This window comes from Muscardinus avellanarius (genome assembly GCF_963383645.1).
Source record: "Muscardinus avellanarius genome assembly, chromosome: X".
Classification (NCBI taxonomy): domain Eukaryota; kingdom Metazoa; phylum Chordata; class Mammalia; order Rodentia; family Gliridae; genus Muscardinus; species Muscardinus avellanarius.
This window is the reverse complement of record NC_137792.1, coordinates 90997942-91286299: the sequence shown is the minus strand read 5'-3', so window position 1 is coordinate 91286299 and position 288358 is coordinate 90997942. Positions and strand designations below refer to the sequence as shown.

General features: G+C 38.4%; 2 protein-coding genes across 7 annotated transcripts; both read right to left on the bottom strand.

Annotated features, from left to right (window-relative positions):
- Positions 1–69683: 69683 nt before the first annotated feature.
- Positions 69684–150009, bottom strand: IL13RA2 (interleukin 13 receptor subunit alpha 2; the record flags this gene model as incomplete). Its single annotated transcript, XM_080718961.1, is given in 13 exon segments — positions 69684–69713; positions 69717–69841; positions 69844–70297; positions 73605–73720; positions 76693–76837; positions 80166–80311; positions 81724–81908; positions 87784–87904; positions 89222–89375; positions 91370–91521; positions 93573–93696; positions 137630–137683; positions 149881–150009. Coding segments are annotated over 13 exon segments (1935 nt in total).
- Positions 150010–164797: 14788 nt separating this feature from the next.
- LRCH2 (leucine rich repeats and calponin homology domain containing 2) lies at positions 164798–280927 on the bottom strand (the record flags this gene model as incomplete). Of its 6 annotated transcripts, none has more annotated exons than XM_080718317.1 (21): positions 164798–164917; positions 173680–173757; positions 174158–174295; positions 174478–174590; positions 175237–175294; positions 176877–176927; positions 181354–181398; positions 189367–189483; positions 189564–189612; positions 222436–222501; positions 226403–226549; positions 228899–228957; positions 229050–229147; positions 229310–229421; positions 229893–229980; positions 235845–235978; positions 242808–242944; positions 243028–243133; positions 246774–246900; positions 250737–250881; positions 280510–280927. In XM_080718317.1, 21 exons carry the CDS (start codon positions 280925–280927, stop codon positions 164798–164800), a joined length of 2406 nt encoding a protein of 801 aa, XP_080574443.1. The 6 variants fall into 6 exon arrangements, with proteins under 6 accessions (XP_080574443.1, XP_080574444.1, XP_080574445.1 ...); XM_080718318.1 differs by having other exon boundaries at positions 226442–226549; positions 280510–280852; XM_080718319.1 differs by lacking the exon at positions 176877–176927 and having other exon boundaries at positions 280510–280852.
- Between the last annotated feature and the right edge of the window lie 7431 nt (positions 280928–288358).

Below are 288358 nucleotides of genomic sequence, written 5' to 3'. Positions count from 1 at the left end.
AACATCAGAACCCGATAAAACAGAAAATCAGAGATTTCTAGAAGATCAAATCAGGAAAATAACTGTAGAAATAATAGAGGTGCTTCGAAAAGAACTCAGAGAGAGCCAAAAAGAGATAAAGGATGCAATTAATGAAGTAAAGGCCTCAATTCAAAGCACAAACAACCGATTAGAACACATGGAGAACAGAATCTCGCTCTTAGAAGATGAGCAATCCAAAAATGAACTCATAGTTTCTAATCTAGAAAAAAATATCCAACAGCAGGAATCTGACATTGAAGAAATATGGGCCCATTTTAAGAGAGCTAACCTAAGAATAATTGGAATAGAGGAAGGAAAAGAAAGTGAAACCAAAGGGATCAACAATCTCTTCAAGGAAGTAATAGCAGAAAATTTTCCAAACATAGAACAAGAGGTTGGTGGTCCAGGAAACTTATAGAACTCCCTTTAGACAGGATCGAAGAAGAGGATCCCCATGCCACATAATTGTCAAAATAACCAATGTGGAAGCCAAGCAGAGAATCTTAAAGGCAACAAAAGCAAAGGGCCAAGTGACATTCAGAGGAAAACCAATTAGAATCACTCCAGACTTCCCAAACCAAGTCATGAGAGCCAGAAGGGCTTGGAGTAACATATTCCCAATTCTGAAAGAAAACAACTTCCAGGCAAAAATTTCCTACCCAGCAAAACTTTCTATCAAATTAGATGGAGAAATAAGAAGCTTCCATGACAAACAGAAACTGAAGGAATTTATGTCTTCAAAACCAGCACTAGAGAAAATACTCAAAGAGATTAACTACAAAGAAGAAATAGGTAACACACTCCAGAACTAGAGAAACAAGATTTTCCATCCAACAGACAACTAAGATTGGTTATCTGTGGAGATTCTTTATGTTAGTCTTTTACCTATCTCTAAAGGGTATTGTTTGCCTTTATTGTTGTTAATTTTTAGGATTTCTAGTTGGAATATTAATATACCTTCAGATATAGCAATTGGAAATATTTTATCCCATTCTATTAGTAACTTTTAACTCTGTTTACATTGTCTTTGGATATACAATATTTTTTTTATTTTTTAGGGAGTCTGTATACTCCTCTGTTGCCTGTGCCATTGAAATCATAACCAAGAAATCACTGCCAATTTCAATGTTGTGAGGTTTAATGACCCAGATTTTCTCCTAAAAGTTTATAGTCTTAATATTTATATTTAGGTCTATTATCTATTTTGAGTTAATATTTGTATATGGGATTAGGTAAGGGTCCAATTTTATTCTTTTCCATGTAATTATTATTTTTTAACAATATTTAGTTAAAAGATTAATATTTCCACCACCAAATGTTCGTGGAAACCTTGTCAAAAATAACTTGACAATATAGGGAAGAATTTAGCTCTAGGCTTTTATTTAACTCCAATGGTTTATATATCTGCCTTTTGAATAGTACTACACTGTTTCAATTATTGTAGCTTTATTTGGTTTGAAATCAGAAAATATATATCTTCTAGCTTTGTTCTTTTTCAAGATCGTTTTGGGTACCTAGAGTCCATATTCCATATCAGGATAGATTTTTTTCTGAAAAATAAATATATAAATATATGATAGTTTCACCCCAAAAAATAGAAAAAAATATTCTCTGGTAAGAAAGAAAGCAAAAAGAAATATTGAAATGTTATTTTTAAGTCATCAAAAGCTTGGTATCAGACAAATGAAACTGTTATGTGAGATTATCATTTTTAATTTTAGATAAATTGCCATAATACTAGATGTCAACTACTAAGCCAAGCATGGGAGGGAGGGATAGGGAGAGAATGGGGTGGGGATTGGGTGGGGGCTGACTGGGAAAAGTGTGTATGTATGTCTACAAAAGTATGTATCCTACTATGATGTATGAATACAGTGCACCAATAAAAAATAAATAAATATTAAAAATAAATAAATAAATATATGCCTACCATATAATTGAGTCATTTTTCTCCAAAAAAAATTGTTTTATATGTGTGTGTGGTATTGGGGGTTCATCCCAATGGCATGCTAACTCTGAGCTCTAACCCCAGCCCTTTTTATTTTTTATTTTGAAACAGAATCTCACTAGGTTGCTGAAAGTCTTGCTATGTTGCTGAGACTGTCCTTCAACCTGTGATTTTCCTGTCTCAGCCGCCCAAATACTGGGATTACAAGTATGAGCCACCATGCCAGGCTTTCTCCAAAGAAATAAAAATATATATCCATACAAAGACCTGTGCATATATTTTAGATTAATTATATTTTTCATAGCAAAATCTTAAATACACTTCAAAAGTTTGTCAGCAGTTGGGGGGAGAAGCAGCCTATGCCATAACCATGCAGCGAAATAAAATCCATCATAAAACAAGCTATTTATACATGCTATGACAAAGATATCTAACAGAGAAATGTCTCCATAATGAGCATATGGTCTGCTCTATAGTTTTCTATTATTGTAGGTTAATTGAGTTGCTGTTTCATCCAATAAGATCTTGGATTTCATAGAAATGAAGTTGAATTCTTCTATGTATTACTCAGTTTGGCATCGTTATAACCGGATACCTGCAGTGGCTGACTTTCTTAAGAAAATAGATTTCTTTAGCTCAAACTCTGGGAATTTGAAAGTCCAAATGGCATAATGCAAATGTAAGCAAGTGATTATATATTCTTCCAGTAGCACAGTGAGCAAGACAGAGCAAACACAGGCTCCCCACCCCCGCTATTCCCTTTATTACTATCTCAAGAGAAAAAAGTTAATTGTTTTTCCTAGCATCAACTAAGAGCCAGTCTGACTATATCAAAGCCCAACCAGAAAAAAGTAACCCCTTTTTTTCTTCCAAGGAAATTTTTTGTGTGTGCATGTGTTACTGGGGATTAAACCCAGGTGCATTCTACCTCTGAGCTTACCTCCTTCCCTTTTTATTTTTTATTTTGAAACAGGTCTTGCTAAGTTGATAAGGGTCTTACTAAATTGCCTAGGCTTAGTTTGAACTTGTAATCTCCCTGTCTCAACCTCTGAAGTACTGGGATGGCAGGCATGCACCACCACCATGCCCAGCTCCAAACAAAGGAAATGTAATATTGAGCTTCATTAAAAGATGGATGTGCTGAGAGGCCAAACAGGAAAAAGCAAGGCATCTCAGAATTTAGCAATGGCAGGAAGCAATGTTTTCCCCTATGGAGGAGTGACAAAGATAAAGAACTGTTAGCAGAGCTCAGAAGCTGAGACAATACTGCAGAACCTAGAATCAAGGCTAGAACTAGAACCACTGAAGAAGAGACAATTCAGTGGAGGATGAAGTAAGATAGAGAGAATCAGTCATTATTAGAAATGCTAGAGATATGGGGAGAAAAACTCTGTTTTCTCTCCTCCTCATGTTCTCCACACTTCAGTGCCTCACTTACACTGGGCCAACTTGCTCAGAAAAGAAAGTACAAATGTTCCTAGAAGCTGGGTGTTGTGGTACACACCTATAATCCAAGTACTTGGAAGACTGAGACAAGAGGTAAATTACAGGTTCGAGGTCAGCCGCAGCAATATAGCAAGACTCTTGATAACCTACCAAGATCCTTTTTGAACACTAAAATTAAAAAATTTAAAAAAAACCATAATGACTGAGGGCATAGTTCAAAGGAAAAATGCCCATGAGTTCAATCTCTAACACTAAATAAATAAATAAACAAACAAACATAAGAAAGACAACATTTTTTCATACAGAACAGAACAAGAAAATAGATTCTAGAATACACAAATAATTGATCAGAGCACACATAAAGGCAAATATTTCCAATTACATGGTAGTCGTACTCACATATTGGAAATGGAGAATTTGTCAAACTTTTCCATAAATTGATTATTTTCTGTTCACATTTATAGATCAGTATTTTACCTAACAATTTGATTTTTGAGATTGTTGATAACAAAAATGTTCTAAAGGAACAAACGTAGATGATTCAATACTTCAAGTTCTAAGAATTATGAACTCTAAAGTTGCCATCTGAAATATATGTGTGTGTGTGTGTGTGTGTGTGTGTGTGTGTGTGTGTGTGTATGTTTTGTGGTGCTGAAGACTGAACCTAGGGCCTTGCACATGCTATTGGCAAGCACTTTCCCACTAAGCTACATTTCCAGCCTACCATTTAAATTTTTAATGCAAAAACAGAAATAGGAAAATAAAAAAAGAAGAAAAGAGAGCAGGTGTGGTGGTACATTCTTGTAATCCCAGTACTTTGGAGATTGAGACAGGAGGATCACAGGTTTGAGGCCAGCCCCAACAACTTAGCAAGACCCTATTTCACAATAAAGAATAAAATAAATAAAAAGAGACATGTATCTCAAAGGCAGAATAACTCTGGGTTCCATCCCCAATACCAAGAGAAGGAAGGAATGAAGAAAAGAAGAAATAAAAGGAAAGGAAGAAAAAAGGAAGAAAGACAAAAAGAAAGGAAATTGTTGCAGGATAATATGTCATTAGAGATGAATTATCTTCCATTGGGAAATTACTCTGATCTTTAAATTAATATTTTTCACTAATAAATTAACCTTACCTCTGTAAAATAAATGTTTGTGACTGGTCAAAGATGAAGTTCCCTGAAGCTTTGGTTTTGATTGACTTGTCTAATGTGTATGCACTTGCCAAAGCTGTTTGACATGCATCTTATTTTGTCTGGAGAAGAGTTTGAGTAGAGAGATCATCAGTGCTGATTGTCAGGCATGAAGTTGGTTAGGAACTTGTCTGAGCAATATTTTATTTTCTAGATTCTGTGCCTTCAACATTGTACTCACCACGTAAGTAATTTTTTTCTTATAGCTCAACTACCACTTCACACTCCTGCTGAATGATAGGAAAAATCTTTTTCCTCTGTCTGACAATTCTTATCACAACTCAGGACCTGAAGTCCATGTACTTCTCTATGTTAACTGGAAGACTGAATTACTTCTTTAGTACGTAGAGAGATACTCCATTATGTAGGAATTGATGAAAATTCTGTTCATATGTCTTGAAGAAATTAGGTAGTCTCCTTTTTAATCCAAGAATATTCATAGAATTATGTGCCAGCTGCATATTTCAGTAGACCTCTCCTTTATGTTTAGGTATCAACAATAAAAAATTAAAAATTAAAATGCTCCAGAGTGGTGGATCTCAAGTACCTGTGTATAACCTGTGTTTAACCATAGCAGTTTGTTTTAAAAAGTACAAAATGATAAAAAAAAAAATATAAAAAGCAAGACTATAGAATTGGAGAAAATCTTTGCCAGCTTTTCCATGAATAGAGGACTACTATCTAGCATATATGAAGAAGTCAGAAACTTTAACATTAAAAAAAAATGGGCAATTGAACTGAATAGATATGTTTCAAAAGAAGCAATGCAAATGGCCAGCAAATATATGAAAAAAAGTTTTACATTATTAGCGATTAGAGAAATTCAAATCAAAATTACCCTGAAGCCAGGCATGGTGGCTCAGGTTTATAATCCCAGTACTTGGGAAACTGAGGTAGGAAGATTGCAGGTTCAAGTAGCAGACTTAGCAAAGTAATGATGTTCTCCACAACTTAGTGAGACTTTGTTTCAAATTTAAAAAGAAATATAAAATAGGACTGAGACTGTAGGTCAGAGGTAGAATGCCCCTAGGTTCAGATCGTAGTAACGTGCACATGTGCACACACACACACACACACACACACGCACGCACACACACACACATCCCTACCCTGAGATTTCATCTATCTCCAGTTAGAATGGTAATGATCAAGAATACAAACAATAATAAAGAAGCTAGCTGGGCATGGTGGTGCATGCCTGTAATCCTAGTATTTGGGAGACTGACATAGGAGGATAATAGGTTCCAAGATAGCCTCAGCAAGTGGCAGGACCCACAGCAACATAGTGGAATCTTGTTTCACACACACACACAAACACACACACACGATGCAAAATAATAACTGTTGGAGAATATTTGGGGAAATAGGAACTCTTATACACTGTTGGTGAGATTGCAAATTATTATACCTGCTATGGAGATCAATGTGGAGGTTCCTAAAAAGACTCTGAATACAATCATGTGTGTGTGTGTGTGTGTGTGTGTGTGTGTGTGTGTGTGTGTGTGAGGCCAAGCCTCTTTAATTAAACTGGCACCTTTGGGAAAGATCTACAGACCGTGGGGGAAAGGGCCGATGACTGGACAACAGAGTCAGTATCAGAAGAGTCACCAAGCAGAGAGGAAATGAGGGTATTTATCTTGGGGTGGAGCTAGCGGCATGGTAGTGCTGGTCCTCTCGCGACATCTGGAGTCTCATGATCTCTGGAGTCTGCCCCCCTATGTCGGGATTTGCACAGCATCTCTGCTCTGGCTTCCAGTGTTCAGCCTCCTGTCATCTCTGCGGGGTCCTGTGGGAGAAGGGAGGGACTCGACCTATCATCCTGGCTTTTTGGTGATATTGGGCTATGACAAAGTCAAAAACTACTTTCTGCTGTCAGAGGGAGCATCATAGGGCGCCCCTTGACCAGGAGAGGTTGAGTCATTCGGAAGTGGGCCAGTAGGAGTATGGCGGCAGCAGGAGTTGATTGAAGGTTACCCTGGACAGTTTAGTAATGCACATTTGAATGTACTTTAGCAGACAAGGGGCTATTAAAAGAAAAAGCATACTCAGTATCTTTTCAAAAGAATTCCAGGTCAGAATATTATAGTTATACATGCATATCCACATATTTTAGCAGCACAATTCACAACTGCCAAATCCTGGAACCAACCCAGATATCCATCAACAGATGATGGATAAAGAAAATATGGTATATACATACTATGGAATTATACTTAGCCATAAAGAACAAAATTATGTCATTTGCAGGAAAATGGATGGAATTGGAAAAAAAAACTGTGGTATGTGAAATCAGCTAGCCACAGAAAGTAAAGGTTTGCATGTTTCCACTGAAATGTGGATGCTGCAGATAAAGTAGGAAATGCAAGGAACTTTAAATAAAAGAAGAGACAAATCAGTAGAATAATGAAAAGAAATTGGAGGAAGGAGGTGGGTGGGTGGGAGGGGAAAGAGTAAAATTGAGGAAGGAAACACTTCAAGTAATGCTATATCCATATATGAATGTTTCACTACAAATCTCCTTAACACGTATGTGATGGGAGGGGGGACTGAGTGGGAAATGGAGGAAAACACATCAGTGCTGTGTGCATATATGTTTCTATCACTTTAAATCTCACTATGATGAATAATTACAATACACCAATAAAAGTATATATATATATATATATATATATATATATATATATATATATTTAAAAAAAATAAACCAAAGCAAACCAACCTAGGATCTTGGGCCCTATATTAATTACTAATCCTAGGAGATACTCCATTACTAGACTGGGTGGGGCCCAGAAATTTGTGTTTCAAATAACTGTTTTCATTTTTGTGATAATCAACCAATCTTAAGAAATAATGTCCCAGAATATCTTCTACAGTAATCAGATTGTCTGGTTTATTTAAAAGATATCACAGGCCAGGCATGGTGGCTCACACTTGTAATCCCAGCATTCGGGAGGCTGAGACTGGAGGATCACGGTTCGGGGACAGCCTCAGCTCAACTCAGCCCTTTGCAACTCAGTGAGACCTTGTTTCAAAATAAAGAATAAAATATAGGGCTGGGGGTTTAGCTTGGAGGTAGAACACTCCTGAGTTCCATCTCCAGTACCACAAAATAAAATAAAATAAAATAAAATTTAAAAAGACATCACCATTATTAAAAGAAAAATAAATTTCCACATACATAAATATTTCTTAAAACCACATCACAGCCCATAGCCAGGAGACATGATGACTAGGTCGTAATATTTGCTTAGTAATATAGTATTCTGTATGGGATCCTAGAATATAAAAAGGACATGAAGTAAAAACTGAAAAGTTTTGAATAAAGTATAAAATTTCTTTAATAATGATATATTATGTCCTTTAATTGTAATAAATGTACCATTCTGATTTCAGATGCTAATTATAATGGAAACTGAGTATGGGCATATGGAAACACTTTACCATATTTGTAAATCTAAAACCATTCTAAAATAAAAAAAATTATTTTAAGGACATATTCATAACATATAAATTACAAAATATCTATAAACCTGCATGATGTATTTTAAATTTTCCAAAACTTATAAGATACATTATATATTATATAAGATTTATTATATTTCTTATAAGAAGTGTTCTGCAAATGAGAAAAACTAAGGATTAGAGAAAGGACCTGATCACATACCTAGTAAATTCCAAAGCAGTGTTTTGTCTACCAGGATTTCTCAAAACCCCACCTAATTTTCCATATTAACATGAGGTATCAGTAGAGTATATTTGCTACAAATATTCAATCAGTATTGACATATTATAAACTAAAGATCATATTTTATCCAGATCTCCTCAGTTTTTAACCTAATGTCTTTTTCCTGTAGTTGGCTTGGTTGGTCTCCTTATTTAATTATGTGGATTTAAAATATGTTTTGATTCTACTGGAAAGACTTCCTTTATTATTTTCTATATGTCTGCAAGTGACTAATTCTATTTCATTTTTCTTTATTTAGGAATGTCTTATCCCCCCTCATTTATTTTTATTTTTATATTTTGGAGGTACTGGGAACTGAACCCAGGAACATTCTATTATTTTTCATTTTGAAACAGGGTCTCACTAAGTTTCTGAAGCTGCCCTCAAACCTACACTCTTCCTGTCCCAGCCTCCCAAGTACTGGGATTTCACAGGACAGCACCGCAATGCCTGACTCCGAATTGGCTAATTTAAAGACAACATAGGCTCACCAAGTACTATGTGCACATAAGTCCCTATTACTTTGAACTACATAATAATGTGAGGTTCCAATGCATCAATAAAAGTATTAAAGCAAACAGAAAGAAAACATGCACAAAACAGGGAGGGCAGCAGCTTATTTACTTGACTCTGGCATGGACCCTTAGGTTTTATGCCATCAGTAGCTGTGGGATGTGTTGAGTTTTGTGCGGGTATGATAAGAAAAAAGCAGGCAAACAACCACTTGGGGAGGAGAAGTTTTAACTAGGCCAAAGGTCACATGGTGCAACTGGATTTCAAACAATTTATGTCAGACCTAAAAATGGATGCATGGACAGCAACTATACTAGACAAATTTATGACACTTATATTTAAGTTAACTGATACTATTTTTGTTTTTGTTTTCGGTACCCAAAACTGAACCCAAGGGCATTCTGTCTCCAAGCTAAACCCACAGCCCTTTTTATTCTTTATTTTGAGACAGGATCTCACTAAATTGCTGAGGCTGGCCTTCAGTCTGTGATCCTTCTGTCTCTTGGGTTGCAGGCTGGCTTTCTTCTGTCTCCTCACATCTTCTGCTGAGTAACTGTAGTAAATTTTTTTCCATTTCACTTATTGTACTTTTCAACTTCAGAATTTTTGTCTTTTGTGTATTTTCCCTTTATTGATATTCCCTATTTGGTCAGATATCATTCTCTTTCCTGAAGCTTTTTAGACATGGTTTCTGTTAGTTCTTTAAATATATAAAATGGGTATTTGTCTCGTGAGTCTAATGTTTGGCATATCTCTGAGACCATTTCTTTATGGTACTGGGGATTGAACCCAGGGACATTCTATCTCTGAGCTATTCACCCAGCCCTACTTTATTCTTTATTTTGAAACAAACGGTCTAAATTGTAGAGGGCCTCATTAAGTAGCTGAGGTTGGCTGCAAACCTGCAATCCTCCTGTATTAGCCTCTCAAGTACTGGGATTACAAGCATGCTCCACCATGGCCCAGCTTCTATGAGATTATTTCTATTTGATTCTTTCTTGCATATGAGCCATACTTTTTTGTTTCTGAGCATGCTCTGTATTTTTAAACTATATATATTTTTTTCTTTATGTACTGGAGTTTGACCCAGGAAATTTTACCTTTGAGCTATATCTTTGGCCCTTTTTATTTATTTTTTTTATTTTGAAACAGGGTGTTGCTAAGTTGCAGAGGGGCTCACTAAATTGCTAGGGCTGACCTTGAACCTGCAATCCTCCTATCTCAGCCTCTCAAGTATGGGAATTACAGTCATGTGTCACCACACCAAATTAAACTGTGCGTTTTAAATACTACAGATTTTCTTTTTTCTTTTTCTTTTTTTTGTTGCGGGTCTGGGGATGGAACTCAGGGGCATTCAACCTCTGAGCTACACCCCCTGCCCTATTTTTTATTCTTTATTTTGAAACAGAGTCTCACTGAGTTGAAGAGGGCCTCACTAAGTAGCTGAGGCTGGCCACGAACCTCAATCCTCAGATCTCAGCCTCTTGAATGCTGGGATTGCAAGCGTGCGCCACCACTCCCGGCTTAAATACTACAGATTTTTAAGTCTGGAAATAAGACTTCCGTCTTTCCCTAATGATTTTCTATTTTTTATGTTGTTTTGCTATTTTCTTGAACGAATTCTATAAAGTCTATTCTTTGTTTTCTATGGCCACTATAAATCTCTGCTTAGCTAACTTAGTGTCAGCTAATGATTGAATGGTTTTACTTAAATTCCTGAAACCAATAAAAAATTAGAAAAAGTAATTAATTCAGAATAAATTGAACAATGAAAAGATGGAGCAAAAAGCAATATTGCATATTTAAGCCAAAGTAACAGCAATCTTATTAAGATTAAATCAAATGATAGGATAAAAGCAAGACCCAAATACATGTTGTCTGCAAGAAATTCATGTTAAATATAAAGATGCAGATAGGATATAAAATGAAAACAATATATTTTGAAAAGGAGAATCATGATAAATCTGGAGAAGCTGTATTAATATTAGATAAAGGAAATATTCTAAAACACAATATTAAAAGAGATGAAGGACATTTATTAATGATAAAGAGGTCAATTCATAAGTTTCAAAACACTACAAGCAAAAACTGGCAAAAATTTAAAAAATGATTAATTAATAATTGAAGTTGGAGATTGCAGTATTTTTGCAGTATTTTTCTTCGTATAACTGCTATGGCCAAGCAGATTAAATATCAAAACGTATGTAAAAAATTTAAACATTAACAGCTCAATTGAGTTAATTGACATTTACAGAATATTCAGGCAGCTAGAGCAGAATACACTTTTTAAAAATGCATATCAAACTTTCAGCCATAATATGTGTCCTAACTTTGTTAAAGATTAAATGCAAGCCAGGCATGGTGGTGCACACCTATAATCCCAGTACTTAGGAGGCTGAAACAGGAGGATCACAGGTTTATGACCAGCTTAGTGAGAACATCTGCAACATAGTGAGACCCTGTTTCAAAGTAAAAAATAAAAAATAGGGCTGGGGATGTATCTCAGAGATAGAATGCTCCTGGGTTCAATCTCCAGTTCTGAAAAGAAAAAAGATTAAATACAAGAATTTTATCTGAACCTGTGGAAATAAATTAAAATCAATAATTAAAAGATATCTAAAAAGAAATCCCTCAGTTATTTACAATTTAAACAAAAATCTTTGATTCTGGAATTTTCGAAATTTTGTATTTGTTTTAAATTTTAAATTTGAATTAAACCCAGGGGTGTTCTACAAAGTTTCCCTAAGTTATGCAGACTGTCCTAGAACTTGTGATCCTTTCTGCCTCAGACTCTTGTGTAGCTGGGATCGCAAGCATGGAACACAAAACCCGGGTTTAAGAAACATAGCTCACTGGTAGATTACTAGCCTAATGAGGCTGTGGGTTTAATCTCCAGTATTGTAAAGAAAATTATAAAATCATTTTTTTTCTCTATTTTGGTACTGGAAATTGAACTCAGGTGTATTCAACCTTCAAGCTACATTCTAAAATCTTTTTTTTTTTATTTTGAAATATAGTCTAGCTAAATTGATGAAATTGGCCTCAAAATTATGACCCTCCTGACTCACGCTCCCAAATACTGGGATTACTGGCATGTGTTACCACACTCAGCTTTATAGCAACATTTTAATAATGATATAATAAAAGAAAAACATTTTCTTCATTTAACATGCAATATCAAATTTCAGTGTTTGGAAGAAATATGTTGGTATGATATTAAGGATCAATCCACAAGGTACATGCTGAGAGACAGATAAATATGAGGTGCCTTTTGTATTTGAGCACTTCCATGAACTTCTTCAAAGATTCCTGGGGTATAATCCAAGGGTAAAATATTTGAAAGTGATATGGCTGTAGATAGCCCAAGAAAGGAAGGAGCCAGAACCTTCCGACTATGCAGGGATTAAGAGCCACAGGATTCTACTGACAGCTTGGTCAAGAGAGGTATTTGGAAAATTGAAAGTCTAATATGAGTTTTTAGTAGACTGCTGTGGGCCTCACCCTGATCCTACAAAAGATAAAGACTTTCAGCCCAAATCATGACGTGCTTGCTCTACCTGTACTTGCAAAAATCAGAGATGCTGTGGAGCTCTTCATTCTGTTAGACATGTCATGGAAACAGTATGAGCACTGGATACAATACTCTTCCCTCTCTCTTTTAGATAATACATCCCATAAGCTGGGAATGGCGAATGCAACCTTGTCTCAGCTAACTCAGCAGGCTAAGGTGGGAGGATTGCCTGGACAAAAGAGCAAGAATATATATATATATATATATATATATATATATATATATATATATAGTCTTGCTAAGATACATATACAAAGATATATATATATATATATATTATACATTTATCTATGTATCATGTCCCCTATAATTGATATTTTACCTATGTCTTACCAATAGTCTCTGAGTAAGGTAAAAGAAAAGATGTCCATCTTGTTCATTTTAATCCTCTGTACATGAATAATTCCTAACACACAATACTAAGTGTATCACTATAGGGTTAAATCAATGAATGGCTTCTTTAATGTGTTGTCTGTGCAATCCTACTCAATCTACTTTTTGTTTGTTTGTTTGTTTTTGGTGGTACTGGGGTTCCTGGAAGCCTTGCAACTCGGGCTACACTCCCAGACCTATTTTATACTTTTTTATTTTTGGAAACAGGGTCTCTTAAGCCAGTGTGGCTGGCTTCAAACCTGCGCGATCCTCCTGTCTCCGCCTCCCAAGCGCGGTGATTACAAGCGTGCGCCACTACGCCTGGCTTAGGTGCACACCTGTAAGTATGTCCAGCCCTTGGAAGGCTGAGACAGGAGGATCGCAGGTTTGTAGCCTGCCTAGGCAACCTAGTGAGGTCCTCTGCAATATAGAGAGACCCTATTTCAATGTTAAAAAAAAAATTAGGACTAGGAACATAGATTGAAGGTAGAACAATCCTGGGTTAAATCCCCAGGACCCAGCCCTCCACACAATAAATACATATATACATACATACAAAGGACTATGGGTGTAGCTCAGGCATAGAATGTCACTGGATTCAAACCCCAGCACCGCAAACAAAACAAAAGTGTTATTTCTTCTATTAAGCATATTATTCACAATCTTATGTTGATTATGAACATTTTAGGCAGAGAATAAAATGGTTACTAATAGATTGCTAAAGATTGCTTCAATAATAAAAATCTCTGATAGAATATGTTGAATTAAATACTAACATAAACTTTAGAGTATCACACAATGGTGTAGAGATTGGGTTGAAAGTCATACATTGGTGACACCCAGTGGAAGTCAGATATAAAGCAAGCTTGTTTTATAGATTTTCATTTTTAACTATAGTGAGTGATTTTAATATCTTTATTTGCATTTGTTTTCATTTTGCATATTATACACATAATGCTCATGTCTAAGAAAACAATGGTTATTAACCTTTTGTCAAGAAACAGAAGGATCACAGGTTCAAGGCCAGATTCAGCAATGTAGTAAGACTCTCGGCTACCTAGTGAGACCTGTTTCCAAACACAAACTAAAAGGGATAGGGTGTAGCTGGAAGGCAGAATACCTCTGGGTTCAATCCCCAGTACCAAAATAAAAAAGAAAAGAAAGCAACAAAAAACCCAGTTTCAATCCTCCCCCCAAAGTTCTAATATTTTTAGTGCAATTACAAACATGTCTGAGGTCATAACGTACTGCTAGGTCTTTTCTCTTACACATGAAGATATATATATATATATATGTAACATTAAAACCATAAAGGAGGCGATAATGTTCATGTGGGTACCACTTAATGCTATTGTGCATTTATCGAATTATTTAACCTTTGCAAATCTGTTTTTTTCTGTATTGGGATTGAACCATGGTCATTCTATCTGAACTACATCCCTAGCCCTTTTTATTTTTATTTTGGAAAAGTGTCTTGCTAGATTGATGAGAGTCTCTCTACATTGTAAGGCTGTCCTTCATTCCACAATCCTCCTGTCTCAGACTCCCAAGGACTGGGATTGCAGGTGTGTGCCACCACATCTGGCCTTGCAAAGCATTTTAATTGCTTCATATGGTTCAGCACAAGATATTCTCTCCTTTTTGACAGGATTAGCATGCAAGCATTGAATGACAGAATCATTGCTCCTGCCTGATATTCTCATGCCATATATAAGTCATATTGCTGCTTGTAAAGTACATAAAAACTGCTGAAATGACAACTGGAGCTCGCTGACACCATTGTCATACATCTCACTCCTTGTCGATGGTTTGAGCAAAGTCTTTTGCTGTGTTTAATGTCAAGGTGGCAGCTGTTCAGAGAAAATCATCAACTGAAAACCAAAACTACATTCATGAGACAGCTGGAAGGAAATCTGTATTTGCACTGGTAGAAAGCCAAAGGAAACAAGAACTTCTGCTTTGATGTTTCAGCTTTAAGTGAATCCCATAGTGATCAGAGGCTTTTGCATAGTGGTTCCTAGGCTATTGTATTTCATAGAAAAGTGAAATTTCAAAATCTTCCATTTTCACATAGGTTTAACACATAAGTTTTTTTTATGGTCCCTAACTTATAGGATTTGACATGATAGTTTTACTTTACCATGGTGCAAAAGTAATATGCATGCAGTTGAGACCATTTCACTTTCAGTGTTATATTTAATAAATTACTTCAAAAGTTCAACATATTATTATGGAATTAGATAATATTACCACTTTTAATCCAGTGTAAGTTAAAGATAGGCTAGGATAAGCTATGATATTTGGTGTTATTAAATATATTTTCTCCCGTAGTGGTGACATGCACTTGTAATTCCAGTAATTGGGAGGATGAGACAGGAGGACCACAGATTCAAAGCCAGCCTCAGCAATTTATTGATAATTTTAGGAACCTTGTGTGACATTTTTTTTTTAAAATTAAAAAGGACTGGGGATGTAGCTCAAAAGCAGATCACCTCTGGCTCCCCAGTACCATACAAAAAAAATTTGTATTCTCAGCTTAGAATATTTTTTAACTTAAGATAGGTTTTTAGGCATGAGACTCCTTCCCTAATTTCAAGTATGATAATTTTAAAAATCATATGCCAACTCATTATGTCATTTCTTGAAAACAGGGTATTGTTACCAGGTGTGGTGGCACACGCTTGTAATCCCCACACTTGGAAGGCTGAGACAGGAGGATTGCGCTGGTTTGAAGCCAGCCGTGCTGGCTTAAGAGACCCTGTTTCCAAAAATAAAAAAATATAAAATAGGTCTGGGAGTGTAGCCTGGAGGTAGAAGGGTTTCCAGGAACCTCAGTACCACCAAAAAAGAGAGTATTGTGTGTGTGTGTGTGTGTGTGTGTGTGTGTGTGTGTTACTTTTTTTCTTTGTATTTTGTGGTACTGATGATTGAACTCAAAGGCATTCTAACTCAGAACTACATCCCCAGACCCGTTTTTTTTATTATTTATTTATTTATTTTTGGTGGTACTAAGGTTCCTGGAAATTCTTCTACCTCCAGGCTACACTCCCAGACACCTATTTTTTATATTTTTATTTGGAAATAGGATCTCTTAAGCCAGCAAGGCTGGCTTCGAACCTGCGTGATCCTCCTGTCTCTGCTTCCTAAGCGCGGGGATTACAAGCATGTGCCACCATGCCCAGCTTTATTTTTTATTTTTTAAACATAGTCTCACTAGGTTGTGGAGGGCCTCACTACATTGCTGAGGATGACAATGTACCTGCCGTTCTCCTGTCTCAGCCTCCTAAGTACTGGGATTACAAATGTGCATTACCATGCCCAGCTAAAATAGGGTATTTAATGTCATAAACACAGGAATTAGATGTTTGTGTCTCAAGGGCACTACTTCCCAAGAAATGACAATTAGCAATCATATCATTTTATTTTTCCAACTTTTCTCAGATTGGTGCAAACATCCAAGCACCATCAATTAGAGACCTCTCCTCTACAACAGTTTGACAATTCTTGCCTTCTACACTTTGTGGGAAATGTGGCTTCCGTGTAAAAGGTTGTTTAATTTTCCAAAGTATATATTTTGGGGGATGGGAATTGTATGGAAATTATAATATGCATATTTAGGAAGTCCTTTATTGCTTACAAGGAGATATGAAAATCAATAAATGTCTTCACATCTTATTTGTCAAGAGCTATTTACATACATTATATTCAGCACTACACTTAATTCCCACAACAATTGTATGAAGTAGGAACCAGCAGTAACTCTCATATTGTGGTTGAAAAAACTGAGGGCCAGAGAGGTTAACCTGCCTAAGGCTATATGATAGGCCAAGGGCCAATTAAATATTTGAATATAAAGAGAATTGATCCAAGTCCTAGACTGTTACACAAAATGTTACATCCCTATATCTGAATGATCCAGTTGTCTTGCTTTCATAGGTGAAAAGACTACAAAAGAAAAAGTTAGACAGCTTTTTATAGTAAAGGTCAGTCCAAATTAGTTTCACTTGGATCTCCCACCCACCTGCCATGATACTGGGAATTGAACCTTAGAGTTATTCTACCTCAGAGCTATAATCCCAGCCCTATATTATTTAATTTTTGAGACATGGTTTTGCTATGTTGCTGAGGCTGGCCTCAAAACTGTGATCTTCCTTTCTCAGCTTCCCAAGCACTGGGATTATATATTTAATAGTTGGTTGCCTTCTTTCTCTTTATTCCAGAGGAGAATATGTCTGATACAAATTCAGTCATTACCGTGGAGCAGCAAAAAGTTATCTCAGAAGGGCATGAAGCACAATGTAAATGTACACCACTCTCAATATGTTCCACTTATAAAAAATAAAAATTAAATTAAAAAGTTATCTCCAAAGGGAGATTCAAAATGGTGACTGCGGGATGCAGAATCTGAGTAGCTTAAATAAATAAAGTTCAACTACTGAGAAGAACAGCATCTTAATAAATAAAATGAATATAGCTCATGACCCAAAACAGATACAGGAACCACGAAGGAAGGAACCCAGTAACTCTGAACTGCGAGATCCACTGCAAAAAAGCATGATGAACCCGATGCAGATGCAGCCAGCCACCAGCACCATCATGAGTCATAGGCCCAAACCATGAGTCCCAGCATGGCAACCCCAAGAAATTCAGAGGAAAAAAAACCCAAGAGTTTGAAAGTGGCCATAGAGCTCCAACATCTTAAGCAGTGAGATGCACCCGAGCACCTGAGCGGCACTGTTTGCTCACCAGAGGCAGCACCTGGAGTGGCACAGCAAGACCACCAGAGACGGGGAACAGGACCAGGTAACCATGTGTGCCTAGAAAAGCTGAGGAATCCAGTGGTGCAGTGAGCTCTACAGTGTGTGCCAAGATGAGCCACAGGACCCAGTGTGCATCTAGTGTGTGTCACGGGACATGGCAGTAACCATGTGCGCCCATTATGAGCTGCGGGACCCGGCGGGCTATTCCAGTTAGACCCTCCAGAGACACAAGTAAGGTGCTCAAGGTGTGATACTTTCACAGGGCCACAGGGGGTGGCTCCAAGAATACATTGGATGCTCTCCGCCCCTGTGGGTAAGGAAGCACAGGCCTGAGCTCTTGGTGAAGAGTTCAGAGGCATGGACTACAGGTTGGAAATACACAAAACCTGGGACTTGCACAGAACTCATTAACAGTGACTCCCAATACCTTGACACTTAACTGCAAACCTGTCAGAGGCAAGAGAGGGGCCCAAACACTCAGAACGTAGGTTCAGAAGCTGACAATAGGGTACAGATAAAATAAGAGACATTGGAAAATACTCCAGAAGTTACCACAACAATCAGACATCCAGATATTATATGGGCCCGCCCCATATTCGTAAATTAGTAGGACTGTTATTTTTGTTGGTTTTGGGGGGGGTTGTTTTGGGGTTTTTTGTTTTTGTTCTTTTCTTTTATTTGGGTTTTTTGTTTGGTTGTTTGTTTTATGTTGTTGTCTCACATGGTCTCTAGTTCTTTTTATTTTATTTTTGTCCATTTTTCTCTTTCTTGCTCCTTTTTTCTCATTTGGTTGGTTTTTGGTCTTTCTTTGATGGATAATAGTTAGCTCCTGTATCTTGTTTTGTTACTTTGTGTTTGTTTGCTCCTTTCTCCCAACTCCTTTTACAAACTTCTTCCCTCTAGCCTATCTATTCTCTTCTATCAGAAGTGTTTTTTTCCCTTTACTGTATCTCCTTGCTTAATACTCAAGGTATTTCATATCTCCATACTTAAATTTCCTAATAACTGCAAGAGTCCTACTATCTAAACTTCTCCTATTCTCAACCAGATACTACCTTATTATACTTAAGTTCTCTCTCAACCTAATCATATTCTCTACCATAGCAGACTCCCGCAGCCATCACCCCAGCTCCTCCACCATCACCCATCCCTCCCCATTGGAAAAAGTACTGCTTACCTGCTGACATTTCTAAATTTCTACTACTAAGGCTGGATTAGACATAATAATCACAAAAGATGCCAAAATAACAGAAAAACAAGCATGAAAACCTTGAAAACACGAGAATTAGGAATAGTGAAGAAACAAACCTGCCTCTGACAGGTTTGCATTTAAGTGTCAAGGTATTGGGAGTCACTGTTAATGAGTTCTGTGCAAGTCCCAGGTTTTGTGTATTTCCAACCTGTAGTCCATGCCTCTGAACTCTTCACCAAGAGCTCAGGCCTGTGCTTCCTTACCCACAGGGGCGGAATAATGACCTACAAGAAATGCAAGAAGTAAAATTCCGACTCCTGATCTACAGTATAATGAAAGGCCTCAAAACATGCATACAGGAAATGAAAGAGGAAATGGAGACACTAAGAAATAAATCAGAGAGAGATCTGGAATGAAATGAAAGGATCAATAAATGAAATAAATACAGCAATAGAAAGAAATTCTGGAAGATGAAATGAAATGGAAAATAGAATATCATTGTTAAAAGAAAGCTTATTCAAGAGCTGGGTGTGGTGGCACATGCTTTTAATCCCAGCATTTGAGGGGTTGAGACTGGAGGATCACAATTCGCGGACAGCCTCAGCTAATTAGTGAGGCCCACTGCATCTCAGTGAGACCCTGTTTCAAAATGAAAAATTAAAAAAATAAGACATGGGGTGTAGCTTGAAGATCTAATGCCCCTGGGTTCCATCTCCAGACATGCAAGGGGAAAAAAAAAGAAGAAAGCTCATTCAAAACTGAAAGCACAGTCAACAACATACAGAAGTCATTACAGCAACAAAACATAAACATCCAACAAGTATGGGACAATATGAAATGTGTTAACTTATGGATAAAGAAGGGATAGAGATACATACCAAGGGCATCTGTAATCTCTTCAGAGAAATAATTTCAGAGAATTTTCCAAACATGAAAAGAGACTTGAACTTACATGGTCAGGAGACATACAAAATACCATTAAGACAAGATCAAAGAAGCACCTCCCAACAGGTTGTAATAATCAAAATGATCAACATAAAGGCCAAGGAAAGAATTTTAAAAACAGTGAGAACAAAAGAATGGGTGACATAGTGGGGCAAAACAAAGAAATCACCACAGACTATACAATTCAAGTCATGAATGCCAGAAGAGACTTATATGATACGATCCAGACCCTGGAAGAAAACAACTTCTAACCAAAATTGCTATATCCAGCAAAATTATTATTCAAAATTGATGAAGAAATAAAAGTGCTTCAAGATAAGCAGAATCTCAAAAAAATTATTAATTTAAAGCCAACACTAGATAAAATACTTAAAGAAATAAACCATAAAAAAGAAAAAAGAAGCAAATTACAGAACTGGAGAAGAGATGAAGTTGATCAGCAGGGCATCTAAGTAAAGAAGAAATTATATTATACCAAACAGAAGTTAGAACACAAAATTACAGGAGACAAAAATCTTATTTCAATAATAACTCTGAATGTCAAAGGACTTAACTCACCAATCAAAAGACGCATAGACTGGCAATATGGATTATAAAACATAATACAAATATATGCTGTTTGCAAGAAACTCACCTTACAGCCAAAGACATTCACATATTGAAAGTAAAAGGATGGAAAAAGATATATTGTGCCAATGGAGATAGAAAGGGGCAGGGTACCAACGCTGATATCCAACAAAATAGACTTTAAGCTAAAACACATCAAAAGAGACAAAGCAGGGCACTTCCTTTTATTAAAAGGAACAATATACCAAGAGATATAATGATAGTAATAGTTTATGCCCCAAAATGTGAGTGCAGCCACATTTGTAAAACAAACCCTCCTGGACATAAGATATCAAATAGACCCAATTCACGAATACAGGGAGACTTCAACACACCTCTCACACCACTTGATCTATATTCAAGGCAAAAGATTAGTAAAGACTCTTCAGAATTAAAGAAAACTATAAACCAAATGGACCTAATAGACATATATATATATATATATATATATATAATATTTCAATCAGGAACAACAGAATACACATTCTTCTCAGCAACTCATTGAACCTTCTCAAAAATAGATCACATCCTTGGCCACAAGACAAGCACCAGCAAATACAAAAGATGTAATGTAATTCTCTGCATCTTTTCAAATCATAATGGAATGAAAGTAGACATCAACAACAGGAAACTCAAAAGAAACTACTTAAGTACATGGAGATTGAATGATACACTATTGAATGACAAGTGGGTAAGATTGGAAATTAGGGGAGAAATAAACACATTTCTGGAAATAAATGAAAATAAGAAACAACTTATCAAAATGTATGGGACACTTTGAAGATGTTGTTAAGAGGAAAGTTTATAGCATAGAGTGCCCACGTAAGAAGAACAGAGAGTCGCCAAGTAAACAACCTAATGACACAAGTCAAGGACCAAGAAAGACTGCAACAGTCTAATCTCAAAGCCAGTAGAAAGCAGGAAATTATTAAAATCAGAGCAGAAATAAATGAAACAGAGAACAACAACAACAACAAAAAAACAATACAAGGAATCAAGAAAACAAAAAGGTGTTGATGGACATCTTGGCTGATTCCAGAGTTTGGCTATGGTGAATTGTGCAGCTATGAACATAGATACACATGCATTAGTTTGTTAGTTTGGTAGTCTTTCTTTTAGGTTAATACCTAGAAGTGGTATTGCTGGATTAAATGGTAAATTTGTTCCCATTCTTCTGAGGATTCTACATACTGTTTTTAAAAGTGGTGCACTAATTTGCAATCCCACCAACAATGTTTTAGAGTTCCCACTTCTCCACATTCTCATGAGCATTTTTTTGTGTTTTGAATGATTGCTATTCTAGATGAATGGATTACAAAAATATGAGATATGTACACAATGGAATTTTACTCAGCCATAAAATACAATTGCATCATTTACAGAGAAATTGATGCAACTTGAGGACATTATGGTAAGTGAGATTAGTCAGTCACAAAAAATAAGAAATCGGATGCTTTTCCTAATATGTGAAAGCTAAAGAGAAATGGGTCATAGGAGGAACTCTAGATGAAAAAGGAAATCATATAGAGGAACAAATAATAAAAGCTAACTGAGGGGATGAGGGGGGAAGAATAAAATTCTCTAAAGCACACAATGTACTTAACCATATGGAAGTCCACCACTAAGCCAAGCATGGAAAGGAGAGATAGGGAGAGAATGGGGTGGGAATTGGGTAGGGGCTAACCGAGTGATGTGTACATGTATGTCTACACAATTTTTACCCCAATATGGTATATTAATACAATGCACCAATAAAAAATTAAAACAAACAAAAAACCAAAAGCTGGCTCTTTGAAAAGATTAATAGGATTGACAAACCCCTGGCCAGCCGAACCAAAAGAAAGAGAGAATCAACTCAAATTATTAAAATAAAATTTATAAAAGGAGATATCACCACAGACAATGGGAAAATTCAAAGGATTATCAAAAACTATTTTGAAAACTTATTCTCCAATAGACTGGAAAACATGGAAGAAATTGATAGATTTCTAAGCACATATAACCTACCTAAACTGAACAAAGAAGACACAGCAAGCCTAAACCAACCAATAGCAAGCAAAGAAATAGAATCAGCAATAAAAATTCTGTCATTGAAGATTAGCCCAAGCGCTAATGGGTTTGCAGCTGAATTATACAAAACCTTCAGTGAAGAACTAATTTCAATATTTCACAACTTATTCAGAGGAATTAAAAGAGATGGAATTCTCCCAAATTCCTTCTATGAGGCTAGTATCACATTAATTCCCAAACCAAATAGAGAAACCTCAAGAAAGAAAAGTTACAGATGAATATCCTTAATAAACAAAGATGCAAAAATTCTAAACAAAATACTAGATATACACATATTGAGAGAATTTTACACTATGACCAAGTTGTTTTCATCCCAGAAAAGCAAGGCTAGTTCAACATACATAAGTAAATACATGTTATTCACCACATAAGTAGAACTGAGAACAAAAAACACAGGATCATATCAATAGATGCTGAAAAAGCATTCGTCAAAATTCAACACCCATTTATGTTAAAATCACTGCAGAAAATTGGAATAGAAGGAACGTATTTCAATATTACTAAGGCAATATACAATAAACCCAAAGCCAACATCATACTGAATGCAGAAAAACTGCAAGAATTTCCTCTAAAATCAGGAACAAGATAAGGATGCCCACTATCACCACCCCTTTTCAATATAATCCTTGAGACTATTCCACAGCAATAAGACAAGAGAGGGAAATTAAAGGAATTCAAATAGGAATAGAGGAATTAAAACTAACCGTATTTGCAGATAACATGATCCTTTATCTAGAAGACCAAAAGAACTCAACCAAAAGACTTCTGGAGCTGATTAACCAGTTCAGCAAAGTTGCAGGATACAAAATCAACCTAAAGAAATCAGTTGCCTTTCTTTATGCCAACAATGAATCCACAATGAAAGAAATAAAGAAAATAATTTCTTTCACTATAACCTCAAAACCAATAAAATACCTAGGAATAAACCTAACCAAAGATGTAAAAAACCTCTACAAAGAAAACTATAAAACATTAAAGAAAGAAATTGATGGACTTCTGGGAAGATGGCGACCGAGAAAAGCGGGGCTTAAGAGCCCCGCTAACAACCAATCTCCATTACCACAAAATCAGCGCCTTTCATAGCCAGAAAACACCATCACCAGAGAAACAAAAAAATCACCAGGCTCCAGAGAGAAAGCGGTCTGAGAACAGAGCTCAGAGCCACAGAGGAGATACACCGGCCTCACGCCTCACCGGCGGCAGCGGCGACTTCACCGGACGGCTACAGCAAGCCGAGGTGAGCCGCTGCGGAACAGCCAGGCAGGATTTCTCGCCGCAGGTAAAATCTAAAGCTCCCAGTGGCTGAGCTCAGCACACGCTGCAGGGATTCAGAGTGGAAATCAAAACCAAGAAGAAATAAGCCAGCCTCACGGCCGAGGGTGTAGTAGCGGCGCCATATTGCCACCGGCGGCAGCAGCAGCGAATTCACTGAGGCCAGTACAGCTACATCTGCGAACTCAAGAACACTGAGTCAAATTGCGGGCCCCAGAGGAGAAATCCCAGTACTGTACTCCCTGGGACCTGACCCAGTGGGGGAGTGGCGGTGGCAGAGATATCACACAATAGGAGAACATGCAACCTGGCACCCCCACAGTCTAAAGCAGCCTCTATTGACTCCCTGGGTCGGAGACTTTGTGATACAACCCAGTAAAGGAGTAGTGGGGTCTGAGATACTACAGACTTGAGATCCAGACCACCTTAAGTGAAGTCATAGTGACCCAAGGGAAGAACCCAGAGAAGGCACAAAGTTCTGAAATCATGGGAAAGAGGAATAACACTGGAGCAATGAATGCCCACAAACCCACAACATCAGAACCCGATAAAACAGAAAATCAGAGATTTCTAGAAGATCAAATCAGGAAAATAACTGTAGAAATAATAGAGGTGCTTCGAAAAGAACTCAGAGAGAGCCAAAAAGAGATAAAGGATGCAATTAATGAAGTAAAAGCCTCAATTCAAAGCACAAACAACCGATTAGACCACATGGAGAACAGAATCTCGCTCTTAGAAGATGATCATTCCAAAAATGAACGCATAGTTTCTAATCTAGAAAAAAATATCCAACAGCAGGAATCTGATATTGAAGAAATATGGGCCCATTTTAAGAGAGCTAACCTAAGAATAATTGGAATAGAGGAGGGAAAAGAAAGTGAAACCAAAGGGATCAACAATCTCTTCAAGGAAGTAATAGCAGAAAATTTTCCAAACATAGAGCAAGAGGTTGATACACAGATCCAGGAAACTTATAGAACTTCCTTTAGACAGGATCAGAGAAGAGGATCCCCACGCAACATAATTGTCAAAATGACCAATGTGGAAGCCAAGCAGAGAATCTTAAAGGCAACAAAAACAAAGGGCCAAGTGACATTCAGAGGCAAACCAATTAGAATCACTCCAGACTTCCCAAACCAAGTCATGAGAGCCAGAAGGGCTTGGAGTAACATATTCCAAACTCTGAAAGAAAACAACTTCCAGCCAAAAATTTTCTACCCAGCAAAACTTTCTATCAAATTAGATGGGGAAATAAGAAGCTTCCATGACAAACAGAAACTGAAGGTATGTATGTCTTCAAAACCAGCACTAGAGAAAATACTCAAAGAGATTAACTACAAAGAAGAAATAGGTTACACACACCAGAACCAGAGAAACAAGATTTTCCATCCAACAGACAACTAAAATTGGTTATCTGTGGAGATTCATTATTTATGTTAGTCTTTTACCTATCTCTAAATTGTGTTGTTTGCTTTTATTGTTGTTAATTTTTATGATTTCTAGTTGGAATATTAATATACCTTCAGATATAGCAATTGGAAATATTTTATCCAATTCTATTAGTAACTTTTAACTCCTTTTACATTGTCTTTGGATATACAATTTTTTTATTTTTTAGGGAGTTTGTATACTCTTCTGTTGCCTGTGCCATTGAAATCATATCCAAGAAATCACTGCCAATTTCAGTGTTGTGAGGTTTTATGACCCAGATTTTCTTCTAAAAGTTTAGAGTCTTAAGATTTATATTTAGGTCTTTTATCTATTTTGAGTTAATACTTGTATATGGGATTAGGTAAGGGTCCAATTTTATTCTTTTCCATGTAATTATTATTTTTCAACAATATTTAGTTAAAAGATTATTATTTCCACCACCAAATGTTCGTGGAAACCTTGTCAAAAATAACTTGACAATATAGGGAAGAATTTATCTCTAGGCTTGTATTTAACTCCACTGGTTTATATATCTTCCTTTAGAACAGTACTACACTGTTTCAATTATTGTAGCTTTGTATGGTTTGAAATCAGAAAATATATATCTTCTAGCTTTGTTCTTTTTCAAGATCGTTTTGGGTATCTAGAATCCATATTCCATATCAGGATAAATTTTTTTCTGAAAAATAAATATATAAATATATGATAATTTCACCTAAAAAAATAGAAAAAAATATTCTCTGGTAAGAAAGAAAGCAAAAAGAAATATTGAAATGTTATCTTTAAGTCATCAAAAGCTTGGTATCAGACAAATGAAACTGTTATGTGAGATTATCATTTTTAATTTTGGATAAATTGCTATAATACTAGATGTCAACCACTAAGCCAAGCATGGGAAGGAGGGATGGGGAGAGAATGGGGTGGGGATCGGGTGGGGGCTGACTGGGTGATGTGTGCATTTATGTCTACAAAAGTTTTTTTGTATCCCACTGTGATGTATGAATACAGTGCACCAATATAAATAAAAAATAATAAAAAAAAGAAATTGATGAAGACCTTGGAAGATGGAAAGATCTCCTTTGCTCATGGATAGGCAGAATAAATATCATCAAAATGGCCATTCTGCCAAAAATGTTCTATAGATTCAATGCAATTCCCATGGAAATACCAAAGACATTTTTCATAGACCTAGAAAAATCAGTCATGAATTTTGTATGGAGGAAGAAAAGACCCAGAATAGCCAAATCAATTCTCAACAATAAGAACCAGGCAGGAGGCATCACAATCCCAGACTTCAAATTATACTACAGAGCAACAGTAGTAAAAGCAGCATGGTATTGGCACAACAGGCATACTGACCAATGGGACAGAATAGAAGATACAGAGACAAACCCACACACCTATAGTCAACTGATCTTTGACAAAGAGGCCAAACTCATACGCTGGAGAAAAGACAGCTCAAAATATTCTATACTAGCAAATCAAATAACTCAATCAAGAAATGGGCAACTGGACACATCATTAGCCATCCAGGAGATACAAATCAAAACTATACTGAGATTCTACCTAACCCCAATCATAGTGGCAAGCACTGGGTATAACCCATAGGTAGAAAGCCCCTGGGTTCTACCCCTAATACCACCAAAAATAAAAGAAAGAAAGAAAGAAAGAAAGAAAGAAAGAAAGAAAGAAAGAAAGAAAGAAAGAAAGAAAGTCAAATAACAACAAATGCTGGCGAGGATGTGCGGAAAGAGGAACTCTTTTACACTGTTAGTGGCAGTTCAAACTAGTTCATTCACTATGGAGATTAGTGTGGAGATTACTTAGAAAACTGGTAATAGATCCACCATATGATCCAGCTCTACCACTCCTGGGTATTTTTGCAAAGGGGTTGAGATCGGAGAACTACAGCAACATATGCATACCTATGTTCATAGCAGCACAATTCATAATAGCCAAAATATGGAATCAATCTAGGTCTCCATCAACAGATGAATGGAATACAAAATTATGGGAAATACACACAGTGGAATTCTATTCAGCTATAAAGAAGAACAAAGCCATGCCCTTCACAAGAAGATGAAAAGATATGGAGAACTTTATGTTAAGTGAGTTCAGCCAGGCACAAAAAAGAGAAGGGACTTATGTTTTCTCCAATATGCCCAAACTAGGGAGCATTGGGAATACCAGAGGGACTCTAGATAATAGAGGGGAAATCTCAGCAAAGCTAGAATGGAAGAATAGGAGAGGAAGAAGGCTGAGGTTGATTAATGAAGGAGCTACATTTGAATATGTGCAAATGTATGAATGTAGCATGGTTAACCTGGACACTCATTGTTTGGATGGGGAAGGGGAATGCTGGAGGGGGGAGAAGGCACCAAGCACAGTCTAAATGTATACCATTTCCAATATTTTCCACATATAAATACAAAAGGTTAGCTCCTAATTTGAACTAGCCAACTCCTTTAGTGGATCAATAAATGAGCACCTACTTTGCACAGTGAGTACTGCTTTGCTTTGTGTTTTCACTGTGCTACTAATTTAGGACAATATTGTCATGCCCAGGTCAATGTCACAGGAACAGAGAAAGAGAACACCAATTGAACTTGGAAGATCAGTTTATTTAACCACGGAAAAAAACAGACTAGCCAGGCTAGGGACAACAGATTAGCCAGGCTAGGGAGACTAGCCAGGCTAGGGACACAATCCGGCATTCATTCCAGAACTGTGACCAAGAGCTGAACTTACAAGGGATGTTTAAAGGCAAAAGCCACACACATGTGGCTGAAGTAAGGGAAGGAACAGCCAATAAAAGTCTGATAAAATTGTAACTTTGACAAAACTGCAGCATTTCTGGAGTGGGGCTCAGTGTTCTAAGGTATAAATAGGATATTGGTCTATGCTTGTTACATCTAATCCCCTCTATTGATGTTAGTGGGGCTAAGTGTTCCAGAATGTTAGCTATAGTGTAAGCAGGATGTTGGCCTTTGCTGGCTACATTTACTATAGGGTAGGCAGGATGTTACTTTAACTCTCTGAAAAACTCAGGAGGAGCATTAAACAATTTTGGCATGGCTCTTGTTAGGGCATTACAATATGAAAAAGTAAATAATATCTGTTCACTGCTCGTGACAAATGTAGATGTACAAAAGAGTATACTGTGATTCCAAACGTGCCTATCTGCTTATGTCATTTATTCATTTATAAATTTATCTCCTTATACAGATAGCTAAGATAGGAACAAACCATTGCATATACTGATTGTATTTCTTTTATGACTTAATTTTCATAATCAGTTTGCTAATGATGTGGATGAATAGAAGCAGCATACCGAGACATGTGGTACATGATCTATATATTACAAACTCCATAAAGCTTCCAAAGTCAAGAAAGAGTATTGAAATAAAATTATAATTACTCAGTAGTTCTACAGAGGTTGATCTCCAATATGAGAAACATTGAGGTTAAAAATTCTTGTTTCCTTTTGGAAGACCTATTAAAATTTCTAACTATCCTTGGTGTTTTATCCCTAAATAGACTTTCTTGAAATCCCATGAAAGTGGAGCAATATAATGAGCCTGGCTGCCACCCCACTGGAAGAAGCCTACTTTTGAAAAACCAAAGATCAGCAAGGATTCATATAAAAGAAAGAAACAGAGTGAATACCTTCAACAAGCTGTTTTAGGCTTTTAGGAAAAGTGCTGATGTTTGACATCAACATGTTTCTTGGTGTTATTTTTGGTGCCTTTAAGTTCAAGACTTTGGAGCCTAAAACAAAACCCTACTATTTTGGTCAACATTCTCACTGCTGTGATCAAAAAGCATGGCCTCACAACTAAGAGAAAGGTAGATTTATTTGCTCACAGATTTTGAAGATTTCAGAGGTTCAGTCCATGTCAGGCTGAATCTGCAGAATGCAGGGTATGGCGGCAGGAAGAGGAGAAAGCAAGAGAACAAAGCTCTACTTCATATAATGGAGGCCAGAACCAAGAGGACAAGCAGGAAAAGGAGAAAACATATAAACCCAATACCATACCCCCAGGCAATCCTCCTTAGCAACCAAATCGCATTTCCAACATTACTACCTAGTTTCCATGAGGGGTTGGGGGACATTCTAAATTCCAAACCACTATACCTACCTTTTACTAAGCTGTGTGGCTATGAACAGGTAATTTAAACTTTTAAAAATTAGCTTTTTATATTTAAATTTTTAAAGATAAATGCATATCTCATAGGGGTGTTTTAAGCATTAAGTGGTATAGTTTATCTGCTTTTCAAATATTAGGCACATGCTAATTACTCAACATACTGTTAAGTTTAATTATCCTTAAAAAACAGTAAAATGTCAGGGGCCACAATTAGTGTATGATTCTAGAGGAAAAAGGAAACTTAGATGGGAGCACAAAGCTCAGCAGGACCAGGATAAGTTGAGAATGAAAGAAGATCTGTTTTTCAAAGTAGACACCCTAAAAGTACACGGCGTAATTTCAGCAATGACCATGTTGCTCAATACATAACTGGAACTAATCTTTTAGGATTTTCTTCAGAGCCTGTTACAAACACACGATAAAAGGAATTCTGCCTGGGAACTACAGTTAAGTTTTGCTATTAACCAGCTGGAAAACTCACTTATAATCCAGCCTTGGCTACAAGTTATTTTGGGAAGTTTTCCCAACTCTGAAGACAAAGATTTCCCACCTGGAGATTATTAAAAATTTAATCACTTTAAGCATAACTGTCCCTCCTATTTATTATATTTTTCTGCCAAAATTTATTTTTATTTATTTATTTTTGGTAGTGGGTTTGATCCCAGTAGCATTCTACCTCTAAGGTATACCTCCAGCCCTTTTTGTTTTTTATCTTGAAACGGGGTCTCACTAAGCTGCTGAACAACCTCACTAAGTTGCTGAGGCTAGCCTGAAGCTTGAGATCCTTCTGTCTTAGCATCCCAAGTACTGGGATTATAGGTAAGCTTCACACCTTGCCAAATTTTACTATCTATCTATCTATCTCTCTATCTATCTATCATCTATCTATCTATCTTTCTATATCTATCTATCTTTCTATATCTATCTATCTTTCTATATCTATCTCTCTATGTTTATCTCTTTTGTGGTACTGGAAATGGAACCCAGGGTAATTCTACCTCTGAACTATACCCCCAGCCCTATTTTTTATTCTTTATTTTGAAACAGGGTCTCACTGAGTTGCACAGGGCCTCACTAAGTAGCTGAGGCCATCCAAGAGCCTTGATCCTCCTATCTCAGCCTTCCAAATGCTGAGATTACAAGTGTGAAATATCACACCCAGCTCATTTCTCTTTCAAAGGAGTGTCACTACGCCGGGTGTGGTAGCGCACGCTTGTAATCCCTGCGCTTGGGAGGCAGAGACAGGAGGATCACACAGGTTCAAAGCCAGCCGCGCTGGCTTAAGAGACGCTGTTTCCAAATAAAATAGGCCTGGGAGTGTAGCCCGGAGGTAGAAAGGCTTCCAGGAACCCCAGTACCACCAAAAATAAAAAAAAGGAGTGGCAGTATTTATTTTAACCTAAATTTAAGGATAAACATTTTGGTAGATTAAGACATAATGTGATCGATCTTGGATCCAGGAGATCTTGCATACTTGTTATTCTATTAATGCAATAAAAAAGAAGTAATTTATTGTACAATGCTTTTGTGAGTGAGGAGAGAAAGCTTCAAACAAAGACATCAAGGAAGAAATGCATGGAAAATGTAAGAGAATTACAATTAGTCCAGTTTGAATGAAGTAAGATGTCTCCACTGAAGCATGTTGGGTGATAAATATGAACAGTCAGTTGGTATCTTATTTTAGAGGGCAGTGAATGCTGGTCCAAGGAATTTTATAGTTTATTCAATAAGAAAATGGATACCAATTAAACATTTTGAGCAGAGAAATAATATGTGATGAGTCTTTAGGAAGTTTGAAGTGGAGTCTTTTTGGGGGGTGCTAGGTATCAAACCCAGGACCTTATGCATGCTAAGCATATGCTGTACCACTGAGCTGCAACCCCAGCTCTGGAATCTTTTTACTAGGTGGATAAGAGTGGAAAGAGACCATGTAGAGCAAGACTTGTTAGAACACACTAAAAATAGTCCAGGAGAAGAAAAGCAAAATATTGGGTTTTTGATAATGAAATGGTAAGGAAGTGTAGAGGAGATAATTTTGCAAAAAAAATTCCAGAGACCTTGGAAGTTATTGAATGTTGTGCTCAAGAGAAAAGAGTCAAATATAAGAGATAAGTCTTAGTCTGTATAATGATGCCATTAATACAAACTGAAAAAAATAACATTTGCTTTAAAAGTTCTTGGTTTGAGCTATGGCAACTGTTGTTGGTGACTATAGGCATAGCAAAAGAGCTGCTTACTCCAAGGGATGCTGCCCAGAATTGGGAAAAATCTCTTGGTTGGTCATAGACTGGTAACTAGACCTACCTCAGCTCAGGGAAAGATTTGTAGGGATAGACTATACTTTTTTTGAGGGTCTGAGGATGGAATCCAGGGGAATTTGACCTCCGAGCTACAGCCCCTGCCCTATTTTTTATTCTTTATTTTGAAACCGGGTCTCACTGAGTTGCAGAGGGCCTCACTAAGTAGCTGAGGCTGTCCTTGAACCCTGATCCTCCGGTCTCAGCCTCCCGAATGCTGGGACTACAAGCGTGCGCCACCACGTCCGGCTGGGATAGACTATACTTTTTTATATACTTCCCTGATTCATGCTGAATCCATCAACTATGGATTTAGAACTAACCTGGGCTTGGATTTTCTTCTAGTATTGAAATAGTGACAATATATCAGCAACATATTTCTGGCAAACCTGGATTAAGTTGCCATCTACTTCTGAAATAGCAGAAGTGACTACAGGCTCTTATCTAAGATCAATGTTGATTTTATCACTTCAAAATAATGTTTATAATCAAGATGTTTTTTCTCTAAGCTTCATGATAACCATAAATAAAAATTTATAATAGATATACCAAAAATAATAAGCAAAGAAGCAACACAATACTAGAGTAAATCGTATAACTACAAAGGAAGACTGTGAGAGGGAGAAATAAAAAATAAAATAACTATAATAAAAATTTAAAAAGCAACTCAAGATCACAATGAGATATCACCTGTCTTCAGTAAGAATGACCAATATCCAAAAGACAAAAACATTGGAGAGGATGTGGAGAAAAGAGAACCTTTGCACACTATTGATGACATTGTAAATTAGTAGAGTTATTGTGGCAAACAGTCTTCAAAAAATTAAAATTTGGCTGGGCATAGTGGCGCATGCTTATAATCCCAGCATTTGGAAGACTGAGACAGGAGGATTTGGGTTCATGGACAGCCTCAGCTACTTAGTGAGGCCCTTTGCAACTCAGTGAGACCCTGTTTCAAAATAAGGAATAAAAAAAAAAATAGGCCTGGGGGTATAGCTCAGATGTAGAATGCCTCTGGGTTCTATGTCCAGTACTGCAAAAAAAAAATATAAATAAATAAAATAAAATAGGGCTGGGGGTATAGTTCAGAGGTAGAATGCCTCTAAGTTCAATTCCCATTACCAAAAGAAAAGAAATATAAAACTAATAGCAAAGGGTTTCAATAAGGTAAATTTAAATTATTTCAGGGTATTCTATGGGACACAAAGTTATGTTTCAATTTAAAAAGCCATGTGCAAGTCAGGTGTGGTGGCACATGCTTGTAATCCCAGCATTTGAGAGGCTGAGACAGGATGATTACAGGTTCAAGGCAAGCCTCAGCTACTTAGCAAGGCTCTTCGCAACTCAGTGAGACACTGCTTCAAAATAAAGAATAAAATAAGGCTGGGAGTGTAGCTCAGAAGTAGAATGCCCCTGTGTTCCATAACCAGCACTAAAATTAAAAACTGGAAAAAGAGACATAAAACTGATGTTATTCTCAAAGACATGATTGTGTATGCAGAAAATCCAAAGAATAGTCAAATGAGATCGTAAGTAAGTGTAGCAAGGATGCAGGTGTTTGAATTCCTCCAATTTCACCATGTTGGTAAGGGAGGGATTCCTGTCCTAGGATTATGGGGCTCGCTGAATAGGTGGTGTCCACACTGGGCTGATGAGATCCACAGCAGGCGATCGGTCTGAGGTACTCACAGCCTAAGAGAGAGGAACGAGGCATACCACACAGGCCATAGGGGGCTGTATTCAGCAGCAGAGCGAATAGGTCAAAGCAGGCTTTATGGGTGGAGAGGGTGAGTGACTGGTAGAGGAAGTGATTGGCATGCTTCAGTAATTCCGCAGAGAATCAAGTAACTAACATGTACTCTCACAGGATGAGGAGGGACTCCACCTGCTCCCTTTGACAAGGAGGATTGTTGGCCGGGGGATTTTTTCCACGGGAATTAATCCTTACAAAACCAGAGCAGAATAAGGAAGAGAAGATACAGTTAGGCCATTAGAGGATCTTCCGATTTTAATATGTCAAGGTGGCAAATAATGTTGGACCTTAATTTTAAGCCTTAAAAAACAATGGATGAGTACAAGATCAACCTATATATACATATATATGTATATGTGCATATACTTATATACATATACATATATACCTATATGTATATGTATATAAGTACATATACATATATACTTAACAAATGCTTTTGAGGTAAATCCACGCTATTATTTAATTCTTTCTTTCTTTCTTTCTTTCTTTCTTTCTTTCTTTCTTTCTGTACTGGGGGTTGAATCCAGGGACATTCTGCCTGTGAGTTATATGCCCAGTCCTTTCTGTTTCTTCTTTTAAAACAAAATTTCACCAAGTTGTCAGACCTCTTATCCTCCTTCTTCAGCCTCCCAAATACTGGAATTCTAGCTTGTTTCCAGCTCACAGGATCAGGTGTGTGTGTGTGTGTGTGTGTGTGTGTGTGTGTGTGTGTGTGCATATGTGTGTGTGGTGCTGGGAATTGTACCCAGGGATATATCTCAGAGCTATAATCCCAGCCCTTTTTATTTATTTTTAATTTTTATTTTAAGACAGAATTTAGATTAGTTGCTGAGGCTGTCCTCAAACCTAAAATCCTATTATTAGCCTCCAAAATAACATCACAGGCACAAGAGCAGTCTTTTCAAAATGCATTTCTATGTGGACATGGTAGCATGTGCCAGTAATCCCAGTACTTGGAAGACTGAGACAGAAGTGTTATGGGTTCAAGGCCATTCTCTTCAGTTTAACAAAATCACCAGCTACTTAGTGATTTCTTGTTTCAAAAAGTAAATAAAGGGCTGGGGATGTAGCTCAGAGGTAGAATGTTAATGGGTTCAATCCCTAGTGCCCTCCCCCCAAAGGATTTTTATGTACAGGCAACAAACAAAAGAAAAAATTTAAAATGTAAATAATTTAGTGGCATTAAAAGTTAATAAATACCTCTTAATAAATCTAATGAACAGTATGTAATAATTCTACACAGAAAACTATAAAACATTTAGAAAATGGAAAAGCTAAATAAGGGGAGTGTTATACTATACAAATAAATTGAAAGACTCAATAGTATAATGAAGACACTCCTCCCTCAAAATAATCTATATATTCAGTAACACCAATAAAAATCTCAGCAAAAGCAAAAGCTTGCATGGTAGCACATGCGCACCTCTAATCCCAGTACTTGGGAGGCTGAGACAGTAGGATTGCAGGTTAGTGGCCAGCTGCAGCAACTTCAGGAGGTCCTCTGCAACTTCATGAGACACTCTTTCAAGATCAAAAAATATAAAAAGGATGGGGTGTAGCTCAGTGGTAGAATAGCCCTGAGTTCAATCCGCAGTATCGTGCACGCGCACGCGCGCAGACACACACACACACACACACACACACACACACACAAAGTTAGATGATAGATAGATAGATAGATAGATAGATAAGCAGATAGATATAGGTAGATAGATAGACAAATGGGGCTGGGGGTATAGCTTGGAAGTAAAATGTCCCTGGGTTCAATTTCTAGTAGTATCAGAAAAAAAAATTTCAGCAAGTGATCAATGGAATTGCCAAAACCAATGCTAAAGTATGTATGGAAATGCACAGAACCAATAATATCTGAGAATTTTGTGAAAAAATAGGGCAGAGCTGGATGATTTATGCAATCAGATATCAAAACTCAAATAATATGGAATTTTAATTAGCCAGAAAAGAAACTCACTTCCTTTGCAGAAAAATGGATGGAAAGAGAATCTCATACTAAATAAGTTCAGCCGGTCTTGGAAAGTAAAGACTTATATGTTTTCTTTCATCTATGGAAGCTAGAGAGAATATAGGAAACAAAAGGGACTTTAGAGAAATGAGGAGAGACCAGTAAAATTGTGGAAGAGCACCCTTATAATCCCAATACTTGGAAGGCTGAGATGGGAGGATCACAGATTTGCAGCCAGCCTCAGCAACTTACCTTTATCTTAGGTATTTTATTATAGTAGTAGAAGGTTGACTAGCACAGTATCCTAAGATTGATGAGCACTTTAAAATAAAAAAGGAGCTGTGTATACAACAAACAGCATAGAGGAATCTCTAAACCATTAAGCAAACTTAGAGACCAGACCCAAAGGCTGCATGCTCAGTGATCCTATTAGAACAACCTTCTGGGCCACTTTCCAGAACCATTCTAGACCTTTTCTCTGGAACGTACCCCTTTAACTCAGTCTTCTCTTAAGCTATACCACTTCCTAAATAAGCCTCTTATAGTCCCCTAAAAAAGATTTTCTGGAAAAGGAAAAAAGCATAGAGACAGAATATAGATCAGTGGACACCAAAGGTTAGCAGTGGAGAAAGGAGTTTGAATGCAAATAATCGTGAAGAAAGATTTGGAAATAATAAAAATCTATATCTTAATTGTGATGAGATTTATATAGGTGAAAATATTTTAAGCCTCACCTTAATGTACACTGAAAATTGGTGCATTTTATTGTATCCAAATTAAACTTTAATAAAGTTGATTTTTGGGGGAGTACTGGGAATTGAACCCAGGGGCATTCTACCTCCAAGTTACACTCCTAGCCTTATTTCCATTATTATTATTATTATTATTATTATTATTATTATTATTATTATTATTATTGTGGTACTGGGGTTCCTGGAAGCCCTTCTATATTCGGGCTACCCTCCCAGACCTATTTTTTTTTTATTTTTATTTGGAAACAGGGTCTCTTAAGCCAGCGAGGCTGGCTCCGAACCAACGCGATCCTCCTGTCTCTGCCTCCCAAGCGCGGGGATTACAAGCGTGCGCCACCACGCCCGGCTCCTTTTTTATTTTGAGACAGGGTCTGGCTAAGTTGCTAAGGATCTCACTAAATTCCCGAAGCTGTCCTTGAGCCTGTGATCCTCCTGTCTCAGTGTCCCAAGTACTGTGATTATAGCCATGCATCACCATGCCCAGCTAATTATTAAATTTTAAAGCCAAATAAAAAGCACTAAGGAAAATAAGAATAATAAAATTCTAATGTTAAGTGATATTTAATCATCAATGAAACTTTCAATGTAAGTGAACAAAAGTACATCTCAAAAGAGAAAAAAATAGCTATTCATCAAAGACACACTAAAGCACAGTGACATACTATTTGAAAGACTGAGGCAGAAGGATCCCTTGAGCCCAAAAGCCCTACGCCAGCCTGGACAATAGAGCAAGACTTTCTCTCTTAATAAATAATAATAATAACAATAATAAAAGACACATGTAAGAAGCTAAAAAGGCCAGGGCACATTATGGTAGAAAATAATTACAAAACATCATAAAAAGATCCCCTCCTTTGTAAAAAAACAATGAGAAAAATAACAAAAATGCTCAGAATCAGCATTTTCAGAACTTTGCAAGTTAGCCAAAGGTTTGCAGCAATGAAAGAACTTTTTTTTAACCTAAATCTTGAGAATAGTGAGAGTCAGAGTATTTGAACTTGCAGTATACCTATTCCTATCTCTCCAACTCTGAACTATCCTGTAATGTTAATAGCTAGCTCTTGCGGTAAAACCAGCAGCTTGGCAACCTCTGGAGGGCCACATCAGGATGGGAAGTCCTACAATGCCTCATTCCCAGAGAAATATCATCCGTGTACATGGCTGGCAGTTCCCCAGAACACTCTAATTAGAGACCAGCTTCACTGGATCTGGTTCAGAGCTTGTCCAATGTCCCAAGCCTTTTTCCCGGGGAATTTTGGTGGAAGCATTTGAATCGTATGCTACATAAAAAGGTTCAGCAGAGTTAGGGCACATATTCTTCAAACTAAATACCTAAAATGAAGCGAAGGAATGAAATACTCTTTGAAAAGCTTTAACACATTCTTGGAAACTAGGCAGACCACAAGCAAATGTAGGGCTGCACACACCCCATGACGAGCATGTGTTTAGGAAAAAGAGCTCCTAAGTTCTTCAGCTGTCACAGTTGGCTGACTTTCAAATGTTGCATAAGCAAGGAGAAAAGGCTCAAGCAGCCTTTTCAGTTACCTAGCCAAGTGTCCTGAGTGTGTCTCCAAATGCATGCAAAGCTTTTACTGGGACACTGATTGGTTCTAGGTATTTAAAAACATTTCTGTTGACTCATCAATTCATTGGCTACATGAACAAAGACTTCAGGGACTCCACACAACAACAAATATACACTTTAGAGAGTCAATTCAATAAATTACCTAGGAAATAATCAGCAACAACATTTTTACAAAACAAAACATTGAGCCGGGCGAGGTGGCACATGCCTGTAGTCCCAGTACGTGGGAGGCTGAGACAGAAGGATTGCAGGTTTGAAAACAGTCTCAGAAACTTAGTGAGACTCTCATCAACCTATTGAGACCCTTTTTACAAATAAAAATAAAATAGGGCTGAGGGTGTAACTTGGAGGTAGGATGATTTTGGGTTCAATCTTCAGGACAAAAAACAAAAAACAAACAAAAAATCAACACACAATAAGACATTCTGGGAAGGAACAAGAGTCTGATTTCCAGGGTAGACATATTGTATTAATTAAAATATTCAGCTTTTAACAACTATTTTATGAGACACAGAAACAAGAAAATACAGCATGTACTCAGGGAGAAAATGAAAACATAGAAACTATACTGTGTGTGTGTCTGAGGGAATACTGGGTTTTGAACCCAGGAGCATTCTACCTCTGAGCTATATCCCTCGACTTATTGTAATTTTTTTCTTTGAAAAAGGGCCTTTCTAGATTGATGAGATCCTCACCGCATTGCTGAGGCTGTCTTTGAACCTGGGATCCTCTTGTCTTGGCTTCCTAAGTACTGGGATTACAGGTGTGCACTACCATGCCTGGTTTAAATTTCATATTTAAAGTCTACTGATTTTCAACAAAGGAGTTAAGATAAATGGGGAAAGAATAGTCAGCAATGTTGGGGAAAATGGATACCAAAATGCAAAAGAATAAAGTTGTGTCTTCATACACAAAATATAAGTCAAAAACAATCGCAGATATAAACATCAAAGCTAAAACTATAAACATCTTAAAAGAGAACATTAGAGTCAATCTTTGTGACCTTAAAAATGACACCCAAATCCCAAGTAATAAGAGGTTGAATGTCATTTGACTTCAACTTTCAAAAGATTCATGCTTCAAAAGATACCACTGGGAGCCGGGCATGGTGACACAAGCTTGTAATCCCCACACTTAGGAGGCTGAGACAGGAGGATGGCACAGGTTCGAAGCCAGCCTCTGCTACTTAGTGAGGCTCTCAGCAACTTGGTGAGACCCTGTTTTCAAATAAAATATTAAAAAATAGGTCTGGGAATATAGCCCAGAGGTAAAAAAGCCCCTGGGTTCTAGTCCCAGTACCATAAAAAAAAAAAAGATACCAGTGGAAAAATGAAATCACAACCTACAGAATCAGAAAACATTTGAAAATAGTATATACTATAAATTTTATTTTAACATTTTTTAATTCCTTGGGTAAATATCTATGGGTACATACTAAATTATATACAAAGTTATGCCTGGAATGGTGGTGCACACCTCTAATCCGAATAGTTGGGAGGCTGAGATAGGACTGCAGGTTCTAAGCCAGGTTCAGCACCATAGCAAGACTCCACCTCCAAATAAAAAATAAAAAAGGGCTGGGGGTGTAGGTCAAAGGTAGAATGCCCCTGGGTACCATCCTCAGTACCATACACACACACACACACACACACACACACACACACACACACACACAAATTACTCTCCCCTCTCCTCCCTACCCCAAACACCTCCATCACTCCTTTGAAGTCTCTGCTTTTCTATCTGATGTTTCCCTTGTTTCCCAATTTCTATCTTGTTTCCACATATATGACAAAACATAGTTATTTGTTTTTTGAAACTGACTAATCTTTCTTAGCATAACAATTTGCAGGAAAATGGACTGAACTAGAAAATAACAGTCTTAGATGGTTTATGAGTGTGTAATATCCAACTTCCAAGGAACAGATTATTCAATTATTATTCAAAAATTTCCAGAGACTTAGAAGAAGAGCATGACTAAGAGTACTTAAAGACAAATCTTACCCATAATCATAGAAACAAAGATCTTTTTAAGCCAGACATGGTGGTGCACGCTTATAATCCCAGCATTTGGGAGGCTGAGACAGGAGGATCATGGTTTGCAGACAGCCTCAGCCACTGAGTGAGGCCCTCCTCAACGTAGTAAGACCCTGTTTTAAAATAAAGAATAAAAAATAGGGCTGGGGGTGTAGCTCGGAGGTAGAATGCACCTCGGTTCCATTCCAAGTACCGTAAAAAATATTTTAAAAAGCACCCTTGTAATTCCAGTACTTGGGAGGCTGAGACAAGAGGATCACAGGTTTGCAGCAAGCCTCAGTAACTTTGGGATGCCATCTGCAACTTAGAGAGAACTTGTTTCAAAATAAAGGAATGAAATAGTTCTGGGGGGTAGCTAGAGGTAGAATACCCCTGGGTTCAGTTTCCAGTACCTCCCCCACAAACATAAAATAGCAAATAAAAACTAGTGGCATACAAAAATAATAATTATTAATTTCAGGTTTATCTCAGAAAAACAAAGCCATTTTAATATTAGCAAATGCCTAAATGGCATTCATCTTTTTAGTAGACTAAAACATGTAACAATTTCAATAGAAACAAGTTGTTTTGTTTTGTTTTGTTGTGTGTGGCACACAGAACAGATTAAGCCCAGGAGCATTGTTATTCTAACTCCAAGCTATACCTTTAATTTTTTTTAATTTAAAAAAAGTCTCACTAGATTACTGAGAGTCTTGCTAAATTGTTGAAGCTGGCCTTGAATCTGTGGTCAATCTTTTAAGTACTGGGATTACAGGTGTACACTTCCGCACCTGGTGGAAGAAGGGATTTTATTTTTTTTGCAGTAGTGGGATGGAACCCAGGACATTCTACCTCTAAGCCATACCCCCAGCCATATTTTTTATTTTTTTATTTTGAAACAGGTTCTCACTGAGTTGTAGAGGGCGTCACTAAGTAGCTGAGGCTGTTCGCAAACCACAATCCCCTGTCTCAGCCTCCCAAATGCTGGGATTACAAGTGTGTAACACCACACCCGGCTTGTTTTGTTTTTATAACATTCAAAATAAAAGCATTAAACCATACTAAACAAGAAACAGTATATATAGAATTTTGCTAACCTCATAACAAGTATCTACCAAATAACTATAATTCTTAATGATTAAAAGTTTGAAACAACTCCTTTAAAATCAGATAGACCTCTCCTGGGTATTTATCCAAAAGGGTTGAAATCAGAGAACTACAGTAACATATGTGTACCCATGTTCATAGCAGCACAATTTTTAATAGCAAAATATGGAACCAACCTAGGTCTTCATCAACAGCTGAATAGATTGCAATATTATGGAAAATACACACAATGGAATTCTACTCAGCTATAAAAAGAACAAAATCATGCCATTGGAAATAAGATGGAAAGACCTGGAGAACATTATGTTAAGTGAGAACAGCCAACACACAGAAAGAGAAGGGACTTATGTTTTCTCTAATATGCTCAAATTAGGGAGTATTAGGGATACCAGAGGGACTCCATATAATGGAGGAGAAACCTCAGCAAAGCTGAAATAGAAGGGTAGGGGATGAAGAAAGCTGAGGTTGATTAATGGAGGAGCTACATCCAACTATGTGTAAAAGTATGAATGTAGCCTCGTTAACCTGGACACTCACTGTGGGGAGGGGGAAGGGGAAGTGGGGGAGGAGAGGGCACCAACACAGTCTTTTTCAATATGATCCACATAAAAATAAAAAAATAAATTATGAAAAAATAAAAAATGTTTATAAATAAAAAATAATACAATATTGGATGAACGCTTACTAAAGATATTTAGTAAGGGTTTGTGTACTATTGCCTGGGGATTTGTATGTTATTTTGGGAAAAAACAAGAAATGTGTATAAACTTTGTTTATCAAAAAACGTTTAATCAATCTGGGTGTGGTGGCGCATGCTTGTAATCTCTGCATTTGGGAGGCTGAGACCGGAGGATCACGGTTTGCAGACAGCCTCAGCTACTTAGTGAGGCCCTCCATAACTTAGTGAGACCCTGTTTCAAAAAAAAAGAATAAAAACAGGGCAGGGGGTGTAGCTTGGAGGACGAATGTCCCTGGCTTTCATCCTTAGACCTGCAAAAAAAAAAATGTTGAATTGTAAAAATATAAAATCAGATAGAAAACAATGTTACTATTATTGCTGCTTCCTTTCAACAACACAGTAACCTAGCTATAGCAATAAAGCAAGAGAAACAAATCAAAGGTATGAGGTTCAGCAAAGAATGTAATAACTGCTAGTACCAATGACAACATATAGTTAACTATCTGCAAAGATCTATGCTCCTTCTCCGTAGTGTAGGACTTTTATAGAACCTTTACAATTAGTTGGAGCTAAAGAGCGAATTCTCCTTAATAGAAGGTAAGTCATGTGTATCATTTCTTGGTCAAGGTAGTTGAAGTAAAGGCTTTCTGCACACTCATCTGGAGGCAAGCGATTCCAAAAGTATAGGAGATGGTGAAGCTACAGTGGCACATTAGACTTGACATCAAAGACAAAATACCATTGTGTTAAGATACTGAGATTTAGTCAGATGTGGTGCACATCTGGAATTCCATTACTTGAGAGGCTGAAACAGGAGGATGGCAGGTTCAAGGCCAGCCTTACCAATTTAGTGAAACCCTGGTTCAAAATATAAAAGCAAATCAGGGCTTGGGTTATAGCTCAAATTGAAGGTTCAGTGTCCCTAGCTTGCTTCTCTCTCTTTCTTTCTTTCTTTCTTTCTTTCTTTCTCTCTTTCTTTCTTTCTTTCTTTCTTTTCTCTTTCTTTCTTTCTTTCTTTCTTTCTTTCTCTTTCTTTCCTTCTTTCTTTCTTTTATTTTTTTGGTACTGGGGATGGAACCCAGGGGCATTCTACCTCTGTGCAACACTTTTTTAATTCTTTATTTTGAAACAGGGCCTCACTAAGTAGCTGAGGCTGTTCACAAATGCAATCCTCCTATCTCAGCCTCCCAAATGCTGGGATTACAAGTGTGTGCCACCACACCTGACTAATGTCCCTTGTTTCAATCTCCAGTACCACATATACACAAAAATAAGATGTTGAGATTTATGGGTGTATCTGTCAGAAAAGCAAATCTTAATATTTTTAAGAAGATATAATTAAGTTTCTGGTGGCACATGCCAGGAATCTCAGTACTTGGGAGGCTGAGACAGGAGGATTGAATGTTTAAGGCCAGCCTTACCAATTTAGTGAGATTCTCAGCTACCTAGAGACACATTTGAAAACAATGACTGGGGAATAATACCAAAAATTGCAAAATCAATTTTTTAAAGTGATTGTTCAATTCAGCTTAGTAGTACATGTCTATAATCTCAGAACTTGAGAACCTGAAACAGAAGGACCACAAATTGAAAGCCAGCTTTAGCAATTTAGAGAGGTTTCAACAATTTAGAGAAACCCTATATCCAAATAAAGAATAAAAATGGAGCTAGGGTATATCTTAGAGGAAGAATTCCCCAGGGTTCAGTCCCTAGCAAAATACACACACACACACACACACGCACACACACACACACACACACACACACACACACACACAGAGTGATCTTTTGGCCAGGTGTAACAGCGCACACCTGTAATCCCAGGACTTGGGAGGATGAGACAGGAACCTGACAACTTTGAGGTCAGCCTCAGCAATTTAGCCAGGCACTCAGCAACATAGCAAGACCCTGTTTCAAAATAAAAAATAAAGTCGGGCTTTGTGGCATTTGCCTATAATCCCAGTATTTGGGAGACTGAGACAGGATGATTGCAGGTCACAGCTAGCGTCAGCAATTTAACAAGACTCAGAATTTAGCAAAATCTTGGAAGGGGGGAAGAAGGAAATTCTCTAAAGCACACAATGTACTTAAATATATTGAAGCCAACCACTAAGCCAAGCAAGGGAAGGAGGGATAGGGAGGGGATGGGTGGGAATTGGGTAGGGGTTAAATCAGTGATGTGTACATATATGTACACACAAGTTTTTTACCCCAATATGATGTATGAATATAATGCACCAATAAAAAAAATTTTAAAAATCATGTTTCAAGATTTAAAAAAATGACTGGGATTTTAGCTTAGAGGTAGAATATCCTTGGGGTCAATCCTCAGTTCACAAATAATTCCAAAAACTAATAAAAAGTAGAGGTGGGCCTGAGTTGAATCCCTATTCCAAAACAATCAATCAATGTTATTTTTCATGCTAGCAGCACACTGAAACCAGATTTTTAATAAGCATTTGAGCTAGGCATGGTGACATAGGCCTGTAATCCTAATTACTTCAGATACTGAGATAGGATGGCAAGGTTAAGGTCAGTGTAGGCAACTTAGTATGTCCTTGCTAAATGAAACAAAAAAGGGGTCTAGGGCTGTAGTTCATTGGTAGAACACTTGCCAAGCCAGTATGAAGTCCTGAGTTCAATCCATAGTACTGCAAAACAAAATAAGACAAAAATCATTTGAATAATAACAACATATTAAGACATCTTGGTATACAACTAATAAAATTGTGAAAGACATATAGAAAATTATAAAACTTTATTAAAAGAAATCGGGAGGAAATTATATTTATGGAAAGAAGTCTTGCAACTCTAAATATATCATTTCTACTAAACTTCATATAAAGATTCAATGATATTTTAAGAAAATTTCCAACAGGGTTTTTATTTTATTTTTTATTTTTGTAGTACTGGGAATGGAACCCAGGGACACTCTACCTCTAAGCTACAACCCCCAGCCCTATTTTATTATTTTATTTTGAGACAGCGTCTCACTAATTTGCAGAGGGCCTAAATTGCTGAGGCTAGCCGCGAAACTGTGATCCTCCTGTCTCAGCCTCCCAAGTAATGGGATTACAAGCCTGAACCACGATAAGGTGTTTGTTTGTTTGTTTGTTTGTTTTGTTTGTTTGTGGTGCTGGAGATGGAACCCAGGGACATTCTACCTCCAATACACACCCCAGCCCTATTTCTTATTCTTTATTTTGAAACAGGGTCTCAATGAGTTGCAAAGGAACTCACTAAGTAGCTGAGGCTGCCTGCGAACTGCAATCTTCCTGTTTCACTCTCCCAAATTCTGGGATTACAAGCCTGCACCACCACACCCAGTTTCTATAATACGGCTTTAAAGAAACTTGACAAGCCAATTCTAAAATTTATATGGAAAGCCAGGTGTGGCAGCAAACGTCTGTAATTTCAGGACCTGGAAAGCTGAGACAGGAGGATCTCAGAGACAGAATGGTCCTGTGTTCAACCCCCAGTGTCACATATATATGATTGATTTAGCCAGGTGTGGTGGCGCACGCTTGTAATCCCTGCTCTTGGGAGGCAGAGACAGGAGGATCGCGTAGGTTCGAAGCCAGCCACGTGCGCTGGCTTAGGAGACCCTGTTTCCAAATAAAAATGTAAAAATAGGTCTGGGAGTGTAGGCCGGAGGTAGAAGAGCTTCCAGGAACCCCAGTACCACCAAAAAGTTAATTAATAAAAACATAGTAATTAAATGTATATGAACAGCAAAAGCCCAATAATAGCTGAGACTATCTTGAAGAAGAACAAAGAGGAAGAGGAACAGGTAGAAAGAAGAAAGAGGGTAAGATACAGCATGAAAACTTGCCCCACCAGATATCAAGACTGCCTGTAGAAATGAAGATAGCCACAGAAACAAACAAATTGATCACTGGAACTGAGGAAGCAGAAATACATATTCATTCATACATGGAAATAATATACGGTAGCCGTCATTGTGAATCAGTGGGAGTAAGGAGGGGTGGTTGGATAAGTTCTATTGAGAAGCCGGGCATGGTAGAGCACGCTTATAATCCCAGTACTTGGGAGACTGAGGAGGATCATGGGTTCATGGCTAGTCTCAGCTACTTAGTGAGGCCCTCTGCAACTCAGTGAGACTCTATTTCAAAATAAAAAGTTAAAAAAAGGGCTGAGGGTATAACTCAGAGGTAGATTGCCCTGGGTTCAATCCCTGGTACTGCAAACAGAAAAAAAAAATATTTATTGAGATAAACTGACTACCTTTTTAGAGAAAATAAGGTTGCATCCCTATCTTACACAAAATCCAACATTGAATTCAAGATGTAGTAAAGACTTAAATTTAAAAGACAAAACTTTAAAATTTCTATAAGAAAATATAAAATAAATATTTATGTAATTTTATTGATGGGGATTGAGCCTGTATTAATTGCTAATAAGGGCAGTGTTAATTGCTAATAAGAATAAGCTTTCAATGGGACAAACAATAGAATCATTTCCTCTTTCTCTAAGCTGTCAGCCAAGAGCTGCAGCCAACACTGACCTTTGTCAGCTAAAAGCTGGCTCGTAAGCCCACCTGAACACTGAATGTTAAAATACATATCTACACTTAGGGGAAAAAAAACCTACATAGACTCTCACAGCAATTTAGACTAAAGTTAAAAAATTAAAAACAAGCTATATTAACCCAAAATTAACTACTAATAACACAAAATAGTTGTAGCTCCCAAAACTTCCATACTTCAAGACTATATTCTTGTGTCTTTTCTTTAATATAAAACAAGTTTTTAGCATAGTAAGTACCTTCTAACAGAAAAAAGGAAAAGCTGAGAACTCACCAAGGACACAAGTGGACAATACATGCTTTAAAAATAAAAATAAAACAAAAAGGTGGGTCCCCCTGACCTTGCTAACCAATTGACACAATTTGATCCGTTATAGCAGATCTGTCTGTCTCTGTGAGGATAAACAAAAAAGGCTAACAGAAAATGCTTACACAGTAGAGAAAACTGGTGGGCCTGCACCTGCTTTTGGTGGGAAAAGAGGACTATTGGCTAAGCAGGATGGCAGAAAAGAGATAATAAATTCTTATTAAGATTGTATGTATTCAAAGACATCGGTGTCTAATCATTAAGGCATTCTACTGCATCCATTACCTCTGATGTAGTGCTTTAATTGCTTTGTCCCCCTTTCTTTTTATAATAACAAAACTTTGCTTAAGCTTGCAGCATTACCATTTTGGCTAGTTTTTCTAAACCAGCTAAGAAAAAGAACCCATGGTAACATCCCAAACTGTTACATTAGGATACAGAGTGACTTTTTTGGTATTGCGTATTGAATTGCAAAGGGCATTCTACCTCTAAGCTACATCTCCAGCCCTAATTTTATTTTTAAATTTTGAAACAGAGTCTTGCCTCAAACTTGTGATTCTCTTGTCTCAGCCCCCCCCCCAAGAAATCTGGAATTAAATACAGATACATCACCACACCCAGCTTCTTTCCTCATCCTCACTTCCCCATTTGTAAGAAGTTCCAATCCCTTCTTTCATGACCTTCTAGGCTTTGAAAGGGAACATTGAAGTGAGAAAATAAATTTCTACTAATAAGTAAAGCAAACATCCATAGGATACCTTTACAAGTGTCATTTGGTTTTTTCCCGCTAAATTGCATCTCTAGAGACTAACCTACAAAGGAGAGTCTCAAAAGACACTACAAAATGCCAGGCATGGTGGTTCATGCTTATAAGCTCAGTACTTGGAAAGCTGAGACAAGAGGATTGCATGTTTGCAGCCAGCCTTAATAACTTATTGAGGCCATGAAAAACTGAGCAAAACCCTGTTTCAAAATGAAAAATAAAAAGTCTGAGGACATAGCTCAGAGGTAGAATGCCCCTTAATTCAATCTCCAGTAACACACACACACACACACACACACACACACACACACACACACACAGTGCGATGGGAGAAGTACATTAGTGCAGGCTGTTGTTAGATCTCAAGAAGAGGGTAAATCAGCCTAATTCTCCTTCCAAAATGAGGATGTCTCCTGACACTGAATAAACCTGCTGGTCTGTAAGTCCTCCTGTGTGGCTCTTACAGTGATGAGGCTTTTTATGTGATGAGGTCCCGGCTGTTTCAGAGGAAAGTCAGTTCTATTCTGTTTTGCCCTAGCTAATCCTTCTAAATCTAGAAAAGAGAACACATGGCCTTCAGGCAATGGGAGTTCATGTGCATTATTTCTCTAGGTGATTTCCCAAAGTGGTTTCTTCAGAAAGTTTTTCAACATGAGCCCCTCAATTGCATAACTAGTTACAAACTCAGAGTGCCCTAAAGCCTCTTTGATACAGAGAAGTAACTAGTTGAAGCTCGTCACCATCCTTTATATTCTGCCTTCCAAAAATGTTGAGTCATTTGAAAAGACCTCAGGAGCTGAAATATGAAAAATGTATACCAGCAGCTTTATAGGGTGTAGCAGTAATGGAATTATCAATGAATCAGAGAGAAATGCCTAAGGCTGCTTTAGAGAAGAGTATAAACAAGACACAGGCAGAGTGGCAAGCAATCTCATTAAGAATCAAAATAGGTCAAAATTGAAATGCTCCTTTTTTTTTTCTTTTTGGTACTGGTGGTTGAACCCAGGGGCATTCTACCTCTGAGCCACATCTCCAGTCCTGCTTTATTCTCTCATTTTGAAACAGGGCCTCACTAAATTGCTGAAGCTGGTCTTGAACCTACAGTCTTCCTGTCTCAGCCCCTCAAGTACTGGTATTATAAGCCTGTGCCACCACACCCAGCTTGGAAATGCCCTCTAAAGATTATTTAGTCCAGCTGTATTAAGCAAAATACTATGGCAGGAACATAGCTCAGTAATAGAGCATGAAACCCTGGGTTCTATCCCCAGCCTGAGAAATAAAGGGTTAGAGGTAGAAGAGAGAAAGGGAGGGAGGAAGAAAAGAAGAAAGGCAGGAAGATAGGTAGGCTAGACTAAAAAATATGTTGAAAAACTCCTAGTCCTAAAAGAGATTTTCTTTTTTTTTTTTTTTTTTTTTTTTTTTTTTTTTGGTGGTACTGGGGTTCCTGGAAGCCCTTCTACCTCCGGGCTACGCTCCCAGACCTATTTTTATATTTTTGAAACAGGGTCTCTTACGCCAGCGCGGCTGGCTTCGAACCTGCGCGATCCTCCTGTCTCCGCCTCCCAAGCGCGGGGATTACAAGCGTGCGCCACCACGCCCGGCTCTAAAAGAGATTTTCAATCAGAGGGATGTCATGGTTAACATAAGCAAAAAAAAAAAAAAAAAAAAAAATCCAGAGGATTCTTCGATGTTCGGAGGATTCTTAGATGATGTTAGTATGTTACAGGATGAGTGAAAGAAACTACTGAACATTGCTTAATTTGCTACATACACTGAAAGGCTCCATTTTAAAAGAAAAATTATAAGCCCCTAGCAGCCAGCTAATAGTTAAAAGAAAAATATATTTTGTACTGCAGCTTAAGAAGTATAGGCTCGAGAATGAGAAATATGCAATAAGCCCACCCTGTTCCAGGAACCTAACTAGCATCTTATCTATACTGACCGGGTCAGCGCGCCCTTTGCCGGGAACCTGCTGACCAACACCTAGTATCTTATCTAACATTTGACTACAGAATGTACTTTTCAAATGATTCTGTAATTTTCTGTAAACACATGAAATCTGACCCACCCCCCCAACTAGTGGTCTTTTCCCTATAAATACCCTCAGTTTCAGTTGCTTGGGGCCGAACTCCTATACGATTCGGCCCCAGTGCACTGGATCCTTAATAAACCTTTTGCGTTTTGCATCAAGGAAAAGTCTCTCGTGTGTACTTGGACTCACGTATCCCAAGGCTTGATTGAGGGTCTCCCCTCTGCGGGGGTCTTTCAACACATCTAGCCAAACACATCTAGCTATAAACCACCCTTTTTAGTAACATCTACAAAGTATTAGTGTATCTCTAGTACACTCCAAGAAGTCCTAACCTAGTTTAATTTTTTGTTAAAGATGAGGGGGGAAACACAGGAGAATTTATAAAAATTCCTAAAGTACTCCCTGTTTCAAAAATAAAGAATAAAAAATAGGGCAGAAGATGTAGCTCGGAGGTCAAATGCCCCTGGGTTCCATCCCCAAACCAGCAAAAAAAAAAAAAAAAAATCCTATATCAACACAATTACTTAGTGGCAGAGAAAGGACTACAACTCATGTATTATACTGTAAGTTTACATCCTTAGATCTTTCTTCTCTTCTGACTTTAGTTTTTCAAAAATCTATGGGGAAGGATGCCATTCCAGTCATAACCAGAAATTATTTTTGACACTGTCCTTCATTCTCTCTTTAAAATAATTTCCCTTCCTATAGCTGTGATTTGCATGCAGATGAATGGCATGATAAGGGAGATCAGGAAATGATATTCATTGAATCGCCAGGGAAAGCAAAAGTATAATTTAAATGCACCCTAAATATTAAGATGTATTATTTTCAATTTGGAAAGGACAAACAACTAAAATTATTTCAGATTTCAAATTACAAAGACAGCTAGGTGTGGTGGAGCATGCAGGTAATAACTGGTACGTGGAAGGCTGAGACAGAAGGGTCGCAGTTTCGAGAACAGCTTCAGCAACATAGTGATGCCTTCTGCAACTTAGTGAGACTCTGTTTTAAAATAAAATGGACATTACGCTAAGCAAGATTAGTCAGTCACAAAAGGCAAGGAATCGGATGCGTCCCCTAATACGTGAAAGCTAGGGTGAAAGGGGTCATAGAAGGAACTCCAGGTGAAAAAGGAGATCCTATAGAGGAACAAATAATGCAATCTAAATGAGGGGATTGGAGGGGGGAAGAAGGAAACTCTCTAAAGCACATGATGTACTTATTCATATCGAAGTCAACCCCTAACCAAGCATAGGAGGGAGGGATGGGGAGGGAGTGAGGTGGGGACTGGGTGGGGGCTGGCTGAGTGATGTGTGCATTTATGTCTACACAGGTTTTTTTACCCCATTATGACATATAAATACAATGCACCAATAATATATATATATATATATATATATATATATATTAAAGTACAATATAGAGCAAATGAAATAAAATAAAAATAGTGTAAAGTATTTGTAACATTGAAATTGAGTTGGGGGTCTTAAAGGAGGCAAAAAACAGTCAAGTTTTTGTGTGAGACCAGGCCTCTTTAATTAACTGGCACCTTTTGGCAAGGTCTTTCACGTGGGAAGGAGCTGAAGATCGATCAGCAGAGTCAGGCTACAGAGAAGAAGTGAGGGTATTTATGTAGCTGGGGTCTTGGAGTAGGACTAGCAAGGCGGGAGAGAATAACAGTCATCTCACAACATTTGTTCCTCTCATGACATCTGGAGTCTGCCCCATCTCCACTTCTGGCTCCTGGGGTTCTACATCCTGTCCCAGCTGAGGGGAGGGGAAGGGATCCGACCTATCAGTATTTAGTTCATTCATTCATTCATTCATTCATTCATTCATTTATTCTGTGGTACCAAGGATTAAACCCAGGGGTATTCTACCTCTGAGTTACACCCCTAGAATCCCCCCCTTTTTTGAAACAAGGTCTCACTAAGTGGCCATGGGTCTTGCTAAGCTGCTGAGGCTGACTTCCATCCTCCTGTCTCAGCCTCCCAAGTACTGAGATTACAGGTGTGCTCTACCACATCCAGCAAGGTTTACAGTATTTAAAGAAAAATGGGGTAGGAATGCAAAGATATGGGCCTTATTTCAATGATTTTCAGGTAAACTTGGCGATTGGTTCCAATTTTTATCATATTTAATAGAAATTGAATTGGGATAGAATCCCAAAAGAGCCTTTCAACTCTGAGGGTTTTTTTTTGTATTTGATTCTAAAAACAAATTGTTGATATGAGTTTTGGTTTTGATTCCTCTAAGACACTTCTGTTTGCTGAAAGACAATGTCAATATTAGATGGCTTATCCAATAAAACAATACCTACCAATATACTGCCTATTATTGAGTTACTTCTGTCAGAGAACAGAATGCCCTTTTACCTCCAGGCTACACTCTCAGATCTATTTTTATATTTTTTTAATTTGGAAACAGGGTCTCTTAAGCCAGCGTGGCTCGCTTCGAACCTGTGCTATCCTTCTGACTCCGCCTCCCAAGCACGGGGATTACAAGCGTGTGCCACCACACCCGACCTTGATAGGTTTTCTGCTGGCTGGCCTGGAACTGTGATCCTCCTGTTTTAAACTCCCAAGATCATAGGCTTGCACAACCACACCCAGCAGGGAATTTGATGAGATCGGGTTTACTTGCATAATCTCTGGAAAATTTGAGTGCTAAAAGTCCAATGGGAGACCCTACATAAAACTAGGATAGTAAAGTTTAGCCCTAGAATAAGGATAAACTACATAATCCTGAATGAGAAGGTCAAGGGTCTATAAATAAAGTGATCTGTCTTGAAATTTGATAATGAGTATAAAGAGAAAACTCGTTTAGGATTCACAACCATAGGACACATGCAGGTCCCCAGCTTCAAGCCTTTTTAACAGAACTGTTTCTCAAAACCTCAAAAAGAACTTACTTTATATTGATCCCAGCCTGACAGAAGAAAATCTAAATCTTCCCTTTGAAAATGCCCTTTCTCCTAGCCCTCAAAATATTTTCCACATCAGACTAGGAATTGAATTCAGTGATAGGTTGTGCCTACCTAAAATCGTGGGTTCAACCTCTAGCACAAAACAAAAAAAAAAAATCCATGGAAAATTTTCTGAGAAAAATGACTGTATTGCACAGAAAACTTAGTTTATGAAATAAAGCACCATGATAAATAGGCACCAAAAATTGCCAGAAAACATGGAAAAGCAGAATATCAGACATTGGAATCACTAAATACAAACTAAGAAATGTAATTCTTTAAGAAAAGTTTATTAAACCAAAAACATACTTAAGCATATGACTAAAGATCAAGCAACTAAAAGTATGGAACTTTTTGGAGATTAAAGGAGATCAACCAGATGTGGTGGTGCATACACCTGTAATTCTCAGTATTTGGGAGGCTGAGACAGGAAGGTCGCAGGTTGGAAGCCAGCCTCAGTAATTTAGTGAGGCCCTCAGCAAGGTAGACCCTGTTACAGAATAAAAAAAGACTAGGGCATGGGGGTGTAACTTGGAGGTAGAATGTTCCTGATTTGATCTCTAATAACAAAAGAAGGGAGAAAGGGATGGGGATGGAGAAATGGAGGGAGGAAGGAAAGAGAAGAGAAGAGAAGAGAAGGGAAGGGAAGGGAAGGGGAGGGAAGGGAAGGGAAAGGAAGAAAGAGAAGAACTAAAATGGGAATGGGGAAAAGGATGTGGTGCCACCCACCTGTAATCCCAGTACTTGGGAGTCTGAGACAGAAGGATTGCTTGTTTGAGGCCAGCCTCAGCAACTTAGAGAGGCCCTCAGCATCCTAGCACAACCCTCTTTAAAAAATAAATAAAATAGGGCCAGAGGTAAAGCTCAGAGGTAGAATGCCCCTGGGTTTAATCCCCAGTAACACACACACACACACACACACACACACACACACACACACACGCATGCGCACGCACACACACACCTAAATAGCTTCATTACCTTTAAAATTACAGAATACATACTAAATGCTTATTATGTATTTGTTAAAGGTATAAATAGTGTTTCCTGAACTCTGAGAAGTTGTGTGCAGTTACAGATGACATGTGAAAATACTACCTTTGGCTGCAGATAACATGCAGAAACAACAGGAAAAACGTGTTTCCGCATAAACATCACACCCTGATGGGTAAAGCTATCTGCACCTTGCTTATAAGAGTCTGAAGTGTGCAGCCTTCTCAGTCAGTAAGAACATCTTAAACTCTCCAAGTGTCAGAGAGTAGCAGGACGATGAGATTCGGTAAGAAAGCATGAGAGCCAGGCGTGGTGGCGCACACTTGTAATCCCAGCATTCGGGAGGCTGAGACCTGGAGGATAGCGGTTCGTGGACAGCCTCAGCTACTTAGTGAGGCCCTCTGCAACTCAGTGAGACCCGGTTTCAAAATAAAGAATAAAAAATAGGGCAGGGGGTGTAGCTCGGAGGTCAAATGACCCTGGGTTCCATCCCCAGACCCGAAAAAAAAGAAAGAAAGAAAAAGAAAAAGAAAGTATGAGAACACACACCCTTTGCAACTGTCATGCAGGGTAGACTCAGTTCTATGAGTGGTAAAATGTATTCCAACTGCTTTACCTGCTAAAGAGAAAGAGCTGAAACCCGAACAACAGGCTTTGATGAGACAAAAAAAGAGAAAGCACCCAGTTGGAAAGAACAAAGGAACAAAGGTTAAGGAAGGCAATAGTTAGCCCCTAGTTTTTCCACTAATTCCCAGGAAATCAGGAAGTTATTAATGTCATCCAGATGAGAGAATGCAAGAAATACCACCACAGGTCACAGTTGCCTGAATCTTTAAGGTGGACCTCCATAAACCCCATCCTGTTTTGTTGGTTTTGAGGATTGAACCCAGGGGCATTCTACCACAGAGCTACACTCTCACCCCCTAGTTCTTTTTACTTGGGAACAGGATCTTGTTAAGTGTGTGTGTGTGTGTGTGTGTGTGTGTGTGTGTGTGTGTGTGGTACTGGGGATGGAACCCAGAGGCATTCTACATCCAAGCTATACCCTCAGCCCTATTTTTTATTCTTTTTTCTTGAAACAAAGTCTCACTATGTTGCAGAGGACCTTAATAAGTAGCTGAGGCTTTCCATGAACCTGTGCTCCTCCTGTCTCAGCATGCCAAAAACTCAGATTACAAGCGTGTACCACCCTGCCCAGCTTTGCTAAATTTTTTAGTCTGGCCTCAAACCTGTGATGCTCCTGTCTCGGCCTCCTAAGTACTGAGATGACAGGTATACACCATAATGTTCTACTACCTCTAGCCCTTTGTATTTTTTTATTGTGAAATGGATTGTCCCTAAATTGCTGAGGGTCTCACTAAATTGCTGAGACTGTCCTTGAACCTGCGATCCTCCTGTCTCAGCCTCTCAAATATTGGAGTTATAGGCATGTTCCCCCATGGGGCCCAGCTCTGTGTGAGAATTTAAACCTTACTTTTCCCAAGGCTAAATTTTTAGCATCAGTACTAAGAAAGGAATAATTCCTCACGGATGGTGCTATATGTCTGTAATCCCAGTACTTGGGAGGATGAGACAGAAGGATTGCAGATTCCAAGCCATCCTCAGCAACTTAGCAAGACCTTTAGTCACTTAGCAAGACTGTTTCAAAGTTATTTAAAAATAATTAAATAATAATTATATTAAATAATTAAATCCTATTATTCCCTAATAAACATAGTATTTTAAAAATAATAATAAAATTTTCAAAAGGGGCTGAAAGTTAACTCACAGGTAAATATGCCCCTGGGTTCAATCTTCAGTACAAAATAACAGGAATAAAAGAGGCATAATTTAAAAAGAATCAATATATATGCAAATATGGTATAAGAAAAAGGGAGAATAAAAAGGTAAGTTGTAGATAAAGAATATCCACTAAAATATATTGCTGTTGAATCAGCAAATACTGACCAAACATATTGCTAAGAATTCAAAGAAGTTATTGGTTGGAAAGCGCTTCGACTTTTCTGCCTTTCTTTCAAAAACAAGAATTCAGCACAAAGAAAGAAGTAGAAAAGAAAAAACAAAAACTATTATAGAAATTAAGACCATAAGGGAGGGAGCACAAAGAAGATGCAAATTGAAATCGCAATAAGAATGGCTCAAGAAAAGTCATTCAAAGAATAGAAAAATAATATGAAAGAGAGTCTGTTAGCTGTGTAAGAAGTTGAGGACCACACACATTATTGATTTTCCCTCAAAAGAGACAAGTTCAAAAAGAATTCAGTGTTGTGATATGAGAAATTACCTAAAATTCAAAGAAATATTTGAATCTATAGATTAAGAACCCGGACATGGTGGCACACGCTTGTAAATCCCAGCATTCAGGAGACGGTGACTGGAAGATCTCAGTTTACGGACAGCCTCAGCTACTTAGGGAGGCTCTTCGCAACTCAGTGAGACCCTATTTCAAAAAGTAAAAATAAAAAGACTAAAAAAATAGGGGGGGGGGTCTAGCTCGGAGGTAGAATGCCCCTGGGTTCCATCCCCAGTACCGCAAAAATAAAAAATAAATAAAATTTAAAAAATAGAAAGCAAGAGACACATGATATGTCAGGAACAACATTAAAATTATCCCTAGGCTGGGTGTGGTGGTGCACACCTATAATAATCCCAAAACTTGAGAGGCTGAGACAAGAGGATCGTAGGTTCAAGACCAGCCTCTGCAACTTAGTGAGGCCCTCCCAACTTAGTGAGACCCTGTTTCGAAATAAAAGAATAAAAAGGGCTGAGGGCGTAGCTTAAGGTAGAATGCTCAGTGCCACAAAAACAACTATCCTAATACATTTCCTGGATCTCAAAGATATAAGAAAAACAAACGCAAAGGGAACAATCATGCCAACCTTAAACTTTTACACGGAAGTACTAAACATTAGTGGGCAAAGAAATAGTCACGATAAGAAAACGTGGCAAGGGTTGTTCAATTAGGCAAATATTTTCAAGTACACATGAACTCGGGGAATGAGTCACACTTATGAATAAAAACATTAGCAGATTAGCTGGGTGTGGTGGTGCACACTTGTATTTCCAGCACTTGGAGACAGGAGGGTGGATCACAGGTTTGAAGCCAGCCTCAGCAACTTAATGAGGCCCTGTTATAAACCAAAAATAAAATAAAAGAAAAAGAAAGGAGGGTGTAGTTCAGAGGTAGAATTCCCCTGAGTTCCTTCCTCAGTAACACACACACACACACACACACACACACACACACACACACACACACAACTGGTTTTATAAATAGAAGTAAAAGCCTTGGCAAGCGCTGAATGTGTTTAAACATACAAAAGCATAGGATTAAATATATAAAGCTTATAAAAACTATGGTGATGAAACACAATGTAAACGCGACAAATAATAACAATACAGAAATTGTAACTTTTAAAAGTACAGTGATAAAATCAAAACAATGTGATAATCACATAAGAAATGTCAAAATACAAAATCTGACAATACAAAGTGCTGTTGAGGAGACAGAGTACAGGAATACACATTCATTGTTGATGAGATACAAAGCCCTACAGCCACTCTGAAAATCAGTTTGGAAATTCCTTGCAAGGCTAAACAAGGTCGTACCATATGACCTAGCAGGAATTCAGATGTAGAATGCCTCTGCGTTCAGCCTTCACCACCCCAAGAAAACAAAACAAAATAAAAATCATTAAAAATAACCAGGATAGGTCACTGAACTGCGCGTAGCACGCCAGACCCCTGGAGAAACCGGGCCCAGTAAGACGCTGGGTTCTGGGCGGGGGTCGCGGGCGGGGCACGCCAGATGGGGCCCGGGTCGCGGGACTCTGGGCCCCGGCCGAACTGCGAGTAGCACGCCAGACCCCTGGAGAAACCGGGCCCAGTAAGACGCTGGGTTCTGGGCGGGGGTCACGCGCGGCGCACAAAAGCCGGGCCCGGGTCGCGGGACCCTGGGCCCCGGGCCGAACTGCGCGTAGCACACCAGACCCCTGGAGAAACCGGGCCCAGTAAGACGCTGGGTTCTGGGCGGGGGTCGAGCGCAGGGCACGCCAGCTGGGGCCCGGGTCGCAGGACTCTGGGTCCCGGCAGAACTGCGCATAGCACGCCAGACCCCTGGAGAAACCAGGCCCAGTAAGATTCTGGGTTCTGGGCGGGGGTCGCGGGGCACGCCAGCTGGGGCCCGGGTCGCGGGTCTCTGGGCCCCAGGCCGAACTGCGAGTAGCACGCCAGACCCCTGGAGAAACCGGGCCCAGAACAGAAAAAGATAAAGAAAAATATCGGAGAGGAGGTAAGAAAGCCGTTATGGATGCCAGGACACTGGAGATGCAGACAAAACTTATCTAAATGCACTGGAACTTCTGGAAAAATTCGCCGTGAAAGAGGACTGCTATTTCTCTATATTGTTAAGAATCTCAGACATCACATATAAGGAGAGAGTTTAGCGGGGAGACCAAGGAGAAATGCGGTGTTGAAAGAGTTCTCCGCGATGGTGGTGGAGACTTGTATTCAGGAGAAGCAGAAACCGGATCTTACCAACTTTATTTTTTTTTTTTTTTTGAGAAATTACACCAAATGTCGAATGCTACCATCACGCATGCTTAGGAACACTGGACAACATTCAGAGTGGAAAAAGAGCCTGGGAAGGATTTGAAACTGTGGAGGCAGTGGCAATGCCAGTGGCCAATATTCGGGGGAGGCAGAGATCTGATACATTACAACTGGAACCTTTGAAATAATAACCACAGAGACAGTGATCGGAACCTGCTGAGGGGTTAGGCGGGCGCCGGGGCCAGTGGCCAACATCAGAGCTTGCTGTGAGGCAAGGCCACTACTGAGGCCTCCGTGGCCGGGATTGGAACCTGCAGAGGGGTTAGACCGATGCTGGGGCCAGCGAGGCCGGCATTGGAGCCTGCCATGAGGCAAGGCTTGTTGCTAGGGCCTCCGAGGTCGGGTCCGGAACTTGCTGAGGGGTTAGGCCGGTGCTGGGGTTAGCGAGGCCGGCATCGGAGCCTGCTGTGAGGCAAGGCCAGTGTTGGGGCCCTCGAGGACAGGACCGGAGCCTGCTGAGGGGTTAGGCCGGTGCTGGGGCCAGCGAGGCTGGCATCAGAGCCTGCAATGAGGCAAGGCCGGTACTGGGGCCTCCGAGGCCAGGATAAGAGCCTGCCGAGGGGTTAGGCCGGTGCTGGGGCCTCCGAGGCCGGGATCGGAGCCTGCCGAGGGGTTAGGTCGGTGCTGGGGCCAGTGAGGCGGGCATCGGAGCCTGCCTTGAGGCAAGGCCGGTACTGGGGTCTCTGAGGCCAGGATAAGAGCCTGCCGAGGGGTTAGGCCGCTGCTGGGGCCAGTGAGGCCGGCATCGGAGCCTGCCATGAGGCATGACCAGTGCTGGGGCCTCCGAGGCCGGGATCGGAGCCTGCCGAGGGGTTAGGCTGGTGCTGGGGCCAGCGAGGCCGGCATCGGAGCCTGCCTTGAGGCAAGGCCGGTACTGGGGCCTCGAGGCCAGGATAAGAGCCTGCCGAGGAGTTAGGCCAGTGCTGCGGCCAGCGAGGCCGGCATCGGAGCCTGCCTTGAGGCATGACCAGTGCTTGGGCCTCTGAGGCCGGGATCGGAGCCTGCCAAGGGGTTAGGCCAGTGCTGGAGCCAGTGAGGCCGGCATCGGAGCCTGCCTTGAGGCAAGACCGGTACTGGGGCCTCCGAGGCCAGGATAAGAGCCTGCCGAGGGGTTAGGCCGGGGCTGGGGCCAGTGAGGCCGGTATCGGAGCCTGCTGTGAGGCATGACCAGTGCTGGGGCCTCCGAGGCCAGGATCGGAGCCTGCCGAGGGGTTAGGCCGGTGCTGGGGCCAGTGAGGTCGGCATCGGAGCCTGCCTTGAGGCAAGGCTGGTACTGGGGCCTCGAGGCCAGGATAGGAGCCTGCCGAGGGGTTAGGCCGGTGCTGGGGCCAGCGAGGCCGGCATCGGAGCCTGCCGTGAGGCAAGGCCGGTACTGGGGCCTCCGAGGCCAGGATAAGAGCCTGCCGAGGGGTTAGGCCGGTGCTGGGGCCAGCGAGGCCGGCATTGGAGCCTGCCTTGAGGCATGACCAGTGCTGGGGCCTCCGAGGCCGGGATCGGAGCCTGCCGAGGGGTTAGGCCGGTGCTGGGGCCAGTGAGGCTGGCATCGGAGCCTGCCGTGAGGCAAAGCCGGTACTGGGGCCTCGAGGCCAGGATAAGAGCCTGCCGAGCGGTTAGGCCGGTGCTGGAGCCAGCGAGGCCGGCATCGGAGCCTGCCGTGAGGCAAGGCAGGTACTGGGGCCTCCGAGGCCGGGATAGGAGCCTGCCAAGGGGTTAGGCCGGTGCTGGGGCCAACGAGGCCGGCATTGGAGCCTGCCATGAGGCTAGGCCGGTGCTGGGGCCTCCGAGGCCGGGATTGGAATCCTGCCAAGGGGTTAGACCGGTGCAGGGGCCAATGGCCAGCATCGGAGCCTGGCCTGAGGCAAGTTCACTCCTGCGGCCTCCAAGGCCGGGACCAAAGCCAGCTTAGGGGTTAGACCGGTTCATGAGCCAGCGAGACCAGAACTGGGGCCTCCCATGAGGCAAGGCCGCTGCTTGAGCCAGCGAGGTCTGGATCAGTCCACTGAGTAGCCAGGCCACTATTGGGACCATCAAGAATGGGATTAGTATTTGCAACGCAGCATGCACAGAGAAATATCGCAGAAAATATAAATCAGAGGCTTCTCTTAATCAGCAATAACTAGGAGGAAAAGGGCAACAGGAAGAGGTTGAGCTATAGAAAGGGCCCTATAGTGAAGCAACTAATGTGACCAATCAGAGGGTATGTAATACTGGAGGACGGAGCCTCTTTAAAACGCAGGAGGTACATAAACAAATGTATCAAAGTAAATCACCAAAGAAGTGTGCGATGGAGGGAGGGGGAGGGAATGGGATGGGGGCTGGAGGAGGGCTAATTGGATGATGTGTGCTTGTATATCCTCTCAAGTCTTGTACTCCAATGTGATTGATATATGACTACAATGCACCAATTTAAAAAATAAATTAATTAAAAAAATAAAATAAAGACACAAAAGTAAAAAAAAATTAAATTAAATTAAATTTAAAAAAATAATAAAAAAAATAACCAGGATATTTTTTTCAATAACTGAATGAATAAATACACCGTGATAGATCAATATCATGGAATATTTTTAGGAATAAGACAAAATGAGCAATTAAACCATGAAAAGATATGAAAAATAACTTAATTGCATATTGTTAGATGAAATAAGCTATTCTGATTAAGGCTACACATTACACGACTTCAATCATACGATGTTCTGGAAAATATCAAACTTTAGAATAAAATATATGATTTCTAGTGATTCTGAGGAAAAGGGGTGAGGGTTAAAAAGGTGGAGCGCAGGGGAATTTTTAGGGCAGTGAAACCGTTGTGTATGGTGTTGTTCTGGTGAATACATAATACTATCTATATATTTGTCAAAACGCATAGAACTTTACAGCACAAATTTTGAGCCTTAAGATGCCTACATTTAAAGACATTATTTAGGAGGTCAGGAAAATCACAAAAGGGAATGTGGAATGTGATGTACTACAAACAGATGAAACTGGCTCGCTGAAGAGATTGTGCTGACCTAAGAAACAACTTCAAAAATGAGTATGTGAGAGTTAGGGAGAATTGGGTTATAGGAGGAACTCTAGATGAAAAAGGAAATCCTATAGACGAGCAAACAAGACAACCTAAAGGAGGAGAAAGGAAGGGGGAAGAGGAAAATCTCTAAAACACACAATGTACTTAAACATATCGAAGTCAACCACTAAGCCGAGCAAGGGTCGGAGGGATGGGGAGGGAATAGGGTGGGAATTGGGTAGGGGTTAAATCAGTGATGTGTGCATGTCTCTACACACAAGTTTTGCACCCCAATATGATGGATTAATATAATGCACCAATAAAAATTTTTTAAAAATGAGTAATCCGTAAGACTAAAAGCCAAAGGAATTGTACATAAGCACTGCTGATGGTGTAGTTTCCCATAAGGGTGGAAGTTTGCAATGCTGATACCACTGTATGTTTGTATTTGAACAATTAAATAGATGGCAAAGGGTGGAAGACATATTTCTAACAATTGGAGTAGGAGTTTGCTGATAAGCAATGGGAAAAAGTTAGAATGAACTATGTGCTAAGAGATCAGTACGGATGCATTTGAGTGTGTATGTGTGTTTGTGTGTGTGCGTGTGCGTGCGTGTGTGTGTGTGTGTGTGTGTGTGTGTGTGTATGTGTGTGTGTGTAGGAGGCTAATGGGAATTGCACCCAGGGACATTCTACCTCCAAGATGCATCCAAGTTCTTTTTATTCATTTTTTTAAATTTTGAAACAAGATTTTGCTACTGTGCTGAGGCTGCTCTTGAACCTGAGACTCCTGTCTCAGCCTCCTAGGTAGTAGGATTAGAGGTGTGCACCACCATGCCCAGGTGGGGTGTGTGTGTGTGTGTGTGTGTGTGTGTGTGTGTGTGTGTGTGACTAGGACTGAACACTCAGGAACATTCTACTTCTGAGCTATACTCCCAGCCCTTTTTATATTTTATTTTGAAACAGGATCTAGACAAATTGCTGAGGATAGCCTCTAATCTGTGATCCCCTCTCAGCCCCCCAAGTACTGGCATTACCAGTTGAGTGCCACCTCACTTAACACTTCTTTCCTCTTATTTCTCTTGCTGAACAATTCATCAGAAAGCCTTTGGGCGGGACAGGTCAAGGTCCATGGTCGGGGGAGGGGCAGAGTGGAACCACGGTGGCCTGGAGCCAGGTATTAGAGGCCAAGTAGTGTCAGAGAAGATCCTGGTGAGGACGTTCAGAAATAAAAAGGAGGGATGAGATCTACGAAGGGTAGGTGGGAGAGGACAGGCTATGCGGACATGTCAAAGCCTGGCCAGGGTAAACCGGTGTCCATGCCAGAACATGTCCTAGGATGGGTAGTCAGAGCCCGAAGCAGAGTAGGAGGTATCCCCACAGAGGAGCAGCCCAGAGTTGTAAAGCCTGAGGTCAAGCAAGTGAGGAGCACCCACACTTGGGGGAAGAGGAGCTACAGGTGGCAGTGGGAAGCTGAGTGGAGGGAGGAGGACACAGAGTGCCAATACTTAGCTGTGGTACGGAGCACCTTTGCAAAGCAGCTCTGTGGCCTGAGGTGTCAGAGTCTGAGCAGTTGAGGAAGACACTTGGTTGATTTGGAGGTGGTCCAGTATTATGACGTCAGAGCCCGAGTAAGAGGAGGTAAACACACAGGCACACACTCATATATTTCCCAAACTCTGTCCAAGGACAGGGGCTGAAAAATAATGAGTACAAACACCCTTTATACATGGCCTTCTAAATTCCATTTTCTGCAAAAGGAAATTGAGAATTTTTGAAGTAAGGAGTATTTTTTCTTTTTTTCTTTTCTTTTTTTTTTGTAGTACTGGAGGTGGAACCCAGAGGCTTTCTACCTCCGGGCTATACTCTCAGACCTATTTTATACTTTATTTGGAAACAGGGTCTCACTAAGTTGCTGAGAGCCTCACTCAGTAGCTGAGGCTGGCTTCCAACCTGTGCGATCCTCCTGCCTCAGCCTCCCAAGTGCGGGGATTACAAGTGTGCACCACCACGCCGGCCAGAAATGAGTAATTTTATCACTAAGAAAAAGTACAAGATGGGCCCAGCATATCTCAATGTACCAAAACCAAGGATTTGCTCCAAAAAAATGCTGCAGACGGCTGGGCACTGTGGTGTACCCTTGGAATCCCAGCATTTGGGAGGCTGAGACGGGAGAATTGCGGTTTGCAGACAGCCTCAGCTCCTACTTAGTGAGGCCCTCCACAACTTAATGAGACCATTTCAAAATAAAGAATGAAAAATAGGGCTGAGGGCATACCTCAGAGGTAGAATGCCCCTTGTTTTCATCTCTAGTATTAAAAATAAAATGATGCAGACATTTATGTCAAAACACGGAGAAGCCAGGCATGGTAGTGCTCACTTGTGATCCCAGTATCTGAGAGGCTGAAATAGGAGGATCACAGGTTCGAAGACAGCCTTAAAAACTCCAAAGCAAAAAAAAAAAAATAAATAAATAAATAAAAATAAACTCCAAAATCTAGGCATGGTGACAAATGTTTATAATTTCAGTACTTGAAAGGCTGAGACAGGAGGATCACAGATTTTTCAGCCAGCCTCAGCAACTTATTAAGAAAACTCCACAACTTAGTGAGACCCTGTTTCAAAGTAAAGAGAATAAAATAGGGCTGGGGGTACAGCTCGGAAGTGGAATGCCCCTGGGTTCCGTCGATTCCATCCTAGTACTACCAAAAAAAAAAAAAAAAAAACCTGAGGGCACACCTGTCGGGTTGGAGGGTACATGGGGCCCAGTGGGTTTCACGACTACAGTTGTGTGGGTCTCACAAGCATGGCTGTGCAATAACACAGGGCAGCCTGATTGAGTCTAAGAAACAGTTATCAAAAACAAGAAAACAGTCACAAGAATATTACAACCTCGACTGTGAAGGACAGCCCCCATCACCCATGAACAACCAAGTTCGGCTGTCCCTAAAACCAGTCACTAGCCCGTCCCTTGCTCCCCTGATAAAAATTTTGTTTCACTTCCTCGTAACGCTGATGTTCTCTTGCACAAGACAGCCTGGAAGTTTAACCTCGCCTGGAATGAATTTTCCCTAATTGGACCAACCTCTAGGATCTCTAGTCTCTGGGGTCATGCTGATTGATCACTTTATGGTAACTTGGAAGTAGGGTGTCCCTGGGTTCAACCCTCAGTACAAATAATTAAATGTTTCCTCTTCTGAGTTTTTTGTTTTGTTTTTGTTTTTAGTATTTTGTACCAGTAATGTAAAGCTGACTACTATAGCATGGCCTATTTATCTATTTATTTATCTATGTATTTATTATTTTTGGTTCTAGGGATTGAAGTCAGGGGCATTCTACCTTCAAACTACACTCCCAACACTTTTCCAACTCTTTATTTTTGTGGTAGTGGAGATTGAACCCAGGGGCATTCTACCTCTGAGCTACATCCCCAGCTCCATTTTTTATTCTTTATTTTGAAATCAGTTCTCATTAAGTTGCTGAGATTCTCATTAAGTAGCTGAGGCTGGCTGCGCACCTGCGATCCTTCTGTCTCAGCCTCCCAAGAACTGGGATTACAAGTGTGTACCACCACACCTGACTCCAACACTTTTTATTTTTTTATTTTGATACAGTGTCTCACTAGGCTGCTGAGAGTCTCCCTAAGTTGCCGAGGCTAGTCTCAAACCTGTAAACTCCTGTGTCCACCTCTCATTGGGATTGTAGGCATGTACCATCTTGCCCAGTTGGATTCTTCTTTAAATGATTAGTACAGTAATTCCAGTATTTGGGAGGCTGAAACAGGAGGATCACAGGTTGAAGGTCTCTCTCAGGAGCTAAGTAAGAACTTCTGAAACTTAGTGAGATCTTATTTCAAAAAATTAAAAAAAAAGACTGGTGACGTATCTTTGAGATAGAATGATCCCGTATTTAATCTCTAGCACCAAAAAAGAAAACAAACAAATAAAAAAAAGATGTTTGGTAGAATTCACCAATGAAGCCATCTAAGACCAGATTTTGGGGAGGAAGGAGGAAGGAGTAGTGGTGAAAATTATGAATCCTATATCTTTCTATTATTCTTGTTATTTATTTATTTATTTATTTATTTATTTATTTATTTACTTATTTATTGTTGCACTGGGGATTGAGGCATTCTACCTCTGTGCTAAACTTCCAGCCCGATTTTATGTCATATTTGGAAACAGGGCCTCACTAAGTTGCAGATGGCCTCACTAATTAGTTGAAGCTGGCTTCAAACCTGCTATCCTCCTGTCTCAACCTCCCAAGGCTGGTTTTATATTTCATTTGTCTCTCTAGAGTCATTTGTGTCTCTCTAGAGGTTTGCTCATTTCATTGAGGTTTTATTATTTGTGATATAGTAATCCTTTATAATAACTTATATTCCTTTAGAGTTTATAGCAACTTTTCCTTTTTCCATTTATTTTTTTCTTTTTCTTTTTTTCTTTTTTGAGGTACTGGGGATAGAACCCAGGGGCATTTGACCTCCGAGCTACACCCCCAGCCCTATTTTTTTATTCTTTATTTTGAAACAGGGTCTCACTGTGTTGCAAAGGGCCTCACTAAGTAGTAGCTGAGGCTGTCCGCGAACCGCGATCCTCCTGTTTCAGCTTCCCAAATGCTGGGATTACAAGCATGTGCCACCATGTCTGGCCTCCTTTTTTCATTTCTTAATTAGTAATTTGTCTTCTCTCCCTTTCCTTCCTACTTCATCTCTTTTTTTTACTGCTTTGGTATTTTTATTTTGTTTTGTTTTGTTTTTGTTTTTTTACTGCAGTACTAGAGATGGAACCCAGGGGATTTCTACCACTGAGCTATATTCTCAGTCCTTTTTAATTAAGTAATTTATTTATTTTGAGACAGAGTCTAAATTGCTCTGATTGGCCTCAAACTTGCAGTCCTCCTGCTTCAGCCTCCCAAATAACTGAGATTACAGGCATGTACCACCTTGCCCAGCCCTCTTTTTCAATTTCTATTTTGATCATTCTAAACAAAGATTTGTTGATTTATTTTACTGATGTTTGAAATAAAAAAATTCTAGATTGTTGATTATTTCTATTGTTTTTCTAGCCTTTATTTAATTTGCCTTACTCTAATCTTTAATATTTACTGTCTTCTGTTTGCTTTGGGTTCAGTTTCTTTTTTAAGCATCTTAAATAGATTATTTTTTCTTCTTTTTTAATATATGAAATTATAGCTATAATTTTCCTAAGCACTTTCTTGGTAGCTTCCCATATGTTTAGATACACTATGTTCTTATTTCCCTTCTGCTAAAATCATATGCTACTTTCACTTGTGTCTCCTTGTTTATATCCAGTTTTTCTTTCTTTTTTCTTTCATTCATTAATTAATTCATTAATTTTGTTTTTGTTTTTGTTGTGCTAGAGTTTGAACCCTGGGGTATTCTACCTCTGAGTTAAACTCTAAGCTCTTTTTATTTTTTATTTGGAAACAGAGTCTCACTAAGGTGTCGAGACTGGCTACAAACCAGTGATCCCCCTGTTTGAGCCTCCCAAGTGCTGGGATCACAAGTGTTTGCCAACGAGCCTGGATCCAATTCTTATATTCTTAATGGTTGCTCTAGGTCTTTTAGTATACATCTTAGCAAATCTACTTTGGATATATAATAACTTAAAAATGTCAGTGAGATACAGAAATGTTACTTCTAAGTAGTTCTATCCTTTATGCCTGTTGTGCTATTATATAGTTATTCATATTATATGTGTGTATGTTACAGACCCAATTATACAGCCAGGCATGGTGGTAAATATTTGTAATCCCAGTACTTGGGAGATTGAGATAGGAGTATTGCAGGTTCAAGACCAGCCTTGGAAATTTAGCGAGACCCTCAGCAACTTAGGGAAGCCCTGCTTAAAAATAAAAAATAAAACATGTTGTATGTGTGCAGGGTAAAGCTCAGTTTAATTCCCAGCAGGAAAACAAACAAAAACCAATAATACATTGCTATAATTATTAATTTATGTAAGTTTGTTTCAAATTAATTATGAAAATAAAGATTTTGATAGTCTTTGTTTTAACTTTTATTTTTAATTTTTTAGTATTGTGGATGGAACCCAGGTTATTCTAGCTCTACACCCCCAGCTCTTTTTATTTCTTACTTTAAATCAGGGTCTCTCTAAGTTGCTGAGACTGGCCTCAAGCCTGCAATCTTCTGTCTCCGTCTCCCAAGTACTCGTATTACGGGTGTGTGCGACTGGCCCAGCTGAGAGTGTTTAATAAACCTTCTCATTTACCACCTCCGGCTCCCTGTATTTCCTCCTGTGGCTTCAAGCTCCCTTTGGGAGTCATTTCCCCACTCCAAAACATGTTTGCTTTCACCCACTTCCTTTGTGTCGTCACTGTCAATTAACTTGCACTTCTATACATTATAGAAACAAAAATATAACTGTATGTCTATTGTTATGCGATTGCTTTTTAACTCTTTAAGACAGAAGAAATGTACATTTATATGTGTAACTTATGATTGCATAATTTCTTTTATCAGTCATATCTGGGATTTCTGTGCATTTGAATTAGTTTGCAGGGGCACTGCTATCAGTCTGAGGGACTTCTTTTAGTGTTTCTTATAAGGCACACTGCTAGCAACTAGTTATCTCAATATCTATTTCAAAAATTGTTAAGAATTTCAAAATGGTAATAGCATATCATTAAGCCATGTCTTGGGCCCTTGCAGGCATGGGGCCCTGTGCACAAGACACATGCACATAACAGCATCCTTGCTCATTGCCAATGAAGAGTAAAGTCCTGAGGGACTCTTGCTGCTGCGACAGGTGTTGTTCCTTAGCTTCTGGACTTGGGATGTCTTAAGGGAGGGAGGTTCTGAGTGAGGGTATAAGGGAACTCCAGCTAGCAGAAGCCAAATGGGTGAGAGGAGAAAATAACTTAGGGCACTATCTGTATGTATGCCAAGCATTTGGGAAATATTGAATACCTTAAGACATCATCATATATAAATTTAAAAGGCAGTTCACAAAATTCAAATGCATTCTATTTAGAATCACATTATTTAAGGTTAATAAACCTGCATAGCTAGCAGGTCAGAAATTCTGGAGGTCTTTTTGCAAGATTGAGTGTATTAGCTGGGCATGGTGGCACATGCTTGTAATCTCAGTACTTGGGAGTCTGAGACCAGAGGATCGTGGTTCGTGGCCAGCCTCAGCTACTTAGTGAGCCCCTCACATCTTAGTGAGTCCCTGCTTCCAAATAAAGAATAAAAATAGAGCTGGCAGTATAGCTCGGTTCCTGGGTTCAATCCCTAGTACTGAAAAACACACACACACACACACACACACACACACACACACACACATACACACACAAAGACTAATGTCACTTGATTCTCATATCCACTTTGATGACATTCTAATTGGGAGGACTGAACCTAGGGACATTCTACCACTGAGGTACACCCCCAGATCTTTTTATTCTTTATTTGAAACAGATTCTTGATAAGTTGCTGAAAGTCTCCTCCCTAAATTGCTGAAGTTGCCTTTGAACCTGAGATCTTCCTGTCCCAGCATCCCAAGTACTGGGATTACAGGCATGCATCACCACCCCGGGCTCCAGAAAAACTTCTGATTAATAGTGCTCATTATGCATGTTCTCAAGAGAGGAATTAGAACACTGGATCTCCAAAGCCACTTAGCATTCCCCAAGGAGTTGCCTGTTGCTTCCCTGCCTCACCTTGACCTCTCTCCTCCACAATCCTGCTTCCTCCCAGCAACCCTCAGCATAGTTGAAAACAACTTTGGCATGTCCTAGTTGGACAGCAATTGCCAATCATATCATATCTTTGTTTTTAATAACTTCTTATACTTTTATTGGTGAATTGTAATCCTCAACATCCTACTGAGGTAAAGATGTTGAGAAAGTTACTGCTGAAATAATGCTAAGTATGTGTATTAAATGACCAATTGTGCCATATCTTAATTCATATTACCCAAAAGAGTTTTGAGTCTTAACAATGACAGGTCTACTTAGGGAAATAATGGCATATTTTATCATTGAGTATGAGTGACAATAAAGGATGCTATTCTGTTTTGCACATGGATTTTATTATTTTTCCTCAAGGGGAGCCTTTATTTCATTCACCTCCTGCTTACAAGGTGGAATTTCAACCTGTAACAATTAGTTTTGCTGGTTTAGTCAATGGCTGGGAATGTCCCTTTGTAATTCCATCATCAGGACAGCTACAAGGGCTGTGGATTCATCAGATGATCCCCACCGCATATGGCTTTCCCAAGAACCCCACAGCCCCATTCCCATTTAAGATCATCAAGGAAATGGGCTGTGTTTCTATTCACTAGTTCAGATATCAAACCTACCTCATTTACATATAAAAGATATTTTCTTTAGTGTATTTAAAAAGTTAATAATTTTCCTATAGTTCTTCAAATGTTGGGCATCCATCTTTTCCCTATCTCTAAAATTCTTTCTTGTTCACATTATCTTTCTTGATTGCCTCTTATTATAAAAACAAAAAAACAAAGATATGGATTCATTGTACACATTAGCAGGTCCATACAGAAAAATGCATAGAAGTTTTATATACCACTTAGAGTAATAGCTCAGAGTATAAAGTCATGAAAGAAGAATATGAAATATTAGACTTGCTCAGAAATAAGGCTGCCTAAGACAATACCAATTTAGTTTCATCAGATTTTCCCCCCTCCAGCTGTTTCACAGTGGCAATATTTTTTAAAATTCTGATAGTTAAATATAAAGCGGGTATCCCATATATCCCCCACCCCCATCCATCTTCTGAAAAGCAGTGTTTTTCAAGTTTTTTTCTCCTTTTGTTTAAATTTAGTGGACAAACCTTAAAAGTCATATTGTAGTAATGTGTCTCCAAAGAGAATTACAACTTGCCAAGACCTTATAGTATTTTGAAAGAAATCTTACTGGAAAAGTAGTGTTGATTATTTTCCAACAAATATTGAGTAAAAAAAATTTTACCCCAATCTGACGCATAAAGTTGCTTTCCTAGGGACATAACTACTGCAAATAAGAAAATTGTAGCAACCACCCAAGAGAGTAAAGGAAGCCTATCACAGTCTGCCATATTACAATGAGAGTCTATCAAAGTTCATCGTGATTTTTTGTGAGATCTTATCCACAATTGGTAGCTTGGCTTCCAACAAACATGTTCCAGTTTTTCAGTATTTCCTCTTTCATTAGCTTCTCATCGTTATTTTTGTCAGACTCATATACATGGTACCTGGCCTCGGCCTGCGCCGAGGAAGGATCCAGTGGAGAATCCCATCTTTGTCCAACTTCCCATCCTTGTTTAAATCCCGGAAATCACTGAAATGCTCCTGCTCGGACAAAACCCAGTCTGGCTCAGAGCCGTTGTCCTCGTGGGAAAACATATCCACGATATACTCGTCCTGGTCCACACACCCATCCCCATCATTGTCAATGTCCTTCAGGGTCAAAATCACAATTTTGTTCATATGCTCAAATTCTTCAGGATACAGAAAGGCAGTGAACTCCTCCCGAGTGGCTGTCAGGTCCCCATCGAGGTCTTCAGCCTTGAACCTTCTCTGGTCAGGTGACAGCATCTTTTGGAAAGTGTGATGATCGGAACTATCTTGGAACTCTGCATGGTTTCCTAAGTAGTAGCCATAGGTGGCTTGCTTATATTCTTCCCAGGAAGTTTTATGCACATGAATTTTAGATAAGCCATTTTTTCCCTTTTAGAGATGGTCATATGTAACAGTACTCACTACCATAGTTACCCTATGAGATTAACACTCTATTAAATTGTTAGCAGTTTTTATTTTTAAATATAGTTAAATATCAGTTCTCTTCAAAGTGAATGTATGAATGAATGAATGGAGAATGTGGTTAAAATGTGATGGCTGAAGAAGTCTTGGTTAGTGAGTTTCTAATAAGTTCCCAGATGATGCCTACTTTACCCTCAATAATATTAAATAGAAAATGGTCCAAATTAAAACTTGGTTCTCAATTGTAATCTCTCATCCATTAGTCCCTAAGTTTTAAAGCAACTGTAAACACCTTGGTAGCCATAGGCTTTGAAAGTTTGATGTACATTTATTTATTTATTTATTTATTTATTTATTTATTTATTTATTTATTATTGGGTGGTACTGGGGATGGAACCCTTCCGCCTCCGGGCTACCCTTCCAGACCTATTTTTATACTTTTTTATTTGGAAACAGGGTCTCTTAAGCCAGCGAGGCTGGCTTCGAACCTGCACAATCCTCCTGTCTCTGCCTCCCAAGCGTGGGGATTACAAGCGTGCGCCACCACGCCGGGCATGTTTGATGTGCTTTTAAAAGACTTCTAGCTGAGCATAGTGGAACATACCTGTGATCCCAGGACTTGAGAGGCTGAGGCAGGAGGATCACGTTTCAGGATAGCTTCAGCAACACAGTGGGACTCTCAGTAGCCTAAAGAGACCTTGTTTCAGAGGTAAAATGCTCCTGGGTTAAATCCCTAGTATCATAAACAATAAAAATAAAAATAAAAATAAAAATAAAATAAAAATAAAAGGCTTACTAATCTCATAGGCTTTTGTCTTTTGTGCCTTGAACCAGAACAAAAGAAAAACAAACTAACAAAAAAGACACCACAGGAAAAAAGAAAAAAAAGACACCACAGCATCAGAAATTAGCAAAGGCTGCCTGCCAAATAGTAGAGGAAATTCCCAAGCTTTTATTTTCTAGTTTATGAGCCTGGAAATTTTCAAATAGGAAAATTAACCATTTCATTAATTTGGGCCTTTCAAGCACAAAATTTCTTTCACTATTTTCCCCATGAAATATGAAGCATACAATTAGGACTATGAATGTATTTTAAATTTCTTGTTTCCTATTAGTCCTTTCCTTGAGTTACTTTAAAGCAAAACAACCTTATTTATGGTGAATCCTCTCATCCAGAGTACAAAGTTTTTTGTTTTGGAGATTGAACCAAGGTATGTTCTACCTCCAAGCTGTAACCTCAGCCCTTTTTATTTTTATTTTGAAACAGGGTCTTGCTAAGTTGCAGAGGCTGGTCTCAATCCTGTGATTCTCCTGTCTCAGCCTCCCAAGTACTGGAATTAAAAGGCAGGTACCACCATGCCTGGCTCAGAGAAAAATTTAAAACAAAGAACAATACAATATCATTTTTCAAGATTTGACAGTATCTCTATGGTGTAATGCAAGCTGGAAAATCACATTGTTATATTAATACATCATTAAATAAAATCCAAACCATCCCTTGACTTCTCTAGGGACTGCAGTCTCATCCAGATTTAGAGAAATAAAAAAACGTGTTAACAGAATCCAGCAAATTTACCACTAGCAAAGGGTTTGAGAACTCTAAAACCTATGTCAGTGCAGCAGTGTTTTATAATAAGATTTATTCAACATTTGAGGGGAAAATTCAGTTTAATAAAAACCAATGTTTAACAAATGGCTGTATGAAAAAATAGTGATGTTAACAGGTTATGTCTTGAGGGAAATCTTCATCCTTGTCATTAAAAACCTGAAATTTAGAAAGAGCTCTGTTAATTAAAAAATCACAATTAATAATACAGTTTTACCAGGGCATATTAACTCATAGAAAAGCATTCAGCAGGAAAAGAGAAAAATGAAACATTTCCTATACATTCACATTGCTCTTCAAACACATGGTATGGCTGGGTGTGGTGGAGCATGTTTGTAATCCCAGTACATGGAAGGCTGAGATAGGAGGATCACAGTTTCAAGACCTGCCTCAGCAATTTAGGGAGACCTTCCACAACTTAGTAAGACCCTATATCAAAATTTTTAAAAATGGCCTAGGAGTATAGTTCAGAAATAGACTGCCTCTGGCTCAATCCCCATCACCACATATACACACACACAAAGACATGCTATTAAGATTATTTTCCCTAAGTCACTGCTTCTTTTTTAGGGAGGTGTACTAAAGATTGACCCCAGGGATGCTCTATCACCCACCTACATCTCCATCCTTTGTAATTTTTATGAAAAAGGGTCTCACTACGTTGCAGAGGCTGGCCTTAAACCTGTGATCCTCCTGTCTCAGTTTCCCAAGTACTGGGATTGGAGGCATGCATAACCACACCCCGCTAAGTTACAACCTCTTAAAGCCTACCAACTCGTAGTGATCTGCATCTTCTGAAGTTCTACAATATCTGAACAATTCAAATAGCAAATATTTAAGGTTGTCTGATAGTCTATATTATATATGGATTTTTGTCTCCCCCTGCTACTGTTGAGCTCCAGGGCAGCAGGCATCATGTTTTATCAATTTTGATGTGATCTTGTGTCTGGGCAGGCAATGATTATACTGTAACTACAGGTAAACATTGTTTCATGTTCTAAAGCATTATTTTTCTATTTTGACAAAACTAATCTCTAGTTGTCAAAACGTATCCTTGTAGGATGAATTTTAAGAATTACTGTATTTTCCATAGACATCATTAGATACCCACAGTGAGCTAGCAAAATTATGGAATATAGCCTGGCATAGTGGTACACATCTGTAATCCCAATACTTGGAAGACTGAAATAGGAGGATTTCAGGTTTAAGGACAACCTCAGCAACCTAGCAAGACTGTTTCAAAATAAAAAAAAAAAAGATAGTAGTTGGATGTGGTGGTGTATGCTTGTAATCCCAGCATTTGGGAGGCTGAGATAGGGGGATCGCGGTTCGAGGCCAGCCTCAGCTACTTAGTGAGGCCTTCCGCAAATTAGTGAGACCCTGTTTCAAAATGAAGAATAAAAAATAGGGCAGGGGGTGTAGCTCGGACATACAATGCCCCGGGGTTCCATTCCCGGTACCACACAAAAAAGAAATAAATAAAATAAAAAGATAAATAAAGCAGGGCTTGGTGTGTAGATCGGAGGTAGACTGTCTCTGGATTCAATCCCAAGACCACAAACAATAAACAATAAAATAAATTATGGAATGTAGGCCTATCAGTTCCAAATGCAGACCTTTTTTGTTACATACTGTTTTTGACCAAACATGCAACTTTTTATGACTTACCACTTTCAATAAAGTATTTTGCTTATTCCGAAGCAGACAACTTAATAAAAAAACAATAAAGGCCACAGAAGCAAAGGGTATCACGAAGAATACAAAAGTGTCCTTCCACGTGTCCTCTAGGATAAAAACATCACAAAGGGGGACGTGATAGAGGTTTAGAATGATTTTGTAACAATTATTTTATAAGTAAACCCCTAGTAAATGGTGAAGAATATGGAATATAGCCTGGCATAGTGGTACACATCTGTAATCCCAATACTTGGAAGACTGAAATAGGAGGATTTCAGGTTTAAGGACAACCTCAGCCCTGCCATATTGACCAGTGTGTATAACCTCAGTTGTGTATTTCTCCCATTTGTGTGCTTCTATACAGAACTTTTCAATTCACTTCGAAAATAACTCCCCAGAGCACATTTCTTATTTTCTGATAATATTTGGTTTAAAATTTGACTTTGAATTTTTATTAAAAATAATAATATTTAAGTGATTAAACAAACATGTCCTGTGTATCTTTAACTCTCAATAAGTTAAATGTTTATATATACCATCTGATGCTGAAGTGAGCAAGAGCTAATTTTCCATTAAAAAAAAAAAGGTGTGAGCCAGGCATGGTAGCACATGCCTGTCATTCTAGGACTTGGGAAGCGGAGACATGAGGATTTCAGGTTTGAGGCCAGCCTCAGAAACTTAGTGAGACTCTGTTTCAAAATAAAAATAAGATAGGGGTGTGACTTGGAGGTAGAACATCCCTGGGTTCAGTGCCTAACACTACAAAAAAGGAGAAGGTACCTTTCCCCTTAGTGATAGTCCCTGTTGTTAAAACCTCAATATGGGAGTAGAGTGCAGTGGGGATTGGGGGACAGGGAGAAGAAATGTCCTAAAAAGTTTAGGCACCAGGTAACTCAGGAAATTCTTTGTTCCCAATTTTATTAGGATTCTACCAAGAGATTCCTATCAGGTAAAAGAAATGTCAGTCATCAGTACTAGATTGTGTACATAAAATAATGGACAGTTTAAGAATGTGGTTAAACACTCACCACATTCACTTTAGACAGTGCAGTAATGACAAAATATAATTCAGAACAAAACTTCACCTAGTCTCCAGATTTTTTACAGTGGTGAAAAAATGAAAAAGATAGAAACAGTAATATACTTTCTAAATGCATATATCTCTTCATTAATTGATTTCTAAAATGTCCTGCCTAGCCGGGCGTGGTGGCGCACGCTTGTAATCCCCGCACTTGGGAGACAGAGACAGGAGGATCGCGCAGGTTCGAAGCCAGCCGCGCGCGCTGGCTTAGGAGACCCTGTTTCCAAATAAAAATGTTAAAATAGGTCTGGGAGTGTAGTCCGGAGATAGAAGGGCTTCCAGGAACCCCAGTACCACCAAAAATAATAATAATAATAATAATAATAATAATAATAATAATAATAATAATAATAAAATAGGTCTGGGAGAGTAGCCCGGAGGTAGAAGGGCTTTCCAGGAACCCCAGTACCACCTAAATAAATAAATAAATAAATAAATAAATAAATAAATAAATAAAATGTCCTGCTTGCCAGGCTTGGTCATACACACTGTACTCCTAGCACTTGGGAGGCTGAGAGAAGAGGATCAAAGGCTGAAAGCCAACCTCAGCAACTTAGTGAGACCCTGTTTCCAAATAAAGAAAAATAAAAATAGGACTAGGGGTGTAGCTTGGAGGTAGAATGCCCTTGGGTTATATCTACAACATCACACAAAAATAAAATAAAATTTCCTTCTTTTATCTCTATAACCTTTAGTGGTTACATATTTAGTGTCTTTGTTTGTCTTCCTACCCAACTCTGGAATAAAATATAAGTTCTATGAGGATAGGCATTTCTTTCCTGCTATATCTCCAATAGTTGAATCTGACACATATTAAGGTGCTTAACAGAGGGTTGGTTGATGAGTGAAAAGGAACAAAGGTGCCACTATGTGCAAAGGGAGACCATAGGCAGGTATCCTGCTAGAATAGAATCACATGAAAGAATGTGTGTGATGGACAGAAAGGCCAGCATATCTGGATATGCACTGAGAGCCGCATCTATATCTATATACCTGAAAGAGTAATGATGACTTAATTTCCTTCCATTTTGAATCATTATTGGCAATTTCTACTAATAAAGCTAATATTCTCTGAAGTACAATATGACTGAGCCTCACTCTCTAGGCTTTGTCATTTCTACAGCAATGTAATTTGATGCCTTTTATCGTGAGTCACTTTAAATCAGTGTTGGAAGTGAATGGAATGTGTGTTTTACTAATCATATCTTAGTTATAAAAATATTCATTAGGCATAGTATTAAGAAATAAGCATACAATGACCTATCCTTAAAGACTTCTGTTGTGGTGGTGCACGCTTGTAATCCCAGCATTTGGGAGGCTGAGACAGGAGGACCAGGGTTCGCTGACAGCCTCAGCTACTTACTGAGGCCCTTTGCAACTTAATGAAACTCTATTTCAAAATAAAGAATAAAAATAGGACTGGGAGTGTATCTTGGAGTTAGAATGCCCCTGGGTTCCATCCCCAGTACCGCAAAAAAAAAAAAAATCTGTTTTCTGGAAAACTGAAGGCATAAGAAAAGATTGATCCCAGCATTTGGGAGGCTGAGACAGGAGGATCTCGGTTCGAAGACAGCCTCAGCTACATAGTAAGGCCCTTTCCATCTCAATGAGACCCTGTTTCAAAATAAGGAATAAATAAAATTAGGGATGGGGGTATAGCTCGGAGGTAGAAAGCCCCTGGGTTCCATCCTCAGTACCACAAAAAAAGAAAAGAAAGAAAAGACTGATGAAAATAAGCTCCCCCCCCCATAAAAGAACTAACACATTCTGTTCACTGAAGCAATATTGGGCATATGAAAAGTAAAAAAGTCTCCTACTTCTAAATGAATAGACTTTCAATATATCTGTACTCAATTGAGTTGCTTGGTAAGATTTCTTCTCCATTTCCAGACTTTCTGCAATGGTGTCTGAACTCTGTAATTACAAAATACACTGGAAGAAAAAAAGTTGTGCTAGCAAATATCTCTGATGACTTAGTGATCATCCTCAAGCTCATACCTTTCCAGCACTGTTTCTCACTCCAGTCACTCCAAATTCCATCATCTGAGCAATAGATATTCACTTTGCTTCTTATCAAAAAGCATATTTTCTGAGTTTCATTGGATATTTTTGTAAAGTACATTTCATTTTCAACGGTGGTAGTCTGAAAGCCAAACAGATGCCATTATTCCATCTAATTGCAACTAAAGAGATTCCACCTATCAATTTTTTTTTTTTTTTGCGGGTCTGGGGATGGAATCCAGAGGCATTTGACCTCCGAGCTACAGCCCCCGACCTATTTTTTATTCTTTATTTTGAAACCAGGTCTCACTGAGTTGCAGAGGGCCTCACTAAGTAGCTGAGGCTGTCCGCGAACTGCGATCCTCCAGGTCTCAGCCTCCCGAATGCTGGGATTACAAGCATGCGCCACCACGCCCGGCTACCACCTATCATTTTCAAAGTGGCCTTTTAATATAAAATATGTGCATCAAAAGACTAGAAAGGAACTAGGCTTGGTGGCATAGCTCTATAATCTCAGTCCTTTGGAAGCGGAGACCAGAAGATTGCAGATCCAAAGGCAAGCTCAGCAACTTAGCAAGACTCAACAACTTAGCAAGATCCTGTTTCTAAATAAGAGGTTGGAGGTATAGCTAGGAGGTAGACTGCCCCTGGATTCAATTCCTAGCACAAAAAATTCTAGAAAGGTATATTTTTAGCAGTGAGCGTTTCTCTGTTATGGGGGGTAAAAAATCATTTCCTCTCCCTTTCTATCTACATGTGAAATTTTTTTCTATATTCATAATTTTTCACTTATAATATGGACAGCATGTGGGGCAGGACAAAATTCTTAGCAGTCTTAGATGTTTATAATGCCCAGTATTTGGACTAGTGAAAAATGTTGCAGCTTCTGTAAAATGGAAAATGCTGCCCTGAGTTCTTCAAAGACAGAACTGCCATATGAATGTTGTTTCCATGAAACTATAGAGTTTATATTCATAAAGATGTTAGCCGGGCGTGGTGGCGCACGCTTATAATCCTAGTACTTGGGACTCTGAAACAGGAGGATTGCACAGGTTCTAAGGCAGCCTCAGCTACTTAGTGAGGCTCTCAGTAACTTAGTGAGACCCTGTTTCCAAATAAAATATAAAATACGTCTGAGAGTATAGCCCGGAGGTAGAAAAGTCCCTGGTTTCCACCGCCAGTACCACAAAAAACAATATAATACAGGTTTTCTTTTTATATTTTGTTCATGTGTGTGTTACTGAGGATTGAGCCCAGGGGCATTCTACCTCCAAGACATACCCACAGCCCTCTTTCCTCTTTCCTCTTTCTTCCTTTCTTTCTTTCTTTCTTCCTTCCTTTCTTTCCTTCTTTCACTCATTCTTTTTTCTTTCTTTCTGTTTTGAAATAGGGTCTTGCTTGGTTGCTGAGTGTCTCACTGCGTTGCTGAGGCTGGCTTTGAACCTGTGATCCTCTTGTCTCATTCTCTCAAGCACAGCACTGGAATGAAAGGCATGCACTACTGTGCCCCACTCTCAAGTTTTTATTTTTATTGATCTTGTTTTGGTTACTCTCCATACGACCTGGGACTAGAGCTCAGGGATTGGCAGGAAGCTTTCACTTCAGACTCAAGAATATTACAAAAGTGGGTGATCTCACAAGGGAAAAGAAATCAATCCCTGAAGTAATTACTTCGATTTTGCATTTGTAGGAGCTAAGGATATTTTATCATCCAAAATAACACCTTTGCATAGGTTGTATCTGATCTTGGAAACTATTATAATGGAGTGTAGACTTAAGTGGATCAAAAATCAGATGGCCATTATGGGTCAAGCTGTGTAATTTACTTGTAAAGTCAATTCAACTCCCTGGGACCTTTTTTTTTTTTTTTTTTTTTTTTGGTACTGGGTACTGGGAATGGAACCCTGGGGCATTCTACCTCCGAGCTACACCCCCAGTCCTATTTTTGTTATTCTTTATTTTGAAACAGGGTCTCACTGAGTTGCAAAGGGCCTCACTAAGTAGCTGAGGCTGTCCTCAAACCACGATGCTCCTGTCTCAGCCTCCCAAATGTTGGAATTTCAAGTGTGTGCCACCACGCCCAGCTCCCTGGGACGTTTAAGTCAATGTAGCAACCATTTTTCTCATCTCTATATGAAATGAATTAGAGTCAGTGGCTCACTTCCTGTCTTCGTCACTCTGAATTGGAAAGCACTGAATCAAATTATCATACAACAAAGTCTGCCTAAAGGCAGCGCCACATTGTCCAAGCTGTGGGGTAACTGGTCCTACAACCATTAACTCCTTCTCCTGTTACAAGATTCTCTTCCCAGGTTAATTCAGTCTCTTGTAACATTGCTGTATTCTAATCTCGATCTCATGGTGGTTCCTCGAGAAATGTATTTTGTGTTTGTTTTATCTCAGTTTGTTTTGAATCCGACATCTCTTCACAACCCATTTTATTTCCTTGGCAACTTTAATTTATTGACATAAAATTGAAACCAAGCAGGGTGTGGTGGTGTATGCCTGTAGTCCCAGTTCTGGGAAGGCTGGGACAGGTGTATCACAGGATCAAGACTAGCCTGAGCAACTTAACCTAGTAAGACCCTGTTCCAAAACACTTAAAAAAGGCTGAGGGCACCAGGCGTGGTGGCGCACGCTCGTAATCCCCGCTCTTGGGAGACAGAGACAGGAGGATCGCGCAGGTTCGAAGCCAGCCTCGTTGGCTTAAGAGACCCTGTTTCCAAATAAAATATAAAATAGGTCTGGGAGTGTAGCCCGGAGGGAGAAGGGTTCCATCCCTAGTACCACCAAAAAAAAAAAAAAAAAAAAAAGGCTGAGGACAGAGGGGTTAGGGGGTAGCTGGTAGCCCAGAGGTAGAAAACCTCTGAGTTCAATCCATTGTATAACACACTGTGTGTGTGTGTCTGTGTGTGTCTCTGTGTGTGGGAGGGGGGCTGGGGAGTAGTCAGAAGTGGAATACCCCTGGGTTCAATCCCCAGTACAGAATAAAAATAAAAATAAAAATTTGAAACAAGTGCCTAGTTTATCTTCAGATAGTTTTAAAAAGGCTATCTTTGATTATAGTTTTTGACTAAACTCATTTTTCCAGTCTACTAGATTTGACTTTTTGCAAATTAAACTAAGACACATGTCATGTTTTACTCCTCATGTGGCCAGCAACTGATTTGGTTTTTAAGCTTCCTATTGTATTTACAGGTTATGTTAATGACATTCAAAAATAAATGCAAGCCAGGCACGGTGGTGCATGCTTGTAATCCCACCACTTGGGAGGCTAAGACAGGAGGATCGCACAGGTTCGAAGCCAGCCTCAGCTATTTAGTGAGGCTCTCAGCAACTTAATGAGACCCTGTCTCCAAATAAAGTATAAAATAGGTCTTGGAGTATAGCCCAGAGGTAGAAAAGCCCCTTGGTTCCACCCCCAGTACTACTAAAAATAAATAAATAAAAAATAAATGCAGTTTTCATACCATCCAAGAATTTTCGCCCTCAGAGAATGAAATTTCATAAATGAAACACTTTGCTGGGATGGGTCCTCTAGGTATGCTCCATTTCAGGTTAATTTCAAATGAATCCCTCATATCCATAAAAATGAAGTCTGGTGGCAAAGGTTTAACTGAAAAGCAGAAGGAGGTCATCAAAATTAGCAGTAAACTTATCCAAAGCTGATGATAACTATAACAAAAACTTCCAGAGATTAAGCGGGTGCCTCAAGAATATTTTCTACTATGTGATTTAATGTCAAAGTTGCTTGCCAGCCTAGATGAGTCTATTGAGACACTTGGTTATTTTGGAACTCTTATTTTTATTTATTTATTTTGTGTGTGTGATTCTGAAGAATGAACCAAAGGACATTCTACCTCTTAGCTACATCCCCAGTCATATTTTTTTTTTATTTGGAAATGGGGTCTCAATAAGTTGCTACAGGTCTCACTTAATTGCTGAGGCTATCCTCAAACTCATGATTCTCCTGTCTCAGCCTCCGAAGTATTGAAATTACAGGCACATGCTATCGCGCCTGACTTGGAGCTTGTGTTTTGATGTCACAGTTTTTTGGGGGTGTACTGAGAATTGAACCCCGGAGCATTCTACCTCTGAACTCTAACCCCAGCCCTTTTTAGTTTTGAAACAGGGGCTCACTAAGTTGTTGAAGGTTTCTCGAAGTTGCTGAGGTTGGCCTCAAACCTATGATCCTTCTGTCTCAGCCTCCTAAGTACTGGGATTACCTGGATTACCTGTATGTGTCGGCAATGCCTGGCTGATAAGTCACACATTGATAAATACTTAAGCCCGAAAGAAAAATGTGAAGATCAAAATCCTTGCAATCATTTTCTCATTTTGTAGCTTTAGAAACCACAACTACGGGCAGTAGTGCTCTTACTTTCACTAAGAATCAACCCTTTCATAAAGGGTTTCATAAACCCTTTCATAAGAATAAACCCTTATGCAGATCTTCTGGAGGGTAAGCACAGTACCAAGAGTGCTGCATCCTAATCTTTGTGTCTCTCAATAAACCCAGGAGGGGGCTTCTACTATCTTCATGTTACTGATAAGGAAATTGATAAAGCGATGTTAAGCCATTTGCCCAAAGTCACATAGCTAGAAAGAGGTCCATCTGGGATTGGAATGAATGTCTGGCTGACTGGAGTACCTGCCATTCATTCAACTGTTAAACAACTGAAAACAGAGACTCACAAAATATCCAATAAATTTACTGGGAGTAATGGATTCCATAATTACTCCGTCATTAACATCAATGTACTTATATAGCAGATGGTCTGCTGGAAGCTGGGGAGTAAGTTAGGGTTTCTAAGTGAAAAGATCCTGCCTGCTTTACTCGGTTTCCTATCTTCTGTATTTCCGCACACACATAGTCTTTATCTTTCTGACTTTGCACTTTCATCCATCTCTCTCTCTGACTCATTCTCTCTGTGGTGGGTCCATGTCTGTCTCTTTTTCTTTCCCAAGTGGTTGGAAATATCCTGAACTAGACACAATAACTTTGAAGTTGGAAGTTGCTTATATCACCTATATTTTGAAGCTGAAACACGAAATAGCTAGATCTGATTGACATGAATTTTGATGATCCGTTAACACGGATAAAGAAATCTTTATAGTCTGATGACTTCAAATAGGGAAACTTGCAGCCGATATTTTGTCCATTAGACTTGATGTACTCGACACACTGTAATGCACGATCCATGCCCTCATACCTGCAAAAAGAAGTATTGTGAGAATTGTGTTGAACAGAATAGTCTAGCAATTGAGAGGAAAATAAGACCCTTCTTTTTTTTGTGGTACTGGGGATGGAACTCAGGAGCATTCTAACTCTGAGCTACATCCCAACCCTATTTTTATTCTTTATTTGAAACTGAGTTACAGAAGGCCTCACTAAGTAACTGAGGCTGGCCACGAACTGCAATCCTCCTGTCTTAGCCTCCAAAATTTGAGATTACATGCATGTTGCCACCACATCCAGAAAACCTTCACTTTTTTTTTTTTTTGGATGGTACTGGGGTTCCAGGAAGCCCTTCAACCTCCGGGCTACACTCCCAGACCTATTTTATATTTTTATTTGGTAACAGGGTCTCCTAAGCCAGCGCGCGTGGCTAGCTTCGAACCTGCGCGATCCTCCTGTCTCTGCCTCCCAAGCGCGGGGATTACAAGCGTGCGCCACCACGCCTGGCAAACCCTTCAATTTTTAATGACTGGTAAATCTCACTTAACATAATGTTCTCCGGGTCCCTCCATTTTCCTACAAATTATCTAATTTTGTTCTTGATGGCTGAGTAGAATTACTTTTTTGGGATATCCCATAATTTTATAATCTGTTCATCTGCTGATGGGCTTCTAGCTTGGTTCCATCATTTGGCTATTATGAGCTTGGGGAGTAATTGGAATATAAGCAGGGACTTTAGATGATGGAGGAGAAACTCCAGTGAAGCCGGGGTGGTGGTCTAGAAGAAGGTGGTGTTCGGGGAAAAGAGAACCAATAGAGGAATCACTTCCATTGGCATTATGTACATATGTGAGAATACCAATGGCAACCTCAGTATCCTGTGTGGGAAAGGGGAGGAGCAAGGAAGGAACCAGGAAAAAGCCCATCAAGTGCCGTGTGCATATGTATGTCCCTATCACTGTAAACCACATGCACCAATGTAAGTTTATAAAAAGAATAATCTAGCCGGGCGTGGTGGCGCACACTTGTAATCCCCGCGCTTGGGAGGCGGAGACAGGAGGATCGTGCAGGTTCGAAGCCAGCCGCGCGCGCTGGCTTAGGAGACCCTGTTTCCAAATAAAAATGTAAAAATAGGTCTGGGAGGGTAGCCCGGAGGTAGAAGGGCTTCTAGGAATCCCAGTACACCAAAAAATAAATAAATAAATACATAAATAAATAAATAGAATAATCTAGTATCAAAGTGTTCCATTTTCAATTATCTTTAAGACACCATGTAAATAATAAGTCAGTGAATACAATATTTGATGAGTGCATACTTTGTGATAAGTGCTACGATGAGTGCCAGGATTACCACAGCAGGGAAAGCAGACAGTATATGATTTCAAGACATTTTCCATCTAATGATAGTGTTCACAAAATCTCAGAAGTAAAACAAGGTTTCTTACTCATGTGCTGAGGTTACATTGACTCACCAACGAGATGTGTGAGTTAAAGAACAAGATTCCTATTAAGAAAACCCGGACTTTAATAAATAATCATGGGTGATGCTGCATTATAAAATATTTTATTAGGAAAGTTATTTCAGAAGAAAGCAAAATTAAAAGCAGACTGAAAAATAGTGTCATGTTTAATAAAATAAGTGAATGAAAACCCTCTGAGCATACAAAACACATTAAGATTTTTAAAAAATCTCAGAAAAGCCGACACTGTCTTTATTGGGGGGGGGAGGGCCAAAAGAAAAGGAGAATTTGTGTGGCAATGTTTAATTTTCTCATTCTGGTAAACAAGAAATGTTATCACACCATTTAAAATTAACCTCATTCCAGTAATGCAGCTACCGAGAATTGGGAATGGGTGGTTCCCTGCTGGCTTCTAAAACAACAAATGCCTGCTTTATCCACCGCCCCCGCCACACACACACACACACACACACACACAAAAAAAAAAAAAAAAAAAAAAAACTTACAATGCAAAATGTGACATTAATTTTCTTTGAAAAGCAGCCCAAATCTGTTTCAAAATGAGGACAATACAGCAGCTGCTGAGGTGCTAGTGGCGATCTCTAGACCAGACTAAATTAACCATATGCCAGTATTTACTTTAAAAGAGTTTACAAAAGTGTAGGCTCTTGGATAGTTCACCTGATGAGAGTTCAGGAGTCTTGAGTTCTGGGCTTGACATTATACTCACTTTGTGCTAGTGAGGAGGGCTCAGGATACACCCCTTTCCTAATCTCTAAAATGTCAATCTTTATTCCTTCCTATTTCACTGAGGGTAGCATATGTTATACATGCACTACAATGTTCAAGCGAGCAGGAGCTTGGCCCTATTTACACTTCTGCCTTTTTTTTATCTAGAACAGTGTCTGACATTTAATAGATGGTTAATGCTGTTTAATTGGTGAAAGTGATGCATGTAATTCCAGTTGAAGAAGCTGGGACTACAAAAGGGGAAATTACTTGCCCAAGGCCACTAAGTCACATGATACTAGAGCAGGGATTAGGAGCCAGTGCTCAAGACTATTAATAGTTTATTCCTAGTCACATATATTATGGTTTTCTAGTGAAAGATGCCATGCTAATTTGGGACTAAAGCTCATAAATACTAATACTTTTTCCTAGCTTGATTTTTCTTCTGTTTAGTAAATTGCATAAGTTCTGGTACTTACATATCTATTTACCAATGCTATCACATTTGTTTCATTTATTTAGTTAGTGTTTAGTGATAATCTACTGTGGGCATAGCACACTGGAGGTAGTCAAAAGAAATGTAAAAAACAGTTTGTGGCCGGGCGTGGTGGCGCACGCTTGTAATCCCTGCGCTTGGGAGGCGGAGACAGGAGGATCGCGCAGGTTCAAAGCCAGCCGTGTGCCCTGTTTCCAAATAACAAAAAAGTATAAAATAGGTCTGGGAGTGTAGCCCGGAGGTAGGAGGGCTTCCAGGAACCCCAGTACCACTAAAAAAAAAAAAAAACAAAAAAACAGTTTGTGCCCACCAATCCCTTAAACATTTGGGGGAAAACGTGCACAAACTTAAGTTTAAATATAATTTGGGCTATAAATAACTAAGAGCTTTAAAAAGTAACATTTCATAGAAAACCAGAGGAGAAGATGACATGATCATGTTCAAGACCAGCCTCATCAACTCAGTGAGATCCACTTTCAAATAAATAAATAAAATATGGAAATATGGCTGGGGGTAGAGCTCAGAGGTAGAATGCCCCTGGTCAGTCTCAAGTACAAAAAGAGACAGAGAGAAAGAGTTCCAGGGGCATGTCAGATGGCAGCTTATACAAAGGCACAGAAGGTCATAACATGGTAGAGATGCATCTAAGTAGAAGGATGCATGCACGTCAGTCAAAACTGATGGCATTCTTGGAAAGATAGTGTGAAGTAGAGACTTGAATGGCAGCCTAGATTTTATCCTGGGGACAGTATGAAGCCACTGGAGATCCTTCCTTCCTTCCTTCCTCCCTCCCTTCCTTCCTTCCTTCCTTCCTTCCTTCCTTCCTTCCTTCCTTCCTTTTCATTTGTTTATGGTACTGGGGATTGAACACAGGGGCATTCTACCTCCGAGCTTCATCCCCAGCCCTATTTTTTTTTTTTTTTTGGTGGTACTGGGGTTCCTGGAAGCCCTTCTACCTCCGGGCTACACTCCCAGACCTATTTTTACATTTTCATTTTGGAAACAGGGTCTCCTAAGCCAGCGCGCGCCGCTAGCTTCGAAACTGCGCAATCCTCCTGTCTCCGCCTCCCAAGCGCGGGGATTACAAGCGTGCGCCACCACGCCCGGCCCCAGCCCTATTTTTTAGACTTTATTTTGAAACAGAGTCTCATTAAGTTTAGAAGGCTGGCTGTGAACCTGAGCTCCCCCTGTCTCAGCCTCCCAAGTACTGGGATTACAAGCATGCACCACCATGCCTGGCTTTTATCTTGTTTGTTTGTTTGTCTGTATTTGGTACTGACTACCCAGGAACATCCTAGCTCTGAGCTACACCCCAATCCTTTTTTTTTTTTTTTTTAGTTTTTATTTTCAAATCGGATCTCCGTATTGCTGAGACTGGTCTTGAACCTTCTATTCTCCTATCTCATCCTCAAGTACTAGAATTACAAGCAGTACCACCATGCCTGGCTAAATGGAGGTATTTGAACAAGAAGATGACATGCGAAAATGGCAATATAAGCCGGGTGTGGTGGCACACACCTCTAATCCTACTACTTGGGAGGCTGAAACAAGAGGATCGCAGGTTTGAGGCCCAGCCTTATCAACCTAGCAAGTTCCTGTTTCAAAATACAAAAATATCTGGTTGTGGTGGCTCACGTTTGTATTCTTAGTACTTGGGAGGCTAAGTTAAGATCGCAGGTTTGAGAAAAGCCTCAGCAAGTAGTGAGACTCTCATCATTCTAGAGAGACCTTGTTTCCAAACAAAATTGGGCTGAGGATGTAGCTCAAGAGGTAGAATGCCTCTGGGTTCAATTCCCAGTACCACCACAAACAAACAAACAAACAAATAAATACATAAATACATAAATAAATACATAAATAAATAAATAAAAAGGGCTGGGGATGTAGCCCATGAGTTCCTTCTCCCCAGGGAAAGGATTAATTGAAAAAAAAATGTCAGCGTGGGAAGATAAAGCTGGTTACTGTGTCCAGAATGCATAAAAATGGCTGCGATCAGGCCGGGCGTGGTGGCGCACGCTTGTAATCCCCGCGCTTGGGAGGCGGAGACAGGAGGATCGCGCAGGTTCGAAGACAGCCGCGCTGGCTTAGGAGACCCTGTTTCAAAAATATAAAATAGGTCTGGGAGTGTAGCCCGGAGGTAGAAGGGCTTCCAGGAACCTCAGTACCACCACCAAAAAAAAAAAAAAATGCTGCCATCAGAAGGGGTGAGTTTGAAGCAGAACAGCCATCATTTGGGAGACTATGGCAATCATCCAGGTGTGAAACAAGTGGAGCCTAAATAAAGATGCTTGCGGTAGAGATGAGAAGTAAAGACAGATATGCAACTTTGCAAAGGGGCGTCAGCATGCGGTGGTCCAGTTACTGTGAAACAGTTAAGGTCTAAGGGAAGTAGAAGAGTCCACACGGCTCTAAGTTTAAATGGCTTGGTGATGGCTAACAAAGGCAGGGAGTGGGGAAAAAGATGCAGTTTAAGAGATCACTGCTTTTTTTTTTTTTTTTTTTTTTGGTGGTACTGGGGTTCCTGGAAGCCCTTCTACCTCCGGGCTACACTCCCAAACCTATTTTATATTTTTGAAACAGGGTCTCTTACGCCAGCACGGCTGGCTTCGAACCTGCGCGATCCTCCTGTCTCTGCCTCCCAAGCGCGGGGATTACAAGCGTGCGCCACCACGCCCGGCTTGGACATATTTTATTAACTTGCTTTTTCAAAAAGCAGTGATTTGGGGCTGGGTGTGGTGGCGCACGCTTGTAATCCCCGAGCTTGGGAGGCTGAGACAGGAGGATCTCACGGGTTCGAAGCCAGCCTCAGCTACTTAGTGAGGCTCTCAGCAACTTAGTGAGACCCTGTTTCTAAACAAAAACATAAAAATAGATTGGGGAGCGTAACCCTGAGATAGAAGGCCCCTGGGTTCCATTCCCAGTACCACCAAAAAAAAAAAAAAGTCAAACCTTTCCACTTGTAACTTGATTTAAAGGCTACAAAATTGAAGCCAGGACGGAAACAGTGACTGCCTTCCACCTATCACTCACAGAACACCTGACAGTGTCTACAGCAGAAACCCACTGACTCCCATTGCAAAATTCAAATAATGATAAGCAATCATCAGAGGCAACTTAACTCTGATCGCTAAAGTGAATTGGATTTAGTGGGGATATACTCAGACTGTGGATTGATACGGGTGCATATTTTTCTAAGGTGCGAGTTTAAGCACAAAAATATTTACCAGTAAAACAAGTTGTAATTGGTGTCCAAATGTACAATTTTTCCCGGTTTCCAATAACAGAATAACACTTCCCAGTTGTTATATACACATTCCATATCTTGAATTTTTGTTTCCAGACTTCCTAAGAAATGAATAAATGCTTGAATGAGATGGGGATGAGTCATTAGTAAAATCTCTATGCATTTTTTGTGTGTGTATATGTGGTACTAGAGATTGAACCCAGAGGTATTCTACCTCTTAACTACATCCCCAGGTATATTTTATTTTTTAGAGACAGGGTCTTACTAGGTTGCTAAGAGTCTTCCATAATTGCTGAGGCTAGCCTCGAACCTGTGATCCTCCTCCTTCAGCCTCCCAAGTACTGGGATTATAGGTCTATGAAACCATGTCTGGCATCCATAAGCAACTTTATTCCATTTACTTTGGTCTTGCTCCTTCATTTAGCAATCCACACAATGAGGAATGTTCCCAAACCTTTTCTGGGCTCACTTATTGACACTACCATATGCCATAGTATTAAACTGGTTGTTCAAATATGTTATGAGCAGATGAGCAAATACTCATGCATGCTTGCTAAGAGAACCCTAAAACTGGGAACTCCATTAGTATAATAACGTGTTTGCCAAACATATTTGCTGATTTCAATAATTTCAAAAGGCCAATCATGATGGGCCCAGGGGTGCAGTTCTACAATCTCAGGGACTTGGGAGGCTGAGTCAGGAGGATCACAAATTTGAGGCCAGCCTGAGCCATATAGTAAGTCCCTGACTCAGAATGGGGAGAGTGATGGGGAAGTAGCTCAGTGGCAGAGCACCACTAGGTTCAATCCCTAGTACTGCAGAAAAGGACAGTCACTCACTACTAAGAAGGATTCTGTGTTTTCTATTTTGTGCCACACTGTCACGGGATCTATTGTAGACACAATCTGGTGCACAAGAGCTAAAGGCCTTATTCATTACAGACTGTTCGAAACCAGGCATGGTGGAGCATACCTGCAATCCCAGTCCTTGGGAGACTGAGAGAGAAGAATCTCAGGTTTGAATCCAGCCTCAGAAACTTAGTAAGATCCTATTTCAAAATAAAACAAAAGAAGCCAGGCGTGGTCGCGCACGCTTGTAATCCCAGCATTCGGGAGGCTGAGACAGGAGGATCGCGGTTCACAGACAGCCTCTGCTACTTACTGAGGCCCTCCGCAACCTAGTGAGACCCCGTTTCAAAATAAAGAATATAAAATAGGGCTGGGGGTGTAGCTCGGAGGTCGGATGCCCCCGGCTTCCATCCCCAGACCTGCAAAGAAAATAAGATAGAATAAAATAAAGTAGGGCTGGGGGTACAGTTCAGAGGTAGAAAGCCTGTGGACTTAATCCTCAGTACCAAAAAATAAATTAAAAAGATTGTTCTAGTAGCATTAAATATAAAAAGGGAATTTTGTTTTAACCTTCTTCCGAAGTCAAGTAAGTAGCTTCTGACCATGAACTTCGAACTTCTGCCCCATTTGTGCACTGCTTTGACAGAATTGCATGTATCTTTGCTTCGATTCCCTGGTTAAGATCAAACCCATCTTTGTAATGAAGATTCCTAGTAATGATGGTCTGTGTGATAAAAAGACAAGAATGTCAAACTTAGAAATAGCCACAGCACAATGAGCCACTTCAATAAGACAAAGAAGTCATTAATACCCTGGAGAGTTCCCAACATGTGATCCACTCCTCCCGATGATCTGCTCTGATGCCCTAGAGAGCTATCTGGCAGAACTCACCTCTGTACATCATATCATTCAATATGATCACTGGAACCCTGACATCTCATTAAAAACAAAAACTTTTGAAGGCGAAAAAGGCTTCTATGTCTATAACCAATTGAGATCCAATAGGTGGTTTTCACGGACCGTGATTTATCACCTTTCAAATAGAATATAATACCTTCAGGAACCACATAAAGTAAAATCCTAACTGGAGAAAACGGGCAAATTGTCGGCTCTTACAAGATGAAAAATATATATTACTTATTCTTATATTCTTGATTGTTTCGGCAGTGCTGTAATTAACCTGAAACATTGGTTGCTTAATACATCGTTGCATCGTAGGATGCCTGTTAAATGCCTCGATTCCATTAACTCACAAAAAAACATCTCAGATCTACTGAATATCAGTGGACTGACAATTTGTATAATTTTAAGCACCAATATAGAATCATAATATGCTTATTTGCATATATTATATGCACATTTAAACAAGAAACTAAGTTGAAATACTTATTAAAAATTAAATTATAATATGACAAAATTACTTTATTCTCTCACATTGTTGGTTAGATAAGGAAATCTCATTGAGACTGAAGTCACTTGGTGCTTTGATATTTAGCCAATACATTTCTTTTTGTGGCACTGGGGATTGAACTCAGAGGCATACTATCTCTGAGCTAAACCCCCATCCTGATTTTATTTATTTGGAAACAGAGTCCCACTAAGTTGTGAAGATCCTCACTAAATTGTAGAGGCTGGCTTCAAGCCTGCAATCCTCTTGTTTCAGCCTTCCAAGTACTGGGATTACAAACATGCACCACCATACCCAGTGTAGCTAATAAATTTTTTAAGTGTGGCTAATTAGCCATGTGTGGTTGCGTGCTCCTGTAATCACAGTACTTGGGAGGCTGAAACAGGAGAATTGTAGGTTCAAGGCCAGTCTTGGCAGTTTAAAGAGACCCTATCTCAAAATTAAAAAATGTAAAGGGCTCAAGGTGAAATTCCTAGATTCAATCCCCAATACCAAAAACATGGTCAATTTTACATGTATTCCAATGTTAATTGATTTATAATTTTAATTCCCACTTACCAAAATCACTACATATTTGCTGAAATGTGTCGCTTAATTTTATCCATTATATTATTCTTATATTCTGTGTGTGTGTTGTGTGTTTTTGGTACTGGGGATTGTACCCAAGGACATCCTACATCTGAGCTATGCACCCAGCACTATTTTACTTTTTATTTTGAAACAGGGTCTAATTTTCTGAGGCTGAACTCAATTCTAAAAAGAACTGAGGCTGAGCAAATGAGCCCCCATGATCTTGGACTGTAAAAGAAATAAACCTCTTTTCAGTATATATTACCCTGTCTCAGTTGTTTTATTATAGAAACAGAAAATGAATTAACGCAGTAAGTAACTATAAAATATAAAATGCATGTGTGCTCTTGGAGTCCATATTCCATGATAGTTTTTTTTTTTTTTTTGGCGGGTCTGGGGTTGGAACCCAGGGGCATTTGACCTCCGATCCGCATCCCCTGCCCTATTTTTATTCTTTATTTTTGAAACAGGGTCTCACTAAGTTGCGGAGGGCCTCACTAAATAGCTGAGGCTGTCAGCGAACCGTGATCCTACTGTCTCAGCCTCCCGAATGCTGTGATTACAAGCGTGCGCCACCACGCCCGGCTCCAAAGATGTTCTTGACACTGGAGGGGTGAAAATATATTTAGCAGAATGCACAGAAGAATCTATTGAGATATGGGAATTAGAGTGGACACTGAATTCAGGAATCACAAAAAATATTTAATGATCACTCTGTTACAAGTTCATGCTGTACTTACCTTCCATTTTTCACCATCGATGTTTCGGTATTTTAATTCATATTCGACTGTGCACTCCCCCAAATCATCTACATCCAGAGGAGGCTGCCATTGCAAATAGAGATAACCTAAAAATCCAGGATCCACGATAACAAAATCCTGGGGAGGATTAACTAAAAGAGAATCAACAATATATAAATGGTTACTAAACATAGATTATTTCTTAATGTCCTTCAGCTGATAAATGGATAACCAAACTGTAGTGAATCTAGTACAGTGGAGTATTACTTAGCCATAAAAAGGGATGTGAAGTACTTATCCATGCTATAGCAAGGAAGAATCTATGGATATTACGTTCAGTGAGAGAAGCTGGTCACAAAGGTCACATATTATATGATTATATGCATATGAAATATTCAGAATAGGCAAATCCATATACATAGTATATTAGTGGTTGTTACAGGTCATAAGGAGGGGGAATATGATATGACTACTTAATTCTTCGGAAGGTGATGAAAAATTCTGGAATCTGATAGCAGTAGTTATCTCTGACAAGCAGTACATTTGAAAAAGGTGAGTTTTGGCCAGGTGTGGTGGCCCACACTTGTAATCTCAGTACTTGGGAGGCCGAGACAGGAGGATTGCAGGTTCTCAGCCAGCTTCAGCTACTTAGTGAGGCCCTCTTTCCAAATAAAACAATAAATATGCCTGGAAGTACAGCTCAGAGGTAGAATCCCCTGGGTTTCAATATCTAGCACCACAAGGGAAAAAAAAAAAGGTGAGTTTTGTGCTGTATAAATAATATCTCAATATTTTTAAGAAATCTAGATTATTGCTAGGCAGTTGTTCTTTGCTTTAAGAGATCACATAAACAAAATGATGTGACTGTTTCTTCGGGGCCTAAGTTTTAGTAGAAATAAATCCAACACAGTTTTTTCTGAGGTCATGCACACTGGAATTTGGTCTAGAAGCACTTTATTTCCTAAATCTAATAGCAAGAGCCGATTAGTATTCAGTGTCTACTGTATGCATCTAATATTTAGCCAACCCCCAAAAAGGGCTAGAAGATGTCAAAATGTCTTCAATGTCTGAGTGTTTCAATGTGGAGCACAGGAAGAACTCATGGATCTGTTCTGGTTCACTGAATCCTCTAGTTAACTGAAGTCCAGAGCTGTTGCCCAGAAGATGACACACCAGGGCAACCTTGGAAAAAGGGGCAGCCTATTTTGTTTGGAGTTGGGTGGTGGAGACATTGAGAGGCAATGGCTCCCCCATCTGGTGATTTAAAATGCAATACATTGAGAGAGTCCATAAGAGTTAAGGGACTCTGTTTTACAGACTAGGGTCTTTTAAATGGAGCATTAGGAGGAAGGGACAGTTACACAGTCTTGACTTTTCCCCATTGGTGGTCTTGACATGGGGGCGGACATGTAGGTTTATGGGCTGGGGGATGGTTAGGGCCAATTTTCCCCCCACTGTTGGAGTCCTTTGTTCTCCACCTCCTCCAGACAGGCCTCACAGCCAGGCCTCACAGTGCCCACATTCCAGAGGTTTAATAATATTTATATTGGGAAATGGGCAGCTGGATATTCTTTTCCTACTTCGTGCATGGCAAAGGGACAAAGGTAGATGGAGGGCTAGGAGCTGTGTTGCAGGTACTGTGAAGGTCTTCAGATGTCCTGTGCATTTGGGAGGAGCATGTATTGGTCTTTGGTCTGTAAGAGAAGAACTTAGTTAACAGAGCAGTTAGTGAGTTTTATTATTGGTGACCTAATCAGGTTGACTATCTTTGGCCCAAAGAGTAGGATGAGGAGAAATAAAGGAGTTAGGAAGGGCAGGAGCCATGCTATCCAGGTGGACCCATACCCCCAAAATTCCATTTGACTGGCAAATATGGTCTAGTTGTTTCTGAAATATTTCTAATAAAAACTCACCTTTTTTTCAGTACTGGGGATGAACATTCTACCTCTGAGCTACACCCCCAACCCTTTTTATTCTTATTTTGAAACAGGATCTCATTAAGTGGCGGAGAGCTGCACTATACAGCTGAGGCTGGTATCGAACCTGTGATCCTCCTGTCTCAGCCTCCCAAATACTGGGATAACAAGTGTGCATCACCACTCCCAGCTACAATCACCTTTTAGTTGTATACTTCCATAAGGTAAATTGAAAAGATAGTGTCTAATTTTAAGTCTACTACATTTGAATCCATTTAGTTGGTTACCTTTTATCTCCATGTTTGAAGACAAAATACAGCCAAATCCGGCACCAATAAAATAGACAAATAGGCATCCAATATCCAAACAACCGAAAGCCATTTCTCCAAGATTTAATACCTTGAAATCTCTCTAGGAAGGAAAAATATAATATTTTAAGTTTATTTTCAAATGATCGTGTGGCTTAATGTGATTACTTTGGGTTCAATCACAAAATGGGAAAACTGTGCGCCCTTGAACAGGAGAAATGGAAATAGTCAAGTTTGAAAACAATATAATTCAAATAGGAGGATTCTGGTCTCATCTTTCTAATTAGAGTTAAAAGAAAGCAAAACAAATGGAAAAAACTCTGTAACCCCTCACCCACACATACAAACTTTTCTATAAGCTCTGTCCTTCTTCCTGACTCCTTCAGACTGCACTTATGAGAACACAGGGGGATTATGATGTCACTAGTCTCCATAGCAACCATCTCTCCTAGCATCAAAGAAATCATGCTGTAACATACTATTTTTTGGTACTGGAGATCAAACCCAGGACCATTCTACTTCTTAGTTACATCCCCAGCCCTATTTTAGTTTTTATTTTGAAACAGAGTCTAACTAAGTTGCTGAGGCTGCCCTCAAACCTGCGATCTTCCTATTTCAGCCTTGAAAGTACTGGGATTACAGACCCGTGCCACCATGCCCAACTTGATACTTACTCTTTAATATGAAGAAGAAAAAAACCCTCAATATTTGAAAGTTACTTCATTACTGATAAAGCTCAGAACCTACACCAAAACCTCCTGTAACTCAGAACTTTGTTGTGTATCTTCATAACCATTTAAATCACACTCACACCTACCTGTTGCACTTTTGCCCTTGTTGCCAGTATCAGTAAATAGCATAGGCCTACAGTAACTTGGGAGTCTTTCTTAACCCTTCCCTCTCCCAAGAAGTCTCTCCGTTATCACTAGATTCATTGAGGACCTTAGCATCTAGCACCTCTTTATCCAGTCCTGACTCCAGCTGCCCTCCAAGTGGTCTTTCTAAAGGGCAAATCTGAACTTAGTGTTTAAAAAACAAACAACAATTTACTGCCCCAGAATACAAAGTAATCATTCTTTAAATCCTTCAAAAGGTTTTCATTCTTTTTTGTTTCTATGATCAAAATTTACAGGATTCATGTCTATGAATACCTACTTATGACCCTTCCCAATTCCACACACTTCTTTTGGAGTCTGTATTCCTGGAATCAATAATTTTACAGAAAGTTAAATGATTTTACAGAAAGTTAAAGATTAAAGGTAATTTATCCCCAAATCCAGAGCCTACCTTAGATTAGGAGGACAGCTTCTCTCTCCTCACCACACTGGCTTTATTCAGCCTGGACCATCTGTAACATTCTAATGTTGCTAAGCTTCAACTATTACATAATCGAACCTTGATACCAAACAACTAGAACTATATTTTTGTGGTGTGTGTGTGTGTGTGTGTGTGTTGTGTATATGTGTGTGTGTTTGTGTGTTTTCTTTTTTATTAAGGATTGAGCCAAGGGGAATTTTACCTCTGAGTTATACCCCAAGCCCATTTGATTTTTTGTTTGGAAACCATGTCTCTATAGGTTAGTCTAAGTCTGGCCTTGCACCTGCAATCCTCCTGTCTCAGCCTCCCAAGTAATGGGGTTATAGGCATGCACCACCACAGGTGGCTTTAATAGTACATTTGAGACAATGCTAGTCATATTATCTTTTAGGTAATGGGTAACAAAATTCAATTTTGCCCAAGATTATATAACAAATTCATAACAAGTTTGTATGTAGAACAAAAACCTAATGATTTCCAATGCTGTAAGCTTCCACTTTACTGTTGGGTCTCAAATGATTGATTCGAGAACATGAAAGCTTTATTCTTCTGGGCTCCCAATGTTTATGTCTTGTTGGGGAGTAAGGGGATAAGGAATGAACAGCTTGACAGCAGGAACAGATTTTTTATTTCAGGATAAAATCTGGGAGAAGACAACTGACTAGGAGATAGAGGCCACGAGAATCAGGAGCCCCTTTCTTACAGACTAGGGTTTTTTTTTAATGAGGCATTAGGAGGGAGGGAGGGCAAAACAGTCGTGTATTCCTCCTATTGATTGGCTTGACAGCCGGCAGAGCAGGTGAATTTATGAGATCGGGGCAGAGGAATCATCAGAAACATCTCCCCACAACTCCTGCAGTCCTTTGTTCTTATTCTCCTCCAGCCAAGCCTCGCAGCCAGATTTCACAGTGCCCACATGTCTTCCTTCAATTATCTAAACAGGCTATGCCTCATAAAAACATAAAAGGTCCCCATTTCTCTTACTGAGTTGTGACAAATACCTCTCTTTCATTCTTCTGTCCCCATTCACTAGCCTATGGCTTCCCAGTAATTTATCTATAAGTAATGGATAGATTTAGTTACCAGAATACTCCAGTTCTTTCACAGAACTACTTTTGGAGATTCAGATGAGCACACTGGTTTCTACTGGGCCCAACGCATTAAGACTGACAGAGAAATCCATTATCTGAAAGGACTAAAACAATCAAGCTTTCCTTAAAATGCCATCAGAGATCCTAAAAACGTTCTCTTTCCTTAAAAATTTCATAATGCCCTGCATAATGTATAGCTTAAATGCAAAGAAGACAGTTAAAATTATTTGCTTCTATTCTATTTCTGGGCTAGTAAATCTGACTCCAACTATTAAATAGCACTTCCTGTATCAGCCCAACACATTTCAGCACAGGAAATAGGATGGCTGGCTTCTAGAATCACTTATGGATAGACCCACAAATGGAGCCCCTGAGTTACAACTAACTTGCAACCTAGACTTCCCCAAATGAGGGCAGAGAAATTACATCATTGGTTTTTACACTGCGCGATTATGACTAGCAAAATGAGTGGCTTTGTAGATTATGTGGTTAGCAGGAAGATTTGAGTTTTTCCTGAGGGTAGAAATCTGAAGACAAAAGAAAGAGGGGAAGGAAAAACAGAATGGATGCTTTAAATAGTTTCTCCACACTTTCCAGGCCACTGTTAAGTACCATTCATCTTGCCTTAGCTCCTATTTTTTAAAAAATGAGGAAGTCAGGCATAGGCCCCAGTATTTATGAAGATGAGAAGGAAGGATTGCAGGTTCAAGGCCAATCTCAGCAACTTAGCAAGACACTGTTTCAAAACAGAAAATAGGGCTGGGCTATAGCTCAGAGGTAGAATGGCCCTAGGTTCAAACCACAGTACCAAAAATATGTAAGTAAATAGAAAATAACAGCCAAAGAGGAAAGCAAGATGTCCAAGCTTACACAATTTATCGGTGGCAGAGCTAATACTAAAAACTGGCTTTTTTGAATACTTTGCATTAAGTAACAAACTGTTTTGTCCTATTTTACCCACCTTCTTCAACCCACTGTCCCCACACAGACCATCAACCCCACCAGACAGTTTTCTCATTAGGACATTATTGGCAGAACAATAATTCAATAAACATCCATAAGTACCTATTGTTTCCCAGATACGATTTCAGATAAATCTCATTTATGATGCAAGATCAAATGGCAACAGTCACAAAGTCTGTAATGATAATACCATCTACCATTTAGTCAGCGTCCACCGCATCCCAAGCACAGGTCAATGCTAAGCCCTTTGTACACATGATCTCATTCCATTCTCACAGTCAGTCTTGGACACCGAGAAGTACTTTTTAGTCCCATCTTAAAGACCAGAAGCTGAGACATAGAAAAACTAAACAATTGCCTTCCTTTGAGTTTCCCAGGCCATAAATGGTAAAGCTTGCATTGGAATCTAGATAGGAGAGTGCCAGCATCTTCGAGGATGACCACTGCACTGGACATTTTTCAAGCCTAAGGATGATAGGAAGAGATGCTCCTGTTTCTACTACTTGTTTCATATAACACTTTCACAGTCTCATACTGCCAATTTTCTTTGGAATAACAAACCTCAAAATATTTCTTCTCAGCCTTGCTTCCCATCTCTTCAAAGTCATGCAAAACAATCCCTTATTCTAAGATTTGACTGGAGCTCAGGGTGTAGCTCAGTGGTAGAACATTTGCCTAGCGTGTGATGTGAGAATATAATTAAAACTTTTCCATTAAAGGAATAGCTTAACTTCAACTCCATTTTGTTAAACCACCATTTTGTAGCATTGGATAAGCTTATGTTCTTTTTAAAGTTAGTATTTCTTTAAAATTGCAAATGCAAACTCCTCCCCCAGCATTTCCTCTAGCCAATTGTGTGAAGATTGTGAAAATACCTTCCATCTATTGAAGTAGAGCACAAGAGCTTCTCCTTAGGAATAAGGCCCAGTGGGCTTCCGGTTTCTGTGTTTGCATATCTGGCTTCCCTGGTGGCAAGACCCTTTCTGCAAAAAGTAAAATCACCTTGCCAAGCCATTTTTGAACATGTGTCTTTTCTTATGACACCATGGAAATTTACTTCTAACAGTGAAAGGTCCTGAGTTCCATTCCCAGTACCACCACCACCACCACAACAACAACAACAAATTGGCCGGATAATGCTTGCACTATTGGAGAAACTCCAGGTACTTACCAATAATATGGCTTCTCAAGAAATGAGTTATCATAAGCAGTTATCACAAGCTTTCCTTTTTATCCTCTTTACTTTAGAGACATTCATTAGAATCTCTACTATTATCCCTCTTGTCTGATAACCAAACACACTGAAAAAGGTAGATATGTATTCCTTAAATAGCCAAAGGGCCAGAACAAAGATTCTACAAATCAGAAGATATGAGAGGTTCTGGGTGGGGCTAGTAGCAATCTAAATCAAAGTTAGAATTACAGTGTTGTAAAATCTGACAGGGCTAATTATTCTTTTACTAAAGTAACAGATTTATAGCAGAGAAACTTGCTATAATCAAAGGCACAATGGCATAAATATCAACCTGAGTTTTACTTCTACTACAACCTCTAGGCTTAGAGGCAAGTTACAACTCAATTTGCATGCATAAAACAGCGATAAGGACTCAAGCCTGGCAGTGGTGCCTTGAAGATGAACTGAGATAAGGCATGTGAAGGTACTCTGAAAAAAGGACATGTCTCAGAAGACTTGAGAAGGGTTTGCTCCTGAGAACCTTGCCACTAAGCAAAACTTAAAAATAACTTGCCTCCTCGACTACTTAGTGAGGCTTTCAGCAACTCAGTGAGACCCTGTTCCTAAACAAAATATAAAATAAGTCTGGGAGTATAGCTCGGAGGTAGAAAGCACATGCGTTCCATCCCTAGTACCACACACCCACACACACAAACTTGCCTCAACCTCTTTGCTTGTCCCTAGTAATTCAGAGTTTATATTCCATTGTTGGTAACTAAGCATTTATTAACTTCCAATTTTTGCCCCCTTGCTTACCTTTATCCTGCCTTTCTTGATCTCTCAATAATTTATAATTTATTGATTTTTTATACTGAAAGTTGAACCCAGAGGCATTCTAACTTCAAGCTATATCACCAACCCATAATATATATATATATATATATATATATATATATATATATATATATATGTGTGTGTGTGTGTGTGTGTGTGTGTGCGTATATATATATATATATATATATATATATTTTTTTTTTTTTTTTTTAAACAGGGCCTCACTAATGTGTTGGGCAACCTTGCTAAATTGCTCAAGTAGTCCTTTAACCTGAAAACCTCCTGTGTCAGCCTCCTAGTACTAGGATTGCAGATGTGCACCACCACCCCTGGCCTATTGAGTACTTTTTTTTTTTTGGTGGTACTGTGGGGTGGAACCCAGGGACTTTCTACTTCCGGGTTATACTCCCAGACCTATTTTCTATTTTATTTGGTAACAGGGCCTCACTAAGTTGCTGAGAGCCTCACTAAGTAGCTGAGGCTGGCTTCGAACCCGTGAGATCCTCCTGTCTCAACCTCACAAGTGTGGGGATTACAAGCGTGCGCCACCACGCCCAGCCCTATTGAGTACTTTTAACAAAGCTATAGGTATAGCGGGGTATGGTGGCACATGCCTGTAATTCCAACACTTGAGAGGCTGAGAGAAGATCTCAAGTTCCAGGACAGTGTCAGCAATGTAAGGTACTGAGACCCTGTTTCAAACATTAAAGCATAAAGCCAGGTGTGGTGGCGCACGCTAGTAATCCCCGTGCTTGGGAGGCAGAGACAGGAGGAACGCACAGGTTCGAAGCCAGCCGCGCTGGTTTGAGAGACTCTGTTTCCAAATAAAAATATAAAATAGGTCCGGGAGTGTAGCCCGGAGACAGAAGGGTTTCCAGGAACCCCAAGTACCACCAAATGAATGAATGAATGAATGAATGAATGAATAAATAAATAAATAAATATAACATAAATAAATGAATAAATAAAAAGGTCTGGGGATGTTGCTCAGAGATCAAATGCTACTGGGTTGAATCTATAGTGCTATTAAAAATTTTAAACGTTAAAAATAATGGTATACGTGTATAAAGATGGAATTATATAGCTACAAATGGTGAAACTGGGGCTTAAGGAAGTAAGCCCCAGTTTTGAGTCAGAAGCAGCTGACTCAAGTCCCCATCACTAGTACAATCCACACAGAAAAGCAAGGAAAAAGAAAGGGAAAGGAAAATGTTCTAAGATTGTTTGAGAAATATAGATAATATTTTTTAAATCCTTCAGAGTGTCTGAAATGACCATAGGTCTGTAGCCTTATTTGATTGTAAAGAAAGTGACCAAGTTACACAGATACATAATTACTGATTAGAAAATGATGAATGGAAGTCAGGCGTGTTGGTGCATTCTTTAATCCCAGTCATTGGGAGACTGAGACAGGAGGATTGCAGGTTCACAGACATCCTCAGCTACTTAGTGAGGCCCTCTACAACTTAGTGAGACCCTGTTTCAAAGTAAAGAACAAAAATAGAAGCCGGGTGTGGTAGTGCACGCTTGTAATCCCAGTACTTGAAAGGCTGAGACAAAAGGATCATGCAGATTTGAAACCAGCCTCGGCTACTTAGTGAGACTCTCAAAAATAGGTCTGGGAGTATAGCCAGGAGGTAGAAAGCCCCTGGGTTCCACCACCAGTACCACACACACACACACACACACACACACACAAACACACACACACACACACACACACACACACACACAATAGGACTGAGGGTATAGCTCAGAGGTAGAGGGCTCCTGGGTTTCACTCCCAGTACCATACCCACACAAAAAGAAAAAAATAATAATAAAAATAAAATGACGAACGGGAAGCCAGGCATGATGGTACGTGCTTATAATCCCAGTACTTGGGAGACTGAGAAAGGAGGACCAGTAGTTTAAGGCCAGCCTTAGCAACTAAGCAAGGCTCTCAGCAACCTATAGAGACTCAGTTTCAGAATAAAAAATAGAAAGGGCTTGGAGGTATAGCTCAGAAGTAGAGGTAGATTGTCCCTGGATTCATATCCAGACACACACACACACACACACACACACACACACACACACACACACAGAGAGACACACACACACACTAGCTGAGCATGGTGGTATTTGCTTGTAATTCCAGCATTCGGGAGGCTGAGACCAGAGGACGGCGGTTTATAGCCTCACTTGCTTATCGAGGTCCTTTGCAACTCAGTGAGACCCTGTTCAAAAATAAAAAGACTAAAAAAAAAAATGGAATTTTGCTATGTCACCAAAGTGGTTTCTTAAACACACACACACACACACACACACACACACACACACACACACGATGTTGAGATAGACACCTGCATTTTCAGCTACTCTGGAGACTGAGATAGGAGGACTTCAAGTACAAGGGCAGCCTGAGTAACTTAGTGAGACCCTGGAGGACATTATGCTAAGTGAGATTAGTCAGTCACAAAAAATAAGAAATCAGATGCTTTCCCTAACATGTGAGAGCTAAGGAGAAATGGGTCATAGAAGAACTCTAGGTGAAAAAGGAAATCCTATACAGGAGCAAACAAGACAACCCAAAGGAGGAGAAAAGAGGGGGGAAGAAGGAAAATCTCTAAAACACACAATGTACTTAAACACAATGTACTTAGTCAAGCACTAAGCCAAGCAAGGGAAGGAGAGACGGGGAGGGAATGGGGTGGGAATTGGGTAGGGGTTAAATCAGTGATGTGTACATGTAAGTACATATAAGTTTTTTACCCCAATATGAAGTATGAATATAATACACCAATAAAATTATTTTTTAAAATTAAACTAATAATTAAATGAAAAATCTAGGCATGGTGGCACATGCCTGTATTTCCAGTACTTAGGAGGCTGAAAGAGGAGGAACACAGGTTCAAGGCCAATCTCACAAATTAATAAGACACTTAGCAAGAACTTATTTCCAAACAAAAATATAAAAATGGGTGGTGTATAGGTTGGAGGTAGAATACCTCTGGGTTCAACCCTCAGCCCCCCCCCCATATATTAAATAAAAGAAAAGCTGGGTATATTACTCAGTGGTAGAGCACCTCTGGTTCAATCCCCAGTACCGTAAATAATAATAATTTAAAAATTTAGAAGCACATTAAAAGTCATGGACATGGTTTTCTGCTAACTTTGGGTTAAAAAATCAGTGTTACAAAATTTCATACTTTGTATTCATATTTTTAAGTATCTAAATGCATCAACCAAACCTTATAGAAGAGGCCTTGGGGAGAAAGATAATGGAAAAAACAAGAGAAGTAGAACACGAGGTACGAGCAATGGAGACACACTGTGAGCGCATACATACCTCACTGTCATCTACAGGGGAAATAGTCAAGCCACAGGGTCTTTACTTGTGAAGGTATTGACTAAGAGACCTGGGTTCTAGCACTAGTTTGGATAAATGATTTTGGAATATTACAGTATGAACTGTAGTTCATTTACTGGGCATCAATCTCTGTGCAAGATGCTTATATGGATTATTTTATTTATATCTCCAAAATATTGATACCTACTATTCTTATTATCTTAGTATTAAAAATGAGACACTTAGGGTTCCAAAAACCGAAGTAAATTTCTCAAGTCATGCAACTTATCAGGAAATGATGTCTATATCTGATTCTAAAGACATGCTCCTTTTTATATATAAAATTGTCTTTCGCCGGGCGTGGTGGTGCACGCTTGTAATCCCCGCGCTTGGGAGGCAGAGACAGGAGGATCGCGCAGGTTCGAAGCCAGCCACGCTGGCTTAAGAGACCCTGTTTCCAAATAAAAATGTAAAAATAGGTCTGGGAGTGTAGCCCAGAGGTACCAGGGCTTCCAGGAACCCCAGTACCACAAAAAAAAAAATTGTCTTTCAAGTCATCTCACTGTGAGATCAACTTCCTCTAATATAAACTATCCCTAAAACATCATTCTCAATTTCATGAGTTAATCTGTCCTGTATCCATCCATGGTTTCAGGATGCGACTCAAAAGCACTGGCTTCCCGAGTAGGCAATCTTGCTTCAAGAACACCATCTAACATGTATATTGTCTATTCATAGTGTCTGGACTGTGGCCATGACTCAACAGCATAATAAAAATGTTGGGACCTGCCACGTCTTGAAGCCCAACAACTTGCTGAAATCGGTACATGGCTCACTAACAGTACAATTGGCCTAGGACCTAGTGGTGAGTCAAACCTAATTTAATTTTGCCAATAACTTGCTAATAACATGGTGAGGATGACTGTATGCATGTTTAAACACAAAAAAGCTTCAAACCACAGAGATTTGTCATGTTTGCCACAAGTCAGGTAGTATAAATCATATCCTACAAAAATACAGAAGGCATTTAAGTACATGATGAGAGATTAAAGTAATTGTAAGCAAATTAAATATAGGTCAGATTTTTTTTCAACAAATGTCACTTTAACATCCAGTTATATATAACATGATTATATTTGCATCTCTAAGAAGATTGCATGCTAACATCGATAGTTATTGACAGTTACACAATATGTTCAATAAATCATATAAACACATAGTCATCCTATTCCATATTTTTAGATGGTTTCTTGTCTGACTTCATGAGTTCATCTGGCTGCCAAGGCTCACAAAGTGCCGTCAAAGCTAGAAAATTCGGTATGGACCAGGTTAACACTGTTCATTCATGAAGAAGTTATCACATTTCAGAATTTGGCCCTCATATGAGCATATCGGAGCTTGATTATTTTATAATCTCATCCAACAAATCACGAATGAATCTTTAAAAATATCTTATTAAGTCGGGGCATGGTGGTACACATCTGTAATACCAGTACTTGGGCGACTGAGACAGGAGGATTTTAGGTTTGATAACAGCCTCAGGAACTTAGTGACATTTTCAGTAACCTAGCAATATTCTGTTTCAAAACAAAAAATAAAAAAAAGGGCTGAGGATGTAGCTCTGAGGTAAAATGAAATCCCCAGTATCAAAACAAACAAATATCCTCCCCAGTAAAACAGGATGTTAAAACGTGGGCTTTGGACATCTGGGAAGATGGTGACCGAGAAGAGCAGCGTTTATGAGTCCTGCTAACACTCGATCTCTATTGCCACAAAATAAGTGCTTTTCATAGCCAGAAAACACTATCAGCAGGGAAATAAAAAATGTAAACACAAAGGATATAGAAAAAGAAGACTATAAGAACAACCAGAGACCAGAAAAGAACCAGCTCGTGTTGCGGAGCTGCACCAGCACCATCATGTCTCACAGCACCAGGCTCCAGAAAGGAAAGGTAAACAAGGAGCTGAAGTGAGCAGCTACAGATCATTCGGGTGTAATTCAGCAGTTCTTTCAGCGCAAAGAATGTCTAAAACTCCCAGTGGCCAAGCTCATCACGCCTTCCAGGGACTCAGATGGAGCTCAAAACCAGAAGAGAAATATGCCAGTCTCATGGCCGAGGGCGTGGCAGCGGCACTATATTGCCAGCAGTGGCAGTGAATTCACCATGCCCGTGACAGCTCGAGATCAGCACGCACAATAACTGTAAGTGAAATTGAGGCTCCTAAAGGAGAAATCCCAGCTCTGCACCCCCAGGGAATTGTGCAGTTTTGATAATCTCCCTGGGTCTGAGATTTTGCAATCCAACACAGTGAAGGAGTAGTGGTGGCAAAGATACCACACCCTAGTTGCAGCTCCCCATGGGAAAACGCCCAGCCCAGCACCCCCGCGGTCTCACGCACCCTCAATTAACTCCCTGGGTCTGAGACTTTATGATACAACCCAGTAAAGAAGTAGTGGTGGCTGAGACTACCACAAACTCGTGATCTAGAGCACCCTAAGCAAAGTCGTGGTGACCCAGGGAAAAACCCAAAGAAGGCACAAACTTCTGAAATCATGAGAAAGAGGAACAACAATAGAGCAATGAATGCCCATGATCCCATAATATCAGAACCTGATAACAGAAATTCAGAGATCTCCAGAAGATCAAATCAGGAATACAACTGTAGAAATAATACAGGAATTTCTAAAAGAATTTAGAGAGAGTCTAAAGGAAATAAAGGATGCAATCATTGAAGTAAAGACATCAATTCAAACTATAAACAATCAATTAGACTATATGGAGAATAGAATCTCACTCCTAGAAGATGATCACTCCAAAAAAGAATGCATAATTTATAACTTAGAAAAAAATCAGACAGCAGGAATCTGACACTGAAGAAATATGGGCCCATTTTAAGAGAGATAACCTAATAATAATTGGAATAGAGGAGGGAAAGAAGGTGAAACCAAAGGGACCAATAATCTCTTCAAAGAAATAATAGCAGAAAATTTTCCAAACATAGAGCAAGAGGTCGATACATTGGTCCAGGAAACTTATAGAACTCCCTTTAGACAGGATCAAAGAAGAGATTCCCTACGCCACATAATTGTCAAAATGACCACTGTGGAAGCCAAGCAGAGAATCTTAAAGGCAACAAAAACAAAGGACCAAGTGACATTCAGAGGCAAACCAATTAGAATCACTCCAGACTTCCCAAACCAAGTCATGAAAGCCAGAAGGACTTGGAGTAACATATTCCAAACTCTGAAAGAAAACAACTTCCAGCCAAAAATTTCCTACCCAGCAAAACTTTCTATCAAAATAGATGGGGAAATAAGAAGCTTCCACGACAAACAGAAACTGAAGGAATTTATATCTTCAAAACCAGCGCTAGAGAAAATACTCAAAGAGATTAACTACAAAGAAGAAATAGGTAATACACACCAGAACCAGAGAAACAATATTTTTCCATGCAGCAGACAACTAAGCAAAAAATAAAAAATATTTCAAACAGAAATAAAATCTTAACATGTTAGGAATTAAAAGTTATATCTCAATAATCACACTGAATATAAATGGCCTAAATTCCCCAATAAAAATACATAAACTGCCAAAATGGATTAAAAACCAGAATCCACCAATCTGCTGCTTACAAGAAACACACTTTACAAGTAAAGAGAGTAACAAACTCAAGGTAAAGGGCTGGAGCAAGGTAATTCATGTTAAGTAGCCATCCTAACAGATGTGAAGTAGTATTTCACTATAGTTTTTATATGTATTTCCTTAATGATTAGCTATATTATGATAATGATGAGTGATCTTCATGTGTTTATTGGTGACATAAAAAATCTTTGGAGATTCATTACCTATTTTAGTATTTTACCTATTTCTAAATTGTATTGTTTGCTTTTATTGCTGCTAATTTTTAGGATTTCTATTTGGAATATTAATATATCTTCAGATATAGCATTTGGAAATATTTTATCTCATTCTATCAGTAACTTTGAATTCTCTTATGATTGTCTTTGGATGCACAATATTTTTCTATTTTTATGAACAAAAACATGGGCTTCTGTTTTTTTTAAAAAAGGACATTTTTATGACCCTTTCAAAAGATCCCATTCAAAAAATATTAGAAAAATTATAGACAATTAAAACATTATAATATATTAAAATATAAAATATTTTTAAAATAAGACAAAACTATTATAACTAAATACATCTTACATTCTATTCCAATGAAGTCCCTGCTGAAGACACTGCACTGTCTGGAAATGTGTCACTGCTTGAGCTAGCAGAGCAATCTCTTTTGTTCTACACTCCTCCACACTCCCAAATACTCCCAGATACTTGTTTGCAAACAGACAGTATGTACCCAAACATTCACAGCATGTTACTACTTCAGAAGTACATAATAGGATAGGCTCCATTCTCTTAATGCTCAGGAAAAAAAAACAGAGTACAAAATATGCAATAGCAGATTTTGAAATTATTCCACCTCTTTGTTCTTTTATGTCCATGAAGTATAAATTCTAAGAGCATGAAGATATGGTTGTAATATTACATTAGAAACTTTAGTTATAGAAAAGAATGTTAATAACAATTTTAAAAAATTGTGGTACTGGGGATTGAAAACAGAGGCACTCTATGTCTGAGCTATATCCCAGCCCTTTTTAATTTTTTATTTTGAAACAAGTTCTTGCAAAATTGTTGAGGCTGGCCTCAATTCTCTGATACTCCAGTGTAAGGCTCCCAAGGACTCAGATTATAGGTATGTGCCACCATGCCTGGCTAGAATTACATATTTCTATAATGTATTAAATGATTTAGGTGGAGTCTACAACATGGCAAGCACTTAGAGGTACTGGGCATAGGACAGTAAGTATAACAAAAACCTACCTTCATTTCTGGTGTGAGAAGCAGATAATAAATATATAAGATTAATGATAAATTGTACAAAGGGAAGATAAAACAGAATATCAAGAAAGATCATTATGGAGAGTTCATCTTGAGAGGGTGATCAGGGAATGCCTCTATGTGAAAATAACATTATCAACCACAATAAGGGTATGAACCAGGGAAAGATACAGTGAAAAAAAATCCTCCAGGTAGGAGAAAACGCACATTCTAAAGCCTTAGAATTTAATAATTGCAGTAGTAAGACCAGCAAGTAAGTAGGAAAGGTTAGAAGATAATTAATTTCACACATATAGACAGAGAATAAATTTACCAGTTATTTTTAGTGAAATGAGAAACAATTGCACATCTGGGAGCAGTAACACAATATAAATTCCATTTTAAAGACTACAGCATGGAGCCAGTTGTGATGGTGCACACTTGTAATCCTAGTACCTGGGAGGCTAAAACAGGAGGATCACAGATTTGAGGTTAGCCTCGGCAATTTAGGGAAGTCCCTCAGAAATAGCAAGACCTTGTTTCAAAATAAAAAATAAAATGGGTCTGAAGGCATATTGGAGGTAGAATGACTCTGGGGTTAATCTTCATTACAAAAAAAAAGACTATTGGATGGGAGGAAAAGGGAAAAGGAATAATCCAGGTATAGGCTGTAACGGGTCAGGATAATAGCAATGGAGATATCAATAGAATTTACTGGTGGATCCAGTGTGAAGTATTACCAAGATAATACCTCTATTTTTTTGGCATGGGTAACTGGATAATTGTCTAAGGGACCTGGGGACAATGGTTAAGAGTTACATTTTCGATATTTAAATTTGACATGCCTATATTCAAGGGAAGAAAAGAAGTAAGTAGTTGTATACTTAACTCTAGAGATTAGCAGAAATATTAGAGATACAGATATCAATTTGGGAGCCATCAGCACATAGGCAGTATTTTAAATCATAGAATAAATTGAAGTCACCGAAGGTATAGTGCAGATGAGATTAAAGAAAAAAGGACCGTGGACTGGGATGCTCAGATAGATAGGGACTGAATAGATGAGGAGGCACCAACGAAGGTAGACTAAGGAGAGGCCAGAGAGGTTAGAGGAAAAGTGAGAGTTCCAGGTTTCCCAGAAACCAAGTGGAAAAAATGTTTCAAGAACAGAGTGATAGGCAAGGTCGAAAGTTGCTGATAGGTAGAGTAAGATGCCAATGGCCTGCTGGACCCAGTGTAATGGAGATAATATTTGACGTTCAGAAAGGCATTCATTCCATGGAATGTTGGGGCAAAACTCAGATTAAAATTAGTTCAGGAAAGAATGGAGGGTGTTTTAGTTTAAATACCTCTAAATCTTAGAGAAATAAACACTTTCTGGGACTCATGGTTGCATAGGTTTAGGTGCAAAAGACCAGCTCCAAAGCAGAAATGGTGGCAGCTGCAGCAGAGTGTGCACTGGGACCCTGCTCTCACATCATGGAGGCTGGAAGCAGAGAGAGATGAAGGGACATGTATGGTCTCCAAGGCCAAACCCCCAATGACCTACTTCCTCTGGCCATGTCCCATCTGCCTACGTTAGCACCCAATAAAATCCAGTCAAAATATTAACCCATCAATGGCCTTTTTTACTGATGAGGTTAAGACCCTCATAATTCAACTATTTCACCTGTCAACATTTCTACATTGCCAATACATGAGCTTGTCCAAGAAACATTATATATCCAAACCATAAGAGAGGAGTAAAAAACTAAGGACAATGAGTATATATAACTATCAGGAATAAGAAAAAAAGTATTTTTTCTATTTCTACTCAATCAACACAAGACATATTATTTCCTCTTTGATCACCAAAATGTGTAGAGATTTCTCCGCACCCAAACCCAATCTATTCTGCAACAGACACCAGCTGTATATCCGTCTATTTCAACTCAATTCTGACATGATACCTGGAGATAGCATCGGAATCTCTAAGTGAAGGAGGGCTGAGTCCCCAAGACTGTCCCTCCACTTTAGGTACCAATCACAAGCCCCTAGCTGTGACCTGCTTATGATGAACCGGCTATCAATTCCCACACACCTTCTTCTTGGGTTTGATTCATTTCTTAGAATAGCCCACAGATCTCAGGAAAACACTTATTTTCTCCATTTTTTATAAAGGATATTTCAAAGGATACTAATGAAAAGCCAGACAGAAGAGATGCAGTTGGGCAAGACATGTTAGAAGGGAAGAGGCTCCTCAATGTTCAACTACCCAGATGCTCCTCACGCCCAGACGTTTGGGATTTTAGGGAGGCTTTAATACAGAATGATTGATTCAGTCCTTAGCCTTGGGTGATCGATTCAGTTTTAGACTTTTCTCCCTTCACAAGAGATGGGACGATGGGAGAAAAGGCTGAACATTCCAAGTCTCTATCACATCCTTTGTTCCTCTAGTTCTGAGGCTCCCCAGGAGTCTCCCCAAATCAGTCATTCCATTAACATACAAAAAGACAATTATTGCCTAAGAGATTCCAAGGGCTTTAGGAGCTATCTTCCAGGAAATAGGACAAGGCCAGACATACATATATATGTATTTTAAAAATCACAGAATCACAGTATACCCCAGTCTTTGAAGAAGGATCTTTTACATCAAAATAATTATACACGCCAGAAAATCCTGGCACATTACTAGAATCTCACTCAGTCATTAATAATTAGTTCAGTCCAGTATCATATTATATGAAAATGTTTCACTCCAGGAGGGCATTCAGGATGGATGGCTTCCAAATACAGTATCTCCTTGCAGAAATTTGCTATTAAGGGATATAAGAAACTAGCTAGGAAGAAATTTCTCTTTCTCTTCTCTTCTCCTCCTCCTCCTCCTCCTCCTCCTCCTCCTCCTCCTCCTCCTCCTCCTCCTCCTCCTCCTCCTTCTTCTTCTTCTTCTTCTTCTTCTTCTCTCTCTCTCTCTCTCTCTCTCTCTCTCTCTCTCTCTCTCTCTCTCTCTCTCTCTTTTCTTTTTTCTTTTTTACTACTGGGTATTTAACCCAGGGGCATTCTACCTCTGAGCTACACACCCAACCTCATTTTTTTTGATACAGAGTCTCACTAAATTGTGTAGGGCCTAAGTAGCATGAGCCACCATGCCAAACTGAAATCTCTCATTTATTACCTCTTTTAAAAAACATGTATGTATCTGGTCTTGGTGGTGTACACCTGTAATTCCTATAATTGGGAGAATGAGACAGAAAGATTTTAGGTTTGAATCCAGCCTCAGCAACTCAAGGAAACTCTTAGACACTTAGCAATACCCTGTTTCAAAAAAAGTTTTTAAGGGCTGAGGCTATAGCTCAGAGGTAGAATATCACTGGGTTTAATACACACACACACATTACACATGGAGACTCCATCCTGCCCTTCTTTTGTTGCTGTACCTCTTTGGTAATGGGGTGTTATTATCTGAAGGAAGCAGGTCAAAGTACTTTAAAATTATTTATTAAAGAGGACCATGCCAATGTGGAGCATTTATCTGGAGGCAATTAGAAACTACCGACATTTACTTTCATCAGTGATTATTTAAAAAAAAACACTTTTCATCTGCTTAAATTATTGTGCAAAGTTCTATCTGACTTCGTGCATTTCTAATAAAAATCATTTTTAAATGTGCCATTTCTAGGCTGGGCATGGTGGTGCAAGCTTATATAATCCCAGCGTTCTGGAGGAAGAGACCAGAGGATCACGGTTCACAGACAGCCTCAGCTACTTAGCGAGGCCCTTCACAACTCAGTGAGACCTTTTTTCTTTTCTTTTTTTTTTTAATTTTTATTGGTGCATTATATTCATACATCATATTGGGGTAAAAATCTTGTGTGTACATACATGTACATGTCTCAGTGAGACCTTTTTTCAAAACAAAAATAAAAATAAAAACAATAGGACCAGAGGTGTAGCTTGGAGGTAGAATGTCCCTGGGTTCCATTCCCAGCACTGCAGAAAAAAAAAAAAAGTGCCATTTCTCCAGACAGCTGTACTTTCTGTGTGTAATTTGAATATATTTTTTCTAAATGTATTTTCTGTAGCAAAAGTCATCAGAAATAACTTTATATTTTATAACAAAATTTACTTATATATTTATGTACTTATTTATTTTTTGGTACTTAGGATGGAACCCAGGGACATTCTACCTCTGAGCTACAACTGGGCCCTATTTTTATTCTTTATTTTGAAACAAAAGTCTCACCAAGTTGCAGAGGGCCTTACTAAGTAGCTGAGACTGTTGTGAAACTCCTGTCTCAGCCTCCAAAGTATTAGGATTACAAGCCTGGGCCACCACACTCGGTTTGTAATGAAATTTAAAAATGTAGTTGTACCCAGGCATGATGGTGCATGCTTGTAATCCCAGTCCTTGGGAGGCTGAGACAGGAGGATTACAAATTCATGGCCAGACTCAGCTAATTAGTGAGACCCTCTTCAATTTAGTGAGACTTTGTTTCAAAATAAAGGTTTAAAAATAGGGCTGAGAGTATAGCTCAGAGATATAATGTCCCTGAGTTCAATTCCCAATATTTCAAAAAATAAATAGTTCTTAATCTGTATACATATCTAATGATCTGAATCAAGGGAGTATCAGAAATTTTGGTTGTAAATTGGACGTGGTGGTGCACACTTATAATCTCAGCATTTTGGAGGCTGATACAGAAGGATCACTGTTTTTGGCCAGCCTCAGCTACTAAGTGAGGCCCTTTGGAACTCAGTGAAACATTGTTTCAAAATAAAGAATAAAAAAATAGGGCTGGAGGTGTTGCTCAGAGGTAGAATGTCCCTGGGTTCCATCCTCAGTACCACACACACAAAAAAAAGAAACAAACAAAAATGAAATTCTGGTAGTAAATGACACATGGTGACGCATGCCTGTAATCCTAGTTCTTGTGAGGCTGAGACTGGAGGATCACACGTTCTAGGACTCAGCAAATAGCAAGACTTTCAGCAACCTAGTGAGGCCCTGATTAAGAATAAAAATAAGCCAGGCATGGTGGCGCATGCTTGTAAATCCCAGCATTCGGGAGGCTGAGACCAGAGGATCGCAGTTAGTGGACAGCCTCGGCTACTTAGTGAGGCCCTCTGCAACTCAGTGAGACCCTGTTTCAAAAGTAAAGAATAAAAAATTGGGCAGGGGTTGTAGCTTGGAGGTCAAATGCCTCTGGGTTCCACCCCCAGACTCGCAAAAATAAATAAATAAATAAATAAATAAATAAATAAATAAATAAATAAATAAAAATAAAAATAAAATAGAAAGGACTGGGGGTGTAACTCAGAGGTAAATGCTTCTGGGTTCAATACCCAGTACAAAAAAAAAAGAAAAATAATAAAAGAAGGAAGGGATTCTGGTTCTAGTAGTTCTGATTTTGAAATGCATAAGAGAAGTATATAGCCTTTATTGTCTTTTGGCGGGGAAGGGGTACTGTGGATGGAACCCAGGAGCATTCTACCTCCGAGCTACACCCTCCCCTCGGCCCTATTTTTTATTCTTTATTTTGAAACAGGGTCTCACTAAGTTGCAAAGAGCCTCACTAAGTAGTAGCTGAGGCTGGCTGTGAAGTGCCATTCTCCTGTCTCATCCCCCCCAAATGCTAGGACTACAAGTGTGCCTCACCACACCCAGCTTTTTATTGTATTTTTAAAACTTTGAGAATTCAAACAATATCTCAACATATTTCAAAGAGTTCTGGTCAGGGCTTATCTCTAGGAAAGTTTCTTTTTGTTCTGGTATAGAGAAACAGCACATCTGGAGTGTAGCGTCCTTGCAGCCTTGCCATCTACTTCCTTTTATCCTCTGTGTCCTTCTTTTCCTCTTTCTTACTGATGATTCTCATTCACTCTAAGTAGAATTTAATGTAATCTGGATCATTGGCTGTCTTTATGTTTTAAGTACCAGAGCCACCTCTCTTCTCAATATATTTTATGATAGTTTTTGGGTTTCAGAATAATAATTCCCATATATCACTTGAAGATTAAGCTTCAAAAAATAGGCCTAATTTTTAGAAGTGCTTATGACCTGTCCAATTTTATTTTTATCAGTATTGTTTTTCATTGGATGGATCGTTCTACATAGAAATGAATCCACTGCTTTAAGGAGACTGGTGCTTTATAACTGGCTGCTTAAAGGCTCGAAATTCAAATCTTGATCACACGTGATGGGTCTCTTATAGCACCCACTTTCTTACTAGTTTTGGTAGCTACTTTTGAGCCCCGGCTAAGTGATTTTAGAATCTTCTCATCAAAACAGAACCTCAAAGTGTGTGTGTGTGTGTGTGTGTGTGTTTTGAGTACTAGGGATTGAACCCAGGGTCATTCTACCTTAAGCTATACTCCCAGCCCTTTCTCTTTTTTATTTTATTTTTGTTTGAAACAGGGTCTCACTAGGTTGCTGAGAGTCTTGATACTTGCTGAGGCTGGCCTCAAACTTTTGCTCCTCCTATCTTAGCCTTCCAAGTACTGGAATTACAGATGTGTGCCACCACACCTGGCTCCTTAGAGTATATTTTTATAACTCATGCTTAACTTCACCTTTGCTTACTGTGATAGTGCTAACCTGGTCAGGGGCATTCATCCAGATCTTCAGTTCTCAGGCACTTTGTGAGCTTCGATGTCGTACCTACGGTTGTAAATAGGAAAATGGGCCAGACACAATGTTCCCTGCCATCAGATCCATTGAGGGGGCAAATGCAAAAATAATTATTAAAAAAATAGGGATCTTCTCTCAAGTTGCTGATGGAAATTTAAATCAGTACAATGGTTTGGGGCAATAGTGTGACTGAGATCACTAGCTGTTGCCTAGTATACACCCTCCTCTGTAATGGAACTCCCCAAATTTCATACGGGCACATAGCCCTACAAAACTATGACCACATTTCTGAGTGTCTTGGGGCAACATGTGGCACATGATTAAGTTCTGACTTAAGAGATGCCAATGAATGAGTCTCTGAGTTTGGCCTTTAAAATAGAAGGGATCTTAGCTGGTTGTAGTGGTGCACACCTGTAATACCAGCACGTCAGAGGCTGAGATAGGATTGTGAGTTCAAGGTCAGCCTCTGCAACCTAGCCAGACCTTGTTTCAAAATAAAAAAAATAAAATAAAATAGGGGTGGGGGTGTAGCTCGGAGGTAGAATTCCCCTGGGTTCAATCCACAGTACAAGGAAGGGGAAAGAAAAAAAAGAATGGGAGAAAAGAAAGAAAGAAAGAAAGAAAGAAAGAAAGAAAGAAAGAAAGAAAGAAAGAAAGGAGAAGGATCTTCTCTTCCCTTATCCTCTTCTCTACTCTTCTTATAACATGGGCATGGTATCCACCTACTTTTTATTATTTTATTGAATAAATGAGGGAAATACCCTAGTCATGGCAGAATGAGTTCAGAGTAGCCCAAGGCCCCTGTTCACTTGCTGCAATAAGACTGCAAATTATCCATGCCCTCCGGATGAGCATCCCCAGGCACTTAGGTGAGAGCAAAGTGAGCTGCTTTCTTACTGGAGCAGAACCTGTAACTTCAAATTAATTAGAGCAGTATTTGTAATGTGTAACAGAATCCTTAAAAAGTCCAGATTTTTTTTATCTCACAATTTCCAAATAATCAAAGAATACATTATACATTTATACAGTCCAACCCATGCAGCCCATCATTTCATCGTCTTTCTTTTTTTCTTTTCTTTTTTCTTTCTTTCTTTTTTTTTTTTGGTGCTGGTAGTGTGGGGTCCAGGGGCATTCTGACTCTGAACCACATCTCAGGCCTATTTTCTTTTTTACTTGGGAACAGGGAATCACTGAGTTGCCAAGGGCCACATTGAGTTCCTGAGGCTGGCTGCGAACCTGCAATCCTCCTGTCTCAGACTCCCAGGTACTGGGTTTATAGGCATGTGCCACCATGTCTGGCTGCATCATTTTGTCCATACCCTCTGAGTCTGAAACTCCTCTTGCATTTTAGCAAAGGACCACATTTAGCTTACACAGCATTGCCTTTGGCTAAAACTTTAACCCAGTACCTAGGATATAACCATCTGAACCACTCCACTTGCAAATTTTATAAGCACAGAATACCGTTATACAATGTTGCACTTCAGTGTCCTCTTAGAGGCGATCTATATGCTTCCTGTTGTCAGCAGAGGATTTAAGAGCTGAAGGACCTTGTCTGAGCTCAAGTGGTTCTGCTTTTCTGAGCTGCTTGCAGATGCCATGGCTTTGCTTCCATCAGCAGCAGCTGTTGCTTCTGAATGTTATTTTGACAGCGTGGGAATGTGGTTCTAACCCTATGCTGTCTCCATATTTGCCAATGGTTGACAGCTCACCCACATGCTCCGTATATTACCACAGTGCCTGGGGGTTCAAGTTTTTTTCACTAAATTGGTGCTAATTTTATCAATGGAGTACACTGTTTTTCCTGAAAGTACTAGAAGAAGGTATCTCATATCTTGGTGTGGTAGCACATGCCTGTAATCCCAGTACCTGGGAGGCTGAGACAGAAGGATTTCAGGTTCGTAGACAACCTCAGTAACTTGGTGAGACTCTAAGCAACCTAGTGGGACACTGTTTCCAAACAAAAAATGAAAAGGACTGGAGGTGTAGATTGGAAGTAGAATGCCCCTATGTACAATCCCCAATGCCAAAGGGAAAAAAAAAGAAGGTAGCTTATTGTATAACTACAGTTTAATCACCACTGGAAGAACAAGGTCAAACATGCTTAGGGAAAAGAGAATTACTTGTAGCTATCACACCTAGAGAGCACAGTTTTGTCTCCATTTGACTGAGCATCCATGGAACTGTTAGAATGACTTACATCCTCCCTCCAGAACCACTTCACTCCTTAGAAGAAGGTGGAGCATCTCAACCCTCCTTATTTGTTGACACTTAATACACAAAGACAATGAGGTGCATACAGATATTTAGACAAGAACACAAACACGTACCCGTCCTCCACTATCTTCCACAATGGTTTATATATAAATGCAGAAAGATGCCAGGGAATGGAAGTAATAGTCTCACAATCTCCTTTCATCCTAGATCCTGCTTGCGTGTGTGTATGTATGTGTGTGTGTGTGTGTGTGGTACTGGGGATTAGACCCAGGGGTATTCTATCTCCAAGATACACCTCCAGCCCTTTTTATGTTTGGATTTTGAAACAGTATCTTGCTAAATTGCTAAGGCCAGCCTCAAATCTGTGATCCTCCTGTCGCAGTTTCCCACGTAATGAGGTTTCAGGCATGTGCCACCACAACCAACACAGCTTATGCTTTTAAGTACTTGTAAATATCGTTTTCGAACTTTCTGCTCTTTACAAATCCAACATTCAGATTTTGCCTCTTTACCATCTTTATTCAGTCTAAACTAGATTTACCCCTCAGCCTGTTTCATCCTAAATTTTAAACAAAATTCCAACCCTGGATGCATTTCTTTTTTTTAAATTTTTTATTGGTGCATTATATTCAAACATCATATTGGGGTAAAAAAATCTTGTGTGTACATATATGTACACATCACTGATTTAACCCCTACCCAATTCCCACCCCATTCCTTCCCCATCCTTCCTTCCCTTGCTTGGCTTGGTGGTTGACTTCAATATGTTTAAGTACATTGTGTGTTTTAGAGGATTTCCTTCTTCCCCCTCCCATCCCCTCCTTTAGGTTACCTTGTTCATCTCAGTTTCAGTACCTGAGCAGATAATTGGTGATAAAAGAAGTACCAGCAGGGGTTAGTTCCATGATAAATTTATAACATGTCACTTTAAAGCCCTTGGGAAAGAGGGGAAAGCAAAAAGCCCATATGACTACTCAAAAGCCCTATTACTGTCTCCAATCAAATTCATTCCACTCTGTACAATTATAAACCTTTTTTCTCTTCCCTTCAGTCCTCTCATCTGTTCTGTCCCATCACAGCACATGACCTTGACTTTTACTTTAAAAACAAAATTGGAATTTTCAGATGGAAATTCCCTCATGCTTCTTCTCTGAAATAAGAACATTCCCACACTTGCTCTTCCTGCCCTCATGCTATAAAAAAGGCCTCTTTTTATTATTGAAGAAGAAGCTCGTATGCACTTCTAATTCTAATCCTGCTCACATTTCCAGGAATCTTAATTTTTTTTTTCTTTTTCTCTCTTATGTATCTTCAACATACACAAAAATGGATGGATGGATACACGCATCTCAGGTTACATCCCATTTCTATTTAAACATGTTCACTTCTCCCCAACATTGAAAATAAAAGCAAACAAACACAAACTATTTGGAGCACACATCTGCCTTTAACTACTGCTCCGATGTTCCCATCTTCTCCCCAAAGAGCTGTCTGTTCTTGATGTTTTTATCACACCTTCCATCTCGTGCTTCATCGCTTCATTCCCTTCTGGATTCTTCCTTCACCTCACTACCACTTCATGACTCTCCAGAAATAGGCCTCACTAGAATGAGTAATCACTTCCAGGTTACTGAATCCAATCAATGCTTTTTTATGTAAAATAATATTTATTTATTTATTCAGTGGCCCTGGGGATTGAACCCAGTGCCTTTCTACCTCCAGGTTCTATTTCATTTCTTATTTTGAGACAAGGTTTCACTAGTTGCAGAGGGCCTTGCTAAGCTGTGGGGCTGGCTGCAGACCTGGGATTGATCCTCCTGTCTCAGCCTCTCAAGTACTGAGATCCCAAGTGTGTGCCACCATGCCATGCTCCTGGCTTGTTTATTTCTATTTGGTACTGGGGATGGAACCCAGGGGCATTCTACCTCCAAGCTAATCCCCTGTCCTTTTTAGTTTTTATTTTAAAACAGGGCCTCCCTAAATAGCTGAGGGTCTTGCTAAGTTGCTGAGGCTGCCCTCAAACCTGCACCTATCAATTTTTTCCAGTCTTTTTCAGGTCTCAGCTGTTTACCATCATCTTAATGTGTGTGTGTGTGTGTGTGTGTGTGTTGCTAGGTATTGAACCCAGAAACATTCTGCCTCCAAGCTACACTTCCAGCCTTATTTTATTTTTTTTATTTTGAAACAGGATGTCACTAAGTTGCTGAGGGTCTTGCTAAGTTGCTGAGGCTGACAGCCAATCTGTGATCATCCTTTCTCAGCCTCCCATCATCATCTTTCTTGAAACTCCCTTGCTTTTTTCTGACACATTTCCCAGTTTTCCCTCTACTTCTCTGGCTACTGTTTACTGGCACATACTTTACTAACCAAGTAGTACAATTTCAGAGTTCTTTGAAGTTTGGTCCAAAATCTTCACCTCTTCTGATTCTATGTCCTCTAAAGGTGATTTTATTTATTCCTACAGTGTCTGCTAAGATGTGTATGTCAGTTACTTTCAAATGTATATCCCCTACCTGAACTACCATCCTGAGCTCCAGACCTGTACAACCAATTGCTCTCCTAACATTTCCATTTGAAAGTCTCAAAACATATCTCAAAAACATACCTCAAATACAATATTTTATAATATGCCTAATATCAGTCATTATCTTCCATTTAAAATAAGTGTTCTATAACCAGTCTCTCTAGACAACTACAGCCTACATAGCTGATCCATAATCAAGTCATTTCCAATTGCCAACTATCTCTTGAAACTGCTTTAATCCATCTCTTCTCCCATGTGAGCCCAAATCCCCACCATAATTTCATAATCTACCTGGGTTATTACAATAGCTTTATAAAACATCTCCCTGAATTTACTCTGGCTCAGCTCCATGCATTTCTGCACCACAGGCAGAGTATGTATCTTTGGGTTTTGAAATGCAAATCTAATTATGCAACTTCCTATTACAATCATTCATCCCATTGTTCTTATCTCAGGATAAAGATCAAAATTCTTGGCTTGGTCCTCAAGGCTCTAAATATTTTAGTATTTAACTACTTTTTTTATTGGTACTAAAAATTGAAACCAGGGGCATTCTACCTCTGAGCTATATTCCCCAGCTTTGTTTTATTTTTTATTTTGAAACAGGATCTTGCTAAATTTCTGAGGCTGACCTCAAACCCACAATCCTAGCAGTATAGGTTGGAGATAGAATGCCCCTGGGTTCCATCCTCAGTACTGCAAAAAAAAATGTGGAATTTCCTTCACACTCAAGTTTTCAGACTAGATGCATATAAATTACAGACTAGATATCAATAATAAGATGTAAATTCCAAGTTGGGCATGGTGGTACACACTTGCAATCCCAGCATTTGGGAGGCTGAGACAGGAGTATCATCATTCACGGCCAGCCTCAGTTATTAGTGAGGCCCTTTGTAACTCAGTGCGACCCTGTTTCAACATAAAAAATAAAAATAGGTCTGGGGTAGATCTCAGAGGTAGAATGGGGATGTATTCCATCCCTAGTACCACAGAAAAGGTAAATTCCAGGAAAGGAGCAAGTAATCAGAAGCACAGAGGACTGGTACTCATCTAGTGCTGGTAGTGGTGGTCAGATAAGAATCCTTAAAAATGTAGGACTTAGCTGGTTAGTGTTGCATACCTGCAATACTAGGACTTGGGAGGCTGAGACAAGAGGATTGCAGGTTAGAAGCTAGTCTCAGCAACTTAGTAAGACCCTGTTTCAAAATAAAATACTAAAGTGGTTAAGGGTATAGATTAAAGGCAGAATGTTTTGGGGTTCAATCCTTAGTACAAATAAAATTAATAAAATATAGTATGATTTATGTCATCTCACAGATAAGGAAGAGGTGGGAATTTAGGGAAAAGATTTCTCATCAATAAGAATTGATTAAGCAAATACAGAGTTTATAAATCTTAACACATTCAAGGATGTTCAAGTCATTTGTTTTGGCTAGTTTAAGATGCTCATAAGCATGCATTTCAGACAACATTCTCCTTTCTATAAGCCAAAACAACTGACCACACAACTTAAAGGAAGAAAGATTTCTTTGCTCACAGTTTTTGGAGATTTCAGATGTTCCGTCCATGTCAGGCTGAGTCTGTGAAGATCAGGGCATGGCAGCAAGAAGCAGAGAGGAGGAGAAAGCAAGGGTTCCACTTTTACATCATGGAGGCCAGAAGCAAGAGAACAAGGGGAAAAGGGACCTTATATAATCCCCAAGGCCACACCCTCAAGGACCCACCATCAGAAAGCAAACCCCACCTTCACCATGGTTGCCCACTCTCCATGAAGTCTCAGAGGACATTCTAGATCCAATCATTACAGCATACCTTCTGAAATGGTCCTTTCATATTTACTGCTATTTTTCTATGTTATTCTTGTGTCCCCTCTGTCTAGGGCCCAGCACATTCATTGAAACTCCTCTAAGCTACTCCTACTTTCCTAGATTTCAGCCATCAAATGTTAAGCTTTTCCCTGTTAAAAGACCTTGGCCTTGCCAGGCGTGATGGCCAATACTTGTAATCCCAATATTTGGGAGGCAGAGACAGAAGGATTGTGGTTCACAGTTAGCCTCAGCTACTTAGTGAAGCCCTCTGTAACTTAGTGATACCTTGTTTCAGAATAAAGAATAATAAAAAGTAAGGGCTGGAGGTGTAGTTCAAAGGTAGAATGCCCCTGGGTTCAATCCCTGGTACAGGGGGAAAAAAGACCTTGGCCTTAATTCTGACAAGTAAGCACATAAAGAATTGTAAACCTTGGGGTTATGCCCAATAACCAACACATATACAAACTTTGGGAACATGGATTTTGCCACCCTTAGGCAAAAAGATTTGAGGGGGACGAGAATGGAGACAGAAACAACTTAGAAGACTTTTGTTTTTTGAGGTACTGAGGATTAAACCTAGCGGCATTCTACCTTGGAGCTATATTCCAGCCATATTTTTTCTTTATTTTTGAAACAGGGTCTCACTAAGTTGCAGAAGGCCTCACTAAGTAGCTGAGGCTGTCCACAAACCTGTGATCCTCCTGTCTTAGCCTCCCAAGTACTGGGATTACAAGCATGTACCAGCACACCTGGCTCTTAAGAGACTTTTGAAAGCCTATACCATGTGAATAATGATGCCCTAAAATATGGAACATATTATGTATGTATGTATATATATATACATATATATATATATATATATATATATATATAATGTTTTATATATAACAAAGTGAAATAAGCCTTATTCATTAGTCATAAAAGAGAAGACAATTAGAAAAATTGCACAGATATTAAGGACTGAGTTTTCTCACAGATAAAAATGAAGAGTGATCAGATAAGCAAGAAGAGAAAGTGGCAAAATGAAAAATAAAATAAATTGTTTCAATAAGAGAATATTAAAATGCTGAATGTTGTCAGGCATGGTGGTACACACTTGTAATTCTAGTACTTGGGAGGCTGAGACAGGAGGATCACAGGTTCGCCGTCAGCCTCAGCTACTTAGACCCTGTTTCAAAATAAAGAATAAAGCCGGGTGTGGTGGTGCACACTTGTAATCCCAGCGCTTGAGAGGCTGAGACAGGAGGATGGCACAGGTTGGAAGCCAGCCTCAGCTACTGAGTGAAGCTCTCAGCAACTTAGTGGGACCCCGTTTCCAAATAAACTATAAAATAGGTCTGGGAGTATAGCCCGAAGGTAGAAAGCCTCTGGGTTCCACCCCCAGTACCACCAAAAAATGAAGAGTAAAATATAGATCTGGAGGGTGTAGCTTAGAGGGAGAATGCCCCTGGGTTCCATTCGCTGTGCTGGAAAAAAAAGATGCGGAATACTTTGCCTGAAAAAAAAAAAAAAAGGGTACATGGGGGAAAGTTAGATGAAACTTGAAATATGTCTGTTTATTTGGAAATAAGAAGTAATTAATAGACTTTGTGAAGACAATTGTATGTATGAGCATTTTTTTTATTGAAGCTTGGTCATATAGGTTGTAAAGAACTTGATTATATAGGCAAGGTCAAGACTTCAATCAATCTCAATCTCTCTCTCTCTCTCTCTCTCTCTCTCTCTCTCTCTCTCTCTCTTTCTCTTTCTCTCTTCCTTCCTCTCCCTGTCTTCCTCTTCCTTTCCATCTCCCTCTCTCCTTCTGCTTAGAAAAATCTCAAAGAGAAGAGCTAACATATACAGATGCAGAAGGAGAAAGAGTAATTATGAAAAGTGATCCTTGAGAAAATGAAATGTTATGGGATCTAAAACATGTGGAGGGATTAATCTTTTATCCATGGAGGGCTACTTTATACTCTAAGACAGGACAGAAGCATGGGGGAAGATGCAATCAAGGTGTGTGTAAAACACAGGTAGGTGGGTGGACAAAAGGTTCAGGCATGCCTGGTGGCTTTTATTTTCTATGTGAAGTAGGACACAAGCTTACCTCTTGAGTTGAAGGCTTAAAAAGAGAAGAGATGAGACCAGTGTGGGGGCATATACCTTTAATCCCAGTACTTGGAAGGCTGGGACAGGAGGATTTCAAGTTCAAGGGCAACCTCAGTAACTTAGTGAGACCTTGTTTCAAAAAAAGCAAAAATAGGGCCTAAGGGTATAGCTTGGAAGTAGAATATCCTTGTTCAATCCCTGGTACCAGTAAAAATAACAGTAATTATAGTAATAATAGGTAAAAGGGATAAGAGTGTAGTTCAGTGGTAGAGAGCCCCTGAGTTCAATCCCCAGTTCATCTGTCTGTCCATCTATCTATCACCTGTGTGTGTGTATTAAAAAGGAAGTAGGTGTGGACATGGTAACATCCACCTGTAATTCCAATAATCAGGAGGCTGAGACATGAGGATTGCAGGCTTGATGTCAACCTTGGCCACATAGTGAGACCATGAACAACTTAGTGAGATTCTGTTTGAAAATAAAAAAATAAATTAAAAAGGCTGAAGGTATAGCTCAGAAGTAGAATGCCCCTGCATTTAATCCCCAGTACCACAAAAAAAGAGGAAGGAAAAGGGAGGGGAGGGTGTTCATTCCAAGGTCAAAGAGCTATACAGGGAAGATCTAGAACTGAAAACCACATCTCTTTGTTCTGTTTAGATGATGATGATGATGATGATGATGATGATGATGATGATGATAACAATAGTGATAATCATAGATTTATGTAATTTACTTGAGTCTTGAACTCTCTGTTACATTCAGTTTTTGTGATACTGGGGATTGAACCCAGGGGATATTCTCCCTCTAAGCTATACCCCAAGTTGTTTTATTTTTCTAGTTTAGAGACAGGGTCTCACTAAGTTGCCGAGGCTGGCTGCAAATATGCAATCCTTCTGTCCCAGCCTCCCAAGAAATGGTATTAAAGGTTTGTGCCACCAGATCCTGTTTTTATTTTGAAACAGCGTCTCACAAAGTTGTGGAGGGCCTTACTAAATTGCTGAGGCTGGCCTCAAACATGTGATCCTTCTGTCTCAGTCTTCCAAGTACTGAGATTATTGGCACACACCACCATTCTTAGCTTTAACATTCTCAAGAGTTTAGAAATTTTTCAATCAAAAATACCTGATAAGTCCTTCGTTTGGATGTCCTGGTTTCTTACAATATTATTGTCCAGCTTCTTACATATTAAAAAAATAAAACTAATCTGGAAGCATTCAAACTGAGTACACTATATGAAAGTGATGATCTTATTTAAGCGTTAAAAATGTGTTATTTCAGAGAATAATAAGTTTCAAAGGTATAAGATTTCAGAGCAAAAGCAGTAAAAGTTGGTGTTTCTATTATAATAATCCTACCATATACATAGTCACATTCCACGAACAAATGAAATCACATCTATTAGAGAATATGCATGTTCTATAAATTAAATGAAAACTATATAAAGATGAATTAAACTATTCATTTTAGAGGAGCTCTGTTGTCATCTCTTGGCTTAAGAGAGAAAAGTTGCTGTGAAGTGGAACATTCCCATTTATAGAAAAAAAAATCACATGAAAAAGTATCTCAGAGAACTCTGAAATGCAACTAATTTTGTCATCTTTAAAGGACCAATTGGTTTGAAAAGGGTATTATTTCATAAGGAATAAAGGCTAATAAGAAAATAATGAAAATCAAAGCAACTAGTGCTATCCATTCTGATGATCCAATAGCAATCAAATAGTTTCATGCAAAAAGATCATATTTATTCAAATCAAACAACTATTTTTACTACGAAAATTAAGCAAATATGTAGAAAGCAAAACAAATATTCAAAAGAAGTTACCTATCACCCCTAACTCCCCCCCCCCGAGTTAAAGTTTCAGACTTACTCTACATGAATGATGTGTCCAGCTGTAATCAAATCCTCTGCAATACCACTAAAGCCTGCTTCAACAAGCAGCTTCTTAGCCTAATGGATTTTAAATGACCTTAGAAGCAAAGCTTTCTTTATGTAGGAGGAGCAAACTCTGCTTTATCAAAGAAAAGTACCAACTGTCATGAGAAAATTTGCATTCAAAGCAGATCAGCATTGGAGGTTGAATTTGCAAAAAAATATTCAGAGGAAATTATAAAGTTCCTGAGATATCCTCGTAGTACGCCAATGTTATTTGACTATATGACTCATCACAATGCAAATCAAAAGATAATCCTAAAGTCTATGATTGCCAGGTTTATGTTTGTCAGCATGCACTACCAAATGCATCATTTTGCGTTCCAAATATCTTTGATTAAGCTGGGTGTGGTGGTGCACATCCATAATGCCAGTTGTGCTTGGGAGGCTGAGACAGGAGAATTTCCACTTTGAGGCCAGACTCAGCAACTTAGCAAGACCCTGTTTCAAAATTAAAAATAAAATAGGGCTGGGGGTAGAGCTTGGGAGTAGAATGTCCCTGGGTTCCATCCCTAGTATAAAAACAAAAAACAAGTAAAAGATACTTTTAAGTATAAAAAGATTCATAGAACAAGGAGCCCCAGGACCTGGATTCTACTCTAGGCTCTCACTACCACGGTCGTTTCTGTGGCCTTAGACCATTCCCTTAGCCTCTTTGAGTCTCAGTTTAAAAATACATATTATTGTAGGAGGTGGTGATGTAGCTTAGTGGTAGAGTATATGCTAAGATTATGTGAGGACCTGGGTTCAACCCCAGCACCGCACACAAAAAAAGAATAATAAAAAGTGCTAACTGGGCCATCAGAAACCAGCCGTTCTAAGTTTCTAAAAGATGGTCAGTTTCTCGTAAGGAAAATGAGCTACTAAAACTAGATAATATCTAAAGTTCTTTTGATTTCTAAACACTTTGGTGCTTTAATAAAATTCAGGAAGCTTCATATAGACATTTTTCCATTGAAATTTTATCAAAATTTTCTTTACATAACAATATTTTATGTAAAGACGAATAAAATTAAAAGACTCCCAACCATCCTGAATTGTCCCTCATCTATCAGGTCTCCATAGAGTTTGTGTGTGTGTGCTACCAGGGATCAAAGCTAGGCACATTCTACTTCCAAGGTACACCCCCGGCCCAATTTTTTACTTTTTATTTTGAAACGGACTCGCTAGGCCGTGAACCACGATCCTCCTATCTCAGCCTCCTAAGTACTGGAATGACAATTGTGCACCACCATGCCCAGTTCCACAGAGATTTTTTTTTCTGCCCCAACTTAATCTCCATGTCCAGGAACCACGCAAAGTCATAAGAAGCCAGAATGCTTTTGATGCTTTTGAAATGTTGTCACTTATTTATTCCAAAATGAGAGCCAGGCATGGTGGCACATACTTGGGAGTACATGGGAGGCTGAGGCAGGAGGATTGCAGGTTCAAGGCCAGCCTCAGCACTTATCAAGGCCTTCAGCAACCTAGAGATTTTTTAAAAAATATAAAACAAGGCCGGACGTGGTGGTTCACTCTTGTAATCCCCACACTTGGGAGGTGTAGACAGGAGGATCACGCTGGTTCAAAGCCAGCCTTGCTGGTTTAAGAGACCCTGTTTCCAAATAAAAATATAAAATAAGTCTGCAAGTGAAGCCCAGAGGGTAGAAGTGTTTCCAGGAACCCCAGTACCACCAATATATATAAAACAAGCCAGGTTCAGAGGTGCACACTTGTAATCCCAGCATTCGGGAGGGTGAGACTGGAGGATTGCGGTTCGCGGACAGCCTCAGCTTCTTAGTGAGGCCCTCCGCAGCTTAGTGAGACCCTGTCTCAAAATAAAGAATAAAAATAATAGGGCAGGGCAGGGGGTATAGCTTGGAGGTCAAATGCCCCTGGGTTCTATTCTCTCTCTCTCTCTCTCTCTCTCTCTCTCTCTCTCTCTCTCTCTCTCGTCCTGGATGAGAGAGAGAGAGAGAGATAATACCATATATATGGAATATATATATATATATATATATATATAGAGAGAGAGAGAGAGAGAGAGACAGAGAGAGAGAGAGACAGAGAGAGAGAGACAGAGAGAGACAGAGAGAGACAGAGAGAGAGAATAGAGAGAGAGAGAGAGAGCTGAATGTATAGCTTAGAGGTAGAATGCTCCTGAGTTCAATATCTAATACCATCACCAAAAAAAAATAAATGAATTGAGATTGAACCCAGTCTCTATTCCACCCAATATTCCAATGGATAAAAATCATCTTCTTTGCTTTGGAGCACAAATTAAGACTTGGTATCTTCTCTCAGGCTCTAAAGATATATTTTACACTAACTATTAAGCACATATGAATATAATCTCAGTACCTGGGATGCTGATACAGCAGGATCACAGATTCAAGACCAGACTCAGAAACTTAGGCCCTCTTCAATTTAGGGAGCTCTGTTTTAAGATTAAAAAATGAAATACATTTGGGGGTATAGCTCAGAAATATAATTTCTTTGAATTTAATACCCAGTATAACACAAAAAAACACTATATATAGTTTTATAGTATAACATATATAGTTTTATAGTATAACACACTATAGTATAGTATAGTATATAGTATAAATCTAGTATAATTCTAGGGAGCTCTGTTTTAAAATTTAAAAAATGAAATACATTTGGGGGTATAGCTCAGAAATATAATTTCTTTGAGTTTAATACCCAGTATAACACACACAAAAAATTTTGTAAAAGATAAGTAGTCTGAGCCAATCATGATCATGCACATCTATAATTCTAGTACTTGAGAGACTAAAACAGAAGACTCACAGGTTTAAGACCAGCCTCAGTAACTGAATGAGACCCTCAGCAAAATAAAAAAAATCAAAAGGTCTGTGGGTGTAAATTGGAGGTGGAATTGAAGAGTTACAGTTCAAAGAAATGCAAGCATAATAACCTCTTTTAATGATGCAGTGTCTAGTTATAGATGTTGTCTCAGTCAACATTCTCACTGCTATAGCCAAAATAACTGACCTCACAACTTAGAGGAAAGATTTACTGGCTTCAATCTCCAATTCAAAAAAATGCATCACATAGTCTGAATAAAGATTGTATGTAGCACTATGGCATTTTTCTCTCCATTACTAAATTTGTGTTTAATCTCAAGGTTTTCTTTACCCCCAAATAATATTTTACTTATATTCATTTACATCATTAATGACTCTTGCTAAATTGAAATTAGAAAGATGGGAAGAAACAGACTTGTTTGGAGAATTTGGCATTTGCTTTTCAGACCTCCAATTATTTGGCTCTTTTGCAATCCTCTTGTCCAGACCTACAGGAGGGATTTAATCATCAGAATTTGTTGACACTTTAGTAAGAAAAGTGAGATCTAGACTCAACATTTTCTTTCCTTTTCCTGAGATTTCTTTCTCAATGAATTCATTTGTCTTCTATTAAAAAAAAGAACTCCAGGAAGTTTACATTATGCTTCTTATTTCCCCAAAATCTTCTGACACTCGAAAATATTTCAGTATGGTATAACTTATCTTTTAACACCACAGATACAACCTCATAATATTCTTATTACACCCATAATATTGAAGAGTTACCGTTCAAAGAAATGCAAGCATAATAACCTCTTTTAATGATGCAGTGTCTAGATATAGATGTTGTCTCAGTCAACATTCTCACTGCTATAGCCAAAATAACTGACCTCACAACTTAGAGGAAAGATTTACTAAAATTTTGGAGATTTGGGGGTTTGGTCCATGTGAGGCTGGGTTCTGCAGAGCTCAGGGCATGGTGGTGGAAAGCAGAGAGTGAGAAAGCAAGGGCTTTTCTCTCACATCATGGAGGCTGGGAGCAAGATAGAGCAAGCAAGGGGATACAAAGACACAAGTACAGTCCATAATGCCACATTCCCAGTGACCCACCTTCTCCAGCCACACTCCACTGGCCTAGATTACCACCCACTAAACCCATTACAGTAGATTTATCTACGGATGGGATCACAACTCTCATGACTTAATCAATTTGGAACATTAATACAGGAGCTCTTCAGGGGACATTCTATATCTAACCATAACATATGCAAAGGTAAATTCTATTAATTCATTGATAAAATACAGTTGGAAAGAATAACACACCATGCCTCAGTTGTGAATATCCTTTAGAGAGTCACTTCCACCTTGACTTGCTAATTCAGTTAGTGAAAGAATAAGCTAAGCTTTGCTCCTCAGCATGAAGAAAAATATACACTAATAGATGATTCATTTCAATTTATTATGAGACCTATCTGAATGCTTTCTAGTGTGTCATCCAAAAATGCATTCTTAGCTTTAGAATTTGCCAATGATACTTGTTCTCTGTTTCAGGTACAAGATACGTTGCAACTCCCATGAAAAAGCTTTAGGAGTAAACATGCATGGGGCAGAGAAAGGAGCGTGAGTAAGACTAGTTAGGGCAGCCCCTCTGTAGCTGGAAGCTGGTCTATACTGAAACTGAGAAAGCGTGCAAACCCAAATTAAATGCACACCAGGGTCAGAGTGACCCAGGGGACACAGAGTAAAGAGATCTCAAAGTCTCAGGGTGGAGAAAATCTCCAGGATAATAAGGATCGACTCTTTGGGGAGAACTGGGAAAGATGATGCGAATGGTCAAAAAGCAGCCATCAATCTCTGAAAAAGGACCAGCATAACTAGGCAAGGAGACTTAGGCCTGCACCCCAAATTTAGATCAGAGTCATTTAACAAAGATGGTGGGCAAAGAGGGAAGAGCTAAAGAAAGATGTTCACTGCCCACAGAGTTTTCCATAACCTCAACGAATTTCCAAAGTCATAAAACAAACTAGGCTATTTCTAGACTTTTACCTTGTAACAAAGAATGGTTCTCATTGGATCAGGAACATGTCTGAACTGATACTTCACAGTCAGACTTCATGAAGTGCTGTGAGGGGGCTGGGTGGCCCCTCTAGCAGGACCATATACACTGTTTTATCCATTACCCCCCTCTGATACCAAAGTAGGTACTATCTCATATTTCAAGGGGGCATCACTCAAGTTTCAATAGCTTAAGTGACTTTCAAGAAGTTTAAAATTTGAAAGAAATAAAATCCAGATCACTAGATTTGATACCTAGTTTTGTGCTGTTTCAGCACAGACGCAATCTGGCTGAGGTTGATTTTGACATCTCAGTAGATAAAATAGTTGACAAGGGGTTAAGATATCTCTTATCTCTGTTGACCATCAAGACGGAAAATAGGTATTTCTGCACTGGATGCCCAAGTCCCTTCTATAAAATGATATAATATTTAGCATTTATGTATCAATCTAGGCACATCTTCCAGTATACTTTAAGTTACCCATAGATGACTTATGATACATAGTACAATGTAAATGCTATGTAAAGAACAGTTATACTCTATCATTTAAAAGGTAATAAGAAGAAACTTAAGTCTGTACATGTCCAGCACAGACCCAATATTTTATTTATTTTATTTTATTGATACTGGAGATTGAGCCTAGGGGCATTCTACCTTTGAGCTAAATCTCCAGTCACCCCTATTTTTTTATTTTGACACAGGGTCTCACTAAGTTGCTGAGGCTGGCTTTGAACCTGCAATTCTTCTGTTTCAGCCTCCCAAGTACTAGGGAGTACAGGTGTGCAACATCACAACTGACTCAAGGGCTTAAAAACTATTATTACACCTCCTGAAAACTGATTGAAAAGCTATTCAGAACAGCAGCTACACAAAACACAATGTCCTATAAGGATAAAGAACAGACTCTGTAAGACAGAGGGCATTAAGGCCATGTGTTAGCCCCCTAATTTCCATTTCACTTGGTTGAAAGAATTTATTACCACTAAAGTCTTCTGCACAGTATCACAGAGTCAACAGCTAGAAACCACTGTTGAAATTCCCAAGAAATCCACATGAGCTGGAAAAACAATTAACAATGTGTTGCTCAGTGGTAGAGTGTTTGCCTAGCAGGTGTGAAGCCCTGGGTTCCATCTCCAGCATTAAAAAAAATCAAACATTATTAAAAAGCTAGGCACACAGCATACACCTTGTAATCCCCATGACTCAGGAGGCTGAGGCAGGAAGACTGAAAGTTTGAGGCCAGCTTGGGCAAATTAATCTCAAAATAAAATTCTTAAAAAGGGCCAGGGCTGTAGCTCAGTGGTTTCTCTTATACATACACAGCAATGATAACATTTAATTTAGAAAGTAGGTACAATAAGAGGTTAACAATAGCAATAGCAAAGTAGAATAATTATAGCAATATATAATAATACAAGTTATGCAAATGTCTCTTTTCAAACATCTTTTTTTTCTTTTTTGTACTGGGGATTGAACCCAAGGTCATTCTATCTCTTAATGACACCCCCAGCCCTTTTTATTTTGAAAAAGGTTTTCATGAAGTTGCTAAGAGTCTCACTAAGTTGCTGAGGCTGGCCTCGAACATGCAGTTCTTCTATCTTAGTCTCCCAAGTACTTGGATTGCAGGCACATGCTACCACCCCAACTTCAAACTCTCTTATTCTATTCTGACCCTTCTTTTCACGCACAGTAACAGAAATCATGTAAAGCCAAACCTCAGCCAAGGTAAGGGCAACTACATTGACATTCCTATTTTGCAGAAGAAGAAACTGAGTCTCAAAGAAGGAACTGAGTCTTACTTTCCCAAAGTCTCATATATAGGAAATGTCTGAAATATGAATTCAAGCCCAGGATCAATTGTTATCAAAAAGACACTTTCTTATCACTGATATAATCTGCCACATTGTCCTCCAGGTACAGCCTGGCAGTGTGTACGATAAAATTGGAAAATAGCATCCTTGGTTTAGGAAAAAGTTACAGATATTTAAGCCAACCCAAATTATATGTTGTGAGTAGCCAAGTCAATACAAATTATATCATGTTTATAGAAAATCTTGCTAGTTCCTAGATCAATAAATACCTTTCCCTTGAAAATTTGAACACAGAAAATGTTTTTATCTGGTCTGACCAGATGTGTACTGCAACATGCCTATAATTCGAATACTTGGGATACTGAGACAGGAAGATGGCAGGTTTGAGGCCAGCCTCAGCAATGTAGCAAGACCCTGTTTCAAAAGAAAAAGAAATAAAAAAGGCCTGGGTTTGTAGCTCAGAGATAAAACGGTCTGGGGTTCAATCTCTCTCCTCTCTCTGTCTACACACACACACACACACACACACACACACACACACACACACACCAAAAAAAAAAAAACCTGAAAAGAACTACCCTAGAATTATCATAGTGGAACCTATGTTTCAGAGGAGGCAGGCATGGTGGCACATGCTTGCAATACCAGTACATTTGAGGCTCAGACAGCAAGATCACAGGTTTGTGGCCAGCCTCAGCTTCTTAGTAACACCCTCTGCAACTTAGTGAGACTCCATCTTAAAATAAAGTATAAAAATCAGGCTGGAGATGTAACTTAGAAATAGAATGCCTCTGGGTTCAATTATCAGTACCTCAAAAATAAATATTTCAGAGGACAATGGAAGAAAGCATTTTAGACATGAAATGGGCTTTGTCTAAATCATCAGTTTAAATGTAGAAAATTATCTGTCAAGCTATTTTTAATCAATCATATTTCTAAATTTCTTATTCTAAGAATATCCAAACCTATAAAAAGCAGAACTTGTACAATAAAATCACATGTAGCCATTACCTAGATTCAATATTGCAAAATAACCTAATATTTGTTAATCTATCCTAACCTGACAACTGATATTCCTACTCTCAAAACTAAAGAAGTATTATAGGCACAGAAACATAAACCAGAAAACAAATTTAAAAAAAAAAAGCCTAACTCCCTTTTTATAGACAAGGAAACCAAAGTCTTGAAAGGAGAGATCAAGTCAAGCCAGTCAGTGACAAAACCTGTGTCAAAATCCATTTGCACTCTACTACACTGCCATTTAGTAGTAAATACTGTCACTTATTGTATCAGTTGAAAGAAATTCACAGACTGCGAGCAAAATTTTTTTCTACAAATTTATCAAATCAGACAAGGCTATTCTTCAGCATTACCAGATGTGAGTCTTTCCTACCTAATTTTTATTAAAAAATAGAAATTCCCAAACAACTTTTTCCACTCATCCTCTTCATTGGCTAAACTGTATTATAAGATAAATGGGTTTTCAATCAGTTTCCAAAAAACAATCACATAGACTTTTACCAAGACATCATAATATTTGCTGGTGCCTCCTTGCTAATCCTGGGGCAGGAATGAGCACATAATGAACTTTTAATAAACTATCAACAGAAAACCAGAGTACACACATGTGTGTCCTTGGATTAATCTTTAATAAAATTGGGAAGTTAAATCCCAGCTGGATACAATACAACCAGCAGAACTGTCCTGACAGGGCACTATAATTTCAGGAAAAAGATTTTTTAATGCATGTTAATTTTTTTCAAGTTGTCTTTTTATTAGTGGCATGTGGGTTCTAAAATGCTAAATTGGATCACTCAAAGATTAAAAATCATTTCATCTATAAAGCTTTTTGTTGAATTTATAAGAAAATCACAGATTTTACTGGTCATATTCACCGCATATTAACACTGACTTCGAAGTGGCAACACCGCCAAAAAAGAGAACAGCTGGCTTGTTATCTTGTGAACTCTTTGAGAATGCCAGGGTGTCTTTGAAGAAATGTTTTAGTTTTTTGCTTAGATTAAGATTTATTATCTCTGCCATTTAGTGATTCACTCATTTAGTCAGCTGTTTTAAAAAAAAAAAAACGTATTGAGCTGGGTGTGGTGGTGCATGCCAGTAATTCCAGTACTTTGGAGGCTAAGACAGGAGTATGACAGGTTTGTGGCCAGCCTCATCAACTTAGCAAGACCCTCAGCAACTTAGTGAATCCCTGCTTCAAAATAAAAAATGAAGCCCGGAGTGGTGGAGCACACTTGTAATCCCAGTATTTAGAAACCTAAAACAGGAGGACCTGGATTTGAGGACAGCCTCAGCTACTTAGTGGAGCCCTCCACAACTTAGTGAGAACTTGTTTCAAAAATAAAGAATAAGAAGCCGGGCGTGGTGGCACACACTTGTAATCCCAGGACTTGGAAGGCGGAGGCAGGAGGATCGCGCAGGTTCGAAGCCAGTCGCGCTGGCTTAAGAGACCCTGTTTCCAAAGAAAAAAGTATAAAAGTAGGTCTGGGAGTGTAGCCCGAAGGTAGAAGGGCTTCCAGGAACCCCAGTACCACCAAAAAAAAAATAAATAAATAAAAAATAAAAATAAAGAATAAGAAATCAGGCTGGGGGTATGGCTCAGAAGTAGAATGCCTATGGGTTCAATCCCCAGCACTGCAAAAGTAAATAAATAAATAAATAAATAAATAAATAAATAAATAGTGCTGGAATTGTAGCTCAGAAGTAGAATCCCCCTTGGCTCAATCCCCAATACCACAAAAATAAATAAATAGGTGGTTATTAAATTCTGTGTTAGATCATTGAGATTCAGCAATGAACAAAGAGACAAATTTTTCCATTCATTGCTTGCATTCTAGTCATGGAGATAGACCATAAACAGATAAAAAAAAAAAGCAAAAACATATTAGGCAATAATAGTGCCATTTAAAAAAAAAAAAAAAAAACTCAGGTAAGGGCTAGTAGTGCTGCCAGTGAGAGAGTGCTTGCCTTGCAGATGCAAGGCCCTAGGTTCAATCCCCAGCGCCACAAACAAAACACAGCTGAGGAGGGCAAAGCTGCATTCCAGTTTCCGTGGTTCTGAGTGGCTTTCTAGCACACACGTGTGGCCCAAATTTTGAAGAAGCTGTGAAGTACCCAACAGAAATACAGATTTGCATACTCAATTCATTGCATCCGTTTTACACTCTAGTATAGTAGCTAAGAACTTTAGAATGTTGAGCCAGCTGGCCTGGGCTTGACAATCAATCCCATCATTTCCTGTGTGGCCTTGGAGCATGCAGTAAAGTTCTCTGTGCCTTAATTTCTTCATCTTTCAAGCAGGGATAGCCAAGAGGGCTTGATTTATAAGGTTGTATTGATTCACTGAATTAATATGTGGAAAGCCTATGTGTGAATCCACACAGTAAGCCTGTGAATTAGATACTGCAAATCTTTTATTGAAAGGGTAGGCAGCAGGGTGAATAAAATAATTTTTTTCTATATTAATTTACCATGATTTACTTCTTGCCATTTTGGGGGGTTACGAGTCCTAAAATCTGCATCCCTCCCTTGTATCAGGCTCCCAATGTAGAAATTATTATTTTTTTTTTTGGTGGTACTGGGGTTCCTGGAAGCCCTTCTACCCCCGGGCTACACTCCCAGACCTATTTTTGCATTTTTATTTGGAAACAGGGTCTCCTAAGCCAGCGCGCGGGGCTGGCTTCGAACCTGCGCGATCCTCCTGTTTCTGCCTCCCAAGCGCGGGGATTACAAGCGTGCGCCACCACGCCCGGCTAGAAATTATTTTTATATGCTCTTTAAAAAAAAAGCCATTGAAGCCGGGCATGGTGGCACCTGCTTGTAATCTCAGCATTTGGGAGGCTGAGACAGGAGGATCACAGTTCTTGGACAGCCTCAGCTACTTAGTGAGGTTCTTTGCAACTGAATGAGACCCTGTTTCAAAATAAAGAATAAAAAATAGGGCTGGGGGTGTCACTCAGAGGTAGAGTGCCCCGAGGTTCCATCCCCACTGCCACAAAAAAAAAGCCATTGAACCAGGTGTGGTGGCACACAGCTATAATCCCAGTATTTGGGAGGCTGAAACAGAAGGATTGCAGGTTCAAAGCTGTCCAACAACAGATGAATGGATTGCTAAATTATGGGAAATACACACAATGGAATTTAATTCAACTATAAAGAAGAACAAAATCATGTCATTTGCAAGAAGATGGAAAGTCCTGGAGAGCATTATGTTAAGTGAGATCAGCCAAACACAGAAGGAGAAGGGACATATATTTCCTCTAATATGCCCAAACTTGGGAACACAGAGGATACCAGAGGGACCCCAGATAATGGAGGGGAAATATCAGCAAAGTTTGAATGGAAAGATAGGAGAGGAGGAAGGCTGATCTTGATTAATGAGGGTCTACATCCGAATATGTGTAAAAGTATGAATATGGCATGGTTACCCTGGACAATCATTGGTGGGGGGGGGAGGGAAAACGGGGACGGGGTGCGAGGGCACCAAGTACAGTTTATATGTATACCATTTATTGTCAATAAAAATTTTGTATTAAAAATAAAAAAATAAAACCATACTAATAAAAAGTTGTCTAACTTAATGAGGCCCTCCCCAATTTAGCGAGACCCTGTTTAAAAATAGAATGAAGACAATATAGGACTAGCACTGTAGCTTGGAAGTAGAATATCCCTAGGTTCAATCCTCAGTACCACACATAAACAAAAAGCCATTGATTGCTGGGCATCCCAGTCCTTGGGGGCTGAGAGAGGAAGATCGCAAGTTCAAAGCCACCCTCAGCAACCTTGCTGACCCTGTTTCAAAATGAAAACATAAATAAAATGGCTGGGGCTATAGCACGGAGGTAGAACATCCCTGGGTTTAGCCTCTAATAATAAAAAAAAAGTTGATATTCACATAAAGTACTCAAGAAGGGTATGTGAGGAAGGAGCAGGTGTATTCTCATCTTTCACCTTTGCGCATTTCCTCTGGAAAAGTCAAGCAGGGACTATTTCAGGAGACACAGTCACGGGCAAGTCAAAGTCCCCCAAATCCCAGATAAGAATAATCAACATCTTTCATGGTTTATCAGTCCCATATGCCAGAATCTGTTTCAGAAACTCAGAAATCCAGATCATAAAATCATGAAGGTTAAGAAAGCCAGAAGGAAAACAGTTACTTCCACTTCTTCCTAACGGTATGAGAAACTAAATTAGGCAACAGGGTAATAAAACCTTACAGAAATCAAAAGAAAGTCAAGTTGGTCATGGATGTTAACCTGATTTGTGTCAGGCATCAAGGTATTTATAAAGACTTAAAGATCTTTTGTGTGTGTGTGTGTGTGTGTGTGTGTGTGTGTGTGTGTGTGTGCGCGCGCGCGCGCGCGCGCGCGTAGTACTGGTGATTAAACCCAGGGGCATTCTACCTCCAAGCCACACTCACAGCCCTATTTTATTTTTAGTTTGAAACAGGGTCTGATTTGCTGTTTGGCTGAATTGCTACAGCTGGCCTCAAAACTGTGATTCTCCTGCCTCAACCACCCAAGTACTTGAACTATAGGTATGCGCGACCATGCCCAGCTCTCCTCTCTTTAAGGATATTGAACCCAGGGGCATTCTACCTTGGAGCTATTCCCACAGTCCTATTATTTATTTATTTATTTATTTATTTATTTATTTATTTAGTGGTACCGGGGATTGAGCCCAAGGGCATTCTACTTCTGAGCTACACCCCCAGCCCTATTTTATGTTTTATTTTGATATAGTGCCTCTTTTTTTTTTTTTTTTTTTTGGTGGTACTGGGGTTCCTGGAAGCCCTTCTACCTCTGGGCTACACTCCCAGACCTATTTTATATTTTTATTTAGAAACAGGGTCTCCTAAGCCAGCGCGCGCGGCTGGCTTCGAACCTGCGCGATCCTCCTGTCTCCGCCTCCCAAGCGCGGGGATTACAAGCGTGCGCCACCACGCCCGGCGATATAGTGCCTCTTTAGGTTGCTGAAAATCTCAATATGTTGCTGACACTGGCCTTGAACCTGCAGTCCTCCTGTCCCAGCCTCCCAGATACTTAAATTACAGGCCTGCACAACCACACCCGGCTTGCAAGATTCTTGAGAATAAGAAATAATTTTTTATTCTTTGATTTTTTGCACTGCGTATCTGGTGGAGCCAGGAAGGACTAGTCAGTCAGAAGGAGGGAAATTATACGGGAGAGAATAAAGCAAGGAGTTATCAGGAAAGACAGCATTTGAAATGGGTCTAGTCAACATGGATTTCCTCCAGGACAAAGTAATTGATGGTGCATAAATTTGTGTTTTCTCTCTCTTTTCTTCCTCTATTTAACATACTGATGACATGAGTAAGCTTTTACATTATCATCAGGCATTTAGACTGCCACACTGCTTGACAATTCTCTTTTGCTTTGTGGTCCAAATATTTGATGACAGAGACAAGCCCTGTCACCCTGGATGTCCTTTGTTCAGGACTTCATTTTCTTCCTCCATAAAGGAGCTGGATGACCTTGAATTACTCTCCAGAAATACCTTCAAATAAGTTCTACTTTAAAGAGCTCTATCTTACACAGTTACATTATATACTTTCTATGCTTTAAGAAAATTCCAACTTACCTTTCCAAATGTGAGTGGGATCCAGCCACTTCTCACAAATCGTCTCTGCAAGCTCTATGTAAAGAGTAATATAGGTAAAAAGCAAATCAACTTGCAGAAGGAATAAAACACATTTGAAACTGTTAACTTCCTGATGATATCTATGGAAAGGAAATTATTCAAATAAATAATGTCCTTTTTTATTAAGTGTCTAAGGTAACAGAACAGACTGGTATAGCACACATTGAATCCCCTCCTGTCAAAGACAACAGGCAATATTAATACTACTCATCACTGATGAGATGACAATTACTGAAACAGTATATTATATGATAATTATAGTATATGATAATTACTGAAACAGATATTATTCATACTGTCATAGTATCATGTTTGGCAATGAGAGGAGACAACTAAGGGCAATAAATATCATAGAAAATATATATTGACAGGGCATGGTGGTGCATACCTGTCATCTCAGTACTTGGGAAGCTGAGACAGGAGGATCACAAGTTTGAGGCCAGCCTCAAAAACATAGTGACTCTCAGCAACCTAGTGAGATCCTTCCTGTTTCAAACAAAAAGTAAAAAGGGCTGGGAGTGTAGCTTGGAGGTAGAATGCCCCTGATTTTAATCCCAGTGCCACACACACACACACACACACACACACACACAGAGATATCGGTCAATTGTTTAAGTGAAAATCATACCAAGGCACTACAGCATTACACAAATGTCATTCCAAAAGAGCTGGTGCATCAAATCTAGTTTTACAAAAGAAACCTTTAGGATCACCAGGTCTTGCTGCTACACTCTGACCATCAAAGGCCGACAAGACTCTCCTATTTATAAACCTCACTGGAGAAAAGATTCCACAACTTTCCTTTGGAGCCATTTCCAGTGTTTCACAATCAAGATTCCTCTTTAGGTCTAACCAAAATCTCTCATGGCCCTTCTTAAGTTTGTTTAATCATTTAAAAATAAAAACAAGCATTTGTTGACTATCTTCAACATCTGCGTCATTCATTGGCACAGTTTAAGATGGTTATTCAACTATACCTCAGGTTTTTCTTCTTCTGGGTCAGTGAATACTGTTCCTCCAGTATTCCCCTAAGAGGGCATCTCTTATATTCGGTGACTGCTTTGTTTCTTTGGATAAATATCTTACTTCAAGCCAAGTGTGGTGGTAAACACATGTAATTTGAGTACTTGGGAGGCTGAGACAGGAGGCTTGCAGATTTGAGGCCAGCAACTTAATGAGATTCTGTTTCCAAATAAAAAATAAAATAAATCTGGGGATGTAACTAGGAGGTATAATGTCCCTGGTTTCAATCATCAGTATCACACACAAAAGAAAGAAAGAAAAAAAAGGTCTTAATTCAGTACTCCAGTAATAGCTGCCTTGATTTGAGTTTCTTTTCCTATGTTTTGTACTTTAAAGTTGGTATTTATAATTGTGATGGGGTCTACAGAACCTGCTTCTTCCCTAAGAATTTCTTTCTGAATAATATTAAGCAATATCGCTCAGAATATCCAAAACAGCTACATCACAGTACAAGAAATACAAGTTAAAAAATTAAAAAAAAAATCCTGGCTCCAGCTCCCCAGAAAAAAAAAACAAGGGCACTGCAATTTTAGTTTGTGGTATCCTGTCCAGAGGCCAAGACATTATTCAAGTGGTATTTCTCAGGAAAGAAATGTTTAGACTCTTGGGAGGAAGCCAGAAAGCTGGAATGATGATACAGTGTTTGGCTCCCTTATTCTGAGGTCACCGGAGAAATATTTGGGCTGAGCACCAGATAACGTGTCCTCATTTACAGTCCACTTTAGCTTGGAAAGTTGAGTTCTTTGGGGAATTTCGCAGTGCATCCCGGTTGTCATATGCTATGTATTTGAGTTATTGGAATTGATGGAGGGCTAAAGTCTGTCTTCTTCCATAGGATGGAAACTAATGTGTCTCCAAGGCTTCTGCCTTCCATCCCCGAATCAAACTCTCAGCAAGAGAAGGGAAAAGTGCTGGCTGGATTTAGTGCTGGCACGGTGACCTGTTCTAAAGATAGGAAGTGATATTGGAGGGGCCCTAAATGATCCGTCTGGTTCAGGACATGGCTTGCTCCTTTGGACTATCAAATCTTTCTTCAATAAGACGTCCCTGTCGTCATCCCGTTATGAATCGCAACTGGCACAGGCCCCACCCCAACTCCGTCATCACATCTACTAGATTTTTTTATTAACCTTGTAACTAACAAATTAAAATTTATATATCGAGCCAGACATATGGCACGCGCCTGTAATCCAAGTGCTTAAGAGGCTTGGAGGATTGAGGGTTCAAGGACAGTCTCAGAAACATAGGCCTTCGACAACTTAGTGAGGACCTGTTTCAAAATAAAAAGTAAAACAGTGCCGTAAGTCTAGCTCAGAGGTAAAATGCCTCTGGGTTCGATCCCCAGTACCAAACAAACAAACAAACAAACGGTGTATGTATTGAGCCAGGCATGGGAGTGCACACCTGTGATCCCAATACTTGGGAGGCTGAGACGGGAGGATCGCAGGTTTGAAGCCAGTCTCAAAAACTTCCCAAGACCTCAGCAATTTAGTAAGACCCTGTTTGAAAATAAAACGAGCTGGGATAGAATTCTGAGGTATAGCACCCATGGGTTCAACCCCCAGGACCGAAAAGAAAAATGTATATCGTGATTGTGTGCAGTGTGTTCTCTTGAAATATGTGTGCATTATGTCACATACTTACCTATTTTCTATCTGAAATTCATGTCCTTTGGCCAGCTTCTCAGTATCCCAGGTAAACACCATTCTACTTCATACTATTTTTCATAGCGGCTGTACTAATTTACATTCTTACCACAGTAGCAAGGGACCCTTTCCTCCACATCCTAACCAGCACTTGGCATCATGTGTCTTTTTGATAGTAGGCAATCTAACAGACACCTACTCTATTTTTCCACAGCACATATTTCCTCCTAATATGCAATACTTATTTATCATTTGTTCACGTATTTGTTCATTGTTTATTGCCTGTCTCTTTCTTCTAGACTCTGAGCTCTATGCAGCTGGTACTTCTATTTTGTTCACTGACTGAGTCCCAAGTACCTAAAGCAGTGCTAGATACACACTAAGTATGTATCAAGAAATATGTCCTAAAAATATGTCCAAAATAAGTAAACAATAAACAGGTGGGATTCCTAGTATATCGAGTTCACATTGTGACATGTTCTACTTTTTGATTGGTGCATAATAATTTCACAGAATATTAGGTTTTATTGGACACATTCTATTTCTATAAATTAGAGAAGCCAGCAATCATCAGTTAAATCACTAAGTGGAAAACAGAAGTAGCAAGTGTCATTTATTCAGTTTTGAGTTACTAGATATATAATATTGCCTTCACTTATTTCAAAACATTTATTCAGTCTTATGAGGTATACCTTGCTATAACATACACAGAGATTTATCCATCATATACACAACCACATATGCATTATTTTTGAACATGTAGACAAGAGTGCACCTGCAAGAAGCAAAGGACAGAGCAGTGTAGTAGAAGGCAAGGGAAAATTCAAATGGATACAACTGTGAGATGGTTTGTTAAGTGGGAGGACAGGAAGTGGTTCATGGAGACCTGCAGAGAGGGCCCAAATATGTGGAAGAAGAAAACAAGAGGCAATTGCAGAGCAGAATTCAGAAATATCTCACCTGGGTCTCTCTTGAACCTCAGCTTCGGTCAGGCAGGATAGGTCTGCCTCCCTTAACATCAAATTCATTCCTCTGCATTCTGATTTCTGAAATCCCCCCTTCCTAAAACTTAATACCAACCTTTTATTTTTCTTAAGTCACCACATACCCCTGGCTTTATTAAACTGCTGGAGTACACCCCTGAAACTGAAAAGAAAAAAGAAGATTTTCAGTTACCTTACTTAAAATAGAAATGCAGTATTCGATTTGCTGGGTCTTAACTGGGCTTTTGCATTTTCAGGAAATGAGCTCTTGCACAGAACCGGGGAGCTGCTCCATCCATTTCCTTCTGGTGCCTTCCATCCTCATTGCTTATCTCAAAAACAGTTAGTTTTAAGCTGGGTTGAGTGAAATAAGAACAAAGAGAATGCTGACACCAGCTTTTACTAGGAGAGGCACTTAGGGAGTTCTACATCTCCCCTTCTCTCCCTTAGGAAAAACCCTGTAGTATTTACAGCATGTTCAGTGAAACAATTCATTTGTTTGAACAACTGGAGAAAAGAGTCAACATTACAAAAGATAAATATGCCAAAACTGTCTATTTATTTATTTATTTATTTAATTTATGGTGTGGTCCTGGGGATTTAACCCAGAGCTGTTCTACCTCCAAGCTACACTCCTAGCCTTTTATTTTGAAACAGAGTCTTGCTAACTTGCTGAGAATCTCACTAAGTTACTGAGGCTGACCTGAAACCTGATAACTTTCTGAATCAACTTCCCAAGTACTGAGATTACAGGCATGTACCACCACACCCAGCCAAAAGGCATTTTTTAATGTCCAGTTTATAGGTAACACTTTTCTCCTCCTTCATTTTTTTCTTACTTTTTTATTATATTAAACTTCCAAAGTAGTTCATATTTGAAATCTGCTATTAATGTAGCAAAGCTGTGCATAGCTTTAAATTTAATATTTATTTTTATGTGAGTTTCATTAGAAGCCACTGAAGTAGCTAGAATAGAATTATTTACCCTTTTCTAGATGAGGACACTAAAAGGGCATTTTTCAACAACACATAACCAAAAAGTGTCCACTTGGTAAGAAAACTCAGATTGTCCTATATTTTGCTGACTTTTAATGTTGGCTATGAATCTGCATTTCCACTTAGCATATATTAAGTGTGAAACATGAATATAATGCACCAATAAAAAATGTAACAAAGAAAAAAAAAGCAAGTGCTAGCCGGGCATGGTGGCACACGCTTGCAATCCCAGCATTCGGGAGGCTGAGACTGGAGGATTGCAGTTCGCAGACAGCCTCAGCTACTTAGTGAGGCTCTCAGCAACTTAGTGAGACCCTGTTTCAAAATAAAATATAAAAAAGGTCTGGGAGTATAGCCCGGAGGTAGAAAGCTTTTGGGTTCCACCCCCAGTACCACCAAAAATAAAATAAAATAAAATAAAATAAAATAAAGAATAAAAAATAGGGCAGGGTACGGTGTAGCTCAGAGTTAGAATGCCCCTGGGTTCCATCCCAGACCCACAAAAGAGAAAGAAAGAAAGAAAGAAAGAAAGAAAGAAAGAAAGAAAGAAAGAAAGAAAGAAAGAAAGACCAAGTGCTATGTTCTCTAGGTACAAACATGAGAGTTTCTCTCCTCAAGATTAATGTCTAGTATAGAAAAGGGACATATATATACATACATACATATATATTACAATAGCGTAAGACAAGAAGTTATGTTAAGAGTGGTCTCTAATATTTGTATATGAAACAGCCATTCTGTTTTCTTTTCTTTCCTAATCTTCCTCCTCCTCCCATTCTTCCTCTGCCTTCTTATTCTTTCGTGTGTGTCTGTGTGTGTGTGTGCGTGTGCGTGTGTGTGTGTGTGTGTGTGTGTGTGTGTGTGTATGTGTGTGTGTGTGTACATGCTACCGAGGATTGAAACCAGGGGCATTCTACCTCTGAGCTACTTCCCCAGGTATTTTTCATTTTTTTGTGTGGAAATAGGGTCTTGCTATTGCTGAGAGTCACATTATGTTGCTGAGGCTGCCCTCAAGCTTGTGATTCTCCTGTCTCAGCTTTCCACGTCCTGGGATAACAGGCATGCACCATCAGGCCTGACTACTGTTTTATTTTTAATGTATCTCCTTGGTTTTTATATGTTAACTTATAAATTACATACATGCAGGGTAATAATGAGCTGCTATCTTAAGATATAAAACCTGTACGATGAAGTTGACTGTTATCATTTAGGATATAAATTTATATATCAAATTCTCATTAATTTAAATTTGTAGAATGCCATTTTAGCAGGAATGATTAAGCCGTCAGTTTTATATTTGTATTGTATTTACCCTAATAATGTTGGTGACCAAGATCACTGTTAACATGTTGTTCACTTGTGCTCACTTATTAACAATGCTTTCAATATTTCGGACAGGAATTTTTGGAACCATCTTGTGAGGGTTAGTTTATTTTAAACTAGATAATCTGATAGGGAAATCTAACAAGAAACATATATTTTGTAATACATATGTTCTGTAAATACAAACTAATAAATGTATCTGGGTCCATCCCTCCATATTTTTGATCCAAGATACCTCATAAAAATGACATTACATCCCATGTAACCTTCTATCATCAAACAGACCAAGTAATGGAAATCTTGTTCTTATATATGTATGTGTATGTTTATGTATATATAATTTTGTTATGTGTAATAATATATTTAAGATTCATTATTTTATATTTTATTTTTCTTATTTTTAAATTTTTACATTTTATGTGGATCATACTGAAAATGGCATACATTCACACAGTGTTTGGTGCACTTTCCTCCCCTGCTTCCCCTTTCCACATCCCAACAATGAGAGTCCAGGTTGACAATGCTACATTCACACTTATACACGTACTCGAATGTAGCTCCTCCATTAATCAACCTCAGCCTTCTTCCTCTCCTACCCTTCCTTTCTAGCTTTGCTGAGCTTTCCCATTATCTGGAGTCCCCCTGGTATCCCTAATACTCCCTAGTTAGAGCATATTAGAGAGAACATATGTCCCTTCTCTTTCTGTCCTTGGCTGATCTCACTTAACATAGTGTTCTCCAGGTCTTTTCCATCTTCTTGCGAATGACATGATTTTGTTCTTCTTTATAGCTGAATAGAATTCCATTGTGTGTATTTCCCATAATTTTGCAATCCATTCATCTGTTGATGGAGACCTAGGTTGGTTCCATAGTTTGGCTATTTTAATTAAAGTAATATACATAGGCTTTTTTGATGCTGGCAATTGAATCCAGGGACATTCTATCTCCAAACTACACACTTAGCCCTATTTATTTTATTGTATTTATTTTTTATTTTATTTTATGGTACTAAGGATTGAACCCAGGGGCATTCTGCCTCTGAGCTACACTTCCAGTCCTATTTTTATTCTTTATTTGAAACAGGGGCTCACTAAGTTGCAGAGGGCCTCACTAAGTAGCTGAGGCTGGCCTTGAACCTGCAATGCCCGGTCTAAACAGGCATTCTTATATTTTTACTCACAATCTTAATGCCCTTTAAAGCAACTGCCAGCGTGCATGCTTCTGGTTTGGGACTTCTTTTCTTTCTTTTTTTTTTTTCTTTTGATACTGGGGATTGAACCCAGGGATACTGTAACTCCAAGTTATAGTCTCAACCCTTTTTAATTTTGAAACAGGGGCTCAATAAGTTTCTGAGGCTGGCCTTGAAACCGTGATCCTTCTCTCTCAGCGTTCTAAATACTGGGATTACAAGCATGTGCCAGTGTACCTGGAGATATAGCTTAGTGGCAGAGCACATACTTAGCATGGTGGCACACATCCGTAATCCCAGCTGAGACAGGAGGATTGCATGTTCAAGGCCAGCCTCAGTAATTCTGTGAAACTCTGTTTCAAAAATTAAAAATGAAATTAATAAACCAGGTATGGTGGAACATGCTTGTAATCCCAGCATTTTGGAGACTGAGACAGGAAGATTGCGGTTTGCAGACAGCTTCAGCTACTCAGTGAGGCTCTCTGCAACTTAGTGAGACCCTCTTTCAAAATAAAGAATAAAAAATAGGGCAACGGGTATAGCATCTGTGTTCTATCCCCAGACCTGCCTCCCCCCCAAAAATAAAAATATAAATAAAATTAATAGTGCAGGGGTATACCACAAAGGTAGAACACCTCTGGGTTCAATCCTCAGAGCCACATAAATTAATCAGTCTTGGCAAGTTACAAATGCCTTCGAATATGTTTAGTAAGAAAACAACCAACAAGATAACAAAGGGCGACTTCCGGGAAGGGGCTTAAGAGCCTCGCTAACAACCAATCTCCATTACCACAAAATCAGCACCTTTCATAGCCAGAAAACATCACAAGAGAAACAAAAAAATCACCAGGCTCCAGAGAGAAAGCTGTCTGAGAACAGAGCTCAGAGCCACAGAGGAGATACACCGGCCTCACGCCCGAGGACGCAGCAGCAGCGCCATAATGCCGGCGGCAGCGGCGAATTCACCAGACGGCTACAGCAAGCCGAGGTGAGCCGCTGCGGAACAGCCAGGCAGGATTTTTCAGCACAGGGAACATCTAAAGCTCCCAGTGGCTGAGCTCAGCACACGCTGCAAGAACTCAGAGTGGAATTCAAAATCAAGAAGAAAGCCAGCCTCACGGCCGAGGGAGTAGCAGCAACGCCATATTGCCACCGGCGGCAGCAGCATCGAATTCAACGAGTCCAGTACAGCTACATCTGTGAACTCAAGAACAGTGAGTCAAATTGCAGGCCACAGAGGAGAAATCCCAGTACTGTACTTCCTGGGACTTGACCCAGTGGGGGAGTGGCGGTGGCAGAGACATCACACCATATGAGAACGTGCAACCTGGCATCCCCCATAGTTTAAAGCAGCCCCTATTGACTCCCTGGGTCGGAGACTCTGTGATACAACCCAGTAAAGGAGTAGTGGGGTCTGAGATATAAAGACTCGAGATCCAGAGCACCTTAAGTGAAGTCATAGTGACCCAAGGGAAGAACCCAGAGAAGGCACAAACTTCCGAAATCATGGGAAAGAGGAATAACACTGGAGCAATAAATGCCCACAACCCCACAACATCAGAACCCGATAAAACATAAAACCAGAGATTTCTAGAAGATCAAATCAGGAAAATAACTGTAGAAATAATAGAGGTGCTTCGAAAAGAATTCAGAGAGAGCCAAAAAGAGATAAAGGATGCAATTAATGAAGTAAAGGCCTCAATTCAAAGCACAAACAACCGATTAGACCACATGGAGAACAGAATCTCACTCTTAGAAGATGATCATTCCAAAAATGAACGCATAGTTTCTAATCTAGAAAAAAAAATATCCAACAGCAGGAATCTGACATTGAAGAAACATGGGCCCATTTTAAGAGAGCTAACCTAAGAATAATTGGAATAGAGGAGGGAAAAGAAAGTGATACCAAAGGGATCAACAATCTCTTCAAGGAATTAATAGCAGAAAATTTTCCAAACATAGAGCAAGAGGTTGATACACAGATCCAGGAAACTTATAGAACTCCCTTTAGACAGGATCGGAGAAGAGGATCCCCATGCCACATAATTGTCAAAATGACCAATGTGGAAGCCAAGCAGAGAATCTTAAAGGCAACAAAAACAAAGGGCCAAGTGACATTCAGAGGCAAGCCAATTAGAATCACTCCAGACTTCCCAAACCAAGTCATGAGAGCCAGAAACGCTTGGAGTAACATATTCCAAACTCTGAAAGAAAACAATTTCTAGCCAAAAATTTTCTACCCAGCAAAACTTTCTATCAAATTAGATAGAAAAATTAGAAGCTTCCACGACAAACAGAAACTGAAGGAATTTATGTCTTCAAAACCAGCGCTAGAGAAAATACTCAAAGAGATTAACTACAAAGAAGAAATAGGTTACACACACCAGAACCAGAGAAACAAGAGTTTCCATCAAACAGACAACTAAGATTGGTTATCTGTGGAGATTCATTATTTATGTTAGTCTTTTACCTATCTCTAAATTGTATTGTTTGCCTTTATTGTTGTTAATTTTTAGGATTTCTAGTTGGAATATTAATATACCTTCAGATACAGCAATTGGAAATATTTTATCCAATTCTATTAGTACTTTTAACTCTGTTTACACTGTCTTTGGATATACAATATTTTTTTATTTTTTAGGGAGTTTGTATACTCTTCTGTTGCCTGTGCCATTGAAATCATATCCAAGAAATCACTGCCTATTTCAATGTTGTGAGGTTTTATGACCCAGATTTTCTTCTAAAAGTTTAGAGTCTTAAGATTTATATTTAGGTCTTTTATCTATTTTGAGTTAATACTTGTATATGGGATTAGGTAAGGGTCCAATTTTATTCTTTTCCATGTAATTATTATTTTTCAACAATATTTAGTTAAAAGATTATTATTTCCACCACCAAATGTTCGTGGAAACCTTGTCAAAAATAACTTGACAATATAGGGAAGAATTTAGCTCTAGGCTTGTATTTAACTCCAATGGTTTATCTATCTGCCTTTAGAACAGTACTACACTGCTTCAATTATTGTAGCTTTATATGGTTTGAAATCAGAAAATATATATTTTCTAGCTTTGTTCTTTTTCAAGATCGTTTTGGGTATCTAGAATCCATATTCCATATCAGGATAGATTTTTTTCTGAAAAATAAATATATAAATATATGATAATTTCACCTAAAAATAGAAAAAAATATTCTCTGGTAAGAAAGAAAGCAAAAAGAAATATTGAAATGTTATCTTTAAGTCATCAAAAGCTTGGTATCAGACAAATGAAACTGTTATGTGAGATTATCATTTTTAATTTTGGATAATTTGCTTTAATACTAGATGTCAACCACTAAGGCAAGCATGGGAAGGAGGGATGGGGAGGGAATGGGGTGGGGATCGGGTGGGGGCTGACTGTGCTATGTGTGCATGTATGTCTACAAAAGTTTGTATCCCACTATGATGTATGAATACAGTGCACCAATAAAATAAATTTTAAAAAAAGATAACAAAGGGCAAGGTGCTAGAAAAAGAAAGGTAAGGCAAGGTAGGAAGTGGAAGTTGAAAGGAGAGAGGAAGAAGTTTAACAGGCATAAAAGGAAAAAGGAGGTTGCATTATAAACCTAATTGGATCCATCTCAGAACTTCTGGTTTTGTTTTTCTGCAATTTCTTCCTGCTATTCTTGCTATTTCTATTCTTTTTGGGGGGGATATGGATATTGAATTCAGGATCATTCTACCTCCAAGCTACAATCCTGCCCCCCCTTTTTATTTTGAAACAGGGTCTCACTAAGTTGCAGAGACTGACCTCAAAACTTTTTTCTTCCTGTCTCATCTTCCCAAGTACTGGGATTTACAAGTGTGTGTCACCATGCCAGGTGGGAGAAAACATTTTAAAAAACAGCATGTGGACACACTGAGTTACAAACCCTGCTCACTACAAAATTAAACAAAGAGAATTTTGGCAGTGGAATTTCCAAAAGAAAGGCCTTGTTTTGGTTTAGAGGGGAAAGAAAATACCTATACTGTGAAACTCTCAAGTATCTTAGAACTCTTGATGCTTTATTTATTTCATAAGCTCTCGTCTGGTCAGAAATGTTTTCACTATGATCAGTACTTTGAAAGATTTCTTATCCCACTTTCCTAGGAATCAAGAAGATAGACATCTTTGTTTACATGTCATGACCTGAAAACCCTTCATGAAGATACAGATCTTGTTATCAATGTCTTCTCTACTCTTGTTGAAATATCTTCTGTACTCTATTATTATTGGAAGGCACAGATCATAACCGTCATTAAAGCAAAGTTCTTAAGAACCCAGAGTTTTCTTGGGTGTTGTTCATTAGTACTTAGCCAGCTCTGCATGCTCTTCCATATCATACGGTTGGCTTATTTTCTCTCTTTGTTCATTATTTTTTCCTCTAGGGGATTTATTTTTAGAATTTATTGAATTTAGACAGTTCAATGGAACTGGATATAATAAATAAAAGCAGTTTTGACATAAAAACAAAGAAATTCAAGGAAAAGGAAATACTTCAATATCTCTTTGTTGGGACGAATTTAACAAACCCGTGGCTTCTAAGGAAAGAAACACATTTTATCTAATGAACCCTTGCAAGTCCTTAACACTGACCAGTTAATCTGTGGGCTGATTCTTATCTGATTGAGAAATTAAATGGCGCAATCCAGCCTGTTAAATACATTAAAAAGTATGTGCACAATTCCACTGAGAATGGATCTTCCCTAGAGTTTTGCTGCTTCACATTTTCTCTGATATTGCAAAACCAGCTTTTCAGTGTGTAACCCAAGGAATGATCGATTACCGGTTATTTCTAGGTTATAATGCTTTGCTGCCATGCCCATCTGTTTCAAATCTATGTCTACTAGTAACTGCCTTATATGATTAATGACATCACCATCAATATGTTTCAAGTTAAAAAGCCAAGAATATTCTTGACTTCTCCGGTGTTCACATGTAGCCACTCATCAGATTCCATTGACTTCACAGCTGAAGTCTTTCTTCTCCATCCCCTCCCTTGCTGCTGCCAAACCTTTTCATCATTTTCTGATTTCCACTTCACCTCTTCCCTCTTAAAACTGTCCGCCGCACTGCCATGCAGCCAGTTCTCTAAAAGTTCAGTGTAAATATACTTCACTTCAGATCCTTTATTAGCATTCATTACCTCCAGAATTGTGGCTCAATCCTTAGCATGCAGTTCAAGGATTTTCATGACCTAAACAAATGTACCTTTCAAATCTTATCTCCAGTTACTTACTGCATGAATTTAATGGGCTGGTACACAGGAATTATTTATCTCTTAGGTAAAGCATAGAGTTTGAGGGCTCCCTCGCCCTCATGCCTTTTGTCTTTACCTGGGAACCCCTCAACTCCCTCAACTATTTATCAACCTGTGCTTAAATATTCAACTCTCAGATAGTACCCCTTTGTTCCCCACTTTTAATTTCCTCAACACTCTCCCTCCCCTAGATAAACAGAAAGAGTTGTTCCCTTCCTTGTGCATATTCTTGTAAGAACATTTATTTCTCTCTTTTCCTTCCTTCCTTCCTTCCTTCCTTCCTTCCTTCCTTCCTTCCTTCTTACTGAGAATTGAACCCAGGAACATTCTAACTCTGAGCTACACTACCAGCCCATTTTATTTTGGAACAGGGTTTCACAAAGTTACCGAGGGTCTTGCTAAATTGCTGAGGCTGGCTCAAACCTACCACTCTCCCTTTTCTGCATCAGGCATGCACCACTGTGCTCAGCTCTCTCTTAAAATTTTCATCGGTGCATATTAATTATATGTAACAGTGAGTTTTTTAAAATTAATATTACTATACCTTTCTCCTTCTCTCCTCCTTCTTCCTGGTCCCCTTTCTTTACCTTAGTAGCCTCCTTTCTACTTTCATTAAATTCTTGTTGTTTTTCCCTGTAGCACTGCATTATGGGAGAAATCTGGGATCTCAACTGAGCAACTATCGGACTTTTTTTTGTCTTGGAGGACGTTATACCTCCAAGCTACACCCTAAGCCCTCTTTTGTGTTTTGTTTTGGTCCTACTGGGGGTGGAGCCCAGGGGCTTCTACCTCTGTGCTATACTCCTGGACCTATTTTATATTTTATTTGGAAACAGGGTTGCACTAAGTTACTGAGAGCCTCACTAAGTAGCTGAGGCTGGCTTTGAACCACTGCGATCTTCCTGTCTCAGCCTCCCAAGCACAAGGATTACAAGCCTGCACCACCATGCCTGGTTTATGTTTTGTTTTGAAACAAGGTATCAGCTGGATATGGAAATAAAGGTCTGTAATCCCAGTACTTGGGAGGCTGAGACAGAAGGATCTCAAGTTTACAGCCAGTCTCAGAAACTTAGTGAGGCCCTGTGTAATTTAGTGAGCCCCTGTTTCAAAACAAAACATAAAATATGGCTGGGGATAAAACTCAGAAATAGAGAGCTCCTGGCTTTAATCCCCATGCCACACAAAAAAAAAGAGAGAAAGAAAGAAAAAGAAAAAAGAAACTGGGTCTCGCTAGGTTGTACACTGTATTTGTAATGGTGTGAGATGTAGCCATGGGTTCTTGTTCTTAAGCTACCTTAGAAAAGAATAGCCAGAACTCTACTGCTATAAGCTTAAGCAATTTTGATTATTACAAAGGCAGAATGTAGGTACTGAACAAAGCACTGAATTAGAGAAATAAATTTAGTGGAGTGACTTGAAGGTAAGACACTGAGGTTTTGAATATAGAACAGTTTTATAAAGATTCATTATCCTTCATCTTGCCGAACCAATAGTCTTCTGACCCGACTAGGTGTGAGCATGCCCATTAACTCTCTGCAGGCCCCTTTTTGATGATTTTGGGGATTATGATTATGGGGATTTCTTGCTCAACCAAAAGCCTTTTTCTGCTTTGATGCAGGTGTAGGCCCAGGTCTTTGTTAAGACCTGAATGTGTTACTTGTTTAACAAAGTCAGGGGTCACATGGTATCTCAAAGTCCTGTACCTTCCTCCAGAATCCTTGGGAATTTTAGTCTATCTGCTAGAAGTTATTTACTATGTAAACCTGTTTTTAAAATATGAAGGCCCTGGGTCCCAACTCTTATGTGTACTAGCTAATGACTTTTGGTGAGGGGACTCTGCATTATAACAAGCTGCCTGAGTGCCTGGCAGCAACCAGGCCCTGACTACTTTTATACATTCTGAAATTAATTTCCAATACATTAATACCAAAGTCATTTTCCGATATATTCTGAAGCCATTCCCCAATACCAGCACAATACTGACTAAGGTTGTCCTCGAACTTTCAAATCCTTCTGCTTCAGCTCTACAAGTACTGGGATAACAGGTGTGCATCACCACACTCTGCTTATTTGTTGGATCTTAAATAGATAATATTAGTTCAGAAGGGAAATTTGGTACCTACTTAAGAAAGGTCTCAACCGGGCATGGTGGTACACACTTGTAATTCAATTCCAGCATTCAGGAGGCTGAGACCTAAGGATGGCAGTTAGCGGACAGCCTCAGCTACTTAGTGAGGGCTTTCACAACTCAGTGAGATCCTGTTTCAAAAAATAAAAGGATTTAAAAAATAGGGCTGGGGGTGTAGCTCAGAAGTAGAATGTCCCTGGGTTCCATCCCCAGTATCAAAAAGGAAGGAAGGAAGGAAGGAAGGAAGGAAGGAAGGAAGGAAGGAAGGGAAAGATCTCTATTTGAAGCAGGATATAATTTTTACAACAAAATATCTCTGGCCCCATATATGTTTAATAGATCCAAATGGAGGAAACTTATTTTGCATGACATGTTATGCTAAGCAAAATACACAATTCGCATTTTATCTACCATACTATATGATATAGCCAAATAAACAGGTAAAGTTAGTGCAGAATTTGACAGCTAAGAAAGACCTTGGAGTTTAAAGGCTCTGAGCTACTGCATAACCTGTGCTCTCTGCTCAATCTATACAAGATTACTGAACTCAATAAATGCAGTATTGAACAATCTCCAAAGCCTGGAGCATGCAAAAATCTTGGTTCATTAATGTGCTCTTTGCCTGAAAGGTGGCTCAATGCTCACTTATGAACAAAACTCTAGTAATGTATTTGAGATTTTCTGCTGTTATTCTCTAACTCCATTTATAACGTGACACTTTTTTTATTCCTAACTATATGAGGTGGTAGGTTATTAGTTACTTTTAATATAAACCATCATTTCATTCATTCATTCATTCATTCATTCAATTTTGTGTTACTGGGCATTGGACCCAGAGGCATTGTACCCTACCTCTGAGCTACACTCCCAGCCGTTTTTATTTCATTTTTTAAAATTTTGCTGAGAGTCTTGCTAAGTTGCTGAGGCTATTCTTGACCTGCGATCCTCCTATCTCAGCCTCCCAAGTAATGAGATAACAAGTATGCACCACCACACCAGCTCCATCATATTATAGAAATGTATGAGATATAATTCAAATAGTAAGCAAATTAGCCGGGCGTGGTGGCGCACACTTGTAATCCCAGCGCTTGGGAGGCAGTGACAGGAGGATCACGTAGGTTCGAAGCCAGCTGTGCTGGCTTAAGAGACCCTGTTTCCAAATAAAAATATAAAATAGGTCTGGGAGTGCAGCCCGGAGGTAGAAGGGTTTCCAGGAACCCCAGTACCACCAAAAAAAAAAAAATAGTAAGCAAATTAGCCTGTTTGGGCTGCTGTAACACAATACCATAGACCAGGAGACTTATAAATAATAGTAATGTATTTCTCACAGTTCATGAGGGTGGGAAATCCAGATTTAGGGGCTGGTAATGGCCCACTTTTTGGTTTGTAGAACACATCTTATTGGTATCCTGATGTGAGAATATAATTAGATATTTTCCTATCAAAGGAATAGCTTGACTTAAGCTCCATTTTGTAAAACTGCCATTGTGTAACCTTGCATGTGCTTATATTTTTGTCAAGATAGCATTTCCCAGAAATCGAGAGCACCAACCCCTCCCTAGCATCCTCTCCAGCCAATGGTATAAAGATTGTGTGGCTATGTTTCCACCAATAGGACCACAGCACAGAAACCCTGCGCTAAAAATAAAATACCGGGTAATTTTACTCCATGTTGTTCCTGCCCTCATAATTTTACTAGTGGTAGGATCCTTTTTTGCAAAAAGTACAATTGCTTTGCCTAGCTACTTTCAAACATGTGTCTTTTCTTATGATGCCATGAAAATGTATTTCTAACTCTCACATGTAAGGAGGGTGAGGGAATTTTCTGAGCTTTTATAAGACATTGATCCTATTAATGAGGGCTTCCCTAAGGCCTCCTTCTTAATCAACAGGGATTAAGATTTCAACAGATGAATTGTAGGAAAACATAACCTGAATCTACAACCTTCTGCTCTTGGCATCTCCCACCCCAAATCCTGGCCTCATATGCAAAATATATTCATTCTATCCCTATGGGTCCCTGGAAGTCTCAACTCTTTCCAGCATCAATGCAACAGTCTAAGGCCCACTGTCTCATTTAAATATCACGTACATTAGACAGAATTACGCCTCCAAGTATGACTCTGAGAAAAATTCCTCTCTACTTGCGAACTATGTGTTTTATGTTAGGTATTTTCCAAATGCAATGCTGTATTAGTCAGGATTATACACAAAAATAGAATCAACAGGATGTATACAAAGCAAAATTCATTATGAGAAATTAGTTTATACAATTATAAAAGTGGGAAGTCCCATAATCTATCACTTGGAAGCTGGAAGCCCAGTAAAGCTGCTAGTGTACAATGTTATGGGGTCTGGATATCATGCAAAAGAGACCACCGACTCAGAAGAAATAAAGTTAAAGATTTCATTCCACCGGGAGGAACTCTGGTGCACCAGAGCTACACTTGGAGTCTAAACCTTATGAATGCAGCCCAAGCTACCGGGGAATACAGGTTTTATAGCCCCTGGGTTCCAGCCCCAGTACCACACACACCAAAAAAAATAAATAAATAACAAAAATATGCTTAAAAAGCAGAACTCTTAAATAGGGCACTCTATATGAAATTGTAATGACAGTGAAGCCCTTGGAGGTATTAACATCTCACTCATCAGTATGGACCTGGCCCTTAGACAGAATGCTGGGCATGAAGTAAGTACTTTGTATTTTCTGAGTGATTTACAACTCAAGTATTGACAGTCTGTGGTATATATTATTTATTTTTTCAAATATACAATTCTACTAAATTTCTCAATGCAAAAAGAAACTTTATATTCTATGGACATATGCAGCCAGGAATGGTGGCACATGCTTATAATCCCAGCATTGGGAAGCTGAGAAAGGAAGTTTGCAGTTTGAGGACAGCCTCAGCTAATACTTAGTGAGGCCCTTTGCAACTCAGTGAGACGCTGTTTCAAAATAAAGAATAAAAAATAGGGCTGGTGGGTGTAGCTTGAAGGTACAATGCCCCTGAGTTCCATACCCAGTACTGCAAAAAAATGTATATATATATATATATATATATATATATATATATATACACAATTATATATTATATATATACAATAAATATATATATATGTATATATGTATATATGTATATATATACAAACATATATACATATATCACAAAGCAAATATAACTTAACCTATAAGACTAAGCAAGTGAAACAAATAATTCCTCAGAAGAAATAGTAAAATAAACATTCTTTAATGTTGAATAAATTAAAATCCCAAATTTTCCACCTATTATATGTATAAACGTAGATAGATTCCTTTACCTAGGACCTAAATGTCCTCATCTGTAAAAGCAGGATTATGACAGTACCAATCTCTTAGGACTAGTCTGATAATTAAATCAGATTGTGCTTGAAAACATACAGTACACTGTTTATACACATATTTAAAATCTCAAGCCGGGTGTGGTGGCACAGGCTTGTAATCCCAGTATTAGGTAGGGCTGAGACAGGAGGATCACGATTTCGTGGACAGCCTCAGCTACTTAGTGAGGCCCAATGAAACGCAGTGAGACCCTGTTTCAAAATAAAAAATAAAAAATAGGGCTGGGGTATAGCTCAGATGTAGAATGCCCCTGGGTTCCATCCCCAATACCACAAAATAAAATAAAATAAAATAAAATAAAATAAAATAAAATAAAATAAAATAAAATAAAATCTCATTAAATTTGGGCATGGAGAACACTCCTATAATCCCAGGATTTAGAAGACTGAGACAGGAGGATCCCAGGTTCCAAGAGAGCTTCAGCAACTTAGTGAGATCTTGTTTCAAAATAAAAAATGAAACAGGACTCTGGGGTATAGATTAGAAAGAGAATGCTTCTGAGTTCAATTCCCCCATAACAAAACTAACTAAATGAATAAATAATAAAAATACAAAACTCATTAAGTGTCAGATCTTACTATTCAGTAGTCCCATTCATCCCTTTATCATTAAAATATTATTGCATCCAGTCTGGCTGAAAAGCACTTAAGTTTAGAATATAGGGCTAAAGAAGATAATTTGTGGCATTTCTATCATTCATTATTGTGAAATAACCAGGATGAAACACACAGAAACAACTTTAAAGAGACATATTGCTTTAATGAAAATACTTTTATCTAATAGAGCTGCTCGTGGTGGCGCACGCTTGTGATCTCAGTACATGGGAGGCTGAGACAGGAGGATCTCAGATTTGCTGACAGCCTCGGCTATTTAGTGAGGCCCTTTGCAACTTACTGAGACCCTGTTTCAAAATAAGGAATAAAAAATTGGGCTGGGGTATAGCTCAGAGGTAGAATGCCCCTGGGTTCAGGACATAATGGTTCACTGATGAGTTCTATCAAACATGTAAAGAATTACTACCCATCTGCTTCCAATTTTTCAAAAACTGAAGAGGAAAGAAAATTTCCATCTCATTTTATGAAACCAGCATTACTTTGACACCAAAGCAAGGAGAGAACAAGAAACAAAATTACAGGTCAATATACCTGACGAACATAGATTTAAAAACGCTCAATAAAATATTAGCAAACTGAATTCAACAGCATATTTTTTATGTTTTTTTATTTTTTATTTTTTAACAATTTTTTATTGAACATAAATAGTATACATTTACACTATATTTGGTGCCCTCTCGCCCCCACCCCCGTTTTCCCTTCCCCCCTCCCACCAATGGTTGTCCAGGTTAACCATGTCTTATTCATAATTTTACACATGTTCAGGTGTAGACCCTCATTAATCAAGATCAGCCTTCCTCCTCTCCTATCTTACTATCCAAACGTAGCTAGTATTTCCCCTTCAATATCTGGAGTCCCACTGGTATCCTTTCTGTTTCCTAGTTTGGGCATATTAGAGGAAACATGTGTATCTTCTCCTTCTGTGCTTGGCTGATCTCACTTAACATGATGTTCTCCAGGGCTTTCCATCTTCTTGCAAATGATATAATTTTGTTCTTCTTTATGGCTGAATAGAATTCCATTGTGTGTATTTCCCAGAGTTTTGCAATCCATTCATCTGTTGATGGTGATCTGGGTTGGTTCCATATTTTGGCTATTACAAATTGTGCTGCTATGAACATAGGTATGCATATGTTGCTGTAGTTCTCTGAATTCAACCCCTTTGGAAAGATACCCAGGAGTGGTATAGCTGGATCATATGGTGGATCTATTCCCACCTTTCTTAGGAATCTCCACACAGATCTCCATAGTGGTTGAACTAGTTTGCATTCCCACCAACAGTGTAAAAGAGTTCCTCTTTCCCCACATCCTCGCCAGCATTTGTTGTTGTTTGATTTCTTTATGCTTGCCACTCTGACTGGGGTTAGATGGAATCTCAGTGTAGTTTTGATTTGCGTCTCCCTGATGGCCAGTGATGAAGAACATCTTTTCATGTATCTATTAGCCCTTTGTATCTCTTCTTTTGTGAAGTGTCTATTTAGTTCATTTGCCCATTTCTTGATTGGGTTGTTTGTTTTGCTAGTGTAGAGTCTTTTGAGCTCTTTGTATACTCTGGATATTAGCCCCCTATCAGAATGGTGGCTGGTAAAGATCCTTTCCCATTCTGTAGGCTTCCTCTTTAGGTTATTGATAGTTTCCTTTGATGAGAAGAAACTTTTTAGTTTGATGTTATCCCACTTGTTTATTCTTGCTTTAATTTCCTGAGCTTTGGATGTTTTGTTGAGAAAGTTACTGCCTGTGCCAATATGTTGTAGTTCAACAGCATATTTAAAAATCATACTTCATGATCAAGTGGGATTTAGATACAGGGATGGTTAGTTACACAAATTAGTAAATATGTTAGCAAAAATAAATATAAATGAATGTCATATACCACATTGACAGAATGGCTATATTTGTCAACCTTTTATGATAAAAGCCATCAACAAATTAGGAGTAAAGGGGATATACCTCAACAAAATAATGGCTATAAATGGCAAGTCCACAGTTAACATCATACTACACAGTTAAAAGATTGTTTTCCTCAGAGCTCAGAAAAAAAGGGAAGATGCCTATTCTCACCACTTCTATTCACTATAGTACTAGAAGTCTTAACCAGAATAAATGTTAGAAAAAAATATATAATATGCATACACATACACACAAATTGGAAAGGAAGAAGAAAAAATATCTCTATTTTCTGGTGGCATAATTTAAAAAAAATTAAAAACACTTTCATGTGTGCAATACATTTATACATCAGTGTGAGATTCAAAATGATTCAAACATGCATATATGAACACATCAACTGGAGTACTTCCTTCTGAATAACCCTCTTCCTCTTCCTCCCCATACTTAATAGTGAGATTGCTTAGTAAAAATTTCATGTATGGACATAATTTAATTTGAACTCTTCCCTTCCTCAATCCTTTTTTTTCCTCTTTCCAACTCCCTCCCCTAATTCCCTCCACTATTCTACTGGTATCTCCTCATTTAGCCGAAGCCCCTTTTGCTTCCTATCTTTTGTTTAGTTTCTACATATGAAAGAACACATCTACTCTTGACTTTCTGAGACTGGCTGAACTGACTTGGGATATTCTCTCACTTTCCTGAAAATGACATATTTTTCTTCTTCATAGCTGAGTAAAATTCCATTTTGTGTAGATACCACATTTTCATAATCCATTTATCTGCTGATGGACAGCTAGCTTGGTTCCATAATTTGGCTATTGTAAATTGTGTTGCTATATACATGGGTATGCACGTATCACTATAGTTTTCTGACTTCAATTCTTTTGGAAAGATACCAAGGAGTGGTATAGCTGGGTCATGTGCTGGTTCCATCTCTAGTCATATTTATATCAATAGTGGTTGTACCAATTCTCAATCCCACCAAACAGTGTAGAAGAGTTTCTATTTTTCCACATCCTCTTCAGCACTTATTGTTGTTTGACTTCTTGATCATTGCCATTCTAATAGGAGTTACATGGAATCTCAAGGTAATGTTGATTGAAATTTCACTGATTGCTAAAGATGTTTAACATTTTATTCATATATTCATTGGACATTTGTATTTCCTTTTTTTTCTTTTTTTGTATGGTCCTGGGGGTTAAACCCAAGGACACACTACCTCTGATCTGTACCCTCCGCCATTTTCTAAATCTTTTTTATTATTGAAATAGGGCCTCACTGGTTACTGAAAACCTCGCTGTGTTATTGAGGCTGGTCATGAACCTGCAATCCTCTTGATTTAGCCTCCGAAGTATTGAAATTACAGATTTGCACCACCACGTCTGGTTTATATATTGTTTATATATTTAATTTTTAATCTTCCTTTTTTTAACCAAAGTAAATGAGTCATATCTTGCATGGAAGAATTCTGGCTGCTATTGATATTTCATACTGTGTGTGTGTGTGTGTGTGTGTGTGTGTGTGTGTGTGTGTGTGTTACTGGGGGTGGAACCCAGGGCTTTTCTACCTCTTGGCTATACTCCCAGACCTATTTTATACTTTATTTGGAAACAGGATCTCAATAAGTTGCAGGGGGCCTCACTAAGTAGCTGAGGCTGGCTTCCAACCTGTGTGATCCTCCTGTCTCAGCCTCCCAAGTGCAGGGATTACAAGCATGCACCACCACGCTTGGCCATACTCTTTTTTATCAAGTACTTTGAAAGTCTACAAAAGTACGTAAAATGATGTGTGTGTGTGTGTGTGTGTGTGTGTGTGTGTGTGTGTGTGTGACTAGGGATTGAGCCCAGGAGCATCTACTTCTGAGCTACAGCCTCAACCCGTTTTATTTTTTTATTTTGAAACAGGTCTTGCTAGGTTGCTGACAGTCTTGCTAAGTTAATGAGGCTATCCTTGAAACTGTGATCCTCCTATCTCAGTCTCAGGTGTGTGCCACCACACCTGACTTCTTCAGAATGTTTTTTTCTTTGGAAAATAAAGAAAGCCATGTTTTATTAAAATGATAAACATTCCTCATATACTTACAAAATTTAAATAAATGATCCAAACACTCAAAGGCCTAATTTCAACTCCATATCGTTTCAAGATAAAAACCTAAAAAACCCATATTCTTTTATCACAATATGAAAATTGGAATTCTGATTCAATACAACTGAGATTTCCTTCATGTCTTTCAATTATCAACTTTTAGCCTTAGCAACCTTAATGGTTATCAATTCCCCATCACTTTATCAGAAGTATAACATTGGTATCATAATATTCATTCTTATATGCATCAAAAGTCATACTGAGCAATGAGTTCTGAGGTTACAAAAGAGGATTTAATCTTGCACCCACTTACAAGTCTGTCTTTGTTCATCAGTTAAAACAAAAACATACAAAAGTGCTACCACAATGTTTTACACTAATAAAATTTATTTTACATTAAGATTCTATGTCTTGACTTTTGCCTTTTTTTTCCTTTTTGTAGTACTGGGGATGAAACCCAGGGGTATTCTACCTCCGAGCTACACCCCTAGCCCTATTTTTAATTTTGAAACCAGGTCTCACTGAATTGCAAAGGGCCTCACTAAGTAGCTGAGGCTGTCTGCGAACCGTGATCCTCCTGTCTCAGCCTCCCAAATGCTGGGATTACAAGTGTGTGCCACAATGCCTGGCTTTATTATTTGTTATGTAAGTGAGAAAAATAATCTGTATGTCAAAATTGAAGCCCCATCATAGATATTTAAAATTAAAAGTATATTTTTTATTTACATGTTATCTGCATTTCATACTTATCATGGTAACCTGAATGAATGAACATATTTTCAACTTAAAATTAAGGGAAGAAGACAGGTATGGTGACCTAAGCCTGTAATTCCAGTGATTTGGAGATTGATACAGGAGGTTCGCAGGTTCAAGGCCAGCCTCTTCAACTGAGAAGGATGCTCAGCAACTCGGTAAGACCCTATTTCAAAATTTTAAAAAAAGGGTTGGTGATATAGCCCATGTGTAGAATGTCCCTGGGTTTAATCCCAAGTACAAAAAAAAAAAAATTAAATGAAGACATGCTTCCTAATAAGAGAATGGGCTAATGATAAATTAATCACAAGAAATTAATGTAGCTTTCTAAGTATTGCAAAATAGGAAGGCATCATTCTTTAATATTTTCAATTTAACCTGAAATTAACTCATCTAGATATAAGTGACCATTTCATAATAAGATATTATTTGTGTAACTTCCCTTATCTTGAAAATTATATTCATGAGGTAGAACAAAAGAAATAAAAATGTAGGTAAAAAGGAGACACATTGAGAAGGAAAGGAAAATATGGTTTTAATATCCTAAATCTTCAGTCGGGCGTGGTGGCACACTGTTGTACTCCCCGCGCTTGGGAGGCGGAGACAGGAGGATCGCGCAGGTTCAAAGCCAGCTGCTCTGGCTTAAGAGACACTGTTTCCAAATAAAAAGTAAAAAAAAAAATAGGTCTGGGAGTGTAGCCTGGAGTTAGAAGGGTTTCCAGGAACCCCAGTACCACCAAAAAAAAAAAAAAAAAAAAATCCTAAATCTTCCGTCTTGTTTAACAGAGCTTGATTATTCTTAAAAAATTCAGGCCCACACGTGTGTGTGTGTGTGTGTGTGTGTGTGTGTGTGTGTGTGTGTGTTACACAATGCATGGCTTGATCTTTTTTTAAAAAATATTAATCTACTGAAAGTAACATTATATAAATAAAATAATTCTGGGATTTTAAAACAATCTACTTTTCTGCTGTGTTTCTCAGACTATCACTGAACTTCTCTAGGATCGAAATATTCTACTGCTCAGCTTCCCAAGTATTCAGACCACAGGTATTCACCTCCCTCCACTAGAATAGCTTACCTTAACTATCATCTCAAAGTCTGACTCTTTTGTACACTTGGGAACACAGACACAATTGATCGAATACTGGCCCAAAAAAGATGATGTGATGGTTGAGAGAGTGTAATAGGGAGGAAAAAATTCCAAGACTGAATTTTTTTCATTCAACTTTATCCACAGTTTGCATCGGTAATATACATTTAGTGTTCCATTTATTTTTAAATGCATCAGAAAATCAATTATGATAGATCTGTGAGCAATACAAACATTTCTGAATTCTTCAAAAAATTCAGTTAGAAAAGTCATTAAACTAGCATTCTATAAAGATAATCATTAAACAAATTGTAATGCATTTTGACTCCTTAATTCAATTCTAACATATCCAACATCACTTCCTTCTTGTGCCATACAGTCATAAAGCTTAACAGAAATAGCTCTATATTAAATGTTTTAGGGCCCAATAAAAGTTTAGCTTGATTATTCAACCCTCATCAAATCACAAACCCATTCAAATAATGATAATCATTCTTAATTTGATAACTGATGAAGTAAATATGTCATAAACATAGAAACATTTAGAATAAAATTGACACTGAAAAACTACTAGAAACAATACAACAGAGCCTTGACATAGTATTTTTAGAGATCATGCTATTAAGCTTCTTTTGAAGTGGTGTTGCCTTCTGGCCCAATAATGAATGCAATGTCAAGGTACAGAATTCAGATGGAATATCTTAACTGGAATTGCGATTTGTAGTTAAGAATGGGACAGTGGGCTTCTGCTGTATTTCTCTTTATAGAATCACTAGCTGAAAGGGAAATGCAATAAGAGAATAACCTACAATTTGACTACTCTTTTAATGATATGAGACAAGAGAATACTCGCAAAATAATTAACACTAGATTAATAAGAGGAACTCTAATAGCACAATAACTATGAAAGAAGTATGAATGATTGCTGCAATTTTTAATGGTTACTTAATTTGTAACCCTGTCAAATTTCTAAATGAAAAACTTATCAACTAAGGTCCTTACTTGCCTTTATTACCTATATATTATCCAAGTTTTCATAAGGGAGATTGATTATATCAATGAGGTTTTTTTTTAAAAAAAAGATAAAACTGAAAAGTAACAACTAATTGCCTCAAATATTTAAAGTAATAAGTCACTAATAATTTAATTATAGCCAGAAGAAGCTTTAATTGTTTAAAAGCTCCAATTGACTCTTGGGGAAAGTAAAGAACATATCTGTATTCTAAAGCCAAAATTTAATTATATGGCTTCATGCCAACTGAACAAAAATAGTAGAGTTGTTCCTAAATCAACCCTTACTATACCATTTGGCACACTAGTTTTTTACCTTTTATATATACCCTTTGAAATACCCAGGCCAACATTTTTAATACGTTGCATCCATATTAAGAGGTAACAAGTGCAAATGATCACATATTTAAGATATGATACTTGTTTGGCTACTATAAAAGTAATTATTAAGGTTTTTATAGGAAACTGAGTTATTCAGTACAGTAATATTTTTGAAAAATTCCTGCACTACTATCAACATAAATTTATCCATCTTTAAATCATACAAGGAGTTTACATAACATACTATCTCACAAAAATACGTATGGAACAGTCTGTGTTTCATTCAACACCACACTAATTGAGGATCACAAGGTGTACGGGATCCACTAATGGCCAGATTTCGAATAAAAATCTATTCCTCAATCTCTGCCCTCCAACTATAGCTAAAGGTAGCACTGATGTAATGTTCCTGAAAGTCACGATATAAACCCAAACTTTGGCAGTTTTATCAAAATGTCCTTCATCATTAGTACTTCACTAGTTCTCAAAAGTCTTACCACTTTGTGTAACCTTTCATTTCAATATGGAAATAAAATACTCTTCAAATAATACACTTAAAATGATTACGTTTTGCAAAATTAAATATCATAAATTAAGCATATTAATAGTGTTTTTGAATAACAGGAAATAACCAATTTAAGGAAAATTGCAATGGACTAACAAAAAAAAACCCAAAATGCCACAATGTGAGGCTTACTTAAATCCTCACATATTATTGACCTTACAAAACCTACCAAAATATTTTAAAGTTCCATTAATTCTAATACAAAAAGAAATTGCAAAAATGCTTAAGACTCTAGAAGATTCAATTACACAGGCACTTCACATGTAAACAATCTACAGTAAAACTGAAAATATTTTGGCACCAACCTATAATACTAAAAGAATTTAAATATAATGCCAGAGTTCTGTTTTTCTGTTTTTTTTCTAGAAAACTAAGACCAAAGTTTGAAGAAATTGTATATAAACTAGAATTAGAAGTGTATTAAATAACTCAAATATAGAATGGTTTTAAACTGTTAAAAATGATTACTTTTATCCAGATGTTTACCAGTATGCTGTGATATAAAAATCAAACTTAATGTCATTATTAAATTGAAAACATATTTGAAATTTAGTATCAATCTGATTTTTGAAAAATAATCAAGGTTTTTAACTAACGATAAAAAGATAATTTGAATTTATCAAAAATCTTACTAAAATTAATCAGGTTTTCCCCAAAGAAGCTTGGGCAATTCAAAGTTTAAATTTTATGTTTTAATGTCATTTTTTTAAAACCTTAAGGCTTGACTTAGGCAAACTATTTTTGACTGGACATTCTTATTCAAGAATTTGAGAGATCTGAAATCACTTCAAACAAATAAAACTATACACTTATAATTTAAAAAATGTCATATCAAGCCATAGAAAGATGAGATGCCTTGGTCGTAGGTAATTCAAGAAGTGCCTGAACTGTGACACCAACTTTCACAAGACCTCGTTCTTCCAAAATATGATGAGGCAAACACAGTCTTTCCTGTAAAAAAAAAAGACATTTAAACATTTAGCTTGTAGTACTGCAATAAAACTTAAGTCAGAATCAGATTTTTTTTAAAACATGCTTTTAAAAAAAAACTTCAAGTAAAATACACTAGCTAGGCATGGTGGTGCTTGCTTGTAATCCCAGTACTTGGGAAGCTAAGACAGGAGGATCACAGATTCAGTGACAGCTTCAGCAAGTAATGAGACTCTCAGTATCCTAGTGAGAACATGTTTCAAAATTAAAAAATAAAAAATAGGACTGGGGGTGTGGCTTGGAGGTACAAAGTCCCCAGTACCAAAATCAAAAGTAAAAAACAGCGCTAGTCTATGTTTTCTCTTGTAAATATGTGTTTATATTCTTACCTTACACTAAGTAAAGGATTAGAGAAGGCAATCTTTTCTAAAATGGTTTCACTTAACTCTTGAACCTCTTTCTCAACATAGAACATGTTGGGAAAGAAATAGGCTACCACAGCTACTACTCAGCATCTTCCCACTCAAATTACTCAAGGGAAGTCACCAAGGGCTTCTTAAATGGCAACGTTACACATGGCTACTTGACTGCGCTGTCATTTTGCGGTTATAACTTATGCCTTTCTTGAAACCTTACGTCTTCTTTGTCTTCTGTGACACCAGTCTTTACTCCTTGAAGTTTTCTAAAAGCAACTGTTTCCAAGGATTCTGTCTTCATACTTATCCCTTTACATTAATCCACTCTTTGGAATACTCTACTCTTATTCTGTATCTTGGGTATTAAACCCAGAGGCATTCTACCTGTGAGCTACACTCCCAACCCAATTTGGAAACAGGGTCTCACTAAATTTCCAAAGCTGGCCTTGAGCCTGCAATCCTCCTATTTCAGCCCTCCCAAGTACCGGAATTACAAGTATGGGCCACCATGCTCAGCTTAGTAGGAAGCTACTGGATCTCCATTGATATAGACATAGGAATCCCAATAGCCTTCCTTCTTCCATACTCCCATAACCCATCCATCTAATATTACTGATGATATTCCTAAAGAGTTCTTTAAAATTATATTCTCCTTTCCATTTTCACTACTTTTTTTTTGCTATGACTTATACAAATAACCACTAAAGTATATATTAGAAAGGAGAAAGGTTTCAAATAAATGACTTCAGCTCTCACCTTAGAAACTAAAAAGGACCCAGGTGTGGTGGCATATGTATGCCTGTAATCTCAGTACTTGGGAGGCTGAGACAGGAGGATCACAGGAAAGTAGCCCCAGGAAATAGTGAGACTCCTATCAACCTAGCGAGACTCTGTTTCAAATTTAAAAAAAATAATAATAATTAAGAATAGGACTTGGGATGGAGACCGAGAAAAGCGGGGCTTAAGAGCCTCGCTAACAACCAATCTCCATTACCACAAAATCAGCACCTTTCATAGCCAGAAAACACCATCACCAGAGAAACAAAAAAAATCACCAGGCTCCAGAGAGAAAGCTGTCTGAGAACAGAGCTCAGAGCCACAGAGGAGATACACTGGACTCACGCCCGAGGACGCGGCAGCAGCGCCATACTGCCGGCGGCAGCGGCAAATTCACCAGACAGCTACAGCAAGCTGAGGTGAGCTGCTGTGGAACAGCCGGGCGGGATTTTTCAGCACAGGGAACATCTAAAGCCCCCAGTGGCTGAGCTCAGCACACACTGCAAGAACTCAGAGTCTAATTCAAAACCAAGAAGAAATAAGCCAGCCTCACGGCCGAGGGTGTAGCAGCAGCGCCATATTGCCACCGGCGGCAGCAGCAGCGAATTCAACGAGTCCAGTACAGCTACATCTGCGTACTCAAGAACAGTGAGTCAAATTGTGGGCCACAGAGGAGAAATCCCAGTACTGTACTCAATGGGACTTGACCCAGTGGGGGAGTGGCGGTGGCAGAGATATCACACCATAGGAGAACGCGCAACCTGGCACCCCCTATAGTTTAAAGCAGCCTCTATCGATTCCCTGGGTCGGAGACTCTGTGATACAACCCAGTAAAGGAGTAGTGGGGTCTGAGATACTACAGACTCGAGATCCAGAGCACCTTAAGTGAAGTCATAGTGACCCAAGGGAAGAACCCAGAGAAGGCACAAACTTCCGAAATCATGGGAAAGAGGAATAACACTGGAGCAATGAATGCCCACAACCCCACAACATCAGAACCCGATAAAACAGAAAATCAGAGATTTCTAGAAGATCAAATCAGGAAAATAACTGTAGAAATAATAGAGGTGCTTCGAAAAGAACTCAGAGAGAGCCAAAAAGAGATAAAGGATGCAATTAATGAAGTAAAGGCCTCAATTCAAAGCACAAACAACCGATTAGACCACATGGAGAACAGAATCTCGCTTCTTAGAAGATGATCATTCCAAAAATGAACGCATAGTTTCTAATCTAGAAAAAATATCCAACAGCAGGAATCTGACATTGAAGAAATATTTTAAGAGAGCTAACCTAAGAATAATTGGAATAGAGGAGGGAAAAGAAAGTGAAACCAAAGGGATCAACAATCTCTTCAAGGAAGTAATAGCAGAAAATTTTCCAAACATAGAGCAAGAGGTTGATACACAGATCCAGGAAACTTATAGAACTCCCTTTAGACAGGATCAGAGAAGAGGATCCCCATGCCATATAATTGTCAAAATGACCAATGTGGAAGCCAAGCAGAGAATCTTAAAGGCAACAAAAACAAAGGGCCAAGTGACATTCAGAGGCAAACCAATTAGAATCACTCCAGACTTCCCAAACCAAGTCATGAGGGCCAGAAGGGCTTGGAGTAACATATTCCAAACTCTGAAAGAAAACAACTTCCATCCAAAAATTTCCTACCCAGCAAAACTTTCTATCAAAATAAATGGGGAAATAAGAAGCTTCGATGACAAACAGAAACTGAAGGAATTTATGTCTTCAAAACCAGCGCTAGAGAAAATACTCAAAGAGATTAACTACAAAGAAGAAATAGGTTACACACACCAGAACCAGAGAAACAAGAGTTTCCATCAAACAGACAACTAAGATTGGTTATCTGTGGAGATTCATTATTTATGTTAGTCTTTTACCTATCTCTAAATTGTATTGTTTGCCTTTATTGTTGTTAATTTTTAGGATTTCTAGTTGGAATATTAATATACCTTCAGATACAACAATTGGAAATATTTTATCCAATTCTATTAGTAACTTTTAACTCTGTTTGCATTGTCTTTGGATATACAATATTTTTTTATTTTTTAGGGAGTTTGTATACTCTTCTGTTGCCTGTGCCATTGAAATCATATCCAAGAAATCACTGCCAATTTCAATGTTGTGAAGCTTTATGACCCAGATTTTCTTCTAAAAGTTTATAGTCTTAAGACTTATATTTAGGTCTTTTATCTATTTTGAGTTAATACTTTTATATGGGATTTGGTAAGGGTCCAATATTATTCTTTTCCATGTAATTATTATTTTTCAACAATATTTAGTTAAAAGATTATTATTTCCACCACCAAATGTTCGTGGAAACCTTGTCAAAAATAACTTGACAATATATGGAAGAATTTATCTCTGGGCTTTTATTTAACTCCAATGATTTATATATCTACCAAAGTTTATAGCAAATTAAAAGATGAAAGACCACATGGTTTTTCTAAGTCCAAGAACAAGTCAATATATCTACTGCTCCTATCTCTATTGAATAGGATATTAGAGATTCTAGTCAGTGCAATTAGGTAAGGAAAAATGAAAGCATCTAGATAGAAAACAAAGAAGTAAAACCACATCTGCTGATAACATGATAGAAAGTACACATCTAAAATGAAGATAAACAGATGGCAAATAACTCTTGAAAAGATGATCGACATCTTTTTCAGCAAAATGCAAATTAAATGGCCCATAAATGTATAAAAATGCTCAACATCACTGGCAATCAGAGAAATGCAAATCAAAACTACCCTGAGATTTCACTTCAACTAGAATGGCAATCATTCAAAACACAAACAACAACAAATGCTGGGAGGATGTGGAGAAGTGGGGACTCTAATACATTGTTGGTGGGACTGTGAATTAGTGCAACCACTTTGGAAAACAGTATGGAGGATTCTAAAAAGAATGGGAACAAATTTACTATTTGATCCAGCAATACCACTTCTGGGTATCTACCCAAAAGAATGGAAAACAAACTACGAAACTAATGCATGTGTATCTATGTTCATAGCTGCACAATTCACCATAGCCAAACTATGGAAGCAGCCAAGATGTCCATCAACAGATGAATGGATTACAAAACTGTAGGATATGTACACAATGGAATTTTACTCAGCCATAAAAAAAAAAAAACTCAATTACAACATTTTCAGGGAAATGGATGGAACTGGAGGACATTATGCTACGTGAGATTAGTCAGTCACAAAAAGTAAGAAATAGGATGCTTTCCTGAATATGTAGAAGCTAACGAGAAAATGGGTCATAGGAGGAACTCTAGATGAGGGCGGAGAAACCACAGATGAGCAAATAAGGCGACCTGAGGGGATGGGAGGGGGAAGAGGGAAATTCTCTAATGTACATGATGCTCATTCACAAAAGTATCAAAATCAATCACTAAGCTAAACACGAGAAGGAGGAAGGGTGGAGGAAATGGGGTGGGAATTGGGAAATTGCTAAATGCGTGATGTGTGCTTGTATGCCTCCACCATCTTGTACCCCATTAAGATGTATGACTACAATGAACCAATAAAATTTTTTTAAAACTTCACTGGCAAGCCAATATACATTTATTATAATGAGTAAATAATTTTTATTTATTTATTGGTACTAGGGATTAAACCCAGGTTTGCTCCACCTGTGAGACACAACCCTTTTATATTGAAATAGGGTCTCACTAAGTTACTGAAGCTGGCCTCAAAACTGTGATCCTCCTGTCTCAGGATCCCAAATACTGGGATTACATGCATGTTCCAGTGTACTCAATGAGACTAAAATTTTTTAAAAAGCCGGTCCTTGCCGGGCGTGGTGCCGCACGCTTGTAATCCCCACGCTTGGGAGGCGGAGACAGGAGGATCGCACAGGTTTGAAGCCAGCCGCACTGGCTTAAGAGACCTTGTTTCCAAATAAAAAAGTATAATAGGTCTGGGAGTGCATCCCGGAGGTAGAAGGGCTTCCAGGAACCCCAGTACCACCAAAAAAAAAGCCAGTCATAAAGAATTGGTAAGGATATGAAAGAAACAAAATCTCATATACTGCTGACAGAAATGTAAAATGGTATAACTGCTTTGAAAAAGAACTTTTGATGTCTTGTGTCTTTACTATACAGTCCATTTATTTCACTAGTAGGTATTTGCTCAAAATTAATATATGTATACACACACACACACACACACACACACACACACACGTATATAGCAGCTTTATTTGAAGTAATCCCTAAAGCTGAAAAATTGAATGTCCACCAACAGGTTAGCGATTCAACAATTTGTGGCATATCCATACAATATAATACAACTCAAAAACAAAAAGAATGACCTATTTAAATAGGCAACAACACTGACGAGTCTTAAAATAATTATGCAAATGAAAAATATTATAAAATCATGTAAATTTTATCATTCAATTTACATAACTACAAAATTAAAACTAAAATGTGATGGCAGAAAACAGATTAGTGGAAGAACCTACAGATGGAAGGATTCCAAAGGGCCAGGAGGAAATTTATGGGAATATTGGATGATGCTTGAGGATATGGATTCAAACCCTAGCACCACATATGCACACACGTGCGCGTGCGCGCACACACACACACACACACACACAGTATCAAATTCTACTATTTTTAGTACTAGAGACCGAACCCAGGGGCATTCTACCTTTTTCGTTTTTTTTTTTTATTTTGAAACAGAGTCTCACTAAGTTGTTGAGGTTCTCATTGCCCCAAACACCTGCAATCTTGTTGTCTCAGCCTCCGAAGTGCCACCACATCGGGCACAAATTGTACACTTATTTTATATGCACTTTATTGTATGTCAATTATACTATAATAAATATATTAAAATTATAAAATACCCTAAAACAGAAAATACCCCAAAACAATTAGAAAAAAATGATTGTATACTACAAAGACTTCCAATTTGACATTTAAGTCAAGTTTAAACTGCTGTTACACTAATGCAAATCTTCCAGAGTCTCTCCACAGATTTACAGTGGAGTCAAAATGTCCTCCAGCAGAAGAAATTATTTAGTGGTAGTGGCATCACAATCGGGAAATAATGCTTGGTCGATGATGGGCGCGGTTAGTAAACTTTTTCCATACAAATAGCTCTTTTATAAATGCCTTTAAAAGCACTGTGAAAAATTTTTTTAAGATAAATACCTCTATAACCTACTGTAGCTTAGTAGAAGATACATTAACAGCTGTCTTCCCAGTGTAAGAATTGTTTCTTAAAAATTGGAAAATTTGGCCAGATGTGGTGGCACACACTTGCAATCTCCATACTTGGGAGGCTGAGACAGGAAGATCACAGGTTTGTGGACAGCCTCAGCTACTTAGTGAGGCCCTCTGCAACTTAGTAAGACTCTGTTTCAAAATAAAGAATAAAAAATAGCACTGGGGAGGTGGCTTGGAGGTAGAATGCCCCTGGGTTGAATCCCCAGTTACTGCAAAACAAAACAAAGAAATGGAAAATTTGAAGAGAATCCCAATGTCCTGATAGCCTGTTCTGAAAATTATTTCCCATCCCAGAGCCCTAGAGGCAATCAGCTCAGGCTGAAAATAGAAGCTGAACCAAAACTACCCTGCTCAATCCTGGCCCTGGCACCAGGATACCAACAGAACCCAAATGTGTAACTCTGCATGAAGTAGAAGAGAAGAAAGAAAAGAAAAAGGTAGTAAGGAAAAACAAAGGAAGACCAAGTAAAATGAAAATGTCATGTTGATATGGAAGTCTGCAGCAAAATTTCCCAGTACCCTGACTCTTCAAGCCAGGCCCATCACCTGCCCGCCCCAGCCAGGTTGGATGGTCCCACATTTCTGGGAAATTTACAAGTCGTTATTAATTACCCTGTGTACTGCTTACTATCTTTGGAGAGGTATTTATTGATCAGACAACGGAGACCACAAAAAATATCTGGAAAGGTGGCTAGAACCATACTGAAAATTAACTCACTTGCAAAAACATAGAACTGTTAATTAGCCAACTTAGGAACAGTTAAGCAGACAAGATATCTGTTGGTCAGAGGACAGAGGTCACAAGACAAAGTAACTTTCTCAGTCACTGTTAACCTCGCTTTTTTTTTATTAAGTTATCTTTTTTAAAATTTTTTATTGGTGCACTGTATTCATACATCATAGTGGGATACAAAGAAAACTTTTGTAGACATACATGCACACATCGCCAGTCAACCCCCACCCGATCCCCACCCCATTCTCTCCCCATCCCTCCTTCCCATGCTTGGCTTAGTGGTTGACATCTAGTATTATAGCAATTTATCCAAAATTAAAAATGATAATCTCACATAACAGTTTATATATCTGCCTTCAGAACAGTACTACACTGTTTCAATTATTGTAGCTTTATATGGTTTGAAATCAGAAAATATACATCTCCTAACTTTGTTCTTTTTCGAGATCGTTTTGGGTATCTAGAATTCATATTCCATATTAGGATAGATTTTTTTTTCTGAAAAATAAATATATAAATAACCTCGCTTTTAAATGGTTTCAAGAATAGGGCCAGCTTCTTGGGCACTGTTATCTGTTACTAAATATACTAAACAAAACAGATGCCTATTGAGAAGACATTGAAGGTCACATCAGGACCCTGCAGACGGCCCAAATGACTGACCACACCACTAGTGTCATTCTTGCATACTTCCTCCTACCTGCAGTTTAGGAAATTCTCCTGTAAAAGAGACATGGACTTGCAAATGAGTCTCTCACTCAGAAGATGGCTTCTATTTCTTCTGAATGTGAATTTCTTGCTTTCCTAAATAAATCTCTGTCTATGTCTCTGACTGATTCGCATTGAAATTCTTTTCTGTCACATACGTCAAGGACCCCCTCCAATCCTGATTTGTCTACTCCCTTCCTTCCCCACTGTGAACTTCTAGGAAGCTATCATAAAATCAATTTCTCTCCATGCCACATATATCCCTGTTCATATGCATATTTCTTGGGCTCCTTGGTTTTGTTCTTTCCTGTATTTATTTACTATATTTATTTTTGTGATACTAGAAGTGGAACCCAGGGGCATTCTACTTCTGAGCGACACCCTTGGCCCTATTTTTATTTTTTTCAGTTCTGGGAAATGTGCCCAGGGACATTCTACATTTGAGCTACACCTCCAGCCCAGTTTTTTATTCTTTTGAAACAGGGTCTCACTAAGTTGTAGAGGGCCTCACTAAATAGTTGAGGCTGGCCTTGAACCTGCGATCCTCCTGTCTCACCCTCCCACGAACTAGGATTACAAGCGCGTGCCATCACGCCTGTCATGGATTCCAGGAATGCAGAATAGCTGTCTTTCCAGTTAGGATCAGTTTATGAATAAATTCATTTTTCTTTTCAAACCATTTTTCTCTTACTTTGAATGCAGGTGGGAGACAGAATCCAGCCTGTTCGGATGCTTGAGGCCAAGCCTCTGCTATGTGTGTGTGTGTGGGGGGGGATTAATAACAAGAGAAGGTATTCACTCTCATATTCGGCAAAAGTTATTGACTGCTATTGTGAAGAAGACCCTAATTTTCAGGTAACAAATTAACATTTAAATAAACATTCTGTTAAAAAATTACCTGTGAGACACCCAACTTTTTACATGCATCAAGAAAATTTTCTACATTTCTTCGACATTTTGCCATGCTCAGCTTGGGCTGTAAAGTAAAAGGAGGGGGAGAAAGACATATTCTGAGGCATTTTTACACAGAATTGAACCAAAATGGAAATTTTAATTTATTCAGGTATGTTCTTTAAAGACAATTTTAAGCCAGGCGTGGTGGCATGCGCTTGTAATCCCAGCATTTGGGAGGCTGAGACCGGAGAACTGCAGTTCACAGATAGCCTCGGCTACTTAGTGAGGCCCTCTGCAACTCAGTGAGACCCTGTTTCAAAATAAAGAATAAAAACAGGGCAGGGGGTGTAGCTCGGAGGTGGAATGCCCCTGGGTTCCATCCCCAGAGCCGCAATAAATAAATAAATATATAAATAAAGAAAGACAATTTTAAGAAGCTATATCTTGCTTTGGAGAACTAGCAAAACGTCAACAGAACTTACCACTGCTGGTGATGGCACATGTATACTAGCTACAGAGCGAGGTCTTATATGGTTGGCTAAATGGCAAAGAACAACCCCATCCATTAGCGCAGCTCCAATGTCATCAGGCAAAATTACTTTTAACCTGGATTCAAGGTTCTATTAAAAAAAATAGGTATAATTCACAGATATCCTACCTAATCATATGTTATACATTGAGTTATAAATATTATGGGATCGCGGTTTTTAAAGAGCATAGACCATAACATCAGTATCATTTATTAATTTTCCAAATCAAACCCCTCTCCAGATGGCATGGCTGAAACGTCACTCTGACTTACGTTGCGAAGTTGTCGTATTTGCTCTCGCTCTTCCCGTAAATGCTCCATCTTCCTTCTCATCGTAAATCCTGGATCTGCTGCCCCATATTCCTGGCGAGATGAGCGGCTAAAAGCTTGAGAGAAACAGAAATTTTCTAACTTGTTACAATGCTATAAAAAAAGGAAAAACCACGATGGAGAAAGAAGATGATGAAAATACATACAAAATGACATATATTATTACTGACTAATATACTCAATTTTAAAGTACACATTTTAATTCCATCTACATAATTGAAAGCAACAGGGAACAAGTTAAAATGATTATTGAGCACATGTCAGCCTTTTATCTTTAAAGAAAAAAGGAAATTATTTTTGAAGGTCAATATAGTTATTCAGTAATAAAAACTAATTCAATACCTTGCCAAGTAGCACGGATCAGATCCCTTTTTAAAACCACAATATAATGGAGTGCTATCATTTCAAACAGTGTTTGGTCTGCTGGCAGAGTGCTCATTATAACAGCAATCACAGCAGAGTAGAAATAAGACTGCAGTATATCTAAGGCAAAAAGTTGAGGTTTCAGGAGCTTGAAGGTAAAGAGGAAGAAAGAAATGGGGATGGAAATTGAAAAGACAAATAAAGTTAAGAGAAAATCACTTTTACTAGAGGGGGAAGGTGCTATGGTATACTTAAAACTATGAAGTCGATCCCACTTAAACTTGGGAACTTTAGTTTCAAATGCAACGAATAAATTTGATTTAAAGGACATGTATTTACCTGATCTGGGCTTTAAGCCAAAGGGACCTTGTGAAAAACCATCAGTTCTGTCATATTCCTAAAACAGAAAAACAAATCATTTCAAGGTAATCAAGGTACTTGTCCATATCCATTCCAGTTTTTAAAGTACTTCCTTTCTCCTTGAATAGTGGAAAAGAGAAAAGCAACTTGCAGTTCAGTTTAAGTTGATATATTTCACTTTTACAATGTCCATAAATATTTACTAATATACCTGTTTACATATGCCTTTAGATACTTTTTTCTCATGGTATGAAGAAAATAAACAGAAATCATTAACAAAATGTATTATACATTATTTTTTGAAAAAGGAACAAGATTGAAATCTCCAAAATAATAAAGTATGGTTCAATGAAAACGAGATGTGAATTTACCAAATATACTCGGTATCTCTGTTTCTTTGGGGGAGGATCTGAAGATTGAACCTAGAGGCATTCTATTGACAAGCAACACTCCCAGCCCTAGTTTTTGTTTTTTTTTTTGAAACAGGATCTCTGCCCAATGAAATTGTTGTGAAGATTAAATGAGGTAACTGCATGAAATTACTTTGTAAATAGGAAATATAAAATAATGTAATCCTAGCTGAATCTTATTTCATCTGCGCAACAAATCTGTAAAGTAGATACAGCCCATACATACTCTAGTCATTTCTTTGCCATTTATTGATTGGACTCTTGGAAATTTTCTGTCTCTTCAATTATAAAATGATGGCCATTTCATCAATGAGACTGCTTTTAGGTTCAGATGTATGAACAAACACTTTTTAAAATCACTATATATATATATATATATATATATATATATATATATATATATAATTACTATCTATGTAACGAGAGTTAGTGCAGTAGATTTGGACCATCCATTTAAATAAAAGTCCTGGATTCACAAAATGAATGCATAGTAACTTATTTACTAATGCCAAGACACTTCAGAATACTAAAGTAATGTGAAGTAGATGAGATGTGTATTTAGAATGTTTTAAATTTGGATCTTGTGTTAAAGCATTAGGTTAATCTAATTTAGAAGAATTAGTCAAACTAGCAGAGTATTTGATGGAGATTTTACAAAGTATAACTTGCACATGCAGGCTCTCCTTATTCCCTCTGCCTTTACATCTAAGATGCCAGACAATGTGTGACCTTCTGTCGATAGGAACAACCCACTGCAGGGATGTTTCTCGTGGAAGAAGGAACTTTCTCTTGCATTGCTTTCAGACCTGATTGGCTACAAGAAAAACCAATGGCCATCACACAATGCTGAAATGCCTTTTGTAAATTAAAAAAGTTAAAGTAGTTAGAATCTACTCTTTTCTTTAAAATATGGATGAGTTAGAAAGCATACATTTCACTAGTGATTTCTTTTTTGTGATCAAAATATATTTTCCACAGAAAATTACAAAGAAGTGATATCCATTATTAATATTTGTACAAAAGGATGGTATTATTAAAATGCTTAAAGATTACAGATTTGTACATACTGACCTACCACACAAATTGGTGAATAAATTACTTTGTAAAAATAAAAAGATGAGGTTAGAGAGTAGAGGCAAGGAAGAACCCTATGTACAACACAGAAAACATGTAAAAACACATACAGACATATAAAAACAGAACTTGTACCTCAGATGATACTGGAGATTGTGGTGACATATTAGCATTATCACTGTCTTGCTAAAATATAAAAATAAAAAGATGAAAGATGAAATTAAAATACAAAATGATGATTTAAACATATAAAAGGAAACCTGAAAATCATTTTGATCAACTGCTAAAGGAAGTATCTGGAAAATACCATTTAGCATCGCCAGCGGCACAGACATCCTCTGGGAGTTTTTTAGAAATAGAGAGTCTCAGGTCCTAACAATACCGAATCAGAATCTACACAGGATCCCCAAATGCTCCGTTAAGTACTTTAAAATTTGAGAAGTACTGTCTAAATAGAACCGCTGTGATGTGTTACAAACTGAGACATGTAAGTGAAAGCATGCCAAAGTTCTATCACCTGAAATACAGAGTTTTATATGGAAAATCATGTGAATCAATATAAAAGCTAAGAAATCATTAGAAAGAATTGACTAAAACATTAAATGGTCCATAATTGTTGACTATTCTATGGCCAGCCAAATACAAAAATCTTGACATTTAACCTGAATTATGCACTCCGCATAGAACATTTTTTCATTCAAGAAATTATTATTGGCCACCTAATGTATGTCAAACACTGTGCTAGACAGTGGGAGTATGGAAATTAGTAAAATACCATCCTTCAAGAATCTCCCAGTCCAGAGGCAAAGTAGATTCATGTGTATAGGTAATATAATATTCTCATTCTATAAGTGGCGTATTGGGAGGCACAGAAAAAGGGACTTTGTGGGTAATGAATATAACAGAGGTAATGAATATAGGCAAGTGTCCTGAGAAAGTCAGAGCTGGGTGCTTAGTATCTCAGCTACTTGGAAGGCTGAGGCACAAGAATCCTTTTAGCTCAGGAGTTGGAGGCCAGCTCCGGCAACATAACAAGACCCTGTCTTCCAAAACAAACAGACAGACAGACAAAAATAGTGCCATGGTTAGATAGACAGTGTTCCCTAAAGAGCTCATATATCAAGCTCAGAATTGACATGGAATGAATTTGTCTGAGTGGCAGCCCAGGTCGCTGGGGTATGGCCGGAAAGGTAGGTACCTGGGGTTTGGCCTTGGGGATTATATATGGTTCCTCCTTCTGGACTCCATGATGTGAAGAAAACAGCCCATGTGTTCTTCCTGGCTTCATTTCAAGCCATTATTCCCTCAGGTTCACAGTACCCAGCCTCCTGTGGCCTGAACCCCAATATCTCCAAGGAAAACTGTGAGCAAATATACCTTCCTTCCTCTATGTTGTATGGTCAGATCTTTTAGATTATAACCATAAAAATGCTGACTATAACACCCAGTAAAAAACTAAAAAAAGGTGGAAGGGAACAGCATTCCAAGATGAGAAGCTAAGAACAAAGACACAGAAGCAATAAAAAGAAGGATGAATGCAGGAAAAAGAAAGAAAAGCTCTGTGCAGTTCTGGATCATGAAGAGGAATGTGGTGGAAAGAGAGCTGAAGTGGTAAGCAGGCCCTTGACCAAAAAGGTTCTAGAACTGACTATTTTTTTTGGTGGTACTGGGGTTCCTGGAAACCCCTCTACTTCCGGGCTACACTCCCAGACCTATTTTTATATGTATATATATATATATATATATATTTTTTTTTTTTTTGGAAACATTGTCTCTTAAGCAAGCGCGGCTGGCTTCGAACCTGTGCGATCCTCCTGTCTCTGCCTCCCGAGCGCGGGGATTACAAGTGTGCACCACCACACCCGGCTTAGAACTGACATTTTAAGGAATGAGGAAAATGGAAGGGTTTTTAGCAAGGGAATGGTCTGTGCATATTTATGTTCTTCTTTGTGGTGCTATGTATTGAACCCAGGGGCATTCTATTTCCAAGCTACACTCCCAGCCGATTTTTTATTCTTTTTTTTTTTTTTTGTAGTACTGGGGATGGAATCCAGAAACATTCTAACTTGGAGTTATACCCCCAGCCCTACTTTTAATTCTTTATTTTAAAACAGGATCTCACTGAGTTGCATAGGGCCTCACTAAGTAGCTGAGGCTGTCCGCGAACTGCCATCCTCCTGTCTCAGCCTCCCAAATGCTGGGATTACAAGCGTGAGCCACCACGCCCAGCTTATTTGTGTTCTTTAAAACAGTCATTCTGATTGCAATGAGGAGAATAGATCAAAGTAAAGAAAGAGAGCAAGGAAGAGGCTGCTGTGATATAAAAAAAAATTGAGGGCCTGTGCCAGGCAGCAACAGTGGAAAGGAAGGGTAGAATGTGCACAAATATTTTGGTACCAATAAATGAGCCACACATGGTAGCACTCACCTGTAATCTTTGGGAGGCTGACAGAAGTATAGTGGGTTCAAGGCCAGTCTCAGCAACTTAGTGACACTCTTAGCAACTTAGTGAGACTGTGTTTCAAAATAAAAAGGGCTGGGAGTGTAACTCGGAGGTGGAGTGCCTCTGGGTTCAATCCCCATTACTAAGTAAATAAATCAATCAGTATGCCTTGGTGATGTGTTAAATATCGAGACAGGCAGGACCTAAATGGGTCTGAGGAGACAGGAAGAGGCAAACTTCTAGCTTGGGGTTCAGCAAATGTTTTCTGTAAAAGACTAGAGAGTAAATATTTTAAGTTCTGTGGACCCTTTCGTTTCTTGTAGCAGCTACTCAAGTTTCTCACTGTAATGCAAAAGCAGTCACAGGTAAATGGGCAAGGCTGTTTTCCAATCAAACTTGACTTATAAATTCAGCCTGTTGGCCAGTCAGCCAGATTTGTCCCTGGGCCATCATTTGCCAACTCCTGCTTTAGCTGGATGGTAGATGGTGATTCTAACTCAGCAGTTCTTAACCCTGCTTGCATATTAAACTCACATGGGGCATTTTTAACACCTAATTGCCCAGGTCACTCCACATCATACCACAGGATATTTAAATCTGAATATCCAGGGATGAGACTCAAGTGTCGGTAGTTTGGAATTATAACAAAAATTATGCCTGTAATTCCAGTACTTGAGAAACGGAGACAGGAGGATCACAGGTTCAGGGCAAGCATCAGCAAATTCACAAGGCCCTCAGCAACTTAATGAGACCCTGTTCAAAATAAAAAAGGGCTGAGGGCATAGCGCAGAGGTAGAATGGTCCCTGGGTTCAAGCCTCAGTACCATGTGCACACGGGCATGCACACAGACACGCGCTGATACAAAGCTCTCCAGGTGATTTCAATGTGGCAGCCACATCTAAAAACTACTGCAACTGGACAAGTGTGTTTAGAAACAAACATGTAAAAACAAAAATACCCAGGAACATACTAAGTCCTAGGTTGACATTCGAAATATAATTCTCAGAAGGTTGGAAGATGACTACAAGATCATAAGGGCCTACTGTTCGTGGAAGAATTCTAGATGAGAGACTTAACACTGAGAGCTATCAGCAAGCACACTACTGTTATTTACTTAAACCTTGAAATTTGATAAAGTCACTATAGAGACCAGGCAGTGGGCCATGGTCTAAGATCTTGCAGAGCTAGGGCAGGTGTACAGGAATTGACTGTGTTCACAGATGGGACCAAAATGATCAAACATACCCCCACCTAATGTGTTATTCGCCCTTAATTATAGGTACTAACAGTGAAAGGAGGACTGGCTTTTGACATAATTGTCTACCAAAAAGGACATAGAGAGATGTTCTTATTTGGGTGAGGGAAAGAAAAATCATTTGGCTCTATCCACTATTTTTCCTGTCTGATTTGTATATCCTAAAAATAAAGGTAGCTGGGTACAGTGGTACACACCTATAATCCCAGCTACTCAGAAGACTGAGACAGGAGGATTTCATTCACAGGTTTGAGGCCAGCCTTGGTAACTTAGCAAGACCCTGTCTCAAAAAAATCCAGGGGTTTTTGGGGGTAGGGCCCAGTGGTAGTGCACCACTAGGTTCAATCCACAGCATAAAAAAATACGTAAATGCACATATACATACATGTATATGGGCATTTGCAGAAGTCTCCCCATCAAGTAACCAAAATCAGACTACCAACTTCCCAACCATAAACTATACAACATTTAGATATTTGCAGCAGTGAGAATTTATCATTTCAGTAATGTGAGGCTGCTGCATTAGAAAACTTCATAGTGATGTATGAAATTGAAAATTTTAAAATAGCTTTCGGATTTTCTGAAAAGAGTTCCTAAAAAATTGACTACCATGTTGATTTGGGAGGATGAAAGATGGGAAAAGGTAACAAATTAAATCTATGGATTTTAAGTCCAAGATGAGTTATCATAAATGTCTGAAATTAAACTATTAGAAATGATATTTTAAAGGACAAATAAAAGGTACATGATTAAGTTAATAAATATATGATGATATGTGGAAGATTTTGTTAGAAAAAACCAATGCATAAAGTCAATAACAAAATAATTGAAAGAATTATTGCCTTTAACTTTGACGGAGTCAGCTAAGAATGAAAGTTAAGCATTTCAAAAATTATTACCCCTCTTTTCTCACCTCGTCATTTTCATTGCCACTTGAACTCTTCCTCATTGATTTATACTGAAAAACATTCAAACACAAACTTTATTTTCCCCTGAACATATGAACTCTAGGCTAGTAAATTATATATGCAGTTTATTCATATTTTGGTACCTTTATTAAATTAATTGATGTTAAACTTAAGTATATAGCCAGTTTGAATAGTTCTACTTAGCCAGGTATGATGCCATACACCTGTAATCTCAGTACTGGGAAGGCTGCGACATGAGGATTGCAGGTTTGAGGCCAGTCTCAGCAACTTAGTGGGGCCCTGTTACAAAATAAATAAAAATAAAAAATAAAGAAGGCTGAAGCTAGGTATGGTGGCACATGATTGTAATTCCAGTACTTGGGAGGCTGAGACAGGAGGATCACAGGTTCAAGGCCAACCTCAACTACTTAGTGAGGCCCTCCACAACTTAGTGAGACCCTGTTTCAAAAATAAAAAATAAAAAATAAAGCTGGAGGTATAGCTCAGAGGTAGAATGCCCTGGGTTCCATCCCTAGTACTGCACAAGCAAAAAATTTATGTACTAATTATTCAATAATAGCAATAATGACAATAGCTAGCACTTATAATGGTGATTACTATACACCATGTTGATTTAAATGCCTTATATGCATTAACCTATTTAATCTTTATAACAACTCCATGAGATAAGTGCTATTATCCCTGTTTTACAGTGATATACAGAGATAATACAATCATATTAAAATGCTAAACTGGGTATGATGGCCCACATACATAGTCTCAGTACTTGGGGGGTGTGAGACAGGAGGATCACAGGTTCAAGAGGAGCCTCAGCATTTTAGTGAGAAATTGTTTAAAATAAAATAAAAGAGACTGAGAGTACAGCTTGCAGATAAAATGCCCTTGGGTCCAGCCTCCAGTCCTCCCCCAAACCAAAACAAAACCCACCACCAACAACAACAAAATCCAAGTATTTGCAGAATGCTTTTTCGATTTAAGGAGATACAAATCAGGTGTGGTGGCTCATGCTTATAACCCCAATAGTTGTGAGGCTGAGAGAAGGATCACAGGTTTGAGGCCAGCCTCAGCAACTTAGGAAGACTTTAGCAACCTAAAAAGACCTGTTTCAAAGCAATAAATAAATAAATAAATAAATAAATAAATAAATAAATAAATGGGCTGGGGTGTAGCTTGGAGATAGAATGACCTTGGGTTCAATTCCCAGTAGGTAACACACACACACACACACACACACACACACACACACACACACACACTTAAGGAAATACAGTCTGATAAGCACAGGAGTTCTTATTTCCTGATTCCTCCTCACAGCAAGTGATCCTGCCTATCAGTGGTGTATTGGCCTTCTGCTGGCAACTCATGATTGTCTTATTGAATATTTACCAATTTTCAGATGATGTTCAAATCTTTTGACCTGGTATTTAAAGTTCTATTTACTGGTCCCCTTTACTTATAGAGCAATATCTTCCATATTCCTTTGAAAACTTGATAATCTATTTTATATCTCAACTACCAACTGGGGAGTGAGCTGGAATTACAAATCCCAACATCCATCCCTCTATTGTCTGCCTTTTGACAACTATGACTAATGTCTTTCCAGCTCATCCCAGACATGGCTTCCATATACCTTCAGCCCAATGTACCAGAGAACCACTGAATGAAGTTGGCATGTGTGAAAAAACCTTGTTTGCATCTATAGGCAAAATGTGTTCTGAAGTCAATTATTTTTGGTTTTATTCTACTTCAAAGAGAAATTGGGCATGATGGCGCACATTTCTAATCCCAGCATTGGGGAGGCTAAGACCGGAGGATTGCGGTTCGCGGACAGCCTCAGCTACTTAGTGCACTTAGTGAGGCCCTCCGCAACTTATTGAGACCTTTTTTCAAAATAAAGAATAAAAAATAGGGTATAGGGTATAGCTCGGAGATCAAATGCCCCTGGGTTCCATCCCCAGATCCACAAAAAAAAGAAAGAATGACTTTTGAATCAATAATAGGATAATATTTATCAAATTATTACATTGTGAAAGTACTATATGTAGCACTATATCTTATTAAATAATTTACTTTCTGTAATAACCTGGACCAATTTACCTTCTTGCTCACATGTTGTAGGCAATATATTGAAATGTTTTTTACTTAGTTTCAGAGACTATCTTGAAAAAACAAAAACACTACTCTAAATTAAAACTAAGGAAAAAAAGGGAAGTTGACCTACACACACGCTTACTTATACATATATAAACAAATACTTTTATTAAATACAATAACAGCATCATGAGAAATTTACCATTTACCAAAAGCTGATTTTGTGCAACTTGTCATCGCATCTATAACATAGCATGTATGACAAGTTGCACAAAAACAAGGTATGTTTCATAACAAAGCAAAGTTAAATGGGTTGTCACTGCTCAATGATAATTTGATATCAACTTCTTGAATATTACATGTTACTGTTTAGTGAGATATAGACCCAGATTTGGCTCAATAATAGAACCTGCAAAAAACCTTTTCAAGTCTTAGCGATAAATGATTAAGAGAGATTTCCTTTTTGTCTTTGAGAAACTTGGTAGAAACAAATGAATAATTTTTCAATTAAAAAAAATTGGTACTGAGGGTTGAACCCAAGGGCATTCTATCTCTGAGTTACATCTCCAGCCCTTTTAATTTATCATCATTATCGTTGTTATTATTATTTTATTTTGAAACAGGATCTTGCTAAGTTGCTGAGGCTGGCCTCAACCTTGTGATCCTCCTGTCTCAGCCTCTCAAGTACTGAGATTACAGGTGTGTGTTACCACACCTGGTTGGATGATGTTTTGATCATGAAAACAGTGAATTATAGTTCTGAGAGTAGTAATATCTTAAATTTATATTTTCTTTTCTCCTTTCCCTTTTTTTAATGCTATGAATATTAGCAATCGAACCCTGGAGTTCACGTATGCTAAGCTCAAGCTGCACCGCGTGGGTGCGCCACAGCCCCATTCAATTTTATATTTTCTTGACAACACAGAAAAAAAGTTCCTCTTTCCCATTGTTTGCAATGTTCTAACACTGACATCTTCTGACAATTGAGGAGAACTACACATTCCTTTAAAAATGTGTCCCAGTAAATACACACAATAAAATTCTACTCAGCAATAAAGAAGAACAAAATTATGTTATTCGTAAAACAATGGAGAGACCTGGAGAACATTACGTTAAGTGAGATTAGCCAATCACAGAAAGAGAAGGGACATATGTTTTCTCTAATATGCTAAAGCTAGGGAGTATTAGGGATACCAGAGGGACTCCAGATAATGGAGGAGTTCCTCAGTGGAGCCAGGGAGGAAGGGTACAGGAAAAGGAAGACTGAGGTTCATTAAGGGAAATACTACCTTGGCTTATGTGTATACATGGCAATATACCATTGTCAATGTAGACACTTGGTATTGGGAGGGAGGGAAATGGGGAAGCAGAGAGGGGGCAACAAGTACTGTGTGCATGTGTGTCATTGTCAGCATGATCTACATTATGATGTAAGACTATAATGCACCAATAAAAAATGTTTCCCAGTTACTTAACATTACCTTTGCACCTACTTAATCATTTCATATGTATTTAAGAAAGAAACAAATATCTATCGAATGCTAAGTAATGAGCACTTCAAATATTATCCCGTTTGATCTAACATAACACTTAATAACATAATCAATATTGAAAGAAAGTGTATAAGTCATAATGAATAAATACTTATCAACAAATTATGCTATTAAAACCGGATGTGGTGGCACACGTTTGAAATCCCCGTGCTTGCGAGGCTGAGACAGGAGGATCCCACAAGTTCAAAGCCAGCCTCAGCTACTTAGTGAGGCTCTCAGCAACTTAGTGAGACCCTGTTTCCAAATAAAGTATAAAATAGGTCTGGGAGTATAGTCTAGATGTAGAAAAGCCCCTGGGTTCCACCCCCAGTACCACCAAAAAAAACTATGCTATTAAACCAGAGAATTATCTGTTTGTAAAGGATCACTCACTGAGGCCTCTATATTAAGAAGTTCACTTGAGTCAGTGAAAAATATTTTTACAACAATGAAACTATCACTTTTTAAAATAATTTTATTGGTGCAAATAATTACAAATGGTGGTGAGATTTTAAAGTATTACATCCATATATGCACACAACATCTCTTAGTGTGTTTCCCTCAGGACTCTACCCTTTCTTCTCACCTCTTCCTTCCCCATATGCTAGTTTAACTGGCAGTGATACATTCCTACAAATATGTAACACTCAGTATTTGTTTGATATTAGGCTATCCAAACTAGATAAAGAGACAGTGTAACATAGACTTTAATTTCAAATCTTGTTCTTTTCATTAGCTAAGTGACCTGATGCATACTACTTAACTTCTCTGTGCCTTCATTTCTCCGTCTGAGAAAAATGGCAATGATAATAATTGTGCTTACCTGATAAGGTTGTTTTGAAGATTAAATGAGTTGATACCGTAAAGTACTTAGATGAGTGCCTGGCACTTAAGTAATTGCTAAACAAGGGTTTTGGTAAATAGTCCAAATTAGTTATTACTTTATTCTACTAGGATAAAGAGGATCGAATAAATAAAAAATATCTTTTTTTTACATAGAAATACTAAAATTTCCCCAACATCACTAGTCATTCACCAACTTTTGTGTTTCATACAGTGCCTTGGTTATAGGACTCATTTACTAAAAGGAACAACTTTAACATAAATGCCAGAATGTAATAGAAGTGTGACCTGTGAAGGACTGGGATAAGCAGACTTTCAGCATCACTAAGCAGGGTTCTCCTTAGAATGTCCTTCCTTTTTTCATGTCCTTTATTTCTTCATTATCTCTCATACTGGCCAAAGCACACAAGGTTTACTAAAAGGGTTCAGCAACTATGTGTTGAAAGTTTAGATTTATCATAGACTTGCTAAGACATATTACATTTTCGTTTTGATCATTTGATGCTATTCCCAATTACATGTTACATTCCATACATGGAATTAGAACACTATGCAATGAGAGAACTACTGCTACCAGGCAGAAAAATATGGGATAAATTATTTCCTTTTTGGGGGGGGGTCTGCGGATAGAACCCAGGGACATTTGACCACGGAGCTACACCCCCTGCCCTATTTTTTATTCTTTATTTTGAAACAGGGTCTCACTAAGTTGCGGAGGGCCTCACTAAGTAGCTGAGGCTGTCCGTGAACCGTGATCCTCCAGTCTCAGCCTCCTGAATGCTGGGATTATAAGTGTGTGCCACCACGCCCAGCATGAGATAAATTCTATAAATGGCATAAACCAGAAATTACCCATCTATGTCTTTTTTTTTTCTGGTTCTGGGGTGGAACCCAGGGACCTTCTACCTCCGGGCTACACTAGCAGACCTATTTTATATTTTATTTAGAAACAGGGTCTCTTAAGCCAGCTGAGGTTGGCTTCGAACCTGCACGATCCTCCTGTCTCGGCCTCCCAAGCGTGGAGATTACAAGCGTGCGCCACCACGCCCGGCTCCCATCTATGTTTGATATGATACTGTTAATAGGTAAGAATTATGCTTTGGGAAAGAGAAAAGGGACAAATATAAGAAAATTTACTATTCAGGAAGCAGAACCAAGTTCGTGCTACTCATTCAAGTCAATTACCAATACTAAGTTCTGACTCAGATGAAAGGTATTCCAAATACTGATGACTGGCTTCTGCAAATATAGCAGACTTTAAATACAAACAAATAATAATACAAAGTTTACAAAGATATACACAGCAAAATTTCATTAAAACCCTACTACCTAGAAATTTAGGATAATCCAGATACTCTAGGAATTTATTTATTCATTTATTGCAGTACTGTGGGTTGGACCCAGGGGCATCCTAACTGAGCTACACCCCTGGCCATATTTTTTTATTCTTTATTTTGAAACAGGGTCTCATTATGTTGCGGAGTGTCTCCCTAAGTAGCTGAGGCTGCCTGCAAACCTGCCATCCTCCTGTCTTAGCCTCCTAAGTACTGGGATTATAAGTGTGCACCACCATGCCCAGCTACTCTATAGTTTTATGTTAGCTAAGATCCTATTAAAAAAACTTCCAAAGTTAAAAAAGAAAATGGATGAAACTGTTCTCAAACATATTTAGAACCACCACGTAGAATGAATTTATTTACATAGAAACCATTAAGTACTAATTGAAAATATATATCAGCTATTTATTGAAACAAATCCAATGAAACTTCTTTTCTGAACAATACTTTCAAAGCATACTGTAGCCAACTGTGGTGGTGCACACTTGTGATCCCAATACTTGGGAGGCTTAGACTGGAGAATGTCATGTTCAAAACCAGCCTAGGCAATTTAGAGAAGTTATCGGCAGCTTAGGGAGATCCTGTCTCTCAACAAGAAATAAAATTGGGCTGGGATTGTAGCTTGGAGGTAGAATGACTCTGAGTTCAAGCCCTAGGACCAAAAAATAAGTAAAATAAGATAAATAAAAATAAAACGTACTGAAACGGGGGTTTCTTCTGAGTCCCCCAAGATGAAACGGGGGGAGGGGGGTTCCTGAGAAGAAACCTGGAATTTCTTGAGAAGAAATTCGGCATTTCCTCACAGGGTTCTTGTCTACGGTGAGTGAAGAATGACACCCGCAGACCTCAGGAAGGGGAGTAAAAGGTTTATTGGAAGCAGCAGGGAATAGGAAAGATGGCTGAACACCCCAAAAGGGCTGTCGGGTCTCTGATGTCCAGCCGCTGCCTTCAGAACATTACTTGGGAGTAGCCCAAGCCTAGTGCCTTCAATTACAGGCGGCTTTCTTCCAGAGTCCACATGACCTGCCAGAAAGGAATAGGAAAGTGGCAGAACACCACTTGGGCTGTTGGGTCTCTGATGTCCAGTAGCTGCCTTTAGGTCACTACCCAAGTATCGCCTGAGCCAAGTGCCGTCAGTTGCAAACTACTTTCTCCCAGAGTCCACGCGATCTGCCAGAAAAGAGGAGCAGGTCACCCCTAGGGGCCCTGGTCAGCCTTGATGTCCAGCAGAGGCCTTCAGGTCACTACCCGAGAGCAGCCCGAGAGCAGCCCGAGCCACGTGCCATCAGTTGCACTCTGCATTCTCTCAGAGCTAACACGACCTGCAAGAGAGAGAACAGCTCCCCAAAAGGGGAGGGGGTCCCGAGAGGGAAAAACCCCAATTTGCTGGCCGACTAAAGCCTTTTCCCAACATTTTGTGAGTCCTCTTTTGGTTGGGGTGACTTTGGGAATTCTGGGAAGCAGCTCTCAGATTTTGCATATGATATTTGCAAGTCCTTCAAGATTCTCCTCTCAGTAGAGTGTCAGACTGGCTCCTGGGTTTGTTGATTAGTAAACAGATGGTTTTGTGAAGCTCTGGTCCTTCTTATCTCTGAGTCTTTGGAATTTCAGATATTCGTCACCCCTCAGGAAACTCAGGAAATTAATTTTTTCTACTGAGGCCTTTTCCCTATCTGCCTATTTTCCTTTCTATCTCCTCAGTACCATAAATTTCTACAATTTATAGCAGTGTAGCAAGCATTCACCTTTCTCTTTGTGTGTATATGTGAGGTAATGGGAATCAAATCCAAGGATATTCTATCTCCAAACAACACCCTAAGCCCTTTTTATTTTTTATTTTGTTAGAGTCTCACTAAGTTGCTGAGGGTTTCACTAAGTTGCTGAGACTGGCCTTAAACGTGTGATCCTCCTGTCTCAGATTCCCAAGTACTGGGATTACAGGTGTGTTTCACCACACCTGGCTAAGCACTTTTTTTTACAAAGTATTTGGTAAATTACAATTTAAATGAACCCACTCACAATCATTTTGAATCACTGAAATTTTATGGATACAAGCAGTTGGTATATTCTACCACAAATATATGGGAAATCAAGATAAACACATTACTACATGTAACTAGGGAGGTAGGCCTTAGTAATGCTGATCCAGTAGAATTAATAAGCACAAAGTAAAATTTAAAATTGAATAACATACCTTGAAGTATTCTTTTCTAATCTGTTTGCTTCGCCTTCTTTCTTCACTTTGCCAGATTATAGGATGAGATTCTGGCCACTGCTGTTCCTCCATTTGATCCTTCTGATTTTCTAAGGGCTGTAATGAGACAATTTCTTTTAACGAAACAAATGAGAACAACATAATACAGATTTATATTATGACCTTAAATTTCTTACCTGCCATGTAAGGGGTGATAATGGTGAATTAACTTCATCTGCTGAGATACTAAAAAATTAAAGATGCTTTAGTATTCCTAAAATATTTAGAAAAATCTTTAGGCATATATTATGAACATTGTAAACATTGTCCTCTTTTGTGTGTGTGTGTAGTACTGAGGATAGAACCCAGGGGCATTTAACCTCTGAGATATACTGTCAGCCTTATTCTTATTTTATCCTTTTTTATTTTGAAACAGGCTCTCACTAAGTTTCAGAGGGCGTTATTAAGTTGCTGAGGCTGATCGTGAACCTGCAATTCTACTATCTCAGCCTACCAAATACTAGGATTACAGGCATGCTCTACAAGGTTTGGATCATCTTTTTTTTTTTTTTTTTTGGTGGTTCTGGGAATGGAACCCAGAGGCATTCAATCTCCGAGCTACACCCCCTGCCCAATTTTTTTTTTTATTCTTTATTTTGAAACAGGGTCTCACTGAGTTACAGAGGGCCTCACTAAGTAACTGAGGCTGTCTGCGAACCACAATCCTCCTGTCTCAGCCTCCTGAATGCTGGGATTACAAGCGTGCCCCACCACACCCGGCTTCATCTTTTTTTTTTTAAAATAAACCAGTAATATAAAGACTATCTATGCTTATACTTTGAACTAATAACATAAAACTTAAAGTGGACAAAAAGCGTACTGAAGTTCCCAGGAACTGTTGCTCATTAGAAAATATCAAAATGGGTGAAGCAGCTGGAGCCGCAGTGCAAGCAGCCAGAGCGGCAAGAACCACGGCGTGGAGCGGCACCAGCTACATCTTCCCTAGCAGCACCAGGCTTCAGAGAGGAGGGAGACTCAGAATGGAGCTCGAATCCAGACAGGAGGTACGCCGGCATCATGGCCTAGGATGCAGCAGCAGCACCTTCCTGCTGGCGGCAGCGACGAGTTTACTGGATGGTTCTAGACCAACGCACTCAACCAGCCACTAGGCGCCAGAGAGGAGTGGCGGACAGCAAACTGAGGTAAGCAGCTGCTGAACAGCCGTGTGACAGTCAGCAGTTTTTTCGGCACAGGGAACATCAGCACACCCCGCAGGGACTCAGCGGAGCTCAAAACCAGAGAAGAACTACGCCAAACTCACGGCTGAGAATGAGACAGCAGCGCCTTACTGCAGGCAGAAGTGGTGAGTTCACCGGATGGCTGAAGGCCAACGCACTCAACCAGCCACCAGGCGCCTGAGAGGAGGGGTGGACAGCGAGCCAAGGTGAGCAGGTGCTGAACAGCCAGGGGGCATTCAGCAGTTTTTTCGGCGCAGGGAACATCTAAAGCTACGAAGGGCTGGGCACAACACACCTGGCAGGGACCCAGAGTGGAGCTCAAAACCAGAGAAGAAATACACTAGCATCACGGCTGAGGGCATGGCAGTAGAGTCACATTGCCAGCGGTGGCAGCTGAAAATCCACCGAGTTCACTACGGCTCCATCAGCGCACTCAACAACTGTGAGTAAAATGCGGCCCCTAGGGGAGAAATCCCAGTACTGCACTCCCAGGGACTTGCGCAGACAATCTCCCTGGGTCAGAGATTTTAGAAGTGCAACCCAGTGGGGGAGTGGTGGTGGCAGAGATATCACACCATAGTCACAACTCCCCGCTGGAGAATGCGCAACTTGGCACCCCCCATGGTCTAAGCATCCTCGATTGACTCCCTGGGTCTGAGACTTTGCGATACAACCCAGTAAAGGAGTAGTGGTGACTGAGATACCACAGACTCGAGATCCAGAGCATCTTAAGTGAACTTGTAGTGACCCAGGGAAGAACCCAGAGAAGGCACAAACTTCCAAAATCAAGGGAAAGAGAAATAACAATGGAACAGTGAATGCCCACAACCCCACAACATCAGAATCTGATAACACAGAAATCCAAAGATCTCTAGAAGATCAAATCAGGAAAATAACTTTAGAAATAATAGAGGACTTTCAAAAAGAATTCAGAGAGAGTCAAAAAGAGATAAAGGATGCAATCATTGAAATAAAGGCCTAAATTTAAAGTATAAACAACAGATTAGACCGCATGGAGAATAGAATCTTGCTTCTTGAAGATGATCACTCCAAAAATGAACGCATAGTTTGTAATTTAGAAAAAAAAAATCCGACAGCAGGAATCTGACATTGAAGAAATATGGGCCCATTTTAAGAGACCTAACCTAAGAATAATTGGAATAGAGGAGGGAAAAGAAAGTGATACCAAAGGGATCAACAATCTCTTCAAGGAAGTAATAGCAGAAAATTTTCCAAACATAGTGCAAGAGGTTGATACACAGATCCAGGAAACTTATAGAACTCCCTTTAGACAGGATCGGAGAAGAGGATCCGCACGCCACATAATTGTCAAAATGAACAATGTGGAAGCCAAGCAGAGAATCTTAAAGGCAACAAAAGCAAAGGGCCAAGTGACATTCAGAGGCAAACCAATTAGAATCACTCCAGACTTCCCAAACCAAGTCATGAGAGCCAGAAGGGCTTGGAGTAACATATTCCAAACTTTGAAAGAAAACAACTTTCAGCCAAAAATTTCCTACCCAGCAAAACTTTCTATCAAATTAGATGGAAAAATAAGAAGCTTCCATGACAAACAGGAACTGAAGGTATTTATGTCTTCAAAACCAGCGCTAGAGAAAATACTCAAGGAGATTAATACAAAGAGGAAATGGGTAATACATGCCAGAACCAAAGAAACCAGAATTCCCATCCAGCAGACAACTAAGCAAAGAAGAATAAACAGTATCTCAAACAGAAATAAGATCTTAACATGTTGGTAATTAAAAATTATCTCTCTATAATCACACTGAATGTAAACAGCCTCAACTCCCCAATAAAAAGACATAAAGTGGCAAAATGGATTAAAAGCCAGAATCCATCCATCTGCTGCTTATAAGAAACACACCTTACAAGATAGAACCAAACTCAAGGTAAAGGGCTGGAGCAAGGTAATCCATGCTAATGGTACTCGAAGACAAGCAGGAGTAGCAACTATGATATCAGACAAGTTAGACTTCAAACCTAAACTTATTACAAGAGACAAAGAAGGTCATATTTTCAAACCTTAACTTGTTACAAGAGACAAAGAAGGTAAAAGGAATAGTCCAGCAAAAGGAAATAATAATAATCAACATCTAGGCCCCAAACATAGGGGCAGCTACTCTCATAAATCAAACTCTTTGTGACATGAAGTCACACATAAATCCCAACACAATAATACTAGGAGACTTCAACACACCTCTCACAAAACTAGACCGACCTTCCAGACAAAGATGCCTCAGAACTGAAGAACACCATTAACCAAATGGACCTGTTGGACACATATAGAATATTTCACCCAACTACAGCTGAGTTTACATTTTTCTCAGCTGCTCACGGAACCTTCTCCAAAATAGATCACATACTGGGACACAGAATGAGCACTAGCAAATTCAAAAAATGTTAAATACTTCCCTGTGTCATTTCAGACCATAATGGAATGAAACTAGAAATCAACTATAAAAAGACCCACAGAAACAACATAAACATGTGGAGACTGAACACCACACTTCTGAATGAAGAATGGGTCATAGAAGATGTAAGAGGTGAAATCAAGAAATTTCTAGAAACAAATGAAAATAAAGAAACAACATATCAAAACCTCTGGGACACTTTGAAGGCAGTATTAAGAGGAAAATTTATAGCACTGAGTGCTCATATAAGAAAAACAGAAAATCTTCAAATAAATAGCCTAATGACACACTTCAAAGCACTTAAAAAGCAGGAACAATTGAACCCCAAAGCCAGCAGAAGACAGGAAATCATTAAAATGAGAGCAGAAATTAATGAAATAGAGAATAAAAAATACAGAAAATCAACAAAACCAAAAGCTGGTTTCTTGAAAAAATTAACAAGATTGATAAACCACTAGCCAACCTAACTAAAAAAAAAGAGAGAATCAAGCCAAATTATGAAGATAAGGGATAAAAAAGAGACATTACTACTGACAGTGTAGAAATCCAGAGGATAATCAGAAACTACTTTGAAAAACTATATTCCAACAAACTGGAAAATCTGGAGGAAATCAACAACTTCCTAGATAAATACAACCTTCCTAAACTGAGTCAAGAAGATATAGAACACTTAAGCCAACCAACAACAATCAAAGAGATTGAAACAGCAATAAAGAGCTTACCATCAAAGAAAAGCCCAGGACCAGATGCTTTCCCAAGTGAATTCTATAAAACCTTTATAGAAGAGCTAACGCCAATACTACTCAAACTATTTTGGGAAATAAAAAAAACTGGGACTCTCCCAAATACATTCTATGAAGCCAATATCACACTAATACCTAAATCAAATAAAGACAGTTCAAGAAAGGAAAACTACAGGCCTATATCTCTGATGAACTTGGATGCAAAACTATTAAACAAAATACTAGCAACACGCATTCAAAACCACATCAAGAAAATCATACACCATGACCACGTAGGGTTCATCCCATGGATACAAGGCTGGTTCAATATACGAAAATCAATCCATGTAATTCATCATATAAACAGAATCAAAGACAAAAACCACATGATCATCTCAATAGATGCTGAAAAAGCATTTGATAAAATTCAACATCCATTTATGATAAAAACACTGCAGAGAACTGGAATAGAAGGAACATATCTCAACATTATTAAGGCAATCTACAATAAGCCCACTGCCAACATCATATTAAATGGGGAAAAACTTCAAGAATTCCCCCTAAAAACTGGAACGATACAAGGATGTCCATTATCACCACTTCTCTTCAATATAGTACTAGAGACTCTAGCCAGAGCAATAAGGCAAGAAAAGGAAATTAAAGGAGTACAAATAGGAAAAGAAGAACTCAAACTTTCAATATTTGCAGGTGACATTCTATATTTAGAAAACCCAACAAACTCAAACAAAAGGCATATAGAACTGATCAACAAATTCAGCAAAGTATCTGAATACAAAATGAATCTTAAAAAATCAGAAGCTTTCGTGTATACCAAACATAAATCCACTGAAAAAGAAATTCAGAAAACACTTCCACTCAGGATCTCCCACAGGAAAATAAAATACCTATGAATAAACTTGACCAAGGAGGTAAAATATCTCTACAAAGAAAATTATAAAACACTGAAAAAAGAAATCGAAGCAGATCTTAGAAGATGGAAAGATCTTCCATATTTATGGATTGGCAGAATAAATATCATTAAAATGGCCATCCTCCCAAAAGTGATCTACAGATTTAATGCAATGCCCATTAAACTACCAAGATCATTCCTCACAGACATAGAAAAATCAGTCCTTAAATTTATCTGGAATAACAAAAAGCCCAGAATAGCCAAGGTAGTTCTCAGCAACAAAAACCATGCAGGAAGAATCACAATACCTGACTTTAAACTATACTACAAAGCCATTGTAATAAAAACAGCATGGTACTGGCAAAAGAACAGATATATAAACCAAAGGAACAGAATAGAAGACCCAGAAACAAGTCCAAACACTTTCAGCCAATTGATTTTTGACAAAGAGGCCAAAAACATACACTGGAAAAAAGATAGCCTCTTCAACAAATGGTGTTGGCAAAGCTGGTTAACCATATGCAGAAAATTGGATGTTAATCCCACTTTTTCACCCTGTACAAAAGTCAACTCACGATGGATCAAAGACTTGGAAATTAAACCAGAGACTTTGAAGCTCCTTGAAGAGGGCATAGGTCCAACACTACAACACATAGGCACAGACAAACATTTCCTCAACAAGACCCCAAATGCACAACAAATTAAAAGGAGAATCAATACATGGGATTGCATGAAACTGAAGAGCTTCTGTTCAGCAAAGGAAACTATCAAGAATCTCAATCGAGAGCCAACAGAATGGGAGAAGATTTTTGCCACCTACACCACTGATAGAGGACTAATATCTAGAATATACAGAGAACTCAAGAAACTCAACACTAAGAAAACAAAGCACCCAATAACAAAATGGGCAAATGAACTAAATAGACACTTTACAAAAGAAGAAATTCAAATGGCCAATAAATGCATGAAAAAATGCTCAACAACACTGGCAATCAGAGAGATGCAAATCAAAACTACCCTGAGATTTCACCTAACTCCAACTAGAATGTCAATCATTTAAAACACTAACAACAACAGATGCTGGCGAAGATATGGAGAATTGGGAACTCTTAAACATTGTTGGTGGGATTGCAAATTAGTGCAACCACTTTGGAAAACAGTATGGAGAATCCTCAGAAGAATGGGAACAAATCTACCATTTGATCCAGCAATACCACTGTTGGGTATCTACCCAAAAGATAGGAAGCCAAACTACCAAACTAATGCAGTGTATCTATGTTCATAGCTGCACATTTCACCATAGCCAAACTATGGAACCAGCCAAGATGTCCATCAACAGATGAATGGATTACAAAACTGTGGGATATGTACACAATGGAATTTTACTCAGCCATCAAAACTCAATTACATCATTTTCAGGGAAATGGATGGAACTCGAGGACATTATGCTAAGTGAGATTAGTCAGTCACAAAAAATAAGAAATCACATGCTTTCCCTAATATGTGAGAGTTAGGGAGAAATGGGTCATAGGAGGACCTCTTGAAAGAGGAAATCCTATAGAGGAGCAAACAAGACAACCTAAAGGAGGAGAAAGAAGGGGGGAAGAGGAAAATCTCTAAAACACACAATGTACTTAAACATATCGAAGTCAATCACTAAGCCAAGCAAGGGATGGAGGGACGGGGAGGGAATCGGGTGGGAAATGTGTAGGGGTTAAATCAGCCATGAGTACATGTTTGTACACACAAGTTTTTTACCCCAATATGATGTTTGAATATAATGCACCAATAAAAAAATTTAAAAGAAAATATCAAGATGGATTTAAGTTATATCAACCTATTCATGGGACTACTCTAAAGAACTTTTGAAGGACTACACAAGTGTAATAGTCAGAGGACAGACAGGATATTTATTATATAAGAATAAATTACCGAAAACTAAATTAAAATCAACTAATAATTTCTTTTGTCTAAATGCCATAGAGCTCAGTGGAGTATTTTGTTTTTGCCTACTGCATTACTGATTATGGATTTCAACCCTTTCGGTGTGACATAATAGGGGGTATAGAAGAAATTCTTTCCACCTAAATTTTTGTTAGGATAAGGTAGATTGCTCATGTTGTTATTAAAGGGCAGATGTGAACAAGGACTTCTACGGAAAAAATACACAAATAAAATGCCCACTAGAGAGGAAAGAATTTAACACTTTGTGTTATTTCTGTACAATATTAGTAAAAACAGAAATTCAAATCAGAAAGAATAAAATGCTCCAAATTTACAGAATACAAGATTATCCATAAGGAAAACAACCTTTTATTATAAAAGGTGAGTTTATCAATTTAAAAACATGTACAAGTTAATAGCTTTCTTATATACCAACTACAATAGGTTATGAAATACATTAGAAAAATCCTGTTCATAAGAGAAAGGAAAAGTATAAAATGCCTACTAAGGAACAACTAACTATACATGTACAAGACCTACATGAAGAATTATAAATGCCGGACTTCCGGGAAGATGGCGACCGAGAAAAGCAGGGCTTAAGAGCCCCGCTAACAACTAATCTCCATTACCACAAAATCAGCGCCTTTCATAGCCAGAAAACACCATCACCAGAGAAACAAAAAAATCACCAGGCTCCAAAGAGAAAGCTGTCTGAGAACAGAGCTCAGAGCCACAGAGGAGATACACCGGCCTCATGCCTGAGGCCGCGGCAGCAGCACCATACTGCCGGCGGCAGCGGCGAATTCACCGGACAGCTATAGCAAGCCGAGGTGAGCCGCTGCGGAACAGCCAGGCGGGATTTCTCGCCGCAGGTAAAATCTAAAGCTCCCAGTGGCTGAGCTCAGCACACGCTGTAGGGATTCAGAGTGGAAATCAAAACCAAGAAGAAATACGGCCGAGGGCATAGCAGTGGCGCCATATTGCCACCGGCGGCAGCAGTAGAGAATTCACTGAATCCAGTACAGCTACATCTGCGTACTCAAGAACATTGAGTCAAATTGCGGGCCACAGAGGAGATTTCTCAGTACTGTACTCCCTGGGACTTGACCCAGTGGGGAAGGGACAGTGGCAGAGATATCACACCATAGGAGAACGTGCAACCTGGCACCCCCCACAGTCTAAAGCAGCCTCTATCGACTCTCTGGGTCGGAGACTCTGTGATACAACCCAGTAAAGGTGTAATGGGGTCTGAGATACTACAGACTTGAGATTCAGAACACCTTAAGTGAAGTCATAGTGACCCAAGGGAAGAACCCAGAGAAGGCACAAACTTCCTAAATCATGGGAAAGAGGAATAATACTGGAGCAATGAATGCCCACAACCCCACAACATCAGAACCCGATAAAACAGAAAATCAGAGATTTCTAGAAGATCAAATCAGGAAAATAACTGTAGAAATAATAGAGGTGCTTCGAAAAGAACTCAGAGAGAGCCAAAAAGAGATAAAGGATGCAATTAATGAAGTAAAGGCCTCAATTCAAAGCACAAACAACCGATTAGAACACATGGAGAACAGAATCTCGCTCTTAGAAGATGATAATTCCAAAAATGAACGCATAGTTTCTAATCTAGAAAAAAATATCCAACAGCAGGAATCTGATATTGAAGAAATATGGGCCCATTTTAAGAGAGCTAACCTAAGAATAATTGGAATAGAGGAGGGAAAAGAAAGTGAAACCAAAGGGATCAACAATCTCTTCAAGGAAGTAATAGCAGAAAATTTTCCAAACATAGAGCAAGAGGTCAATACACAGATCCAGGAAACTTATAGAACTCCCTTTAGACAGGATCAGAGAAGAGGATCCCCATGCCACATAATTGTCAAAATGACCAATGTGGAGGCCAAGCAGAGAATCTTAAAGGCAACAAAAGCAAAGGGCTAAGTGACATTCAGAGGCAAACCAATTAGAATCACTCCAGACTTCCCAAACCAAGTCATGAGAGCCAGAAGGGCTTGGAGTAACATATTCCAAACTCTGAAAGAAAACAACTTCCAGCCAAAAATTTCCTACCCAGCAAAACTTTCTATCAAATTAGATGGAGAAATAAGAAGCTTCCATGACAAACAGAAACTGAAGGAATTTATGTCTTCAAAACCAGCGCTAGAGAAAATACTCAAAGAGATTAACTACAAAGAAGAAATAGGTAACACACACCAGAACCAGAGAAACAAGATTTTCCATCCAACAGACAACTAAGACTGGTTATCTGTGGAGATTCATTATTTATGTTAGTCTTTTACCTATCTCTAAATGGTATTGTTTGCCTTTATTGTTGTTAATTTTTAGGATTTCTAGTTGGAATATTAGTATACCTTCAGATATAGCATTTGGAAATATTTTATGCCATTCTATTAGTAACTGTTAACTGTTTACATTGTCTTTGGATATACAATATTTTTTTTATTTTTTAGGGAGTTTGTATACTCTTCTGTTGCCTGTGCCATTGAAATCATATTCAAGAAGTCACTGCCAATTTCAATGTTGTGAGGTTTTATGACCCAGATTTTCTCCTAAAAGTTTATAGTCTTAAGATTTATATTTAGGTCTTTTATCTATTTTGAGTTAATACTTGTATATGGTATTAGGTAAGGGTCCAATTTTATTCTTTTCCATGTAATTATTATTTTTCAACAATATTTAGTTAAAAGATTATTATTTCCACCACCAAATGTTCGTGGAAACCTTGTAAAAAATAACTTGATAATATAGGGAATAATTTAGCTCTAGGCTTGTATTTAACTCCAATGGTTTATATATCTGCCTTTAGAACAGTACTACACTGTTTCAATTATTGTAGCTTTATATGGTTTGAAATCAGAAAATATATATCTTCTAGCTTTGTTCTTTTTCAAGATCGTTTTGGGTATCTAGAGTCCATTTTCCATATTAGGATCGATTTTTTTTCTGAAAAATAAATATATAAATATATGATAGTTTCACCTAAAAAAATAGAAAAAAATATTCTCTGGTAAGAAAGAAAGTAAAAAGAAATATTGAAATGTTATCTTTAAGTCATCAAAAGCTTGGTATCAGACAAATAAAACTGTTTTGTGAGATTATCATTGTTAATTTTGGATAAATTGCTATAATACTAGATGTCAATCACTAAGCCAACATGGGAGGGAGGGATGGGGAGGGAATGGGGTGGGGATCGGGTGGGGGCTAACTGGGCGATGTGTGCATGTATGTCTACAAAAGTTTGTATCCCACTATGATGGATGAATACAGTGCACCAATAAAAAAAAAGAATTATAAATGCCTAGTAAGAGACCTGAATAATTTTAACAGTTTTGTACAAAAAGAATAAGTACTGTAGGCAAGCTTTTATTTCACATTATTCAAAAATTGAAATAAACTGCAATATTTTTTTTTAAAAAAACAAGAAATAAGCCAGGTGTGGTGGTGCATGCCTGTAATACTACTGTACTTGGGAGGCTGAGACAGGAGGATCACAGGTTCACAGCCAGTCTCAACAACTTTGTGAGAACCTCTACAATTTAGCGACACCCTGTTTCCAAATATAAAAGAAAATAGTGGCCTTGTGTTCAATCCCTAGCATCACACACACACACACAAACACACACACACACACACACACACACACACACACACACACACAGAACTATGAAGTATTTTTTGTAATTTTAGAAATTTGACAAAAATAATTTCAAAGTTAATTTGGAAGAAGAGATGCTTGAGAAGAGACAGTTTATATAATAAAGAGGACATCTCTAGCAGGTAATAAAATATATTACACAAAATTAGTGTAGCATGGGACTTTGAGTTAGATCATTGGTAAAGCATTTGCACTTGCACCAGGCCCTGTGTTTGATCCCAAGCATGGAAGGAAGGAAGGAAACAAGAAGGAAGGAAGGAAGAAAGAAAGGAAAGAAGGAAGGAAGAGGAAATTACAATAATAAAATAGTACCAGCTCCAGAATCTATAGATTTTTTTTTAGTATAAGAATAGTACAGGACTACAAGTTAAATACCTTACATTAAAAATGATATTCACAATGATGGTAGAAACTATGGCTTATGTAACACATTCTCTAGCGATTACTGGCTATTTGTAAAATATACACATAAAGAAAGAAAAGCAAAGGAGAAGAATATTGAAGTAAGAAAAGGAGGAAGGGGAGGGAAAATCAGATTCTTTACCTTATACAAAATATCAAAATCAATCAATTAAAATATTAAAATATATGTAAGCATTAAATCTTAAAAGTACCTGAAAATGCCGGCACAGTGGTGCACCCCTATTGTCCCAGCTAGTCAGTGTTGGCGTAAAAGGAGCCTTGAGGTTTGAGGCCAGCCTGGGCAATATAGCAAAACCTCATTTCAAGAAAGAGGACAGTACTTTTTAAAATGTCGGGATGGAAAGAGCCTCTGGTAAAAACAATAAAAACCAAACCCTCACAAATATAAGCACATAAAAAATTAGAACACAGGGCTGGATGTACAGCTCAGTGGTATATTTGCCTAGTGTGTGCGAGGCCCAGGGTTCCATCCCCAGCAACAAAAAACAAAAATGTTGCTTCTGGTTTTAATAAGATAACAGTCACCAGATCCTAAAAGAATAGACAAAATATATAACAATTTTGTATGTGTGTGTGTGTGTGATTGAATGCAGGGGCATTCTACTTTTTAGCCACACCCTCAGCCTTATTTTATTTTTATAAATTTTGAAAGAGGTCTCACTAAGTTACAGTGGGCCTTGCTAAGTTGCTGAGGCTGGCCTTGAAACTGTACTCCTTCCTGTCTCAACCTCCCGAGCACTGAGATTACAGGCACATGTCACCACACTCGGCTTAATGTTATTATTTTCTGAGAGACAATGAATATGGGGCAAAAAGGGACAATATCCCTTAAAGATAGGTAACAATTAAGGTAAATCCTGTGATTGGTCCAAAGTGCTATATGTTGAGGACGTTTCTAGGCCACAACCAAGGCAGATGGAATCAAGGCAGAGCCCAGACATTTCCAAAATATAGGAGACAGAGCAAGGAGCCATGGAGAAAAGGCCAGAGTTCACCATAGCAGAGAGAAGGGCAATGCAGAGAGAAAGATCTACACAGGCTTCCTTCAAACCTTCGGCTGGTTCCTGATCAGTGATTATGTGTTTGAAGAGTCTACCTTAGCCAAAAGAATGAAATCACAATGAAGTTTCCAAAGAATAATTCCCAGATTCACAGAGGATCAGGAGTACTGTAACTTCCTACCACCTAGACTGGAAAACCTTTTAATTTATGACAAGTCGGGTCAAGAAGGATGATCTTGCCTTATTAGGGTTCTGAGTTTAGTCCTTGAATAAATACTGAATGTGTCCCATAAAATCATAAAGGCAAACTCCAAAATCATCAAATTGCTTCCAAGTAATGACCATATCCCAGAGGAAAAGTCTAAATATATATAGTAATATTGCAATATTGACACCCAAACGGGGAAGGTTCACAATGTCTCAATCAAAAATTTAGGAAGCTAAAGGAAACGACTGTAAGTACAGAAATGATCAAGAAATTAAGAAGTACACCATCTGAAATTAAAAGTAAACTACATGAGATGAACTACAAATTAGACATTTCATATGAAATGATTAGTGGACATGAAATCACAGTGGTAGAACTAGCCAAAATCAGAAAGAAATATATTCAGCTGGGCTGGGTGTAGTGGCACACACTTCTAATCCTGAGGTAGGATAGAATAAATAAAATTTTAAATAGAAAGGAGACAAACTGGGAAGGAAAGGAAAGTATAGTTTTAAAATATAAAAAAAGCTTCATAATCTTTAGTTTTATTTTAACAGAGCTTGTTAACTCTTAGCAAAGAGCCAGGCCCATACTTTTAAATCATAATGGGCCTAGCTCCATACCTAAAATTCCTGAAGCAATTAGACCCCAGAAAGAGTTTCACCCTTTTGTTAGAAGAAAGTCTGGGGTGGGGTGTGGGGGAACATCACACATTTCTCCCAAGCCAGGGCTTTATGGCTTGGCTCCCTAAGATTCTTATCTCAAAGGCATTCCCACCTTTTGTGAGCCCAAAGATTCAAAGAAAAAAGGTCTCCATCCCAGGTTGCCCATTTCCTGCCTTGTGCCCTTGCCCCCCCTCCCCAGGTATTCTATAAAAAATGATTGAAAAAGTTCTTGGGCCACTCCCACAATCTCAAGGTGGCCACTGTTTTACCTGAAGGTGTGTCATTCTTTTCCTTGAATTAAACCTCTGTCTTTGTCTCTGACTGACATCTGTTGACATTCTTTTTGCCACAAAAGCCAAGAACTCCAGGGTCCCTGGAGTGAACTTCCCTTTCCCAAATTCAGGAATTCCTCAGGATTCTTCACAAAATTATCATGTTCTCCCCTGAAAATCCCAGAACTTGGGAGACTGAGACAGGAGAATACCAGGTTCAAGGATACCTCAGCAATTTAATGAGGCCCCTCAAAAACCTGGGAGAGCCCTTTTTCAATACAAAAACTAAAGAGGAAGCCAGGTGTGGTGGCACACACTTGTAATCCCAGCATTCGGGAGGCTGAAACAGGAGGATCACAGTTTGTTGACAACTTCAACTACTACTTAGTGAGATCCTTTGCAACTCAGTGAAACCCTGTTGTTTCAAAGTGAAGAGTATAAAATAGGCCTGGGGTGTAGCTTGGAGGTAGAATACTGCTGGGCTCCATCCCCAGTACCGTAATAAATAAATAAATAAATAAATAAATAAATAAATAAATAGGATTGGGAGTGTATCTCAGAGGTAGAATGCCCTTGGGTTCAATCCCCAGTAGCACACACACACACACACACACACACACACACGCATAACACACACAAACACACAAAATTAGCTGAGTGTGGTGGCACACTCTTGTAATCCCAGTACTTAGGCTGAAACAAAAGTATCACAAATTGTAGGTCAGCATCAGCTAGTGAGACTCTCACCAACCTAGCAAGATCCTAATTCAAAATAAAAATAAAATAGGGCTGGGGATGTAGCTGAGAGGTAGAATGCCCTTGGTTTCAATCCCTAGTAACACAAACACAAGAAAAAAATATTCAAGAAGAATGAATAGAACAGTAATGATACCTGGGAAACATCAAATGGACTTTAAACATAGATGTAGATTCAAATACATATACATACAACTTTGAATATAAATACAACTGGAGTTTGATAACAAAAGAGGCTAAGTGACAACACATTTGAAGAAATAAGGGCCTCAACTTTTCCATGTTTGTGAAAACAATAAACTCACAAATTCAAGAAACTCAATGAAGTCCAAGTAAAAGAAACATTAAAAATTACATCAAGTTGGACGTCGTGGTGAACGCCTATAATCCCAATACTTGGGGGGCTAAGAAAGAAGATTGCGGATTTGAGGCTAGACTCAGCAATTTAACAAGACCATCGACAACTTAGTGAGATCCTATTTCAAATTAAACTAAAGCCAGGCATGGTAGACCATACCTATAATCCCATTACTTGGGATGCTAAAACAGGAAGATCTTAGGTTTGAAGTCAGTCTCAACAACTTAGTGAGGCTCTCAGCAACTTACTGAGAACCTGTTTTTGAATAAAAATTAAAATAGGGCTGGGGATATAGCCCAGAGATAGAAGGCCTCTGGGTTCCATCCCCAGTACCACACACACATAAAAATAAATAAATAAAATTTAAAAAACTAAAAAATATAGGGCTAGGGTGAAGCTCAGAGGCAGAATACCCGAGTTCACTTCCCAGTACCCTCTCCCTAAATTATTTAAAATGATTTATAAAGAGAAAATGCTCAAATTATCCAGAGAAGCAAGATGTGGTGTCATAGGCCTGTAATCCTCGTACTTTTTAGTTGGGAGACCGAGAGAGGGGGATTACATGATCGAGGAAAGCCTCAGAACCTTTATGAGATCCTGAAATGAAAAACAGAAGAGCAACCGGGCATGGTGGTGAACACTTGTAATCCCAGCATTCAGGAGGCAGAGATCAGAGGATCACGGTTCATGGACAGCCTCAGCTACTTAGTGAGACCCTTCACAACTCAGTGAGACCCTGTTTCAAAAATTAAAAAGGGACTAAAAACTAGGGCTAGGGGTGTAGCTCGGAGATAGAATGTCCCTGGGTTCCATCCCCAGTACTGCAAAAAAATAAAATAAAATAAAAGGCTAGGGGTATCGCTCAGAGATAGAACACTCCTTGGTTCGATTCCTAATATCCAAAAATAAAAAATAAGGAAGAAAGGAAGATAACACATTGGGTTTAATAAAAAAAAAGTGAGAATGATAGCTCATAAAAAAACAACACAGAACAATCAAAATACTTCTAGAAGATACTGAAAGAAAAGAAAAATATCACCCTAGAATTTTGTAAGCAAGGATTTTCAAAAACAAAGATGAAGTAAAGATTTTTCCAGATATACAGATTTCAACCTCAGTAGAACAGCAATAAAAGTATCTTTTCTAGGTAGAAGGAGAATAATATACATCGAAATACACATCTATATAAAGAAATGAAGGGCATTTCCATATGGTAACTAAGATGGTAACTAAGGGGATACCCATATAAAAGGCAATATGATGGTTATTTCAATCTCATCAAGAACTAATTGGGGCTGGAAGTCTCTCCGTGGTAGAGTACTTGCCTAGTATACACAATACCCTGGGTTCAATTCCTGGCAAACAACATACTGGGGAAATAAATGACATAGATAGGAGTAAAATATATGATAACAAAACAAGGCCAGGAAGGAAGAAATATAATATACAGTTATAAGGATTTTATATGACATATAAAATGGCATAATAACACTTGCAGATTGATTTGATAAGTTACATATCATACTTTAAACCCTAGAGGCCAGGGGTATAACTGAGTGGTAGAGCATATGCTTAGCTTGAAAGATACCCTGGGTTCAATCTTCAACACCAATGCCAGAAAAAAGAAAATGATATATATATATATAACAACTACTAACATAGCAAAAATATAGTTAGTAAACCCACAACAGAAATGAATGGGAATTTTCAAATGCAAATCAAAGATAGGAGAAAGAGAAAAACATCTATAGATAGGACAAGTCAAGCACAGTGGCTCAGGCCTGGTATCTCAGTACTTCCAGTACTTTGGAGGCTGAGACAGGAGGATAGCAGGTTTGCAGCCAGCCTTAGTAACTTGGTAAAACCGAGGAGATAGAAAGGAAATAGGTTGATAGGAAAAAGGCAGATAGAAAAAAAGTTAATTTCCTGAGTTTCCTGAAGGGCAAAGGGCAGGAATATCTAAAATTCCAAGGCTCAGTGATAAGAAGGACCAGAGCCTCACAAAGCCATCTGTTTACTAATCAGTAAACCCTCGAGCAAGTCTGACAGGAGACTCTTCAAAGGACTTGCAAATACCCTATGCAAATCCTGAGAGCTGCTCCCCAGAATTCCCAAAGTCACCCTACCCAATGGCCCTAGGTGATCAGCAGACTGGAGATTTTCCCTCTCAGGACCCCTCCCCTTTTGGGGAGCTGTTCCCTCTCCCTCTCCACCCTCTCCCCTCTCCCCCTCCCCCCTCCCTCCTCCCTCCTCCCTCCTCCCTCCTCTCTCCCGTCTCCCCTCTCCCCTCTCCCCTCTCCCCTCTCTCCTCTCTCTCTCTCTTTCTCTCTCTCTGTTGCAGGTCATGTTAACCCTGAGAGAAGGCAGAGTGCAACTGAGGGCACGTGACTCAGGCTACTCTTGGGTAGTGGGCAACACTCGGGTAGTGACCTGAAGGCAGCTACTGGACATCAGAGTTCCGACCACCCCTTTGGGGTGTTCTGCTACTTTTCCCTATTCCCTTCTGGCAGATCGTGTGGACTCTGGAAGAAAGCAGCCTGCAACTGAAGGCAATTCAGCATGGGCTACTCTCAAGTATTGGCCTGAAGGCAGCTGCTGGACCCCAAGAGTTCCGACCGCCCCTTTGAGGTGTTCAGCCATCTTTCCTCATTCCTTGCTGCTTCTAATAAACCTTTTACTCCCCTTCCTGAGGTCTTCGGGTGTTATTCTTCGGTCATGGTAGACAAGAACCCTGTAAGGAGACGCTGAGTATCTTCTCAAGAAACTCTGTTTCATCTATGATGAAACTCCAGGTTTCTTCTCAGGAAACCCCCCTGTTTCATCTTGGGGGGCTCAGAAAAAACCCCTGTTTCAAAATGCTGTTTGCAAATTAAAAAATAAAATGAGATGGGGATATAGTTCTGAGGTAGAATGACCCGGAGTTCAATTCACAGTATCAATAAAATAAAATAAAATAGAGCTGGGATTGTAGCTCAGAGGTACACTGCCTTGGGTTTCAATCTCCTGAATCACAAAGAATAAAAAAATAGACAGTTACAAAAAAGAAACACATAGAGGAGGAAGATGGGGATTTGAAACAAGAGTTTCTTCTGCCATCAATGCTGGCCTTGAATAAAACCCACTTTTCTACTAGTTTGACTCTAAAGAACTTGTGGAGCAAAGTAGCAGTAGAGCCAGGCCTCTCATCTCACTTGGTAACAATTCCACTGTGTAACAGTTTGGATGAACCAGCCAGCAGCAAACATCCTGTCCTTGAACTCTCCAGCTTAAGCAAGCAGTGATTTCAGAGAAGAAGGCTTGACTGTTTGTGGCTGGCCAAACTACAGTTGGAATTTCAGAAAATCGTAGCAGCTGCCCAAGACATTTTAAATCCTGGAGGTTTTTACCTGTCCTACCCACTGTATCCTCGACTGCCTAAAGGTACTTCTCTGGTAAGTTAAAAAGCTTATTGGTCTGTGGTTAATGGGCCACTCTGGGTTGTTGCAGCAGGTTTGTCTCTGCCTTGAGTGGGTCATTTTTTTGGTACTGAATGGTAGGAGACAGAAAACTCCATTGGCTATTAGGAGCTTACCCATACCATTCAGGATTTAAAGAAGCTGTTTGGGGCATGAATAAACCATTAACTTTAAGGGTATTGAGTGAATGAGATGAAATTTAGAAAACAAAAGATTTCCTAGAAATATTACTGGTTTGTTTGAAGACCTCGTTTAGTGTTTGGTTTTGGTTTAAAAATGATTGCAGCATGGTCTATGAATCTAGAAGCGGAGGATAATTTAATAAGCTGTTTTGTATGTTTTGCAGGCTTCAACAATAGTTATCCACCAAACTAGGGCATTCCATTTCAAAAAAACATATTCCATTCCTGCACTTGTTGGAACTTTCATCCGGAAGATTTACATAAAGGCCTCCCTTCCCCATAACTTGGGTGACCCCCATTACCTGGGACTAGGACTTTCAGGCACTTTTTAAGGAGGATTATCAGGCCCAGTGGTGAAGAATTCCTAAACGCAGTACATTTCATGGATTAAAAATATTTTACAACCAAGCCAGGCATGGTGGCACATGCTTGTAATCCCAGATTTTGGGAGATGGAGACTGGAGGATCGTGGTTCGGGGACAGCCTCAGCAACTTAGTGAGGCCCTTTGTAACTCAGTGAGACTCTGTTTCAAAAATAAAAAGACTAAAAAATAGAAAAATAGGGCTGGGGTTGTAGCTTGGAGTTTCAATGCCCCTGCTTCTTTCCATCCCTAGTACCGCAATATATATATATATATTTTTTACCTTTTTCTTTTTTTTTTTTTTTTTTTTTTTAGTACTGGGGATAAAACCCAGGGGCATTCTACCTCCGAGCAACACCCCCAGGCCTATTTTGTATTTTTTATTTTGAAACAGGGCCTCACTGAGTTGCAAAGTACCTCACTTAAGTATTTAAGTAGCTGAGGCTGTCCACTAGCCGTGATCCTCCTGCCTCAGCCTCCCAAGGGCTTGGATTACAATGAGCCCCCACTCCCGGCCTAGAAGTCTTTTTTTTTTTTTTTTTTCGTTAACAGTCTGGTTATTTAGAGTTTGCTGGCCCAAGGCCCAAGTCTTTTTTCTATGTTTTTTTTTTTTTTTTTTTTTTTTTTTTTGGTGTGGTACTGAGGATGGAACCCAGGGGCTTTCTACCTCCGGGGTACACTCCCAGACCTATTTTATATTTTATTAGGGTTTTTATCAAGGTCTCACTAAGTAGCTGAGGCTGACTCCAAACCTGCACGATTCTCCTATCTTAGCCTCCCAAGTACTGGGATTACAGCATGCACCACTACACCCGGCCAGCCCAAGGCCTAAAGATGATTTGTTTTCCCTGGACTCAAGTGAGAATGCAAAGTTAAGATTTACAAGCTGCCAAGCTACTTTAAGAGGATCTCAGATAATAATTTGGCTTTAAAGAGTAGCAAGTGATAAAGATTGAAAGTTCATTGTGTGAGTTTTTATGTTTATATACTTATATATTATATATTTGCCTGGCACCAAAATTGGCTTACGGAAATATAAGGATAAGCCCGGTGTAGTAGCACACACTTATAATCTTAGTACTTGGGAGTTGAGATTGGAGGAGGATCGCAGGTTCTCGGCCAGCCTCAGCTACTTTGAGGGCCCCCATAACCTAGTGAGACTCTATTTCAAAATAGGGCTAGGAATGGTAGCTTGGAGGTACAGTGACCCCTTGGTCCATCTCCTGTACCACACACACTAAAAAAAGAAATGTAAGGACATAACTTAAAATCTGCTAAGAGCCGGGTTTGGTGGAACATGCTTGTAATCCCAGCATTTGGGAGGCGGAGATAGGATTGTGGTTTGTGGACAGCTTCAGCTACTTAATGAGGCCCTTTGCAACTCACTGAGACCCTGTTTCAGAATAAAGAATAAAAATAGAGCTGGGTGTATAGCTAGGAAGTAAAATATCCCTGGGTTCCATCCCCAGTAACACACACACACACACACACACACACACACACACACACACACACAAATCCTGTGAAGTTAGCCCACCTGATTTCTGATTCACATAACTTTCATAAATCCGAGACAAATTAGTTAACTTGACCTTGTTGATGGGAATGTCTTTATAATTTGGTAAGTAATTTTTATGACCTTCTAACCAAATGGGATATTTCTCTTTGGATAGTAAAGATATAATGATCAATGCTATCCATGTCTGAGTTACCTAAAGATAGCTGTTAAAATGAGTAAATCAGATAAATATGTAGTCCAGGAATTTATAAATATTCAATCTGTTTTAAATAAATATATCTTGTTCTGCTTATTTTTTTTATACTGGGGGTGGAACCCAGGGGCTTTCTACCTCTGGGCTATACTCTCAGATCTCTTTTATACTTTATTTGGAAACGGTTTCACTAAGTTGCTGAGAGCCTCACTCAGTAGCTGAGGCTGGCTTCCAACCTGTGCGATCCTCCTGTCTCAGCCTCCAAAGGGTTGGGATTACAAGCGTGCACCACCATGCCCAGTTTCTTGTTTTGCTTTAAAAAGCCTATTACAGCCGGGCGTGGTGGCACACACTTGTAATCCCCGCGCTTGGGAGGCAGAGACAGGAGGATCGCACAGTTTCGAAGCAAGCCATGCTGGCGTAAGAGACCCTGTTTCAAAAATATAAAATAGGTCTGGGAGTGTAGCCCGGAGGCAGAAGGGCTTCCAGGAACCCCAGTACCACCAAAAAAAAAGCCTATTACTAAAGTCTTTTCAAAATAGAACTAATAGTTACCAAGTATGTTTATTTATGTGACCTAAATCTAATAGTCTATAATAAAACTGGAAAAGCTTACCTGTCCCTTTGTAATAGGTACTACTACTATTTTTTCTATTTTTTGTTTAGGTTGAACACTTAAAAACTTATCCTTTCAAATTATTTTGTGTTTTCAAAAATACTTTGATTTAGAGATAAAAAAATCTTGGACTTCTTCACGCCTTCAATATATTGTGCTTTCTTTTAATAAATGTGTTATGCATAAATCTCTATATGTGACATCCATGGCCTATTTAAAATATTGTTCAGTGGATTTGGAAATTTACAATTGAGTTTATGCACTTTAATATTTACACTGAGTTTCTGCTGAGCTCTAAAAGGGCTTATAATTGTTAAAAGATTGGCAAAATTATTCAGCTCAAAGAATTTAATCTTATGTCACTTCTTTCTTTGTTGCAGTTCTAAAATAAGCAAAAGAAAATTTCAGATGATTTAAAATGCTAGTGATCTATGTATAAATTATTTCTGGTTTCTAAAGTGACATCTTTTATAATGAGCTACTATGGTGGGGTTTTTGTTCTTATAAGTTAATCATGAATCCTAGCAGTAATTTTCAGAAATTAACTATCTATATCTTCATTCAGTAATTAAATGTTATATGTATTTTCAGAATTTTTATTTTTTAAATCTTTTTTGGTACTAATTATTGAACCCAGAGCTTCAATCAACTATCTCCAAACTATACCCCCAGACCTATTTTTTTAAATTTTTATTTTTCATTTACTTTTTGCGGTACCAGGGGTTAAACCCAGGAGCATTCTACCTCTGCGCTGCATCTCCAATTCTATTTTTTCTCTTTATTTGGAAACAGGGTCTCACCAAGTTATGGAGGGTCTTGAAAAGTAGCTGAGGTTGGCCACAAACCTGCGATCCTCCTATATTAGCCTCCCAAGTACTGGGATTACAAGCGTATCTGGCTTATTTCTTTTTTTGAAACAGGCTCTCACTAAGTTGCAAAATGCCTCAGTAAATTGCTGAGGCTGGCCTCAAACTTGTGATCCTTGGGTCTGTTTCCCAAGAACTGGGATTACCAGTGTGCGTCACTACATGACGCATGATTTTTAAAATATATATATTGGGGATTGAATGCAGAGGCTTTCTATTTCCAAGCAACTATCTCAATACATTTTTTTATTTTCAAACAGGGTATCCCTAAGTTACTGAGGGTCTCTTTAAATTGCTGAGTTTGGCCTTAAACCTGTGATCCTCCTTTCTCAGTCTCCCAAGCACTGCACCACAGTACCTGGCTCCGATTACTCTTTATATTGAACAGAAAATAAATTTGATGTTTGAAAAGCTTTTAGACATTAGCTTTTAAAACTAATTTGCCTTTTTCAAACATTTTTAAAATTATTTGTCTCATTAGAAATGGTTCATGTTGGTATACAGGCCCTAAATTTGTGATCCCTAGAATTGATGTTAATTAGCCTTCAGTTAAAAGTCTGCTTAAAATTGTCTTTAGACCACAATCAGTAGCTTTGCTATGCTGAGTTACAATGAGTTATATGGCATTATTCTTTTTCTTCGTGTGTGTGTGTGTGTGTGTGTTACTGGCCCCCAAACTTATTTCTTTTATTTTGAAACAGGGTCTCACTACAGTGTGCATGATCTCCCTAGGTTGCTGAGGCTGTTTTCCAACCTGTGATCCTCCCATCTCAGCCTCCCAAGGACGGGGATTATAGGTGTGAGCCACCACGCCCTGCTGTATGGCATTCCATAGAACAACTCTTAGAATTAGGGTAGCATCTGACATGAACTTAAGTTATGAAACTGTATGTATAGCAAAACTTTTCCAGCCTCTAGTATAGGTGTCCTACCCTTTAAATTAGAAGATAGAGCTAGGATTAAACAATACATACAACTGATCAGATACCACATTGCATCTGTGTGCAGATGTGACGTAAGAGCCACTCCACCCCCTCCTTCTGGAGACAAAGTGCTGCTAAAAGCTTGAAAAGGAGCCTGACCAGCAGGTAGGTTTCTGACAGTAGGGAAGGGCCCATCTGATTTCCTAAGAACAGCTTATGCATCACTAAAGCTTGCTGAAGTAAAACCTTAGGTTCTTCACTCTAGAATAGAGACCCCTTTTACCACTGCAAGAAATATGAAGTTCTATTTTAACCTGTCAAGATCTTCCATTCTCCCAATTCCCATTGAGCAAGAAGCAGCCAGGTAAGAAGCAACTTAAGAACTGACAGTGGGAAAATGTAACAGGGAGTGAAGGAGTACTCTTTTATAATAAAGTTATTTCCATTTATGGCTTCACGTTTTATGTATAAACTGCTTTGGCTTTATTGTTCTAATCAGCCTTCTTAAAATGTTCCTCAAAGCTGACAAATGGATCTTCTCTTGTGTCTGATGTCAAAATGATACTGGAAATGGGAACATTTGATTCAGTGTTAATAAGAAAAAACAACCAAGTCCAATGAACAGGCAATTAAAAGGCATTTCTTTAATCTGGGAAAGAAGATGAAGAAGGAGGTTCACTGTAGGTAAAGTGGACAGCCATAACAGTCAGTTGTCAACACTGTCCACGAAAGAGTGTGGGTGGCCCAGCCTTTTGTGGAGTGACTGGCACAAAAAAGCTTTGGCATTTTTAGGCTAATTCCTTTAAGGATATTTTTTTTCCTTGTGGAAGAGACTCTTCTGCATTTCAGCATGGCTGTACACCTGGTCTTTATGGCTTATTTGATTAACAGGGGAATCCGAAAAGACACATTCCATACAGTTTAACAGTGGAAAGACTTCTAGCAGTTAAAGGTTATTAATTAAGACCCAAGAGTTTATCCACAATTCCTTTCTCAAAAGCCTAGTTTATTTCAATTAAATATTGTATAACATTTTTCATTACAAAATAATTCTTTTTGACAGTACATATAGATCCACCTGTCTCAGCCTCCTCAATGCTGGGATTACAAGTGTGTGCCACCACGCCCAGCTCATTTTCCCCATTCTAATTACCTAAAAGCATAGGATAATAATTATTAATAGATGCTTCAATTCTAGAGAAACATAAAGTAATTTGTAAAATGCATTTATATGTAGGACCCAACACTTTGCCAATGACTGCTCTGCTCTTAGATCAGTATTTTATAAAAATAGTGTGTTAAGGAACATTTTTTTATCAACACAATTTCTTGTTTCATGCTGACTATTTTTGGCATTTTTGTTCCCTAATAGAGAAATTAAGTACTACAGGAACCAGCTATATATTTTATTTATTTATTTATTTATTTATTTATTTATTTATTTATTTATTTTTGCGGTACTGGGGATGGGACCCAGGGGCATTCTACCTCCAAGCTACACCCTCAGATCTATTTTTTATTCTTTATTTTGAAACAGGGTCTCACTAAATTGCAAAGATCCTCCCTAAGTCATAGAGGCTGGCAGAAAACCCATATTCTCCTGTCTCATCCTTACAAATGCTGGGATTACAAGGGTGTGTGACACCATGCCCGGCCTCACTCAAATCTTTATTTGTTCTAAATTCCTTTTGTTTGTAACTCTGGTTAAGTGAACAAATATTCTTAAGTTTTTAAACCTGATAATTGATATAATATTGTAAATCATGATTGCTGTCCTAACATATTGTAAAGGTAACAGAATTGTTTTGCTAAGATTTCTAAGTACTAACACTTTATATATCCTTTGTAGTTATTTTAGATAATGTGAGTTATATTTCTGTAGTTAAGAAGTGACAACCCTGGTTTTTTCAGGATTTAAGGTTAGAGATTTTGGTACAGAGTATGCATAAGAGTGTCTATTTAAAAGGGAAATGTATCAATTGTATCACTAACATTAGGACTTAGTTTACAAAGTACACTTAAGTGTATATATGTATGTTCTTAATTGATAAAATTACATTAATTCTTCTAGGCCATGTTAAGGGATGTTGTATGTCTGTAAAATATACCCTAAATTCTCAATTAGTCCACTAGGTTATGAAATGTGCTAGTTAAATTTCTACCCACATAGTAATAAATGTTAATTTACATACAAGGGACTCTAGTTGACAAACACTCTCTAGTACAGATCTGACAGAATTATTTTTAGAGACAAATTGTTTATTAAAGATGAAACAACTGAAGAGATTTGTTTATTAGTTCAAACCTGTTATATAAACTGAATTGTTTTGCTCATATTAATATTTTCTTTTTCATTTTTTGGCCTAAGAGCTAATCATTCCAAAAACCTTCTGTTTCATAAAATTGGCTTAATTTTAAAAATTGCATCTGATGCTAATACAAACTGTCACTTTCCCTTAGACGTGGAACTAATCAGATCAAAGAATGGGACAACATTCCCGCACCCTGGGATAAGATGCTCGGCAAAGAAATAATCAGCAGTGTCTTCAGAGGAAACTACCAAGAAACTTGGGGGAAAATCACATGGAATCACTCATCAAACTCCACCAAAATTAAACAGCCAGAAGGTTATGAAAAGAAAGGTCTTCTGTAAATAAAACTCAATCCTCTCCCCTAGGGAAGCTATTATTAAATATTTTAGATAGTGTCTCCTTCAAGAACAAACACCTGCCTTCTATATTCAAGTTCCTTGATGGAATCTGCACAGGGACCCAACAATGGAATACAAGCCAGGTTATAGGGAGCCCTGTTTCTCCAAGATTGAGGGATGAATAAAAAAGGAGGGAGGATGAAACAAATTCCCTCTAATGTTGATGATGTTCCTGCTAGCATTTCTATTCTGCATTTCCTCATAGAGTAAAGGCTGATGGGATATACCCACCCACACACCATTGCCACCACCTGACAGGTTCCAAGGATGCTAAAACAGGTTCCCTGACTACCTAAGTCTACATATGTCTATTTCCTTTCTTTTGTCCATGTTGGCTACCTCTTCTCTTAGGAAAGCTTTTCTTGACCTTGAGTCCTCAGAAAATGGAGATGTGAAACAGAAAGTTACGTTTATCTTTCTTCAAAGGTAACTTTAATTACTTTTCTGCCAATTTGACTCCAATAATTTGTGAAGCAGAAAAGTAGTAGAAGCAGACTTCTTGCCCATGATGACAGGTCCACTCCTAAGTACAAGAGGCTTTTCCAAATATAATTAACTGATAGTTGCCAAATATGTTTATCTGTGTCACCTAATGCCAACAGCCCATAATAAAAATCTGAAAGGGCTTACCTTCTTCTTTGTAATATATCAGTTACTGCTATTTTTTTCTTTTCTTTTGCTTAGATACTTTAATTATAGCTTTTTAATCCTTTTGTTTTTATAAGGAAACCTTGATTCAGAGCTAGGAATTTTGTGTTTTTCACTCCTTAGATATGTTGGATTTTCTTTTGATAAATGTACAATGCTGCATCTAAATATAGCATTGATGGTTTATCTAAAATATTATGCAATAATGTTCAAACTGAGTTTGAACTGAGCTCTAAAAGGGTTTTACAGTTGTTATTTGAAGACTATTGACAGGTTGGATACAGTGGCACACGCATGTAATCGTAAGTAGTTGGGAGGCTGAGGCAGGAGGATCACAGGTTCAAGGTCAACCTCAGCAACTTTGTGAGACCCTGTTTCAAAATAAAAAATGGGCAGCTGGGCATGGTGGCACACTCCAGTAATTCCAGTACTTGGGAGACTAAGATAGGAGGATCACAAGTTTGAGGCCAGCCTCAGCAACTCAGCAAGATCCTGTTTCTAAATAAAAACTGAAAAGGCCTGAAAGGGATGTAGCTTATAGGTAGAATACCCCTTGATTCAATCTCGAGTATCAAAAATAAATAAATGGCTGCAGGTGTAGCTTGGACGTAGAATGCTCCTTGATATATATACATATATATGTGTATATATATATATATATATATATATATATATATATATATATGCAGAATACTAAAGTTTGGAAGAATTTTATTTTATTTAAGCAAAGAGACTTAACACATTATTTAAATTGCTAGTAATCTATGTATGATTTATGCCTGACTTATAAAATGTCACTTTTTTATAATGAGCTAAATCGGGGGATTTTTGTTGTTATTGTAAGTCATTCATGAATCCTAGTAATGTTTTCAGAAATTACCCATACCTTCATTCAGTAAGCATTTCCAGAAATTTAATTGGTATAGTTTTTATACTGTATATAAAAGAAATTTGATATTTGATAAATTTTAGATAATTGGTTTTAAAACTAGTTTGCCTTTTTAAAGTTTGTTTTGACAACTGCTTTAAGAAAAGGTTTATGTTAATATACAGGCCTTACATTTGTGATTGCTAAAATTGATGTTAAGTAGCTTTCAGTATGAATAGGTGAATTAGATAAAGTACATTAAAATATATTTTATACATTGTAACCATTAAACAGGAAGACTTTTAGAAGGTAAGGATTATAAATTAAGGCCTGAGAACTTATCCGCCATTTTATTCTGGTTTCTGACTCAAAATGCCACTTAAATCCTCCAATTAAATATTACGAACATTTTATATACACACACACATCATTTATTTTGGCAGTATGTGTAGATCCCTTTCTAATATATCAGACATGTTTTTTCTTAAGAATTTGTATACTTTAAATATCCTTTATTTCCCCAATTTTTAATTTCCTAAAATTATAGGATAATAAATTTGTTGTTTTGATAAATAGTTCAATTCTAGAGAAATTTAAAGAAACTTGTAAAATTCATCTATGTATCGGATCCCACATTCTAGCAATGACTTATCTGCCTTTAAGAAAATTTACAAAAATATTTTGTTAAAGAATAAAGTTTTTGTCGGTATTATTTTCTATGTTTTGTTTTCATAGGGTTTCATTGCTTAGAGGAGAAATTAAAATCTGGTGCGGTGGCGCATGACTGTAATCCCAGTACTGGGGAGGCTGGGTAGGAGGATGTCAAGTTCCAGGCCAAGCCTGGGTAATTTAGCAAGACTCTGTCTCAAAATAGAAAGGGTTGTAGGTGTATTTCCAAGGTGGAATACCCCGGGGTTTAACTCCCAATACCAGGGGAGGGGAAGAGAGGAGAAAGAGAAATTAAGTCCTACAAGAGTTGTTAGGATTTATTCAAATCTTTATTTGTTCTAAATCCCCTTTTCAGCTTATAACTTTGGTTAAATCAACAACTATGTTACAATGATGTGATGTTTTATTGAAACAAATACTCTAAAGCTTTAAAAATGTGAGTCAATATAATACTGTAAATCATGATTGTTTTCTTATATTACACAAATACTCTAAAGCTTTAAAAATGTGACAATTAATGTAATACTGTAAATCATGATTGTTAAAAAGTAACGAAACTGTTTTGTTAAGTTCTCTAGGTACAAATATTTTATATATCCTCTGTAGTCATTTTAGATCATGTGAGCTATGTTTCTATAGTAATAAATGACAATCCTGTTTTTCTGTCCTCCAAATCAAGACAAACTTAAGGTAAAAATTTTGCGTATAGGATATGTATGACTGGCAATCTTGCCAGGTACGAGCCCACAATTCCAATGCTTGGGAGGCTGAGATCAGAGAATTGCAATTTCAAGACTAGTTTGGGCAATCTATTAAGAACCCATTTATAAAAAAAAAAAGTTATGGGACATAACAAGGGGTAGAATGGATTCAATTCCCAGTGCCCCCAAAATATAAAAATAAAAAAGACTGGCTATCTTAAAAAGGATTTCCTTTTCTTATTTCTCTTATTTATACTTTTTACATCACAGCTTAGTTTACAAAGTGCATTTAAGGGTGTGTGTGTGTGTGTGTGTGTGTGTATGTGTGTTTAATTGATGAAATGACATTAATACTTCTAGGCTGTGTTCAAGGATTTTACCTAAATTCTCAAGATGTTATGGAAAGATGCTTTAAACTTTCTTCCCACAGAATAGTTGACATTGATTTACATAAGAAAGACTAGCTGACATGTACTCTCCAGTACAGATCTGACAGGATTATTTTTTTAAACGGAATGGTTGTTTTTTTTTTAATTGGATAAATATGATACAGCTAAAGTGTTATGTTTACTAGTTCAAATATGTAATACAAACCAGATTGTTTTGCTAATGTTAATGCATTTTCATTTTTCTGGCCTAAAAGCTAATCTTCCCTAAACCTTCTGTTGCTTAAAATTGGTTAAAAGGAGTCATCTGATGCCGATGCAAACTGTCACTTTCCCTTAGATGTGAGACTAATCAGATCAAAGAATAAGACAACATTCCAGCACTGAGGGACAAGATTCTCGGCAAAGAAATGATCAGCGGTGTCTTCAGAGTTAATCATCCAGAGACCTGGGGGAAAATCACATTGAGTCACTCATCAAACCCCACCAAAATTAAACAGCCAGAAGGTTATGGAAAAAAAGATGTAAAGCAAATTAACACTAAAGCCTTTCCCCTAGGCAAAGCTCTTAAATAATTCAGACTGTGCCTCCTTCAAGAACAAGCAACTGCCGTCTATATTTGAGTTCCTTGATGGGATCTGCAAACAGACCCAACAACAGATTTTGAGCCAGGTCACAGGGAACAAAACTTTTCCCAAGGTTGAGGAATGAACAAAAATGGGGAAACTGAAACAGACTTTCTCCAAGATTAAGGACAAATGATTGATAACTCATCTTTCTACATCCTATATTTCTTCATGCTGAGAGTAAAGGCTGAGGGGCTGCCTCCATCTTGCCTGAAAGGGGCAGAGGAGGCTGAGACTGGCAGGTTCTCTGACTAGCTAAATCTGCTTATGTCTCTTTCCTTTCTTTTGTTCATTTTGGCACATTTTTCTCTTAGGAAAGCTTCCCTTGCCCTTGAGTCCTCAGAAAATGGAGATTTAGAATAAAAAACTTTCCTCTATCATTCTTCAAAGCTGGCTTTGAATAAAATCTATTTCCTGCCAAAAAAGAAACACATAAATAGGTAGTAGATTTAAAACCCAAAATATTATTATATAATACACAAATAATTGTATACTGCAATTAAAAGGCAGATTGTCAGATTTGATTTACACAAGAAAGACACTACAATATGCTAATTTCAAGAAACTCACTTTTTCTATAAAGACAAATAGGTTAAAATAAGAATATGAACCAGGTGTGGAGACACATGCCTGTAATGCCAATACTTGGGTGGCTAAGACAGGAGGATTATAGGTTCAAAGCCTCAACAATTTAGTGAGGCCTTGAATCCAAAAAATAAAAGTGAGTTGGGGGCATAACCAGAGGTAGAAGGCCCCTGGATTCAATGCCCCATACCACAAAAAAATATATATATAAATAAACACAATAATAGAATGACAAAGTATGATTATACTAACAGTAATCATAAGAAAGCTGGAAAATAATAACATTAAAAAGTAAACTTCCACACCAGGCATGGTGGCGCACGCTTGTAATCCCAGCATTCGGGAGGCTGAGACTGGAAGATGGCAGTTCGCAGACAACCTCAGCTACTTAGTAAGGCCTTCTGCAACTTAGTAAGACCCTGTTTCAAAATTAAAGAATAAAAAATAGGGCTGGGGATGTAGCTCAGAAGTAGAATGCCCCTGGGTTCTATCCTCAGTACCAAAAATAAAAAAAAAGTAAACTTCAGCAGCCAGGTGTGGTGGCGCACTCCTGTAATCCCAGTACTTGGAGAGGCTGAGACAGGTTCAAGGATAGCCTCAACAATTAATGAGACTCTCATCAACCTAGTGAGATCTTGTTTAAAAACAAAACATAAAATTGGGCTGGAGTGGATACAGCTTGGAAGTAGAATGCCCCTGGGTTCAATCCCTAGCACCAAATAAAAATAGTAGACTTTAGAGGAAAGATAATTACTATAAAAAAAAAAATATATATATATATATAGATAGATAGATAGATAGAGAGAGAGAGAGAGAGAGAGAGAGAGAGAGAGAGAAAAGTAGCTTCATAATGACCAAGCACAAATTCAAATAGAGGACATTGCAATCTTAACCATTTTTATATTCTGAAGCTTCATGAAGGAGAAATGATAGAACTATAAGGAGAAAGAGAAATTTACAACTATTTCTGTAAATAGCTTCCTCTTTATAACTGATAAAACAAGGAAAAGAAATCAGTTATGGTATATAAGATTTAAACAATACTATCAACCAATTTAACATAGTTGACATTTACACATGACTTGAGCCAATAACTGTAAATTATATATTTTTCATGTTCCTACATAATTTTTACCATGATAGATCATACTCTGGGTCAAAAAAATATACATTTCAACCACTCAATTTATACAAAATACTTCTGACTACAGGTGATTAAAAGAGACAAATCACAACAGAAGCAATGCAAATTGCCAATAAATATTTGAAAAAATGTTTGCCATCAGATGGGCATGCCTATAACCCCAGTATTTGGGAGGCTGAGACAGGAGAACCACAGATTCAAGACTAGCCTCACAATTTAGCCAGGCTTCAGGGACCGAGCAAAACCATTTCCAAATAAAAAATAAAATCAGGCTGAGGTATAGTTCAAAGGTAGTATGGCCCTGGGCTCAATCCCCAGTACCACAGAAGAAAAGAAAAGAGCAAAGAAAGAAAAGAAAGTTCTACATCGCTAATTTAATTAATCTTGGGCCTTTTGATATAATTTGTTCTTATTAAACAGATTGAAAATGTACAGTGTTCACATTTATAGAAGTAAAGATAACTATGCATTACTTGAATGAATGTAAACAGATAAAATATCTGAGGAGACAGTATATCAAATGATTTAAACGTACATTTTTAATTCAAGTAAATGTCAATGCATTTCAGTTAAGGAACTAATACGAGTTCATAAAATAAAGTACATTGCAAAATATATTTAAATTTAATAATATGTAAAATAACAGTAACATTAAATAAAACTGTAGATTACTAAATAGTGATTTTAATATGATTTCATTTTTGTTAACAGAATGTATGTGAGATTTTCCTCTGAGTAAGGATATGGAGGAGGTGTGCTCAGATATGTATTTCTGTTTTGTTTCTGCGGTATTGGAGATTGAACCCAGGACCTTGCTCAGGCAAGGCAAGTGCTCTACCAGTGAACTACATCGCCAGCCCTTCTAAAAGCAAAATGTAAATTAAACTAGTATTTTTCTTATGCTTTAATGTCTTAAAAAAAACTTGAGGTCATATAATACTTCTTAATATCAGAAAAAATACCCACAAAGCCATTTCCCTTTTGAACAACAACAAAAAGATGAAACCCGAGAAAGGGACAGTTTAAGAACAGATATGGAAGAAAGGAAAAGAAGGAATGTCATAATCGTAATACCAGTTCAACAAGTAAAAACTATGTGAAACAATTTCTAAGCGGTAATGATTTTTCTAAGCAATTTACATATATTAATCCATTCCATACTCATAGAACACATGGATTAGATGCTGTTATTATTTCTGTTTTATAGATTGGGTAAACGTGGATCCGAGAAATAACTCCAAAAGACCTATTCAGGACCCAAACACAGACTGTATGGCTCCAAGAATCCGGACTCTTACTATTATGCTAACCTACCACTCTATAGGAAGAAATAAAATAGAAATACAGCCATCCACTAGGGCCAATTTAAAAATGTATTTACATCCTCATAGTTAGGAAAGTGATAAAAGTGGGACTCATTCCCAAATACGCCTGATGTCAAGGCCCATGATCTTCCAACTGTATCCTACTATCTTACCAACCAATTTCTTAATAGTTCATCACAACTCTCTTCTAGATTTGTAATGACTCAGTAGTGTTCACACGAGTTGCTATAATTGCCTCTGGGTTCAATCCTCAGAACCACACATGCACACATGAAAAGAATTTAGTAATAGAAGAATTGAACGAAATCAAAATATAAAGAGTGACGTAGAGAATAAACACAATCAATGATGAGGAAACACATTATTCCTGGAAGTTATAGCATTATGATAAATGGTGAATGAATGAATAGTTTTATCCTCAAGACAAACTGCAGATATAAGCAAAAACTAAATCAAATCATCACATTTTGTTGTTTATCAAAAGGAAATTTAACTCATACCACTGACACATTTCCTCTCTAAGTTACCCAGATATATATATATATATATATATATATATATATATATATATATATAAAATAAATTACTAATTATTTATTCAGGTAAAGTATGTGGAAATATCACTGTGCAAAGGTCAAGTCTCATTATAAAATCTTGAGTATATGTACTAAGACATTTTATACCTCTTTTCACATTCCACAGTTTGTTTCAGTTTGCTTCTCATGTCAGAAGTTGAATGATTAAGAATCCTAGAAGTAGATCAACATATTAATTGAACAAACATTGAAAAGAAAATATTGGATATACACAATATAAACTATATCCAAAATAAACTGCATCTCGTCTATGAAGATTTTTGCTAGAAAATAATATTTAAATGCTATTTAGATCAGATGTCCATAAGCACACTATGTTTGTAAGAATAAAGTTCACCCACTTTTTTATTATATATGTTCTTTTTAAAACCATTTCTTAGCGGGGTGTAGTGGCGCATGCTTGTAAACCCAGTACTTGGGAGGCTGAGAAAGGAGGATCGCACAGGTTCAAAGCCAGCCTCGGCTACTGAGTGAGGTTCTCAGCAACTTAGTGAGACCCTGTTTCTAACTAAAATATAAAATAGATCTGGGAGTGTAGCACAAAGGTACAAAGCCTTTGGGTTCCATTTCAGCACCACAAAAAACAACAAAAAAATTTTCTTTTTTTTGTGTGGGTCTGGGGATGGAACCCAGGGGATTTGGACCTCTGAGCTACAGCCCCAGCCCTATTTTTTATTCTTTACTTTGAAACAGGGTCTCACTGAGTTGCAGAGGGCCTCACTAAGTAGCTGAGGCTGTCCGTGAACCGCGATCCTCCTGTCTCAGCCTCCCAAATGCTGGGATTACAAGCATGTGCCACCACACCCGGTTCAAAAATATTTTTTTTAAGTATTGTATTATCTTCTAGACATGCTAATATTTCCCTGTGCATATTTCACCTTTAGCTGAGACAGAAGATAGTCATACAGATTTTTTAGGTGTGATTATGAGTGATTAAGTTTTCCCAATACAGCAAATGATATGAGGTATGTTTGTTTGTTTGTTGTTTCGGTAGTGGGGGTGGAACCTAGGGGCATTCTACTTCCGAGCAACACTCTCAGCCCCTTTTTTTATTCTTTATTTTGAAACAGGGTCACACTGAGTTGCAAAGAGCCTCACTATGTAGCTGAGGCTAGCCATGAACCACGATCCTCCTGTCTCAGCCTCCCAAATGATAGAATTACAAGCGTGCAAAACCACACCCTGCTCAATATGAGCTATACTGATGTAACACATAATCATTTTGACAAAAGCTAAATAATAAACCTTTTTTTTACAGTACTGGTGATTGACCCCCAAGGTGTTCTGTCTCGAAACTACACTTCTAGCTATATTTTATTATTTTTTGATTTTGAAGGAGGATCTCACTAAATTGACATGGCTGGCCTCAAACCTCCTCCTGATCTCAGCCTCCCAAGGACCCAAATAATAAACTTTAATTCTGATGCAAAATCAGTATTAAAGTTCAATCTTAAAAAAAAAACACATTTTTAACTTTCATTAGCCAAATAAAACTGTATTCCAATTTAAAAAAAATTGCTGGGCATGGTGACACATGCCTGTAATCTCAGTCCTTGAGAGGCTGAGATAGGAGGATCTCAGGTTCAAGACTAGCCTCAGGAATCTAGGAAGATCCTGTTTCCAAACAAAAAATAAAAAGAGCTGGGGGTTTAATTCAGAGGTAGAATGCCCCTGGATACTGGTGATTCCAAATACAAAAAAAAAAAAAATTAAAAATGAGCAGGGCATGTCTGTAGTCCTAGTACCTGAGGAGCTGGGACAGAAGGATTGCAGATTTGAGGCCAGCACACAGTAGCTTAGCGAGACTCTGTTTCAAAAATTAAAAGAACTGGGGTGTAATTTACTGGCAGAATGTCCCTGGATTCAGCATGCATGAATGTACGTGCACACAAACACAGATAAAATATTTATCCATAATTTTATTTAAGTCTAAGTAATGAACTCAAACTCAAAAGTAATGAATTAACTATCTTTCACTATAATAAGTAATTTCACATATTTAAGAGTTCTTAAAGTCAGGCATGGCGACACACACCTATAATCTCAGTACTTGGAAGGTTGAGAGAGGAGGATTCAGGGTTTAAGGATAGTTTTGGTAATGTAATGAGGCTTTTAGCAATTTACTAAGACCCTGTTTTAAAATAAAAAATAAAATAGGGTTGAGAATGTAGCTTAGAGATAGAATGTCTTTGGGTTAATCTCCACTACTGCAAGATAACACTAATAATAATTCTTATTATGTGGCTGAACCAGACAGTAATCCCCATACTTGGGAGGTTAAGACAGGAGAATCACAGATTTGAGACCAAACTCAGAAATTTAATAAGATTCTTAGCAACCTAGTAATACCTTGTTTCAAAATAAAATAAAATTGGACTGGGGTGGGGGTGTAGTTCAGAGGTAGAATTCCCTTGGTTACAATCACCAGTACCACCAAAAAATAAAAAAATAGTCCTGGATATATTTGTAACTTAATTTTTAATTTTGAAGTTTACTAAGGAATAAAATATCTGGCTTTTATCCTAAATAAAATATTCAGATGTCAACTATCAAAAGTATATAGAAAATAATTTCAAATTAAAGCTATATATTGACTAATACAAAATCAACTTAATCTAAGTTGGTTATTACAAAAATATGGTGGATGTCAATTTTGATCATGGTGGTTTTCTGACCAGTTGGACCTGGTAGAGCATTCTACCTCGGAGCTCCACCCTTAGCCCTATATTTTATTCTATATTTTGAAACAGTCTCACTGAGTTGCAAAGGGCCTCACTAAGTAGCTGAGGCTGTCCATGAACCGCTATCCTCCTGTCTCAGCCTCCCAAATGCTGGGATTACAAGTGTGCGCCACCACGCCCAGCGGATCAGTGATATTTTCTAGTATAAATTTTAAATCTATAAATTCAACAAAGATCTACAAAATGTACTTAGCTTTAATGGTTCTTTATCTTATTGGTCATTATCCAGATTTTCCCAAGAAAGTAGCCACTTAAAACCATATGTTTGCTATTTGGTAAAGTTTTTTGTGGTATTGGGATTGATCTTCAGGGTGTTCTACCATTGAGCTACATCCACAGCTTTTTTATTTTGAGACAGGGTCTCACAAATTTGCCCAAGGCGGCCTCAAACTTGTGATTCTCTTGTCTCAGTCTCCCAAGTACTGGGATTACAGGTGTGTGCCACCAGGCCTGATTCATTTGATAAGTTTAATAATTTTCAAAGCATGTTTAAACAAATACTAATATATTTAAATTTGAAACTTTCTAAAGCATGGTCATATTACTCATAAACATTTATCTTTTGAGTAAATTAAATAAAATGCTACTTATTTGGTAATAATAATAATAATATAATAATTCTGTACTAATGCTCTTCTCTTAATTTCCTCAAAACAAACAACAAAAAACCTTGAATTAATATTATGTTCTCAATACATGAAGATCACAAATAGCTTACTCTGAGCAGTAGTACAGAGAACTTTTTCCTGTATTCAAAACTGTACTTGCTTTGATCTCAAACTCATTCACAAAATGTCTACCTCATTGGGAACAGTGTGCACTTGGAGAAAGCCTAACCAGAAGGAGAAAAAGGCACAAACAAGAATCAGGCAACAGTGACCTCTAGGCTCTCAACTTACCACACTGACTTAGACAACCATTACAGAATTCAACTCCATTCCAAGGAAGGAGTTTACATATATCCCAAGGGATTAAGAATGTGGTTAAAACCAAAAGGCAGACTTTATGCATATGACAACTGCTTAGAACAAATGGTAACCACATAAATCGTGCTACTGAGTTAAAAGAAGTATCAACAAATATGCCAGTTATTATAATTCTGCACAGAAGAATAAAAATACTGAAGTAATGTGAAATACAGTGACTATAGGAGCACATGGTTAGCTATGTAATTTTACATTTCTTCTGTATGTATTTCCTTCCATCTTTTAGTAGTTAATCTTCTGAAACAGATGTTAAGAGGACCCTATTGTTTACTTGAAACCTCATCTGATTCATGGGGTAATCTTTAAAAGATCTGATTTAATGATTACGCAATTGGCCCGTTTGAAACTGATTTCTGAAAACAATACCTGTTCTTCTGTTCCTGCTTCAGCAGCTGAGCCGCTATTTTCCTCAAGTCAGTCACTTCCTTCAAATCATCATCATCTTCTTCCGTAAGTAACTGTTCTTTCTCAACTCTGAAGAGTAACACAAACATGGTTGTCCCCAAATTAAGGCAGACTATACTTTACATCAACTTTACTTACGTCAAAAATAGGCAAATTTTTTGTTTTTAACAGATGAAAGCTAAAAAATATATGCATGCGTATTTAAACTACTAAAATAAGAATAAATGATGTTTGCTGGGGGTGGTGGCGCACGCTTGTAATCCCAGCGCTTAGGAAGCTGAGACAGGAGGATCGCACAGGTTCAAAGCCAGCCTCAGCTACTCAGTGAGGCCCTCTGCAACTTAGTGAGACCTTGTTTCAAAATAAAACTTAAAATAGGGCTGGGGTGGAGAGTGCCCCTGGGTTCAATCCTCAATACAAAAAAGGGAAGTAAATGCTATTTAAGGGGAAAAAAAAATATATATATATACATACATACATACATGTATACATACATACTGGCTAGATCAATAGCTAACAATTACTGGCTAACAATTAATGGTGAAATATATTACCATTTTAAAATTTCTGAAATGGGGTGTAATGGCCACCGTAATTTAACAATGTATACTGCCCAGCCTTGAATGTAATAGGGACTACAAAGCTCTACATATTCTGTCTTTTTAAATAAATCTAAATAGTTAGGAAAATTCTTCATTTTATTGTACTACACTGCCTTTGTCAGTTTAATCATTTTTATTTTTAAAACCTATATGATCCAGGCATCGGGTCACTCTTGTGATCCCAGTATTTGACAGGCTAAGACAACAGTATCATAGGTTCGCAGACAGCCTCAACAACTTAGTGAGTCCCTCCAAAACTTAGTGAGAACTTGGTTCAAAATAAAAGAATAAAATAGGGCTGGGAGGTATTTCAGAGGTAGAATGCTTCTGGGGTTCTATCCCCCCAATACCACAAACACACACAAAATCTTTACGTGAAGTGTTTAAAGAAAATGCAAAATAGGTCAAATAAGACTTTGCAAATCTGCAAGAAAATGTTAATTAAAATATATTTTTATCATTTAAAGAAAACAAAAAATAAAATTATTCTTCTAACTCTAGTTATTTTATCTCAAAAGCATTTCATTTACTAAACAATAAAAACCATGAGTCTTGTATCTCTACCACACCTTACATGACACTGATGACTCAAATTTAGACAACTGTCCTGATTAAATAAGGTTCTGAGAAAGTTAGAGAAGAGTAGAATATACAGGGAACAAGATAAAGAAGTATTCCTCCTTACTGGGCATCTGGGATGATTCATTAATTACCTAAAACCTGACCAATGAGGGGTTGAAGATGTAGCTCAGTGATGGAGTATGTATTTAGCATATTTGAGGCTCTGGATTCCATCTCTAGCAAACCTCTCCCCTCCAAAAATGTTAGCAAAAATGTCATTTGAAGAAAACAAAATATACAGAAAAATGCATAGGTATCACAGAGAGATCAGTTCATACCCTAAGTACTAGTGGACTCTAGTTAAGTGGTTTTAGATATGGAATATGGCTCTGAACGTCACCTTCCTCATCTGTGAAAACGAATGTTTATAAAAACCCTGCAGAATTTTAGTGAAGATTCAACAAAAAACCTGGGAAGGCACATGATAGAGATTCTGGTACATGGTAGATATTCAACAAATATTCCTTCCTTCTTTCTTGTGCATAAAATCAACCTGAAGTAATAACTGGAAAAAGATGGTAAGTAATGCAAATTTTAATTATTTAATACAATATGAAAGTAAACACCCTTAAAATTATTATAACTCGCCTGTCAAAATGGAAACTATATTAGATCAAGAGACAGAAAGCCTGAATTTCAGACATTTGGAACTCTGGATTTCAGTTTCCTTATTGGCAAAGCGATGTCAGTAACCATCTATTTTAAAAGCGTGATAAACATTTTGAGAGAAGCAATATGTATGAAGGTACAGACCCCTCAGCAATAAATTGGAGACATGATTCCACTTCAGGGGGAAAATGTAGTGTACACCCTGCACTCATCTTAAATGTATACTGTAATTTGATATACTATAATTTTAAATTAAGGAATTCATACACATGCAATATTTGCAAATTAACTACTTAAAGATAAGAGATATGAGTATAAAAATATTTCAGGTCGCCGGGCGTGGTGGCGCACGCTTGTAATCCCCGCGCTTGGGAGGCAGAGACAGGAGGATCACGCAGGTTCACAGCCAGCCGCGCTGGCTTAAGAGACCCTGTTTCCAAATTAAAATATAAAAATAGGTCTGGGAGTGTAGCCCAGAGGTAGAAGGGCTTCCAGGAACCCCAGTAGCACACAAAAAATATTTCAGGTAGGGATATGGGATGAACATGTCACTTTTCATTTCATTTGTAGAGTCATATGTGCTTACCTTTTTTCATTTCCCGGTTCTTCATTTTTCTGAGATTTTTCAAAGCATTTCTCTTTTCCCTTTATACAAAAGAAAATTATCATTTTAAATCCTATCATCTACTTTTGAGATCAAGAAGAATCTGTTATTAATATTTGCTCACAGTCTTTACCTTAAGGAAAGAGACAAATGATCCGATATGTGTATCTCCTTGTTCAGGAACTGCTACATCTTCTGTGTTTGGATCAATAAAATCATACACCTCCTGGTCTAAGTATAGATTAACATTGATTTTAAAATTGAATAATAATTGCACAGAGCTTAGAATAAAAGTTCATTTTCCCAACATGAGTTGTTAATGACACAATCAATTTTCAAAGCCCATTCTAATAAGGGATATATAGATGGAATAGCAGACAGTGTATGAATTACCTTTCTGAGAATCAGTCTTGCTTCCTGTCGTGTGACTGTCATTCCTTGATGTCTGCTCTCTATTTGACTCTGAAACTTGAGAGTGAAGGCTGATTGTGTCATCGTCTGATGGCTGAAGGAAACAAGCATGCAGGACCAATGAGGCATTTTAAACACATAATGAAGATTATACTGTTTTAATTAAACATATGAAGCATAAAATATCTGCTTTAATTCTCCAGTTATAAAACAAAATCAGCCGGGCGTGGTGGCACACGCTTCTAATCCCAGCATTCGGGAGGCTGAGACCTGGAGGATCGCGGTTCGCGGACAGCCTCAGCTACTTAGTGAGGCCCTCTGCAACTCAGTGAGACCCGGTTTCAAAATAAAGAATAAAAAGTAGGGCAGGGGGTGTAGCTCGGAGGTCAAATGCCCCTGGGTTCCATCCCCAGACCCGCAAAAAATAATAATAATAATAAAACAAAATCGATATGGTGTGTACTTTTTTCATTTTAAGTCAAAACACGTAACAATCATAGTGTCTCTATGGGAAAACTCTAATAAAATGGTAAAATACAGTAAATTAGCAATAAGGAAGACTTACTTCTGTTGTAGATAATCGTTTCTCTCCATTATCACTGCCAATTCCAGAGTCAGGCCCATGATTTTTATTTGGGTAAAAATCTTCCATACTACAGAAACAGAAATGCAAAGGCAATTAGAACTGTTTTCTTAAACTGACATGCATAGTTGACCTACAATTGCCCTAAATAATACAGAATACATAGATTTTTGGGGTGCTACTAGCAATTGAACCCTTGGATGTTCTACCTCTGAGCCACACTCCCAGCCCTATTTTATTTTTTATTTTTTATTTTATAACAGGGTCTCGCTAACTTATTGAGGCTGGTCTCAAACCTGCAATCCTCCTGTCAAGTACTAGGATTACAGACATACAACACAGTGCCATCTCAGAATACATACTTTTCTTTATTTCGGTGGTACCAGGGATTGAACCCAGGAGCATTTTATCTCCAAGCTACACCTCTAGCCCTTTTTATTTTGTTTGTGTGCATATATGTATATGTATATGTATGTATGTGTGTGTGTGTGTGTGTGTATATACAATATATTTTTTGTGTGTGGTAATGAGGATGGAACCCAGGGACATTCTACCACCGAGCTACACCTCCAGACCTATATTTTATTCTTTATTTTGAAAGAGAGTCTCACTGAGTTGCAGAGGGCCTCGCTAAGTAGCTGAGGCTGGCCTCAAACTTGTGATCCTCCTGTCTCAGCCTCCCAAATTCTGGGATTACAAGTGTGCACCATCGTACCCAGCTTATTTTTTATTTTGAAACAGAGTCTCCTAGGTTGCTGAGAGCTTTTCTACATTGCTGAGTCTGGCCTCAAACTTATCATCCTCTCATCTCAGCCTCCTAAGTACTGGAATTATAGGCATGGGCCATCACACCTGGCCAGAATGGACATTCTTGATGTCCCTAATCTTAATCAGTATGTTGTAATCCCTTCACTAAATACAGTTTCATGCTACAAAATTGATTTTGGCACTTCTCAGAAGTATAGCAATAAACTTAGGAAAGCATCTCACAAGTATCAGGTATGACAAACATATAAAAGTCAAAGAGTACGCCAAATATGTGAAGGAGGAAGGGGGAGTAAATGGGGTGGGGATTGGGGAAGGGCTGAGTGGAGTGTGCAGTTTTGCCTCTACCATCCTGTACTCCATTAAGATATGTGACTACAATGCACCAATAAAAAATAAACAGAGATGAAACGAACAAAATGAGTTAGTCTTCAATGGGCTCTCAGACCAGAGAGAAACGAGTATATTTGTATTTATGTACGGGGATTGAACCAAGGGGCATTCTATCTCAGATATACACCATCAGTCCTTTGTCTTACATTTTATTTTGAAACAAAGTCTCACTAAATTGCTGAGCCTGGCCTTGAACCTGCAATCTTCTTGTTTTAAACCTCCCTAGTACTGGGATTAGGGTCCTGTGCCCCTATGCCCGGCTGATTAACATTTTAAATAAGGGAACAAACTCAGAAAAGTTAAATACACAGTGCCACAGAGGACTGAAGAGGCTAAGCTCTAATTAAACTGAAATCCATCTAACTTTACTACACAATACTAAATCCATGTACTAGAATATGTCCATGTGTTTGTAAGAAATGACAGTGACAATGAGCTATTTGTTGAGGAAATATTGTAAGTAGTGCAATATAAGTATTCTCATTTAATTCTGATAGCATTTGTGTGACTATTTTTTTTATTTTACATATGGGAAAACAAAGGCCCACAGAGGACATGCAGGTAAGAATCAGAAAAGGCAGGACGTGGTGGTGCACACTTGTAATCCCATCTCTTGGGATGCTGAGACAGGAGGATCGCATGGGTTCGAAGCCAGCCTCAGCTACTTAGTGAGGCTCTCAGCAACTTAGACCCTGTTTCCAAATAAAATAGAAAATAGGTCTGGGAGTATAGCCCAGAGGTAGAAAGCCTCTGGGTTCCACCCCCAGTACCACAAATAAATAAATACATACATACATACATACATACATACATACATAAAAGTCAGAAAAGACCTCCAAAACTATGTTATGTCTGATTCCAAAAGTTAATACTAAGCGTGGTGGAGCACGCTTGTAATACCAGCATCTGAGAGGCTGAGACCAGAGGATCGTGGTTCAAAGACAGCCTCATCTACTTAGTGAGGTCTTCTGCAATTCACTGAGACTCTGTTTCGAAATAAAGACTAAAAGATAGGGTTGGGGGTGTAGCTCAGAGGCAGAATGTCCTTGGGTTCCATCCTCAGTACCACCCCCCCACACACACAAAATTTTTTAATTACACCTGTAGCTTGTATTGTATTTCTATTGGACAGCACGGCTAGAGATCATATCCAAAACACACCTTAAATTATGTCTACTTCTTTTATCTCTATTACAATCATTTTGTTTATATACCACCACATAGCCAGGTTTGGTGACAAAAGTCTTTAATCCCAGTACTTGTGAGGCTGAGACCGGAGGATCACGGGTTCAAGGCCAGGCTCAGCAACTTAGTGAGACCCTGTTTCCAAGTAAAAGATAAATAGGGCTGGGAGTGTAACCCAGAAATAAATTTCCTAGCAGCAGTCACACAAAGACACACACACACACACACACACACACACACACATACACACACACACACACACACACACCAAAAAAAGACCTCATAATCTCCAGGCAACTGATCCCTTCTAAACTATTCTTCTAAAAGCCAAAATAGCTTAAATATTAACTCGATTATGTTAATTCCCTCGCTTTAAACTGGCCAATGACTTCTCACTATATTTTAAATAAAATTCGAACTTCTTGCAACAGACTACAAAGCCCCCTCATGACCAGAGCCCTAACTATCTTTCCATCATTAACTCTTGACTCTGCCCTTCAGTCCCTCTGCTCCAACCATGCTGGCCTCCTTTGAACACACCAAACTCTCCTCAGCCTAAGGCATTTGCACATGCATTCTTTGTGCATTCTTTATGTCATTCTTTGTGTTCTTCTTCATTGGGTCTTGACTTAAAACCTCACCTCCCAGCCAGGAATAGTGGTGCACATCTGTAATCTCAGTACTTGGGAGGCTGAGACAGGAGGATCATAGGTCTAAAGCCTGTCTCAACAACTTAGAAAAACACTCAGCAACCTAGTGACACCTTGTTTTGAAATACAAAAATAAATAAAAAAGGACTAGGGGTGTAGCTTGGAGGTAGAAGGGCTCTGGGTTTAATCTCCATTACCACAAACAAATAAAGCCCCCCAAAACAAACAACAAAGCCGGGCATGGTGGCACACACTTGTAATCCCAGCATTTGGGAGGCTGAGACAGGAGGGTCCAGGTTTGTGGTCAGCCTCAGCTACTACTTAGTGAGGCCCTTTGCAACTCAGTGGGACCCTGTTTCAAAATAAAAAAAGTAGATCTGGGGGTATAGCTCGGAGGTAGAATGCCCCTGGGTTCCATCCCCAGTATGGCAAAAAAAAAAAAAAAAAAAAAAACCTTCACAAAAAAAAACCTTCACCTTCCCAAAAAGACATTCCCTGAGCACATTCTTGAAATACGGTCTGGTCCTTTATTTTACAGTACTTACCATGATTTGAAAAAAAAAATACACACACACACACACACACACACACACACACACACACAGATGCTTCTTGATTTAGAGGATTTTTTTGGGGGGAAGGGTTCCTGGGGATTGAATCCAGAGGCATTTTACCTCTGAGCTATACCCCCAGCCCTATTTTGTTTTTTATTTCTTATTTTGAAACAGAATCAGCCGGGCATGGTGGTGCATGACTGTAATCTCAGTACTTGAGAAGTTGAGATAGGGAGATTGCAGGTTCAAGGACAGTTTCAGCAACTAGTGAGACTCTGATCAACACAGAAAAACCTTGCTTCAAAATAAAAGTAAAACAGGGCTGGAGGTATGTATAACTTGGAGATAAAATGCCTTTGGATTCAGTACCCAGCACCAAAAAATAAAAAAACAAATGAAAAAAACCCAAAAAACAGTAAATATAATCTCTCTCAGTTGCTGAGGTTGTCCTCAGACCTACGATCTTTCTGTTTCGGATCCTCTCTTGGTATGAGGACTGCCGGCATGCAGCAGCATGTCCAGCTTGCTCCTTGACTTATGATGGAGGTAGGTCCTGATAAACTCATCAAAAAGTTAACATAAGTCAAAAATGCATTTACACACCTAACCTAACTTAGCAACAGGACACTGTAGAGAACTGATTATTAACTCTTATGATCCAGAGTTGACTGAAAGCTGCAGTTTCCTGCAGCTCAGCTGCACAACATCATGAGGCTATGGTATTACATATGGCTAACCCAGGAAAGATCAAAATTCAAAATGTGGTTTCTACTGAATGTACATCACTTAAGGCCCACCATAAAGCCAAAAATTGGCAAACTGAAATATCTTAAGTTGGGGACCATCTGCATGTGTGTGTGCATATGTATGCTCTGGCTTGAATGTGTCTCCCAAAATTTAGGTGTTGGAAACTTAATCCCAATGCAACAGTGTTGGGAGGAAGGGCTTGATTTAGATCATGAGAACTTTGCCCTCTGGATGGATGAACATTATTATTGGGGGAGTGGGTTATTCTTGGAGTGAGTTTGTTGTAAGAACAAATTTATCCCTCTCTTGTCCTCTCACTTTGTCTTGCCCTTATGATGCCTTCTGTCACGCTATGATCTAGCATGAGTCAAATGGACTTCAATTATTTGTAAATGACCCAGTCCCAGATATTCTATTATAGCATCACAAAATGGACTGAGACTAAACACACACACACACACACACACACACACACACACACACACACACACTTTTTTCTTGCTTGGTTTATTCAATGACTTCTTATCCACTAGACTGTGGGTTTCGGGAGGACCAAATCAACAAGCATGGCATTTAAAAAAAAATATACCCTGAATCTACCAGAAAGCATTCAGTAGATATTTGTAAAATAAATCACTAAAACAATGCATGTCATTACAGAAGTAAATTCATTTAAAAATGAATATGAAGCAGATTAAAAGGTATTAGAATAGATGGTGATTTGAAATTTTATAGAATTATATGGTCTACTACTGTTCATAATATTAAACAAAATAATCCTTAGGAAATAAATCTAATGTTTAGATATACAATGCTGCTCAAAAAAAAAAAGAAAAATTCCCATTTGGAATTCAAAAATTTGCACTGTCAACAATAGTACTTACTATATTGCCAATCCAAGCAATCTAACATTTATCATATTTACAATGGTAAGTCTTTAAATATTTTAGGCAAGGATTAGTCTCCTTTCTATAGTCTAACCCCATCCAAAGTTATTTTTCATATGAGTACATGATATTATATTTTTATAAAATCTTTCAAACCAATCTGCATCTTGAAAGGGTGAATTAGAAACAGAATATCAAATCTATTACTTCAAACTCTTATGAGGAGAACACCAAAATCATAAAGAATATGGAAGGCAAGGTATAACAAAAAGGACTGGAAGTGTAGCTGAATGGTAAAACACTTGACTAGCATGTGCAAGGCTTGGGTTTTGATCCTAAGCACCAGGCAAAAAAATAAATAAGAATGTGACACAAGGGAAGTATCACCAGAATGTTTTGTTCTTCAGCCACCCTCAGTTTAAAGTCAAATTCTACTTTCTATTTCAAATATAGAATACAGAAACCACAGAAGAAAATTAGCAGCTGTCATAGTGAAGAAATCAGTATTTCTCTACTATAATACCAAACGTTTACATTTTAAATACTAAAATAATAACTGAGAAAATCTCAAATTTATTCTACTGTTCCAGAAGTTCTTTCTGTGATAGAGATATTTAGCTTTAGGCAATTACTGATCTTAACACTGGGCAACCAGCCTAAATATATGCAGTACACTCATGACTAATAAATGCCTTTGATAAAAAGAGAGGCCAACAATTATCATCGAATAAGGCTATAAGAATATTTCATTACCTGTCTGTGAGAGGCTGAGAAGGCATTCTTTTACTCAATGACGGCAGATCCAGGGAATCTGGTTTCTTATCCATTCTACAACATGCTTGGATATTTAAGTACTTAAATATGTGTACTCTACCCTTTAAACATATCTGTTGACAAATAATGAGTAGTTTTAGTTATACAGCTCCAAACACTTCAACACTCTCAAATTATATCGACACACCACAATTTTGATGGATATCCTGTAAATGTAAATAGTTGTTTTCTTCTGAAACTGGATAGAAAAATCTGACAACACTGACATCAATTAAATTCTATTGTCATTTTGGTACTTATTGGAAAAGGAAAATTATTTTTATATTACACTCACGTCTTCTTGTTAAAAGCAGAATGTAAAGCCGGGCATGGTGGAGCACAACTGTAATCCCCGCGCTTGGGAGGCTGAAACAGGAGGATTGCGCAAGTTCGAAGCCAGCCTCAACTACCTAGTGAGACTCTCAGCAACTTAGTGAGACCCTGTTTCCAAACAAAATATAAAATAGGTCTAGGAGTATAGTTCGGAGGTAGAAAGCCCCTGGCTTCCACTACCAGTACCATAATAATAATAATAATAATAATAATAATAATAATAATAAAGCAGAATGATAAAGACACTAAGCACATAAAGCATACAACTTAAGAAAATTGCCCTTATTAGGAAAAAAAGGAAATAAGCCTGATTGGTGAGAACAAATATATGCATAATTTTTAAAGTATTCTCAGGGAATCACATGGGGTGCTGTGTACGTGTATGTTTCTATCACACTAAATCTCAATATGATGCGTAATTGCAATGCACCAATAAAAGTATAAAATAATCTCATCAGAATCACTAAGATGTTTGGTGTAAACAATGAAAGACGGTTAATATAAGCTGAGTGTGAACCACACTAGTAATCCTAGTATTTGGGAGGCTCAGACAAGAGGACTGCAGGTTTAAAGCCAGCCTCAGCCACTTAGTGAGAACTGTTTAATGGGCCTGGTTATATAGCTCAGAATTAGAACTCTCCTGGGCTCACTCCCCAGTACCACCACCACCAAAAAAAGACTAGTGTAATGTTAATATAAAAAACATCACTCTATTGAAAGTTATAAAGATAGTTTAGTTGAAATAAAGTAATGAAAGAAACCATTGCTCATGAAGGAAAGAAATAATGAGAGGAAATGTGTGAAAGAAGATATTCAATATTACAAGAGTTAATTACACTCACTATGAGTGATATCAAATAACTTTGTCAAATTACTAAATTTTTATTTAAAAATTATACACATTTTGTTTTATAGAATCATATAACCTTACTTTACATGCAAAAATAACAAAGAGAACAGTAGGACTACCACATTGAAAAGCAATTATAATTACATGTGAAAAGAAAGAACTTTTTTTAGATAATTGTAATAGATGCTAGGTCTGATATTACCAAAGAAAATTTTTATTTAAAAGGAAAAGAGCAGGGTGTGGTGGTACATGCCTGTAATCCAAGTGCCTGGAAAGCTAAGACAGGAGAATTGCAGGTTTGAGGATAACCTCAAAAGCTTACCAAGACCTTTTATAACTTAGCTAGATTCTATATCAAAACAAAAAATAAAACAGGGCTGGGAGTGTAGTTACCCTCATATTAATAAATAACATGCTTTAACTACTTGCTATATTTCCATTATATATTTTATTTATTGGACTATCAATAAAGGAAATGAGGACTAAAACCTTTTTATATTAGCATTACCATCATTACCAATACTACCACTACCATCACCACTATCATATCTTCCTTATTCCCCATCCACTCACATAATGATCCTTCCCCTCTCTAGAAACAGAACATGGTAGTGTTAAAGAGTATGAACTCTGAAGTCCAATGATCTTAGTTTGAATTCTGGTGCTGCCACATGCTAGACACATGATCTTGAACATGCCACTTAACTTTTAGGCTTGTTTCCTCAAACATAGAGTGAGGATAATGGCAATACCTGTTTCATACAGTTGGTGTATGAATTGCACACAGGTCTTGGTGTGTTTCCCCTCACGTGCCACCCTGCTTATACATAAGCAACCCTCCTTGTACATGATAGTGAGATTGGTAGTGATGCCTCCATATGTGCCCACAGCATAACTGTTCATTTCATCGGCTCCCCTCCACACACACTCATCTTTTCTTTTTTTTAAATTGAACATAAATGGTATACATTTAAACTCTACATGGTGCCCTCCACCCCCCCCGCCCCTGTTTTCTCTTCCCCCCTCCCACCAATGGTTGTCCAGGTTGACCATGCCATATTCATAATTTTACACATATTCGGATGTAGACCCTCATTAATCAAGTTCAGTCTTCCTCCTCCCCTATCTTTCCATTCAAGCTTTGCTGGTATTTCCCCTCCATTTCCTGGAGTCCCACTAGTCACACTCATCTTTTCCACCATTCTACTGGTCACTCTTCTCAAATATCTAAAGACTCGTTTGTCTCCTATTTTCTCTCTAGCTTCCACATAGGAGAGAAAATATCCGATCTTTAACTTTCTGAGACTGATTGATCCCCCTTACCATAATATTCTCTAGTTCCATCCATTTTCCTGCAAATGACATGATTTTGTTTCTTTTTATGACAATAAAATTCCACTCTGTATACATAAACACATTTTTGTTATTTATTCAACCATTGATGTAAATCTAGGTTGGTCTCAAAATTTGGCTGCTGTGAACTGTACTGCTATGAATAGGGGTATGCATGTTATCACTATAGTATTATGACTTTCTTTCAGAAAGATATTGAAAAGAGATATAGCTAGGACATGTGATGGTTCCATTCCTAGTCTGTGGAGGAACCACAGTATTGATCTCCATAATGTATTAAGTTCCAGTCACACCAACAATATATAAGTGTTTCCATTTCTGCACATTCTTGCCAGGATTTGTTATTGTATGTTTTCTTAATGATTGACATTCTAACTGGAGTTAGATGGAATCTCAGTGTAGTTTCGATCTGCACTTCCCTAATTACTGATGATGTTAAATATTTTCATGTAGTTAATGATTATTTGTATCTCTTCTTTTGAGAAGTGTTTATTCAGTTTAGTTTCCCATTTGTGGTTTGGTTATATTTTTTAGTATTAAGTTTTCAAAATTCTTTATATATTCTATATATTCCTCCTCTATCAAAAGAGTAGCTGGCAAAGATTTTCTCTCATTTTGCAGTCACTGACTTCAGACTCTCGGTGTTTCCCTTTGCTGCACATAATCTTTCCAGTTTAACATAATCCCATTTATTCATCCTAAGTTTTATTTTTTGAGCTTTGGGGTTTTTATTGAGGAAGTCTCTATAAGTGCCTGTATGTTGCTGAGTCAATAAATGTAATTCATTACATAAATAAAACTGAGGACAAAAATCACATGATCATCTCAATAGATGCAAAAAAGGCATTTGACAAAATCTGATATTCATTCATGTTAAAAACACTAAAAGAAATAAAGGGAGAAAAGGAACTTACCCCAATATCATAAAGGCAAAATATGATAAAACTAAAGCCAACATTATATATCAGGAAAAACGGAAAGAATTCCCTTTAAAATTAAGAAGATAGAGATGTCCACATCACCAGTCCTATTCAATATAATACCTGATTTTCTAGCAAGATCCTGTTTCCAAAAAACAAAAACATAAAATAGGGCGAGGGTTGTAGCTTGGAGGTAGAACACCCCTGGGTTCAATCCCAAGTACCATAAAAAAGAAAGAAAAAAACACTTTGGTTTTTTCGGTAGCTCATAATTATATACCCACAAGTGGGGCTTCAAGATTACATGGTAGTTCTACTTGTAACATGATGAGGAAAATCTGGACTGCTTTCCATAATCGTTGTATCATTTTAGACTCCTACCAATACTATACAAGGGTGCTCTTTCCACCGTATCCTCACTGACACTTGTTATCTTTTGACTTTTGGTAATAGCCATCCTATCAGGTGTGAGGCACTGTGATTTTGATTTGCATGCCCCTAATGAGTGGTAATGGTGAGCATCTTTTCATACACATGTCATTTAAAGTCTGTCTATTCAAGCTCTTTGCTCATTTTTATATTTGTTTCTTGTTGAGTTGTCTGAGTTCCTTATATAATTTAGATATTTAACCCCTTATAGGCCATATAGTATACAAATATGTCTGGATAGCTACATGTAAAAAAATTTAATGTTCATTCTTACTTCAGTAGAAACCATTCAGTGTTTTGGTCTACGCCTTTTGTGTGAGAGATTATTCTTGCACTTCCTAGTAATCTTTCACTGTCTGTTCATTTTCAAAAGAGGCACTAAGAACCCAAGCAAAACCTCTGTGTACATGATGGTGTGCATCCATCTATCTGGTAATCAAACAGGGCTGGACATTAAATCAGGTGAGCCTGAAAGTCAATATATGCATAGGTCTATCTCCTGGTTCAATCAGTTTATCACACAAGAAATCTACAAACCCTGCCCGAGGTGTACAAGGCAGACTGCAAGCATTCTGGGAACCAAGCAGGAGAAGTCGACTAGACGGTCCCAACTTTCAGGATGCAAGTGTCCACTATTTTCAGTATAAAGTCTCAGTCCTGCCATAATTGTATCTATCAAACCAAGAGCCATAACAAATTGATCATTTCATTCTCTTGTAAGAGTCTTGAACAATTCTCCTTCCCTAGTTCAATTTAAAAACCACAGCAACAAATAAAACAAGAGCACATTCTTTCTTTCCTTTGATCAAGATAACCAGACTCCCTGTTTCTATTCCTTTAATTATCAATTGCTAACCTTGTGATCTTTGTTACAGAAGAATGAACAGTGGCACAGGATGGTTTGCAAGCTTGATGATCAGGCCACAGATTGTTCAATGACCCACCACACTAGCACTGAGAAGTCTACAAACGTTGATTTTATTGAAAACTTGCAAACTACCAGCTCCCCCACTAGATTCCACCTTCTGTACCTTTTCCCTTATATATGCCATAATCATGCTTGCTTGGGGGAGGCAAATTTGAAATATAGTCTGCCACCTTCTCAGTTGGTACCTTTCTGAGTGAAATTTCTCTATTCCAAGCACCTGTCTTCACTGATGATGGCTGCACGACAGGCACACAAATCTGACTTTAGGGTTTGGTAACACCTGAAGCCCTTGACTTGGATTCAATCTCTTGTGGACAGTACAGATACAGAACAATTCTATTACCACGGAAAGTACTAAAGGGAAGCACTTTTCTGAAGTGCAAATTCCAGGCCTCTGTTTAGCAAAGAGTAAGTCATTTGGCTTCTGACCTAAAGGAGAAAATAAAAGGATCTACCTGTTCAGAGTAAATTCTAGGCTTCTGCTGAGGCAAGTGAGAGGCAGTCGTGTGGCTGTGGGGCTAAGGGCAAGAATCCGAAAGTTCAAATATTAGACTAAGATATCAGCCACTGGCCAAATAGAAATGAATTTAAATAAATCAAAATAAAAGTAAAATATAAATCAAAATATAAGTAAAATATGATTCTTTAGGCAATTGGCATTATTCCAATCATTTCATAGCCATTTGTGGGGCTTGGGGAGGGTAGCACAATGACATAGCACATAATTAACATGTACAAGGCCCTGGATTTGATACCTGGCATATATATGGTCTATCTCCTGGTTCATACACACACACACACACACACACACACACACACACACACACACGGCTAGTGGCTTTAGTAATGAATAGCACAGATTGTAGAACATTTATATCATTCAGAATGATATAAATTCTGACATGCTGGCCTTCATCCTTATATTCACAATTACATGTTCTCTCCAATACCTGAGCCACTCCCAGGTTTGACAGAGTAAATCAACTGGTTTAGACAGCTACTGCCAGGATCCTGGCCAGCTCTTATTTGAATTAGAACAAGTAGCCCCTCTTGAATGAAGAAGAAAGCAACTCTTCAGGATGTGTGAAAACTCAGAGTCAGGACACAGATTTCAGGGTGGTGTGGACTGCTCACTGCCTGCACTCCTCAGCCACATACTCAAGTGAAGTGGAAGTAGAGGCACTAGTTACCACCATCCCATCTATTTTCCTTTTTCCAAAATTCTGCTGACATCTCCTCCCCAGTGTCCTTTCTTTTTCACATACTTAGTCCTTCTGGGTTTATACCTCAGTTTATATCTTATCATTTTTGTGGATTCAACTGTTGTTAAAAGTCAGAATTAACATTTTCCATTTGTATCTTGTTCTTTCTGCTAGAATTTTATCTCTCAGTGCTGAGTATGCTGCAACCAATTCCACAATAAATCTCAAGTAGATACATGCCTGAGTAGGTCTTGAGAAGAGAGATTTGAGTTTCTTTTTCCCAATAATACTGGAGATTAAACCCAGGGACGTCCTACATCTGGGCTAAACCCCTATCGCTTTTTATTCCTTTATTTTGAAATGCACTCTCACTAAGTTGCTGAGGCTGATCTAGCATCTCGATCCTCCTGTCTCAGCCTCCCATGTAGTTAGAGACCACATCTGGCTCAGAATCTATTCATTTTTTTTTTTTTTGGTACTGAGGATGGAACCCAGAGGTCTTCTACCTCTGTGCTACACTCTCAGACCTATTTTATATTCTTTTATGGAAACAGGGTCTCACTAAGTTGTTGAGAGCCTCACTAAGCTGCTGAGGCTGGTTCCGAACCTGTAATCCTCCTGTCTCAGCCTCCCAGAATCTATTTTTAAAATAACATTGACAATAGGAATTATCACCCCACAAGGGGAAAGTTGATACCTGAGGTTTCCAAATGCTATTTTACAGCATACAATAAACCAAAATCTAAAAGTCGCTTCTCAAAAAATCTCCTTTAGACAATACTACCTAAATAATCAAATTAGCACATTTTGGTGCTTTTAAAAATTTAATAAACTGATAAAATTATGAACAAAATGAGAAAAAAGAAGCATCATGTTTTTGTTACAAACCTGTGCCGGTGGTACTTGCAATGGATTGTTATCCAAAATTATTACTTGTAAATGATGTAGCTTCCTGTAACAAACTGGAATTTCGGTCACTTTATTACAAGAAAAATCCAGCTTGACTAAGGGAAGGCCTCCTAATTCTGTTTAAAAGTAAAAAATAATTAAGTTAAATTTTACATAGTTATTTTCTAATTCATGTTAGCAAATATAGTGGACATCTTACCATCTGGTAAAACATGAAGATTATTTCTTCTTACATTTAGCTCTCTAAGTGAATGCAATTTTCCCATTTGTTGGGGAAGAACCTGAATCTCATTGCAGCTAATATCCTAAGGAAAGCAAGAAGATAAAATTATAACAAAATGATGAATACAGACACATTCCAAATTTGAAATTAAAGCACATGATTGATACCTAGTGAAAGTCACTTCTAATGTTATTTTTCTAAAGATGGATTTAACTGGCAGATTTCAATGTATATTATATCATGAAGACAACCTAGCACAATCATCAGGAATTTTTCAGTGTAAATTTGAGGTTATAACTTAGTAACTACATAAATCTCAACCAAAGACCAATTCTCACCCACTAAAATCAGAAGGATGACACATGTGCTTTTCATATGCAGAAGTAAAACAAGAGATTAACAGCTCCATAATCTCTCGATTAATAGAGTTGATTTATGATATTTAAGTAAGTAAAAGCTAAGAAAGTCAAGGATTTACAGATGTGTGTTACAGAAACAGACTATGATCAAAATCAATGTAACTAAATTACTTTCTTCAAAGGTAGACAAAATGTGAGGGCTTACAAGTTCAAAGATGTAGTATATATGACAACTCAAAGTCACTCTAAGAGATCAGAATCAGAAATCTCTCAGAGTTGAATAAAAATGTAAGTCCAATATTGGTTTACATGTAATCCCAGTACTTGAGAGGCTGAGACAGGAGGATCACAGGTTTAAGGGCACACTTGCAAACTTAGCAAGGCCCTCCTCAATTTAGGGAGACCCTGATTCAAAATAAGAGATAAAATAGGGCTGGGAGTGTAGCTCAGAGGTAGAGTACCCCTACATTGAATTCCCAATAACACACACACACACACACACACACACACACACACACACACACACGTAAGGCCAGGTTTAAAGGTACACTTACCAAATTTACATAATAAAAGAATAAAAGCAGTTTAACTATATTCTCCCCTCCTTGTCCCTTAGAATCACATCAACTAAAAGGTAAATGTGCAACATAATCTTAGACCATAGTCATTCCAGACACACTGCAAATGAGATTCATATTTTATTGCAATTGCTCCCAACTTACAGCTTTCACTGAAAATTAAATTATCTTGGAGGGAAGGGAGTGACATATACATTTAGTTTTTATCATATATATAAACAAGAAAGACAGGAATGTCAATTGTAAAGAATATTTATAATTAAAAACCCCATAAAGCTACTGATAATTAGAAAAATGTATCCTTCATGCGTTTTTTTTCTAAATATATCTAAGACACTGTACTTGAGAGGCAGAAATAGTGGATTACAGGTTCACGGCCTGCCTCAGCTACTCAGTGACGTCCTCTACAACCTAGTGAAACCCTGTTTCAAAATAAATAGCCAGGCATGGTGGCACACACTTGTAATCCCAGCATTCGAGATGCTGATACAGGAGGATCGTGGTTCGTGGACAGCCTCAGCTACTCACTGAGGCCCTCTGTAACTCAGTGAGACCCTGTTTCAAAATAAAGAATAAAAAATAGGGCTGGGGGTGTAGCTTGGAGGTTGAATGTCCCTGGGTTCCATCTCCAGTGCCGCCAAAAAATAAACAAACTAATAATTAATTAATTAAAGAATAAGCTGCGCATGGTGGCACATGCTTGTAATTCCGGTACTTGAGAGGATCGCAGTTCACAGCCTCAGCGACTTAGCGAAGCCCTTTGCAACTCAATGAGACCCTGTTTCAAAATAAAGAATAAAAAATAGGTCTGAGGGTATAGCTCAGAGGTAGAATGTCCCTGGGTTAGCCGGGCATGTTGCCGCACACTTGTAATCCCAGCATTCAGGAGTCTGAGACAGGAGGATCGCGGTTCGCAGACAGCCTCAGCTACTTAGTGAGGCCCTCTGCAACTTATTGAGACCCAGTTTCAAAATAAAGAATGAAAATTAGGGCAGGGGGCGTAGCTCTAAGATCAAATGTCCCTGGAATCCATCCCCAGTACTGATAAAAAAAAAAAAAAAAAAAAAAAAAAAAAAGAATGCCCCTGGGATTAATCCCCAGTACCTCAAAAAAGAAAAAAAAAATATATCTAAGGTATTTTCTCTCAGCAACAAATATTTATAAAATACTAGTGGCTAAACACTGTTCTGAAGGCTGTGAGCACATTAAGGAACAGAATAAGCCAGATGAGGTTCCACTCCTGTAATTCCAGTACTTGGGAGGCTGAGACAGGAGGATGGGATGTTTGAGGACATCCTCAGCAACTTAGCGAGACCCTGTTTAAAATTAAAAAAAAAAAAAAACGTTTGAGGTGTAGCTTGAAGTAGGAGGTCACTGAGTTCAAACCACATTACCAAAAAAAAAATTACAAATAGCTTTGCAAAAGAGAATTAATTAGAGATGGTTCAGACACACAAACTGAACTGTTAAGCATTGAGAATATCTAAGTTGAAAAAAAAAGAAAATACCTAAATAGATGTGTCAGGGATTCCTACATTAAGAAGTGATTATTTCTAAACACTTCTACAGTCTCTTAATGACCTCAAAATTCTATGGTTCTAAAAGCCTAACATGAAAGCTAGGCATGGTGGCGCACGCTTGTAATCCCAGCATTCGGGAGACTGAGACCGGAGGATCGAGGTTCGCGGACAGCCTCAGCTACTTAGTGAGGCCTTCCGCAATTTAGTGAGATCCTGTTTCAAAATAAAGAATAAAAAATAGGGCAAGAGGTGTAGCTCCAAGGTAGAATGCCCCTGGGTTCCATCTCCAGATCCACTAAATAAATAAATAAACAAATAAAGCCTAACATGCAATTCAGATAAGTTTCCTTATGTTATAACTGGAAGTGCAGATATTTCTGAATGAATAAAAGGTATTTGTGACATTTTTCATTAAATTCTAATAACACATAAATAATATTTAAATATATAAATAATGATGATAATAATATAAAATTGTAGGTAAGTAAGTTCCTCAAGAAAACTTTGGGGCCACTAAACATAAAAAGGCCATATATATGATTAGATTAAAGTACCTGTTTACTGGAAAAGCATTGCTCAAAATAAAACAGAAACTAAAAATAAGTAGCATGGTACATTATGTGAAATAGAGGGAACCAAAAGATAAAAAGAAAAGAATGGCTCAATGCTTTAAGGATCCAACTATGATTCTATCTTAGTTCAAATGTCTTTTAAGACATAAAATGTCATATTGAAGGCAATTACTTTATAATATTCTGTATTTCCATAATCAATTAAATTAATGGCTTCTTTTTATTAATCTTGGCCCCCAATGTATTATAACATTATCACATGAGCATAGAATAAATGAAATGTTCTTTTGTTAATTCTACTGTTCACAAGTATTACATGCTTTTCTTTTTATCACCATTTTTATTATTCTAAAGTAACCTTGTAAAAATATTTTCAAAACCTTATCTTTTCACTTTAGTCCTTTATTGTCCAAGAAATGAAGAAACAAAAGCTTAGTTGTTTAAAAAGCAACTTTTGAAGCTCAAAAACCTTCTAACCTCAGCAAGACTAAAGAACAACAAGGTTCTTTTTGTGGCTGGGAGCTAAAATCAGACATAAATAATGATATCGCAAAATGCTACTAAAGTGGACTGTAAAATATACCATGTTATTCCCTGTTTTGTTAAAATTACAATGAAAATCCGGAAGGAACAGGTATTCTTCCAAAATAGCTTATGCAAACTATGTATAGTTAATATAACTCTTTTACTCACCAATTCCATTAAATCTTTTAACTTCCCAATTTCTTCTGGAATGGATACCAATTTATTATTACTGACGACCAAAACTTTAAGGGGAAGATCAAATAGGTATTTTGGCAATGTTGATAAGAGATTTCGGCTGAAAAAAATCAAGAAGGTCTCATTATGAGAAATACGCCTGAAACTTAACATGTTAGGATGAAAAGGAACAAACTGCCTTGAAAGTAGGCGATAACTACTAGTTGGGTTAAGTGGGTCAGGAACATATGCCCTGTCTTATTTAATTCTCACATTAATCCCACATTAGCTCTCTTACACAAATAAAATGTTACAACTGGTTAAATAACTTACCCAGGCATAAAAGAGATATAAACATAAGTCTGAGCACAAATTTTTACTGTTCTTTATGATATTATACTCCCCACCACCAGTGCTCAAAAGCTCAGAATGATTCTTTCAAGCTAGAAAACGCCAGACTCTTACTCTCCAGTAAGATTTCAGTATATCTAATACCGCTATGCTTCTAACCAGGGAAAGGCTCCGAGGATAAATTCACATGTACCTTATTGAAATTTATGAAAGAATGAATAGGACTGTGCCTTTAAAAACCTGTAGTAACCCCAATCTACCCTCTATTGTTGTAGTTTACAATAGAACAGCCTACTGACACACTTAGCTCAGAATTGATAACATCCTAGCTCTGTGCATACATTTCTATTTAGTAATGACTAATATTTATTGAACATTCACTACGAACCAGGAAATGTTCAGAGCACTTCACATTAATTAAACCAACTAGCCCTCACCACAATCAACATTAGGAAGATAGATACCATCATAATCCCCATTTCACTGATGAAAAACCAGTTACATCAAGTTACGTAAACTGCTTAAAGTCACAAAGCTGGTAAAAGGGAGAGGCAGGACTGAAATCCAGGCAATCTGGTTCTAGGATTCTTGCCCTTAAACTTCTAGAGTCAAATTTAAATACTGACCCAGATGGTACCAAAATATATGCGGGGTTCCATTTCATAAACACTAACAAGCAATAAGCGATTATTTTCCTATTTTAAAATAACATAAACAGATCTGTACCCAGCATTTTTTTTTAATTGCAGGTCTGGGGATGGAACCCAGGAACATTCGACCTCGGAGCTACACCCTCTGCCCTACTTTTTATGCTTTACTTTGAAACAGGTTATCACTTTGTTGCGGAGGGCCTCACTAAGTACTCGCTAAGTAACTGAGGCTGTCTGTGAACCACAGTCCTCCCAAATGTTGGGATTACAAGCATGCGCCACTACAGCTGGCTCCCAGCATTTTTTTAATAATGTATACAACAATAAAAACCTGGTGTTATTCAAGGAGGACTTCAAGATAGTTAACCCCATTTTATTCCTGAAGAAGACATCCAGAAACACTAGACTGACTTTAATTACTATGGCACAAACAGATAGTAAAACAAACGAATGCCTCCCAACTAGTAATTCTGGCCAGAGCTGGGCATTGTGGCACATGCCTGTAATCCCAGTACTTAAGAGGCTGAGACAGAAGGATTGCAGGTTCCAGTGCAGTCTCAGCAAGTTAGCGAGACCCTTAACAACTAAACATGACCCTGTTTCAAAATAGAGTTGGGGTGTGGCTCAGAGGTAGAACGCCACTCAGTTAATCCCCAGCACCACACACACACACACACAAAAAAAATCTGGCTAGGTTGCTGGAATATCAAATATACTACAGCACTGTCAAAATCCTCCCTAGTGTCAGGGTCAAGCAGGCTCCTGACCCTAGGGAAAACAGTCATTTTGGGTCCCTTCCCAAGGGACCACACAAGAATCTTTCTGCAAGATTCTACTGAACAAAGAGAGTAATATACAGGAAAAGAACGGAAATTATCATAGAACTTTATCAATATATTTTCACCAAATTTCAGTAATAAATGGGAAAATATAAACAAATTCATTTTAATTCTCCCTTCAGCCAAGTAAAAACTTTAAAAATAAATTTACTTTCTTCTCATAATTGAAGCATGTTCATTATGATTTCTCCAGAACCTGGTTTCTTCCTAAATATCAAATGAGTCATTGATTATTACTATTTTACTACATGTTTTAGAGAAGACCAAAAAAGCCAGTCACTAGAACAAATTTTATTTCAATATAGTTTGCTCAAAAATGTTTCTGACTATAAACAAAAATCAGGAATCAACTTTTAAATGTCAAAACAGAATAAATTGAAGGAAGTCTCGGTAAAACTATTCTAAGCCAGGCATGGTGGTATGCACTTGGATTTCAGTACTTGGTAGGCAAAGATAGGACGATTGCACGTTGTAGACCAGTCTCAAGTAACTTAGTGAGACTCTACTTCAAAATCAAAATAAAAAGGGCTGGAAGTGTAACTCAGAGGAAGAAGCCCTTAGGCTTGATCCTCAGTACAAAAAGAAGCCTATTCTAACACATACTGTATATGTTAATACATATTTTAATTCAATTTTTAGCCAGTCTTTTCCAAAAAATAAAAAAAAATGAAACAAAAATAAAATTTGAAAATACTTCACTTTCCTCAAATCTCTTCTAAGCCAGGCCAAAGAATATCACAACAACCCAAATGACAAATTTCTCTCACACATTTTAAGGTGTAGTTTCAAGTGAAATAGTATATGCTCCCAGGTAACACCACTGGGGGATATAAAAGAAACTAAGTTAACACTTTGAAAAAGGGGCATTATTACTTATATACAATAATTAAATTTGCTACTTCCCTGAACTAGAATTTGGACAAGTAACTTGGTTAATGAAGAGGATAAAATTATCCCTTCCAACTCAAAAAGAAAAAAGGAAAGGAGAAAATTATAATATCAAGTCACAATATATCAGCTTCCATTCAGTGTCACTCATGTAGCAGAACGATGTTTTGCTCAAATTTACTAAGTTTTTACACTTTTATAAATACAAGGCAAGAGGTAAGACTGAGAGCATTATGGTCAGAATCACCTGCTATATATCCATACTGTCAGCCCTTTAAAACCCTAGGTTCTACTTTGGTGGGCTGAACCAATCATGAAATTTTTAAAAATCAGAAAAAAGATTCCATGTATATTCAACATATACATACTTTTTCTTATCATTATCTCTAGACATATGGTATTACAACTTTTTACGTACCATTTATGTTATATTAGGTATGATAAGTAATCTAGAAATGTTATTGGAAGATTTGTAGTTTACATGCAAATATTATGCCACTTTATAAAAGGGACTTGAACATCTGCAGGTTTTAGTATATGTGGGAAGTCCTGGAAGCAATCTCTCACAGACATAGAGGAATGATTGTGTGCATGATTCTGGGCAAATAGCTTTAACCAGTTTCTTCATCTGTGACACAGTAATAATAATAGCACTTACCTTAAAATGCTGTTGGAAGATTAGACAAGGTAAGATTGGCACATGGTGAGCACTTAAGTATAAAAATCAACAGTCATCTACTTCAAACTTTCCTATACTCCCAACCCAATCCATCAGCCCAGAAAGTAGCAACAAGTCACAAAAGTGATAAAAAGAACTTAGGATCTATTTCTTTATAATGTTTCACTGTAACTAAGGATATGTATAAGTAAATGTGCACTATGGTGCTGTGATTTCAGAAAAGTAGTTATAGTTGAAAGCCTTACTACTGAGGTCTAAGTACTAGCAGGCAGGCATGGGCATTACCAGAGCCCTTGTTGAAATGCAGGCCCCACGGCAGACCTAAGGAATCGGAACCTGCTTTTAATAAGATTCCCACATATTTAGGTTTAAGAAGTACTGCCTTGAAGAAGACTAAAAGTCTACAAAGTAATGGGAACATATAAAAATCACAAAAATAGTATTGAGATACATGTAGGCTACATAGCCAAACCAAACATGTTTCTTTGCTACTAAAAAGGATTAGAAACCGAATAAAAACCAAATTTATTTTAAATAATTAGTTTTTTACCTAATGTTAAGGTAGGTTAACATCTGCAGATTTTTAATGGCTTCAGGAATGGTTTTTATGCAGTTGTGATATAAATTTAATGTTTCAAGAGGTGCGAACAACCACACATCAGAAGGAATTTCTGTAAACCGATTTCTGGAAAGATCTGAAAAATAAAAGTGTTTGAGTGTTAAAATATACTTATATCTGTAGTAACTGACAACATTGTTTGCATACTTGTTAAATCACTTAGAATCTAAGCAGCTATTTAAAATATTATAAAATATTATTCATCAAATCCTTGCATACAAAAATTATTTTAAAATGTCTTATAGAAATATACATTGTATGGTTCGAAATATCTAGACATATGAAATATCTAGACAATTCATAGAAATGCCTTATTAATAAAATGTACTTCATATGTTTTAAAATATCTAAACTCCAAATATGATATTTATCTTTAAAAACATCAATGAGAGCCGTACTTCTTGGTGCATGCCTGTAATTTTAGTACTTGGGAGGCTGAGACAAGAGGATCACAGGTTTGAGAAGAGCCTCAGCAACTTAACAAGTCTCTCAGGGACCTAGCAAGACCCTGTTTCAAAATAAAAAATAAAATAGAACTGCGGGTGTAGCTCAGAGATAGAATGCTCCTAGGTTCAATCCCCAGTACCACAGGAAAAAAAAAAAACTTTATCTATCTATCATCTATCTATCCTCTTTGATCTTTAAAAATAAGTACAAAAAATCCCTCCCAGGATCCCATATACCCCTCCATCTCTCTTCCTTCTTCACAGCCAGATTTATACAAATCTATAACACAACTAAATTTTGTATTTACCCAAACCTCTCAACCTACTGCAATTTGATTTCTATTCACTCATATCCACTAACGTACCAGGATCCTTCGTATCAATAACCACTCCATTCATTTGCAAATAATTTCATCCCTTAGCTTGGAAGACTACCTTTTTTATTTTTTCCTATTATCTGACTACTTCTTAGTTTCTTTGGCTATATTTTTCTCTACCTGTATCCATACTGTTGGTGTTTCCAAGGGCTATAACATATGGCACTCTTTTCTTTTTAACACACACACACACACACACACACACACACACACACACGTGATTCTGTCCAATCCCAGGGCCAAATTATATTTATATATTGACAAATTATAAATTAAGGTTATGTCTAAATGCCTATGTTCTGATCTTCAGGACTTTCTTCCTCCTGATGTCTCTTTCAGGCACCTAGAAATGTACAAATGTAAAATCTGAATTGATGATCTTTTCCTCCAGTCCTTTTCATCTTTTATTTTGAAACAGGGACTCACTAATCTTCTGAAGGCCTCGCTAAGTTGCTGAGGCTGGCCTCATATCTACTATCCTCCTGATTACGCCTTTCAGGTACTACGATTACAGGTGTGGGCCACCAGGCCTGGCTTATACCCTTATTTCTCCAGTTTCTGACAATATCACCAAAATCTTCCTGGTGAGTTGCTCATGTTAGAAACCTTAATTTCTTCCACTTCTAAATTATTTTATGTGCACATAAATATCCTTCCATTATTTACATTTTCACAAGGTTAAAAACATGGGATCCTAATAAACATCATTCCTTTACTAAAGATTTATTTGTTATATAAAACTTTGAAAACAATTTAGGATGTCACATGGTAGGTTGAATAAAACCCTCTTTTAGTTTAATCTGGAAAACTGTTTTGGGAGCTATCACCAGTACTGTAGGATTCACTAGACACCAGTAACACCTTCTAGTCCTGACAATTAGCAAATGTCCCCTAAGGAACAATAATCCCACTTGTTGAGAACCACTTCCTGAATAATTACCAAATTAGTTAACTCATCATACTAATATTCTTTGCTCATACTAGCCTATTATGTTTATTTGGTTAGAAACATAAGAATATTGTGGGTATTTGTCAGGGAGAACATCCAATAGCCCAGTGTGCCTCATTTAGCATCTTATCTATCCTCACAAGAGGAAAAACCTATCAGTAATGTTCAACTTCCTTACTTTGAGGAACAAGACCTGTTTACTTAACAAAATAGTAAATTATCTATTCAAAACATTATATATACATGTAAAATTATATATATATATACATGTACAAATATTTATACATACATGTACAAATCTTTATTATATATCCTGACATGTACAAATAAGGATGGCAGAAGAAGTAAAAGGAAAGTGACTGACACTCATTCTCATCTAATGTGAACATTTTAATGGACAAAAGAAAATGTCAACTGTTACTATGTAGTATGAAAATAAATTTGGATTCTCCTTTCTACCACAGAATTCTGAATAACCTCATAAAATGATAAACAAAATTACTTGAAACCAAAATATTCTGATTTATCACTTCTGGATACCCAAGCATCATAAGAGTTCAATTGAGGAGGAGAAATGAAGTCACTGTTAGTTTGGAATATATTTCTGTTTCTTTTACATTGAGGGTTTTGTCTCTTATTCTTGTAACTGCAAAATTCTGGGAGTTGAAAATGACTGCTGATAATTAAATTAAAAATCCTAAAAATAAAACTATGCCCAGGTTGCTATTCTTTATAATATCTAGTATTACCAGCTCATAAATAATACATTAGTCCAAGAGATAGATGACAGTAATTAAGACTGCAAGAATAGGGATAAAAGTAGTTCGAATGTGAAATACATTTTAGACTTAGTCTATAAGAGGGAAGGCCAGGGATAGGTTAAGTAGAATAAACAAAAGGTAAGAATAAAAGTTGGAATGTAACATTCTGGCCTAGGCCCCTTAATGATGTTGTCCAATAAATCAATAAATGAGCAGGGTTGGAACTAGATTTTTGTTGTTGCTGCTACTGATGGGTTTTCTCTGTTAACTTAAGTTGCTGAGAGCCACACTGAGTTGCTGAGGCTTGCCTCAAATCTGCAAAACTCCAGGCTCAGCCTCCCAAGGACTAGAATTAGAAGATTGTGCCACCATGCCCAGCTAATTTACATATTTTTACATGATGTTCTTACCCTTCCAAAAAATTATTTAGCTAACTTACAAAGTAATGTTACAAGTTCCCTTAGGAAATTCAACTGGATTTGCATTTAAAAATTATTTTCTGGGTGAATTTAGATATTTACTTAGTAAACACCACTTAAAGTTACAAAAATCCTTGTTCTAATTGAATGGGATTAAATAAAGCATATTAAAGTAAGAATTAAAACTCAAGACATTATAAAGCCTCTAATTAAGGAAATCTAATTCTAGGATGTTTTAGAATTTAAGTTGGTATAAACATCCTTTTTAAGTATTGAGTAAACACAATAATAGTGCCAAAAGAAAAATATAACCATGAAATGAGAGATGGAAAATAACACAAAATAATTTGTCTTAATTTTGTGAACTATATCACACTAACAGAATTTTATATTACCCAGAAAAATGAAGGTTAATATTAGGTAGATATAATAGATAAAATTTAAACTGTGGCTTAAAATTTTCATATTGTAATGTACATTTTATAAAGAAAATTTTATCATATTAAAATTATTTAATTAAGCCAGGCATGGTGGAGCACGCTTGTAATCCCAGCATGCGGGAGGCTGAGACTAGAGGATTGCAGTTCGTGGTTCGCGGACAGCCTCAGCTACTTAGTGAGGCACTCTGCAACTCAGTAAGACCCAGTTTTAAAATAAAGAATAAAAAATAGGGCAGGGGTTATATCTTGGAGGTTGAATGCTCCTGGGTTCCATCCCCAAACCCGCAAAAAAATTATTTGATTAGCATGTACACTCATGCAACTGGAATTATATGACTAATGCTGAACATATACCTCAAGAAATACATGCAAAATTGGCATTTAAAAAATTTCCAACAAAAAAAGGTTTCCATCTAAAGACAGGAAAACTAAATGCTTCATTTAATTTTTATTGAGAGATTCATTACATCAGTTTCAAAGATTACCTTCTTCGAAGACAAGAAGGATTTGGTAAAAGACAAATCTAGAGATAATTCATCTTTCACCCACAAAAAAGGAGGTTAAAATTTATTGTTCCTGGGCATTAGTGGTGCACGCCTGCAATTTTAGTTCTTGGGAAGCTGAGACAGAAGGTTCACAGGTTTGAGAACAGCCTCAACAATTTAGCAAGACCCTCAGCAACTTAGTGAGATCCTATTTCAAAAGAAAAATAAAGTAGGGTTGGGGGTATAGTTTAGAGTTAGAATGATCCTCAGTTCAATTCCCAGTGCCATTTAAAAAAAAAACTTATTGTTCATCTTCCTTTAGTGAGCTGAATAGTGGCCCTCAAAAACAATCATGCCCCAATTTCTGAAACCTTTGAGTGTTACCTCATAAAGTAAGGTTTTTTAAAATGTAATTAATAATCTTTCAGTGAGGATATAGCCAGAATCATCCAGGTGGGTCTGAAATGGCATAACATGTGTTCTTATAAGAGTGAGAAATTAAAGCAGCACATTGAGGGACAGGCTCTGTGAAGCCGACCTTGGAGTACCATGGACATGGAATGCCGCAGCCACTGGAAGATAGAAGGAGCAAGGAATGGATTCTCCCCTAGAGCCTACAGAGTTAAAAGCCCGGATTTAGACCCAGAAAACTCACACTGAACTGATCTCCAGATCTATGAGTGACTAAATTTACATTTTTTAACCATTAAGTTTGTGGCATTTTTTATTTATTTATTTATTTATTTATTTATTTATTTATTTTTGTCTTTGATACTGGAGATTGAACTCAGGGCATTCTTCCTCTGAGCTACACCTCCAACCCTATTTTAATTCTTTTGAGACAGGATCTCACTAATTTGCTGAGGCTGGCCTTAAATCTGTGATCCTCCTGTTTCAGCTTTCCAAATATTGGGATTACAGGTGTGTGCCACCGTGCCCACCTAAGTTTGTGAAATTTGTTACAGCAGCCACCTGAAACTAATATATTCCGCAATAATCATTTATCAGAATGAATGAGACTACCTACAAAAATGTTTAAATTAAACAGCTGTGAACTTTTTCTTATTCAGTAAAGTGACACATCAGTTAATTAATTATCTTAGGGATATGTACTTTTATAACCACTGAAGTATTTTTCTTTTGTCTCATTTTTAGTCATAAATCCTATTAAGCGGTTCTGGCAGTAAATCAACAGCGGACAGATTGCTGTGCACTTTTTCCTGCCTTCCTTTCAAGACACTCCTTGTAAAACTGCTGGAAGCCTATTAGAGATGTTAATAGATCATCTTACATAATCAGATCGAAATTATGTTATGTATCACTCTCCAGCTTCAAAGATCAAGGAAGCTAGGGAAGGGAGGAGATAAGTCAGATGGAATGGAAATCTGTTTGCTGTCTCCCAAGCTGCAGTCACCAGCGTCACAGATGGGTCCATCTGCTGCCCAGTATAATTCCTGGCCCATTAGCTAGCATTTCTGCCAAAATATAGAAGATGACTTTCATAAATTATAATATTATATTATATAAATTATACTAATTATAGTATTATCTTTTTCAGTTTAAGTATGAAGCTTTTTGAGTATGGATTTTTTTAAAAATTGCCAAGCTTAAATTAAGATGCATAAATGTTCTTTAGGTGCTATTTAATAATATAGATTAGCACTGTCTATTTCAAAAAATTCTAGGTGATACTTGAAGGTTGAATTTTTTGTGGTACTGGGGATTGAACCCAAAAGTGTTCTACCACTGAGCTACACCCTCAGTCCTATCTTATTGTTTTGATACAAGGTCTCACTAAGTTGATGAGGTTGGCCATGAACCTGTGATCCTCCTGTCTCAGCTTCTCAAGTACTGGAATTACAAGTGTGCACCACCATAACCAGCAATCCTGACCATTTTTATCTGTGATAAAATTCCTATTGAATTGTTTTGTTGGAGAACATTCTCATCAACAATAGAAACAACACCATATAATTTTTCTCCTTACCAAGAGTTCAAGAGCAGCCTCAACAACATAGTGAAACTCTGTGTCAAAAACAGGTTTTTAGACAGGCTTGGAGTTATAGGCCTGTAATTCCAGTACTTGGAAGGCAGAGACAGGAGGATCACAGGTTCGAGGACAGTCTTAGCAAGTAGTGTGGCTGTCATCAACCTAGCAAGACTCTTCAAAAATTAAAAGTTAAATAGGGCTAGCTGGATGTGATGGTATATGCTTGTAATCTCAGTACTTGGGAGGCTGAGACAAGAAGTTAGCAGGTTCATAGCCAGCCTCAGCAACTTAGTGAGGTCCTCTGCAACTTATTGAGACCCTGTTTCAAAATAAAAGAATAAAATAGGACTAGGGATATAGCTCAGATTTAGAATTCCCCTGGTTCCATTCCCAGTACCACAGGAAAGAAATTCTGCCTAAAAACACATGCAGATTATTGAAGAAATCATTTGAAATCAGAACTCTAAATTCACATCAGTAATAATTTTAGAATTGAGGCAACACACACACACACACACACACACACACACACAAACACCACATGCTAGATCTGAAAGATACACAATTTACATAGATTATTTCTAATCCTTATAAGGATTTTGTGAGGTAGTTACTATTTCTTATTATACACATGAAACAAAGAAAGATTGAATGACATGTCCAATGTTTAAAAGATTAGTAATAACTGACATCCTGGAGTTCCAAACTCAGATGAGACATCAAAATATTTTTTCCATGTGTGATTTTCCTCTTCACTATTTCCACTCCTCCACAGTTATGACCTCTTATACCATATTTCAAATACCCTGGCATCTGCTACCATTGAAATAAAATTATAATTTTACAAAGGTCTTTTTTTTGGTGGTACTGGGGGTGGAACCCAGAGGCTTTCTACCTCCAGGCTATACTCCCAGACCTTTTTAATATATTATTTGGAAACAGGGTCTCACTAAGTTGCTGAGAGCCTCACTAAGTAGCTGAGGCTGGCTTCGAACCTGCGCGATCCTCCTGTCTCAGCCTCCCAAGCACGGGGATTACAAGCATGGGCCACCACGCCTGGCTTACAAAGGTCTTTTGACTACACTAATAGTTAATCATCCTTGGGGTCTACCTTAAATTTCACAGATGTCTTATGGATTAAAAAAGGAGGGAAACATTTTGCAAAGGAGCACTCAACTGTATCTGAACTGCATTTTTATCACCCTAATTACTACCTATAAAACTTTGACACAATATCTTAATACCTCACCATTTCAGAGTTAAGTTACTGGCAATGAGTGAATATTCTACAACAATCTAGAATCCCTAGAAGACATAAGCAATAAAAAATAAAGGGTGATTTTTTAACTTGTACCTAATGAATGACAATGTTCATAAAGGTATAAGACAAAATTATGGATATTAGATCATTATATTCATTTCTTATAACATGGAATAGGTAGGACAGAAGTGTGCTTTAGGAGAGTGCAGAAAAAATGAACCAACTAAATAAACCACTTAGATTTCCTAACATGAAAATAAAAAATTAAACCTTCCCTATTCCTTGATCATTGCTATCACCTAAATGTAAGGACAGTATATGGCATGGAAAATCTGGGTAGATGATCTCATATTTTAATGTTTACTTATTTATTTTCTATTTAAAAGGACTGTGAGGACAAGAAACAAAAGCCACAAGAGAACAGGAGGCACCACAGCTGTCCGCTGATTCAAGAATGGAGAGTGGCTTTGAAGTCTTAGAGGCTCTGATGTGGAAGCCTGATGGGAAATGACAACCCCATCTCTGGCATCTGCTTAAAACAGATGCCCTCCGCAAAGACAGGTGATTTCTTGATTCAGCATTCTCTACAGGGGTGTTATGCTGTCATTCACACAAAATAATGACCAGTGCATGACACCGAAAACTTGTTTCATGAGTAAGATATATGGGTCACAGAATTTCTCAGTTACTCCACAATGAATTAAAATATTACTCATAGTACAGTGGAGAGAAAAATAAATTATACAGTAGATATTAAAAATAAAGAAAAATACTTTAAAGCCAAAAATATCGTGGAAAACCATCGTGAGCAGATCTCACTGACCAGCAGCAACCAAGGGTAAGAAGGGTCATTTTGAGCACAAGCACTTTGCCAAACAAGGATGCAAACCAAAACAGATGCTGTGAGGAGAAACCACGACTGCTAACCAGAGGACAGATGATATGCATGCACAGTGAGAAAAGGATTGCGATTCATATAACGAGCCACGTAGAAAGACAATGTTTTATTAAAAAGCAGAGGAGGAAAGGGTACTCTATGCAAAACTATTTGTAGGAAAGTCTATATTTTTCACTTTCACCAAGAAGTAATGGCTAATGAATCAAAGTCGCTATACTTCAACCCTTAGAATTTTATATATTTTAAATTTAGCACTTCAAGTCAATATTAGTTGTTAATGATTCCTTGATTAACTTTTTATTTTCAAAAGATAAGTACCGTAACTTCAACACATAATAGCTACTAAAATAAAGTCCAAATGGAAGATAAAGATAAACATGAAAATGAACCATTTAAAAAAAAAACTAGAGCCGGGCGTGGTGGCACACTATTGTAATCCCCGCGCTTGGGAGGCTGAGACAGGAGGATCGCACAGGTTCGAAGCCAGCCTCAGCTACTGAGTGATGCTCTCCGCAACTTAGTGAGACCCTGTTTCCAAAAAAAAATATAAAAAGGTCTGGGAGTATAGCCCAGAGGTAGAAAGCCTCTGGGTTCCACCCCCAGTACCACAAAAAAAAAAGTATATTCCAAGATTCATTAAAAAGGTAAAATATTAAAAACAACTGAAATGTCCAACAACAGGATAAAGTATAAGCAAAATATAGTATAGCCTATAACTATAAGAATCGTTTTATAGCCAGGCACAGTGGCTCACACCTATAATCCCAGTACTTAGGAGGCTAAGATAGGAGAATTGCAGGTTTGAGAACCGTCCTAGCAAGTAGTGTGCCTGTCATCACCCTAGCAAGACTCTTTTTCAGAATAAAAGTTAAATAGGGCTAGCTGGATGTGATGGTTCATGCTTGTAATCCCAGTATTTCATTTCACAAGGCAAACTGAATTCTAACCATATATATTCCATTCATAAGAATCATATATGCAGCCAAGTATAATGGTGGGTTTAATCGCAGAATTTGGGGGGCTAAAACAGGAGGACTGCGCTTTAGAGGCTAGCCTCAGCAACTTAATAAGACCCTTAGGAACTTAGCGAGACCCTGTTTTAAATTTTTTAAAAAACAGGGCTGGAGATGTATCTGAAAGGTAGAATATCCCTAGGATTCCATCCCTTGTACCAAAAATTATATATATATATATATATATATATGTGTGTGTGTGTGTGTGTGTGTGTGTGTGTGTGTGTAGACAGTTAAATTTTAAGTATTATATACAATTATTTTATTTTACTGGGGCACAACTTGGTCTACTACTAAATAAATACTTATCACTGTGTTATGATATAGTATATTGCTATTTTACTATATGTCATCATTTTAAAATGTAAATATGAAAGTATGCAACTTCTAGTGTAAAAATCATGCTTTCATGTAAATTATTTTCTTTTTTTTGTGGTACTGGGCCCAGACTTATTTTATATTTTATTTGGAAACAGGGTCTCACTAAATTGCTGAGAGCCTCACTAAGTAGCTGAGGCTGGCTTCGAACCTGCACGATCCTCCTGTCTCAGCCTCCCAAGCACAGGGATTACAAGCGTGCGCCACCACGCCCGGCTTCATGTAAATTATTTTCATAAAATAAAATAATACATACACTCACCCTGCAAAATCTGAACCATTATAATTTATCTGATTTTTTTGGAAGGGGCACTGGGAACAGATCAGAGGCATTCTACCTCTGAGCTACACCCCCAGCCCTTTTTTTTTTTAAACAAGGTCTCACTAATTGGCTGAGGCTGACCTCGAACCTGTGATCCTACTGTCTCAGCCTCCCAAGTACTAAGAGTACAGGTGTATGCTACCATGCCCAGCATATAATACTTCTGTTAATGAAGTAAGCAATGTCCGTGTCTAGAACATATGAATTGATTTGTGATTCATTTGACTTCAGTGATATTTCAAGGCTAAATAGCCATTGAAAATCAAGTACATCTGTTTATACAGTGTACTTTTTATTTGTGTGAATTAAAATGTCTTAATACCTTTCAATTGCATGAGAAAATAAACTCTAATGTAATATGAGAAAATTCTACAACAAACTGAATTCCCAGAATAGCACTAGTAAGCTTTGGATTCTAAAACAAAAGTATTTTCTGAGAGGATAGGCACCTGAGTGCAAGCTGCGGTGCTAGACAAAACTGTTTTATTTTGTATTTATTCCAAGACCACTTTTATAGCCAGCGTACTGTGCTCCTTAAAATAATACTATATATAGAGGGCAAGGATCATCCTAACAGCAAAGCACGAAATACTAAATCCCGAAATGAAAAGCAATTTATAGTAAATTGACTAATTACAAAGTCCTGCATTACAAATTCCACAAACCACTCCAAAGACATCCCCTTCATTTATGTTAAGTGGTTGGACAGCCCCTACATATCTATATTGGCAGCTGCCAGCCAGACCAAATAGACTCAGACAGTATATTACTAACACCAAAAAAGAACCACTGGCCTGACATCCACTTCCCATCCCCCACAGGACCAAACCCAACCAGAGGGAATGAACGAAAGCCAGTGCACACAGTAGGTCACTCTGTTTCTAAGTTACCTTAGACTGCAATTCTATCTTCCACAGCTGTTTCTGAAGCCTCAGGCCTTATCCACTGAAGGAAGGAGATCATAGACTGCCTAGGGGCAGCCTCCCACAAGGTAGGGAGTGGGTAAGAAGGGCCTGGTGACTCAAGTCAGTGCGTCTTGCCATGTACCGAGGGAGATCGCAGCATACTCCCCCAAGTCGCAGACAGCCTGTGGCTGAGCCTTACCTATGTCTCCTTTGGAGAGACATGGAGTAAGTATGTGCATCCTCCCAGTTTACACTCGCACACGTAGTGCAAAGAAGCTGACAGGCAAAACGACTATGCTCCTTCCCATAATCTTAAATTTAAAATTTGAGAAGTGGATCTGGGGATGCAGCTCAGTGATAATGCACTTCCCTAGCATGCACAAGGCCTGGAGTTTCAGTCTAAGCACCACAAAAAAAAGGTAGAAATGTACTCTCAACTGTTGTAGCAAGAGGCAGCACTGAACCAAATACTGTAGACAATTATAAACAGAATGATTCCCTAAAGGAGTTTTGATTCCTGAGAGAATAGCAATGTAAAGCCAGGAGCATCACTGTACCTAACTGTGTACTCATATTACACAGTGACTCAAGCATCCAACATTGGAAGAACGGGTAAATAAATTATTGCGCGTTTAAACCACGCACTATTAGGCAGTCCTTTAAAATAACATTGTGAGCCTTGCTTGGTGGCGCATGCTTGTAATCCCTGCGCTTGGAAGGCAGAGACAGGAGGATCGTGCAGGTTCGAAGCCAGCCTCAGCTACTTAATGAGGCTTTCAGCAACTTAGTGAGACCCTGCTTCCAAATAAAATATAAAAAAGTTCTGGGAGTATAGCCCGGAGGTAGAAAGCCCCTGGGTTCCACCTCCAGTATCACCAAAAAATAACAGTGGATGCCAGGCGTGGTGGCGCACCCTTGTAATCCCCGCACTTGGGAGGCAGAGACAGGAGGATCATGCAGGTTGGAAGCCAGCCGCGCGTGCTGGCTTAGGAGACCCTGTTTCCAAATAAAAATGTAAAAATAGGTATGGGAGTGTAGCCCGGAGGTAGAAGGGCTTCCAGGAACCCCAGTACCACCAATAAATGAATAAATAAATAAATAAATAAATAAAATAACATTGTGGACCTGGGAATGAAGGTGTATGCCTGTAATCTCAGTATTTGGGGAGCTGAGACAGGAGGACAGCAGGTATGAAGCCAGCCTCAGTAACTTAGCAAGGCTTGAGCAACTTAGAAATATCTTGCTTAAAAATTAAAACTAAAAAAATTTAAGGGCTAAGGGGTAGTTCAAAGATAGAATATCTCTGGGTTGAATCCTCAGTACCAAGAATATTTTTAAAAGATTAAAAGACTTGGAGGTGTAGCTCAGAGGTAAAAAGCCCTTGGCTTTAGGACCCAGCACCAGAAAAAATAAAAATAAACTGTAGGAGAGTGTGCTTAGCATGCATGAACCCACGTTTGATCCCCAGCACCAATATGTATAATTTTTTTTTCCTTCAGTTTAACAGTGGCATAAGAAAAACTTTCACAAAGAAAGACTTGGAAAAAGTGTATACAGTTGACTACAATGAGAAGACTTTTAAGTTACCAATATTACAGATAAATGTGAGAAAATTTAGTCATTAGGTATAAGGGTTTGTGTAAGGCCAAGAAGCAATGAACATGTAGAGTTATTATTTCTAAAAGCCTTTAAACTCTGAGCCAAACTAAAGATGACAAAACTTTTCAACTTGAAAGTAGTAGATGCAAAATTTTAATTCTGCCCATAACAAATGGAGAACAGACCATTGCAAGAAGACAAAATGAACCAAGCCTGGTGGTGCATGCCTGTAATCCCAGTATTTTGGGAGGCTGAGACAGGAGGATTGCAGGTTTGAGGCCAGTCTCAGCAATTTGTAGCAAGGCCCTCTGCAACTTAGTGAGGCCCTGTTTCAAAATAAAAAAAGGGCTAAAGGAAGATATAACTCAGAGGTAGAATGCCCCTGGATTCAATTCCCAGTACCACTACCACAACAACAAAAAGAAGAGGAAATAAGACCAATGCCAACACAGACTAAAACACAACTGGGAAAAACCTGAGACCTAATCACACAATGTGTATTTATCTCCCAGCTTTTCCTGGACTTTATCAAACATGTTACTTTCAAGATGAAATTTATTAAAAGAACATATTAATCTTTGAAACATTTTACAATTTATAATTTTCAATACTAAGTTTATTATTTAATGTTATAAATATTATTTACAAATTATTTTAACTGAATATTTAATTAAAATATGTATAAGTAGCCAACTATTCTAAAATAAAAACATATGTAGCCAGGAATGGTGGCACATGCCTTTAATCCCAGCAATTCAGAGGCTGAGACAAGAGGATGGCAGGTTTGAGGCAAGCACTGGCAATTTAGCAAGCCCCTCAGCCACTTAGCAAGATCCAATTTAAAAATAAAAAGGGATGTTAGTGTAGCTCGGAAGCAAAATGCCCCTGGGTTCAAGTCCCAGTACCGAAAAGTAAAAAGAAAAACATATCCAAAGATGCAATATAAAAACTATAGTTAATTTCCAAAATATGAAAGTTAGGGTTAGGGTTAGGGTTAGGGTTAGGGTTAGGGTTAGAAAGTTTATTTGTTTTTGGTTTTGGTTTTTGTGGTACTGGGGGTGGAACCCAGAGGCTATACTCCCAGACCTATTTTTATACTTTGTTTGGAAACAGGGTCTCACTAAGTTGCTGAGAGCCTCACTAAGTAGCTGAGGCTGGCTTCAAACCTGCGCGATCTTCCTGGCTCAGCCTCCCAAGAGCGGGGATTACAAGCGTGCGCCACCACGCCCGGCTTCAAAATATTAAAGTTTAAAAATCATACCTCTGCTTATGATAAAATGTGTTATTTTTTCTAACCCTATTTTCATTTTTTTAAATAACAAAACAATAAAAACAAAACACAAAGATCAGCACAGTGACACAGGCCTGTAATCCCAGGTACTGAGGAAGCTGCTGGGCGTGGTGGCACACACCTGTAATCCCAGTTCTTGAGAAACTAAAACAGAAGGAACAAAGGTTTGGAGACAGCTTCAGCAAAGTAGCAAGTAGCGAGACTCTCGGCAACCTAGTAAGATCCTGTTTCAAAATCAAAAAAAAGATCCAGGGGCATGGCTTAGAGGTCGAATGCCTCTGGGTTCAATCCCCAGTAACACACACACACACACACACACACACCACAGGACAACCTGGTCAATTTGGCAAAATCTTATTTCAAAAAGATGGTCTGGGGATGTAGCTCAGAAGTAGAGCACCTCTGGGTTTAATCCCCAGTATAAATAAATAAATAAATAAGTAAATAAATAAATAAATAAATAAATCCCATTGACAGAGTACCAATGGGTTCAATCCCCAGTACTAAAAGCAAAACAAAACATCCTCAGGGAGATCATGGAAGTTACAATCTGCCTAGAGAATGGGGTACATGCATGAGAAGTGTAAAGATCTTATAGGAGCAAAGAGACAAATCATGGAGGAACTCAGAGAGGTACCCAGGGTAAATAACAGGCTTCATTGAACAAAACATTTGAAACTACTATGAACAACCTGCTGCACTAGGTTTTCTAATAACATCAACGTCTGTTCAACTCTAAAGCAAATGAAAAGAGAAATGCAGACCCGGGCATGGTGGTACACACCTGTACTCCTAATAATTGGAAGCTGGAACAAGAGAATCTCAGATTCTAAGCCAGCCTGAGCAACTTAGTGAAACTCTCAGCAACCTAGTGAGACCCTGCTTCAAACTAAAATATAAAATAGGACTGGGGGTGCAGTTCAGAGATAAAACACCCCTGGGTTCAATCCTCAATATCAATCATACAGAGAGAGAGAGAGAGAGAGAGAGAGAGAGAGAGAGAGAGAGAGAGAGGAGAGGAGAGGGGAGAGGGGAGAGGAGGGGAGGAAAGGAGGAGAGAGAAAGAGAGAGAGAGAAAGAGAGAGAGAGAAAGAGAGAGAGAGAGAGAGAGAGAAAAGAAGAAGAAGAAGAAGAAGAAGAAGAAGAAGAAGAAGAAGAAGAAGAAGAAGAAGAAGAAGAAGAAGGAGAGGAGAGGAGAGGAGAGGAGAGGAGAGGAGAGGAGAGGAGAGGAGAGGAGAGGAGAGGAGAGGAGAGGAGAGGAGAGGAGAGGAGAGGAGAGGAGAGGAGGAGGGAGGGAGGAGAAAGAAGTGAAGAAGTGCACATTTTAATGTTAACAGCTATAAAATCCATTACCATTTATAGTGGTAATGTTGATTTTGTTTAATAAAGTTATTAAATTGATGGTGTGTGATACAATGAAGGAAAAATATTATCATCAAAGATTAGATTTGCTGGAGTAGAGATCTATAGTAATCATGTGTGGAGGACTAGGGGAAAGGGGCAAAATGAAGAAAGATTTCTCTGGGACACAGTCAAGAGGCATTCATGAGGTTAATAGACAAAGAAGGACATCAACAGCAGGGAAAAAATGGGAGACATGGAGCGCCATAGTACTTTCAAGAAAGAGCACAATGTTTGTTGGGCTGGAATGAACTTTGGAGGCAGTATTGAAAAGTACGGCTGACCAGGAACGCAAGGTAGATTCTGTACAAACCAAATCTGTATAATACACTGTATTAATGCAATAAAGAACCAAAACCTTGGCCGGGCGTGGTGGCGCACGCTTGTAATCCCCGCGCTTGGGAGGCAGAGACAGGAGGATCGCGCAGGTTCGAAGCCAGCCTCATCTGGCATAAAAGACCCTGTTTCCAAAAATAAAATAGGTCTGGTAGTGTAGCCCGGAGATAGACAGGATTCCAGGAACTCTAGTACCACCAAAAAAAAAAAAAAAAAAAAAAGAAAAAGAAAAAAGAACCAAAACCATACGATCATTTCAGTACACAGAAAAGGCACTTGATGAAATCCAATATCTTTTCATAATAAAAAAAAATTTTCAGGCTGGGTGTGGTGTCACACACTTATGAAATACTAGTACTTGGAAGGCTGAGTCAGAAGGAACAAAGGTTTGAAGCCAGTCTCAGCAACTTACAAGGATCTTAACAACTTAGCAAAATCCTGTTTCAAAGTAAAAAATACAAAGGGTTGGGGATTTAGCTTGGAGGCAAAATGCCTCTGGGTTAAATCCCTAGTATCAATAAACAAAAAATAATAATAAAACAAAAAAGGATGGGGGTGTAGTTTGGTAGTAGAGTACCCCACGGTTCAATTCCCAGCTCCTCTTCCCCCCAAAATTGCAAGGAGATGGGGCATAGCTTGCCTGGCATTTGAACAGCCCTGAGTTTGATCCCCAACACCACAAATCATAAATAAGTAAATAAATAATTAACATCTTTTAGAATAAGTAAACTAGTTTAAAAAAAGGTTTAAAGAATCAAACAGTATAAAAAACAATCATATCTCTATACCTGAGTGATGAAAAATCCAAAAATAAAATTAAGACAACTTTAAAAATAAAATTCTTGCCAGGCATGATGGCACAGGCCTATATTCCCAGTACTTAGGCAGGAGAATTGCAAATTTGAGGTCAGCCTCATCAACCCAGCAAAACGTTGTTTCAAAATAAAAAAAAATAAAATAGGGCTGGGTGTATAGCTTGGAGATGGAATGCCCCCAGGTTCAATTCTCAGTTCCACATTAAAATAATAATAAAAAATAAAAATAATAATGATAAAATTCTTGACCCAGGCATGGTGGCTTGTGCATTATAATCCCATTACTTGGGAAACGGATACAGGAGGATGGCAGGTTCAAGGCCAGCTTCACCAGTTTAGCAAGGTCCTTCACAACTTAATGAGACCTTGTTTCAAAATAAAATAGGGCCAGGGTTGTGTATCTTGGAGGGAGAATGATCCTGGGTTCAATCCCTAGCACCACAATAAAAAATCTTCTGAAAACTACAAAATATTGTTGAAAGAAAATATAAGTGAAAAGACATCCCCTATTCCTGGTGGGGGAATCTATATCATTAAGATGGTTTATCGCAAATTGATCAATAGATCAACACAGTCCTTATCAAAATCCCAACTTGAAAGCTGTAAAGAAATTGACAAGCTTATGCTAAAATTCAAATGAACATGCAGTGGTCCCAGAATAGCCAAATCCATCCCGATAAAGGAGAGTGTTCTAACATTCACTCCTTCCAATTACAACACTTCCTACCCAGCTTACTTCATAATGAGGAATTAAGTTAGTGTTGTGCTGGATTCAGAACAGACATTAGATCACTGAAATAGAATGAAGAGTACTGAAACAAGCCTTTACATTTATGAGCAGCTGGTTTTTCGTAAGGGTACAAAACAACTGGGTGAGGAAAGAAAGCTCTTTTCAAAAAATTGCACTGGGATAACTGGATATCTACATACAAAAGAATAAAATTGGGTTCTCACCTCATACCATACACAAAAACCAAGTCAAATGATTAGTAAAAGCTGGAAGCTTGCAACCCCAGTACTTTGGAGGTTGAAACAGTAGGATTGCAGTTTCAAGGCCAGCCTCAGGAACTTCGCAAGACTCTTTACAAAAATAAAATGGGGCTGAAGATGTTGTTCAGAGGTAGAATGTATTTGGGTTGAACTGTACTGGAGGATGGTGAGGAGAAGGAGGAAAAGAGGGAAAGAGAGGGATAGAGAAGAAATAGGCAGGGATGGATCTGGAAAAAGATGTTGTATATGTTAAAACATGAAATTTCTGCCTCACATTGTATATAAAAATCAATTTTTTTTTTTGGTGGTACTGGGGCTCCTGGAAGCCCTTCTACCTCCGGGCTACACTCCCAGACCTATTTTATATTTTTGAAACAGAGTCTCTTACGCCAGAGCGGCTGGTTTTGAACCTGCGCGATCCTCCTGTCTCCGCCTCCCAAGCGCGGGGATTACAAGCGTGCGCCACCACGCCCGGCTATAAAAATCAATTCTATATTGTCTTGGAGCTTCTTTTTTGCGTCACATGTGTGGTACTGGGGGGAACCCAGGGGCTTTCTAACTCCAAGCTAGACCTCCAGACCTATTTTATATATATTTTTTTGAAACAGGATTTCACTAAATTGCTCAAAGCATCACTAAGCTGCTGAGGCTGACTTTGAACCTGTGATCCTCCCGTCTCAGCCTCCCAAGTACTAAGACTACAAATGTGTGCCACCATGCCCATCTCAACTTGGAACTAAAACACCAAGACAACGTTAAAATTCTTCATAAGAATGCAGATTAATATGTTTTACACATTCTTAAACAGTGCACAGCAATCATTGACTATAAAAGACTCAGATTTAAATATATTAACATTAAATATTTATTCATCAAAAAACTGAAAAAAAAAATCAAGCCAGGCACACACCTGTAATGCTAGTACTCGAGATGCTGAGACAGGAGGATCGCAGATTTGAGGCCAGTGCACAGTAATTCAGTGAGACCTTGTTTCAAAATAAAAAAAATAAAAAGGGCTTGGGTGTAGCTCAATGATAGAATGTTCCTCGGTTCAATGTCCAGTACCACACATAACAGCAAAAAGGCAAGTTATAAATTAGGAGACAATGTTTGTAACATACAAAAGTAATGTGATTAGTATATGGGATATTATAGAATTATAGTATATATATGTATATGTATATGTGTGTATATATGTATATATATATATATATATATATATCATAGTATTCAGTGTTATAGACTTTTATTTTTTTATTTTTTATTTTTTGGTGGTACTGGAGTTCCTGAAAGCCCTTCTACCTCCCTTCTACCTCCAGGCTACACTCCCAGACCTATTTTTATTTTTTGAAAACAGGGTTTCCTAAACCAGCGCGGCTGGCTTCGAACCTGCGCGACCCTCCTGTCTCCACCTCCCAAGCACGGGGATTACAAGCATGCACCACAACGCCCGGCTGTGTTATAGACTTTTAGAAGGAAAGGACAAACATCCAATAGAAAAGGTACAAAATAAATGGGAAGCTATTTCACAGTACAGGAAACACATATGACCAACAGACAAGTAAGGAAATGTTAACATCATTGGTGATCAGAAAAATCCAAATCAAAAAAGACTTCAGTAAAATACCATTTTAACTTATCTGGCCAAATTTTTTATACCTGACAATGCTATGTATTGGAGGTGATACCGATTCATAGGCCCTCTTATACATGGTCATGGAAATGTAAATGGTAAACCAGTTTGAACATCAACATACAACATAACCCAGCAATTCTATTCCCAAGTATATTTAAAAATTGCACATTTTTTTTAATTGCACAAGAGTCGTGTATGATAATTTTTATAAAGTCGGACATAGCGGCATATGCCTGTATTCCCAGTACTTGGGAGGCTGAGACAGGAGGATTGCAGGTTTGAAGCCAGCCTCAGCAACTTAGAGACTCTGTTTCAAAATAAAATAAAAGAGGTCTGGGGGTGTAGCTTGGAGGTAGAATGACTCTGGGTTCAATCAGTACCACAAACATACACACAGAAAAGAGGAAAATACACATTGCCATCTCACAATGAAAAGATAATAATAGATAATGCAGTCACTCAAAAGAATGAATTACAGCTTAATATTGAGTAGCAATATTTTTAAATATTTAAATTACCACTGTTAACTAAAGCTAGTAATGTATGCTAGCTTTTCTTGCATTCTGAAATTTATATGTGCGTGTGTGTGTGTGTGTGTGTGTGTGTGTGTTATTGAGTGCCATTCTACCTCTGAACTACAGCCCCAGCTCTATTTTTACGTTTTATTTTAAAACAGGGTAACAGCCGGGCGTGGTGGCGCACGCTTGTAATCCCCGCGCTTGGGAGGCTGAAACAGGAGGATCACGCAGATTCGAAGCCAGCCACGCTGGCGTAAGAGACCCTGTTTCAAAAATATAAAATAGGCCTGGGAGTGTAGCCCGGAGGTAGAAGGGCTTCCAGGAACCCCAGTACCACCAAAAAAATAAATAAATAAAATAAATAAATAAATAAAACAGGGTAACAATAAGCTGTAGAGGGCCTCACTAATTTGCTGAGTCTGGCTGCAAACCCAACCCGTGATCCTCCTGCCTCGGCCTCCCAAGTTCTGTGATTACAGGCATGCACCACCACACCTGGCTTCAAATTTTTAAAACTCAAAATGAGGAAATAGGCTTTTTAGATGTACTGCTAGGGAACTGGCTACTGACCCAAGGATGTTTCAGAAACAAAGGACAGATTTGCATTTCGGAGAACATGATCTAGCTAGTTGGGGTACTATCTGAAATCCAGGAAACCTTGAGGCAGAGAGATGAGAAACTGTAGAAAACTATTGGCAGCTCCAGTTATAGGTAAGGAAGAGAAGAGATTCAGAACAACAACAGTGGTACTGAGAATAGACAGGAAGGAAACAGATCTGCAAGCTATTCTGAGATCTCTGACCAACAGGCCTTGGTTCCTAACTAGATATGACAGTGGAGGGAAAGGGAAGAGTCAGGAATAACTCTGAAGTATCTATTATAGGAAAGGAGAGGGCCTAGGGTCAATAATGAGAGTTGATTATTTCATATATTGAGATTGAGGAGGCTCTGGGATATCAATATTTATGTAGTTTTCTCCCTCTATGTATAACTATCAAAACTGGTGTCTCTTTCTTCAAAGCCAGTCCTTCTTCTCCTACTCCTCTTCCTGCTTCTTCTTATTCCCTGTCGTGTGTGTGTGTGTGTGTGTGTGTGTGTGTGTGTGTGTGTGTGTGGTACTGGAGATTGAAATAGCTTGTTATTTTGTTAACACTCCTTGCATTTTTTTCAATTATTACATTTATCTTACTCTAACTCAGATTTTCTCAATCTTGGCAACATTGAAATTTTGAACCAGAAAAAAATCTCTTTGGTAGGTCACTGTGCATTTCATTGAAGAATGCTCACGTCTATTCACATATCAGTAGCAGACCCCCTAAACTATGACAATCAATAATGTTTCCAAGCAGTGGGTGGTGGAAGCATACCTGTAATCCCAGTACTTTGAAGGCTGAGACAGGAGGATCACAGGTTTGATGACAGCCTAAATAATGCAGTGAGACTCTCAGCAACCTAAGAAAACCCTGTTTCAAAACAAAACACAAGTGCTGGGATGTAGCTCCGAGGTAGAATGCCCCAGGGTTCAATTGCCAGGACCACACACAAACATATTTCCAGACACTTAAAAGTATACTCTGAGAGCAAATCACCCCTCCCATTGGGAACTGCTATCTAGCCTATATATAGGCATGTGAAATTTTTATACCAGCATAATATCAAAATACTTCAAAGTGGCAACTTTACAATCTTTATATAAAATTAATAAGACAAGTTTATTCATATGTAGTCTTTAAAGACACTGTTATCTATGTTTGATTTACTATTTTTAATTCAAAAATATATTTAAATGTAACTGATTTTACACTGACACGGACATTCCCAACCAACTAGCTCAGATACTAAGGATTTACATATTATATTTTTTAAGATGGGAAAAATTCTAGGCTACACATACTAGAGTCTTGTAGGAACATAATCATCAACATAACCATTTTTGAGTGAAATCCAAATTCACATATGTTTTAAAATTGCATAGACTCCATGGAGTTCAAATAAAAGGTTTGTGCCACAATTATTTTACTTCTCTTGACAACCCAAGTCCCCAGTATTGTACTGAAAGAATTGCAGTAAACAAAAATAAGCTGAGCATGGTGGAACACGCTAGTAATCTCAGTATTTGGAAGGCTGAGACAGGAGGATCACAGGTTCAAGATCAGCCTCAGTAACTTAGCGAGGCCCTGTTTCAACACACAAAAAATAAAAAGGGCTGAGGGTAGCTTCGAGGCAGAATGTATCTAGTTTCAATCCCCAGTACCCCCAAAATAATATAAGAATAAATTCAACAACAATTTTGTTACAAATTATAAAACAGTACATAGAATCAAAAGTGTCCACGAACAGGAAAGAACTTGCTTTCTTATTTGAAAAAATTTTCCTTTAAAAAATTGTAATCCCAGTGCTGGGGAGGCCGAGACAGGTTAAAAGCCAGCCTCAGCTACTTAGTGAGGTTTTCAGCAACTTAGAGAGACCCTGTTTCCAAATAAAATATAAAATAGGTCTGGGAGTATAGCTAGAAGGTATAAAGCCTCTGGGTTCCACCCTCAGTACCACAAAAAAATTGATATTAGCAGGACGTGACAGTGCATGCCTGTAATCCCAATACTTAAGGAGGCTGAGACAGGAGGATCACAGATTCAATGCCAGTGTGCAGTAATTTAGCAAAATCCTGTTTTAAAATTTAAAAACAGGGATGGTGGAAGTAGCAGATAGACTGTCCCCGAGTTCAATCTTTAGTACTATACAATAGCCTGGTATTAAAAAATACATTAAGCCGGGCATGGTGGCGCATGCTTGTAATCCCCACGCTTGTGAGGCTGAGACAGGTAGATCGCACAGATGCACAGGTTTGAAGCCAGCCTCAGCTACTTAGTGAGGCTCTCAGCAACTTAGTGAGACCCTGTTTCCAAATAAAATATAAAATAGATCTGAGGGTATAGCCTGGAGGTAGAAAAGCCCCTGGGTTCCACCCCTAGTATCACAAAAAAAATACATTAGAAAATATCCACTCTTGAATCATTTATTATATTCCATTGACTGGTATTATGTAAATAGAATGCTATGAACTTTATTTGAAACAGAATAAATATGAACACTATAAGTTAAAGTTTGGGGATGGGGGTGCAGTTCAATGGTAGAGCTCATATGTAGCATCTGGGTTTAATCCTAAACACCAAAAAAAAAAAAAGGACACTAGTTGAAAGTGAGACTAAACATAAACTTAACTGTTATAAAACTGCCTCATACAGTTTTCTTTTAGTATATCAAATGGTTCCCTGGAGTGTAAGGTATTTTTTCCTATAAAAAAAGCAGCAGACAACTTTCTGAAACTGTTCAGAGAACTGATTTTAAGAGTATTATAATACTTCAAGAAGTGCATGAATACACCCGAACTGTGTGGAAAAAAAGAAAACTGAAAGATTTCCCCTTCCAAAAGAATGAGTGTGAGAACCACACATTTTAAAAATCACTCATAGTGGTCTCCTGGGCTGTGCTGGGATGATAATATCCCTTTTTAAGTCTTACTATGTGTTTTAAAACTTAAAAAATTGCCATCCCCCTGTAAATCATTATGCTATAAGTTTATAGTATTTGTGAAGTGTTCCCAACATCACCTCTCATGTTGTCAGTGAAGTTCCGGATCTTGTTCATTTTTATGCTTTTGATACCAAATGAATGCTTCAGAGTTTGTATTACAAATCATCTAAATCAAAATATTAAATTTTAGCAAGGTGTGATGGTACACATCTAGAATCTGAGAGACACTGAGGCTAAAGTAGGATCAAAAGTTCCAAACCAACCTCTATATCAAAATTAATATTAGCCGGTTGTGGTGGTACATGCCTGTAATCCCAGTATTTGGGGAGTGAGACAGGAGAAATGCGGGTTCAAGGCCAGCTTCAGCAAGTAGTGAGACTCTCAGCAACCTAGAGAGACCCTGTCTCAAAATAAAAATAAAATAGGGCTGGGGGTGGAACTGGGAGGTAGAATGTCCCTGGGATAAATCCCCAGTGCTCAAAAAGAAATTAATGTGTTTTTTTTTAAAAGGTTGGGAATAGAGCACAAGGATTCAATCTCAAGTACCACAAAGAAAGATATATTTAATTTTAAACTTTAAGCAATTATTTCACTAACCTCAATTGTAAAATATCCAAATCAGCCATTTCCTTTTTTATACCTGTCATGTTGCAAATAGGTAACCAAACCTCTGGGGGGGGGGGGTGCTGCTCGGGATCAAATGCAGGCCCTTGCACATGCTAGATAAGCATTCCACTATGAACTACTTCCTTAGCTCCTAATCTAACTTTTCCAGAAGCTTTCCCAAACTAATTTAACCCCCAAACCAAATTAAGCCTATGCCACAATTCAAATAATTTGTTTGTACAGTTCTTAGAAGTATATTATTTTGAATATTGTTATATATTATAACGTAATTTTTATTAACCTTTCAAAGAATGATATTTCTTTCATTTGGGGGGTGCACTGGTGATTTACACCAGGGAAATTCTCCTTCTGATTTATAACCTTTTCCTTTTCGTTTTTTGATTTAAAACAGGGTCTCACTAAGTTGCCGGGAGTATCACTTCATTGGGGAGGCTGTATTCCATCTTTCAACCCCGCTATCTCAGCTTTCCAAATACTAGGACTGAAGGTGTGCGCCCCCATACCCAGCATGTTTCTTCCTTTCTATTGTCCAGAATTATGTTTCTAAAATTAGGGTTCAATAAATGCTTGTTTAATCAATCTATTCATCAGACAAAATCATGAAAAGCTATGCAAATAAAACAACAGAGGACACAAAACAAACAGTAATTACTATATAATCCATGAAGTTAAATTTACTTTTCAGAATAACTTAAACCCAGTGTGTTGGCACATACCTATAATCCCATATTTGTGAAGCTGAGACAGGAGGATCACAGGTTTAAAGAGTCTCAGCCACTCAGGCTCTCGGCAACTTAGTGAGACCCTGTTTCCAAATGAAAATAAGGTTGGGGGTGTGGCTAAGAAACAGAATGCCCCTCGGTTTAATGCCCAACATCACACATACATAACAAAGAATAAATAATTATTGGCACAACATTGACTTTATTAATAATAGCTTTGTTATAAAGAGAACTCTTATAGTGGAAACGACACAGAGACAGTTCTAGAACTAGAAAACCTAGGCTGTAACCCACACTCTCTCCATTTCTGCGCCAGCAAATCACTTAACCTCTGGCAACCACAAGGAGTAATTACTATGTTCTCTGCCAAGCTCACAGTGCTATTTATTAGGATACAATAGAATAATATATATATATGAAAGTACTTAGAAATTTATAAAGATCTACATAAATGGTATTATTTGAATGATGAATATACCCTCCAATTGAAGCTAACATTTCATTTTAAACTGAATTTACAAAAAAAAATATTGAAGGGACAACATATGATGCTATAGAATTCATCCCTGAATCAATCCTTACGAGGTTCAACAGCTCAGATTTAATCTACAGCTACTAAAATATGAGTCAACTGTCAGAAATGGGTTTCACCTTCAATTTTTCAGGAAGACAGTCATTACACAAAGCAAAGCAGATGTTTGAATTTGGTCACATGATCGCAAACTCTTCACACAAATACAGAGAAGCCCTTCATCTGTGCAAGCAAATCAGATGCCGTGTGGACCTGGCTCCGTTTTACCACCTGATACAATGCACCAGGTCCTACAGTTGAAGAGGTGAACCAGCATATGTAGGAAATACTGAAGCTGATTCCTGGCTTACAGGAAAACATATGATTATCCAGGACACAGCACAATCTGCCATATGTAAGAATTTCTAAATCTGTTTCACAGACCTATTGCTTATGGGCATAAACAGGCACTGTATGGGCTGGGAATCTAGCTCAGTGGTACAGCAATAGCCAAGTAAGGCCCTGGATTCCTTCCCCAGCATGGGGTGAGGTGAGTACTGAGTAAAAAAGCAGAGGGGGCAAGTACAAAGCCACAGTAGGCTGAAATAGATCCACTGATTTGTAGTAATGGTAACAGAGTCAGCCATGGCAAGTTTCAGGATTTGTTTGGGTAACAGTTAAATAATGATGATGATGATGATGATGATGATGATGATGATGATATATATGTGTGTGTGTGTGTGTGTGTGTGTGTGTGTGTGTGTGGTGTGTAAAGTACTTGGGATTGGATCCAGGGCATTCTACCTCTGAGCTACACTCTATCCCTTTTTTAATTTTTTGTTTGTTTCTGGTATTGGGAATTGATGGGGACACTCTACCACTGAGTTATACCTCAACCCTATTTAATCTTTTTTTTATTTTTGAAAGAGAGTCTCACTAGTTGCTAAGAGTGTGATTACATGTCTGAGGTTGTCCTTGAACCTGTGGTTCTCCTGTCTCAGCCTCCCAGGATCACAGGTGTGAGCCCCACTATGCTTGGATGTTAAATTCATTTTCAAGACAACAAATTATTATAGTATTCAAAAAGGTCTCATTCTTCGTCATGCCAAGTCTTGCTACAGATTTATCTCAGACAAGAAACTACATCAAGAATCAGCTCTTTCCTAAAATAGCTTACTAACTTTTGTCCCTGTTGTGTGCTTTTCTGTGGGTGAGAATTTTTTTTTTTGGTGGTACTAGGATTCCTGGAAACCCTTCTACCTCCGGGTTACACTCCCAGACCTATTTCTTTTTATATTTTTTTATTTGGAAACAGGGTCGCTTTCAAACCTGCGCGATCTTCCTGTCTCCGCCTCCCAATTGTGGGGATTACAAGCGTGCGCCACCACGCCTGGCAATGGGTGAGAATTTTAATTAAGGAATATCTGGAAGGCAGATGTATACAAAAAATCAGGATTACAAACCACCAATGGGTTTCAAACAAATTAGCAAACTTTGTCTTTCAAATGATAATCTGGCTGGGTACCCATTGTCATTAGCCCAGTGCTCCTCCGTTCCAGCTGAGAGAAGTATTGCTGCAGAGAGAACCCAGGAGGGCAGCAGTGATGGGAACTGGAGGGAGGAAACAAGCTCAGAACAACCAGGAGAAATGCAAAGGCAGAGGTAAAAAGACTCCAATGTAAACATTGCCAATAGCTGCCTTCTACCCCTATTCTTTCACAGCAAAGCTTGTTAACAGAGAAAACAAGATTCTGTGGCTACATATTTAGGGAGCTTTATTTTCTTAACGCAAATTTCTCAGCCAAGGACATGCATAAAAACTTAAAACTCTAGGTGCCTTGTAAGTTTTTATTCACAGTATAATGTGATAGAGACTATATGATGAAAAAAATGAATCTCACCTTCACAGGTCTATTGAAAAGATAACTGCACTAGAAGTGAACACTTAATTCCTAGTCTGCGTTTTGACCCTTTGGACAAGTGGCTTTCGGTTAATCACAATTTTGTGTTTTCATTCATGCAAACAACAAATATTTATTAAGTACTTTAAAATTCGCTATTTGGGGGTTTCCTCGACCCTAACTGCTGAGGAGAATTACCTAGGATGATTTTTTTCTTAAAAAAAGAAAATATCTCTTGACCTCTGAGACTGATGTAATTGGTCTGGGGTGAATCCCAGGCATAGGTTGAAAAAAGAAAACACTCTTGTGGTGTTAATGTGTAGCCAGGGTGGGGAAGCATCAGTCTACTTCATTTTATGAATATGTACATAATAGCAAAATAATATGGAAAAAACCCTTCCCACTTCTTTTGAAATGTATCAACTTCCCCTTATTCAGTATTGTTTCAGCCAATTTTCTTACTACTGGTTCATCTAGATTAATTAGCAAGATAGGTTCTTAGCTATTTCCCCTTCCTCCAGTCTCTTCCCAATACAATGAGCCATTGTATGGTAGTTTAATCAGTTTAGTTCTAAAACATCCCACTGAGAATATATCTTAAGTGCAGTGGAACAATACGGCCAAACACAACTATTTTCAGCAGAGATTTTACTATGTACAAACGTGCCCAATAATTTCAGTACTGGGAGGCTGGGGCAGGAGGATCTCTGGTTGGAGGCCAGTGTGCAGAAACTTACTGAGACTCTGCTTCAAAAAAAAGTGCTAGGGGTGTAGAGCAGAGGTAGAATGTTCTAGGTTCAATTCCCAGTACTCTCCCCTGAAATGGATATAATGGGGGTCAGGGTATGGCATAATGGTAGCAGGAGGCCCTGTGTTCCATCCTTAGTACTGCCAAAAATTATCATAAATCAAGATTTAGATTTATAAAGAATAAATGTTGTTCTGAATTATGCTAAAGCTTGCCTCAGAAAACTAAGAAAAGGCTTAAAGTCAAAGGTTATAACTGAACAAGATGATATATTTATGGGAAGTATCAAATACAATAAAAGGAATATAAAAGGAGAAAAATAAACAAGTATACAGCCAATTTCCTGTCTTTAAGGAACTCTGGCTTCTTAGGAATAGCAAGGAATGAGCTTAAAAAGAAAATAAAGGGGCCAGGCATGGTGGCACACGCTTGTAATCCGCGCGCTTGGGAGGCTGAGACAGGAGGATCGCGCAGGTTCAAAGCCAGCCTCAGCTACTTAGTGAGGCTCTCGGCAACTTAGTGAGACACTGTTTCCAAATGAAGTATAAAATAGGTCTGGGAGTGTAGTCCAGGGATAGAAAGCCCCTGGGTTCCATCCCCAGTACCACAAAAAAAGAAAAGAAAGCCAGTACCATCAAGTAAGTGATAAAGACAATAAGTACCATGGGGATTCATGGAAGCAGGAGAACACTGTGAACTAAGGGAGTGGGAATAGCTTCTTGGAAAAGCTGGGCTGGGAAAAAATTAAATAGGTAGAGGAAAATAGGAAACGCAGAGTAAGCATATAATCTTGTAAAAATTGAGGCTGAAATGTAACAAAACCTGGTTATAGGGAGTTCACATATTTGGAAGGGAGGGTTCTAGGTAGGAGTGTCAGTGGTGATAATTGTTGCAAATATATATCTGAGCCCATACTGAAAGCTCTGTATGCTACAGTAGTTGGGATGCTTAAACTTTGTCCTAGAGATAGAAGTATCCTTTATGGGTTATAAAGAACAATAAGCATTCTCATTCTCTCTCTCTCTCTCTCTCTCTCTCTCTCTCTCTCTCTCTCTCTCTCTCTCTCTCTCATGATGCACTCTGAAGCCATTTTTCTTTAAGCTTTGGAATAAACACATCAGCTAATATCTTGCCAGTATAGGCATGAATATGTGAGCATATTGTTTAGGAAATCTGTCCAGGGTGATGGAGTAAATACTCACACATGTTTTCCAAAATACAAAATCAGGTATCAATCATATATTCATAGTTCTTAGGAGAATGCCTACAAGATTCCCTGGGTGGAACGCTGCGATTTTAGGTTTTCCTCCTCTCCACGTTCTCCTTCAGTACCTTGATTTAATATCTAAAAACTATCTATTTACACTGCAAGAGCCTTGTTTTGAAAATAAGATATTGTACCACTTTTACTATGGCTGACTTTACTTACTATATTGTTTCGAAATCACTACATCTATTAAAATAAATTTGTTCGTGATTTATTTAAGCAAAGTAGATGAGACAGAGACATAAATAGCAAATTTAAAGATTACAAAAAGCAAAGCACCCTTTCATTATACTGAAACATGGCTAAAATAAGCAGCACTAGTGTAGAAGACAGAGGAAAAAGTGTGTGTTCATAACAAAAAATGCCAGCCACAACAAAGACTAACAGAGAGTATACGAAGAACATTACAATAGCCAATATCCCTCCTAAAATGATAAACCACGAATCCACAATTCCATGAAGAATGGAATTATTTTCTTCCTCAAAAATGCCCTTAAAATTTTTGGCTCCTTCTATAAAAAAGAAAGACTCTAACATAACCCAAAACGAGGATTATCTTCCCCCCAGTAAGCAGACACGTTAGTGATTGATGACTTAATTTGCTACTGCAGCAAATACTAATTTAACCACCACTACCTTCTCCACATCGGGCAAATGAATGTCTTTAAAGGCATATGCTACAAGAAAGGAGCCAAGAATATCCTAGGACGATTAAACCACACACAAAACAAGAACACAGACAAACCGAGGCAATGCTGTTGCCTTACTCTGCCAAGGGCTCTGCCATTCTCTCAAGCACGCATGCCTTTAAGGAATATGTAGAAATTATTATTTTATGCATTGTCTGTTCCCCACCCCCATTCTCAGAAGGGAAGGGAAGATCCAGGAGAGTTCAAAGAAGTGCCCCAGGAAGGTGTCAATACCTCCCACCCACCAGAGCTGGAGAAACTCGCTTGAACAATAATGCTCTTTCACCCCTAACATCCCACCCAGTTTGCATACACATCCTTCAATCAGCATCCTCCCCGAAGCACCCCTCGTCCCCTGCTCTACCCTGCACGTCCAGGAGAACAGACGGCTGGGACTTTGTTAGTCCCATTGCAGCCACGCAGCCACCCACGGCCCCCACCTCCGGCTCCGCGTCCCTTCCCCACGGCCTGTCACCTGCTTGGGTGGTGTCGGTCAGGTCGTAACCGCAGCCCGGGAACTCGCGGAGTTTCCTGCCACTAAGGCTCAGAATACCAGAGGTGCTCGCCTCCTCCAAGGCCCGGTCCAGGCTTCTTGCGGTGTGCTGAGGCTGCAGGCTCCCGGGGTTCCACTGCGGCCCATTGAGGAACGGCTGGCCGAAAAGAGTCGGTACCGGGATGGGCACCGCCAGGGTTCCGACGCCGCCACCACCTCCCGCCCCGACGCTACCTCCTCCGGCCGCGCCAATGCCGCCGCCACTTCCACCTCCACTGCCGCCGCCGCCCCCACTGTTCCCACCACCTCCCTGACTCGCCGCCATGTTCCTGGGAGAGAGAATAGCCCCCGACAATACTCTGAGCCCGTGCCGCGAGTGTAGGGGGTTTTTAGGACGCATGCGCAGGCTGGGGGGGGGGCGGCGAGGTAGAGAGTGGGAAGGAACCAGGGGGCGGGCTGCGAGGAGGTGTTGTTGAGCAGAGATGCTGTTCGAAAGTATAGACCGCTCTCTTTGAGAAATGCAGAATCAGAGGAAGGATGCTAAAATCCGGTTCCGTCGCTCTGGGTACCAAAATCTTGAGAAGCGACAGCACGTTAACTGTAGGTCGTTTAAGCGAGAGGTCCCAGGTCTTTAAGTTTCTTCTCCTTTTTCTTTCTGCAAAACGAAAAGAAATATATGAGATGATAGGAATGAAAGGAGCTCGTTTCCGAATATATACGAACTGCTTTTCGAAGGACTTTGAGGCAGCTTCCTGAGAATGGCTCGGGAATCACAGACCTGCTCACTCAGAGAAAAGCTGGGGGAGTCATTAGGGAAGGAAATTCGTGTGATACTGAGCTTTAGGCATACAGGGCTTTTTGCTATCACTGAGAATTCCAAAGTAGGAAACATACTTTATATGTTTTAAAGGAAGCCTCTCGTTACAGTGTATCTCAGCCAAGCGGCTGCCTTCGAAAACTTGGAAGAGATCTCCACATTCTGTTCTATCACTCTTTGAAGTTGTGCCAAAATCTCCAGAATATCTCCAGTTTCTTCTCATCATGTCAGTATTGGATGATGGAAAACACTTTGATCATCAAACAATCGTAAAGGTTATTTTTGAAATACAGGTTAGGGTTTAAATGAAATTCTGAAGATTTAATGCTATAGGTATGAAGCAAGTCAACCTTGAGTTTTAGGAAGTTTCTTCTTAGAACCTGAAGATGTTTCTAATACAGAAAACAAAGAGAAGTTAAAACCCCTTTATCAGGCATTGGAGGCCTCCAGAATTTGACTCCAGACTACCAAGTAAGACTTATCACCCAACCCTTCTAACTTCTAGTCTTCTACCTACTGCCAGCTTCACTGCCAGGGAATCATTCAAATCTTTTCCACTAAACCAGTGATGGTGAACTTTGCCAATAGTCCCAATACTTGTGAGACCTAAACAGGAAGATACAGGTTCGATAACAGCCTCAACATCTTAATAAGACCCTGTTTCCAAATAAAAAATGAAAAGGACTGGGGACATAGCTCAAAGGTAGAATAACCCTGAATTCAATCCCCAGCACCAAAAATAAATAAATGAATAAATACATAAATAATTTTCACTAACATTCAGAAAAGATACAAAACAAAACAAAACTATCAGAATCTTTGGGCATATTTGGTTATCATTAATTTGAATATCATATGCATCTCTTACATATTTTTGAATTTGAACAATGTGTCAACAATCTAATGTTTTTAGTGACATCTCTGCTGTGTCAAAGTTTGTTTGTCATAGGCTACACTTTGAGAAACAATACAGAAAAGAATTGCAACTAATGTAAATTGCTTTGTGGCCATACTGATTAATTAAAATGATTATGTTGTGAGAAATTACATTCCCAATAGGTTTGAACCATAGATGGAACTAAACTGAGAATGGGAATCTATATAGCAAGCAAAAATAGGTTATTAAAACTTACTGCTGAGGCATGCATATAATCCCAGTACTTGGCAGGTTGAGACAGGAGGATAGCAGGTTCAATGTCAGCCTCAGCAATTTAGTGAGGATCTCAGCAACTTAGTGAGACTCTCTTTCTAAACACAAAATAAAATAAGACTGGGAGTGTGGCTTGGAGGTAGAAGGCCTCTGGATTCCATCCCCAGTAACACACACACACACACACACACACACACACACACACACCCCAAAAACAAAAAACAAAAAAACAGTGGTTAGCCATGGTGAGCCACAGTGGCACACTCCTGTAATCCCAGTACTTGGACAGCTGATATAGGAAGATTGTAGGTTTGAGACCAGTCTTGGCAAATTAGAAAGACTCTGTTATAATTAGTGTGTGTGTGTGTGTGTGTGTGTGTGTGTGTGTGTGTTTGCGTGCGCACACGCACGTGCGCGTATTTACTGGGGAATGAACCCAGATGCATTCTACCTCCAAGCTACACCTCCAGTCCTATTTTAGTTTTTATTTTGAAACAAGGTCTTAACTAAGTTGTTGAGGATTTCACTAAATTGTTAAGTCTGGCCACAAAATTTTAATCCTCCTGTCTCAACCTCCCAAAAACAAAGCTTACAAGTGTTTGCCACCACACTCAGTTGAGACTGTATTTCAAAATAAAAAATAAGATAGAGTTATATCTCAGAATTAGAATGCCCTTAGAATCAATTCCCAGTACCACAAAAAAGAAAGAACCCACTGGTTTCAGAAAGAAATGTTTTCCCTTATATCTCACATCCCTTATGTTTCAAATCAAGTATTGATTGACAGCTTCCAGAATTAAGAAGGGAAATTAAATTCCTTACTTAGAAAAAAGTTAAGAAAAGAAAATATTTTAATAATTACTCAGGGACTGGGGATGTAGCTCATTGATAGATGGATATTCTAGTATGTTCAATGTCTTGAATTTAATCCTCAAACTGCAAAAATAAGTAAACAAATAAAATAACTATTAGCCAATGAGAATTTTTATAAGTATTTAAAACAATGTATTAAATTCTGTGAAAAAGATGTCCTGAGAATCAGGATACTTCTCAAGTGAAACAGATTATGCACAACTAAATTAAAGAAAGAAAATAGCCCGGTGTGGGGACACACACCTGTGATCCCAGCACTTAGGAGCTGAGACAGGAGGATCACAGGTTTGAGGACAGCCTCAGAAGTAGTGAAACTCTTATCAATCTATTGAGACCCTGTTTCAAAAAAATAAAAATAAAATAGTCTTGGAATGTAGCTAGGAGGTAGAATGCACTTGGATTCAATACCCAGCACCACAAAAATATATAAATAAATTAAAGAACAAGATTAGCTAGATGAAATATAGGATGTTGCTACCAGTCTGTAAATTAAGCAAGCATAAGATATGTTTTCATTTAGGATCTAAAACAAGGCAACAAACTAATAGCTCAAAGTAAAATATGATTTTTTAAAATCCTGATCTTTCTCCCTGCTATGGGAATCTCTGGTCTATTTCCCAAAAACTTCAGCTCAGTTAAATTCTAAATTAAGAGAAAAGCCAGACTTAGTGGTTCATGCCTGTAATGCCAGTCCTTGCGAGGTTGAGACAGGAGGATTGCCGATTACCAGGTAGCCTCAGCAACTTAGTGAGGCCCTCCAAAACTTAGTGAGGCCCTGTTTAAACTGAAAAAAAAATAGGACTGTGGGTGTAGCTTAGAGGCAGAAGGTCCCTGGGTTCAATCCTCAGTATAAGTCTATCAATCAATCACTTAATCCAGGAGAAAAAAAAACTAGGGGTGTATTTCAGTGGTAAAGAACTTGCCTGGAATGTATGAGACCCTGGGTTCCATCCCCAGCAATGTACAAACTGAAAAAATTCAAAGAAATTCAAAGGTTAAAAAAGAGGAACAATGAAATGTCGAAGATCATTAAGTCATACATCAGAAACCTCTAAAAAGCATATTTATTTATCCCATACTAAACTATTTTTGCAGCTGCAAGTAGAGTGAGATGTGGAGTTCTCTTCACTGCAATCTCAGCACCAGTCCTGAATTCAAAAAGGCTCTGAGAAGTGCATGTAAAATGATTCAAGAAGTAGGGAGCAGGAAACTCACTTGGCCCTCCTCTGTCTAGTAACTTGATCTACAGGCTCTTTCTAAAAGCCCTGTTCCTAAAAAGTGACCAAGAGGCTATAAAATGTACTCAGGGTGTTATTCAAATAAGGCAAAGGAACAAGGCATGGTGGCACATGCCTGTAATCCCGGTACTTGGGAGGCAGAGACAAGAGGATCACAGTCTGAAGACAGCTTTAGCAACTTACCAAGACCCTGTTTCACAATAAAAACTAAAATAGGGCTGATGGTGTAGCTCAGAGTTTTATAGAATGTCCTTGGTTTCAAAAAAAAAGATAATCATGAAAAATGTGAACATTAGATATCTTGTATCATTAATATGTGATAACAGTATTATAGTTTTTATTTTTCCCTTTGTGCAGTGCTGGCAGTTAAACGTAGGGCTTCACTCATGCCAGATAAGTGCTTTACCGCTATAAAGGGTACAGACTGCACAATTTTTTTTTTAAATTTAGCTTGGACAAAAGAAAGTAAATGAAACATCACAAAATTATTCTAACTCTATTATGTCCAATTAGAAAGCATGAATTTGAGAAATATTTTGTCTTCTTTAGGATTACATTAAATCCGGGCGTGGTGTCACATGCTTGTAATCCCAGTACTTGGGAGGCTGAGACAGGAAGATTGCAGGTTCCCAGCCAGCCTCAGCTACTTAGTGAGGCCCTCTGCAACTCAGTGACACCTGTTTCAAATAAAGAATGAAAAATAGGGCTGGGGGTGAAGCTTGGAGGTAGATGGCCCTGGGTTTTATCCTCAGCACCACAAAAAAGATTGCATTATAATCTTTCCTCTTTATATATAAATGTGAAGATAACACCATATGCCCTTTTATACAGTATTCTCTTGGATGTCTTTCTCTTATGCAGGATATGAGACTAAACAAAGAAATTGGCTCTTTTCAAATAAAGTAGAAATTTCTAAAAGTGAAACCTAAACAAACATTATGTTCCCTCTAAGAAGGACATGCCTATAAGAAAGGAAAAGATAGTGGCATTTCAGCAAAGCATATTATAGAAAACATGGTATCGAGCTCAATTAAAACAATGGGAGAAATGTAAGTTGCAGAAGGGCTTGGAGTCTCTCTTTTCATATGCAGAACAAGATAGAAACATTTAGATCAAAATCTGTATATGGCCGGGCGTGGTGGCGCACACTTGTAATCCCCGCGCTTGGGAGGGAGGCGGAGACAGGAGGATCGTGCAGGTTCAAAGCCAGCCGCGCTGGCTTTAGAGATACCTGTTTCTAAATTTTTTTTTAAAAGTATAAAATAGGTCTGGGAGTGTAGCCCGGAGGTAGAAGGGCTTCCAGGAACCCCAGTACCACCAAAAAAAATTCTGTATATGAAATGAATGTTGGAATGAAATGATGAATTGGCCATACACCAAAGTTTAAATATATGTTTGTATCAAAATTTGCTTCAAATAATCACCATTGCTTACAGCATTTATTTTATATAAAGCATGGCTGGTTCATAAGTTGATGGCTTTTAGTTTATGTTCCTCAAGTAAATAGATGTAAGACATGAATTTTTGTGGGACTATGACAGAGGCATCACCTGGTGGCAGTGTACCCAAATTACAAGAAACTGTCTAATTTGTTTGGTTTTGATGGATGAAGAAATTTCTCTATCCATCCTTTCTTTCTTTCTTTCTCTCTCTCTTTCTTTCTTTCTTTCTTTCTTTCTTTCTTTCTTTCTTTCTTTCTTTCTTTCTCTTTTCTTGTACTGCAGATGGAACCCAAGGGCATTCTACCTCTAAACTACACCAGGCCTTTTTATTTTTATTTTGAAGCAGAGTCTTAGTTGCTGAAGGTCTAGCTAAATTGCTGAGTGATGCTGGCCTAGGACCTGCAATCTTCCCATCTCAGCCTCCCAAATACTGGAATTACAGGTGTGCACCACTACATCCAGCTCTAACAGATGTAATTAATGCAGAAAACAAATTCATCTCCTTGTAAATTTTAAAGTCTCTTTATTATAACAGCAAGTCCTAGTTATTAGTATTGGTGTAGATGACATTAAGATACTAAGTATACAGCTAGGTTCTCCTTGACCAACTAACTGATCCACTTCTTTAATTTATTATGTCTTCTTTCCTTCAAAAAATCTTAATCTTAAACACCTCTACTTAGTGTGGGCAATTGAGGTCTGACTGTGCAGCCTAGCCTGAGGAGGCCGAGAACAAATGACTCCAGGAACAGTGGGAAAACACCTCTAACCATCCCCCTACCCCCAACCCATAAATTTACCTGGCCTGGCCTGGTATCAAGCCCACCAACTGGAGGAATACATTACTGTTTTGCTCTCCCTCCCTCCTAATGCCCCATAAAAGCCCCTAGTTTGTAAGGAAAGGGGCTCTTCTGACTCTTGTGGGCTCTTTCTCTGATGTGTTCCCCTCCCAAGCTTTACTCCAAAAAAAAAAGCCTGTCCTAGTCTTTCAAGTCATGTGTCCCTTTTATCTCTATATTTTCTAACACTTAAACTCTCGTATTCCAGGACACATACATACAATTCCAAAGAAGTTTAAAACTGTCATAGCTATGATGGCTTCTGTTGGTCATAAGCCATAGACTTTTGACAGGTTGACAAAAATGAAGATGTGAAGGCGAAATCTGGCATGGTGGTGCATGGTCCTAATCCCAGCATTTGGGAGTCTGAGAAAAGAGGATCAGGGTTTGCTACCAGCCTCAGTTACTTAGTGAGACCCTGTTTCAAATAAAGAGTAAAAAATAGGGCTGGGGATGTAGCTTGGAGGTAGATTGCCCCTGGGTTCAATTCCCAGTACTAAAAACAAATGAAGATGTGAATGCTTCCCAATACTTTGCTACTAACATAATATTTTCCATAACCTTTAGTGAAGTGAAAATTGCCTGTAAACCAATACAGTATCCTCCTACCATAAGCCCCTGTACAGTGAATCTTCTACAAGTAATAACAATGTGGCCTTGGGCAAGTTACTTATGCTCTCTGTGCTTCTGTTTCTGAAAAATTAGTGATGGTCTAGGCTGGTAGCTCAGTGGTAGAACACTTGCCCAACATGTGTGCAAACCTGGGCTCAATCCTTAATACTTCACACACACACACACACACACACACACACATAATATATATATATATATATATATATATATATATATATATATATATATATGAAGTGGTATAATATCACTTCACATCTGTAATCCCAGTACTTGGGAGGCTGAGCTAGGCAGATGGCTGGTTTGAGGCTAGACTCAACTGAATGCATTCCTGCTTCAAAAGAAAAAAAGAAAAGTGTTGAGCGTGTCACTCAGAGATGGAATGCTCCTGAGTTCAGAACGCAGCACATGAGTGCGTGCGTTCATGTACACACACACACACACACACACACACACACACACACACACACACAAATTAGATAAACTGGATAGTCCTATATATATTAGTGAAATTAAATTATTTTATTTATTTATTTATTTATTTATTTATTTATTTATTTATTTTGGTGGTACTGGGGTTCCTGGAAACCCTTCTACCTCTGGGCTATACTCCCAGAACTATTTTATATTTTTATTTGGAAACAGGGTCTCTTAAGCCAGAGAGGATGGCTTTGAACCTGCACAATCCTCCTGTCTCTGCCTCCCAAGTGCGGGGATTACAAGCGTGTGCCACCACTCCCGGCTTGAAATTTAATTTTTTAAATGAACTCTTTGAAAACTTCTTATAGCCAGGCATCTTGACACATGCTTGTAATCTCAATACTTGGGAGACTGAAACAAGA